The 243793-nt window shown below is 39.4% G+C and overlaps 1 protein-coding gene across 1 annotated transcript; it reads left to right on the top strand.

Annotated features, from left to right (window-relative positions):
* Window positions 1-205: 205 nt before the first annotated feature.
* On the top strand, window positions 206-242006 carry LOC149127698 (uncharacterized). The gene is made up of 3 exons (XM_089326852.1): window positions 206-353; window positions 32801-32889; window positions 241763-242006. The coding sequence occupies exons 1-3, from the start codon at window positions 206-208 to the stop codon at window positions 241850-241852; spliced, it is 327 nt and encodes a 108-aa protein (XP_089182978.1). The 3' UTR covers window positions 241853-242006.
* The last annotated feature ends 1787 nt before the right edge of the window (window positions 242007-243793 follow it).

Here is a 243793-nt window from a genome sequence, read left to right as displayed (position 1 = left end):
TCAAGAAAACCCGAGGGAATGGTCAGATGAGTGAGGCATGAGTGCGCTCTCCTTTTTTTCTGGGTTTCTTTGGCTTCTTCTTTCCCTCCCCTCATGCTCCATTTACATTATAATAATCAGGCAGAGATTGAAAACTGGTGGGTGTCTGGCAGGTAAGAGTAAACATTGTAGATTGCCCCAGTGCTCAGCTGAAACTATCCAGTTAATGGTGGCATCTGGGTATGGGGGGGGTGGACCTTGGTTCAGAAAATTTAAAAAGCTCTCCCTTGAGCCAAGCCATGAGAACAGTGCCGGGAAGCTGTTGGGGAGCTGTGCAGACCTCCTGGAAGGAAGTGTGAAGATCTGCTGTGCAGGTAGGTGTCCACCAGGCACTCTGCCCATGGGGTGTAGACAGAAGAGACCAAGAGGACTGGATTCCAAACACTCCAGTCGGAGGAGCTCAGAGATGGTCTGAAAAGCAAGAGAAAGACCTCTCCACTCTGTTCTCTAAGCCATGGCCTCCAAAGCACCTTGTAGGCAAGGCAAAAAGCTGAGCTGAGCCTGATATGCATCGAAACGAAAGAATTTGTGTGCAAATCAGAGACAAATCCTTTCAGCACCTACAGAACTGGTGCCAGGGAGTTAACATTTGGAAACCTCAGCTCGGTGCCAGGTCGTTGTTTGAAAAGGAGCAGATTTTGGAGCAAATGCCAGTGAGGTACAGGGGGAAGAAGTGAGGACAAGGACTCCAGGAATTAGCTATTCAAGAATGTTCTAGAAACCTGATAGCTCTTTTCCTTGTCAAAGGGGAAAAAGAAAATAAAAGGACATTCAGAGTAGCATTCATCGAAGCAGGCTGCTCAGGGTTTGCAGGGGAATTGGGAGGGCAGATGCTACAAGGTTATTGGAGTCAGTGTCAAATGCGAGAGCAAAGTGACAGTGACACAAGCTAAGAAATGACTAAGCACTCGAGCCCTAGAGTAGCTAATAGACGGATCCAAATGCCAAGTGAAGCAGTTGTCTCAACTCATTTGAATACTTCTGAAGAGGTGATGAAAAAAGAGCAGGAGGGACCGACCCTCTTCCATTCCGGAATATCCCAACATTATAAAATCCTGTTGGCTGACTCTGTGACTCGGTCCTTGTGATTGATCAACCCTCTCTCCTTTAGCCACTTTCTCTGGAGTTTCAGAACAGGTGCTTTAGGACCAGGGCACATCAAGTTTCCATTGGCTATAGGGAACTTTATTTCATATAGCAGTTTCCTATTTACACGATGGAGCTTCCCCCCGGGCAGGGCTGTTCAGTTTTTAAGTAAAATGGCATGATTTGGCCCTTAAGCCAGTGAGCCTCAGGTTTATACAGAATGTCTTTCTTTTTCCTTCATTTTTTCATTTCTCATTTTCTCACCAGTGTCTCTGCATGTGGAAGAATCTGAAGACTATCAGGTAGATATGGTGAAGTAGAAAGGAGAAAAGTTAGAAAAGGCCAAATTCATACAGATGAATTTGATTCTCCAGGGAGTATTCTTATGAAAGTGTAATTGAGTAAATAGTTAGCATATACTAGATGCTACTCTTATTAATTCCCTCTTTCCCTGGCCCCTTTTTCTGTTTGCTTTATTTAACTTTCCTATGGAAAAAAACTCGATTTTTTTTTCAGCCATGGTTAGTGAATATCCCCTCTGCACCTGTCTCTACATTAGGCATTTTCATCATCTCCATTTTGTGCCTTAATTGCAACTCAGAGTTGGAAGACAACTACACCCACTTTATAGATGAGGACCCTAAGCTAACACAGGAAGTCACTTGCCCTGTGGAACTGGAAAAGTGGTGGAGCTGGAACACAGATTCAGGTGTTTGAGGCACCAAACCCATGATATTTTGTTCTGTTGTCTTTGTCGGGGTGGGCCAAGCCAACACATGTGGTTAACCTGGCACCAGGGCTAACGTTGGTGGAATGAGGTCTCAGGTGGCCCTCCTTTGCCGTCCGCTCCACTGCCTCTGTACATCTAGACAGCAGCCAACTGGGCTGCCCTTTCGGTCAAGTGCCTTTTGAGTATCTCTAGCAACTGGGGTTCCCATATCTTCTTCCTTCTGGGGCCCAAGGTCTCAATCAGCTAATTAAACAGACTTATCGTAGCTAAAAGCTATTGATTGCAAGCGTGCGCCCTTCCTTGGGTACTGAATGCACAGTCAAAGCCTTTCAGTTAGTAAAAGGTCATCGGGGGAGAGAAATTTCTGAAGTAGAGAGAAGGTCCTGCTGCTCCAAGTCCCTGGTGGCAGTCACAGCTTCTGTGCACAAGCTGGCAGCCCCGTGATCAACAAGGCTCCACTGACGAAGTGTTGAGACCCAAGCCTCCGATTTTGAGTAATAGGTCCAGTTCTGGATGATTTTTCACTGATTGGTTGAATGTTTCTTGGACACCTACTATGTGCTAAGCTCTGTTCTAGGTAGGAGATACAGTAGGAGAGAACTGACTCCGGCCCCTGAGTATGTTACTATCGATTCTCCTCTGTTTTCCTTTTCATTGCACAGTTTGATATCTTGTTGACTACTTAGAAAGGTACCTGTGGAAAGATCAGGTATGTGGTTAGGAAGCAAACAGATTAAAGGAAAAAGAGAGGGATATTAGTGCTAAACTGCTCATTCAGAACTACTAGTTTCAATCAATGACAATTTTAAGTTATTAAATACATTCTACAGTAAATTGTAAAAGAGAAAAACAACAACAACCAAAAACCAGGAAAATAAAAGGTGCCATTACTGATATTCTCCAAGGCTTCTCTAATAAGATCAGGGTCAGTGATGGGAAAGAAGCAGAAAGATGAATAGGATGTCAGAATGCTATTGAGTTCCAGGGAGTTACTGCAAGTTCACCGGTAGATGCAGCTCCAGTTTGTCCAGAAATGAGAGCAAGGCCTTTGGTGGCAATGGTGCATGGAACAGCTACATTCTCATCACCTGAAAGAGAAGCAGACGCGCCTTACTCACTGTTTCGATGTTGAAAATCACTCTAGGCATTCTCCACTAGGCAGAGACGATGGTAGGTGGCCCCAGAGCTCCTGTGATTCCACGCACATGGCAGAGAAGCCTTGGTCAATTCTTCGTACGGCCCACTGGAATGGACTCCCATCTCACTCAGTGACTAGCTGTGTGACTTAGGGCAAGAATTGAATTCCTCTGAGTCTCTGTTCCTCTCATCTGTGAAATGGGAGTACGGCTAATAATAACAGCAAGCATTATTTAAGTGATTATTTCACCCTGAGTCACTACCAAGTGGGAGATTGATTTTGTGAGATGCTCATAGTCCCCAGAGCGCAGTGTGATTATACCCATCAATAGCTATTATCAAGACCATGGGGGCAGCTCAAAACTCACTGGAGGTGACATGTTTTTTAAAGCTATAACTTTTTTTAAAGTACAAGTGACTGCACAACTTGGGTGATATCATCGCCGGGGAGGAGTTTTTGTTATTTAATTACAGGCAAACTTTCTAAGAGCTTCTCCACTTGGTGAAGTAGTGCTGTGTCTAACTCCCACTGAGCCTTCTCAGGAGGGCTGGAGACACAGATATTTCATTGCCTGAAAATACATACTACTTTCCAAACAAATGCATGGAGTGCCTTTGCGCAATAGTGATTCCTTGTCGAACTAGGAATGTTTCCATATGCCCCCTGCAGCACCATTGACTGCAAAGGAGACCAGTGTCCCCACCTGTGACCCCGATTCTGCTGCCTGCTCTCTTACTTGGGTCTGAAATTCCCAACCCGGCAGAACACCGAGATACCTGTGTCTCGTCTTCTGCTGAATGCTGTCGGGTCGTCCCTACCCTGAGCCTTGGCATTGCAGAGAACAGGCTGCTCTTGACCAAGAAAGGGAAGCCCTTCAGCTTGGCCCCAACAAGGATGTGTCTCTTCCCCATCGCTGCTGGCCTTCAGCCTGATCTCTGTTCCACTCTTGTTAAGGGATCTGCGAGAAAAGAAAAATCAATTGTCTAGTTAAGGTCAGCCAGTAAAATTTGCTCATAAGTCCCCTAACCACAGCCTGATGAATCCAGCCACATTTCTTCCTGGTTGCAATTCAATAAAGCTTCCTAATGGCCTTTGTCGTGGCTTCCCTCTGCACAGCCCCTCAGCAGTGCCTTTCATGCTCACTTATGAGCCTCCTTGGAGAGTGGTGATTTTATCTTTCTGTTTTTGTGGATCATTTGGGAGGCGAATTGAGCTGGAAGGAAGAAGGTAAGAACTGAAAAGACAGAGCTCTGGGCTTCGAGCCACATCTAGTCATTCCATGTCATCATCTGCAACAAATGATTACAACAACAAAGGTAGCCTCAGATGGCACAGACTGGGAGAGCGACTGCTTGGGCTTCCCGTGGTCCCTGAATTATCATGTAGCATCTTGCAAATCATCCATTCACTTACGGTGGAAGACACATGAGAAAGAAGTTAGAAGCACCTATCGTGTGCTAGGGAGTGTGGCTGCTTAGAGGAAAGAGGTCCCGGGTTGTTCAGTCTAAACTGGGGGGATACAGACAAGTCATTTAGTGAGGAGATTAGAGTAAAGGAAATGAGTCAGTCTTTAATTGCTTTTCAAATTGCAAGAGGAGCACCTGTTTTCCTCCATAGGGGCAGGGAGCATCAGAGGAAACCTTTCTAGGCACGATTGTAATGTATTGAATCTTGAAAGTCAAGTATGAATTAATTAGGGGAAGAAGCGAAGGAAGTCGTATGCTTGAACATCAAACATTCACATGCTGAAATTTTCTCTCTGCTCTGATTCAACCGTGTTACCCCAAATTACTGGTCCTCTTAAAATGCAGGTCCCTGAACTCTAAAATAGATGAACCTTCCTTGCAGGGGTTTTGTGCAAATTAGGAAAATATATGGAAGTGCTAGATTCTCATCCAACACTGAGTAGATAATTGATACATAGTCTGTTTTGTTAGTATGCATGATGATTGTGATCTATGCATTTATAAAGGACTGTTCATAATTAGAACTTGAGCTTGATCCATTGATGAAATGAAAAATTTTCAATTCGGCTGATACGTGCTGTAAGTGTGCAGAGAGGAGTGAGAAAACCGGAATGGGGCAGCATGCGAATGATTGGGCAGAAACCAGCTCATTAAAGACTCTGTTCCCCTCATTGAGGAGTAGAGATGTTTCTCCTGAGGGGGATGGTAGCCATGGAAGTTGGTGTGGCAGCACTTAGGCATCCCAGCACCATGACAATGCGGCCTTTCCTATTGTCAGCTGTCTCATCCCAGTTCACAAAGTCTTGCCTCATTTACCACCTCACTGTGGGAAATAAAGATCCAGGCACTTCCTTGCCTCTGAAGAATTCTCAGCAATTTTTCAGAGAGTAAAACCTTCTCTGTGAAATTTTTGAAGATTTCTCCCCCTTACTTTGAAATGCCCTGAATTTCAAGCAGCTCCAATGTTGCTGACTCATTTCGAGTTTCATAAGGATCTGGGTTGACTTGTCATATGTTATAAATCTTCAGTTTATGGAATCGCTCCTTTTGCTGAAAGGTAGACCTGGAAGTGTGTCAAAGGAATTTGTGGTGGACTAAACAGAAGTTGTGCTTAAAAAGTGTCCCGTAATTTTTTTTTTCAGGTAAAGGAGAACTTTAATGTTTTTGCAGAGAGTCATTATTTAATTTTTGTCTTAAGGAGGAAATGTCAGTGAATAGACTTCAAAGATGTGTCTGTGAAAGCCTTGACGGTATTTAGCAGACATTTCCTGGGTTTTCCTTTAATGCTTGTTGGAATCTGTGCATCACTCAGGGCAAAAGCTGATCTCTGACAGGAAGCAAATAGTCTCAGGATTTTAATGTGACTATGTCCATTGTGGCTAGGGACAGCCAAGGACTTTGGAAAATTGGGCATCCAAGCCTATGTGTTACACAGGAAACACAAGGTGTGACAAGATGCAAGAAAAGAGACAAATGTGGTTTATGTCACAAGCTTTTTTTGTTTTGTTTTTATAGCCAGAGAAGTAGCTCTGTTGACAGACAGAACATAAACACCATAATAAACACCATAAGGATTGAATATGAATTTGCAAACCATCCTGTATTAGCCAGCTTTTAATTAGTATAATGAAATACCTGGGACAAGTTAATTTATAGAGGAAAGAGGTTTACTTTGGCTTAGAATTATGGAGGAACAAGGTCCAAATACAGGGCCCAGGCTTTTGTAAGGCAGCTCTCTCGGCTGTACCACATTTTAATAGGAATGTGTGCATAGTTCTGTCTATCTATTAACCTAGAGACTGGCGCTCTCCTTATAAAGGCACCAGAGTTTAATCATGATGGTCCATCCTGATGACCTAATCTCATGTTTGTCACTTTCCAAAGACCCTACTTTTTTTTTTTTGACAGGCAGAGTTAGCGAGACAGACAGAAAGGTCTTCCTTCTGTTGGTTTACCCCCTAAATGGTCGCTGCGGCCGGCGCATCGCGCTGATCCGAAGCCAGGAGCCAGGTGCTTCTCCTGGTCTCCCATGAGGGTGCAGGGCCCAAGCACTTGGGCCATCCTCCACTGCCTTCCCGGGCCACAGCAGAGAGCTGGACTGGAAGAGGAGCAACAGGGACAGAATCCGGCGCCCCAACCAGGACTAGAACCGAGTGTGCCGGAGCCGCAGGTGGAGGATTAGCCAAGTGAGCTGAGCGCCGGCCCAAAGACCCTACTTTTAAAGATAATTGCTGGACTAAGCTTTCACCCTGTTAGTACCATTAACTTATATCTGTGGCGATGAAACTCTTTTGTGAGTTTGAAGACCAAATGATATTCAAATCATCTTAGTCCGACCCTTAAAACCCATATTCTTCTCATACAGCATAGTATTCTACCCACAATAGTTCTAACGTCTCAGTCCAGCATTAATGCAAAAGTTCCAAATCTGAAGTCTCATCTGCAACCCACAGCAAACTCTTTCAGCCGTGACTACCTATAAAATGAAGATCAAGTCAATACATCCAAGATACAAAGGTGGGAAGTCCTATACATACCTTACATTAGGGAAAATCTTTCCTATTGAGGACAAACTTTCCTATGCTTTTCATGAGTCCCATATTCCTTTTAGAATATACCAATAGATGGTTGGATTGTCTAAAACAGCAGCAGTATCTGCAGATAGAACCATTGTTAGATTGATTAATTTTAGGTTTCAAAACGACCCACTCTGAATGCCCTAATTGTTATTCATTATCTGAGGTTTTAGCTATTGTTTTTGCACTACAACATGTTGTAGTTTCTTTCTGACTGTAACTTTCTCAGCCTAAAGCTTAGAGCAGAGAGCAATACATATCTGTCTAGTTAATTACTTTTTCTGATTAAGAAATTGTGCTTCTTTTACCAAGCCATGATACCTTGTAAGAGGAGACACTGAGTCATAAAACAGGCAAGATAATTTGTGTGCAAAAATATGTAATTTATCTCTTACACTAATATTTGTTAGATAATAGCCCATGGTATTGGGAGGTGCCAAACACTCAGGTTTAATTTTACACAATTATACAATCTAGAATGACATCACCACTGCTTCCTTACTGCTGTATTAGCTCTCGCCCTCACTAGAATATAGGCTTCATGAGGGCAGTGATTTTTTTTGTTGTTGTTGTTGACCAATATATACCAACGCCTAGCACTTGTAGGGGCCACTAAACATTTAAATAAACACCTGATTCAACATTGGAACACCCTGCTCTGTTTCCCATCTGGGCTTCATGCAGGCTCTTGGCCCTCCCCTAGGGAGGGCTCCCAGTATTAATCATGATAGAATCTGCAGTTCTTCTTGAAGATCGTGTCATTGTTACGTAGGGAGGCAAGATTTCCAGGCCCATTTTCTTTTTTTTCTTTTTTTTTTTGACAGAGTGGACAGTGAGAGAGAGAGTGAGAGAGAAAGGTCTTCCTTTGCCGTTGGTTCACCCTCCAATGGCCACCGCTGCTGGTGTGCTGCGGCCGGCACACTGCTCTGATCCGAAGCCAGGAGCCAGGTGCTTCCTCCTGGTCTCCCATGGGGTGCAGGGCCCAAGCACTTGGGCCATCCTCCACTGCCCTCCCAGGCCACAGTAGAGAGCTGGCCTGGAAGAGGGGCAACCGGGACAGAATCTGGCGCCCCAACAGGGACTAGAACCCGTGTGCCGGCGCCGCAGGCAGAGGATTAGCCTAGTGAGCCGCGATGCAGGCCCCATTTTCTCTTAACACCCTATGTGCTTTTAAGTCTATTATTCTTTTTTTTCACAAACTTTTAACTTCTAGCTTTGTAAGTAGAAGTTTTTCTTAGATTTTTAGGTACATACATTGATATCTAAAATATTACTAAATTTTATGCTTTAGTTTGTCCCCTATAAGCTATTTTCTTTGTGGCTTCTCATTTTCTCATATATAATTCTTTTCTTGCAAGTAACTAAATGGCCATATGCTTGAGATTCTGGATAACATCTCTTTACTTCAGTATCTTCTGCAGTATCCTTTAGCACTCTTTCAACATAGCCTAGATCAAATAAGTACATTTTGGGTACTTGGCAGGAAAGTGTCAAGCATTACTCTGAGTAGTCTACTCCTTTTTTCTATCCTTTAAGTTAAGTTGCCAGATAGAGTTGATGTGGGAAATGGAAGGTCACTCAAGCAAGGATCTATTTTCCTGGATAGGAGAGAGGCAGTCTTCCAAAGTCATATCTAGAAGCAAAGTCTTTCTAGTGACAGCTGTAGTTCATCCAAAAGGACAAACAAATTATCTTTTGTAAAGGGGAGTGGAGGCATCTTTTTATACATGATAGTAAGAATCATTTTGGCTGAGTTTCAAATGTTCAGGTATAAAGACAAAGGAACAGATATAAAAACAGGTGATAATCAACACAAAGGGACTGGACTATTTGCTACCTATAGCCATAAATTACAAGTATTATAGTGACTTTTGTATAGATGACACTCCTTGTGTCTTCTTCAGTAGGTAATCAAGAAAATAGCAGTCAGGTAGGACTCAAGGGAAATTAGAGGGTACAAAACATGATTAAAACATCCTGATAGGATATTCTGCCCTTAAACAGAAGTATGTTATCAATTCCTAGTGATCATAACTTTGTTTTTGAGTAATGTCATATACCCTCATAATATGTGTGTACAATTGTTAAGAAACGTAGGTATGTTTCACATTATGTATTGGCTCTAATTGATCAGTAGTGGCTGCCTGGAACTTTGTTAGGAGGGATTGTCAACAACCCAGTGGTATCTGTGAGAAAATATGCTATAATCTCCAGTAATGTCTTTCAAGGGCATGGTACCGGAAAGTGCTACCTACCATGAGTTCTGTGACTTTTTCATCATTGACTCCTGTCTAGTTATTGCTTTATGGTATGTTTCATTTTCTTTTTTTTTTTTTTTTTTTGGTTTCTAAATTTGGTATTATAAAACTTGTGTCTGGAAAGATTGATGTGTCATCATGGCCATCTGGCCCTGGTGTTATATGCCCAGTTAGGCCTCTTACAGGATTGGGTCTTGACAGATTTCATAGCACAGAGCAGATATCCCACATGGGCTGTGAAGATGCAGAGATCTTGACCAAAGAGAGAGAGATGCAGTGTAAAACTCGGTATTATTTTATCCAAGACAAGGATGCTAGTGCCTTCCACACATTGCAAGGAACTCTGCTGGTATGTATGCTTCAGCTGCTGCAAATAAGAGGAAATCCAGTCAAAAAGGGTTTGATGGCTGGCGCCACAGCTCACTGGGCTAATCCTCCACCTGTGGCGCGGCACCCCAGGTTTGAGTCCCGGTTGGGGCGCTGGATTCTGTCCCGGTTACTCCTTTCCAGTCCAGCTCTCTGCTGTGGCCCGTGAGGGCAGTGGAGGATGGCCCAAGTGCTTGGGCCCTGCACCTGCATGGGAGACCAGGAGGAAGCATCTGGCTCCTGGATTCGGATCGGCACAGCACCGGCTGTAACAGCCATTTAGGGGGTGAACCAATGGAGGGAAGACCTTCCTCTCTTTTTCTCACTAACTCTGCCTGTCAAAAAAAAAAGGTTTGAAATACATGAATAGCTACTTGTAACTTTACAACAATGAGGAGGTGAATTATTGTGGACACTGGTTTAGCATCATAAAATCAGGGCTTGCACCTCTTTAACTCTTGGGATTTTTTTCATAGTTATCAGATGGATGGCACATCCCCAAGCTTTATGTTTAGTTTTATGTTAGGAAAACTGGGGTAAGGTAAAAAGTAGCAACAGTGGCATTTGTTCCTTTTTATCAATAGAGGTTTTCACACCTGACCTCTGATCTGGCTCACCTTAGCTGCAGGGGAAACTGGAAAGCACACTTTGTTTTTCTGATCTCTGGTCAATGAGGCAAAGAACCAGCACAGTATTGATTAACCACCAATTGTTTCTGCTACAATCTACACCTTATACTAGTGGACACTCACATGTATGCTTTCTCCTAAATAAACATTTTGATGGTGTCTGCTCATCTCTCTTTCATGGAAAGCAGCCTCACTTATTTGTTTCAGAATGTAGACGGAAATTCAGTATACTCTCTACAGTCAGCTCCAGATGTGGATTTTTTGGTCCAGTGACTAATAGCTAAAAGACGAGTTATCTGTTCCCTTCATCCAGCCTGCCGTGGTGCAAAATGAACAGGTTAACTGCAACAATATCTCTATTTTGGAAAAAGAAACTTTAGGAATTGCATACAAATTATCGGTCAATTATACACTCGAATTTTCAAAGACTTTGCCCTGATACTATAGACAATTCTGTTACCAGATAACCTACTCTTCTCTGTGTTTTCTGGAAGAATCCCTATTATCTGGGAGGATTCAGGGGACAGTTATGCTCGTGGCTACATCTAAGGTAGAGTTTGATAAGGGTGCTCTTCTAAGAAATGTTCAGTTTCCTAGTTTGTTTCTTATTCATGGAGGGTCAAGTGGTTATGAATCTATAATAGTTACAGTTCATGATTTCTTGATCAACATCACCACCTCAAAATATAGTAACTTTGGGGCCAGCGCCGTGGCTCACTTGGTTAATCCTCCACCTGCAGTGCCAGCATCCCATATGGGCGCCGGGTTCTAGTCCCAGTTGCTCTTCTTCCAGTTCAGCTCTCTGCTGTGGCCCAGGAAGGCAGTGGAGGATGGTCCAAGTGCCTGGGCCCCTGCACGCACATGGGAGACCAGGAAGTGTGGGGAGCAGGGGCCGTCTTCCGTAACATGGCAGGGCCCGTCGCCTGGGAGACAAATAAGTACTAAGACTGTGGACAAATAAATACTGAGGACAAATACTGAGATTACTGAGACTAGATTAAACTACTGGAACTGCTAAGACTAACTCTATGCATCTGATCTCCCACCATGTGGCGCTGAGAGGGAGTAAACAACTTCCACACAGCTGCCTCACCAATTCAACTGACAAGCTGCAGGAGATGATCCTGCCCCTGATTGGAGGAGAGCAGCGTGCTCAGTGTGTGGGGAGAGAATGCCAGCAGAGTTGGGATTGGTGGAAGAGGACTATAAAGGAGGAGAGAGACAACATGCGGAAGGAACATCTGAGGAACCCCTGAGAGAGCCGGCCGGTAGTGTGCCGCCCCTCCGCGGAGGCGGTGGTGGGGGGAGTGGCAGCTAACCCGGGAAGGGCCAGGGAAAGAGAACAATGCAGGGTCCTGTGTCGTTACTCTGCGAGTGGGGGAGCCACAGGGAAGAAGCACCTAGATCCTGGCTTCGGATCGGCGCAGCACCAACTGTAGTGGCCATCTGGGGAGTGAACCAACGGAAAGAAGACCTTTCTCTCAGTCTCTCTGTCTATAACTCTACCTGTCAAAAAAAATTAAAAAAATAGTAACTTTAGGGCTTATTTTCCTAATAATTTTTACATAAGTATATAAAAGCCAGTGCTTGTGCAAACATAGTCTTTAACTGAGAGAAATCCTGTCTCCTAGTGCCTAAGCTTGAGGAATAAGCTCACGGAAAATACTTTGGGGGGACATGAAAATAAAAAGTAAACTGATGGTTGAGGATACTATCCTAGATAAAACCTGTACCAAGATACAGCTGTAGTTGTTGTTAAACATTGGAATACTTTCATACTGCCCACTAACACCTGCCATGGGTACCCTGAGTTCTCCCTGCTAAAGGAGTAATGGTAACATAATAGAAAGATCTTCAGGATCTTTCTCTGGCCCTGTTGCCAACATTCATGTTGATTCTTCATTGCCTCTGCCTTACCAGTATTAAGTATTTTGCATACCATCTCTGGCTTATGCATAGTTAGTGTAGAGCAGAAGTATATTCATTGGTATGGGGATCCTGGGACCAAGCCAAATACTTTAGAAGGAAATGTCACATAACGAGAATGTTAATCCAAACTTTAAAAAGGACCATATTAAATTGTAAGAGCAACTTGTAAGAAAGTAATAAAAATAAAGAGAAGGTCAAAATAGGTTGGTTAGAGACAAAGAATGAATTGGTTCAAAGTTGATTCAGGAGTTAATGATGCTAACGTAGACCAACTTCTGTGGCTTTCCTCTCCTATGTGTCTTGGCACAGCTTCTTGCCCAGGGGCATGTCTGTAAAGCCAGTGACCATCCTGGATACAAGCCAAACAAGGAAGGGTCAGGAGCAGAAGCTCCATTAATCAGGTACCACCGTGTAGGCAGGCAGGGGACCAAAGACTGGAAGGTCAGCTATGGCAGGAGGAGCATGAAAGTGTAATAGATCTCAGAGCACAGGCAGGGTCCAGAGTCTCAGAGGTTAGGAATTTGGCAGAAAGAGCTCTAGAAATAGGGTTGAAGTTGAATCCTAGCACAGAAAATGCTCTACTGTACTCTAATGCTACCTGTAGAGTGTGGACAATTCAGGACCACAGATGCTGGGAATCATCAAAGTCTCCAAGGCTTTTTGGTAATTAAGGCCAGGAGAGAGGTGGCAGCCAAATCTTACCTAGATTTTACGACTGAATTATCTTCTTTAATTTTTCATCCATTTATTTGTCATACCTCTGAGAACATGCAATTATGATTGTTGGTAATAGTTGACATTTTGGAGGAGAGTGCTTAAAACATTGCAGGCATGCTTTTTGCATATTAAATATCTTACATTAACCCTTCACAACAAAGAAATGAGTTTTTTCATAAAGTGCAAAGCTTCCATCCACTTTCTTTACATTCTGCATACAATTTCTCTAAACAATTCTCATCCACCCAAATAACCATTCAGCCATTCCACAAACTGATAGGCAAGTTATCATAGTAAGTTCTGAGTCAACCAACTCTTCCATACATATAGTCTAGCAGGAGAATTGGACAGATCATCTCTGTGGTAAAGTGTGATAGGTACTACAATGAGATGCAAGATACATAGAAGCACACATCAGGGTGCTTTCAATACTGGTACCTAACATGAAAAACATAGTCACTGAGAGTTCAGTGAATAGGAGTAAAATTATGATGAAAACTAGAAGGGTATCTACTTGCTAATGAGAATATCAAGTGGGAAGCACATGAGGATGCGAGATGAGAGAAAGGAGTTGGGATGCTGGACTACAAAGGGCACCAGGAAGCTTTCGAAGAGGGTTAAGTAGAAGAAGAGCATGCTTCGTCTTCCTTACCTTCTAGAAGTTGTCACAAGGGCAGTATGAGGAGGATGGATTGGATGTGGCAAGACTATAGGGCAAATCATCTGAGAAGCTGTGATGGCCTCCAGGTGGGAGATGGTATGGTGACCTGAGCTGCAGCAGTGAAGATTAGGATATAAGGAAAAGGGGCTGGAATGGAGAGACATCAAGGAAGCCGAGTTAAGCAGAAGCTTGCCATAGGCCTTCCATATGAAATGTGTAGGACAACGCATATACCACTATTCATCAGTTGTAAGCATCACTGAGTTAAGATTTGAGGCCATATTTTTAACCTCTAATTGGGTGATGGGAGGCAGACAGGAAACCTATGCCTGCAAAATACCCATTTCACACATTTTCATACTTGATAATACAGGATAAGACAGCTCTTATGTTGATATAGCAAAGGATGGGCTGTATTAAAATATCAGTGTTTGATTCTTTTTTTGCACTTGGGTTCTTTTTCCTGCAATTGTGCACTCCACTGTGAGACACTGAACTATGGGGTTCAGCAGGGGATTTGGAGTAGCTTTTCCTTAAAACAACTGCTTATTTTGAAATAAGAGTATGGTTTTTATAAAGTTATGCCTGACAAACTGCATTTCTCTCTTTCCCTTCACTTCTTTCTTGTTTAAGGTAAAAAGGACTTGGAGCTGGATTCTAAGAAAGCTAAATGACAGTAGCAACTTGAAAGTCTCGACTCAGCCTGATGCCCATGCTAGGCTGTGACGTAAAACCAGAGAAGTCTCATTTTTCATCCATTTCATAACCAGGAAGTACATGAATAGAAGCTCCTTTTTAGAATTATATTGCCTCCCTATTGAATTTAACTTTAGCTCAATTGAAAAGACTCATATTTTACCACCAGTCATCTCAGCTGCTATTCAGCAGACCATCAAGAGCAAGTTTCTTGCCTGTGGAAACTACTTTTATTGTTTTCTTCATGCTGTATTCTGTAACCGTGATGTGGCTGGCACAGGCATGTTTCTCAGTGTGTCATTTCTGAGCTTAAGCCCCTCATGCTTTGTCTCCTAAAGGGTCAGGTCACATATTTACACTGGCATCTGGATGCGGCCAGATGTAGGGTCTCCTTCTTGCCAGTGGGTTATGGCTCTCATTCCGTTGCTCTTGTCATTTCTTAGAGAGGGAAGCAGGATTGTCAGTGCACAATCCATAGTCACAGAGCACAGTGTAAAAGGAAGGGAGCAGATATAATTCCCAGGATACCATCAGCTCCAGCCTGCATAATTGGAATAATTTGTTTTCTGATCTCTCAACCTTTCTGCCCTCCTCCAACATATTCTCCAAACTGCAGCCAGTGTGACTTTCTTTTCTGTCCTGTGTATCTTTTCTGTCCTGTGCTTTAAGCTCAGGGAGCTATTAGAACCTTTCACAATCTTGCTTGTTATGAACTCTGTCACAGTCACTATCACCTGTCCAGGTCTCCCTTAGATTTCTCCCATCCAGGACTTTCACATGTCCGGAATAGTCCTCCTATTGTCCTAACTATTCTTCAGCTCTGACATTTTTGCTCTGGAAGCTTTCTTTTAATTATCCAGAAGCTCACAGTTCTCTTATTTCCTTTATCAAATCTATTTAAGAAGTGCCTCATATGTATCTATTTGCATACCTGTCCCTCCTTGTAGACTGTAAGTCCCTTGCATTCAAGGACCATGACCTTCACCTTCAAATCAGCACCTACCTGGGCTGCTGCCACATAGTAAGAGCTTGGTAAATGGCTCTTAGCTCTTTAGGGTTGTAGGTAACAAATATTCTCAACTTCACAACAGAAATCTCCTTCATTAATCAATGGAAGTAGCTAATATTAATTAATTCACTCATGTTCACTCAAATAAATATTTTGAGCATCTATGAATATATCAAGGGATTATTTTAATCACTGAAGATGTGGAAATGAATAACACATTTTTCTTTTGCTCAAGATTCTCAAAGTTTGTGGCAGCAGAGAAGTAAATAGTTACAGTATGCGATACATGCTAAAATAAATACATACATGGATAAGTTACTGTGAAACATCAGAAAAGTGGTACTTCAGTTTAGCTGAACATTGAAAGAGATGCCGCACAAAGAATCTTGGTGATTTTGTAAAAAGGTATGAATTAAATGAGAGGAAAGAAGCACATTTTGGGAAGAGCCAGCATATGCAGAAGATAAAAAGGTGAAGAAAACTTTGCCATACCCGGTCAGCGCAGTCGTCAGTGGAGCGTCTGGATGATGGTAACTCACTGAAGCTGCCAGGCTGCTCAGGAACTCACTCACTGTCTTTGGATTCAGTTAACAATTGGGGCTATGGGTTGATTTTTTTTTTTTTTTTTTTTTTTTTTTAGATAGAGATGCTCTCAGAGTGGTGTGTTAGAAGGATCACTGTAGGAGCAGTATGGAAGATACCTTGGCAATCTTAGACATCAGCAAGTCCTGTTAGGAAGACTTTTTAAATTATTTGGAGAGAAATATGGTAAGCCTGCTGAATATAAGTTTATAGCAGTGGATTTGGGGAGAGTACAAAGAATGTGTGTGCAATTTAGGAGGTAGCACTATTTCTTATTGTATTCTTGTTCAATTCTTTTTTAGCTAATTATCATTCATCATTTATCATTCAATTCAAGGGTTGCCTCTGGCAAGTTTTTTTCTGACCACGACACCAGTCTGATTCAGATATCCCTTACTTAAGTTCTTATTGAATATAGTATATAGCCTCTGCAACATTATACAGTTAGCAGTGAGAGAACGAAGATTATGTCTTATTCAATCTGGCAAAGCGCTATTGAAGTTCCTAGCACATGTTATATATTTAATAATTATTTCTTATGGTGAATGTATGAGTGACTCCATGACTAATTGGAAATGGGAAATTGAGAAATATAACTTAGTAGATTCTTAAATTTTTGCTCAGACAACAAAGAAAATTATGGGGAATCATCTCAGAGATGGGTACCAGAGATGGGGAAATGAGTTTAGAGAATAGTTGGGGGAGGGGACAATGACATTAATTTGAGACAGATTGGATTCAGGTGGCTTATAAGAAGGCCTCCTAACAGTGATATTGTGTAGGGTAAAGATTAGGTCTTACTGATGTATAGATAGATGGTAGCCGAGAAATTGCACTTTAGTCATCTAAGAATGTCCTGTCCACTGGAAATAAGACCTACCAAAAGTCTAAAAGTCAGCAGCATACTTGATTGGAGAAGAGTTTAAGGTGATCTACAACAATTGGTAGGCACTAACAGGAAGGATTCAAGACTGTTACAAAGGGTATAGGAATAATTTTTAAGAAACTGTCAACGATATCAAACATTTCCAAAGGAAGAGGTATAAGGATTGAAAAATAATAAATTCACTTTTGGTAGATAGACCAGTGGTAGTTAATGTATTACTTCTGAAGAGCAATTTTAATGGAGAATCGGGGATGCCATAAAGTTGGTAGCGGTTTGGAAAGTGGAGCATTAGAGTCTGTGAGTATATTATCTTCTTCTAAAACGCTTAGTTATAAAACACAAAGCGGTGGGGTCAAGAATAAGGAGAGAAGTCAACTGTGCAGTTGAGGGAGGGTGCTTTGTTCAAACAGGAAAAAATGAGGATGATTACATCTTGAGAATAAACAGTGATTTAAAAGGGAAACTATTAATAGAGTCAGAAGAGACATTTCCTGGAGCAAGGCTTGGATAGGAAAGGACAAGAGCTGAAAAGGCAGGATTAGCTCTAACAGAGATACATCTCTTTCTGAGATTACAGAGAAGAAAAGGAGAGTACAGGATGAATACATACATTAGTTTGAATTATGTGGGGAATTCACTTGCACCCAAGTTCTTCAGTCCTTTAGAGAGGGGTGATAGAATTTGTAAAAAGTGATTTTACTGGCTTCTGTGGTAATTAAACACTGGTCAAACAGCAAGGAAGAAATATTGTATATCTGTGCAGGACTTCCTAAAATGGATAAAGGCCTACCCATTGCGCATTAATTTGCACACTCTTGTGATTTGTGCACTATCAGGAAATAGCTAAGTCAATTGGAAGAGAACATGTGGTCAATGGTTCAAGTTGACTTCAACAGGGTACACACATGGGTTACTAACCTGGGACTCATGACTCACAGTCCATGTGCATGTTGAGAGTAGTCTTGTCAGTACAGACAGGTGTGTATTCATGGGTTTTTATGGGGAAAGAGCAGGTCCTTAGTTTTCACACAATTTTCCAAGTTACCTGTGATCTAAATCTTAAGATACTCTATAGAATACTATACAGCAGTCAAAAACAATGAAACCCGGTCTTTTGCAACAAGATGGAGGAATTTGGAAACCATCATGCTGAGTGAATTAAGCCAGTCCCAAAGGGACAAATATCATATATTCTCCCTGATCAGTGACAACTAACTGAGCACCAAAAGGGAAACTTGTTGAAGTGAAATGGACACTATGAGAAACAGTGACTTGATCAGCTCTTGTCCTGACGGTTGATGTACAATGTAATACTTTATCCATTTTAGTATTTTTTTTGTTCTAGTACCATTGGTTGAATTCTGTAATTAACACACAATTATTCTTAGGTGTTTAAATTTTAACTGAAAAGTGATCCCTGTTAGGAATTTGGAAAACATTATGCTGAGTGAAATAAGCCAATCCCAAAGGGACAAATACCATATATTCTCCCTGATAGGTGACAACTAACTGAGCACCAAAAAGGAAACCTGAAAAAGTGAAATGAACACTATGAGAAACGGTGACTTGATCAGCCCTTGCCCTGACTGTTGATGAACAACTTAATATGTTATCCCTCTTAGTATTTTTTTTGTTTGTTCTACTTAATACTTTTGACTTAATACTTTTGATTTAATACTTTTGATTTAATACTGTAATCAATACACAGTTATTCTTAAGTGTTGAAACTTAACTGAAAAGTGATCACTGTTAAATATAAGAGTGGGAATAAGAGAGGGAAGAGATGTGCAATTCGGGACATGCTCAAGCTGACTTGCCCCAAATGGTAGAGTTAGAAACATACCAGGGGATTCCAATTCAATCCCATCAAGGTGGCATGTACCAGTGCCATCTCACTAGTCCCAGTGATCAATTTCTGTTCACAATTGATCATAATGAAAGGACTAAGAGTCAAAGGGATCACAGAAACAAGACTAGTGTCTGCAAATACTAGCTGATAGAATCAAAAAGGGAGAGAATGATCCAACATGGGAAGTGAGATACACAGCAGACCCAAAGAATGGCAGATGTCCTAAATAGCACTCTGGCCTCAGAATCAGCCCTTAAGGCATGCGGATCCGGCTGAAAAGCCCATGAGAGTATTTCAGGCATGGAAAGCAAAACACTCTGGGGGTGGGGGGGAAACCTAAATGAAAGATCTCTGTGAGTGAGATCCCAGTGGAAAGAATGGGTCATCAAAGAAGGAGGTACCTTTCTCTGAAGGGAGGAGAGAACTTCCACTTTGACCATGGCCTTGTCTAAAAATTATCAGAGTCAGTGAACTCAGGGGGCTTCCATAGCCTTGGCAGCTCATGACAAGAGCCTAGGGTGATTACTGATACCATAAACAAGAGTGTCAATTTGTTAAGTCAACAACAGGAGTCACTGTGCACTTACTCCTCATGTAGGATCTCTGTCCTTAGTGTGCTGTACATTGAGATTTAATGCTATAACTAGTACTCAAACAGTATTTTTCACTTTATGTTTCTGTGTGGGAGAAAACTGTTGAAATCTTTACCTAATGTATGCTAAACTGACCTTCTGTATATAAAGAGAATTGAAAATGAATCTTGATGTGAATGGAAGGGGAAAGGGATTGGGAAAGGGGAGGGTTGTGGGTGGGAGGGACGTTATGGGGGGGGGGAAGCCATTGTAATCCATAAGCTGTACTTTGGAAATTTATATTAATTAAATAAAAGTTAAAAAAAAGATTGAAAAAGGAATAGTTTCAGATAAGCATTACTTAAATGGTTATAAAAAATTATGTGATCTTTTTTGGCGGTTATAATAGTTAAATCAGAATACTAATCTTAAAACACACAGGTACATATATCTGAAATGATAGAATACATAAAAATGCTTTCAAAACTCAATAAAAAATGAACAAACAAAAGTGGCAAAATATTTGAACTGACAGTCTGCTAGAGAAAATATATACATAAGAATCACAGGAAAATATATATTGCAACTATAAAGGAATATCACCATACAATTAGAATGGATCACATTTTTTAAATGGATATACCAAATGTCAGTGGTAATACAAAGAAATGGAAACGGGAACATACTGTTGGAGCAAATTCAAAATGAAACAGTCCTATTTAAAACAGTTTACTGTTTTATTATGAAGTTAAATGTACAGGGTGTGAAGTATCACTATGTTCCTAAATCTGTATATATGAAATACATGAAACTTGTATAACTTATATAAAACTTAAAGTACACTTGCCATATTACACACTAATCCATTCTTTAGTGTTTTCCAAAGAGAAAAATACCTGTCCACTCAAAACTTGATATACATTCATAGTGACTTTATTAATATTTACCAAAGTTGAAACAACTGAAAAAATCATCAGCTGATGGATGATTGAACACAATGAGTTCAATACTACTCAGTAGTTTATCTAATCTGTTCCACTTTTTAATTTATTTCAGAAGTATTATGCTAATTTAAAGACAAAAACAGCTGCAATACTGTATTTTTTTTTTTTTTTTGACAGGCAGAGTGGACAGTGAGAGAGAGAGAGAAAGGTCTTCCTTTTGCTGTTGGTTCACCCTCCAATGGCCGCCACGGCTGGCGCGCTACGGCCGGTGCACCGCGCTGATCCGAAGCTAGGAGCCAGGTGCTTCTCCTGGTCTTCCATGGGGTGCAGGGCCCAAGCACTTGGGCCATCCTCCACTGTACTCCCTGGCCACAGCAGAGAGCTGGCCTGGAAGAGGGGCAACCGGGACAGAATCCGGCACCCCGATCAGGACTAGAACCGGTGTCCCGGCGCCGCTAGGTAGAGGATTAGCCTAGTGAGCCGCAGCGCCGGCCAACAATACTGTATGTTTTTTAATGTAATATTCAGAAGGCGTACTAAAAGGTCAGATATAAGATCAGAAGTTGCCAGGGGCTTGAAGCAAGGCAAGAGAATTGGCTATAAATGAATGCAAGGGAATATCTGAATGTGATTGATAGAAATATTCTAGTTCTCAATTTTTATTTCCCCTCCTTGAGGGGTGTTACAAGACTAAGTTGATCAAAATTTATAAAATTGTATGTCTTAAAAATTAGAATGTTCTAAGTATATATATGAATTATATACAATATAAAATATAATCAAACTTTATAAAAAGTGCTCTTGAGAGAAAATGATAGGATAGTGGGTAAATGGTTTTGGATTCTTTTTCTCCTTACTGTCACCTTATACACAGAAATGATTCTCCTTGTTTGAACCACTTCCTCAATTACAGATGCAAAGCACAAAATCCTCTAAGGTTTTCACTGAGAAGAGCTCTGGAACAAGAATCCCCATTTACTAACAGTAGGAGAAAGAACCCCACTGGCAAGATGAGAATCGGTGGAAAACATCTGGACCCTCCCTATCCAGATTCCTTGTTCCATTTTCTACTAAAACTTTGAGTTGTATTAATAGGCTCCAATGCCTTATAGAATTGCAGGATACCCAAACACAAACTTGTTCTCTATGGGAGGGGAAAACAAGTAACTTCTTTATATTTGTTTCACTTTAGTGGAGGTGACTTTGTCTTTGTACAATGACAAAAACATATCTTGCTTAGAATGCATGCAGAGTTTGGGGCATTATCTTAAAAATGACAGGGTTCCAAGTATAGATGGTCATGTGCATTCAGGGCATAGAAGGTAGGAGCTGGGCACATGGGAAAACACAAATATGTCTGATAAATAAGAGGAAGTAGAATTGAGGATGGGAATGCTGTGAATGAAATGATGGCAACTTTATCATTGAATCTCAATAACAAGCGCATATAGTAAACGGCTCATGTGTCTTTATGTCTAAATTAAAACGAATTGAGAAGAATTAAGTAGAATCGAGTGGAATGGCCTCAGCTCCAAGAGTCATGCTATCTAGGGCTTGGAAGAGTAGGTTTCACTTCTTAGATCTAAAGAACCCCCAAATGTCTGATACTAATAATGGATTCAAAATGTCCTCTCAAAATATTATAGCTTGAAAAATGTTGATGATAGTGATGATGGGGTATCTCCTGGACTGTATTTCTTATATTCAAATATCTTTTATGCCAAATGCTTCAATGATAGTACTTTGTTAATAGCTGGCATTCCATGGAGAATTCCTACACAAAATCCATAGCAATAAGTTTGTATTTAAACCATGTAAATGTCATGTAAGACATTTTAATAATAACACCCCCAAGAAGCTATAACCACTGAGAGCAAGACATGCGTCTTTTGAGCCTTGTTCTCAGGAAGATAGTTATTCTTTGCTCCGAAGAAGTTGAATGAAGTGTTCTCACAACCCTGCTGTGTATTTAGAGGACCAACAGGACAGGAAAGGCAAGAAATGAAGAGGGACAGGCTACACTGGGATGTGGAGATGAAGCCATTACCAGGACAGAGACAGTATCTGGTCGGATACTTCTCAAAGATACATCACAGGGATAGCGGATTTTAGGAATACTGAGGGTAAAGAAGAAAATAGCCAAATAAAACTTAAACTACTGATACTTTAAACCACTGTGGATCAACTGAGAAAATCAACTTGAAAACAATGGTCAGCAGATGCAGAAGGGATATCTGAGAACAGACTATTGTGGGGCAGAAGTCCAATTCTCACCTCTTGAGGTTGCCAAATACAGCTACTGTCAACACAATGAGTCTACACTGGACTGAATTCGCAGCCAGCTAAGGTTTTCACCAATTTCTTTGGAAGGGAAAATTGGAAATTAAAATGAGAATTCCATTTACATATAATTTGAATTTGCTAAATATAATTTTGTTTACATTATGCATATGGTACAACAAGTTACAGTTTCTATTCCATCAGGGTCCTAGCAAGTAAATGATGACATACTCAAGTTGACTAATTGGAAGAATGCTTAATAGAGACAGTGTTTTCAAAGATACAAGGAGACACAAGAAATGGAAAGCAGTGACCAGAGACTATCTATTAAAGTGAGGGCAGGGACTACTTTTTACCATTTCTAGGCATAACAGGGCAGACAGAATAGCTGCTGGAACCAAGGGAGAGAAACATGACATGTTGGCCAAAAGAGTGGTCCTCTCATTTTCTTTTTTTTCCCCCAATTTCTCCCCTCTTTGTTTTCAGAGAGATGAGTTGGTACCATATCAGTATACAAGACACATTTCTGCCCCTTTATGTGCATGATTTTGAATTTGAAATTTTTAAAAGTTATTTGCCTTTCATTGACATTTTCTTTAAAATTTCATTGTCTATATGTACGTATTTAAACATACAATTTTTGTATTTCAAATTTTTTTAATTTTAATTTTTTTATTTAGTAAATACAAATTTCCAAAGTACAGTTTATGGATTACAATGGCTCCCCCCCCCCCATAACTTCCCTCCCACTCGCACCCCTCCCATCTCCCGCTCCCTCTCCCATTCCATTCACATCAAGATTCATTTTCAATTATCTTTATATTCAGAAGATCGATTTAGTATATATTAAGTAAAGATTTCATCAGTTTGCACCCACACAGAAACACAAAGTGTAAAATACTGTTTCAGTACTAGTTATAGCATTAATTCACATTGGACAACACATTAAGGACAGATACCACGTGAGAAGTAAGTACACAGTGACTCCTGTTGTTGACTTAACAATTTGACACTCTTGTTTATGGCGTCAGTAATCTTTCTAGGCTCTAGTCATGAGGTGCCAAGACTATGGAAGCCTTTTGAGTTCGCTGACTTCGATCTTATTCCAACAGGGTCTTAGTCAAAGTGGAAGTTCTCTCCTCCCTTCAGAGAAAAGTACCTCCTTCTTTGATGGCCCCGTTCTTTCCACTGGGATTTCACTCACAGAGATCTTTCATTTAGGGTTTTTTTTTTTTTTTTTTTCCCCAGAGTGTCTTGGCTTTCCATGCCTAAAATACTCTCATGGGCTCTTGAGCCATATCTGAATGCCTTAAGGGCTGATTCTGAGGCCAGAGTGCTGTTTAGGACATCTGCCATTCTATGGGTCTGCTGTGTATCTCACTTCCCATGTTGGATCGTTCTTTCCCTTTTTGATTCTATCAGTATTAGCAGCCACTAGTCTTGTTTGTGTGATCCCTTTGACTCTTAGACCTATCAGCGTGATTAAGTGTGAACTGAAATTGCTCAGTTGGACTAGTGAGATGGCATTGGTACATGCCACCTTGATGGGATTGTATTGGAATCCCCTGGCACATTTCTAACTCCACCATTTGAGGCAAGTTCGATTGAGCATGCCCCAAATTGTACATCTCCTCATTTTCTAATGAGAATACAGTCAAGCTTGGGGACTTACTGGCAGAGTCAGGAGTGTACCATGACTTTTTGTTATTATTGTGCTCTATTTGGTTTCTTTCCAGTGGTCCCCATTGGCTGACACCAACAGGAAGAGATTATGGGAGCCCACTGACACAACATTTATTGCCAGCCTCCCAATACAAAGAGCAGAGTAGGGAAGAGAAACTAGCACATCTGGAGAGGCAAAGATTACGTGCAACACCCAGTGCTCACCTCTGGCCCCTCAGCAGTCCTCTTGACTCTTGTTCTTCATCCATCAAAAACTTGTCCCTCAGATACAGAAGACCCAGATTGCTACTGTACTGACATGGGGCCAATGTTCCACCCTTCATTGTTCTACATGAAACTTAAACATTAGCCATTGGCCCTTATATAAATTAATAGAAAATAAGATAGGCAGGTAAGTGTTATGATTATTTCTGCTAAGTCCTACTTTAGTAGCTGATTGAGAAGACTAATTTGTCAAGCATAGCTGTCATCTTCTACCACATATTTCGGGTTCCTCACCTTGATTAAATGGATGGTGACCTGAATCTTCATGCCTATAGATCTGGGTTCACGGTTCATGTCTTGGAAGGGATGTTAGATTCAGCTTTCCATTCATTGGTGCTATTAGATAACAGAGTATTAAAAGGTGTCCCTGGGGATACTCAATATTTGTTTTTTTTTTTTTAAAGATTTATTTATTTATTTGAAAGTCAGAGGTTACAAAGAGAGGAGAAGCAGAGAGAGACAGAGGTCTTCCATCAGATGGCTCACTTCCCAGATTGTTGCAACGGCCGGAGCTGCTCCGATCCAAAGCCAGGAGCTTCCTCCTGGTCTCCAATGTGGGTGCAGGGGCCCAAGGACTTGGGCCATCTCCTATTGCTTTCCCAGGCCATAGCAGAGAGCTGGATTGGAAGTTGAGCAGCCAGGTCTCAAACCAGCACCCATATGGGATGCCTGTGCTTCAGGCCAGAGTGTTAACCCGCTGAGCCACAGCACCTGCCCCAATATCCAATATTTCAAACATGGTTCCCCTATACTAATGGATGGCAGCAACCCCATGAGCTAGAATCTATCACCCCTACAGGCACAATCACATTTCTCTGTCAATGCTGATACATAAGGAATGTGAATTGGCCAAGAGGAAGAATCTGTTTCTATTTCAAGGGAATTAGGCTTATTTTGTTCTAGGTATTTCTTCTTAGGCATCAGAATAGCCAAACCCTTTGAATTTGTGTGCTGTTAAACAAGTGACTGTCATGGATATTTGTTGCAGTGCCCTTATCTTAAAATGTACCACCTGATTGACAGTCATGTTCTAAAGGATATTCTATCAGTTTCCAACACAGGCCTACCTGAGTATTATAAGCAAAGTGTCATAAAAACCAAAATATGTATTTCCTCTCATATCTAGAGGCCACATTTCCAAAATCAAGGTGCTGGCAAGGCCATGCTTCCTCTGATGTCTCTAGGGAAGAATATTTCAAGCCACTCTCCCAAACTCTGGAAGTTCATGGCCAGTGGCAGCATGTCTCCAATCTCCATATGGCCTTCTTCCTGTGTGTGTGTGTCTACTTCTGTGTCCAGATCTGGCCTTCTACTAATGATATCAGTTGTGTTCCATTAAGACCCACCCTATACCAGTATGACTTAATTTTACTGAACTAGATACACATGCAATGACTCTACTTTGGAATAAGGTCACATTCTGAGGTATAGGGGGTTGACATTCCAACATTTGGATTTGATAACCATTGAGGCTAGTTTGCCTTCTACAATGGGTTGTGCTACCTCAAGTCATACCCACTGGAAGAGCTAATCACTGTTGGTATTTCATAGAACATTTTAAATAACCACATTTGTAATCTTTGTGAGGTCTTGAATTTTAAAAATTCTGCCAGGCACTAACTAGACACAAGTCCTAGAGCTGAGCTGAGCCCCCAGGCCCGGTAACTAGCCCCCTACTGAGAATTGATTTGAGGAGTCTTCTGTGTTACACATATTTTTCCAATGCAAGTTGAAAATTTTGCAGAAGCAGCTGTGTACAGATGAAGATAGACTCAAATAAAAGGAATACTTTGCTTTCAATTAGTTCTAGTCTTTCTGCATTTACACTGGTATTTTTTTTTCCTCATTGGAGACAGTTCTAGAAATAGTTCTTCAAACCCTTTATTCTTACGTTGGTGTCAGTAATCGTGTTGAACTATTTTTCTAAGCCACATGCATGAACACACACTCACTTAGGATATGAAAGTGTATTTTTGAGGGGAAATAAAAAGATTCATTCTTGGCTCAGAGTCAATATCCCTTTAGACCATTTTGAATTCATTCCAGAATTGACCCTATGTTCCAGGCAAGAATCCTTCCTGCCTCAGTATTCTGTTCAGAAGTGCTTTGTTCTAATAATTTTCCCCCTAGAGTCAGTACCTAGAGCAGTGTAAAGACGATGGGCTTGAGGATGGGGAAATATGGACAATACCCGAAGTCTATCCCTAATGGTTCCTGTAGATGTCACAGACTAAGTACCTGCTCCTCTGTTACTTCATTTAAAACAAAAGAGAATGGGCAAAATCAGCTGAAATTTGGTGGAAAGAATCACATGTAATGCTTATGAAATGGGAGTTTTGCAGACCCTGCTCCAGACTAATCATACTGAAGTCTCTGAGCTGGGGTCATCAGAGTTCTTATATTCATACCCTGCCCTCACCCGCTCCCAGATTCTTATGAAATGACAACTTGGGGAAATACTGTGCCAGGCTATTTCTAAGGCCCATTTCTGTTCCAATTATCTGTGGAAACTAAATAAAAGCCACTGTACTGATTAATCCATCGGCTTACTTCATTCATTACTGTTTTCCAGTTACCATCAGGCAGAAAACTGTGCAGAGGAAGAGGGCCTAGGATGGATAACTTCTGATCAGCAGGCAGTTTGGGGCAGCAGGAAGCCCAGATGTCAGGTGTGACAGAGGAAACTTGGATAACTTGAGGACCAAATAAGTGCCTCATGGATAAATTTGGAGGTTTAAAAAAACTGTATGTTATCTGTGTGTCTGTGTGTGTGTCTCAAGAAGAAACTAAGTGTCCAAATTATAGGTACATTTATAGATAGTGCTAAAATTGGTACTGTAGATCTATATTTATTGAAATGGAAAAATGCATATGATGGGTTTCTAAGCAAAAATTAGATAAATCTCATGGGTTTTATTTTGGAAAAAAATTCCTTTGAATTTGAAATCTGTGGGTGAATTTCTTTGAGAATACAGTCAATTTTTATGCCCTCTTCCCTTTTTATATGAGCTGATTTTTAATGGTGAGAATTTAATATTTTCTGATCATAAATATCAATAAAGCTATTTCCTTTCCCAAGAGTGTAGGCTGCTTGGGAAGGTGAGGGATGGTGGTAGTTGTAGGACACAGGAAGGGACCAAATAGCACAGAGGTATAGACCTAGGTAGAAAGTAAGGAATGAGCCCAGGGCTGCAGAAGAAAGGAAATGAAAGAGGGGAGTGAAGAATGGCTAAGCCAGGTAAAACCTGCACTTTCCTAGCACCTTATCATCTTGGTGCATTGACTCCAGGTTGCAGGACTGTACTTTGTGCCTTCCCGGGGCTACCGAAGAACCTATGGGTCAGTACAGCATGGATAATTGCTGTGCTCAGGCCATATTGGATTGTTTAAGATTTAAGTCTTTTGCTTCCAGTTGCCAGCTTGTAAGCTTGCCTGGGGCCACCTGCTCTGCAGACCAGTGTATTTATTTCTGATGTGCAACCCAGGATTGCAAGGTTGACCAGCAGCTTGGAGAGAAGGCAGGGGAATGGAGACTATTTATAGCAGACAGCAACAAAGGTTTTCTTTCTTTCCTTTACCACGAGTTGTATTTTTCTGAAACTCTGCCCATGTTGTACAGAAACCAAAAGGGCAAGAGAACAAGTTCTTCGGAGCTGGCTGGAAAGTTCCAGGGCTCTGTTTTTAGAGCAAATCTGCCAGCTTCAGAGGAGGTTGCAACCACCCTCTGATTCTAAATCAGCTTGATGGCAGTGCAAATAGATGCAAATGAGGGTCAAATCAATTTCCATAATGAACAGCACAAGCAAGGCGGACTCCTCTCCACCTGACTCAAAATTATTAGAAAATCGAATGAGGGAGGAAACGAAACAAAGAAAGAGAAAGCAAACATCTAGTAACTTGAAAACTGTCGCTTTTTGAATGGTGGGAAGGGATACCATGAGGTCCAAAGATGATTCCAGGCTATATGGTGGGTGCTTGCTCAGGAATGAGAAATTCTAGTATTGTTGCTCTGAAGACTTTGGTTCTGACCAGAGTACATCCTTTCCTGCCATGATCTATCCTTCTCCACTCCTAGGCTCTTCTTGACACTACATCCTGATGGGTCTTTTGTTTTTCCTTTAGAGCAGCTTTATTCTATTCGGGGAATAATTCCTATACAACAAATTTCACTCTTTTCAAGTGCACAATTTATTGTTTTTGTGGGTTTTCTTGTATATTCATGGTGTTACGTAACCGTCCCCACTCTGATATTGGAATTTTTCATCGAAAATTGAAAATCCTGAAAGAAATCTTGTACCTGTTAGCAGTCACTTTGTATTCCTCCCTCCCCTAGACCATGGTAACCACTAATCACTTTGTTTCTATGGAGATTTTATACAAATGTGATCATCTACTGTGCCACCTTTTGTGATTGGTTGCTTTTATGATACTGGTATTTTTGAGGTCCATCCGTGTTATAGCAAGCATCAGTAATTCTTTCCTTTTTATGGTGATTTTTGAGTATAACAAACATGAGGTTCAGAAACCCCTGGATCTCAGAGAATCAAAATGAGCTCAACTTGTTTCATGGGAAAAAAAAAAACAAAAACAAAAACAAAACAAAACAAAACAAAAAAAACATGTGAATGGGGAGATAATAATAACATGGCTTAACCCTATTATTTTAGCGTTGAATGTTTGCCCACTGTGTTTAGCTCTTGATTTCCCTGCATTTCAGAAAGTAGCTTCATGTCATTCAACTAATACTGGGCCAAGTCAACTTATATTTTAAATTAACAGGTGTTTTTATGTGCCTCAATTTGGAGACATTCATTTCCAGAAACTATTTTGGTACTTCTGGCACAGCCTATGTCGCTGCATATGGTTGACTTGCAACTATGAAAGCGATGAAAGTCACTAGAACTATAATACATATGGACCATTGACTGAGCTATCTGAGGAATTTTTAATTGGTGTGAATATGGAATGTAATAATTTATGTGGATGCATTACTTTTAAATGCTGAAGTACATGGAGGGGACTAATCGAATGGATTTTATTATCTGGAATGCCCTGAATGCCTTTGGATAACCCCAGATTTCTTCCAACAAAGCTATACTTCCATGCGAGTCATTATCTTCAAGAAACATTTATCAAATCTTCTCTTCCCCATGCCCACAGTCTGAAGAAACATGGTATCCACCAGTCATAACATGTAGGAAACCTTTTCCTCATGGAATAGAATCCCACATTTAACAGGCAAAGACACAGGCAGATGGCAGACTAAAAACTGAAGTCCTTGACCACGCTCCTAGGCGGATCGTTTGGAAGCAGGGGAATCATGTTAAGCCTTAAGATGCATTCATTGTGGGGAATCAGCCGTGTCAACATGTGTTCGAGAAAAGGGTGAAAGGAACATGCCAGAAATCCATCTTTCTACCAAGTCATAACATCAGAGGGATTCCCCTGATACAGTCTTACTCCAAGGCCCATCTGAGCTCTCAGTTTGGGGACATGAGTTCCCTTGAGGTTGGTGTGGTGTTCTACAGGGTGCCAAGAGCTCAGAGATGGACTCTGAGCTGGAGGATTCCTGTTAGTAACGGAATAATAGGACAAGGAGGGAAAGTTATGATATTCTTTCTAACATAAAAGATGAAACAGAGATTTTACTGATAGCCAATTTGATTCAGATACACAAGGGTCAGATTCACTGTATGGAACTGGAGTGGGGAGGTTTGAGGAGCTCCAATAAGAGTCACTTTTTCTTAGGGAAGAGAGACAAACACATTGGTTTCATATAGTAATCTGGATTGGCTAATGGGAAAGAACGAACAATAGTTCTAACAGCAGAACCTTTCAATCATTGCGATTGTACTCTGAAGTACAATCTTAATTTTTGCTTCCTAGACACTGACAGGTACAAGATATTGGGCTACAAAGCAAAACCACTGGTGTGCCGGGTTGCAAGTGTGTCACAACAGATGGTGGCAAACCATTCTCTCCATTTGGGCACAAACTTCGTGTTACTTTGGCTCTCCAAGAACTGTTGTACACTAAAAATACCCAGGTTGAAGATTGGTGGTGACTACACGTGGCCATGTGAGGGGATATGGGTGGCAGAGGGTTGAAAAGATGACTATATATTTGGCACCAGTGATTTTTTTTTTTCTTATAAAGAAGAATCACCCAGTTTCCTGGGTGGAACTGCAGTGGCCATGTGCTCTCTTTGCTAAGAACCAATGTTTCCCCCTTCCTGTGTTCACTCCCTATCTGGTGAAGACTGATCTGTTCATAGGTACATGGGGTCCTTTGTGGAGATGCTCAGAATAGGTGAGTAAGATTATCTGGGGCCTGAGTGTCTGCAATAGCAGGTTTGGGTGAAAGCCAAAGAAATAATAATAATGATTGGAACCATAAAAATAACAGCTATTGAGCGTACTATGTGCTAGGCTTTGTGCCAAGGGCTTTACTTTCAGTGTCATTTTCAGTCCTCACGACAACTCTGAGTTAAATACATTTATTATGTCCATGATATAGTCAAGGAAATTAAAGTGTAATAATTTAGTCTTTTAAGGGATGTTGTCTGAATTCAAATAATGGCTTGTTTCTTGCTCTTAGCCCAAGCTCTTACCCTGCAAATTATATCACATCTCAAGTTATTACTGTAGCATGACCTAATCTTTAGCCATTCATACTTATTTCTGTATGGACACTTGTTCTTGGGGATGATATTTTCAAATTTGTTTAAAATCTTTAAACTTAAAGATTTAGCTGTTCATATTAGTTAATATGCTATGTTCATGTGTATAAATAACCACAAAGTAAATGTGTGAACTTTATAATAGAGTAGACTAATGTGAATTAAAACTGGTATTATGAGGCCGGCACCACGGCTCACTAGGCTAATCCTCCACCTGCGGCGCTGGCACACTGGGTTCTAGTCCCAGTCAGGGCGCTGGATTCTGTCCCAGTTGCCCCTCTTCCAGGCCAGCTTTCTGCTGTGGCCCAGGAGTGCAGTGGAGGATGTCCCAAGTGCTTGGGCCCTGCACCCCATGGGAGACCAGGAGAAGCACCTGCTCCTGCCTTCGGGTCAGTGTGGTGCACCGGCCACAGTGTGCTGGTTGTGGTGGCCATTGGAGGGTGAACCAATGGCAAAGGAAGACCTTTCTCTCTCTCTCTCTCACTGTCCACTCTGTTTTTTTTTTTGGACAAGCAAACAAACAAAAAAAACCTGGTATTATGAGAGAAGTGTGATACTATTCACAATGTCTTTGATGAAGAAAATTAGGAAGGAATAAGTATTTACCAAATATCTTTGTATATGATGAGTCTTAGGGTCACACTGACCTCACATCAATCTTGTAAAGGTGGTATCATTGCATTTGTTTTCTAGGGAGGGCTCCAAGATACAAAGCAACTCACCTAAAATCTGGCCCACCTGCACCCCTGAGAATGGAAACTTTTGTCATTTTCTTGGTCTTTAAGTATGGTTAATGTATTTATTCAATTCTCTCAACAAACACTTGTGGCATACCCATGTAAAAAGTCTTAGCATTGATCTCTCTCCATGGGAAAGACTGAACATAAGTAAATAATCAGTTAATATATATGGGTACTCTGGAAGGAAAAGGGAGGGGAAACTTTCATATTTTAGATAGCTTTTGAGAAAAAAAAATCTTAAAGAAGATGACATTTGACTAGGATCTGAAGTAGTTTGCCAGGCATGGAACAAAGGGAACAACTAAGGCTCTCTTGAAGGCACGGCAGATCTCCTTCTGAGAGCAGAAGGCTCATCCTGGTGTAGGGCTTGCAGGTCCAGTTTTAAGAGAAGCAGTGTTGAGACAAAAATATGTTGACTTATGCCTGGGCCTGGTTTTGAAGGATTTCATACGCCAGAGAAATGAATCTGGACTTTTTCCCACACCTGATAAGAAACCATCAAAACTTTCACAAAAAGTGCAATTGCATTTTTGTGTTAGAAAGATAATGATATAAGATTTAATATGATATGTGGAAATACTGAGAACGTGGCATTCAGGACAATTTTCAAAAGGTTAAACAGTCTTGAAGACGTCCTTGACTTCTGTAACACTCTACATGCATGGGCACCAACTCCTAAGACTTGGCTTTCTAATCAGATGCCTGTTCTCTGTGCAACTGCCATTTTCGTGATCCTGCAGTGGCTCATCCTTATCTGGGCTGTGTCCCCAGTTCCTGGTTACCTCTTCCAAATCCTGGCCTCCTACATAGAGGTCATTATGAAACCGTGGCCTGGAGGATTCCCTCAGCATGCGTAAAAATCTCAATTTTTGGCATACTGCTAGGCTTTCATGTGTAATCTCAAGCTATGGGAGGTTGTTCTTTGCAAGAAGCTGAACTGTATAGGAGCACAGAATATTTCATCGTTAGTTTGCTGAAATGGCTTACAGTTGGTATAGATTCTCATACCTTCATCCCACAGTTCAGCCTGCCAGGACCACAGATGGTTGGGTCCCAAAGCTGATCACCATGGACGACAGGCATCTTCATCCATTTACCCTCATTGTTCACGTGAGTAGTGCCATTTTCTCTATGTGACATGAGAAGCCAAATTGTAGAGGAAAAAAAACAGTATAGAGTTAGAGGCTCAGACTTTTTTTCCCACACTAGACTGGAAACCATTGAAGAGATTTGAATTCTGTTCTCTGCTTTCTTTGCAACCTATTCAATGACCTTGGCCAAGTTAATTAACCTTTCCATTCCTCAGGTTGACCTCAGTGAACTTAGAATAATATATCCCTCTCTGCCTGGCTCCCAGGCATGCGAGGTTGAAAGGGTTAATAAGAGAAAGTTCAGAAACTCTCCAAGGCACTATTTATCAGAAAGTCTACAGTCTGTTATGATAGCCAGTCTATGAGTGAGTGTGCTAGATAGTGGAGGGCTATGAAACCTTCATGAGAAAGATGATTGGGCACAGTTATCTTTTTCCCTTGAAAGACCTCAACTTACAGGTCAATGAGCACCTGTGTACTGGGTGATATTCAAGGTTAGAGGAAACACATGCCTTGCTACTGTATTGTAGCAAATCAGTTAATTATAGGGCAACCTGTTCTTAACAGCCCCTGAAGGCACTGCCTGACCTTGCACCAAGGCTGTGAAAAGACACTCTCCTGACAAGGAAATAACCTGACTTGTGAGGGCTCTCCCTGGGTTCAGGTATTTACAAGAGGAGCTAAATGCAGCAGTTACAATTTCCTTGGAAAGTTACCACACCTCCTCTCATTCTGTAACTTGTCAGCTTCACCTAGGAAGGACTATAGCAAGTGGGAATTTGCTTGGACATTGCAACTATCAGATGAGGGGATGCTGATGACGTAACAAGCCTCATATTAGCACCAGTGAACAACTGAGACTGAATCCAGGCATAATCTGTAGATGGGCTGGAAAAAACAGGGCTAAAGCCTATTTTCAGCATCACATGGAAATCACATTGGTATACACTGTTGTTAAAAAAAAAAAAAAAAAAAACTGGAGTTAAGAAATATCAGCTGGTTGGCCGGGGCCGTGGCTTACTTTTATAATCCTCCACCAGTGGCACCAGCACCCTCAGGTTCTAGTCCCGGTTAGGGTGCCGGGTTCTGTCCTGGTTGCTCCTCTTCCAGTCTAGCTCTCTGCTGTGGCCCGGGAAGGCAGTGGAGGGTGGCCCAAGTGCTTGGGCTCTGTACCCGCACAGGGAGACCAGGAGGAAACACCTGGCTCCTGGCTTCGGATCGGCGCAGCATAGCGGCCATTTGGAGGATGAACCAACGGAAAAGGAAGGCCTTTCTCTCTCTCTCTCTCACTGCTAACTCTGCCTGTCCAAAAAATAAAAAAAAAAAATTACAGTTGGCACAGGCTAATTGGTATACTGTTTGGAGACTTATCAGGTTGCATCTATTAAGATTAAACTTTTGGCTGGTACCACGGCTCAATAGGCTAATCCTCCACCTAGCGGCGCCGGCACACCGGGTTCTAGTCCCGGTCGGGGCGCTGGATTCTGTCCCGGTTGCCCCTCTTCCAGGCCAGCTCTCTGCTGTGACCAGGGAGTGCAGTGGAGGATGGCCCATGTGCTTGGGCCCTGCACCCCATGGGAGACCAGGAGAAGCACCTGGCTCCTGCCTTCGTATCAGCGCGGTGCGCTGGCCACAGCGCGTCAACCGTGGTGGCCATTGGAGGGTGAACCAACGGCAAAAAGGAAGACCTTTCTGTCTATCTCTCTCACTGTCCACTCTGCCTGTCAAAAAAAAAAAAAAAAAAGATTAAACTTTCATGTATGCTATGAGCAAGCAATTTCATTTCCTACTTCTATAGACACAATCTGTTGAATATAAAGAACCATGACTGTGGACATTCTAGCATACTTTTTATTTTGAATACAGGGAATGAGTAAATCGGCAATGGAATATTCATGTTGTAGAACATAATGGCGATTTGAAAGAATGTGGGACTCATGAGTTTATCTAGTTCATCTACAAATCCTGTTAGCTCTTCCTGTAACATACATTCTGAATATGATTACATTTCACCAACTCCAACACAGGCGCCATTCACCATCTCATCCATTACCTTTTCGATGGTCTAGCATTTAGCAATAACCTGGCCTCTGATATTTCTCTATCACCCCCGACAGTCTGTTTTCCACTCGGCAGCCAGAGTATCCTTATTAGATATAAATGAGATCATGACATTCCAGTGGCTTCTCGTGCTTACAACAACCTCTAAAGTTCTCACCAGTGTCTGCAGGCCTGTGAGTGACATGAACCTTGACTTCTCGATTTTTTTTCCCCCACAAGCACAGCATGCTATATATTGGGTACTCAACTAAACATTGCTGAATCAGTGAAAAGTGAGCCCTAAAAACACTGAAATAACATAGAATGTGTTGTGAATAAACACATTCTCATGTTAAAAATACTTAAGGTCAAATCCAAGCTTCATCTTCAACTGTGTGACCTTGTACAGGCAAGTAGATTCTATGTATCTTAAGTCTCACATCAAAAAGTTGGAATTAATAACATTATCTGTCTTAGAGATTAAATGATCAATTTAAATAAAGAATGACAGCCATGTCTTGCTCATGGTTAGTACCAATTAATGTTATTTCACAAGTATTTGGAACCCCCGTGACTTTCTATTTTGGTTTCTTTGTTTTTTCACCACATCATGTATCATTGATTATTGTATATGATAACATGTATCATTTATTATTGTGATCAGAAAGAAGTTTACCAATCATATAATTTTATTGCAGATTTAAGACAGAAAAGCTGCAGATCAGATAGTTACCAGGGGAAAATATTTATGCAGTGGGAATAATTGGAGAAAATGGCCTGAGAGGGCATTCCTGAATACAAATAATATTTGTATAAAGTAGTATCACAGCACATAATGCAGTGAAACTGTAAAGAGAAGAAAGATTCTAGTCCCAGTTGGGGTGCTGGATTCTGTCCCAGTTGCCCCTCTTCCAGGCCAGCTCTCTGCTGTGGCCAGGGAGTGCAGTGGAGGATGACCTGAGTCCTTGGGCCCTACACCCCATGGGAGACCAGGATAAGTACCAGGCTCCTTCCATCGGATCAGCACGGTGCGCCAGCCACAGGGCGCCGGCCGCGGTGGCCATTGGAGGGTGAACCAACAGCAAAGGAAGACCTTTCTCTCTGTCTCTCTCTCTCACTGTCCACTCTGCCTGTCAAAAAAAAAAAAAAAAAAAAAGAAAGAAAGAATCAACAGTAACAAAAGACAAGGATGCTCCAAGTAGCGGTGATACAACCTTAAGACTTATGCAATGAGGCACTGCTGTGAGGCCTCTGTGTGAACCATCTAATCCTCACTGAGAAGTGGGAGCATTCCTAAATCTTCCAGAGAGATCATGAAGGCCAGAAATGAGTGAATGGGAAGAGACATGGATAGAAGGAAAATTTTATATGTGACAAGGTGGGGTGGCAGATTAAAGTATGGAAACCTTCAGAGCCATCTTAATACTGAAATAATAGTATGAGTGAGTCAGCAAGCTGGTAGAAAGCCTGTCTTAGAAAACTAATATATTAGAAGGATCAATGGATAGAAGCGACATACATGTCTGCTAGGAAGATAGTGTAGTTGTCTGAGTATGTAATAACCGTGGCATGCACAGTAGTCTGGGGATATATTTTACTGATAGAACTGACAGGATTTATTGCAGAGTTGCAGGTGTTACATGAGAATGAAGAACAAAATCAAAGATGACCACAAGGCTTCTGGGTGAGCAATGATAAAATGGGGTTACTGTTTCCTGCATTTACTGAATGATTATAGGAGAAGGAAGTTGATACCCAGCTTATATAGCAGAGGGTTCAGTGAAGAATTTTGTTTTGACACCCAAATGCAGCCATCAGATAGGCAGAGATGAGTTTGAGGTTCTGTGGAGAGGGCTCCAACAATTGAAAACTCAACATTGAATCTGGAGAACTCAACTTTGTGAAAGATCTTAAATGACTCTGGTGTCACTGGGATGGAAATGTTGGAATTGGAAGGTGGGGGTTGCTTTTAATTTTTCAGTTTCCAGATTTGTTGTTGTTATGGGATCTAACTCTTCCTTCCTGTATCAAGGTAAGTGTCGCTCCCCCTCTTCGTGGAGGAATGACACTGGACCCTGCGCTGTTCTTTTGTCTGCTTGGCCCTTCCTGGGTTTGCTGCTGGTCCTTCCCGGGTTGGCTGCCGACCCCTCCACCTCCGTGGAAGGGTGGTTCCCCCTGCCACTTTCCCCACTTCTGCGGGGGAGCGGCACACCGCCGGCTGGCTCTCTCGGGGGCTGCTCAGATGTTATCCGGATGTTCCTGGTGCATGTTGTCTCTCTCCTTCTTTATAGTCCTCTTCCACCAATCCCAACTCTGCTACCCACACGCTGAGTACGCTGCTCTCTTCCAATCAGGAGCAGGATCAGCTCCTGCAGCTCATCAGTCAAGTTGGCAAGAGGCAGCTGTGTAGAAGTTGTTTACTCCTCTCCCAGCGCCATATTGTGGGAGAGCAGATGCATAGAATAAGTCTTAATTCCAGTAACTTAGTCTAGTCCTAGTTGCTCCCCACAGGTAAGAAGTTGCTTTTGTTGTTTTCCAGTTTCCATTCAAAATGTTGCTGCTTCTGGAAGAAACAGGCAGCAGCTGAATTAACACAGAGCAAGAGATCTGAACTGACAGCAATCAGTAATAATTGATGCGAGAAGGGAAAAAAGTGCTTAATACTGTGTTATATAATGTAAGACCTCAGTTACATGTATTTGAGACAAATAGTTATATTTTTGAAAAGAAGAGAGATGCAATAGTTAAAATAACTGAGTTCTAATATTTCAAAAGTATTATTCTAGTAATATTAATCTTCTTAGCTACCATTCCTTTCAATCGCACTTCTTAACTTCCATTGGTTCTAAGTACCACATAGAACATGAGACTCTTTTATTGATGTTTGCTATACATTACTTGACCTTTGAACTTTTCCCAGATATTATTGTTATAATAAAAAAATACCTGAGGATAAATACATATAATATGGGTGGGTGGTCCTGGACCAAAATTTCCCAAAGTTACTTCATAGAATATTAGTACTATGAAAAGAAAATGATGACCCTATAGAATTAGGAGATGGTAGATTAAATAACTACAAGCACAAGTTTATACTGCTCATATAATAGAACTCTCTAAAAGGAGTTTAGCATGTGGCATTTCCTAGTTACTTCAACACAGAATTTTTTTTCCTGGGGCTCCTGGAGAGTTTAGAACTAGGAAGAACACATTTGGGGACACACTTCTTTAGGTCGGCTTAGCCTTGAGGATTGTCTATAACTTCATTTTCCTATGGTATTTTTTTCAAATCTCTTTTTACTGTTCCATGTGGCTATAGGCATTTGAGCCTACATTTCTGATTGCTCACTACATCTTGGGCTTGGATGTACATTTGAATTGATGCAAATATGATTTCACTTTGAAAATGATTTCAATTTGATGAGTGACCGAATGTGTGTCACATGATACAGTCTGGCCAGGTAGGATATTCTATTAGCCATCTTTAACTACAAACCATCACCCCAGTGCCATCTTGATCTCTGTTGATCTGCTTCTAACTTCTTTACTTCTCTGACTCAATAGTCTGCATTCTTTCTGTATTCAAGGAGGCTTAGTAGGAACCCATTGCCTGAAATAAAGGCGTGCTGTCTGTTTCTGAGCCTCAGATCTCTATATAATAATATGAGTCACTACTCTTTGTCCCTACTCAACCTATTCTTTTGGTGATCATGTAACATTTCTGCTCTGGTCTCATTGCAGAGTTCTTGCATCCCTGTTCATTCAAAACTTTCAGTTCTGCATAAGAGGACTCCATTTGGCTCCTTGGAATTTTTCTTCACAACCTGGAGCCCAGAAGTCTGTACATAAATGCCTCAAATAATTTGCTTAACTTCTAGGCACCTCTTAACCAGCACCTTCTCAGTTGTTTTCTGCCCACTATTGTTGCATTGATATATCAGTGACAACAGAAACTTTGGATGAATGAATAGTTACTGGCACGCTCATTTGAAGGTCTTTATAAACACAATAGATTGATGAAATAGAATTATCCCCATTTTTTAGACAATATATCAAGTTAATATATTTTCAAATTATCATGGTTGAACTTATTGGTAGGGCAAGATTCAAAGCCAAGTTTTCATCCTCCATCCTGTGTTCCTAAGACAATATCACACATTCAATATACATTTAGGACACTCAGTCACTATCTTTACCTGAATTTGCTTACGTTTTCTTAATCTAAATTTAAATAGTATTTGCCATAGAAAGCATATCTAATATCCAACTTAATTCACGAGTTCATTTGATAATAAAATATTTACTGAAGCAAAACAGTGGCACACTGTGCATGTTAAGGGAGGACAAAAAAATCCTAAGAAGACACAATCCCTGATTTCAAGAGGCTCCTGGTTTTTAAGGAGTCAGAAACATAAACAAGTATGTGGAAAGTATAATGGTTACTATCATGGGCAGTCACATGTGTAACACTTATAGTCCTTTAACTCAGTAAAATGACTACTAGGGCATTGTAAGCACCATTACCTATGTTTTGAAACCCAATATATCTCCAAAAAAGTAGTTCACATGTCTTTTAAGGTTGTCTGGTAACTGTACAGTTAGGTGGGTAAGTGAAACATTGCTTCTCTGGGTTTTGGGTAATGGTGATCCTTGTAAGTGAGTCATTTAGAATCCTTTAGATATGTGAGGAACTGGTATTACCCAGAGTGGAAGGACCAGATTACTCAAGGGGATTACAGGTAGGATATCTGTTGACAAATTATTTATGCAGCAGGCTAACCTCTACTATAAAAGAGGAACTATGTGGGAAGGACCTAGGGGTCCATAAGTTTTGAACCTGCAAGTGTTATTATCAGATGTGTTGGCGTTTATACCTGGGAAGAAATAATAAATGGTTCTATATGTGGGTGCTGGAGAGGCAAGACTGTATCTCCTGGGCATCACAGCTGACACCCTGTAGGTAAGGAAAAACCAGTGATGGCTTTGCCAAACATCATCAAGAATGTAATTATGGGCCGGCGCTGCAGCTCATTAGGCTAATCCTCCGCTTTGCGGCGCCAGCACACCAGGTTCTAGTCCCTGTCAGGGCGCCGGATTCTGTCCCGGTTGCCCCTCTTCCAGGCAAGCTCTCTGTGTGGCCAGGGAGTGCAGTGGAGGATGGCCCAAGTGCTTGGGCCCTGCACCCCATGGGAGACCAGGATGAGTACCTGGCTCCTACCTTTGGATCAGCGCGGTGCGCTGGCCGCAGCGCGCCGGCCATGGCGGCCATTGGAGGGTGAACCAATGGCAAAAGAAGACCTTTCTCTCTGTCTCTCTCTCTCACTGTCCACTCTGCCTGTCAAAAAAAAAAAAAAAAAAAAAAAGAATGTAATTATGTTAGGAACAGAGAATTGTGGTTATTGGGAGCCCTTCATTGCATCTCTTTGGATAAATTTTTAAAATTACACCTGATCCAATGAACTATATGTAGCCTGCATGCTACCTTGTTGCTTTTCCATACTGTTAAGGACCTGTTCAAAATGTCATTTTTTAGTTATTCTAAGAAGAAATAAGAGAAAGTCTTTGCAACCAGATTTGTACCATAAAGAAAAGGATTTCTCTTTCAAGATAGGGTGGAAATGGGTAAGAGAGAAGGGGAAAAATCCAAACCAAGATCTACAAATTCATGGTGTGAGAGTAGGTGTGGCAAAGTAGTAGGAGAGCAGGGAATATCATTAATCATCCAAATCACTCAATATCAAGGATCGTAATAAGAAATACTGGGTCTCTAGAATTCTCTGGTAGACAAAGACCACAAAACCAATCCTGTTTTGATGGTCAGTCTCTTCAATGAGTCTAAGATCCAATGACTTGTGGAAGAAGAGACATTGTCAGCCATGAACACCAGTTAAGACTGACAGTTTGTTCAGTCTCTACTTCATCTGGCAAGATTATACTGGCCGTTCACGAACCTTAGCGTTCTGCTCCCTCACTTACCACCTGACCCTTTTCTGAAACTCCTTATTGACATCCTAATAGACTATGATTAGTTTTTCAAATCCCAATGTGGAAGATTGCTGAAATGTGGAAGGAAAACAATTTGAAGTTTTAGGTAGGAGATAAGTCAGTAGTTGCATCCTGTTTATCAAGCATAAACGATCTATGGTAAAAGAGAAAAGCAATTGTCTTTGAGATTATTTATTCAAAGCTCTTTACTAAGAATAAGTCATGGACCAAGCACATTCCAGGAATTAGAGGATATAATCTAGCCACACTATCCTTACTTTCCATGAATAGTGGGACAAGGAAAATCATTTTAATGCCTGAGTCCTTTGTTTTGCTAAGTCAAAAACTAAATTCTCAATAGAGAAAACTTTGCAGTGGTCAAGAGTAGTTTTTTAGAAAAATAACATTGACATGGTAGCTAAATGAATGACTCTGTATTAGGCACCATGGACTAACACAGAACTAGCAAGATTGGGAGGTGACAAAGGTAGCTCCTTACTCTAAAGCATCTTCTCTCTTTAAAGATACAGACTCTGGGACTGAGCAGGGCTGCAAGGCCACACGTACTTATCAGCTGCAACGTGTGATGGAAGCATATTTACAGGAGGTCAGAGGAGGGAAGAGCTCTCCCTGGTTATCAGTGTGGCCAATTTATAAATGGCTTCATTTGGACACACACGCTGATGCTTTGCCATCTGCTTTAAAAGAATTTCTTTCCATTATGTAAAGCACCTGATCGTGAGGTGGTGCCTATGTTAATGGTTTTTTTCTTTTTTCTTTTTGGGAAGCCTCATGTGCTCCATCTCAAGTTGAACTCCAAAGTGAGATTACATTAGGTGTTCATGCTGTTTGCCACTTGGCAATTCTAATCTATCAACAGATGTCTGTGTAGAGCACTTTTGTGCATAGAGCCTTTGGAAGAAGTCGGAGCTAAGGAAACTTACCAGCTCCTTCAGAGACAAAAACTCACAAGGCACACACCTTACGGTGCAAGCTTTATGGCTGGGCGGGAGACCCACAGTGTAATTTAAGACTTGTTCTTGGCATGTGGAATCTGTTACTCCCAAAACTTCAAAATGTACGTATTTCCCCCAAATGAGATGTAAGTCTGTTGAGTTAATTATCATACAATTACAGCAATGGAAAAGAAAACCCTAATCAAACGTGAACAGCTTGTCTAACTATTAACCAGGCCATGGTGAACCATTACTTAACTCTGACTTGCATGATCCATCATAGACTTTCGGCCCTCTGTGAACAAAATGCTTAAATGAGTCCACAGTCATTTAAAACTGAGAGGCCCAGATGCCTGGGATCTTGTGATTGTCTTTAACTTGTTTAGTCATTATATTTTATGGGCATGAGGTGACAGCAATCTTCTTTCCTTCTGTCTTCCCCAAGTGATGGGAAGGAGTAGGCAAGAGATGACAAAGACCAGGTTTTCCAGGGCTCCGACCTACTACAGTGGTGGTTTGTTTTACAATATCTCTACTTATATATTTACTTAAAGTCGGATGCTTCTGGAGAAGTTTCCTTCTAAGGAAGATCCAGAGTGTAATGCATCGAATTCGGTGTATCTCTCAATGTTGGTCCGTTTAGATCTCTCCTTAGGCTAATTCAAGCTCCTGTCATATCTCAAAAGTCCAATACAGGAAGACTCAGACATAATAAGCTTTTGGTTTACATATTCTTATGGGGGCATGAGAGTACTGTTTGCTGTGGTTGAATGGTGCTAGGTGCTTAAGCAGACTAAGGTTAGAGCAGGGAATGAAAAACAGAAAGGCTCAGCCGGTCAGGTGCTAGGACAGAGCCTTTGAGGTTAGGCAATGATACTGTTGTCTCCTCTTCTCAGGCACAGTAGAAAGTAGCCACAGTACCAAATGGCAGTTGACTATTTATTCACTCTAACCCACATCACACTGAGCTTGCCTTGGAATTCCAAACCAACAGCTGATCAGGAAAGGAAGGAATTGGCATGATCTATGGGACTATGTGGTATCAGGTGCACAGTCAACATGAAGACTGATCTAATATGGAGTAGATTGTCTTGGGCTTTGGTGGAGTGGGGAATTTCGAAATGGAGACAAGTCACTGCAATCCTGCAAACATAGGCTTAACTACTGAAAGTGAGCTTTTCTATTGACAAAGAAGTCTGTATAACGTCCTGGTTTTCTGTTTCTTGGTAACGAGGGTCCAGGCAAAGGGAGGACAGGAGGGAGGTATGGAGAAAAGGATGCCTGTGAATCCCTGCTGAAGGTGGTGTTGAGCTGCCACAGCAACTACCAATGGTAAGCATCCCAAGGGCCCTATCTGTAAACAAACAGCCTGTTCCCACAAAAATACCAGTCTCATAAGACCAACATCAGCAAGCATATTGTGCCTCCCTTTTCTCTACCCTAGACACCGTCTGCTAACAAGAAGAGAAAGGCAAACATCTCGGGAATACGAATTCAGTTGGGGTGAATATTCCAGGATGCTTTGAATGTCAAGACTTGCCTTCCAAGCTTATCTTGCTTGCTCTAAGAGTTTTTGAAAAATTGAAAATTACTTTTGGATGAGATCCCAACTAGAGGTTTGCATAGGGAGAAAAATGCCAGGGAGAAGGAAACCTGTGACAAAGGGTCCAGACCAAGCTGAGGAAAAAGTGATACTAAGAAGACAGACACAGCATAGCTGGCATCTCGACAGTTTTGGAGGCTTGTGTTGCTTGTAGCAGAGGAAGGCAAGGTGGTGAGGAGGAAAGAAGGACAGCAGAGAACTCTGGAGGAGAATGAGAGGAGCACTGGACTCAGGCTGCAGTCTCTGGCCTGGGGGAGAAGTAAGAGCGCTCAGGATGTTTGCCAAGGACATTTGGGTAGAAATTCTCTGGCATGAGAGCATAGACCAGTCTCTCTCGTTCTTATCTTAGGTGATATTGAAGGAAGTTGATGGATTCATTTCCTGCAAGTTCCTCATAAAAGCCTTTCCCCAAGAAAGATTGGTGGATAGAAACTTCTTAGATAAATAGGTTGGTTTCCTCGAGGTCCATATACATACCTTCAGCTGAGGAAGTAAAGTGATAGGACTACAGGGAGTGGGGAGATAATTCCATAAAAGTCATTTGAATGTTTCTGCTCTAACGTGAGACAGCTTTTTGAATGGGGGTCGTGTTGTCAGGAGTGGCTTCTCAGTGTACTGGAGCTCCGTCACTGTGACCCTGAGGTGTCTTGGCTTTGAATAACATAAAGCCAAGTTCAGCTCCTTGGGATGCATGCCCAAAAGATACTAGACAGTATGGATTACAAGACTTCGGTGACTTTTATATATTTTTGTGTTCATTATTGGCAAGATTTTTCCATAATAATTCATTGGTTTGAATATAGGAAATTATCCTTGAGGAAATAGTTTTTTTTTTTAAAGGTGCAATGCTGCTAGGCTAGCCACTGAACAGGGGTTTAGAAGAATAGGAGAATCAGATTCTGAGAGAGAAAAATAAAATTATTGGGATGGTTCACATGTCCAAAATATTTTTTGTCATGTCTAGTACCAATTACATCTCTTTAGCCAATGTTAAATCATCAATTTTAGCAAGATTTTTCTGGTATTTGGAATAAATAAGAACAGAAAAATATATTTAATGCAGGAGGTAAGAATTCTCCTTACCATCTACTTGCTGAATGGCTCCCGTTAGTGTCATGGGTCTGATCCACTTAATATCCCTGTTTACTTAGAATGTCTTCTCAATGCTAGATGAGGTCTGATGGAGTTCAAACTTTTCTGTCCTGAATAAGTACTGTTTTGTGTGTGGTTATTCCATTCCCCTCAAATAAAAAGCATCGTCACTGAATTATTCAACTGTTTGTTTTGTAAGAATTTATTTATTTGAAGTGTAGAGTTTGAAGGAGATATGGATATATCTTCCATCCACTGGTTCATTCCCCAAATGACAATAGCCAGGACTGGGTCATGGTACAGCCAGAAAGCAGGAATTCCATTTGGATCATGTGCGTAGGTGGCAGCAGCTCACTTGGGCCATCTTTTACTGCCTTTGCAGGTGCATTAGATGGAAACTGGGTGGAAAGAAGAGCAGGTAGAACCTGAGCAGGTACTCATGTGATGCCAGTGTCACATGTGGTGGTTTAACTCACTGTGCCACGATGCCAGCCCCTCAACTGCTTTATTTAGATGCTGTTAACTTACAAGACAGATTTGTAATAAAAAAAAAAGCAATAGAAGTAGCCACCTTGGGTACACATTGTGCCAGCCAATGTACTTTGCTTTTATATGTCACCTTGTTTTATCTTCATGGAAACTATGCAGGGTAATTATTTTTATATTCATTTTACAGATGAAGAAACCAGGGTTAGATGAGCTAAGTACATTTTCCTGTATTCATATAGCTAGGAAGCAGTAGGCCAGCAATGTGAATACAAAGAGATTCTGGCCATAAATCCTTCAGGCATATTCATGAGGGTGTATAATCTTTTTTGATCATGGATAGAAGTCTTTGGTAGAAGTTACTAGACAATTACACATAGAATTGAATTGAACTCAAAATAGAATTACAAAACATCCCTCTCAAGACTTTGTCTTCAAGGTAAAATGTTCTAGAATCTGGTATATTTGCTTTTTAGTCTAGTAGCCCACCTGATATTGATTTTAAAGACAGGAAGACCTATGTTTCATCTGAAATCCTCCACTTCTACTTGTGTGATTGTGAACGGGTTACTGAACCTTTCAGAATCCAAATTCACTCAATTTTAAAAAATAATTTTTATAAAGCAGCAGAAAGGATTCCTGGTATAAAATATGAATGCTCAGAAACTTGGCATAGAGTAGATGGATGACTTGAAACACCTGCAGTGCTCCCTACCTTAACCTGACCTCTCTTAAAACTATCTTTCCTGGAGAAAATCATCAACTGTTTCACACTTTGGTACTTAAATCCAATTATTTCCCTTTGAGAACATGGAATCTCATTATACTTACCTAATATTTCTACCTTCCCACGTGACAGCTCATAAATGGTGATGCAGTCCCCTAATTTTCTCTTTAGTATCTTGATTCATGATGAGGAACTGTCAACAATCCAAGAAGTAACTACCATTATCTAAAAGTGACAGGGAGCCTTCGGGAAGTTAACGCTGTCTACTGACTTCTAATGCCTCCTTTCCATTCTGACTCTGTAGGTGCTGATCAAGGGCAGGCTCTCCAGTTGTGGGACCATTACAAATGAGTTTGGATTTCACTGAAATCTGTAGAGCAAGGCTAATGGGATATATTGTCATCCTGCAGATAGTGCAAGAACTGCCGTGGTTACTTAATTTGAAGGGACATTTCATAATTCTGGCTAAATTGGAATCACAAGTCAGCCGAAATTTAGGAGCAAATTATAGTGATCTTGCCATCCAGAGGCTGGGAAAGAATACATCTTACTACAATCGTTAATGGATGTTGATGAAGTTTTTTTTAGCTCAAGAAGCAAAACTACTAATTCAGGAATTGAGAGTTTCTTGGGTCCAGTGACAGAAATGATCGATTATTTACAAACCAACAAGACTTGTGATTAAAAGTGGTGTGAAATATTAGTGTCCAATTAAGCAATGTAAAATTAAAGCACATTTGGAAATATTTTAAGAAGACATAGCATTATGCAGGGAGACAGTTTTACCCATTGTTAAGGTACTAATGGCAAGTTCAGAATACAGTAAATATTCAAATTAGGCATTGAGTAATTATTTTGTATTAAGATCTGTTAAGCATTTCAGGTGTATGTCACAAAATTATTAAAACAACCGCATGGATCACATCTAAATTTTAAGTGTATAGTTTTGAAAGAATAATTTACACTAGGTCACGTAGAAAGTATATTGCTTGAGGCCGGCACCGCCGCTCACTAGGCTAATCCTCCACCTTGCGGCGCCGGCACACCGGGTTCAGGTCCCGGTTGGGGTGCCGGATTCTGTCCCGGTTGCCCCTCTTCCAGGCCAGCTCTCTGCTGTGGCCTGGAAGTGCAGTGGAGGATGGCCCAAGTACTTGGGCCCTGCACCCCATGGGAGACCAGGATGAGTACCTGGCTCCTGCCATCGGATCAGCGTGGTGCGCTGGCCACAGCGCACTGGCCGCAGCGGCCATTGGAGGGTGAACCAATGGAAAAGGAAGACCTTTCTCTCTGTCTCTCTCACTGTCCACTCTGCCTGTCAAAAAAATAAAATAAAATAAAATAAAAAATAAAAAATAAAAAAATTATATTGCTTAACTTGAACTCAGGATTTCTGAGAGAACTATGTCCTCTGTCTGTGATGTCTATGGTTTAGGGCTTTTACATCACTGCCTGATAGCCCCTCTCTGCTGAGATGGGGTGTTTTGGTCTTTTTGTATTAGTTATAACTAGGTTACTTTAGCATAACACCCAGGATTAGTCTTGCCCAAAAAGAAGCTGAGTGTAGCCTAAGATTGGTGACTTTGAGGGGAGTGAGGGCAGGGCAAATGGGGAGGAGGCAATCCAATAGGCAGTTACTGAATACATATGAAGATTGTGCTCTTCTGTATGCCCTGTACAAGATGGATACATCCATGCTGAGTGTGGGCTGTCATGAACTCAACTATTATAAGGTAATAACCATTTCTTGAATAGCTATTCTTTGTCAGGCCCTGTAATAGATTTTTTTTCATATTTACTGAATTTTTCAAGTGTTTAATTTTAAGTCAAGAAGATTAAAGTTGCAAAAAACAATACTTAGATCAACAAGTGTAAAAGCACATATCTAGAACATGGAACATTTGTGTTCTGGATCTAACTCCAAGGGTTAAACTTGTTCTACTTTAATTTCATCATTGGTTGATTACCAACATTGATTTATGTGCTAGGCCAAGAAATCACAGACAAATAAAAAACAAGTCTTAATCCAAATGTTTTATATCTTTTATGTTTTCCAATTTATTCTAAAAATCTATTTATTTGAAAGAGTAACAGAAGGAAAAGCAGAGAGAGAGAGAGAGAATTTTCCATCTATTGTTTCATTCCAAAATGGCTGCAAACAGCCAGGACTGAGCCATGCCAAGGCCAAGAGCCTGGAGTGTTATCCAGGTCTCCATATAGGTGACAGGGGCCCACATGCTTGGGACATAATCTGCTTCCTTCCAAGGTGCATCCGCAGGAAGTTGCATCAGAAGTGGAACAGCCAGGACTCTGTTGCTTTCAACATGGGATGCTGGCATCAAAGTTATCTGCTTAACCATCTGTACCACTCTACCTCCCTTTGTAAAGATTTATTTATTTGAAAGGCAGAGTAACAAAGAGAGGGAGAAATAGTAAGTTTTTCATGCTTTAATCCCCTGCTGCAAATAAAGCTTGGTAACTCCTGGGACAAGACTCGGCCTTCCCCTTCTGCTTTGCCTGGCATAATATTAAGTCAGTGTTAGATATTCAAGAATCCAATATAACTGACTGATCTATCTTGGGGTTTGCTCTGCTTACCATCTTTTCCTTCGAGATGTGAAACAGAACCATTTAGGTTAAATCTTGGTCATTTAATACTTTAGAAAATTCTAACTTTGTAATGCATTTGCACTTCTATTAAGGGAGATGGAAATGAAAGTGGTTAATGGTATAACACCAACTGGGCATGGAGAGAAACTGGAATGATCTACAGGAAGCAATGTGTCATAATCACAGAGAGTCTTTTTCCTCTTGTATTTCAGTACTTTTTCCTGTAGCCAGTGTTTTCTGTGCTGTTGACTACATCAGTAGAAAAAACAATGCAACAAACAAATCCACTAACAATAAAAGTTTTAGGGGATGCCATCTCATTTAGCTTCTATCCTGTATCTGGATTGGGGGATGCAGTGGGAATTCAGGAGCTATCAACTTCCTATCCTAAGACACTGAAGAGCTTAACCTCCTCGTGAGGCCCTTCATCGTAAGAGCATTTAGAGTCATTGAAAGATGCCACATCCCCAGAATGATGTGTTTCACGGAGAAAGATGAAATTTCTCAAATGCTGGATTTCTCTTTTAGGGCTTGGAAAGACACAAAGGAGTTATTTAATAAATACATGTTGTGTGAAAACCAACATGCCTTACAAAGTGAATAAATTGGAAAGTAGAAGTCCCTGTTCACTGACAACCAATAGTGAATGAGAGTGTCCTTTCTTTTAAATGGAAGAATTCCTTCAGTTATTCTGACAATTGGATGCAAACTAAAAATGCTGGGCCATTCATTTATTTATCCATTTGGTAAGCAGCATTTTGAATGACATCTATGTAAAAGTCATGGCTCTAGCGGTTGATCAATAGAACAGCCCCAGTCCTAAGGGAGTTTGCTGGTTAGTGGGAGCAATAGTGTATATGATATTATTTTATATTAAATTACAAGAAGAAATGACTGAGGTTGTGATCTCAAAGTAAAAAAATATTTCTGCTTCCACAGGAGTCTTTATGTTGTGTGGCCATCCTTTGTTTTCTCATTGACTTAAACATTTGGCAATTTCTTTTGTTATATCTCATCGCTCCTACCACATTTTCTAACTTAGCAGGCATGGTAAATACATACTGCCACAAATAGTAAACGTTTCGGCAGCACTTTCGTATGTCAGCTATTATAAAGCCACTCTATCTGTGTGTCATGTTCTGCCAACGGCTTAACAGAATGTGAGCTAGCATTTATTGGGTAATTTTTATGTCAGTGACTTTCATGAAATGTTCATTTAATTTTCATACTATCCTTATGAGGTACTACTATTATTAGAGATTAACTAGGTTATCTAAGTTCACACAGTTGCCAAATTATCTGTACTGAGACGTGATCCCAGCTGGTTTTGTTCTTTGATGACCACTCATAACTACTGCGCTAATGAATTCATGCTATCAGAGTTTGAAAATATAGTAGAACATATCGGGATGCATTGTACATATAAAATACTCGCAGTTATAAATACACTCTTACAGACATATAATAGTTATGTGTGTGCAGAATCGCACTCAGTATAACGTTCATTTCCTATTTGTACCATAATGGTGAGGCTGGAAAGGCAGTGCTACTGAACCATAGAAGCCCCTAACACTCTAACATATATGAGAATTGACTCTTCATCCTAAAATTAACTGCAGTTTAAAATGGACTTTCAGAGGAAGGTTAATACAACTTCAAAAGTGGATCTATCCCATGGCTCACTTGGCTAATTCTCCGGCTGTGGCGCCGGCATCCCATATGGGCCCCGGCACCAGCTCATGGGGGACCAGGAAGAAGCACCTGACTCCAGGCTTTGGGCTGGTGCAACGCTGGCCGTAGCAGCCATTTTGGGGGGTGAACCAACGGAAGGAAGCTCTTTCTCTCTGTCTCTCTCTCACTGTTTATAACTCTACCTGTCAAAATTAAAAAAATAAAAAGGATGTTCTGTGATTTGTGAGTTTTTGGAGTGAAAGGCATCCGAGTTGACCTCCCAAGCCTAAAACCAAGGTTGTTGGAGATTCTTGACAAGTCTTGTGTGTTCTAAATGAAAATAAGCAGTTTTTCTATATAGGGCTGCTGTGAAAAGATACTGAATTTAAATTGCCTGACCTACTAATGCTTAACAAATACCGTGTGGAGAGCTTCCTCTTTGCCAGCACCATCCCACAACTCAAACTCCACAGGCCTTGGACTGCTTTCAGAGAAATTCCTAAAGGGTCCAAGTCTACAGCACGACCCTAAGTGTTTGGCAGACTTACCATTTTGAACCATTTGCTTAGGCTGTAGTAACTGAGAAAAAGTAGGTCTTCTACTCCATTGGGAAACAAGGAAGGAAGCTCAAGGTAGCTTGGGCACCAGGATCTTCCAACTCTTCTCAAAGAATAAGGCGATATATAAGCAATATTCTAGGTTAAATAGAGCGGTGCTTCTGCAGGTAGCTCCATCCTAGTCATGTTCTGGAAGGTGAAACAGCCATAGATGGCAAGCTCTATGCTAGAACCATCCATGGCCATTCATTTAGCTTGGGGCACTTTAAAGATTAGAAGGTTGTAGAAACTCCCTCCTAGGCTGCAACCCACTGAGAACTCTGCAACCTGTATTTTTCCAGTTCTGCAAGGACTCTTGCTCTGAAATGAAAAACAGATGCTCCTTGCAGCTGGTTTCACCTATTAGCTCTTTAATCTATCCTAGAAGAGAGCTTTGCTTCCGTAATAGCAATGTGTTCAATCTGGGTAGATGTGCAAGATGCTGGCCTGACAGCATTAAATCGCAAAGGAAATACCAGATACCAATTCTCTTTCTTTACTTCAATGAGCTTTCTCTCCTCCTTGTCTCTGCTCCAAGCTCCTAACCACTCTGCCCCCCCCTGCCCCCCCCATCTCCATCACTACCACCTTTGTAGTTGAAGGCCTGGATGGAGATGCATTTCCAACTACTTAGTTTCAATCAATCTCCAGCTTTCTTTAGATATTGAAAGACTCTTTTCATGTTGTTTCCTTTAGCAACATTTGCTTTTATTTGACTCACTGTTCCAATAATTGGGAAATGGAATCTTTGCTGAGAAGGTGTAAGTGAATAGGGCCTAATAGTTCCAGTTCAGCTGGAGCTATAGGAAATGTATGAGGGTTACAACCCTTGTCAGAGTGAGACACTTGCTTTTATGAAGAGCAGATATTTGAACGATTGCAACTAAATACAGTCGTCCTGACCCCTGCACCCATAAACAATGATTGTAAATGGTGACCTTTAAAAGGAAAAAGACTCTTAGATGTGCAGGTGACTAGGCTGGAACTGCATTTTGCACCAGTTTTTCAGGTGTGTGTGTGTATAAATAACTTTTTATTCTTTATATACGTATATTTACTTTTTACTTTATAATATATACAGATTTACCTTTTCGGCCTACTTCATTCCTGAAATTTACATTATTAATCTTTAATATTCACTTGTTTTACTTCACCTCCGCTTCCTGATGCCCAGGTTAGGAAAACAAACCTTCACCTTCAGCCATAGATATCCACAGAAGAAAATATCGACTAAAACACAGCCAAAAGTCAACTGAAGGAGAAACGGCAAACTGGAGTTCCTTGTGGCTCCCCTCCTGGTTTCTTTCGGGGGCCCCAGGCAAGAGAGCATGTGCTGATGTGCATGGTTGACTAAATGGCATGCTTAGACCCCAAATTTGCATCTCTGCTTGGGTTCAAAAGTGGGTCCCTGTGCCAGTTTCCCTTTGAGTCTTTATTTCCCACTCATAAGTTAAACCCCTTTGGGAGTGCTGCTCACCAGGGTATATCTTAGTGTTGGGAAACATTAATTGGCTGGGCCCCATCTTCCTCTCATATGGGCTACAGCCAGCTGGTGCTGATGTGATGGAATAAAGTAGGGGACACAAAGGGATGGGAGGGAGGAGGAGGCAATTTGCAAGGTAACCATAAACATTTCAATCTGTCCCACTCTGCTCCCCTTCCAAGGAGAGAAGCTCACTGTACTAACAGCACAGTTTTTTTTTTTTAATCACCAATCCAAATTCCCTGACCTGAATGGGGAATAGCATAGAGTGAAAGCAATTCAAGCAAGTTTATTTAACCGATAAATTTCTCTGTGCCTCACTTTCCTTACCTGTGAAATGGGAATCAATTCTTGCTAGTCTAAATCACTGATTTGTTAGGAAGATCCCAATGGCAATTTTGAGATTATTTAAGGCCCAGGCAGGAAAAGTAGATTTGATCTTGTACACTGTGTAGAGAAGGCTTCTAAAGCAGGCCTGAGGGTCCTTGGGAAAGAATGCCGAGACTGGTACATGTTCACTGCCTTGGGGTCAGTGGCATTTTGGACTTCGTGAGTCCCTCCTATCTGGACTCCTCCTACAATTTCATTGATGAGGAAATTAAGATGCAGAGAATAGAAGTAAATTGTCAAGTCAGACTATCAAAGTGAAGCATTTTGCAAAGGTAAGGCCACTATACATTGATGCCAGTAATGAGGATTTTGTCACGTTGCTATTTCCATCTTTGGGAGAAAATTGAGCTGGGTAACTAATACTTGGTGACTGTGTTGGTTTGGTTGCAAGTGTCAGAAACCTAACCCTAGCGAGCTATTGGCTACAGGATCATTTGCTGTAAACGACCCCTGTAGCTTGAAGAAATTAATGAGAGGAGGGAAAGTGACCTAGCTGAGTCTCGGGGACAACTGAGATCAGGGGTTTGAATGACATAGACCCTCCTTCCAAGTTGCATAGCTGCATCTTGTGTGCATTTCAATGTTATTGCTATTGTTGCTATTTTCACTGTGTGTCCTGTTTCTGAGGAGGCTTACAGAAAACATGATACACATTTTTTGGTTTCAGCCACAAGAGGGAGACTTTTTGTGCTCTTAAATTCAAAATATCTGAAGAAGGTGGAGGGATTGGTTCAGATGGGCACCGTAGCTCCAATCAAAAGCTTGTGGATGGAGGTGGTGTTGGGTGCAGTGGTTAAGTGGCCGCTTGGAACAGCTGCATCCCACACGGGAGTGTTTGGTTTGAGTCTGGGCTCTTCTGCTTCCAATCCAGCTTCCTGCTAACGCACAACCTGGAAAGCAGCAGATGATGGCTGCGGTACATGGTCTCTGCCAGCCATGTGAGATGTCTAGATAGACCTCAGTGGCAAAGCGAGTCTGACGTCCCCACTGTAGATCTCGGCTTCCATTTGGGATATGTCCTCACAAATCCAAGCAAGCTACTTCCTCGGGTGCTTATTTGAAGAATACAGGAAACGCTGGAGCAGTATGGCAGATTTTGTGCGAGTCTCACACATGGTGCCTTCTGATTTGTTCCCCAGACTCGATTGACTTTGTGTGATCACCGCTAAGCGCTCTGACTTGAATCTCCATATTTGTCAGGTCTCCTCCAGGCATGCCCTCCATGGAGGGCTGAGTTCCAAGTTCCAGAGGCGGGGAACCCTTCATTTTTTCTGTTCTTGGGGTGTCACAGGCAGCATTAAAGTTTCTTGTGAGCTTGACAAGCTAATATGTCACTTAGATTCTTTAGCGCTCCTACTAATTAAACCAACCAACTAACTAAATGCTAAATGGGAAGCGTAAAACCCACTGTGGGCTCCTGGGTAGTCACAAGGGCAGCTGAGGTGACACAAACAAAAGCCCGAAGCTTTTCTGAAGGCAGTCTTTATGTTCCAGTGAGGTATTACTGAGATTAAAAAATACAAGGTATCATAATTGGAAAGAAAGTATTTTGACTGCCTCTAAACTATAGTGCTTTATAAATCAGTAAGTCATTGTTATGTTCCCAGAGAAAGGAGGCTTTCCAAATAAAATAAAACATCTCAGAAATTAATTGTATTTTTCTTCTAGTAAATAACCTTTTTTTTTGCCCACAGATGTGGCTGAATGCAAATGAAGATGAGGTTTTCATATTCAGAATGGATTTTAAGTTTAACTGTAACATAGATTTAACTAGGCCAAGGACTATAGAACAGGAATAATACTCATATTTATTATACATTTTTGTGAGATCTTGCTTCATTCTCCAGTCCATGAGTCACATTGCACCCATAATACTGAAAGAAAACAAGACACCCCCATTGTGTTCAATTAGTATCTCTTTTGTATAAGCAGATGAAAACTAGAATACTTTGTGCAAGCATTTCTCATTGAGACATGAACAGTTAGATGGCACCTTACATCTCACAGGCTCTTAAAATGCTTACAACAATCCTACGTGGTAGATTCCATCTGCGTTTTAGAGATCTGAAAACTGAGATCACAGTGTAATTTTTTTTCAAAGATTTATTTGAAAGAAAATCGTCTGGCTAAAGTGAGATGGGTCAGTCTGAAGCCAGAAGCCCAGAACTCTATCTGGGTCTCCCATGTGGGTGACAGGTGCCCAAGCAATTGGGCCATCTTCCACTGCTTTCCCAGGCACATAAGCAGGCAGCTGGATCAGAAGTGAAGCAGCCAGGACTTGAACTGGTGTTTGTATGGGATGCTGACATCAGCTTGACCCACTGTGCCACAGCGCCAGCCCCACCCCAACATAATTTGAAATGAGCAGAGTCAGACAGTAAGAAGCACAGCCCACTGATTACCTGCCTCTGCTTTGTTTTGGGAATGCTGATTCAGGAATGAATGAAATGTGATCAGCCCGCCTGGATGCCATTCACATCATGTCTTCAAGCTTCTAAGAGAGATCATTATAGTTAGGATTAAAAAAAAAATCCCCTTTCAACTTCACATATTTATGAATGTGCCAATGAACACTTTAAGAATGTATCTATCAATATCAAGTGTGGTTTTTAGCAGAAACCTTGAAAAAATTGCAGAATTATCCTCTGAAATATTACTGCTATTATTTTTTAAAATTGCAAGAAAATGTTCTGCCATTTCAGATCATTTATCTCTGTTAACAAGACACTTTTTTAGTTGGATAGATAATATACACCCATCTGGTGTGCAGTTTCTTCATTTACTCTGGTAATAATAACTAAAGGCATTTCTCCATTGCTTTGGCTTTGTCCAGGCCAACCTTTCACCTTCGCTGCTATTGATGTGGGAAGCAAAAAAAGCAAGAAGAAATTGGGACCTGGTTATGATATACAGACATGCCATTTAGAATGCCATTTAGTGTTTAGGAAGGGAATGACACATAAGTGTTCATGAAAACAGAACCTTATTTAAAACATCCCTGACCATTCAGGCAAAATACAGGGAAATGTCACAACGCCTTTTTGCATTACCTGTATGTTATGGGTTGGATATGGTTTGAGTGTTTCGTGTGTTGGAAAGTTGGAGCTCACTGTGGAAATCCTGGGAGGTGGGGTGAAACTCTTAAATGATGAGGCCTAATACAAGATGTCTGGGACACTTGTGAATACTGTCCTTGGAAGGGACTAAGTTGTTCATGAGGGACCCCAGTAATTCCTACAGGAGTGGATTTTTTTTTAAATGAGCCTAACCCCTCCCCTCTCTGTGGGGTTCCCATCTCACAGGGGGTCCCTTACTCTCTCTTGTGCTCCCACCATTGTGATGCCATGAGGCCTTTATCAGATACCAGCTGATGCTGGTGCCATGTACCTGAGCTGCCAGAGCTGTGCGCTAAGGAAACCTCTCTTCTCTGTAAAGTCCCTAGCCTCATGTATTTGATTATAGTAACAGAAAACTAATATGTTGCTTTCACTGAACACCTTATTCTATTTTATGAAATTCTCCAATACTAGGTCTACACATTGCAAATATATGTGTAATTTGGATGTTTTGCTCAATGTAGATGCACAAAAGCATTACATTAAACTGGACTGATTTCCTTTTGGCTGGAGCTCTGTTTCCAATACAATGAAAAGTAAAGCTTTGAGACAATTTTCTGGTAAAGGAAAAGAGTTTGCTGTGATCTCCGGGACACTCAGGACTGACCATTCTTTGGTGTTTGTGTGGTTGTTTCATTGTTCCACTTTTCCCTTCTATATTCACAGAGTGGGCATGTCAGTTGGCACAGATTTTTGCCTGGTGATTCTAGAAGATGTTTTCTTGTAAAGTATTTTCAAAAAATGCATTTTAATCCTGAAACTGCAAGCCACTGTTTCTCCCATTCTGTTTTGCTTCAATTTCTTCTCCTTGTGTTTTCTCTTCACCCTGTGTTTTCTTTTCTCATTATTCCGAAAGCTGCCTGACACTCTATAATTGGTTTCATTGAATTTAGTCCATCAAAATACAGTTGAATAGAGAATTTATTTTTTTTTTTTGCCTTGGTTTGACTGGATTTTTTTTCTCTTTAATGTGTTGTTTTTGCTTTGCAACAATACAACTAAGTTCTGTGCTTATTCCAGGCCTTTCTTGGCAGGTAAACAGACGTGCTTTCTCTCATTCACCAGTTGCTAGCCGAGTCTCTGCACCCCAGTTCCTACACAGGCTACAAGGAGGTGGAGCTGGAACAACCGGTTGTCCTGAAAATGGAGAATATGTACTGGCTGAATTCAAGAGGTTGTTTAAAAATAATAATACAGTGAACCAAACTTTAACCACTAGAGACTTTGTCTCAAAGCTGTTCATTTGTACAGACAAAGCTGCTTGGTGCTGTGCAGTAAGTGGCTGTTAAAGGGCTCATTTGTTTTCCTTACTTGTCTAAGAAACAGGTTTAAAAAAATACTCACCTGAAAATAGATGCCATTCTTTTCTTCTCCCAAAAAATGCTGTTGATTTAATTTTCTTAGATGAGAAGCTAAGGTGTCATTTTCCTTCCATCAAAGTTGTTTTTCAGGTTCCTCTGACAAACAATCAGCAGCTCACAGTTAAAGTGTGTGTTTTTATGTTTTGATGTAGGTACTGAGCTTCGGTCTTGAAATTCCAAAGGCATTCTGATTCATCCTTGGATCAACTGTTTAATGTCGACTATACTTATTCGAATGAGATAGGCTCTGTATTTGTGTGTGTGGGGGGGTGTATTAACATTCTAGTGGAACTTAGAATTAAAGTGAACATATTAGCTCTGATTTAATAAAATGCCTCCAATGTAGATAATGAAACAGGATCAAGAAGGTGAAGTCACTTACTTCAGATCAAAGATTGGTCATGACGTAGCCCGAGACATCAATCTCCTGACTTTTAGTTCTGTGGTAGTTACATATGTTCAGTGGTCACTTTTGAGTGTTTTTTATGCTTATTTCACGTGAATGGCAGAGTTACGGTGCGGGGGAGGTAGATAGAGAATGGCTATCTCTTCCATCTCCTGTTTCACTCCTCTAATGGCTCTGGCCTGCCCTGGCAGAAGCCAGGAACTAAGGACTCCAACCCGGTATCCCAGGTGGCTGGCAGCAGCCAGAGCCTTTGGGCTGCCTTCTGCACTTGCAGGTGTATTAGCTGGCAGCTGGTTTGGAAGCAGAGTAGCTGCCTTGGAACCTGTGCTCCAATGTAGGATGTCAGTGTCACAAGCTACATATGAAAACATTGTGCTTTGACACCAGCCCCATCACTTTGTTTTGATGAAAATAAGTGAACAAACCTGGCTGGCACCGCGGCTCACTAGGCTAATCCTCTGCCTTGCGGCGCTGGCACACCGGGTTCTAGTCCCGGTCGGGGCGCCGGATTCTGTCCCGGTTGCCCCTCTTCCAGGCCAGCTCTCTGCTGTGGCCAGGGAGTGCAGTGGAGGATGGCCCAGGTACTTGGGCCCTGCACCCCATGGGAGACCAGGATAAGTACCTGGCTCCTGCCATCGGATCAGCGCCATGTGCTGGCTGCTGCGGCCATTGGAGGGTGAACCAACAGCAAAGGAAGACGTTTCTCTCTGTCTCTCTCTCACTGTCCACTCTGCCTGTCAAAAATAATAAATAAATAAGTGAACAAACCTAAAAGTAAAATTCTCAACAAAATGTTAAAGACCAGTTTAGATGCTTTTTTTTTTTAAGCTAAACTTGCTTGAATATAGAGGTCTTCAAATTCCCCTTAATTTTACTTATTTATTTTGTGTGTGTGTGTGTGTGTGTGTGTGTTTGAGGGGCGTTTAGAAGGATAATTCTAAGAAACAAGGGCATGAGACACCCATACAGATATTGGCAGGAATGGAAAGAAAGATACATCAGGTAGGAGTTGATTTTTTTTTCTATTTAATAAACTTGTGCTGACTGAGTGAAAAAGATGAAATTTTCCATGAAAATTCAGATCAAATTCGGATACATAAACTAACATGCAGATACAGTGTCTGTGTTTTTGTCCATTCTTGTTTGCAGATGTTACTGTGCATGCCAAATTTTGATGTTAAACCTCTTTCTTCATAGGGACTCTTGGTTTGGAAGTTCACCTAAAGGGTTTACATAAAAATGGATCCCAGGGTATGTTAAAACTCTAGCGAGCTTTGAAAAAGAACTAGAAAGGGAAAAGGGTAGGCATGATAACTGCTTTTTCTGCATAAGAATCTGTAATATCTGAATCTCAGAAATCTGAAAAAGCATCATGCAAATCTTTCGATAGAAATTTCCCATTTCTGACATCAAATCACTGGACATGAATTAAGAGCATTGATATTTGTTAATGTTACAAACCAAGTCTTTCTACTTGCATTTTGCCCCATACAAAATACAACTTTTTTGTTTCCTAAATTTTAGTTTAAATCTTTATATTCCTTATAGTGTAGATTGATAATGATGTGAATGCCCTATATATATTCAAAGGACTACATATATGTGCTCAGATTCATGAATGCTAAAAAATACTGATTTCAAGCCATTTGTGTAAGTATTCTGGGTAAGAAAATACACATTCAATGACATATTCCAAATGTGTTTTAGAAAATCACTGGGTTATGGCATTTCATGCAAATGCCTGTATTCCTGATGTATTATTTTGTGAGATCCCTGAATGCAAGGACTTCATCTTTGTTTTTGTTGTCTTTGGAACGTTTGGAGTGTTGCTTGAGACATAGTTGGGCACTCAATATCCTTCAGTTAAGTGAATGGTTGTATTCAACACTTTCCAAGGGTCTTTTCCCAAAGGTGATTTAATTGGTAGGAGTCACCATTAGGAAGAATGACACACAGAATCACTATGGCCAGTGCTCTGTGTGCTCATTTGCTAACAACACAATATTGAAGGCCTTTTATGGGCCCTACAGGGTTGTAGATAACTAGGTTATGGCCATGAGCCAGATAGACATGATCCCAGCTCGCTTGGAGCTGGCATTTGAGTGATGAAAGATACACAAATCTACAAATAATTCCAGGCACAGCTACATAAAAATTAAAATAGAGTGGTGAGATGGAGAGAGGGATGGGGTTGTGGATTAGGAGTGTGGCCAGGGATAGCCTGTCTGAATATCCAAATGTTGTGTTGACATCTGCATGATGAGGTGAAGCCAGGCATGGGAAGCTCTGTGTGGACCATGTTTCTGGCAGAGGAAACAGCAAGTGCAAAGACTTGAGGTGGCAATAACAAGGAACAAAGAGAAGCTGAGGGTCCCTGGAGTCAAGTGAGGGGAAGCGACAGTCATAGGAAGTGAAGTAAGAGCAAGGGGCCAGGCCTTTGTTTCATTAAACATTAGAGCTTCTGATTTTTTTAAATGTCTACTTAATAAAGATACTGTTTCAAGTTTTTTTTTTAATAAACAAGTTGTTTTGAGGAATTATACTTAAAATGAATTAGAGAAACTTGTTATAGTAATGCTCTGTTTTTAGTAGGTGACATATTTAGGACTTTGTTCAATGAGTGAGTATTTGCTATATATTAAAGGTTACCAAATTTATATTTTAAATATTTATTTATTTGAAAGGCAGAGTTAGAGAGAGGGAGAGACAGAAAGAGATGCCTTCCATCCACTGGTTCACTCCCCAGATGACCACAATGGCCAGGGCTGAGAGGCCAAAGCCAGGATCTTTATCCAGGTCTCCCATGTAGATGTTAGAGGCCCAAATGCTTGGGCCATCTTCTGCTTTTCTCAGGCCATTAGCAGGGAGCTGGATCAGAAATGGAGCAGCCAGGACACAAACCTGTGGCTTTACCTGCTGTGCCATAATGCTGGGCAAATTATTTATTTGTTAAAGCCAAGAGGCAGAATTTAAGATATTTTGTAGGTATTTACGTACCTTTTTTGTGTATACTATAATTACATGTAACATATTAAACATCTTAAACATTTTTTGAGTTCATAATTCTTTAAGCATTTATAATGTATAAGCATTTAAAAATAAATTCTTTGCTGATTTGACATGTAAAAATAGGCAATGAGTCAGAGTTTGCTGTAGGCCATAGTTTGTTGACAGAGTTTACAGAAATGTAAGATAACCTTGTTTTATGCAGAATAATTGACAATGGCCAAAAAAGAATAAGTGATAAACCGAAAATCCAAATAACTTTTGGTATCAGCTGTAGTAGCCAAAAAAAAAAAAAAAAGTAAAATAATTGTGTTCTATTGAACACATATCCTATTAGCTTTGTATGTGTCAACTGAAATAATAAAATGAAGTTTATAGTATAACTATTGACTGGAGAAACGATGTCTACAATAATAAAATTGGTATGTCAGCTTGGCTAGGTTTGGGCAAACATTCAATTAGATGTTGCTGTGAAATTATTTTGTGGATTTGATTACCCACTTGACTTTAACATGGTACAAGAATAATATAGGTGGGTCTTATCCAATCACTTGAAAGTTATAACAGCTAACACAAGTTTTCCAGAAAGACAGAATTCTGCTTCAACATGGTGACATGGAAAATCTTACCTGATTCTCTAGCCTTCTAAGTTGCCCTGCTGATTTCTGATTCAACACCTTAACTCTTGCCTAAGTTTTAAGTCTCTCCCAGCCTGCCTTACAGATTTCAAGCTTGCCAGCCCACACGATCATATGTAACCAAAATTCCTAAAAATAGATCTAATGCACACACAGAAGCATGTACACAGACACACAAACAGATGTGAAAGTACTTAAAATATTTGTGAAAAATGGTTTTAAATGTAAGATTATTTTGATGCAAAAAATTGAAATTATATATTCAAATGGTCCTCAAATAGTTCATGAAAAACCCATATTATGAAAACTATGGATTTTTTAAAAGATTTACTTATTTGGAAGGCAGTGTTATAGACAGGCAGAGGCAGAGAGAGGAGTTCCATCCGCTGGTTCACTCTCCAAATGGTCACAATGGCTGGAGCTGGGCCAATCCAAAGCTAAGAGCCAGGAAGTTTTTCTGCGTCTCCCATGTGGGTGCATGGGCCAAGGACTTGGGCCATCTTCTGCTTTCCCAGGCCATAGTAGAGAGCTGGATTGGAAGTGGAACAGTCAGGACTTGAACTAGTGCCCGTATGGGATGCTGGCACTATAGGTGATGGCTTTACCCATTATGCCACAGCGTTGGCCTCAACACATGGATTTTAAAAGATTTTTGCACTAGGGCCAACTTTGTGTCATATCAGGTAAAACCCCACTGCCTGTGATGTCGGCATCCCATGTGGGTGCCGGTTCATGTCCCAGCTGCTCTACTTTGCATTCAGCTCCCTGATAATGGCCTGAGAAAAATAGCAGAAGATGGCCCAAGTGTTTGGCCCCTACCACCCACATGGGAGACCTAGATGAAGCTCCTGGCCTTGGCATGGCCCAGTGCTGGCTGTTGAGGCCATCTGGGGAATATCAGTAGATGGAAGATCTCTCTCTTTGCCTCTCCCTCTCCCACTTTGACTTTCTAAATAAATAAATACATGTTTAAAAAGATTTTTGCACCAAAATAAACGTATCTTTTAATTCCATTTTCCAGAAACTTTCTGAAGGGGCATATTTTGGTTCAAAGAATTCTAAATTTTTTTTAGTTTTTTCCATGACACAATTTCCACGAACATTTTGAAGTACCCTAATACATATACACAAGTATGTGTATAACTGTTTATACAAATATATTACATATTTATGTATATATAAATATCTCATTTTGTTTTTCTGAAGAACTTTGATAAAATTCCCTTGGTTTTTCTCAAGACTAAAATTATTTAAAGATTCTGTGACTTTTTAGAATAGAATCCTATAGTTCAATTTTTAGTTCCCATTTTTGAAGCTTCATCATCAAAGGGGACATGGACTTGGCCTATACATTTCATGAGTCTCTGGTACTGAATGTAGAGAGCAGCCGGGAATTTGGAGAGTTACAGCCCTAAGATTGGATTCCCGTCTTACATACCACCTTGTCTTCCACAAAGCCCTCTCATCCATAAATAGAATTTACAATTGTTCAGTGACCAGACTCATTCTATATGCAAGTCTTTCTATTTGCATGTTTCCTCCCTTGGCCTTGTAAATAACCCAAATAAATCCTCCATGTGTAGTTTATGGGAGCTCCTGCTCTCAATTAGTAATAGAATGCCACAAAGTGGCTGTGTCGGTTACAGAAAGATCTCTTCTTCTCATTAACTCATCGCTTCAGAGAACTCAGTGCCTGGGGGAACCCTCATCTCATGCCAGGATTTCTGGCTGTGTGATTTTTTTTTTCCCCAAGAATTGAATGATTGTGCTATTGGGGAAATAGCATCATCTGTGACAGATAACTTCTTTATTGGGGAAGATGAGAAACAGTGACTGCAGCACTGATATCATACTTAAAATCCTAAAGGGGAAGAGAGGTGATAGTGAGTATCACCCAACACCTGTCCATAAAGCTGATGATTCATCACACCCAGAGAATTCTGCAGAAGTAATACATTCATTGTGTCATGGCCACCAAATCTTTCCAAGTTTAATAGCTGCTGCAGACCTATGGTGCAGCAGAAGCCTCTGAATTAAGATGATTCAGTAGGTTCCAATTCATCCTAAATAAGTGGCTGTCTAGATAAATGAAGTTCATCAAATTGCAATGAATACCATATAACAACCTTGCTGGGATTGCATGCCCCGGGGACTTCGAGCGTGTCTAACTGAGCACCAGGCAGCAACTCCTGGGCTAGCATTTTGCAGTCCCTGTTAAATAATAACAATATGACAATGTGTTTGCCCTGAGTCATTTTAGTTTTTATCAGCCAAGTTAATGCTTTAACTACACCAATTAAGTCGCTTAAATTCAACTGGCTAATGAAATGCCCTTCTGGACTATAGTCTCAAAATCAGTTTTTATAAGTGGCAATAGAGAAAAAAAAAACAAAACAAAGTATTAATTACATCTTATTCAATTTATTTTTAAAAACAACTCAGATTCAGGTTTTATTTTAATTAACGATCTGTATTGATGAGATTTCCTCAGCCTTGTGGGAGTCTTTTCAGCTGCTTTGTTCTCTAGCACACTGGAGACACTAGGCTCCATATGATGGGAGGAGCTGAATTATTAGAAAGTGATCTTGGAGACTTTGGAGTGTCGGGACAAAGAGCCAGGGGGCCAGCTCCTCCTTCCTCAACATTTGCTCCAACGGGAGGGAGTGCAGCCAGGTGTTCAGGGCCTCCTTCCCACCAGTAGAAGGCCTGCAGATTCTAATGGTGCTGGAGACTCCAGGTATAGACAGCACCTTTGAACAGCTCGCATCATATCCAGACTGTCTGGTGGTAGCAGCCTGGGTGTTCCCAACATATAGGACTGCCTTCTTATACTTGGCCCCTTTCCTGGAGTGCAGGACCACAATGCCCACACAGCCATGCCCTGGTCCTCGCCTTCCTCTCTGAGAGGATAACAGACCTTCCTCTCCCCTATCTAGCTTAGCTTTGGCTGATGAACTGTTTTCTCAGTCTCCAAATCGCTCTACTTATACTTTACCCTCTATCATGTGATATTGTGGAATTCACTGTTAACTTTGACGGGTTGACCCAAACGGACTTCCTTGAACAACACACAATGTAAGCTGGACTTTTGAGTCCTCATTTCTATAAATTGCTCAAATTTCCCTTCTTAGAGATTAAGCACGCCCTTGACACCACTTGGGATCACCTCTGTGGTCTAACGGTTTTCTACATGACCCTGGCTACTTTGTTGTATAGAACTGAGGGTAAAGATGGCCACGAAGTATCTCTTGCCAAGCCTTCTCTCACTGCATTTCATCACCTCTGCCGGGTCCTGTGCCATGGCTGTTTCCTCCTCCATTGCTGTCCCTGCTGTTTTGGGCTTGCAGGCTCCTTTGGCTTCACTGCTGTGGGGCTGCTCATGAGCTCACAACCAGGACTGTGTTTTCTGTCTTGATCTATGCAACAGGAAAATGGAGCATGGGATAATTACTTCTACCAATGCAAACCATCCAAAGGTCAGCTCATCACGTATTTTGTGATAAACAAGAGCAAGCAATGGAGTTGGAATTTAAAAATGAGCCGTGAATCCCATTTCATTATTTGATGAATACCTTCATGTCTCTACTTCTTATTTATCAAACTCTTGTAGCAGTTGGTGGGAAGTTGAGGATGGAAAGATTTACTGCTAACCAGCAAGTTGCTGAATTAGGGTATAAGGGTATAGGGTTGGAGAATATCTTGTAAAATTGCAAAGGGTCACAGAGGGGTTAAGGATAGTTATTTGGGTAAAAGAGAGAAATGATTATTTCCATCAATGATAGAGTAACTGGAAAATGGCAAGGTAAAATGACCTGAGCAAAGTCAAACGGGGTGGTTGGAAGTAGAGCCCCGAAATTCTACCTTTGGTTTTGATTCTTTACTTGGTAAGACTAAGGACATGGGATGATTTCGGACTAGAAGAAGACACAAAACCTCAAACTACCCTCAAACTGAATTCCTGAATGACTCATCCCTTCTCCCACTGCAGGGAGAAACCAGATAATTTGTCTTCACCTAATCATCAGATTTTGATGGCACACAAGGTTAATAGAATCCCAGGTAATTATATGATGACCCTGAGGAATTGTGGGTAGAGAGTAAGGAAACCCTTTTCCCATTAAAAAAGTTGCTTACATTTTCTTTCTCTGTTTCTCTCTTCCCCTTAATTTGAAAAAAAAAAAAAAAAAGAATGCTCTCATCTGATCTGGAAACACAATACTCATGCCCCACATTGGGTGATAGGGAAATACTGAGCCATCACCTGCTTCTTCCCAAGGTGTGCATTTGCAAGAAGCTAGAAACAAGAATGGAACTGGGACCCAAACCCTTGCTTTCCAATATAGGACATGGGTATTTTCATCTGTGTCTTAACTGCTATGCCAAACACTTTCCCCAGGGACACTTTTAATGCTTTTTCCCCAAAGAAGGGGAATATATATATATATATATATATATACATACACACACACACACACACACATGCATACATACATACAGTTAGAGTTATAGAGAGACAGAGATAAAGGTTTACCTTCCATTGGTTCACTCCCCAAATAGCTGCTGTGGCTGGTGCTGCACCGATCTGAAGCCAGGAGCTAGGTGCTTCTTCCTGGTCTCCCATGCAGGTGTGGGAGCTCAAGCACTTGGGCCATCCTCCACTGCCCTCCCGGGCCATAGCAGAGAGCTGGACTAGAAGAGGAGCAACCGGGACTAGAACCCAGCACCCATATGGGATGCCGGCACCCCAAGGTAGAGGGTTAACAACCAAGTGAGCCACGGCGCTGGCCCCTTTAAAGATTTATTTACTTATTTGATAGGCAGAGTTAGAGAGAGAAAGAGTCTTCCATCCGCTGGTTCACTCCCCAGGTGGCTGCAGTGGCCGGAGCTGCACTGATCTGAAGCCAGGAGCCAGGAGCTTCTTCTGGGTCTCCCATGTGGATACAGGGGCCCAAGGATTTGGGCCATTTTCCACTGCTTTCCCAGGCCACAGCAGACAGCTGGATTAAAAGAGGAGCAGCTGGAACTCAAACCGGCGCCCATATGGGATTATGGCACTGCATGCAGCAGCTTTACCTTCTACGCCACAGTGCTTGCCCCTATTTTTAAATACTTTATGCATTTATGAGCCTGGTTATTTTCATATTGGCACTATTCATTGGATTCATCATTTTCCCTCTTAGTGTTTTCTGAGATCCTGCCTAGTCTTTCAAAGAGTTTCAGTAGTATAAGAATCTTGAAACCTACACATAACTTTATAAAAGGAAATTTACTTATACAATATAGTGTCTAAAAGAGACTATACTGGTAGCAAAAGATGGAGGCCCTGCCCTGGTGTGGCTTTTATGTTCTCATGAACCCAAGGTGTGTTCACCCTCGGTACTTGTAAGCGCCAGGAGTGTGTTGGCCAATTTTCTCTTCTGTGTGGGACAAACCTGGGTTGTGTGTTGCTGATTCACATGATGGTTCTTTCCAGTTTGCTCTTTCCTAGCTCTTCTACCCTAATCTACAGGGAGAGTCCTAGCTTTCAAGGTGGAACTGGAAGCTCTAGGGGTGAGGACTTCCAGTGAGTGGCAATAGCAAGAAAGACAGTGCTAGCTTATTCTTCTCTAGCTGATTGGAGCAGGATCAGCTTGTATCACACATGGCTCGTGTACATCATATTCTTTTGGCCAATAAATCATGTATATTACCTGAAAGGTAGTAATAAGAAGGAACTAGTTCTTACGAAATCCAAAGGCAACCCACAGGAAACCAAAACCTATTCTTCTTTAGGGATAACAAATACCATGCTTTTAAGCTCCTTCTTATATAAGACAAATGAGTTATAGATTTTTTTACTTTCTTCTTCAAATATATGGTTGACAGGATAGTTAATGGATGTTGGTAATCAGCACTGATGCTCAAACATCATTGACTCTTGTTTCTCTCACTCCAGGTAGCAATAAGACAAGGTCAGCTGCCTTCACCCATCATCTGGTCCTTGGTTACACAAAGTCAATAGAATGTAAAGAGACATAGGATGAGTGTTCTATTATAAATCTTTGATTAGTGGTTGAGTGGGCATCAGAGAGTTATAGTCAAGACCAAGTAGGAGAAGGAAATATTTTGGCAACTCAATAATCTGTAAGGAATAGGAAAGAAACAGTCATGGGCAGTATGACTTGAGAAATTGAAAAACTCTTTTGAGAGCATTTTTGGCATAGATGGGCTTCTCAAGCCAAAGAAGACAAAATTATCAATCACTGAAGAGCAAGTAGGCAGATAACATATTTAGGAACCATTATAAGGTATCCACACAATCCTCTCATAACATATACTTCTTGTTTTAGTAGCTTTGTGAAATAGGAACTTAGAATAGGATCAGAAGAAGATTCAAGGAAAGGAATTAAGATTTCATTGCTGGGCTCCATGAGTTAGGCACAGAACTTCAAGATGTGGCTGCCTGAGGAGCTGACTGTCTCTGTGTAGTATGGGTTGGAACTGATATTAAATACTGTCTGAGGAGACCAGCATGGGACAAATAGGTACAGAATCAAATCACATAGAACATGGCTAATGGACTGAAAAAAAACTTTGGTCAGAAACAGATGGAGATAAGATTTCAAACATTTCCAGCTAAGGAAATATCTTATGTGCAAGAGGGTATCAGAGGCTGGGGGGGGGCACTAATAGTTTGTATTAATTCAGAGAAAATTTCCAGGCCTAACAGGGAAGGTGATATAGAAAATTAATTGGGAGAAAAGTTCAAGAGTTAAGTCATCTGGATTTGCATCCTGGTTACCATGGCATCCTGCTGTATCAATCAACTATTGCCACCACGATGCTGAGTAATAAATCAGTTATATAAACACTAAAATATTGTACTTATATCTGTGAAACAGCTGAGGCTCAGATGACCCAGGCTGAGTTTATCAGTTCTTGACAGCAGGCCATTGATTCAGTTCTAGTGTACTTCATTTGTCTGTCATTCTACTGAGATTGGCAAGCCATGGGAGCCATGTTCTTGTAATAGTGAAATCCAAAGTGCAAGAGTGAAAATTACCCACATACAAACACATGTTACACATTGGCAGAAGGAAGTCAAACTACTACATCCTAAAGTAACAAAATCATATATTGGTATGTTCAACCCTCTATGAAGTAAGGTCAAGTATCGTGGCCAAGTGCACTATCAGTACAGAAGGGAGCATCCTCCAGTGGGAAGGTCAGTTGGAGGGAAGCAATGCCAAGCATAGTTCTACAAATCGGAGACATAACAGAGTACACACTAAAAACAATGCATTCCTTCCTACAGTTTACAATATTCTTTGGAGAAAGTGTCTTACACTAGCATGTTAGATGGTCCTTAAGCTAAAGGGTCCTTAAAGCTAAATGGGGGTTGGGTTAAGGTCAGAGCTAGAATTTAAATAGGATGATCTGGTGCAGATTACTGGTATACCCAGGAAGAGTTTCCAGCCCCTTGCAGCAAAATGAAGTCATTCCACTTACTTTTGTCAGTGAGTTAGTAGTGGTCAACATGATGTGGTTCCTTCCTTTTATGGCATTAGGAATGGCTATGCATCCTCCATACCTGTTCATCCTCTGTTGCTGAGCCCTGGAGGTTGGCCACATGTTCCAGACAGTGATGGTAAGAGATGGAAGGACCTTCAACGACCTGATTGTGTTGAAAGAGTGTCACTGACTGTGTTGGAAACAACCTGCCTGATCAACTTACTTTGGACACATAATATGAGTGAAAAGGATGTGTTGCATTAATCTAGTTATATGGTATGTATTTGGGAAGGGCATTTGGCACAGCAGTAAAGATGCTGTTTGGGACACCCAAATCCCATATCTGAGTGCCTGGTTTTAGCTTCTGATCCAGCTGTCTGCTAATGTGTATCAAGAGAGGTAGAAGATGATTCAAGTACTTGAGTCCCTGCCAACCATGTAGGAGACCTGGGTTGAGTTTCGGGTTCCTGGCTCTGACCTGGCACAGTCTTGGCTGTTACAGAAATTTGGAGAGAGAACCAATAGGTGTAATCCCTCCCCCCTCTCTATCACACACACACACACACACACACACACACACACACATAGACTTTCAAATAAATAAACTAAAAATTTTAAAGAAACTGTGTAATTAATTACCACCATATTGCCTGGCTTTTTAAAAAAGATTTTATTTATTTTAGATGTAGAATTACAGAAAAAGAGAGGGAGATACAGAAAGAAAGGTCTTCCTGGGGCCAGCGCTGTGGAGAAGTGGGTTAAAGCCCTGGCCTGAAGAGTTGGCATCCCATATAGATGCCGGTTCTAGTCCCGGCTGCTCCTCTTCCAATCCAGCTCTCTGCTATGGCCTGGAAAAGCAGTAGAAGATGGCCCAACTTGGGATCCTGCACCCACATGGGAGACCCAGAAGAAGCTCCTAGTTTCTGGCTTTGGATTGGTGCAGCTCCAGCAGTTGAGGCCATCTAGGGGAGTGAACTAGCGGATGGAAGACCTCTCTCTCTCTCTGTCTCTACTTCTCTCTGTAACTGTCTTTCAAATAAATAAAATAAATCTTTCCAAAAAAAAGGGTCTTCCTTCTGCTGGTTCACTCCCCAAATGGCTGCAATGGCTGGAGCTGGGCTGATATGAAGCCAGGAGCTTCCTCCAGGTGTCCCACACAGGTGCAGGGGCCCAAGCACTTGGGCCATCTTCTATTTTCCAAGAAATAAGCAGAGAACTAGATCAGAAAAGGAGCAGCCTGGACATGAACCAGCACCCATATGGGATACTGATGCTGCAGGTGGAGGCTTAGCCTACTATGCCAGAGTGTGCCTGGCTTATTTTAACTAAAGCTCATATAGTGGGTGAGTCAAGAACCTATTAAACAGGTGACTTTTGAATCACATCCTAAATGAGGTAAAAGAGCAAGAGAATAGTGGATTTTTCATTCTGGGTGTCAGTTTAAAAATTATCTTTCCTCACCGTTTGTTCAGTACTACAAAACCTTTTTCTTTTTTTGGACAGGCAGAGTGGACAGTGAGAGAGAGAGAGATAGAGAGAAAGGTCTTCCTTTGCTGTTGGTTCACCCTCCAATGGCCGCCGCAGCCGGCGCGCTGCAGCCGGCGCACCGCGCTGATCCGATGGCAGGAGCCAGGTGCTTCTCCTGGTTTCCCGTGGGGTGCAGAGCCCAAGTACTTGGGCCATCCTCCACTGCCTTCCTGGGCCACAGCAGAGAGCTGGCCTGGAAGAGGGGCAACCGGGAAAGAATCCGGCGCCCCAACCGGAACTAGAACCTGGTGTGCCAGTGCCGCAAGGCGGAGGATTAGCCTAGTGAGCTGCGGCGCCGGCACAAAACCCTAAAACTCCTTAAGTAGAGAAACTACATTTCTATGAGTTTACTTTTTTAAAAAATGAAATTTCAGCATAGTAGGAATTCAGTACATATTTCTAAAATGAATTGTATGAGTAAATATGCAATTGAATGAATGAATTGCACAAGTTTGGACAAAAGAAGAGGTGACCATCATGAAGAGGTTTCAAAAAGTCCTTGGAAAATGTGCATTATTTTAATTCCATTTTTCATAGGCTTCTTGAAGCGCCTCTCATATTTAACATTTAATCTCCCCTTTTTGTGTCCCTTGTTTCTTGATCTGATTATTCAAAGGGAAATGGCAATACATATTTATTTAACTAGTCTCTTAACAGTGAATTAATCATAAGATACATTGGGATATAAGGGGAGCAGGAATTATGTTGGCACTGAAAGGCTTCTGTATGTCAGTTTTATAGCTATTGATGAATAGTTGATGAAAATTAGTAATGGCTAATATTTATTTATTGAAAGATTTCTATGTTTCAGTAAAATACTCAGCCCTTCACATGGAGTAACTTATTTAAGTTTCACAGTGGTTCTAATGGCAGGTCCCACTGTATTCTCTATCTCGCAGAAATGGAAACTTGGATAACTTTCCTAATTGCCATAGCAAGTACACGATAGGGTTAGAATTGATCCCAGGAATTCTTACTCTAGAAGTGGAATGGTTCCACCCTACAGCCTCCTCCAGGACCACCCTGCTTCAAGATCACCTACTGGAGATGATAAAGTCCCCAACAAAAGTTTCATGACCTCAGTCTTCTACTTCACCATCTCTGTAAATCAGCCCTCATCCTATGTCTGCTTCTTTCTGGGTCTCTCTGCTTCTTTCACCATAAACTCATTCAGTGTTCTCTCCATAAATCTTTCTAAACATGACCACTCTTATTACACCCTCCTTTAAAAAAAGATTGATTGTGAAAAGAAGAGTTGCAGAGTGAGAGGGATCGTCCATCCTCTGGTTCATTCCCTAGATAGCCAGGGTTGGGACAGTCTGCACTCAAGAGCTTCATCCATGTCTCCCACATGAGTTGCAGGGGCTCAAGCACTTGGGCCATCTTCCATTGCTCTTCCCAGGCCATCAGCAATGAGCTGGGTTAGAAGCAGAGCAGCCAGAACACAACAGGTGCCCACATGGGATTCAGTGTCATAGCCATTGGCTTAATCTGCATCTCCACAATGCTGACCCCACACTCTGCTTTCTCATAGCCTCAGAGACCACTCCTGCCTTGGCCATAAACAATGGCCTCTCTCTGTAATTCCTTTCAATTCCAGTCTTGGCTACTAAATCTGTCATTCTTTTTATTTTAATTTTATTTAAGGTATATAAATTTCATGTATTTCATATATACAGATTTAGGGACATAGTGATACTTGCTACCCTACCCTCCCTCCTGCCTATGCCCCCACTCTTATTCATTCTTCCTCTCATATTCCTACTCTTAAATTTTTTACAAAGAGCTATTTTCAGCTTACTTTATACTCATAAGAATAGAGTCCAACAAATAGGATGAAGAAAAAAAAATGCTGTTCTTCAACAGTAGAGACAAAGGCTGTAAACAATTATCAAATCTCAAAATGTCAGTTTCACTCCAATACATTATATTTCAGGTACTCTATTAGTTACCACTGATCAGGGAAAATATATAGTATCTGTCTTTTTTGGGACTGTCTTATTTCACTAAGTATAATAGTTTCCAGTTGCATCCATTTTGTTGCAAAAGTCTTTCAATTTCTTTTTATCACTGAATAGTATTCTTTTTTAAAACTTTTATTTAGTAAATATAATTTTCCAAGGTACAGTTTATGGATTACAATGGCTTACCCCCCCATAACTTCCCTTCCACCCACACCCCTCCCATCTCCCGCTCCCTCTCCCATTCCATTCACATCAAGATTCATTTTCAATTATCTTTATATACAGAAGATTTCATCAGTTTGCACCCACACAGAAACACAAAGTGTAAAATATTGTTTCAGTACTAGTTATAGCATTACTTCACATTGGACAACACATTAAGGACAGATCCCACATGAGGATAAGTGCACAGTGACTCCTGTTGTTGACTTAACAATTTGACACTCTTGTTTATGGCGTCAAAAATCTTCCTAGGCTCTAGTCATGAGTTTCCAAGGCTATGGAAGCCTCTTGAGTTCACTGACTTCGATCTTATTCACACAGGGTCTTAGTCAAAGTGGAAGTTCTCTCCTCCCTTCAGAGAAAGGTACCTCCTTCTTTGATGCCCCGTTCTTTCCACTGGGATCTCACTTGCAGAGATCTTTCATTTAGGCTTTTTTTTTTTTTTCCCAGAGTGTCTTGGCTTTCCATGCCTAAAATACTCTCATGGGCTCTTGAGCCATTTCTGAATGCCTTAAGGGCTGATCCTGAGGCCAGAGTGCTGTTTAGGACATCTGCCATTCTATGGGTCTGCTGTGTATCCCACTTCCCATGTTGGATCGTTTGAATAGTATTCTTTAATGTATATATACCAAAATTCCTGTATCTAGTCATTAGTTGATTGGGTTGATTCAATATCTTAGCTATTTTTGATTCCTTACCTGGGTTGATTCCATATCTTAGCTATTGTTCATTGACCTATAATGAACATGGGGGTCTGATAACTCTTTCATAGGCTGATTTCATCCCCTAGGAGTGGGATGGTTGGGTCATATGGTAGATCTATTTACAGCTTTCTGAGGTACTTCCATACTGACTTCTACAATGGCTGCACCAGCTTGCATTCCCTCCAACAGTGGATTAGGGTACCTTTTCCCCCACATCCTTGACAGCGTTAATTATTTGTTGATTTTTGTGTGAGAGTCATTCTAATTGGGGTGAGGTGAAACCTCATTGTGGTTTTGTAAATCTCAAGGTCTTTCAGGTTTGAGGCTGAAGCTGGAGTCTATCAGGCTCTTGGACCCAGCTCAGATTCTCAGCCACCTCCAAGGTCACACGATGGATCTGGCTAGCAATCATCCAATCATCTAAGCCTATGGTAGGAACCTGGGAGCTAAGGACTCAGAGTTAAGTGCTTTGTTGAAGCTGTTCACTTACAACAATTTATGGACCTGTAGAAATGTATAATGCATGTTCCATTACTGAGTATAATGAACCCAGCATTATGCAAGATACTTTATTAATGTTGGATAATATAATTACAGCACTTAAAGGTAGCTGTTATTACTATTACCATTTTACAGATGAAGGTACTGAGTCTTTTAAACTTGTCCAAGAGTCCATGGCATAAAAGTAGTATGGAGGTTATTTAGACTGTCTTTTGACATTTTTACTATGCTAAACCAGGGATTTCCTTCACACATGTTTATTTTGTTTAAAAAAAAATCTCTGTGCCCTTTATACCTGACATAAATAGAACTCTTCAAAGTCCCTACTACTGTCATTATTAGAGACTTGTCAAATGCTGTCACTTAGCCAGAAAGCTGCTTTGGAGTAACTGTGTAATATTATACAACATGACAAGCTCTCATCCACAGTGGCGACGTTAAAGCCAGGGGCATGTGGCTTGTGTAAAACCCCAAAGCCATTAGCTGAAATCCCAGGACCAGAAGGCTGAAGAATTAACCACCAACCCAATATGGTCTCAGCTTTGGATAGCAGAGGCTCACTCTGCATGGGGAAGTTATTTTCATTCAAGGCAAAATGTGTGCTGACATCCAGCTTTCTGTTCTGAAGCTAGCTGGGCACATTATCTTCTCAGTGTGGATTGGATGAGGGAAGTGAGAAGCAAACAGCAAATTCTTGGCAGCCAAAGAAGGCAGGCAACAGAGAGGAAGGAAGAAGAGCTGTCACAGAACTGAGGACTCATTTGACTTGTGTGATGTTCTTGCCATTTGTCTTCCGTCACCAGCCTGCTGTTTGAATGTATCTTCATGATAAACTAAGGGTGAGAAGGAGTCCTAAAGATGAAGAGACTGGAAGAGGTGATCTGATGCCCTCGCTCCCTCTATTCTGATTTTAGCTGCCTCAGCAAAGTTTTTAACAATTAAGGTACTTTAAGGAACAGGCATGTCTGATTAAAGAAAAAAATCAATAGCAGATATGATTTTTAAAAACCCTCAATTCTACATAATGCTAAGATCATGAGTTAGCACAAGCTTAGAAGTAAGATTTTCTGTTTATTTTTCTATATTTTCTGCAGTGTTGATGATTTTCCTTCTATTCACGTGGCAGTGCTAGTATCCTGGTTGTATGTTTCCTGGTTCAGAACGAGAAAATACCCCAATCAGTAGCTGTTCAACAAGGACAAAGGAGATTCTCTCCCAAAGTCCAGGTTCACATCTTCTCTGGTCTTATTTGCTTGACTTAAATCACATGTCTCTCCCCAAGCTAACTCTGTGGCTTTGCTGCAAACTCTGCTGATTAACTTAAGATGTTTATGGGCCGGCACTGTGGCTCACTAGGCTAATCCTCTGCCTGCGGCGCCGGCACCCCAGGTTCTAGTCCCAGTTGGGGCGCTGGATTCTGTCTGGGTTGCTCCTCTTCCAGTCCAGCTCTGTGCTGTGGCTGGGGAGGGCAGTGGAGGATGGCCTAGGTCTTTGGGCCCTGCACCTGCATGGGAGACCAGGAGAAGCACCTGGCTCCTGGCTTCAGATCAGCGTGGTGCACCAGATGCAGCAGCCATTGTGGGGTGAACCAATGGAAAAGGAAGACCTGTCTCTCTGTCTCTCACTGTCCACTCTGCCTGTCCAAAAAACAATGTTTATGAATTCTCACCCTTGTAGCTGATGTTGAAGTCTACAAGTTCAAACTACATGTGGGTATAAGGATAGTTTTCCAGAAATCTCATTCACTCTAGGGAGGAAAAATGAGTGTATTTGGCATGACAGCATTCTCACATGGGAAGTTGACCACACCTCAGATTTTGCCAATCTCCTCTCTGAACTCCTCCTTCTGGTCTTGCCACAGGTGGTCCATCTTTGATGCTGCTTCTATTGATGATCAAATGAAATTCAAGGAACCTGTATGGTATAACAAGTCTTGATGAAATGCTTCCTGTATTACTTCCAGCTTCCTTTTCATGCTCTGTCCACGATGAATTGTGTGGAGCTCTCTTAACACTTGCGACCTTCTCCTCCTGACTAATTGTTCATCATTCTTTACAGCTCAGCTCAGGTATTTCTCTCTGGACGCCATTCATGACCTATCTCGGACTAGTTTCCCTTACTCTGGGCTATCATAGTTATCTGAGTTTACCCTCCATTGTAGAAATGTTCTGCATTGATTTACTTATTTTTCTTTCTGCTCAAGAATATGAGCTGCCTAAAGGAAAGATCAGAACCCTAAATTCTTTGTACCTGGGATTCCACATGGCCCGGCTTTTTGGGTAACTGAAGGTATGCCAGTAATTTTCTAGCCAGTAAACTCTGGTAGGTTTATTTGGTCATAGTGTGTGCAGAAGACAAATTTACACCTGGCCTAAACCATCACAGGACTTGCTCACAAAAAGCATGAGTGAAAGAATGTGGGACATCTTCCAACATACACTGATAAGAGCCTGAAACCAACATTTTTTTCTTGATGAGATTTCATTTTCTCTCTCTCTCCCTCTCCCTTCCTTCCTCCCTCCTTCCCTCTCTCTCTCTCTCTCTCTCTCTCTCTCCCCCTCTCTCTCCCTCTCTCTCCCTCTCTTTCTCTCTCTCTCTCTCCTCTTGGAGACAAATTTTTATCACCTGTAAAATAAACAACTTTCCAATGCCCATTGGAAAAACAAGTTATATTTCATTACATTGCACCTAGTCTTTATTTGTTCTCCAAAAATAAAAAATAGGGTGGAAGGTGGAGGGAAAGGACAGTGGTGTTTATCTAGAGATGTCTATAGGGTACCTGGACACTCAAAGGAGCAGAAACTGTAGACATTCTCCGTGAGCATCTGATGCTCTTCCTGTCAGCAGGTTGAATGTTCAGCAGTAGCTAACTCTCTCTAGAGTACTGGTCAGTTCTCTTGAGTGAGGATTCAAAACCATATTTACTCTAATGATTAGTTCAAGGCTGAATAGAAAAAGAAAAAAAATTAATGGAAATTTAGTGAATTTAATACAGTCTAAATCTTGTCTTGCTATTCTGCCAACATTTTCTTCAAATCACTGCCAAATAAAGTTGAACCAATTTTTAACTAATATTTAATGTTGGAAAACTATAGCTATGTAATTTATATTGGTATCAATGACACATTAACCTAATTAATTAAAAACTAGCTTATAATTAAGAAAACAAATGAACAAAAGACAAGTTTTTTTTTTTATTCATCGCCCCCATTTATTGTCTTTTCTCCCCATTTTTGGCTCACTTGCTTATTCTCAGAATCTAATAATCTGCACTGGGTTTCATTACTGTGAATAAACAACACTCCACTGTAATTTGTCAGAGATAAAGTTCTGATAAATGTAGAAAGAGTTTGATAAATCAGTGTGGTATAGCCAAATTGTGGGAAGATAAGGCCCCTCTGGGTAATTTGGGTTACCTTGGGCTTCTTCATCCTGCATCCTCTACCATTTTGGAAAAGGAAAACCATAAAATAAATGAAATCCTTTAAAAGTCTCAGCTGAACCTAGGTTTTAATAAACTTATCTTTAGTAGTTTGGATGATTACAGTAAGGACTTCTAATCAATCCAGACAGATAAGATCAGCGTCATAATTGCACTGGCTGTTCTTATTTCCTTTTCATTTACTTGTACCAATGGAAAATAAAGTCTTGAGATGTCTACAGATGGAAATGAAAATAATGGTTTTCAGTGATAATTTGATAGGAAGTAATTGGCCACCTGAAGAGAAAAACCCTCATCATGGAAATAATTACAAATAATTGGTTACTACAAGATTGGACTATATTTGATACACTCTACAATAAATACTCTTAACTAAAGATGCTATTAAGGGGATTTGAGGGTGTCAGCAACCATGTACATTAGAGACAATAAAGCAATTTGAGATGGCTATCCCTAGTCCAACGTGGATATGACTTATTTGGCCAATAAAATTATTTCAAATGACATTTTAATGAACTGTCAATAAAATGGAGATTGTGCACAAAAAATAAGAATTTGTAGTTTCTTCTAGAAAAAATGTGAGGCTCTTACTGCTATAACGGCCATAATCTTGTTCAAATGGAACAGAGAGTAGACCTATCTCGGATCCCTGTTAATTGACTTCATGCATTTGTAAACCACCCTGGCTCTTATAGTTGTTTGGATTTGGGCTTCAGCTCTGATAACATCCCCTGTATTTATAAAAAAAAAATAAGAATTTGCATAGTAAGTTTGTATTTATTAATTTAGTTAATCATCACAAAATCTTTGTTGAATAAGTACTATCTATAGAAGAATAAATGTCCTACTCAGGGAGACAAGTCAGTATTTAATGAAGCTAGAACATAAATTAAAGTCTTGACTCTTAACCATGCAATCTTTCTACTGTTCCCTGCTCTGGTCTGAGATCAACTATAAAACTCTTCATTGTAGTGATATATGAACTGAGTTGAAGTAAACATCCTTTATATTGAGCCTTAAGTATGAGCACTTGGCAAGTTAGGTTGAGATACTTTGTTTTATGTGATAAATAGTAAATAGCCAAGAATTAAGATATGGTTCCAAACCTGACCCTTAGGAAAACTGGACATTTTCTTGGAGCTATTGGAAAACTTCAGAAAATTTGGTAGGAAAATGATATCAGAAGGTTTATTTTGGTACAAAATAAAATTGAAATTGGTGCATAGTTTTCTCTCACTAGATCCCTTGTTTTTTTTTTTTTTTTTTTTTTTTTTTTTTTTTTGTCTTCCAAACAAATAAAGACAAAGAGGGAGATCTTATGTCTTCAGGTTCATTTTCAAATGCCTGCAAAAGCTGAAGCCAGGAGCCCATAAGTCTATACAAGTCTCCCATATGGGTGTCAGAGACCCAAATACTTGAGTCATCATCTGCTATAACCAAAGGGTTTATATTAGCAGGAAGCTGAATCAGAGGTAGGAGAGACTCAAACCCAGGCACTCTGATATGAGTGGCAGGTGTCCCAAGAAGTGGCTTAACTGCTGTACAAAAATGCCTGCTCTCTTGAAAATCTATTGCATATATGGATCTGAGGTTTTTCTTTTTTTCACCAAAATAAATGAATCTTTTGATTCCATTTTCCGTGAACTTTTTGAAGTACCCTTGTGTTCGCTTAGAAAAACAACAGATTTCAAATTCTTGCCCCTAAACAGCATCTGTTATGTTTTATACCTGACAGGATCTATCTGTTTCTCTCCCTAGGACTTAATTTTCTCCAGATTATGGAAATTGAATTTGATCTATGTTTCAGGGAAATTAGGACCTTTATGGAGTTGCCTGGAATGTTCTCTCTGATCCTGATCCTGAAAGGGCTTGGCTGGCTCTTTCTCTTCCATGTCTCAACTCAACTATCATTTCCTGAGCAAGAAAGAGCTCTCAGACCCCATGTAGCATCAACCTGCTCTATTGCCTTTAAAGATCTTCTCACTAAAGACATCCTTCTAGCTCGGGTATTGTTCAACTGTGATTACATACTGATTATTTCCATAAAATTTGTTCCCTCTAAAGTGCAAGCTTCATGAAGGTAAAGGCCTTCTTGGTGTGTTCACTGTTGTTTAACAAGTGGAGAACGGTGCTTTATATGTTAAAGGTGCTTAATATAGAGAAGAAATTACCTTCACAGGGTTTTCTGTGAAGCTACAAATGCATCAACTCAGAAAGAAAAGGAACTGAATAGCAGTGGACGGCACCATATCCAAGATGAGGACATCAAGGACGGGAGCTGAGGAGCTCTTCCCTTGAGAGTCAGTGTTGTCATACATTCTTCTATCGGCTCATCTATTTTATCATCTGTTCTTTTTATGTGGCTTGGGTTCGTAACATGCTCTCTATCCTGTTTTTTTTCCTTCAGTACTTCTGCTAACCCATTGCTCATATTCTGACTTGCATATAATCCATCACAGATGGTGATTGTCATTTAGCAAAATGAGCATACAAATATGTTGGCACCTATATAACTGGAATGAACAATTCTGTTTTGATTTTTTGATTTTTACTTATTTTGAAAGGCAGATAAAGAGTTACAGAGACAATGAAAGAAAGAGAGATGTTTCATCCATTTACTCCCTAATGCTTACAAAGGCTGAGTCTGTGCTGGAGCCAAAGTAAAAAACCAGGAGTTCTATTCCCCATCTCCCAAACACTGACAGGAACCCAGTCCCTTCAACTATTACCATTGTCTCATGGGATATGCATTAGTAGAAAGCTGGAATCAGAAAATAGAACCAGGAGTATTTTCCTTAACCACTAGGCTAAATGCCTCTCCTGCCCCCAGGATGGACAATTCTTCAGCCAGGTCATTCAAATAGCTCAACCAGCTGTGACAGTAGAGGTGCTGAGATACCCACTGAGCTGTGAATGACTAGATATAGTACATAATCATTTTCACAAGCACTGGGCAAGGTTAATGGTCAACCGACTGCTTGACTGCCTTCAAAGAAGTTCAAGGTAAAAACGAAACAGTATGGATGGGAGGGTTCCTGGGTTCAAACTTTGATTCTGCAAATAACCAGCTAAACATACTCAGGCAACTTAATCTCTGCAAATCTCTCGTCTGTAAATTATACAATGGAGTTAGAATAGTATCTACTTCTGTGTTGTGAAGATTAATTTAAAAAATGTGGACTAGAAACTTGTATAATTGGTACTAAACATTATTGTTTTCTTCTGTCATTTATGCAAAGCTAATCACACATTTGACACCACACCGTGCTTTGTCATGATAATCTTTCCAACAACATACCTTTCTAGTAGGCATTATAACTCTAAGACCATTTATGAGACAGCCAGGACTAACGAAGCCCAAAAGACTAAACAATCTAAGCAAAACCACATAACAAAAGGGAGGTTTTGAGACTAAAATGAAGCTCAGTGGATTTCAAAGCCCAGTTCCCCTCTTCACCAGACTGGTTTCTATGGCAAGAGACCACCTCCGGCAAGAAAACAAGGTTTCAAAATTCAACATATTTGGAGAATTTTATTTCAATGACATGAACCAGATTATCTTGGATCCTACTGTATTATCAGGATCCTATTTGGTTTCCAAGAGACCTCATCTCTGGTCTTCTGTCCTGTTAATGTAGATGTTTTAGGCTACTCAAATGCAAGACCTATCTCTAACCATGGCAGCTGCATAGTATTGAGTCTGAGCACTATCAGTTTTTCATTACTGTGTTGAGAGGGTACGTTCTGTTTTGCATTGCGTTACTTTTCAGATAATGCATTTATTTATTCATTCAGCCTAGTAGCAGGCACATGTTACTTGAATATCATGGCTCTAGAATCCAACCAAAAGGCTTAGGCTCTCCCTCAGGGACTGGAGGGATGGAACAGGCATCGGCATTCCAGCCCTTTTCTGCCTGACCAGTGGCTTTGAAATAGCCTGCCCGGCTGTGCAGCTTGAACAGCAAGCTCTTGCATTTGCAAAGCGTTTTCTATTATGCCTTGGCTCTTTAAAAGGAGTCCCAAGCTTTAAACTACTCCCTCAGAGATAGACTCTACCTCGGGAGCTTTGGGGGAAAAAACACACCTGTGTGCAATGGTGTGAATGGATCGCATTTAAGGGTAGCACCGTTATAAACGCTGGTGCTGTTAAGTTCTGAAAATCAGGGCTTGGAAGGGAATGCCTCCTCTGCTGATTGCAGTGTAACTGGTGCAGCTAAATGGGCTCCAGACACTACTAGAATAGCAGATACTCGTGTGTGACTACAGAGGAATATATAAGAAAGAAAAAGACAGATGGTGTGCTTAGGTGCACTTAAGTCTGATTGCATGAGTTGATAATGAATGTTTAAATATGGCACTCCCATAAAATCAGATACCTGTAGACAATACTGGAATAACTACAGACTTGCTAGAGGGAAAAGATGAAGTTGTGGATTCTAATTTTTGTTTTTGTCATTATTATGATTGTCTATTTACTTGTATGGGGATTTTCATAACTTTCTCTGAACCTAATCATAAAACATAAAACACAATCAGTAGCATAGGAAACACGTTCTTAGAAATGAAAGGAGACACAAAGACTATTTCAGAGCTGTAAAAGTTCACAGCCAGGTAGGTGCGATGACAAAGGTCGGCCAGCTCTCACTGACAGGTTTAGAATTAAAAAACATGTCTTGTATCTCCATGGCTAGTCATCTTTCTACCACACAGCACCATGCTTTCTCTCCAAGAAGATTAAAAATTATAAACCACATGAGAATCATAGACAGAACAACTGATATTGTTCCAAATGAGAACATTTTTCTATCCCCATTAACTACTTTGGGTTACATACTTAACTGACCCCAACACAATTAAATATGCTTTTTTGAAAGCTTAATAAAAAGTGGATTGCACAGTGGCAAACGTGCCCGCCCTGTTCCTAAGAGTCACCGATGTTGACTTCTTTTCTGTATATGCTACCCACACAGTTCTTCAGTTAAGACTATTAAAATTCCAAGATATAAAAAGGCAAAGCTCTTGCTTCGATCAGACAGCAAGGAGGGACCATGGTGTCGGGTGATTCTGGAACAGTGTGCCCACCTGCCCTGTGCGTAGGGATGATGAGGGCACTGAGGAGATGTAATTCCAGTCCAAGTGCCTGCTCCATGCAGAAAGTAGCCATCGATCAGAAACTGTAAATAAATTGGATCTGGCACCGTAAGTGCCTTAAATGTTGGAAGTTAAACCTTAAATTGCATCTTTATTCTTAAAGGAAGCGAGTGAGTCTCCCATCAAAGAGACTGGTGGCATAATCAAGATGAGTGATGCTGTGGAATTCTGAAAGGACTTCACAGTCTGAGCAGGAAAGACAGTCCCCAGCACAGGGAGCACTAAAAGTCCACGTGTCACTTATCATCTGGGTGCTGAAAGATGCACATGCCTTCCAGTCGGAGAGTGCTGACATAGACTGGGAGCTCTTCGTGGTGCTGCAGATGCTTTCTGATCCCCATCTCCGAACGAGGGTACACATCAAGCTGCCAAAAGGGCAGTTTTTGCTAGAAAAGAGAAGATTTTGAAAATGACTCTTCGAACAGCAAGTAGAAAGACAACTCCACATACAGCCTAAATACTTCATAATGATACATTTGTTTAATTTTTACTTGCTTTTGATACTTGTACATTTTTATGGCACACTGCAATATTTCAACCCATCTAGCCAATGTGAATGGATCAAATCAGGTTATTAGCATATCCTTCTCCCTTCTTTATTTTCAGAGCCTTTGAGCTCCTCTCCTCTAGTTATTCATAAAATATATAATACGTTCTTGGGAACCACAGTCGCCTTACTCTGCTGTGGATCACTAGGACTTGGTACTACTTTATGACTGTGTTTTGGTGTTTGTTGCCTCCTGCCCACCTATCCCTCTCCTAGGCTCTGGTAATCACGATTCTACATTCAGCTGGACTTTTTCGTATAAATTATATGGTTGTGTAAATATAACTACAAGGTTCCTTATGATTCCCACATAAATAGATTTTTGAAGAGGATTTGTTACACATGTCACCTCTCTAGCATCCAAAATGTGGCTTTTTCCCCCCAACCCATCAAAATGACAAAATAACCAGTAATTACAGTTTGCAAGGGTGAGGTCAATACTGCCCCAGAGAAATTAGCAGGTTACAAATGAATAATTTTAAGATAGGGCTAGACAATTTTCAATGTGAAGAGCACAGCAGTAGACCAACCACATTGACTTTTTGAGGAAAAAATGTGTTTTCTTCAGGCCCTGATTTTTAGGACTGATGATTAAAATCCAAAAACAATAGCAACACCATAGACATCTCAACTGGTCCAGGTTACATTGTTCCAACAGAAAAAGAATAGTGGGGCAAATTTTTGCTCAATAGTTGCCAAAACCAATGACCTCAGCTCAGTTGCAAATAAGGGCAGAGCTTCTGGTGGAAATTATATTTATTGTTTTTAAAAGGCTTATTTGGAAGGCATTAGTGACAGAGAGTGACTTTCCATGCACTGATTCACTCCCTAAATGGCTTCAACAGCCTTGTCTGGGCCAGGCCAAAGCCAGGAGACAGAGCTCCATTGGGGCCTCTCATGTAGATGGCATGGGCCCAAGTATTTGGGCTCTTTCTGCTGCTTTCCCATGCACATTAAGGAATCTGGATCAGAAGTAGAGCAGCTGGAATCCAAACCAGCACACAAGGGATGCTGATGTTGAGGCAATGATTTAACCCACTGTGCCAGAACACCAGCCCCTCAAAGGAAATTTTCAACAGGTGCTGTCAAGATCCTGAAGAATTTCTTGGAAGAATTGTCATAGGAGATGAAACACAGATCTAATCTCGAATGCAAAGCATAATCAAAGCAATGGCTTCCAATAAGTAGAGGTGATCCAGCCAAGGCAAATGTGGGCTGATGAGCAAAGGCCATGGTAACAGTGTCTTGGGATACAAAGGCATTTTGCTTGTTGACTTCCAGAGGGGCAAATACCTGCATATTATGACAGAGTTTTAAGAAACAGCAGAAAATCACCTGGGAAAACTTCCCCAGAGAAGCCTTTTCCATCACAACAATGCTCCTGCTTCCTCTCATCAAGCGATGATAAAAGTTTGCAAGCATTCTGATGGAAGGTCATATGGCATCCACATTGCTGTCCTGATTTGGCCCGTTCTGACTTCTTCTTAATATTAAAAATGTTTAAAGCTCACCAAATTTTCTTCAAAAAATAGGTAGCAGTGATATTATTAAATCCTCAGGACTGTCAATTCTTTAAGGGGGACTTTTTTCTTTTAGGACTACATGGCTAGTATCATCATTATGGAAGTATTTTTAACTTTTTGGAGCAATGTTGAGAAATAATGCTAATCTTTTTAGTATGTTTTAATTCTATCCTATAGGAAGTTTTAATAGTTAAGTGTACTGAAATTATATAAGCTAAAGTTGTATGTGTACATATATGTATACACATAGGGAAATACATATCCACTATTCCTTGATAGTCATGTGCTCAATAGGCATTTTTGAGAAGGTGATTATGTACCAGACACTGCTGTAGATTCTTGATTTTGGTCAGTGAAAAATTCAACAAAATAGATTCCAAATTCAATTGTTAATCTATAGTTATGATTATTTATTCATATATTCAAGCATCATCCTGATCTTGTAATCTATTTCACATACTGTTAGGAATCTATTGACTCGTATAAAAAATGCAAGTTCTCTTAATTATGTTTTCCTGAACATTTATGGGGGAAATTCACAAAAATCAGCTAAGACAATGAGGATTCATACTTTTTTATTTTTAGAAAAAAATTTATTTTGGAATTCCGACTTACAGAAACTTTATCCAAGTCTCCCACCTGGGTGTTGGCTATCTTCTGCGGCTTTTCCCAGACACAATAGCAGGGAGCTGGATTGGAAGTGGAGCAGCTGGGACACAAGCCAGTGTCTATGTGGGATGCCAGCATTACAGGCAGAGGCTTTGCTATGCTGCAATGCTGACCCCAGATTCATACTTTTGTTCTTTCTGTATTTTTGGGCAAAAATCACTAGCATTTATATCAGAAATTTATTTGACAAATGAGAATGAATCATTTGTGAGACATAAGAATAAACAATGGTTTTGGCCGGTGCCACGGCTCAATAGGCTAATCCTCCTCTTGCGGCACTGGCACACCGGGTTCTAGTCCCGGTCAGGGTGCCGGATTCTGTCCCGGTTGCTCCTCTTTCAGTCCAGCTCTCTGCTGTGGCCTGAAAAGGCAGTGGAGGATGGCCCAAGTGCTTGGGCCCTGCACCCGCATGCGAGACCAAGAGAAGCACCTGGCTCCTGGCTTTGGATTAGCATGGTGCACCGGCCACAGCGCACCAGCCGCAGTGACCATTGTGGGGTGAACCAACAGAAAAGGAAGACCTTTCTCTCTGTCTCTCTCACTGTCCACTCTGCCTGTCAAAAAAACAAACAAACAAACAACCTGATTTTTATGTAAGTTGAAACAATGCAAGCTTTCTAACAAAATGGAAATGGATCAAAGAACATTGGTTTGAAATCAGACTGGAGATGTTGTAAATTCCATAATAGACGTGAGTGTTCTTCTGGAGTTCAAGATTTAACACCATGGCAAGGCCTTTTGAGGCCATGCCAACATGCTGCTAGCATGGCTACTAGAAGCAAGGAGGAAGACCAGATCAACATTGAATGAACTAAAAATACTCTAACACTCATCATGGGTTATGGAAGATGAGCTTGGAAAGCTCCAATAAGTGGGCATGTTAGAGTGGACGCAATGTATAATCCTGGCAAATCTAGTGGGTGATGACAGTCCATGGGCAAACCCAGAGGGCAGTTTGTTCACCAAAGCAATGGAGATCGCAAAAGAGTATCAGCATAGCCAATAAACTGGGTGACAGTTGCCCTCTGAGGGCTAGCCTTGGTGTTGGGACATGTTACAGAATTCGGCTTCTTAAGGCATTGAGGATGACAAGAACCCAATAAAAAGGGGCCAGGTGGAAATACTTAATTCTGAGAAGCTAAGTAGATATAATTAGCATAATGAACGGTAGGATTGGAGTGGTAACCAGGAGAATCTGACCTACAGAGCTCTATGAAGATTATAAATAAAACCATAGACAAAACATACTGCACAATTTATGCTAACAGAAGAAATACAGATCGGATGGTTGGGAGACTGAGGGTAACCATGCAGTAAAATTCATGAGCCTCACATATAGATCAAACCCAGCATTCCCACTCGATTAGAGGTCTTCAGGAGAAAGCATCCAAGAAGAACATCATGGCAAGAATAGAGAAATGCTTGTCAAAACATAGACTGAAGAAAGTGGGACTGCTTGACATACCTCAGAACATCATACTTGTTTGTCACACAATGATGTGCAGCTAACTGATAAGGATGAGCAAGAAGTCACAAGTGTAATAAAGGCTGTAATAAGACACATCCCCCCCAGAGAATAAGAGATAAACATGAAGATTCAGGCGACTGATAAATCAGCAAAATGTTTAGGAGTCTCCTGTTCTGAGACATTCTGCAACATACCTTCTAAACTAAAGTACAGATGTTTCCAACTTCTACCTCACACAGTGGTGGAGAAAGCAAAGTGGCTTGGGTCTCTTCAGTTTCTGGACATAGTCAATTTCACACCTGGGAATATTGTTCCAGTCTGTATACTGCCAAGAACATGAAATGACTCTGTGGCATATTGAAGTTCGATGCAAGTGCCCCTGTCACCTGGAGCATGGCCAATGCTTTGGTGTTCAGAGCGTTGGTGTTGGTAAAAGTCACTGACTGTCCTTACAGGCTCTCAGGGTGAGGACTCGGATCCTGCCACTTGATGCTAAACCACCCAAAACAGCTACATGTGCTAGCCAAAATGAGAGAAACATTCTGAATAGTCAAGGAAGGTAATGAAAACGAACTTCAGAGTCACATTAAGAGCTGTTTTTAAAAGTATTTTTGAGTACATTAGAAGTTTTATGAATTTTTACTCTCCTAGAAAACAATAGTTTTAAGAAACATCATGCTAATGATGAAAGTGCAATTTAGTGTCAGAAGTGGCAGAGAGAACCCTGCATCTGTGAGGATTTGCATTAATTTCTTTGGGTTGTACACTTCCCATGTTTCACAAACTTTTTTATTTTATTTAAGGAATACAAACTTCATTTCATATATACAAATTTAGGAACATAGTGATTCTTCCCACCCTACCCTCCTGCCCACCTCCTCTTCCCTCTCCTATTCCCATTCTTATGTTTTTATAAAGATCTATTTTCAATTAATTTATACACATAAGATTAACCCTACTGTAGTAAAGAGTTCAACAAATAGTATGAAAAAAAAAAAACTGTTCCTCAATAGTTAAGACAAGGGCTGGTCTAAATCTTAGCATCTCAAGAGTGTGAATTTCACTCCTTAACATTACTTTTAGGTACTCTATTAGTTAATACAGATCGAGGTGAACATATGATATTTGTCTTTTTGGGACTGGCTTATTTCACCAAGTATAATGGTTTCCAGTTGCATCCATTTCGTTGTAAATGATAGGATTTCATTTTTTTTAACCACTGTATAGTATTCTACATTGTATCTATACCATAATTTCTTTATCTAATCTTAAGTTCATGGACATCTGCCTTGATTTCATATCTTAACTATTTTCACAAACTATTGCTTCATTTTCACCTTCTTTCATGATGGGACATTGTTGGGATGATCCCAGATGAACAAATGTGAAACCCAAAAGTCTTCAGGAAGTTGAGTACTAGACAAATTCAGAGTTGATAATGTTTGAATGGCTGAGTCTTTTGTTCCTATAGTTTGTCTTTTGCTGCCAAGAACCCATTCTTGATCACTGGAAATGAACTGTAGTCATCAATTTCCCATGTGTGTATTTGGCTTTGTGTATTTTAAACTCTAACAATACTTGGAAATATAATATATATAATATAATATAATTGCTTTATATTCATCCTTTTATTTATTGGACCATGTAGGCTCTGGTTCCTGATTTGTTGGGTTGTTGGCTATTATGTTACAGGTGTTATTTTCAATGTTAGCAGGAGCAACAACAATAATAACATGGTAACTGAATTTTATGTGCATATCACTATTCTAAGGAATTTTCATGTATAAGGATACTATCAAATTTAGTGACAGTGGAATTAAAAAGTTAGTTTATTTTAGTGCAAAAAATTTAGCAATCCATGCTTAGGAACTATTTTCTAAGTGTTCAAGGAAAATATATCGTGACAAAACCATGAGTGGGTTTCAAATTCTTTTGTGGGTTAGGTGATTGGTTTATTATTTGGTGACTGTTTCTCATATTGGAGAATCTGGATCTGAGTCTGGTTATGATGCAAATCCAGCTTTCTACTAGTATATTTTCTGGGAGGCAGCAGGTGTTGATTCAAGTAGTTTGGTCCCTGCCACCAATGTAGGTGACCTGGATTAAATTCTTAGTTTCTGGCCCAGCCCAGCTGTTGTATGCATTTGGGGAGTGAACCAGTGGGTGGGAGCTCTCTGTTTATCTTTCTGTCTCTGAATGTGTCTCTTTCTCTGTATTAAAATTTAATTTTATAAAAATTTGCACCAAAATAAACTTTCAAATTTCATTGTCCATGAACATTGGAAGTCCCCTCATATAACTGAATCCTCTAAATAGCTGTCAAGAGAGAGAATCTAGCATCTGCTGCTTCACTCACAAAGTGGTTGGAATGTCCTGGATTGAGCCACGCTGGAGCCTGCAGCCCATGCGTTTGGGCCATCCTCTACCGCTTTTCCCAGGCTATTAGCTAGAAGCTGGATTGGAAGTGGAGCAGCTGGGACATGAACTGGTGCCCATATGGGATGCTGGAGTGGCAGGCGGTGGTTTTACCAGCTATACCACAACGCTAGTCCTGGAAACCACCTTTTAAAAATTTTATTTTTTATATAACTTAATTTACATCATGGTCAAAGGTTTATTGGCTCTACTAAATAAAGAGTTAAAAAAAGTGGTAAGATCATAGTCCAGCAGGAAAACAGGCAAGAACTATACTCAATAATCAAAGGAAAAGGTGTTCAACTTTACTTGTATAAATTAAATTTAAAAAGCCACAAACTCATTAAAACTACAGCAATATATAACTCATCAATTTGATGATAATTCAATGCAGAGTTTGACAAACACTATTTGTAGCAATATAGATACATACACTCAGGTAGCTCGCTCTCTCCTCCTTCCTCTTCTCTTGTTTGTTTTAATTTTAGCTCCCACCTATGAGGAAGAGCATGCTGTATTTGTCTTTCTGTGTCTAACTTATTTCACGCAGCATGGTGTCCACCAATTCCATCCATTTTGCTGCAAATGTCAGAAATTTATTTTTTATAGCTGAATAATATTATATGTTTACACACTTCATTTTTTTTTAAGATTTTTTTTTTTATTTGAAAGTGAGAGTTACACAAAGAGAGTAGGGCGGAGAGGGAGAGGGAGAGAGTTTGTTCATAACTACTGGTTCAGTCCCCCTGATGCCTGTGATGGCCAAGGCTGGGTCAGGTTGAAGCTGGGAACACAATCCAGTTCTTCTGTATGGTGGTAGGATTCAAGTACACGAGCCATCAGTTGCTGCTTCCCAGGGTTCACATTGGCATGAAGCTAGAATCAGAAGTAAGGCTGCAACTTGAAACCATTCATTCCAATATGGGATGCAGGCACCCCAAGTAACAGCTTTAACTACTGTGCCAAATGCCTTCCCCTAGAAATAGGTTTTGAACTCATATCATCCAACCCCTTTGGCTATACTCACATTCACATACCTTAATGCAGTAATGACTGCCAAACTGTACAAAATCAAATTCTATTTATTTATTTGAGAGGCAGAGTTACAGACATAGGGAGGGACAGAAAGAAAGGTCTTCCATCTGCTGGTCCACTCCCCAAATGGCTGCAATGGCTGGATCTCCTATGCAGACACAGGGGCCTAAGTACCTGGGCCTTCTTCCACTTTCTTCCCAGGCCATAGCAGAGAGCTGGACCTAAAGAGGAGCAGCCGGGATGTTAACCGGCACCCATATGGGATGCTGGCACTACAGGTAGAGACTTAGCCCACCACGCCAATAGCGCTGGCCCCCAAAATCAAAATTTAACTGTGAATGAACTTCCAGTTCTCTTCAAGTGATTCATGAGAACTGGCCCCTGTTAGAAGATACAGATTTGGAGTATTGTATATGGTGATTGCAAAAAGACCTTTACATTTATCAGTGAAACTAGAGTTCAATTTCTTTGCTTTTCCAATGGTATTGATAACTGCGAGTGTTGTCGTCAGCATTATGTAGGAAGCTTGTCAAGGAAAATCATATGCTAATCTCAGTTTTGTCATCAATTGATTGTAGAACTCAAGTCATGTCACCTCTGTTGCCCAAGTTTTCTCATGTGTAAAAAACTATCAATATTATTAATTCTTGGGATTGTTTTAATGATTGCATAAGCATAGTTTGTCACTTAACATAGCATCCCCACCCTTTAAAGCACACACATTAAATATGCAAAAATAAAATATGACTTTTAAAGTTGTTAGGGGTAACTGGTCCTTTGCCTCCTGAGTGATACAAAGCTAACCTTAAATGAACAATAACCTCTATTGTGATTTTTTTTGTCCTTAATAAGATTTTAGACATATCTGGGGCACTGTTAGTCAAAACTGTTTGTAAGTGTAAGGGTGAAGAGGGATTTCATTCTCTATTTTTAATCTTATGAAGTTTCTCAGAATAGCTCTTTTCCTCTTAATTCTATGTTGAATTAGTCAGACTTTTTTCTCTTTTTGTCTCATTACTTATTCTTGATTATCCTTTCAAGGGACACCAATAAGCCTTTTCTTATTACAGGAACGTTTACATATATAAAATCAACAAAATTTTGACTATAGAGCAGTGATTTGAGTGGGACTGATGAGTGACCCAGGGATGGACACATATACCAAGGCGGGGCAGTAAGAGTCCACGGGACTCATTCTGGACTTCTTTCAAAATGATTGGGAAAGAAACACACTTTCTACTGAGTGTATGGGAGGGTGGGATATGACTTACCTTGGAGCTGCTGGCAGCAAGCTTGCTGTTGTGAGTGTGGAACCAACTGTCTGACAGTGGAACCAACAGAGGAAAGCACAGTTCAGAGATAAAGATTGAGTGCTAAGGGCACAATTTGATCTTTTGTAAGTCCATCTGTGTTTGACGCTAGAATGTGAGCAAATTTTCATTTATCAGGCCAACATATTAACATTTTTCCCTTCAACTAGTAAAATCGACACACTATCACTTGCCATTATATAATACAGAGAGTTAGTCTATTAACTTTCAACTTATGCTCTTGATATTTTGCCTTTCCTTTAAGAATCTGAATAAATAACTTGCACCCACGCACACACACAACATATAGAGTTCAGTTTGGAAACAAAATTTGCAGTCGATTCTCATAGTACAACTCATGAGCGATGGATGTCCTACATGGGGAGTAAGTGCACAGTGACTTCTGTTATTCCTTTGACAATTAACACTCTTATTTATGATATCAGTCATCACCCGAGGCTCTTGCCATGGGCTGACAAGGTTATGGAAGCCTTTGGTGACTATAACTCCATCAGTATTTGGACACAGCCATAAATAAAGCTTATGATGTTCTCTCTTCCCTTCAGAGTTGAGTATATCCTTCTTTGATGACGCTTTCTTTCCAATAAGGTCTCTCAGAGATCCTCCATGTAGGATTTTTTTTTTTGCCACAGATTCTTGGCTTTCCATGCCTGAAATGCTCTCACAGGCTTTCAGCCAGACCAGGAAGCCTTAAGGGTTGATTCTAAGGTCAGAGTGTTATTTACAGTGAGTGTCATTCTAGGAGTCTGCTGTGTGGACTGCCTTCCATATTGGACTTTCCTTCCTTTTTGATTCTATTATTATTACCAGGCACTTGATGTTATTTATATGTTCACGTTTTATACTTAAACTTGTCTGTATGTTGACTTTAACATTTAATACGATCATTTTAACAATCAAGATGGCATTTATACCACCGATTTTTATGGGTTTAGAGTCCCATAACAAGTTTTTAGGTTGTACCCTTAGAAATAAATCTGTAGGACTGTGCACAGAACTATACTGCTTTATAGTTATAGACTACCTCCTCCCTCCCTTATTCCGCCTCTTATTTTTAACTGCGATCTTTTTCCAATTGACTTAAAATATATATGATTAACTCTGTATTACATAAAGAGTTCAGCATATAGTATGAAGAATAGAAAAGAAAAAGCAGAAAAAAGCAAGACAAAAAAATGGATATACAAAATAAAATGTAACAATGATAAACTTCCCTCGACAGGTCAAGTACTGTTCAAGTCATTGATTGTAAAAGTGTCAATTTCACTTCCATAGTTTTCATTTTATATGTGTTATTAGTTCTCCCAAATCAGGGAGAACATATGGTGTTTGTCTCTTTGTGACTTGGTTATTTCACTAAGTATGAGGATTTCCAGCTTGCTCCATTTTGTTGCAAATATCCATATTTAATCCTTTTTTCTGCTGTATAGTATTCCATAGTGTACATATCTCACAATTTCTTTACCCAGCCTTCAGTTGATGGGCATTTGGGTTGCTTCCATGTCTTAGCTATTATGAATTGAGCTGCAATAAACATGGAGACACAGATAGCTCTTTTGTTTACTGATTTCATTTCCCTTGGTAAATTCCCAGGAGTGGGATGGCTGGGTCATATGGTAAGTCTATATTCAGATTTTTGAGGTATCTCCATACTGTTTTCCATAGTGGCCTTACCAGTTTACATTCCCAAAAAAAGCGGGTTAGGGTGCCCTCTTCCCCACATCCTCTCCAGCTTTTGTTTGTTGATTTCTGAATGAGGGCCACTCTAAATAGGGTGAGGTGAAATCTCATTGTGGTTTTGATTTGCACTTCCCTGACAGCTAGAGATCTTGAACATTTTTTCATGTGTCTGTTGGCCATTTGGATTTCCTCTTTTGAAAACTGCCTGTTAAAATCCTTGGCCCATCTCTTAACTGGGTTGTTTGTTTTGTTACTGTGGAGTTTCTTGATCTCTTTGTAGATTCTGGTTATTAATCCTTTATCGGTCATGTAGTTTGCAAAAAATTTCTCTCATTCTGTCGATTGCCTCTTCACTTTCCTGACTGTTTCTGTTGCTGTACAGGAGCTTCTCAATTTGAGGTAATCCCATTTGTTCGTTTTGGCTTTGACTACCTGTGCCTCTGGGTTTTTTTCCAGGAATTCTTTGCCTGTGCCCATGTCTTGAAGGGTTTCCCCAATGTTCTCGATTAATTTGATGATGTTGTGGTATAGATTTAGATCTTTAATCCATGTTGAGTGGATTTTTGTGTAGGGTGTAAGGTAAGGGTCTTGCTTCATACTTCTACATGTGGACATCAAGTTTTCCCAGTACCATTTGTTAAACAGACTGTCCTTGTTCCAGGGGTTAGTTTTAGCTCCTTTGTCAAATACAATTTGGACGTAGATGTTTGGATTGATTTCCAGGGTTTCTATTCTGTTCCATTGGTCTGTCTCTCTGTTTTTGTACCAGTACCAGGCTGTTTTGATTATAACTGCCCTGTAGTATGTCCTGAAATCTGGTATTGTGATGTCTCTGGCTTTGTTTTTGTTGTGTAAGTTTGCTTTAGCTCTTTGAGGTCTCCTGTTCCTTCGTATGAATTTCAGCATCATTTTTTCTAGATCTGAGAAGAATGTCTTTGGTATTTTGATTGGTGTATCTTTGAATCTGTAATTTTCTTTTGAAAGAATGGACATTTTGATGATATTGATTCTTCCAATCCATGAACATGGCAGATTTTTCCATTGTTTGTATCTTCTTCTATTTCTTTCTTTAATATTTTGTAATTCTCATTGTAGAGATGTTTGACTTCCTTGGTTAAATTTATTCCAAGGTACTTGATTTTTTTTTTTTTTGGTAGCTATTGTGATTGGGATTGATCTTACAAGTTCTTTCTCAGCCATGGCATTGTCTGTGTTTATAAAGGCTGTTGATTTCTGTATATTGATTTTGTATACTGCTACTTTACCAAACTCTTTGAGTTCCAAGAGTCTCTTAATGGAGTCTTTTGGATATCCTATATACAGAATCATGTCATCTGCAAATAGGGATAATTTGACTTCTTTCCCAATTTTTATTCTTTTGATTTTTTTTTTCTTGCCTAATGACTCAGGCTAAAACTTATAGGACTATATTGAATAGCAATGGTGAGAGTGGGCATTCCTGTCTGGTGCCAGATTTCAGTGGAAATGCCTCCAGCTTTTCCCCATTCAATATGATGCTGGCAATGGGTTTGCCATAAATTGTCTTAATTGTGTTGAGAAATATTCCTTCTGTACCCAATTTGCTTAAAGTTTTCATCAAGAAAGGATGTTGTATTTCATCAAATGCTTTCTCTGCATCTATTGAGATAATCATATGGCTTTTTTTTTTTTTTTGACAGGCAGAGTGGACAGTGAGAGAGAGAGACAGAGAGAAAGGTCTTCCTTTGCCGTTGGTTCACCCTCCAATGGCCGCCGCGGCCAGTGCACCACGCTGATCCGATGGCAGGAGCCAGGAGCCAAGTGCTTATCTTGGTCTCCCATGGGGTGCAGGGCCCAAGCACTTGGGCCATCCTCCACTGCACTCCCTGGCCACAGCAGAGAGCTGGCCTGGAAGCGGGGCAACCGGGGCAGAAACAAGCACCCCGACTGGGACTAGAGCCCGGTGTGCCAGCACTGCAAGGTGGAGGCAGCCGCGGCGCCAGCTATCATATGGCTTTTGTTCTTCAGTTTGCTAATGTGATATATCACATTGATTGATTTGAGAATGTTGAACCATCCCAGCATACCAGGGATAAATCCCACTTGGTCCAGCTGAATGATCTTTGATGTGTTGTTGGATTCAACTGGCTAGAATTTTCTTCAGGATTTTTGCGTCTATGTTCATCAGGGAAAGTGGTCTATAGTTCTTTTTCTCTGTTGCTTCTTTTCCAGGTTTAGGAATTAAGGTGATGCTGGCTTCATAGAATTTGGGAGGATTCCCTCCCTTTCAATTATTTTGAGTAACTTGAGAAGTATTGGAGTTCTTTAAATGTCTGGTAGAATTTATCAGTGAAGCTGTCTGGACCTGGGATTTTCTTTTTTTGGAATGTCTTTATTATTGATTCCATTTTCTCCTTGCTAATGGGTCTATTTAGTTTTTCTATGCCCTCATGGATCAGTTTAAGTAGGTTGTACGCATCCAGGAATCTATCCATTTCTTCTAGGTTTTCCAGTTTGTTGGCTTACAGCTCTTTATGGTAATTTCTGGTGATTCTTTTTATTTCTGTGGTATCTCTTATTACATTTCCTTTTTCATCTGTAATTTTATTTATTTGGGTCTTTTCTCTCCTTTTTTTTTGGTTAGCTGGGCCAATGGTGTGTCAATTTTATTTTTTCAAAAAACCAGCTCTTTATTTGCTGATCTTTTGTATTTTTTGTTTCAATTTTGTTGATTTTTTCTCTAATTATAATTATTTCTTTTCTTCTATTATTTTTGTATTTGGTTGGCTGGTTTTCTAGATCTTAGAGATGTATTAATACCTCATTTATCTTGTGCCTTTCCAGTTCCTTGATGTATATACCAATTGCTATAAGCATTCCTCTTAACACTACTTTTGCTGTATCCCATAATTTTTGATATATTATACTGCCATTTTCATTTGGTTCCATAATTTTTTTTATTTCTCTTTTGATTTCTTAGATGACTGTTCATTCAGGAGCATGTTGTTCAGTCTTCACGTGTTTGCACATTTTCTAGAGATTCCTGAGCTGTAGGGTTCCAGCTTCATTCCACTGTGGTCCGAGAAGATGCATGGTATGATTTTGATTTTTTTGAATTTGCTGAGACTTGAGACTTGCTTTATGGCCCATCATGTGGTCAGTCCTAGAGAAGGTTTCATGCACTGTTGTGAAGAATGTGTATTCTGCAACTGTAGGATGAAAATTCTGTAAATATCTGTTATGTTCATTTGGTCTATTGTGTTGATTGACCCTGCTATTTCCTTGCTGATTTTCTGTCTTGTTGATATGTGCATTGCTGAAAGTAGGGTATTGAAATTCCTTATTACTAATGTATTGGAGTCTATGTCTCCCTTGAGTTTCCTTAATGTTTCTTTTAAATAGCCAGGTGCCCTGTAATTAGGTGCATACATGTTTATAATAGTTACATCTTCCTATTGAATTGATCCCTTAATCATTACATAGTGGGCCTCTTTAGCAAATCTCCTTTTTTTTTTAATCAGAGGAGAGGTTCTTTTCTGTTGGCTTAGACTCAGCTCCTGTGTTCAAAGGAGACGAGTGCCTGAGTGCTAGCACCAGTGGGTATATCATTTGCCTGCTCTGCCACAAGGACCACACAAAGAATCTGTGTAGTCCTCATTGTAGGTTCAGATTACCCAGCAACATCCTTCATCAGGTAACCAGGGAGCCCAGATGGTGTGGATCCTCCCAGAGTGACTGCCCAAAGTCCCAACCACACCCTGAGTCCTCCCACATAGCCTCAGTGCTTTTCACCATCCCAGCACACAAGCCTCCCACAGTCACAAGCACCCATTCCCCTGTCTCTTCTCCCCTACCAGAACCAGAAGTCTCTGCTTGCCTTGCTGCTGGGCCACAGACATGTGCTGGCATAGCTCTTACGTCTATGTCTCCCTTGAGATTCCTTAACATTTATTTTAAATATCCAGGTGCCCTGTAATTAGGTGCATACATGTTTATAATAGTTACATCTTCCTATTGAATTGATCCCTTAATCATTACATAGTGGGCCTCTTTGGTAAATCTCTTTTTTTAATCAGAGAAGAGGTTCTTTTGTTGCTGGCTTAGACTCAGCTCCTGTGTTCAAATGTTACGTATGTCCAAAACGACGCCTTTTCTCTATCAGCTTGTTAAAGGATGCAGTTTCATGGTGATTGGGGAGAGAGAAACAAGCCCTCCCCTTTGTTTCTTTCTTTCTTTCTTTTTTTTTTTTTTTTGACAGGCAGAGTGGACAGTGAGAGAGAGACAGAGAGAAAGGTCTTCCTTTTTTGCCGTTGGTTCACCCTCCAATGGCCGCCGCAGCCGGCGCACCGTGCTGATCTGATGGCAGGAGCCAGGGACTTATCCTGGTCTCCCATGCAGGAGCAGGGCCCAAGCACTTGGGCCATCCTCCACTGCACTCCCTGGCCACAGCAGAGAGCTGGCCTGGAAGAGGGGCAACCGGGACAGAATCCGGAGCCCCGACTGGGACTAGAACCTGGTGTGCTGGTGCCACAAGGTGGAGGATTAGCCTAGTGAGCTGCAGTGCTGGCCTCCCCTTTGTTTCTTCTCCTATAGTTTGGCAGGTACACTATCCTCCATGGGGCTCCAAGCTAGATTCCCTCTAGGCTCTTCTTGCCGCTGTTTCACCAGTGGCTTGGGCTAATGCAGTCTGATCTCGCCTCACTCTCCAACATTGGTGTGAAGGCTCTAGGCTGCTGGGGTCCTGAGTTTTGCATGTCCTTGCCTCCACGTAGGTCTACTGTGTCCCTCCAATTTGCATAGAATTTCCTTTGCTGTTTTCTTTCTGACTCTTCCCTGAGACTGCACTCTTTCCACTTTAAAACTATCTTCTCCTAGACTAGAGCAGCAGGCACCCTCCCTAATCTGCCATCTGCATCTTTTCATTTTTTAGGCAAAATACATTGTCCTCTCATACAATTAACATGATGAAGTATCATTTATTCCTACTCCAAAATTCTGGCTTTAACATCTCACAAACTTATGATTTATAATAAGCATGCAAACTGAAATTACCAGAGTAGTGTCTTAGTTGGTCTGCTATGAGTGTACAAGGAGAATTTTTAAGCATGTGCACATCTGATAGAAGACCTTATTTGAAGAACATTATAGCTAAATTGGAGAGAGCACAGGGCAACAGAAATGATAAATGGAATGGAAGGGATTACTGAACATATGAGAAGAGATTAAGAAAAATGGGGTTGTTTTGTCCTGAAAGAAGATGAGTCTGAGGTGAATTGATTGAGGAATTTGAACTAGCTAAGGGCCACAGTGCAATTAAGTTTGATCCATTTGAAGGTGTACCTTGAAGCAAGACTTGTGAAAGGCGAATTAAAGGGTTCTTATTTTACAGCAAGTGTGGTGATAAGCAAAGAAAGGATTTGTAAGTACTAAGCTAAAATAAAATAATATTATCATACTTAAGAAAATATTTGTACTGTTTAATTGAAGACTCTCATTAAGCATGGAAGAGAGATGGTAGGGATAAGCATTCAAAGCCTCAGCATGGTTTTTTAGAGGAGAGCACCACTTCAACTTATTATTTTTTCTTTTGACAGGCAGAGTGGATAGTGAGAGAGAGAGAGAGAGACAGAATCCGGCACCCCGACCGGGACTAGAACCCGGTGTGCCGGCGCCGCTAGGTAGAGGATTAGCCTATTGAGCGATGGCACCGGCCTCAACTTATTTTTTACTCCAATTATATTGGAATAAAAATATAACTTATTCACAAGATATCTAATTGACTCCATGTTTTGGTGTCATCTGTTATAGTGGTGACAGTTAATACTTGCATCATTTTATTAGATATGAAATAATTAAAAGAAATTTGCAAATATATTATTTAAAGGATAAACTATTTATTATATATGAATATTTTATGGTTACTAAAACCCCTTTAACAATGTACATGTGATCAAGCACAGTTTTGAGAAACAATATATAGTACCTAAAACATTTTTGAAAACTTAAACAATTGACAGATACTCTTTTTTTTTCCAAAAAGAATTTGAGATAGCAACCAAAAACAAATAAAAATATTCAATGTAGGTGAAATAGGAACATAAAATTAATTAAGGAATAATTCTAAATAAAATGTTGTAGAACTGAATATTGGTAGCATATTAAATTTCCTCTGTGCTATGAACCAAATGAAAAAAAACGCAAAGCAAAATCCTGAGAAACTATATAAGATAGTAAATTAAGAATAAAAACAGAATAAAAATAAAAGTTGATAAGGCAAAGAACAATCATTCTTGGCATTATAGCCAAATGAGTATGTTTTCTGGGTGTTCTGAAGAGAACACAATGATCATGCTTTTTAGCAGCATAGCTAATAATGCTACTGTAGTGCTACCATAGACTATTTTTTAATTCCAAAGTATAAATAGTTGGTATAAAGTCAAAACATAAATCAGTAAATACAGTTCTAGTGACTGTTGTATAAATTGGTCAAAATACCCAGTTCTTTCCTGGAATCATAAATAATGTTCCATTGATTAACTAATTCCATCAACTCATGTTGAATATCTACTATTTTCCAGATTTTAGTTAAACCTTTAGTACAAACAGAAATAAAGCATAGTCCCTTCATCACTTCTCTTTCTGGCTTTAAAAAATATCTGGCATCAGGCTAACTCTTTCATTAAAATAGAAGATCTGGATAAAATACAAATAGATAATTATTTGAAGCATAGAGAACAGCCAAGATAATAAGAATTTGAGACAAGGAGTTTCAGAGAGATGTTTGTAAGAGGATGAAGGATAAATTAAAATATAATCAGTCTTGTAGTGTTTGGAAAACAAACAGAATTTAAGCAACGAAGACAGAAAAGTCTCAGTAAATAGTTCAACTTTCTAAATGGTCCAAAAGTGATATGCTAAGGAGTGAGGGTAAATGATAAATAAATGGCATTGATTCATTTCGATGATATGATCATCTTCTAACTATTGGCCAGGGGAAAAATAAATCCCTATAAAAGATAATATCTTTAGAATTGTTCACATGTCGTACCTTGTGTTCAATTAAGTGAATGGTATTAAACAGAACCAAATAACAAAAAAGAGGAAACACAGAAAAATACAAAGACTTTAGATGAAACATTTACAGAATTATCTAACAGAGGGATTAACATAATCAAGATGAATGTGTTAATGATAGATGGAAAGAAATATAATATTAACATAGGCCTTAAATATTGAGAAAAATCAAATGGAAATCCTAATACTAAAAAAGAGGAAGAGTAATCAAGTGTTGAATAAATCCTTTGAACAAAAGATTAAATATAGTAAAAGATAGAATTAGGTATTAGGAAGCTAGAAATATAGGAAATATCCAATAAAAGGAATATGGAGAAGAGTGTGGGAAACCCTGAAAAGAACACAATAAATACGACTAATTACTTATAACTTGAGTCCCAGTACAGGCCAGATGGAATGGGACAAAATACTGACAGATAATTTTTCAAACCAACATGAGATATTAGCCCACAGATTTAAAGAGCTTAGAGAAACCAAAATAAAATACATATGAAGAAAATTACAAACAACATAGCAAAACTTTTTGAAGAAAACTAGGATAAACAGAAACTATAATAATGAGAAAACAAGACACATATTATTTTCAAAGGAGAACTAGGGAATTGAGAATAGCTAATTTTGAACAGAAATTATTAGAGCCAGAACACTAAAAAATGGCATTAATTAGTGAAAAAGTAATTACCGACATAGAATTAAATATCAATAAAAATGTGACTCAAAAGTGGTGAAGTAAAGCACTTTCAAGCTGCTTTAGTTTTATATTACTGCCATAACAAATTATCACAAATTTGGTGGAATAAACAATACAAACTTGTAAAATACTATTGTTCAATCAAGGTATTGGCAGGGATACATTCAATTTTGGAAGCCTCAGAGTGAATTTATTGCCTTGCCATTTCAAAATTATAGAGGCCAGTTATATTCTTGGTTTATTGAACTATTTCCTTGGCTTCTTTCTTACACTGATATCCCTCCTGGTTTCAAAATCTATCAGTTTTGCCACTACTAGAGATGTGATTAGAGTGGACACTCTACATAATCTAGAATAATCTTCTCATCTCAATGTGCATAACTTTAATCACATTTACAAAATCCCTTTTGTCATGAAAAGTAATACAGTCACAGGTCCTGAGGATTAGGCACAGAACATTTTGGCGGACCATTGATCTACCTACCACAAAAGCAAAAATTTGAGAATTTCTTATTAGCAACATGTGTCTAAATAAATGCTAAAGGGAACTCTGCAGGAAGTGGGGACAAGATTCTAGTGATAAGCATGATAATACACTATGAAATAAAAAATCATAAAATGGTAAATATATGTATAGGCATAACTGTAAGATGGTAGTTACTTGAGAGGAAGTATGTTTAGATTTTTTTTTTTAAGATTCATTATTTTGAAAGAGTTACACAGAGACATAGAGTCAGAACCAGAGTGAGAGTGAGTGAAAGATTTTTCCCTCTGCTAGTTCACTCCCCAGATGGCTGCAATAGCTAGGACTGAGCCAGATCAAAGATAGGAGTTTCATCCAAGTCTGCCACGTGGGTACAGAGATACAAACAGTAGGGCCATCTTCTACTGCTTTTCCCAGGCCATCAGGGGGCTGGATTGGAAGTGAGACAGCTGGGATACAACCTGTCACCCACAGGGGATGCTGGCATTGTAGGTGGCAGCTTTATCTGCTTTGCCACAACACCAATCCCAAGGTATATTTATACTTTAATGAGGTGCTGGTGACAGCTTCATCTTATAGCAACCTATTGATAAATGTTCAATAATTCTGAAAGCATGTTGTTAAATGCATTATTTAAACCATTACTAAAAATGAAGTTTATAAAATTGTATTTATATATTAAAAGATAATTGAAAATGAATCTTGATGAAGAATGGGATGGGAGAGGGTGTGGGAGATGGGATGGTTGCTGGTGGGAGGGAGGTTATGGGGGGAAAAGCCACTATAACCCAAAGGTTGTACTTTTGAAATTTATATTTATTAAATAAAAGTTGTTTTAAAATTGTATTTATATATTAAACACAAATGTATTACATAATCAAAGCTCATCATTTCCTAATTATTCCACCATACTTTATTATATTTCTCTTCATGAGGTTATTTACATTTATTATATGTATATTATGGAAATACAGTGTTGTAGTATACCATCACAGGTCTGATCCCAACATGTATTCAGTGACACATTGTAATCCAGACTTGGCTTCCATGGAAGTATTTATACCACAGGATTGGCAAGCCTCACAACTCAGGTTTATTTACTTTTTGTTCTCTGTCAAGAGATTTATAAAGAAAATGTAAGTAATGTAGGTGAACTACTATACAATTTCACAAAGAAGTTGCTCATGTTCATGTCAGGCTTTGATACTAACCATCATTTCTTAATTCTTGTAGTGCTTATTGATAGAACTGACATGAACACATTAATGTCAGGAGCATATTTATTCATCAATCGTAACAATAGTTTGAAATTTTCCAACCTCTATTATTTTTAGTCAGTGTGAGGAATATGTGATAGTAAGTTAGCTACACACAATTTACAGTAGAGCATTCTATATTTTATTATTGTTTGTAAACAGTGCTATTGACCATTTATATCAGGGAAAAAGTATATTAAACTCTCTCCCTCTCTTTCTCTCTCTCTCTCTCTCTCTCACACACACACACACACACACACACGTTTTCCTCAGGTAACTAATTGCCAAACATTTATTGGTACATAGAGAAATAGGCCCCAAACATATTAGTAACACAAAAGGTAGAGGGAACTCCACTGATTGGGAGATAGTAGAAATTAATTTAAAGTTAAAAGATGCAGTTTGTCATTTCTAGGGTGGCTACTACTTGAATAGTAAATAGTAGATAAGAGATAATCACAGTAGGCACTTTCATTCAGAGAGAGTAAAAGCAGAAAGGTATTTCATACATATAATTACTGATATTTTTGGAATGAAAAATATCACCATTTTCATTAAGTTGATCTGTTTTTTCCCTTTTTTCACTGTGTGTGTGTGTGGTTAGATTTTTAAAAATATGACAGCATTTCTATTTATAGATTTGTAGCCTGACTTTTCACCAGAGTTCATAGCATATGCCATTAAATATAGTTGGAAACATTTTAATAGCTACATAAAAATCTCATTATATGTACTATTATTTATCCTTTCCCTGATTGGTTGATATTTGCCTTTTTATGAGCTTTTATGAATAATGCCATGAAGAACACCCTTTCCCACACATTTCTTTGGTAAATCTGTGATTACTCCTGTAGGGTGGCTTCTTTAGAATAGAATAAAAAGGCAAGGATTGTTTTAAGTGCTCCATGCGTATTGCTAATTGGCTTTCAGCAAGGCTGTGCTAATTCACACTCCTAATACTTAGGGGATGTTCCTTTCTAACTCTAGTCATTTCAGTGTTGAACACTGTTACTGAAAATACCTTTGCCTGAACTAAAAAATACTGATATCATTGCCCTTTTCATTTGCATTTTATTCATTAAAGCTCAGTAGTTCTGTGTGTCTATTGACTTCATATACGTCTTCTATGAGTTATTGGCTCATGTCTTTTATCGTTTCCAAATGATTTTGTCCTTTCTATTTTTTTTTTGTATCTTCTTCTTTGTTATAGATTAAAAGCTCCCCCTCACATTCATAGGTTGAAACCTTATCTCCAATGTTTTGAGATGTGGGGCCCTAGTAGTGATTGGCCATGTAAGCTCTACCATTATAAATGAGGTTTGTGTCCTTATAAAGGAGATGTTGGAGGCCATCCTCACACCACTGACATGAAAGGACATACAGAAAAGATGGCCATATACAGACCAGGAAGTGGGCCATCACCAGATGTCAAATATGCATGTCTAGACCTTCCAGAACTTTGAGAAATAAATTTCTATTGTTTATATGCCACACAGACTGTGGTGTTTTGTTACAGCAGCCATTCATAATAAATAATTGAATCACAAAATTATCTGTGACAACATAGATTCATTAAAATTTATGGATTACTACTAGCTTTTTTATACCTGCGAGAGTTATAAAAATATATAGCAGGGAACCCACAGCATTGTGGTCCAGCTGTTCACTCATGTGATTATCTAACCCAGCTGAGAGTAGAATGTATGACCAAGGGCCAAATATATATCCCAAACAATGAACACATGTTGCAGGAAATATTTGGAATTGGAAATATTTCTAATGAAGTTGGATATTTGTTGAGCTTTGGAGAAAGAAATATGTAGACGGAGGAAATTGAACTGTAAATGAATGGAAGTGAGACAGTATGGATGTGTGTGGCTGAATGCAGGATTTGGGGTACACTGCTTTTCGCAGGTGAGTGGGTGCCAAACATGTTACATAACTGGTGGTGTCAGAGATGGGACTGCTTCTATCAAGATCCACTATTGAGATGAAAACAGTAATGACAATGGGGCAGGTATTGTGTCACAGAGGGTTAAGCCACTGCTTGGGATGCCAGCATCCCACATCAGAGTGCCAGTTCAAGTCCAGGATCCTCTGTTTCTAATCCAGCTTCCTGCTGAAGTGCCCTGTGGGAGGCAGCAGATGCTGTCTCAAGTATTTTAGTTCCCTGTCACCCACACCAGAGACCAGCATAAAATTCCTGGCTCCTGGCTATGGCCTGGTCCATCCTTGGCTGTGGCACGTATTTGGAGAGTATACTAGCAGATGAGAGGTCTGTCTGTCCATCACTGTAACTTTCAAATAAATGAATAAAAGCTTTTTAAAAAAATTACCAATAAAGACACTGTTGACTATACTACAAAATGTGCCCAGTGGAGGTGACGCCACCTCTAAGTCACTCTATGTCAGCAGCACTCCACAAGGCAGCCCAGGGAATACTCTCTGGAGCAGACATGGCAACTTTGACATTCTAGGGGTGCACAAACTAAGTAAGTGATGAGATGCACCTCCCCTCACGATGAGTAGAGAGGATAAAAGAGCTCTGAATTTGGGATTTTTGATAACTTCGTTTAATTTGCTCAAATTGCAATTCAAAGAGTTTCCCTCTTGACCATTCCTATTAACTTTAAAATAGACAACAAAACAATTACAAACATTCCAATTACAAAGAGAATAATTCGAACAGAAAATCATTTGAAGTCTCCTCTTAATTGGTACTGGACTTGCCCTCCTGCTGTAAATAATAAGAAAACAGGTCAAAATGTGCAAAATGACTGTCTGAATACATTGGAAAACAGGCAGTAGGAAACTAAGGAGAGAATCAGTTGATCTAACCTCTATAGTTGCCCCAGCTTTCTGCAGGAAAGTGGTTTCCGGACTGTAGAACAAGGAAGGAGCACCTGGCCCAGCACTGTGGTCTTGCTGCATAGAGGGAAAAGATCAGAGTGTAAAAATGCCAAGTCAGAAATGTCACTCCTCAGGTGGACATTGGGTACCACAAATAAGATGACACTTGGGGAACCCACAAACTCTATCAGAGTATCAGTTCAGGTCCCAGTTCCATTTCTCATTCCAGGTTCCACTATCCGCTTGGGGATAGCAGTTCATAGCTCAGGTTCTTGGTACTCTACTAACCATGTGGCCAACATGGATTGAGATCAAGGCTCTTAGTTTAGAATGGTCCAGTCTTGCCTATTGAGGGCATATGGGGAGTGAATTATCAGATGGATTTATTCTCTCTTTCTCTCCCCCCTCTCTCTTCCTGATTTTCTGCCTCTCAAATAAAGTACACTTTTAAAAATTAAGAAGAAATGTCACTCTGCTTCACCAAACACCAATGCATGGCTTACCCCCTCCAAGGAAAAACATTTACTATTCACGAATGCTTCATGTCTCCTCATTCCCTCTGTCCCTAATTCTTTGCCCCTGGTTCACTGATGTTGAGATACTCTGAGCCTCTGAACCACCAAGCTTTTCCTGTAATGGGACAGGCTCTTTCCCCTACAATTCCTTTTTCTTGAAAATCCTTCTTTAACACCCACCCACGAGCATGTTCTCCATACACACATGGACTATTTCATTACCTCACCTGCCCAGAGACTGTGCATGATGACCTTACAAAACAGTCTTCTTCATTCCACTACTTTCTGCCACCCTTCTGTGTATGCTGCTGCTTCTCATAGCATGTATCATGGACACAGACTTTTCTTCTGAGTATTCATCGTCTCTCTTCAGCAGTATTGAAACATCACCAATTGAGACATGTGTCAACTGGCTCTACTGTTCTGTGCCTATGGCCAAGTACTTAGTAGGTACTTATGTACTGAGTGAATGAATGGTTGATAAGTATTCTAGGATTAGTAGGTGAAAGCTTGTGGAGTATTTTAAAGAGACCATTTTATTTAGCAAAATGTGAAATCGTCAGTAGTCTCAGCATGTAAAACAATGTGGAACATTGCACCAGGCGCCAATCTGCAGATGAGTTGGCTACAGTGTGGATGCTTTGAAGGGGCTCTTGGAAAGATACAGCGATAAAGTGGCAGAAAGCCTTGAGAACTAGCTGAATTTTTTGGTTTGCTTGCTTGAGTTTTTAATGTCTCTAAGATCACAGAGGTAACTGATTCTGAGAACCTTCAGGCATCTAGGGCAACTTACTTAAGTTAATGTTTCCAGAGGATGACTCAAACCACAGAGAGAGGGAAGCTCCCTGGGACTGAGACTCCGGAGCATTGTCGGGTGAGTGAGTCTCATGAGCACTGGCTGTTTGTCATAACAACACTGGGCTTTGATGATTCTCTTGCTCCATTTTTGTGCTTCTAAACCAGAACGCCTGAGAATGGAGAATTCATAAAGGACACAGATTCATTTCTTATACTGTTGGAGGCTGGGAAGTCCAAGATTGAGAGACCCACACCTGACAGAGACTGTGTTGTATCATCATTCCTCAGCATAAGGCTAAAGGACAGCAGAGCACATGTATGAGAGAGAGAAAGGGAGTTGAACTCACTCCTTTAAGAGCCAATTCCTGCAGTAATGAACTCACTCCTGTCATAATGGCATCCATCCATTCATGAGGCCACAGCCCTGATGGCCCAATCATCTGCGAAACTTCTCGCTTCTCAACACTGTTGCATTAAGGATTAAGTTTCCATCAAATGAACTCCAGGTGACACATTCAACCCATAGCCTTCACCAAAGGGACAGTCTTTAAGCAGGGCATGTTTTATCTTGACTGTTGTTCGCCAAGCACCCTTAGTTGATGATCAAAGAGTTGCATAAATAGAAAGCTGAAATGTAGAACTGTCCTTGCAGGACACATTTTTGAAGGATTGATTGCCCCTCCCCTAGCCCCAGGACCATCATAAGCACAATGCGAGGACCTAACCGAGACTTCTACAAACATACTCCAAATCCATTTGGCCAAGTCTCTTGAAGGAGAAAGATAGAGATTACTGAGTTTGTGCTCACTAGAATTAATATCCACTAATTGTGAATAGGCTGCCTCATTTCCAGCTTTGTTCTCAACCAGCCACATTAACAGATAGAGAACTCAAGGCCCATAGACGTCTTCAAGATGGGGGCCAAAGCCTAAGATGGTGCCTGGGGCTTAAGACAGCACCACAGATAAGACAGTGCCATTTTACTAACAATAGTGATGTTTAAATGTGAGACCAAGGTGGATAAATGAGCAGCATGCAAACATGGGTGGTGGTGTTTCCAATGCAAACAGAAATATCAATAAATGTCTTAAGGAAGGAGAAAAACTTGCCCTCTAGACAGAGGAGAAATGAGACCAGATCGCTTAAGCATGAAAATGATAGCAAAAAAAAAAAAAAAAAAAAAAAGGCAGGGGGAGAGGTTTAAGAGACAGAAGATAGAAAATTCAGATTCTAGTCATACTAAAGAGTTTGGCTTTATTTCAGGGTGATATTGTCAGAATTATGAGTTGAGGAAGAACATATTGGCTATTGTGCTGGAGACAGATTAAGGGCTGGGTGGTAGAAGGAGGAGAGATGAAAGTGCAATGTCTTACTTCCTTCTATGATGCTGTTAACAATAGCACAGGTTGTGCAATTTATAATAAGCAGGAATGTATTGGCCATGACTAGAGGCTAGGAATCCAAGATTGTTGCTTCATCACGCCATGGTGGGAAGTGAGAGGCCCTACCCCTCCACACTGCATTGGGGATTGAGGCTCCAACATACGCTCTCTGGGAGACATTTTCAAGCTTTAGCAGCCTGCCCACACTCTCTAAAATCTCTGTTCTTCTCAAATGCAAAATGCACTCATTCCCTCCAACAGCCCCAAAGTCTTAACGTTAGACCAACACAAAATGTCGAAATCCAGTCCCATCTAAATCATATATGGGTAAGGCTCAAAGCACGATTCATTCTGAGGCAACTTTCCTTTCAGGAAATTCAGGTATCAACTTCTAGAGAACAGACATTACCATTACAATAGGAAAGAAGATGGATAACAGTAGGATCCATGTTACTCAAAACTCAATATTGAGCCTTAAGGCTTGACATAATCTTTGATGCCATGTCCCACCTTCTGGGCACACCAAGGTGGGGGTTGGGCCCCCAAGGCCTCAGGCATTCCATCTCTCTGGTTTTGCTTGGCTCAGGCTGTATATCAGCTGTGTTTGAGCCGCAGGTTTCAGTTTCCCAGGCTGGAGTCATGTGCTAGGAGATCTGCAGTTTGGGGATATCAGGAGTGGTTCCACTCTCATGGTTCCCCTAGGCAAAGCCCTAGTTAGATCTTTCTGCAGTGGACCTGCCCATTACATGTCTCTGCCTAGGCCCAGAGGCTGATGCAGCCTTGAGAATCCAGATAGAAGCTCCTTTCACTCCCCAGTCTATATAGTCTGCAGCTGTAGGATTGGTGCCCTGTGGATAGATACCATCAAAGTTTACCACTTGGCCTTAGAATACTGGCATAGTTGCACCTGGGACTGCTTGGTCCATGGCTGGGACAGCTGAAAAATACAGGACTGAGATGAGACTAACAGTGTTTAGGCAGCCATGAGCAGTGAGCCAGGGAGAGAACTCTAGGCCCATCTCCTGAAATAATTCTGTTCTCCAGGAATGCTGGAACTGTGATGGGAGGAATAGCCTCAAAGATTTATGAAATGCCTGGGTTTCATTCTCCCATTGCCAACACAAATAGCACCTGCCCCTCTTCTATCCATGCTAACCTCTTTATCAGTGTGTTAAGTGCTGGTATCCTTGTGTCCTTGTTTGTTCTTTAAAAGGCCATGCTGCGTATTTTCTAAATCTTTACATTTACCTTTTAATTATAAATTCTGTCTTTAGGTCATTGCTCATATTTTACTGCAGGCAGTTAAAAGAACCTAAGGAAACTCCTTTGATATTTTGCTTAGTGCTTTCTTCTGCACACTTTGCTCACTGATTTTTGATTCTGCCTTTCACGAAGTAGGACATGGAAGCAGTTCTGCCAAGCTCTTTGCAACTTCTCAAAAAGGACTGTACTTCAGTTTCTCTTACGATTGTCCTCCTATCCATCTAAGATTTCACCAGAATTGCCTCTTTTCTCCCTATTTCTACCAATATTCTGATCATGAAGTGGTAAGGGATATGTCCACATTCTCAAGTATTTGTTATAGTAAGACCACTCTTCTCTGGTAACTGTTTTTTTTTTTTTTTTTCCCTAGTCCATTTTGTACTGTATAACAGAATGTCACACACTGAGTTGTAATGAACCAATATTTATTGCTCATTGGAGGCAAAGTCCTAGATTGAGGGACTGGATTCTGGCAGCCTTCTTGCTGCATCATCCCTTGTTTGAAATTGAGAGAAAAAGAAAAAGAATGTGTGTGGTAGGGCAAAACCATCCTTTTGTATTTTTTTTAATAATTGTTTTACTTATATAAGGTAAACAATTCATGCATTTGATATCTACAGATTTAGAGGCATGGTGATACTTCCCACTCTAGCATCCCTCCCATGCACCCACCCTCTAACCTTCTTCCTTCCTTATTTTTTCTTTTAATTTTGCCAGTGACATACTTTTTATTTTATAATCATAAGCTTAACCCTCCACTAAGTAAAGAACTCAAAAAATAGTAAGAAGGAAAAAAAAAAAAAAACAACATTAGTTCCCAACAGTAGAAACAAGTGCTATAAACAGTCAATTCTCAAAATGTCAAATTCATTCAAATACATTACTTTTTTTATACTCTGTTACCACCGATCAGGGAAAACATAGGATATTTTTCTTTTGTGATTGGCTTATTTCACTGAGTGTAATGGTTCCCATTTGCATCCATTTTGTTGCAAAAGAAAGGATTTCATTCTTTTTTACAGTTGAGTAGTATTCTATAGTGTTTATATACCACATTTTCTTTATCTAGTCATCAGTTGATGGACATCTGGGTTAACTATTGTGAATTCAGTTGCAATAATCATGGGAGTACACACAACTCTTTCATACACTGACTTCATTTTTGGGGGAGATGAGGGATGAGAGAAATTCCTAGGATTGGGATGGATGGGTTATATGGTGGATCTATTTTCAGATTTCTGAGGAATCTCCATACTGTCTTCCTCAGTGGCTATACTAATTTGCATTCTCACCATCAGTGGATTAGGGTACCTTTTCCTCTGCAGTCTTGCCAGCATTTATTGTTCTTTGATTTCTGAATGAGAGCCATTCTAACCAGGGCGAAAAGAAACCACAATATGGTTTTTATTTGCATTTCCTTCTCCCTTTTTTTCGTTTTTCAGTTTTTTTTTTTTTAAAGATTTATACATTTACTTGAAAGAGCTACACAGAAAGAGAATGAGAGACAGTGAGAGAGAGAGGCCTTACATCTGCTGGCCCACTCCCCAGATGGCCGCAATGGCACCGATCTGAAGCCAGGAGCCAGGAGCCTCCGCTGGGTCTCCCACATGGATGTAGGGCCCCAAGGAGTCGGGTCATCTTCCACTGCCCTCCCAGGCCACAGCAGAGAGCAGATCTGAAGTGGAGCAGCCAGGACTCGAACAGGCACCCATGTGGGATGCCAGCACCGCAGGCGACGGCTTCAACTCGCTCCGCTACAGCGCCTGCCCCTCTTTTCTTAGTTTTTGAGATAACCTATTTTAAATTTACATTGCAGTAAGAAGGCTTACTAGTTTGCCAAATAAGAAGTTTAACAAGTAAAAAGCACAAAGTCCCTGATTTAGTGGAAATATATACAGCATCTGTAAGCAATAATTGAATGGAACAATGACCATTTCACCCATATACAGTAAATTTTAAAGCCATCACAGGAAATTAAAACTATAATAGGATAACATTCTTAACCATTGGTTTCAAAAAGGTATAAAACAAAGTTTTACCAAACTCTATTAGTAGCAATACTGATACACACATTTTTTGTTGTTGTTGTTCTTTTTTTTTTCATTTTTTTCATTTTTTTTTTATTTTTATTTTTTGACAGTCAGAGTGGATAGTGAGAGAGACAGAGAGAAAGGTCTTCCTTTGCCGTTGGTTCACCCTCCAATGGCCGCTGCGGCCGGCGCGCTGCGGCTAGCGCACCACGCTGATCCGATGGCAGGAGCCAGGAGCCAGGTGCTTTTCCTGGTCTCCCATGGGGTGCAGGGCCCAAGCACTTGGGCCATTCTCCACTGCACTCCCGGGCCACAGCAGAGAGCTGGCCTGGAAGAGGGGCAACCGGGACAGAATCCGGCGCCCCGACCGGGACTAGAACCCGGTGTGCCGGCGCCGCTAGGCGGAGGATTAGCCTAGTGAGCCGCGGTGCCGGCCTGTTGTTCTTCTTCTTTCTCAATTTTGATAGATTGTTCGTGTCCAGGCATCTTTGTTCTTTTATAAGGAACTAACCTCACGATAATGGGTAATGAATGATCCATTCACAAGGGCTGGGCCATCATGGCCTAATCTTTTCTTAAATGTCTACCCTCTTAACACTGTCATATTGTAGATTACAGTTCTAATAGCCAGGTTTGGGAGGACAAATTTGCAGACATACCAAAATGTAAGCTATCATTCCCCAATTGTCCGCAATGGCCGGAGCTGCACCCATCTGAAGCCAGGAGCCAGGAGCTTCCTCCGGGTCAATGCCAATTCCTTTGTATCCATTCTTGGATTCCAGAACAAATACAAATTCCATAGAATAAAACTCTAACCTACAGACATGAAAATGCTGAAGTCTTCAGAGTAAATTTTTTAATGGATTTTTAACAATTGCATCTGAAATGCTCTGTCATGAAGCAAACACGTTAGACTGTGAAAATTTCAACCGAATAAGAATGAAAGAGCCCAGTTATTTCCTACTGGCAGCCCAACAGCTACAGCAACATCTGGGCAAGCCATTGCTGTAGGGCAGGAGCAATAGAAAGTTCAGTTTAGACCATCAGGGGTCATTTCTTAGCAAAAAGAAGTTGTACTTGGAAGTACCTTGAGTTTATTTGGATGTACTTGGATATCTCTTGCTAAAGAGCAAACTACAAATGGTATCAATGGAATATTTTTAAAGCTTATTATGTTTCATGTATACAAGCCATTTAATTCATTTATTTGAACAGTGGTCAGAGATGGTTTTGCAACCTCGAATAGGGCAGAATTTTGGGGATGAGACCGTCAGACAGTGGGACATAGGCATGAAGTGGAGCTTATGGGTAAAGTGAGGTTGGTTGTTGTGTACATTTTTTGAAAAATAATAATAAAGATAAAGCATCAAGTTAAAAAAGTATAACATAATATGCCCCTTTGGATTGTTTTGAGTATCCCTAAAATAATTTATTGAAACTATATACAAACTTGTACATTTTTCATTTGGCAACTTTAATTTTTGATCATATGTTTTAGTATTTTTGAAAATGTAATTTCCTTTGTGGTACAAATAGTGATACTTAGAAATAAAACTGTTATATCAAGTTTAAATTTCTTTAGTGTAACATAAATATTCTAATGATTAAAAACTTCACACCATTCACTGAAAACACATGAATAGCTTTAAATATAACAGTATTAATTTTACTCTTTAAATTACCATTTTTCTACTTCCTCCAAAAATTTTTATCCTAATATCCAATGTTCTATGCTTGAAAGAACTTTCTTTATTATCCTAACATACTTTTCTATAATAAACCATGTATATAAATTGAGATTTAGTTTGTAAAATGCTTCCTGTACCCATAAGGCTGTTAAATGTTAAATATATCTTCCACATTGAGTTATTGCAATTGACATAAGTATAGGATTGATGAAAGCAACATATTTCAAATTTGATTAACAACGTGAAGCATAAAAGTAGTATTTTATTGGATATTTATCTGTTAATGACATAGGTGCCTTTTATTCCTTCTTTGTTTCATATGAGTGATGAATATTACTACTAGAATCATGAAGTCCCTGCCCGAGTTCTATTCTGTGTTTTATAGATATCATCACTGAAAAGCCAAATTCGCATAAATAAGTGGGTGGGATGGGATGAGCAATGTCATTCAACCCTTTGATCTTCTTTGGAGATATGTGTCCAAATTTATGTAGTCACTTAGAATCATAAATTATTTTTAATCTATTAACTGACAACTTGATTAGCTCCTTCTCAATTTTGCTAAAATCAAAGGTTTGGAAATCAGCTGACTTCCACAAATAATCAGTCACGTAGTCATTACCGTCAATCATATCTGAGCATCAGCAACAATGCTGGTCCGTTAGTTGGGTGTCACAGGTTTATCCACCTTGGGACACTTCACCAGAGGAAGAGCTGAGGTTAATGACAGCTATTCCTCCCTTTCCTAAAGGGGGAGGAAAGAGATTGCTATAGGATGAGGGGGAAATTAAAAATCTGCATAATGCCTTTTCTGTTCTCAGAGAAACTAATTATAAAGAAAAGTTCCTAAAGGAATTCAGAACTCACAAATTCTTGGAAGACCTTCATGCAGTGGTAGAAGATCCATTGTATAATATCCCTTTTGTACATGTATATTTATATATTAGTCACCCATGAGATAAGTTTACTTATTAAACTGCTTTCTTTAAAAAAACTTGAAGTCCAAACCGTTTTCATAGCATGTGTTTTCCACAATATTGCAATATCATTTGTAATTAATTTCAATGATGAAAAATAGGAATCAGCCTAAATGTTGGCTCATGATGTACTCATTAAATAACTGTGGCATAATTCTTCAAGAAATATTTTCCAGACATTACAATTATGCTAATGGTGATTATAGAATAATTTTTATAAATGTTATGAGAGTTAATTAGAAAAATAAGATACAAAGTTCTATGTAAATACAATGCAATATATGAGAAAACTATGTATATGAGGAGCGATTTGAGAAAAATGCAAGAAGATAATAATCTTTGATAGATGTCCATGTGTTTGTTTCTTTTTCCTCTAAATGGAAGAATGTAATTATATTGAAAATGTGACTATATTTCTTCTTTGATGGTCTGTACTGATATACACATACACAATTACTATTTTTAAATATAAAAGATTTTGATCTTTTATACATTGTATACATTGATGCATTTATTATATTATTTAAAGATCTTATTAATAAAAAATAATGCACATAGTAAAATGAACAGATCAAAGCTCACAAGCAAAAATATCTTTTTCTACTAATTTAGCCTTCCAGAAGGTTGTCACCACTAACCACTAGTTTTTATACTTCTAAAAACTTTTTTGGGGCTGGCACTGTGGCGCAGCGGGTTAAAGCCCTGGCCTGAAGCGCCAGCATCCCATATGGGCGTTGGTTCTAGTCCCGCTGCTCCACTTCCAATCCAGCTCTCTGCTATAGCCTGGGAAAGCAGTAGAAGGTGGGAGACCTGGAAGAAGCTCCTGGCTCCTGGCTTCAGATCGGCACAGCTCTGGCCGTTGCAGCCATCTAGGGAGTGAACTAGCGGCTGGAAGACCTCTCTCTCTGTCTCTACCTCTCTCTGTAACTCTGTCTTTCAAATAAAAAAATCTTTAAAACAAACCTGTTTTTACATATATTCTCATGCATGAGTTCCAAATGTTTTACTAAAAAATTTAATTCCATTTTCCATAAAGTTTTGAAGTAACCTTTTATATAAATATAATGAATATATGCATAAATGAAAACATGTTATTTTTTAAGATTTATTCATTTGAAAGGTGGAGTTACAGAGAAGTGGGGTGGGATGGGAGGTGCAGGAGCAGGGAATCTTTCATCCTCTTGTTCACTCCCCAAGTGGCTGCAATGGCTGGGGTTGGTCAAAGCTGAAGCTAGGGTCCTGGAACTTCACTGAGGTCTCTCATGTGGGTTCAGGGGCCCAAAGACATAGGTCATCTTCTGCTTTCCCAGGCACATTAGCATGGCACTGGAATGAAATGGAGCAACCAGGACTGGGGCTGGTAACCAGGCATGGCTTAATCCACTACCCCATAACACGGACCCCAATCACATTGCTTCTTTTCACTTAACATTATCCTTCCAAAATCAACATTTCTCTAGTTTTTTCCATTCGTGAATTTTCCTTCTCTTTTAATAATTCTATGGGTTCTTAGTTTCCTAATAGTTGCCTTTGAACATTTATCTATTAGATTTAAATCCCTGTTTCCATATATGTCAACTTTAAATATCATGTATTAATTTTTATAGAAAAACGAGGCGGCTGGTTAATTTCTAGTTCTTGACTTCCATGTCTACTTTCTCCACACTAACTTCAAGTTATTGTACTTAGAATTCTGATTTCACTTTTTGTATTTCATACCCTTAAATTCCTAAAATTTTTTTAATTGACATATATTTAATTTCCTTCAGTTATTATAAAAGAGAAAAATAGCACATTTAAAATTTTGCCAACATAATTTTTCTTTTCCACACTGCGATTTGTGTCATTTATGTAATAATTCCACATTATAACATAATTAACATTTATATTGCATAGTTCCCATTCTTTATTCTTAAGTGTCTATTTTGGTGGATTTATTTCCCTTTTCCATGTAAGACTTACTTCTTTTATTAATTGGGTTATGAAAAAGTTCACATTAATTTTTAATAAAAAATAAGAGCTCATAATTATATATTCTCAAAGTTCATAAAGTTTTTAGACATACTTTGTTATTCTGAGGACTATGGATCACATATTCCACAATTAAGTTTTAAATTTAATAAAACTCTGAAATCAGCCTGAGTTTTCCACTCTCAGAGATAAACTGAACATTTTGCATAGTTAACCCTTCATTGTTTATTCTCTATCATTTAGTCCTTGATTTTATTTGGTACAGTTTCCCTAAAATATAAATTTTCCTTTTTATTCTTCAAATTTCAGTCTCTTAGAAAGTTTTTTTTACATCTTTTTTCTATTTTTACTTTTTACTTCATCTTAGATATCAATTATTTGAATGGATCTTCTTTCAAATTTATCATTTCCTTTGTAATTGGGCTTTTTTTTCTATTGTTCAGTTTTTGAAGCTTATCTCTCTGTCCTTGACTGTTTCTAGCAATGCCTGTTTTCTTTTTACTGCTTTTCATGTAATTTAAAAACAAATTGTTTTAATTTTCACTTCAATTTCTTTATAAATATTGCTATCTTTTTCAATTTAGCATATTTGATTTTTGTTCTCACTTGAATCTATACCTTGACATCTCCTGTTAGGATGATATACGTTTTCAGAATTACCTTGGTTTTATAAAAATGTGCCGGTACCTTATTTTTAATCATCTTTTGCAACAATTATGCTATTGTTTGTACTTACATTGATTCGAAATTTTAATTTTGTTTTTCCCTCCTAGCTGTGTCTTTGTGGAATCTCAATGCTATATATTTTTATATCATTAAAAAAAATTCTGGGCTCTTATTCTGAGTTATGGGTTCCCTAAAGAAAAGTCACGTATAGAGAGGGATATAGGAAGGGAGCTAAACTAACCATCTTCCCCAGCAGCATGCTCGTATTCCGAGTCAGAAACTCTGCCAGTGCTGCAGGCAAATCTCATATATTGTAATTATTGTATAGTGGGTTTATTGTAAATTTTATACTAAATTACAAGATCAGCAAATTCATATGTGATTGGCTAGACTGGCTTTTCATCTATCTTACCACAATAGCAACCAGCATCTTGCAAAAGTTCGAATGCATGCTTGGGATGCTTAATTTTGTGTGTCAATTTGGCTGTTTACTGAGTTCCCAGGTTAAACATTATTTCTGGATGTGTCCTTGAGGGTATCTTTGAATGAGATTTGTGTTTGAATTGGTAGTCAGTAAGGCAGGTGGTTTTGCCTAGTAAGAGTCATCTAATTTATTGAGATCCTGAATAGAGCAAATGGTAGAGAGAAGGAGAATGTCTTCCTCTTCTTCTGTATCAGTGTTTAGACTGGGACATCTCATCTCATCTTCTCCAGTGCTTGGACTAGATTTATATCATTAAGTTCATCCTTGTACTCAGGCTTTGGGACTTAGGCTGAATTACTCAGCTGGCTTTCTTGTGCTCAGCTTGCAGAGAGGCCATCATGTCATTTCCCAGCTTCTGCAAGTGTATTGGTCTATCCCTCATTTATGTATACAAATATAAAGGTGGGTATTTGGTGAGCAGTTAAGCTACCACTTAGTATACCTGCACCTCATATCAGAGTTGCTGCATTTGAGTCCTGGTTCCATTCCAATTCCAGTTTCCTGCTAATGTACACCACGGGAAGCAGCAGGTGATGACCCAAGAACTTGGGTCTCTGCCACCTACAAAAATATTAGCGATCCAGGTGAGGTTCTTGTTTCTGGCTTTGTCCTGTTCCCTTCCCTTACTTTTGTGAGTGAACCAGCAAATGGAAGAGCTCTATCTGACTCTGTCTCTCTATCAAACAAATATAATTTGTTTATACAAGGATATAATCTGACTAAATTTGAAGTGCTTGTCTTTATTGGGTCCTGTTTCCTTGTCACTGTGTTTTTTTTTTTTTTTAATTCATTGAGGCTCTCAAAGTGTCATGGTATACTCTATAAGAAGTTAACAAATTCATCCTCAGAATAATTGCCCAACAGTAGAAATCTCTTCTAGCTTTCCAAGTTCATCTATTCTTGAAGTGTTCCCACAACTTATTTCATGCTATTTGACAATGCCTATTTGTAGTTTGTGGATTCACAGAGTGGATATGCTCTACTTCCATTATAGGAAGTATTTATCATGTTCTTTTTTGATTTCCTCGTTGTTTTCAGTTAGTTTTATAGGAGAGTATTGATATTAAAATGCTTTTATTTTGTCCAACTTAACTTAAAGTCCTAATTATACCTTTAAAGATCAGAAAGTATTCATTCAATAACTAAAATTCCAAAGAAGGTAAAAATTAGGATTTAAACCTGAATAGTAGGTATAATTTGTCATCAAATATGAGGCTACATACAATACATACATACAATACAACTATATATACATATATACATACAATACAACTATAGAGACAAGAATTGCTCAAAACGTATCAGAAGAAATTGTTTGGCTGGAATAGAATGAGCATTTTATAGAGTAGTTGGAGACAGGTTTCAAAAGACAGGTTGATAGAAGATCACTAAAAATATAGGATATGGAGTTTTGGTTTATTCTATGTGAAATGTGGAACTATTGAATATGGGTCTCTCAGCAGGGAATTACATAATCATAACTTTTCGGAAAGATTGACCTGGGTGTGTTATAAGAGATCTAAGTTTATATAAGAAGTTCATTTGGGAGGCTACTATAATATTCTCTGTGCTGTTTTGCTTTGTTTTCTTAGAACAAATTGTGTGTGAGTTTAGCAATTTAAAGCAGATTCTGCTCCCCGCAGTCTGTGTAAGAGATGTTGGACAGAATAAGTACAGTGCCTTTGCCATGTGCCTGTAGAGATGGCTGCACTAAGCTAGCTATGGTGGAAATAAATAAGCAAAGAAATAATTAAATGCAGGGTGAAATGTGCAAAAATAGAATCATGTATAGGGTACCATTCAAGTTGGAAGTAGCCTCCAGTTCTTATATGAAAGGGGAAAATCGGAGCTTCCTAGAGGAGATGTTTCTAGAAAGATGAGTTAGATTAACACAAGTAAGAAATGCAGAACACATATGCAGAGCAGGAGGAATGATCATCAACAGATAAATAACATTTGGTGCCATAATATTTTAGTATATGTATATTATTTTGATAATTTATTCATTGGAGATTTTTTCCTTCTTTTGGATTTTTTTAGTATTCACTGAATTTTTTTTTGTTTTGATTACTGCTTTTTCTCCCTGCATCCTAGTCAATTTTGTATCCCACTATCGTCACTTGAATTTCTGGTTCTGATTGACAAACAGAACAACTATCTGTGGACTGCCATTGTTTAGATAACACTGAAGTGTAAGGTTGCAGGGTCAGTAGGAGAGAAGGAATTCCAACAACAGACTAGCTGGAGTAAGATCTGGACAGACTTAATTTGTTCCTCAGAGAAGCTCCCCAAAGACTTCATTTTGAGGATCAAAGGAAAGAGCCATGGTTTTGAACTCGAGAGTAATCAGCTGAGACTGTCATTTAGAAAGACGTTACTGGCAGAAATGTCAACACTAGTTTGGAAGGGGTTTCTGTTCTCCATTAAAGAAGAACAATTAGGAAGCTATTGTAGCGGTCACATGAGATAAGTAATTGTAGTTATGCTGCCACAGTATTTGGCTCATTGGAAAGTGCTTTAGATTTGGGATTCGCCAGCAGAAACTATGAATATCTTTTTGGAGAGCACATTAGATGGCTTTTTTTGCCTCTCTAAATGCTAGACCTTTAGCTAATGAGATTTTTTTGGTATGGCAATCACATTTATGGCTGAAACATTTCTGTAACTATGAGCAGATTATTTCACCTGATAAATGTTTTTGATAAGATACAGTGTTCTGATATGGGATGCCAGGATTGAGTCTGAGCCTATAGCTTTCATTGCATTTATATGCACTGATGTTAGGTTAGAAGTAAGGCAAATGAATTCACACCATACAAAATTGAACAACTCAGCTTTGTAATTGCTTCAGGATAGTCAATTGCCTATTTTGTCTCTGTTCAAAGTACCCAAAGGAAATCTTGCTAGGGCCACTGAAAATATCAGAGCCTGCAGATGGAGATCATAACTATATGGTATTGGCTGTATATTTAACATACAACTAGTGAAAATGATCCAAGGGAGGCAGCCAGGATTACAATTGGATGCTTGATTGGCCTCTTGGTTAATATCAACCCTTCCAATCTATAAAAGACTATTTTACATAGTAAAGAAGTGGCATATTAAACAAGTATTTACTGCCTTGAAAGAGTTTAAATATGCACAACATAAATGCTGACAGGATCCAACAGCCCTTTATATGTAGATGTTATTTAATATCTCTGCTACCACCCCCATCTCACACCTCCATCTTGACATAATTATATCAGTTGGAGATTGTTTTCTCATCTGTTGATAGAAATGGACTATGCTAGTTTACTTGACTTACTTGTTGGAGTATTTCTTGTTCAATTAAAATAGAATGTCAATTTTTTATTGTCTCATCATATAGAGTGACTATCAGTTTATTGGTAGATATCACATTTGATTCTTATAATTAGGGATAGAGTTCCTCGACTTTGGGTTGATTGGAAACATTTTGAAACAAAACAGGACTCCGAAGACCAAACCAAAAATGGCATGCTTCCCTGGAGCCTGCAGTATACGTTGCTGGGCTAATTTATTGTAAAGTTCTGTGGCTGAACATTCACATAAAGACATGCAGTCCCAAAAAAGAAATTGCTGAAAGACTCAACCTGAGAGCAAAGATGAAGGAGAATGCAAATCAAAGCCACTATTATCCACATGCGTAGAATGGTGGTTAGGAGTCAAAAGGCAGCCAATGTTGGTGCGCATGGAGAAAAGGGAGCTGTTGTATCATTGTGATGGGAGTGCAGATTGGTACAGCCATTATGGAAAATAGAATGTTGGCTTCTAAAGAAGTTAAAAATACAACTAGTGTGTGACTCACCTATCCATCTTCTGGGTTTAAATCCAAAGGACATAATCGCCCCTTTGTAAAGGTATCTGCATTCACAGGCTCACGGCAGCAGTATCACAATAGCCAAAGTATAGAAATAACCAAAGTGTCCATTGTTAGAAGAATGGATAAAGATGCTGTGGCGTGTCTAGGTACCACGGACTAGCATTTGTCCCTAAAAAGGTACACAAGCTTGCCATTTGCCATGACATGGATGAGCCTGGAGGCCATTGTGTGTAGTAAAGCAAGTTAGATACAAAAAGAGCAATACTGTTTGATCTCACTTTTATATAGAATCTAAAAAATTCTTTAAAATACACACATAGAGGAGAAAACAGTGGTTCTAAGTGCAGGGATAGGTGAGAAGAAAATGGGGAGATGTAGGTCAGAAATATGTAGGATGAGTGAGTCTGAAGACCACATGCACACTATGAAGACCATAGGTAATGAGAGTGTACTGTGGTTTGGGGTTCAGGCTAAATGAAGAGAATTTTGCTTCTCTTGCCACAAACACAAAACAACAAAAATGAGAAACTGTGGGTTGATGGATAGGTTTATTTGCTTCATTTTAGTAACCTTTTTGCTGTCTGTATCTCCAAAACATCATGGTGTATACCTTAAATATACACAGTAGAACTATTTTTTAACAAAGTTGAAAGCAGGAGACACTTCCATATGGACCTTTTCACTGTAGCTCCGGAAATGCCTTCCTGGCTGCAGACTTAAAATCCCTCTACACAGGGCACAATCTTTATTACATAACAGAATTTGAAAAACAAGATTTAAAAGATAAATCTTCCTAGGGAGAGTTTACATTTTAATTAAATTTTTATTAAAGTAAAAATTATGGGTAGCTAATCTTTCCCTGAGAGACCACTGTGGCAGAGGAAAGTTCTGATATCCTAAGTTGAAGATGCCTCTTTGGAGGGAAAGAGAAAGAGAAAAATGAGGCACATTGGCCAGTGTTCCATTTACCTCTGCCCATTTTACTTAATAATATGCACAAAATTTAAATTTCAGCTGCAAATGGAACACATTGCTTTGCTGAGAACTTAAAACAGTATACAAGAGTATGAAATGCAATGTTTTAAAAAAATTATTCAAAAGGAAAAGAGAGAGAAAGTGTCATCTACAGGTTCACTGCCCAAATGTGTGCAATAGCAAGGGCTGGCCCAGGCCAAAGTCAGGAGCCTGAAACTGAGTCCCCTACACAGGTGGCAAGATTCCAAGTCCTTGAACCATTGCCTGTTGCTTCCTAAGATGCACGTTAGCAGGAAGGTGGAATAGGGAGCATAACTGGGATTCGAACCCAGGTACTCCAATAATCGATGCAGGAGTCCCAAGCAGGGTCTTAACTTCTGTGCCAAAGCCCCTCCCAATAAAATTCAATTCTTACCTCTACAGGGGATCTCTTGTTTTTCAACCCCTTTTCAGAAACACCTATTATTAGGATATTTAACAATATATCTTTCCAGAAGCATTCTCAAACTGTACAGGCATATATGCCTGCTTAGGCTACCAGGATACATACATTTTATGTATATGTATGTGTGTGTATGTAACTCTCAGTTATGCAAATGAGAATAGATGTTTCCTTCTTTTAACAACATGCCTTGAAGTTCGCCGCCTATCAGCATTTCAGGGCTCCTCCTTTCTGTCTAGTGCCTACAAAGCAAGGGTTTCTCAGCCCTGGCACCTGCCAACATTTTGAGTCCAGTGGCTCCTATTTAGTGGGGAGGAGTGGGCATCAAGCACCTTGCAGGGTCTTTAGCAGCATTCTGGTCCTCAGGCCAAAAGCACCTCCCAGTTTTGTCAGCCACAAATGTCTCCAGACATTGCTAATGTCCCATGGGGTACAAAACCCTCTCTCATTGAGAAAGTCCCTGTAGAGAATCCTATTGCATTCTCCCTTTAGGGAAATATTTAGGTTGTTCTCCACTTTCAAAAATCATAAAAAAAGCTTCACTAAGCATTTCAAACCCATGTCTTTGAGTAAATGTATAAACCTATCTGTAGGATAAATTCCTAGATGAATTTTCATGTCAAAGGGATGTGCATTTTACATTTGTATAGATCTTGCCAAATTGCCCTTCTTTTACACATATTTTGCACTTTTGCCTTAGCACCACTCTGTCAGAATCACTTGCTTATCTCGGAGTGGAAAAGAGGACGCTCAATAAATGTTTAAATCATCTATTCAAAACTAAAAATGATGACAGCAGCACAGCCTTCAATTGCATTGACCAAATGTTTAGATCTCCAGGCAAAGGGAAGTAGAGAGGGGGAAGGCAGCAGAGTAGGAGGTGACAGAAAAGCAAACATTTATTCCGTGTCTTCTGTGTCCAGGTGCTGTGATATGCACTTTACATATGTTACCTCCCATGTGTTAGGAATTATCATTATGGTCCCTGCAGAGACTGGCTTAGGACTCTGGGCACAAGCCCAAACGAGGTGAACAGGCTTATTTAAGAACAGAACTGTGCCAACATCAGTGCAGGTGCTGTTTGCCTTCTGCAAAGGCAAGAGCCGCCACTTCAGCAGCCTGAAGATGGGCTCCGAGTCACAGCTGGTGTATTTCATTCAAACAGCCCGTTCCTCCAGCGCCTCCCAAACCGGTGGCTAGAACTTTGGATTAGTGCGCAGACAGCATTGCCAACAATTGAGCCAACATTTAAAATCTGAGAAATGATTTAAACACCTAAGAATAATTGTGTGTGAATTACAGAGTTCAACCAATGGTACTAGAACAAAAAAAAAATACTAAAATGGATAAAGTATTACATTGTACATCAACCGTCAGGACAAGAGCTGGAATTTGGAAAACATTATGCTGAGTGAAATAAGCCAATCCCAAAGGGACAAATACCACTTGTTCTCCCTGATAGGTGACAACTAACTGAGCACCAAAAAGGAAACCTGTTAAAGTGAAATGAACACTATGAGAAACAGTGACTTGATCAGCCCTCACCCTGACTGTTGATGAGCAACTTAATATGTTATCCCTCTTAGTATTTTTTTTGTTTGTTCTACTTAATACTTTTGGTTGAATACTGTAATCACTACACAATTCTTCTTAAGTGCTGAAACTTAACTGAAAAGTGTTCACTGTTAAATATAAGAGTGGGAATAAGAGAGGGAAGAGATGTGCAATTCGGGACATGCTCAAGCAGACTTACCTCAAACGGTAGAGTTAGAAACAGACCAGGGGATTCCAATTCAATCCCATCAAGGTGGCATGTACCAATGCCATCTCACTAGTCCCAGTGATCAATTTCTGTTCACAATTGATCGTAATGATAGGACTAAGAACCAAAGGGATCACAGAAACAATAGTGTCTGCAAATACTAGCTGATAGAATAAAAAAGGGAGAGAACGATCCAATGTGGGAAGTGAGATACACAGCAGACCCATAGAATGGCAGATGTCCTAAACAGCACTCTGGCCTCAGAATCAGCCCTTAAGGCATGCGGATCCGGCTGAAAAGCCCATGAGAGTATTTCAGGCATGGAAAGCCAAGATACTCTGGGGGAAAAAAAAAAACCTAAATGAAAGATCTCCGTGAGTGAGATCCCAGTGGAAAGAATGGGTCATCAAAGAAGGAGGTACCTTTCTCTGAAGGGAGGAGAGAACTTCCACTTTGACCATGGCCTTGTCTAAATATGATCAGAGTCAGTGAACTCAGGGGGCTTCCATAGCCTTGGCAGCTCATGACAAGAGCCTAGGGTGATTACTGATGCCATAAACAAGAGTGTCAATTTGTTAAGTCAACAACAGGAGTCACTGTGCACTTACTCCTCCTGTAGGATCTTTGTCCTTAGTGTGCTGTCCATTGAGATTTAATGCTATAACTAGTACTCAAACAGTAGTTTTCACTTTATGTTTCTGTGTGGGAGCAAACTGTTGAAATCTTTACTTAATGTATGCTAAACTGATCTTCTGTATATAAAGAGAATTGAAAATGAATCTTGATGTGAATGGAAGGGGAGAGGGAGTGGGAAAGGGGAGGGTTGCGGGTGGGAGGTACCTTATGGGGGGGAAGCCATTGTAATCCATATTCTGTACTTTGGAAATTTATATTCATTAAATAAAAGTTAAAAAAATCTGAGAAATGATACACAAAATCTTAGTTCTGATTTATCTTTTGAAAAGATGGAGAACTCCAGTGCTGGGCAAATGGTGTTCCTGACAACAACTGGTGTGAGCTGTGTGAGTAGCAGGTGCCCCTTAAAGACTGGGCATGTGCTACCCTACTCTGCACCACTCCCTATTTCCTCTGTGATGCAGTGTAGGCTCAGTTGCTAATCAAATAGGGGCCATGATAGCTTATCTTCCAGTCAAGAAGCAGCTTCTTGGAACCACTCTTAGGTCGTGGAAAAACAAAAGGTAGACTGTAGCCACCCACACCTAGGAAAATAAGTGATTATAAGCCTTGCTGAGCGGTTCTCAAACCAGTCTGCACATTAGAATCACCTGCAAACTTTTTTTTTTTTTAAGAATAACTGCCTGAATCTCACCTCCTCACTTTTATTGATTTGAGAAAGCCATCAGTTGTTGAAGGTCTCCAGTACCAAAGCAGAGAGAAGGCTGACATACCTGAGTCCTCATCGGGGTCACTTTTTGTAGAACCTGGCATCTCAGCATCTTAGTTCAGAATTCCCAGCCCCAAGCCAACCACTTTACCATATTGCTTATAGAATTTACTGGTTAAGTCTAGCCCTGGATAAACATGTCCTCCATGTTGAGAAATATCTAGGTCGTCCTCCATTTTCAAAACCACAAAAAGCTGCACTGAGCATTCCAAACCCATGCCTTTGTGTACATGTGCAGATCTGTTGGAGAAATTCCTAGCTGAAGTCTCATATCAAGGGACATGGGTAGAGATATTGACAACCTGCCCCTCGTTATACATATACCCTGGCAGCCATATGTTTAAAGCATGCTGCAGGACAGTTTGTTACTCCCCTGGGTCCACTTTCTTCACAATTTAGTGAACCCAGTCCATCCGATCTTCAATAAATCATATCTAGTTCTTTTGACTCTGCCCATTTCTTCCTCTCATTAGCATTTGTAGTTTGCAAATGAAGAAATAGGGTCTTGCAGAGTTCTCTTGACTAAGTGAAAATTGTCTTCCAGGTATCACAGGACCAATCTGAGACTCAACTCAAATCTTTGCTTACAAAAATCCCATGCTATTTCCATCATGCCAGTTTGTCCTCAGTATCATTGTTTCTCTTTGTATTTTTGGAAAGTCCTTTGGCTGCAGACAAGGCCTTTTAATTCACTAAAAGAGACTTGGAAAATGTTTCAAGAAGGGCATAGTAATGAATAGAACCACACTGTTGTGTAAATGACTAATCTTAGAACTCTTCATGATAATGATTCAAGATTAAATATTACAGCAGGACTTTTTCTCTGTTTACATAAGTTTTATAAGCTTATTGGAAAAAATGGAAAAATAGAAAAAAATAGGAGAAAGGCATTTCAGCTTGCTAGGGCGTTAGGAATCTTGGAAAGGACTCTATTTTAGTACAGTTTCATTTTTCCCTATCCATTTATCTCAGAGATGATACTGTAGACACATGCTTCTCTCTAAATTAATCACCTAATAGTATATTCAGACTATTTTACTAATTCCTTGTAAGTTCTTTACATATTATTAATGGCTACAAAATATTTTGTTATGAAGAGCTGCTCTAATTTATGTACCAGTTTTGGCACATGATGCTAGAGATGAACTTGGAAAGATGTAAGGGCATTTTACAAATGAACAAAGGAGCACATGGCTTCTGTGCCAGCTCCTTATCACTATTCACTGACCTGGTTTGCTTCCCAAGTACAACAACTGTAGCTGCTCTTAGCTCATGGTTGACTATTTGATTTTGGTTTGAACAGAATCTTTAGAGTTTAGATTATACCAGTCTTTCAAGGGAGAAAGACTGAACTTCAAATAGAGTAAATAAAGGAGGAAATTGAGTCAAAAAGGGATCATTCTGTGAAGTTAAAAATATATAGATGCTTTTTCTTACTTTTGAAAACCATCATGAGAGGACAAACGGTACTCTCCACTGGGATATAAATGAAGATAGAGAAGATGAATCTGATATTTGAGTATCTTTCTGAGCTACCATGATCACTAATTAATTAGGAGATTTAATTTTTATTTGAAAGGTTGGGAGAGAAAGAAATAGATGGGCATAAACAGATGAAGAGACTTTCTGTCAATTGATTCCCTCCCCAAGTGCCTATAACAACAGTACTGGGCCAGGTGGAAACCAGGAGTCTAGAATTCAATCCAGGTCTCCCACATGGGTGGCAGGGACCCAATACCTTGAGCCACTACTGCTGCCTCCCAAGGTTTACACAGCAGAGAACTGGAATCGCGAGCAGAGCCAGAACTCAAAACCTAGGCACTCTGAAATGGGATGCTGGCATCCCAAGGGACATCTTGACAGCTCTGCCAAACATGCACCTGCAAATATAAGAATGATTTATTGGACATCATCTTATGCCCAAAAATAAGCATTAAGAATAAAATGCTGGTCAAAACAGATACACAATTTTACCTTCTTTACCATTTGGAAGAAAAATGACTATTTTATCCTCTTATTTTCTCATTTATAAAATAAGGGACTCTCTGTAGCCTGCTTTAGTAATAAAACATTATTTTATCACTTCATTCATCAATTGAAGAAATATTTATTGAATGCCTACTGTATTTAATGTACTGTGCTAGCTGTTGCTGAAGCAAAGCTACACGACTATGTCTTAAGAACTCGCAATACAGTGAGAGTAGGTACTAGAAATGTAATTTGCAATGAGAAGCAGGCAGTGGTTTGCCCTTGTGGAAACGTGCATGGTCACATAGAGGAGGGATCTGTTTTGCTGAGAAAGTCTGGAAAAGCATAGCAGAGAAGAAGATACTTGGCTGTTGTCACACGTGAATAAGGCCTTTCTGTGCAGGGAATCTTGGAAGGGGATGCAGCATGCAGTAACACACCAGCGTGAGATCGCATCATGTCTTGACGAAATGATGGAAATATGTGTTGTGTTTATCTATCACATAAACATTTATTGCTGCTGGGAGTGCTAGACATTATGCTCAGTCCTAGGAATGAAATGTTGACCAGGGAAATACGGACCTTGGGGCTGGCATTTGGCCCAGTGGCTAAGGTGCTCCTATCCCATATCAGACTGCATGGATTTGAGGCCTGCCTCTGCTCCTGACTCCAGTATCTTGCTAATACAGACCTTGGAAGGCAGCAGGTGATGGCTCAGAGAGTTGGTTCCCTGTCAGCCACATAGGAGAGCTGGACTGAGTTTATGGTCCCCAGCTTCTGCCTGGCCTGCCCAGTCATTTGCAGGCATTGAGGAAGTGAACTAGCAATAGATGGGTGCTCTTTCATTTTCTGTTTGTTTCCTCCCCTCTCCCTCTCTTTCTCTCTGCTTCTCTTTCTCTCCCTTTCCCTCTCTCTCCCCTCCCCCAACTAAATAAATTTTTAAAAAGATATATGGACTTCAATTCCAGAGGAATTAAAATCTGTTGGTGAAGACTGACAATAGAAAAAAATCGCACATACAACCTACAAATATTTAACTGCAAATAGGCACAAGTATTGTAAAAGAAAGTTCTGAGTCACACAGTGGGCTTCCCTGAGGAAGGGTGCCTTTTGATCTGAAATATTAAAGTTAAAAGTTATATGGGGGAAAAGTGGTCAAGGTGCAAAACATAGAATATCTCTAAAAAACGATGGGAAAATGGCAATTCAGTGGAAATGATGGTGTCTTGTGGCTGAACCATAGGACAGAAGACATTGTCACAAAGTGAGTCTAAGCTGGACACCAGGGCCAAGCCAGAGAAGCATATATATGGGCCATATTTTGCCATGATTGAAACCCTTAAAAACTAAGTCCTACATTATAAGTGCTGTACTCACTACCCAAATGTCTCCATTTACTAGATTTCTCCGACAAAGTATACCTTTGTATCTTCTATTAGCTAAATCTACAAGTCTCCACCCACTGTTCCCTTGATTTTCATGCTTCTCCTAGCTGACTCTCTTTCATTGATCATCAAAATCCCAGATAGTCCAGTCACCATGCCCTCTCCTTCAAATCATAGTTTAATGGTCCAAGTGGATCCAGGGATTTTTCCAGTAAGTTTCTTTTGTGTTCATTTTTCTTTATTTCCCGTTGCATAGAATACATGGCAACCCACATCATTAGTGACAGAATGCTAGTATTATCATGTTTATTGACACCAATAAATTTTGAACAGAAAACCAGTGTGGCACCTCCTGAGTTTTTACACTTGTGTCTAGATTGTTCTTGGAACCATCAGAATACGCATTTCGTATTTCTATATTAGACTAAGGGAAGGTAGAAAATATCCAGTATTGGCAAGTAACAAAATAGTATGTTGGGGGATCTCTGGACCCAGTTGTTGAGATAGGAGGTACAATACCAAAGGTGAGGTCTACACCTCCTCTTCCATAGAAAGAGCCTAGGAGTAGCTTTTCATTCCAGGATTATCAATATCAGCCCTGAGACCTTGACATTTCTCTGTAAGTATGCTCTGTCCAGTTCACTGATGAACTTTAAGAAAGCAAATAGAAGGAAAGTTGGTCTTCCTTAACTTAACCAAAAATGGCATTGATCCACACCAGCATTTTCAAAGCAAAGAAGGCAAAAGAGATTCATTATGGTACCCAAACAACAGTAACTTGCATAGTACATACAAGATCCCATTGATGGGGACTGTTTTTCCTGGCACTTTTGGGGTAATCTAGAAAAAAGGGAAGATATACTTGGAAATAATACTCTGTATAAACGTAGGCTAGAGAAAATATCCCTAAGCAAGCTATTCCTTCAGACCCTATATTAGGTATACACACACCAAGACATGCCAAACATGGACTGAAGACAGGATAGGTGTCATAGCTGGATCGGCATCTCACCCCTAATAAATGAGATTTCTCAACTGTGATTTGAATTGTTATTCCATGAATGAATGAAATACTTGGAGGGAGTGGAGAGATGCTAAGAATCATGCAAAGAGAGCCCAAAATGACTGTGTGGTTCATTAGTTTTAGAAATCATATGCAGGACTTTTCAGAGCCCTTAGTGAATTTATATTGTAAGCCAATAAGAAGGTAGAATTGTTATCATGATTTCTAAAATTAATTAGAAAGTCTTTGTGTTTTTTCACCCAGAGTATTGAAAGACTAATTGTTATGCTACTACTACTCCTAATTGACCATTTAATATGAGCCAGGAACTGTAGTAATTTGTTCACAAAGAGTATTTCATTATTTCATTTAAATTATAGCAATTTGTTCTTAAAAATTATTTCATGAAAAGTCTAACGTATAGAATGTGTTACTCCCCTCATTTAAATAAAGGGAAAGCTAAGGCTCTGTTTAGTTAGCACTTTCCCAAGTCCAAACAGCTATGTGTAGAGATGTTTAGGCAGTGTGACTCCAGAACTTGTATTAGCCTCCTAATATTGTCATCTAAAGTTCTTTAGAATTGCATGGAAAATGCTAGCTTAGAATATAGAACTCATGAATAGCTCTTTCTTTTTATACTAGTTGCTCTTACACTATCTGGACTATGTTGTTTAGGACACATCTTTGCTTGACAACATGTTGGTCCATTAGAATCGGTCATTGCAAGCCTTGTTTTTGCTAGATGCTTCACTATTTTAGCAACAAAAGTTATCAAATACTTTTTTCTTAAAGATAACATCATGGAACACTTGTATTTTCTTATGGTCCCTCACTTGAGGTGGGAAAAACAATAGCTAATTCCTGATGAAAGCGCTTTCAAAAAAAAAAAAAAAGAGCAGAATACACAATACTATTTCACACAAATTCACAGAAAAATGGAATTAAACGTTAACTAGTTCTGTTGTAAAACTTTGGAAATCCAAGCATCACTCTTTATCAACTTTTTAAAGATTGCTTGTAAATGCATGGATTTCAAAATTTTTGCTCATAAATGCATGGATTTCAAAATTTTGTACTTAAATATTTTTAAATTCCATTTTCCATGATCTTTTTAAAATATCCTAATGAAACTGTATACACTTGGAAAATATTCATGCAAGGAAAACATAAGGAAATAATGGGTCTATTCAGTAATTGGAATCACAGAAGTAGGACTCATGGTATATTTTCTATGTGTTCTGATCAGTTTTCCTAATGACTGCTTTATAATTTAAAATCATTAGTTGAAAACATAAAGTGTATGCTGAAAGAACCATATTAAACCATCTGGCACACTAATGGGATATTTTGGCTAGCACATTTTCCTGATATCAGGAAACAAAACTGTCAAATCTCTGGACTATGCCAGATGATCTCTGAAGGTGCTATCTGCATCCATTGCCTAGGATGATGGGGCCAGAAAGACTATTGATCATGTTTTAGCTAAGTAGCCTTCAAGTCTTCTCTCTCATTGCACCTGGGTCCCTGTTGCAAGCAGTCTGGCTCTAATAGGGAGGCCTGCCTTGTAACTCCTTCTGTTACTGGTACCTGAGGCATCTTTTTTTTCCATTTCTAAAACCTGCTACTTCTGTTTCCTAACAATATCATTTTCTAAAATTTTACTGTAAAAACACTTATCCTAAGAGTTACTCTTTTAGTTAAATTTGAAATCGACAATAATTATTTTTGACTCTGTAGGTACAGAATTGCACAGCAGATCTCTAGACATTATTCATCTTACTTAACTGAAATATTATGCCACTGACTGGTAATTCCTCCCAACTCCTGGCAACCACTGTTCTATGTTTTGAGTTATAGCTTTGATTATTCTAATTATCTCATGTAAGTGGAATCACATTGTATTGGTGTTTCTCAGAGTGGCTTATGCTGCTTAGCATAATAGTCTTAAATTTCATTCATGTCATTGAACATGGCAGAATATCATTTTTAAAGGCCAAATAATATTCCATTGCATGTATATATACTCCATTTTCATTATGCATTCTTCTGTCATGGCATCTAGGTAGTTTTCATGACTTGGCTGTTGCGAATAGTGCAGTAAGAAATTGACCTTACTAATATCTTTCTGAGAGCTTCAGAAAGATTTTAATTATTGGAAAAATACCCAGATGTGAAACTGGCAGATGCATAGGGTAGTTCTATTTTTAATTTTTTAAAATTTTTTGAAAGAATCTACACACTATTTTCCATAGCAGCTGTACCATCCTATATCCCCTTCAACAATGCATAATGGTTCAAATTTCTACTACAATATTTCACTGCCTTCTGTTGTGTCTGTAATTGTTATCTAGACAGTCTAAGGTGATTCCTCATTACAGTTTTGATTTGTATTTCTCCAATAATTAATGACATTGATCATTTTTTTCATACCCATATTGGTCATATTAATAGATGCAGAAAAAATGGTGACATTCCATACCCTTGCATGATTAAAAAAAAACTCTTAACAAACTGGGAGCAGAAGAAAATCACCTCCAAGAACTGAAGGGCAAGAAAAACACAGGACCTAGTGATGTGATGCAGCGGATTTAGCTGCCACTGGTAATACTGGCATCCATAGCAGAATTCTGGTTCGAGTCCCAGCTGCTCCTATTCTGATCCAGAGCCTTACTGATGTGTTTGGGAAGCCAGTGGATAATGTCCCCAGTGCTTTAGCCCCTTCCAATCATGTGGGAGACCTCAGTAGAGCTCCTGTCTTCAGCCTGGCCCAACCTTGGTTTTTGTGGGGATTTAGGGAGTAAACACGCAAATGAAAGATCTCCTCTCCCTCCACTCTGCTTTTAGAGTAAATAAAAAAACATGTCATTTAAAAAGGATAGAAAGAAAATCCCACAGGCAACATTTTTCTCAATGATGAAACCCTGAAAAATGTCCTCTTAGATCAGGAAGAAGGCAAAGCTCTCTAGCAGTGCCTTCTCTATTCAGCTCAATACTGAGAGTCTTGGACAGAGTAATTAGGCAAGAAAAATAAATAAAAAGCACATCAGAGAAGAAGATGTAAATTTGTTCCTGTTTTCAGATTATACGATCTAATATATACAGAAAATCCTAGAGATACTACAAAAAATAATCTTAGAACTAATAAATGAATTAAGTCAGATGACAAGATACACAATCCACATACATAAATCTATTGCATTTCTATGCAACTATGATAAACTATCTGACAGAAAGAAAAGGAACACAACCCAGTACTCAAAGAGCAATGTGCCTGTGAATAAGCTTAACTAAGGAAGGACTTAAATAGTAAAATCTCCAGAACACTGATGGAAGAAAATAGACATGACACAAACAAATATAAAATACTGCTCCTGAGTCTGTGTATTGAAAGCTTGAGTCTTTGGAGATTGGCTTTGAAACTTGAACTGATTGTGGTAGAACCTTGGACCAGTTGGAGATTCCTGCATTTCCAACTAGGCAGATACTCCCTGTGATGAACTACCATGCTTTAACCTAATACTTTACACCTCTTTTGAAACTTGTTCTTTTGTAAACCTGATCCTTCCAGTTAACATCAGTTCTGCAAATTCCTTCTGTTCTTTCCAGCACATTCTCTGCTTTGGAATTTACCCAGAATCCATTTCTATTACCCTTTTTTTTTTTTAACTTTTATTTAATGAATATAAATTTCCAAAGTACAGAATATGGATTACAATGGCTTCCCCCCCATAACGTCCCTCCAACCCGCAACCCTCCCCTTTCCCGCTCTCTCTCCCCTTCCATTCACATCAAGATTCATTTTCAATTCTCTTTATATACAGAAGATCAGTTTAGCACACATTAAGTAAAGATTTCAACAGTTTGCTCCCACACAGAAACATAAAGTGAAAAATACTGTTTGAGTACTAGTTATAGCATTAAATCTCAATGTACAGCACACTAAGGACAAAGATCCTACATGAGGAGGAAGTGCACAGTGACTCCTGTTGTTGACTTAACAAATTGACACTCTTGTTTATGGCCTCAGTGATCACCCTAGGCTCTTGTCATGAGCTGCCAAGACTATGGAAGCCCCCTGAGTTCACTGACTCTGATCATATTTAGACAAGGCCATGGTCATTTCTATTACCTTTGATGAGGAACCTGGATGATATCCACATGACAACCATTCTGCATTGTGACCACCATAAAATGCTTTTATCCAGTTCAAAAAAAAAAAAAAGCAAGAATGCATTTTTAGTATCTGGGTAAAATTAAAAGTAAAGGCCAAATTATTTTTTTTTAACTTTTATTTAATGAATATACGTTTCCAAAGTACGAATAATGGATTACTATGGCTTCCCCCCCATACCGTCCCTCCCACCCACAACCCTCCCCTTTCCCACTCCCTCTCCCCTTCCATTCACATCAAGATTCATTTTCGATTATCTTAATATACAGAAGATCAGCTTAGTATACATTAAGTAAGGATTTCAACAGTTTGCTCCCACACAGAAACATAAAGTGAAAAATAATAGATGATTTTTTTTAATGATGATGAAATCAGATCAGACCTATTGTCATGTTTAATCCCAGTGAGAGTCAAGTTGGGAGTTGATAGTTTCTTTTCTTTTCTTTTTTTTTTTTTTTTTTTTTTTACAGAGGATCAGTTTAGTATGCATTAAGTAAAGATTTCAACAGTTTGCACCCCCATAGAAACACAAAGTGAAATATATTATTTGAGTACTCGTTATAGCATTAAATCTCAATGCACAGCACATTAAGGACAGAGATCCTACATGAGGAGTAAGTGCACAGTGACTCCTGTTGTTGACTTTACCAATTGACACTCCTGTCTATGGCATCAGTAATCTCCCTATGCTCCAGTCATGAGTTTCCAAGGCTATGGAAGCCCTCTGAGTTCTCCGACTCTTATCTTGTTTAGACAAGGTCATAGTCAAAGTGGAGGTTCTCTCCTCCCTTCAGAGAAAGGTACCTCCTTCTTTGAAGACCTGTTCTTTCCACTGAGATCTCACTCACAGAGATCTTTTGCCAGAGTGTCTTGGCTTTCCATGCCTGAAATACTCTCATGGGCTTTTCAGCCAGATCTGAATGCCTTTAGGGCTGATTCTGAGGCCAGAGTGCTATTTAGGACATCTGCCATTCTATGAGTCTGCTGAGTATCTCACTTCCCATGTTGGATCACTCTCCCCTTTATTTATTCTATCGGTTAGTGTTAGCAGGTACTAGACTTGCTTATGTGCTCCCTTTGACTCTTAGTCCTTTCATTATGATCAATTGCGAACTGAAATTGATCACTTGGACTAGTGAGATGGCATTGGTACATGCCACCTTGATGGGATTAAATTGGAGTCCCCTGGTATGTTTCTAACTCTACCATTTGGGGCAAGTCAGCTTGAGCATGTCCCAAATTATATATCTCTTCCCTCTCTTATTCCCACTCTTATGTTTAACAGGGATCACATTTCAGTTAAATTTCAACACTTAAGAATAACTGTGTATTAATTACAGAATTAAACCAGTCATATTAAGTAGAACAGACAAAAAAACTACTAAGAGGGATAATGTATTAAGTTGTTCATTAACAGTCAGGGCTATGCTGATCAAGTCACCGTTTCCCATAGTGTCCATTCCACTTCAACAGGTTTCCTTTTTGGTGTTCAGTCAGTTGTCACCGATCAGGGAGAACATATGGTATTTGTCCCTTTGGGACTGGCTTATTTCACTCAGCATGATGTGTTCCAGATTCCTCCATTTTGTTGCAAATGACTGGATTTCGTTGTTTCTTACTGCGGTATAGTATTCTAAAGAGTACATATCCCATAATTTCTTTATCCAGTCTACCGTTGATGGGCATTTAGGTTGGTTCCAGGTCTTAGCTATTGTGAATTGAGCTGCAATAAACATTAGGCTGCAGACCGCTTTTTTGTTTGCCAATTTAAATTCCTTTGGGTAAATTCCAAGGAGTGGGATGGCTGGGTCGAACGGTAGGGTTATCTTCAGGTTTCTGAGGAATCTCCAGACTGACTTCCATAGTGGCTTGACCAGTTTGCATTCCCACCAACAGTGGGTTAGTGTCCCTTTTTCCCCACATCCTCGCCAGCATCTGTTGTTGGTAGATTTCTGCATGTGAGCCATTCTAACCGGGGTGAGGTGGAACCTCATTGTGGTTTTGATTTGCATTTCTCTGATTGCTAATGACCTTGAACATTTTTTCATGTGCCTGTTGGCCATTTGGATTTCCTCTTTTGAAAAATGTCTATTGAGGTCCTTGGCCCATCTCTTAATTGGGTTGTTGGTTTTGTTTTTGTGGAGTTTCTTGATCTCTTTGTAGATTCTGGTTATTAACCCTTTATCTGTTGCATAGTTTGCAAATATTTTTTCCCATTCTGTCGGTTGTCTCTTCACTCTCCTGACTGTTTCTTTTGCAGTACAGAAACTTCTCAATTTGATGCAATCCCAATAGTTAATTTTGGCTTTGACTGCCTGTGCCTCCCGGGTCTTTTCCAGAAACTCTTTGCCTGTGCCAATATCTTGAAGGGTTTCTCCAATGTTCTCTAGTAACTTGATGGTGTCAGGTCATAGATTTAGGTCTTTAATCCATGTTGAGTGGATTTTTGTGTAAGGTTCTAGTCCCAGTTGGGGCACCGGATTCTGTCCCGGTTGCCCCTCTTCCAGGCCAGCTCTCTGCTGTGGCCAGGGAGTGCAGTGGAGGATGGCCCAGGTGCTTGGGCCCTGCACCCCATGGGAGACCAGGAAAAGCACCTGGCTCCTGGCTCCTGCCATCGGATCAGCGCGGTACGCTGGCCGCAGCGCGCCAGCTGCGGCGGCCATTGGAGGGTGAACCAACGGCAAAGGAAGACCTTTCTCTCTGTCTCTCTCTCACTGTCCACTCTGCCTGTCAAAAAAAAAAAAAAAATTATTTTTTTTAATTTTTAAAGATTTATTCATTTATTTGAGATGTGGGGTTACAGAGAGAGAGGGAAAAACAGAGGTCTTCCATCTGCTGGTTCATTCCCCAAGTGGCCGCAGTGGCTGGTTGGGCAAGGCTGAAGCCAGGAGCCAAAACTCCAAACTAAGGCATCTTCTGCTGCTTTCCTAGGTGCATGATTTAGGAACTCAATTGGAAGTACGTCAAACACTGATAAGAATGCTGGTGAAAAATAAATAAATAAATAAATTTAAAAAATAAGGCTGGCACCTTGGCTCACTAGGCTAATCCTCCGCCTTGCGGCGCCGGCACACCGGGTTCTAGTCCCGGTCAGGGCGCCGGATTCTGTCCCGGTTGCCCCTCTTCCAGGCCAGCTCTCTGCTGTGGCCAGGGAGTGCAGTGGAGGATGGCCCAAGTGCTTGGGCCCTGCACCCCATGGGAGACCAGGAGAAGCACCTGGCTCCTGCCTTAGGATCAGCGCGGTGCACTAGCCGCAGCGCGCCAGCCGCAGCGGCCATTGGAGGGTGAACCAATGGCAAAGGAAGACCTTTCTCTCTGTCTCTCTCTCTCACTGTCCACTCTGCCTGTCAAAAAATAAAATAAAATAAAATAAAATAAAATTTAAAAAAAAGAATGCTGGTGGTAGCTTAACCAGCCGCACCACAACTATAGCCCCTTGATTCAAAGCTTTAAATGTACTTTTGTGCCAAGAGCACACTTTGGGCTGCAGTGTGAGTTGAGAGTTAATTCTCAAATGATCACAGATGGGTGGACTCTGGTGTACAGTGTCATTTTCCCACTTGAAGTAGAAGACTGCAGGATGTGTGGAATCCTTAATTATCTCTGCTCCTAAATTTTGACAGCGTCTTGGAGGATTTTTAAATGCTTTGGTTTGTGACTCTGGCTGTTCTTCAAGACCTTTTGTTGAGAAGGGCATATTCTTTGGCTGGGTTTAAGCTACTCTCAATGCTCTGAAGATAACCTGCTAATTCTGCTAATTCCCAATTCCTCTGTGATTAAAATCTTCCTGAAGTGGAGCATTGGATTTGTAATAACTCTCCTGACGGCAGAGCCAAACAGAAGAAGCAAATCATCAGCCTGCTTCCTATAGTCTTTTACATAATACCATTCCCAATGATAGACACTCAGATCCTTAAAGTAGCTTTTAACTCAAGGTGGCAAGAGTTCTCTTAGAGGGTCCAGAAACCAAAGCAGCTTTTAAAACAACAAGCCAACATAATTGCCTTCCAGTTTTGTCCTGAAGAGGCCCTTTTATTGGCTTTATCTCCATTTACTTAGTTAACAGGTTAACCAGGATAACATGCATTTGACTTGCAAATATTATTTCTTGAAAAGAATGAGACCAAGCCCCATTACATGGAAAAACAGTGGTGAGGCAGGAAACTGGCAGTTCTGTGGCAGGGCCCAGAGCTTCTGTTTGCGGAGGCCTGGACTGACAATTAGCTCATCTGCCGTCCCTGTCTCGCTCTCCCCTTCCCAGCTCTCCTAGAGAAGGGCAGGAGCTGCTGCCAGGTTTCCTGCTGAATAGCTCAGAGCAGAAGAATGACACAGCACTTTCAGGACTCCAGAGAAGCAGAGAGCCTCTGCCTCCTTTCCAGTCCATAGGCTGTGCCCCTCATATTGCCACTCACAGCTTGGTCTGGTCCCAGGGATAAACCTCTCATCTTCACTTCTTCGCAGGCATGCCAGTAAATCTTCAAACCCTGGGCTGAGCATCCTTATCCCCTAAGGCCAGGTGACAACTTTATTACTGAACTTCAGTGATTGTACTATGACTCCAACCCGCCTGTCTCTCCTTTCCTTTGCCCTTAGCTGCCACAGCTGTTTCAAGCAGACCATTCTCCTCTCTGCCCTGATTCCATGTGTTGGGCCTCAGAGACCTGCCTTCAGGACCCTTTTACTTGATCATATCCTATCCTGCTATCTGCTTACCACCAAAGTGACAAGTCTCTCCTGGCTTTCTTTGGGGTAGAATTTTGTGGTAATTCTTTTTTTTTTTTTTTTCTATCCTTAGTATATAATGGCTATTACAAACAATGGATGAGGTCTATAATAATGATGTCACACACACGGTCCCTGTCTTCAGAGATCTTGATCTAATATGAAAACAGAAAATGAACTACAATGGGCCTGATAAGTATTAGGGGCAAACACAAGAGTATAATAAATAATTGCTGGGGGTCCTGAACACTTCCAGACTCAGAGATATCTTGTGGGATAAAAGCAAGTATAGAATGCATGGGCATGGGTCAGCAGGTGAAGTAGCTGGGTGTGATAAATCAAGAAAAATATTTTTGACATTATCTATCTATCTATCTAGATAAGATATATCTATATAGTTCTTTCCCATACATGGCAAATTTTTGGGAAAGTAGAAAACAATAAATGGAATAAACACTAGTTCACATTCTATTCAAATACTGTTAACCATTAAAATTCTGTCCTATTTGTGCGTGTGTGTGGGTGTGTGTGTGTGTGTGTTGAGAGGGTCAGTAGTATAGAGATGAGCTGGACTTAATTTTCTTCAAATGATTTACTGTATATGCTGTAAGGAAGAGGGGGTGCAGAACACAGAGGAGATGGGATATGATCATGCAGCCAGGTCAAATTTATTCAAGAAAAATAAATTCTCAGAATGGGTCACCAACTGTCAGTATGCACACAGACTGACCACATAGCACAGAGCACAGTCTTCGGTGGGCTGGGCCTTAAATATCTTAGAGTGGACTAAGGTTCTTAGGTGGGGTGGGGGTGATAAGCAGAGACCAATTTCTCCATACAGGTTTTTCAGGTTTCAATGTGGACTTTCAAACCTAGAAAAGAATTCAGGGTGTGGGCTGGGGAACAACACAGGGTGTGAGACTGCGTTGGTCTCTTGAAGGGATGCAGGGATAAAGGGTAAATTCGGACTTCAAAGGATGCGAGAGTAAGGGTTACTTCCTGATTTTACCTAGTCTCCAGCAAGGAGCTAGAACAGCTGAGGCCTATGTCCTTGTTCCATCATCAATTTTGAATATTGTGTTTTCACTTAAAATTGTACCATAGGCTTTGTTTCACTCCATTAAAACCTTCAGAAACATCGTTTTCATGGCTCATTTAGTCTTTCTCCTTGAGTGCCTCGTGGTTCCCCTCACTCCCGGGGCCACACCAGTAATCGTTGTTGTTCGTGCCTCCAAACCAGACCTGCCTTCTTAGCACTCCTTTGGAACGGATGTCGTTGGTCACGGGCATGAGCTCTGTGACGGGTGTTAATCTTGTGACCCAGTGCCCCCAGATGGTGAAATCAAACATGACTAAACATGGGACTTCCCTGGCATCATCTCTCACTGCCTTTGGGATTCCCTTCCAAGAGTGGGCACTAAATGTTCCTGACCGATATATTGATTGATGTTCCATTAAAACATAAACAAGATTCAAAAGTCAGCACATTCTGGCTGAGTCCACTCTGAACCTGAGATGACAACTTTGGGCAACATCTAAGTACCTCCCACTTGTCAGTTATTGATTGTGCCAGTCATTTGTCCTGGAACTTACCTCTCATCAGGGTCAGGTAGGGTAAGGTCGTGATATGCCAGGAATTTGACAGGCTTCTTTCCTAACAAAATAGTTAACAGCAGCAACTCTGTTATATATATATTATATATATATATATTATATATTGACATCAGGGTTCTCATGCCCTTACTCCCTAATATCAGCATCGTTGCGAAAATTATCATTTTCACTGATACCATTCACAATGCCAGGCACTTGGCTTCGCACATTCATTAACTTACTGAAATTTCAAAACAACCCCCATGAGGGAAGTGTTATTTGCATCCCTATTTCCAATAATTTAAGTTAAAACTACAGCAAATGAATGGCTGAACTGATGGTTGGATCATATTATTTATTCTAGAGTGTGTGATTTTAGGAGAGAACTCTGTATATCTGTGTGTGTCAGAGAGAACAAGGAGCAGGATAGGGGGTGGAAGGATAATGTTGGGAGAAGCAGAAATGGAAAACACTACAGAATATCTTCACTTTAGGGAGACTTGAGATCATTAGATTTTGTTTCTTTTTTCAGGTATATTAGAAAAAAAGACTAATGGTGTTGACAATGAAATTTTATGGACATTGCAATCATGGATTCTATTTGCACACAAGTATCACAGTTATATTGGTTTCTGTCTTCTCTGGACTAAATGCAGGTATTTCTGGTCTTTTTTTTTTTCAGCTTCATTTCAAACTAGAGTCTAAGCTCATTTTTTTAAATATTTATTTGAAAGGCAGAGTTAGAGAGAGAGATGGAGAGACACACAGAGAGAAAACCCTTCCACCTGCTGGTTTACTCCCTAAGTGGCCACAGGGCTTCAGCTGGACCAGAGTGAAGCCAGCAGCCAGGAGCCAGGAGCTTCTTTTGGATCTCCTTAGGTACAGGGGCCCAAGGATTTGGGCCATCTTCTTTTGCTTTCTCAGGCACATTAGCAGGGAGCTGGATCAGAAGTGGAGCAGCCGGGACTCAAACTGGATGCCAGTATTGCAAAGCAGCATCTTTATCTGCTATGCCACAATGCCAGCCCCTACGCTGATGGTTTTAGGTTTAGAGAAGTGATAAGATGGCCGATTTGTAAATGGACCTCTTAAGGTTATACTTCACACGTTTGTTTACTTTTTTTTATTTCATCTTTCTCACACTTCTACCCTAACACAAAATATAGTACTCAGAAAACAGGTATATTTCATGTATGGGATCTGTAGCTGACTCTGATTTCCCTAAGGATCTCTCCCCTGGTGACAACCTCTTTGCATTATCTCTTTCCGTTAAGCATGGGCATGGCTTGAAGCTTACTTCTATGGAGTAGAATGTTGTAAAGGGTATCATTTTATGATTATGTTACATTTGTATTGCCAGCAAACTTATTCTTGAGACTCCTTTTGCTAGATTTCTGTAATTGGTCGCCTTGTTGGGAAAACCTTTGTCGCTCCCCCTCTTCATGGAGGAATGACACAGGCCCCTGCGCTGTTCTTTCGTCTGCTCGGCCCTTCCCGGGTTTGCTGCTGGTTCTTCCCGGGTTGGCTACCGTCCCTTCTACCTCCGTGGAAGGGCAGTTCCCCCTGGCCACTTTCCCCACTTCCGCAGGGGAGTGGCACACCGCCGGCCGGCTCTCTCGGGGGCTGCACAGGTGTTCCCCTTAGATGTTCCTGGTGCATGTTGTCTCTCTCCTCCTTTATAGTCCTCTTCCACCAATCCCAACTCTGCTACCCACACGCCGAGTACGCTGCTCTCCTCCAATCAGGAGTAGGTCCTACAGTTTATTGGTTGAACTGGAGGCAGCTGTGTAGAAGCTGTTTCCTCCTCTCCCAGCGCCATATTGTGGGAAAGCAGATGCATAGAATAAGTCTTAATTCCAGTAACTTAGTCTAGTCCGAGTTGCTCCCCACAACCTTCATGACAAGGAGCTGCGTGTAGCCTCTGAGAACTAAGAGTGAACTCCACCTGACTGTAAGACACATGGCCTCAGTCTCAGGCCTCTAACAGCCTGAGTGAACTTGGAAATGAATTCTTTCCCACTCAAGTCTCCAGATGAAAATGCTGCCCACATGACCCTTTCATTATTATATTCAGAGATCCTAAGTAGAAGACTTGGTTAAACTGGCCCCAACTGCCACGGAATCTATAAAATAAACAAGTGTGCTTTAAACTGCTGATTTTATGGCAACTTGTTTCATAGCAATAGGTAACTAAAACACCATTTCAGTGCTATCTACATGCTGTAGAACTCATGTGATAGCCACATTGCAAGGATAATGGGTCATCTTGTTTTTATTTTACAGACTATCTCAGTAATGTTTTTTACCTACACCTTTTGAAACTCTGTTTCAGTTGTTCCACTAGAAACAGGAGTCAGAACAATTGTGGAACTCTCTTTAAAATACAAATAGGTGTAGGTGTAGGTGTAAGGCTTGGTTCAGATCTGAGAGACTAGAAATGGTTATAAGCATTTGTATTCTGAAAAAGTCACACAAGAGCTTCTAATAGGCATTTCTCCAAAGGAAGTCCTATCCAAATCTCCTCTCTTCTGGGGTGCTATGCTTTCCTCAAAGGGCAATTTTGTCCATGGTACTACATCTGTCTCTAGCTTATTTCCTTTCATGTGCTTTCAATAGTCAACATACTCTATCTCCATAATTTTTGGATATCTATAATGATAATTCATAAATCTATTTTTCCTCTCAATTTGTACCTTGGGACACACATAACTAACTGAGAAATTTACATCAGATGTTCCCAGTGGTCTACAGCTTAGCATCTCGAAAACCAAACTTGCCTTCCCATCCTGATGCCTCAGTTTGCTCTTTCCTTGTATTTCCATGCCCAGTGAATTGTATCCCCCATCTTTCAGACACTCAAGTAAGCAATGGGGGAATTGTTGAGAGATTTAAATCCTTAAAATGATTCTATCACCTGCAGAATGATTCTAAATTTCTTAGTCTCTCAGGATCATCTCCAACATACTATAGCTTTAATGCTTCCTGTCATCATCTCATAGTTGATGTGCTTACACTACTCACTGTCTTGAAGTTAACCACATTTTCCATTCTGTTTCTTACTTTATTCATTTTACTCAGGCTGGAAAAGGCTTCTCATGTTTATTTCCCTGAATCTCATCTCATTTATGTGTCATGTCCACTTTTTTCCTGGATTTTTAGGTATCACCAAGAGCTCTTACTGTGTCACTGCAATGTTTTATGCATACATCTATCATTACTTATTACCATGTTGAGTTCACATGTTTATATTACCATCTTCCCCTATTGAACAATAAACGTCTTGAGTCTGGAGCCTGTGTTTATTTCCATTTCATAGTATCAGTGCCATGAAGTGTGCTTGGCATTCAGAAAGTGTTCATCTTGACGGAGCTTTGGTTGAACTGACAGCAGGTTTAAGTGCAGTAGCATCTGAAGTGTGCTTAGTTTCTATAAGACTTTGAAACTTAGGCTATTGTGCAGAGACTTGGGAGAGATAGAGTAGGGAGGCATTGTGTTGTGTAAGTTAATAATTCCTAGCTTGCCCAGTAGACAACTTTGCTAGAACCACTGTGGATGAAGCTTGGAGTGGCCCTAGCTCCTGGAGACTGTCACTGAGAGGTTGGCCAAATCAGTTAATTAGTTTTTAAAAATATTTTATTTATAAGCTCCTACATTGTTCAAGCATCTTAGTTAGTTTGGCCAAATTTTCACATAGACTCTTCCTATTACTTTAATGGGGCAAGTGGAGAAAAGTAAATGGGAGAAAATCATGGGATGAGCATTTGGCTTTGTGGATGAGACATTAAAACATCCACATCCCACGTAAGAGGGCCTGGGTTTGAGTCCTGGCTCTGCTTCTAATTGTAGTTTCCTGCTAATGTACTCCCTGAGTGGGAACAATACTGCCACCCATATGAAAGACCTAGCCTGAATTCTCAGTTCCCATCTTTGGCCCAACCCTGTCCTGGTTGTTGTAGGAATTTGGGGAGTGAACCATCAGATGGGAGCTCTCTCGCTCTTTCTCTGTCTCTCTGCTACTTGAATAGATAAATAAAATGTAAAAAAAAATTAGAGACTTTAAAAATAAAGGAATAAAAATGAAATGAGGCCAGCGCCGCGGCTCACTAGGCTAATCCTCTGCCTTGCGGCGCTGGCACACCGGGTTCTAGTCCCGGTCGGGGCACCGGATTCTCTCCCGGTTGCCCCTCTTCCAGGCCAGCTCTCTGCTATGGCCCAGGAGTGCAGTGGAGGATGGCCCAAGTGCTTGGGCCCTGCACCCCATGGGAGACCAGGATAAGTACCTGGCTCCTGCCTTCGGATCAGCCATTGGAGGGTGAACCAACGTCAAAGGAAGACCTTTCTCTCTGTCTCTCTCTCTCACTGCCCACTCTGCCTGTCAAAAAAAAAAAATGAAATGAAGGTGAATGTGAGCAGTCACACATTAGGGATGCCTGGTAACATCCCTTATGTATCTACAACTCGCTGCCTTGCTTGCCACTCTCTGGGCCATCCACTGAGATGAAGTATATCAGTAAAGTGAATGGCTCATGATGTGACTGAGGTTAGGGCAGCTTTGCAAAAGGTCCCTTAATGGTTGTCAACCAGAAAAAGTCAAGGCCAAAATTACCCTTTTCCTTTATCTTTAAAACAGTTGCATTTATAGGCAATCAGAGGGTATCTTGTCTATTTTTCTTTGATGTTTCCCTAGCTTGTGGAAACCTATTCTGCACAGAGAGAGCCAGGAACCATGGTTCGGTTTGTTTTCCAGTTCCAAACTAGAGGTAAGGTGTCTGTTCTGGTGTCAGTCCTGAAAGTTGCCTGCAATGAGTTTTAGCAAAGGAAGAACTACACATTCTAGGGCACTATTCATAGGATCAAAATTAAATCATGAGATGACACCGAGAATAAAACAAAGACAATAAGGTAGAGTAAAACAAAATAAATTCAGCATCTTAATTCTGAAACACTTTAAAATCTGGGCTTCCTGAAAATCCGAGTTTGCGAGAAAATGCGACATGCACTTGATTCAGACAGATGTTTTCAGGGTAGACATTGTGGTGCAGGGTGACAGATGTCTGAAAGAAGCCAGATGTTCAGGAGCTGCCAGATGGGTGTCTCCCTCGTCATGAACTTGAAGGAAAGAAGTGAAAGGTAGAAGTCAATGTACTCATAAATGTCAGTGGTGACCAAAGCATCCCAGACATTTAGAAGCAGGGGCAATGTAGCTGTTCTTTGAGTACTACACCATCACCATACATTCCAAATGGTTCTGAAGGCATGGGTACTGTGGTGCAGTGGATTAAGCCACCGATTGGGATACCTGCATTCCACATTGGAATGGCAGTTCAAACCTTGGATATTCTACTTCTGATCTAGGCCCCTGCTAATGTAACTGGGTAGCAGCAGATGATGGCTTAACTGCTCAAGTCTGTGCCACCCACATGGGATACCTGAATGGAGTTCCTGGCCTGGGCTTCATCCTGGCCCAGCCCTGTCTGTTGCACACATCTGAGGAATGAATCGCCCTCTTTTTTTTTTTTGATAGTCTGTCTTTCCGATAAATTAATTAATTTAAAATATAGTGCTTCGGTCTAACCATATTAGACTACGGCCAAATTAGTGGTATTAAACTAGTGACTTTTTTTCTTTTTTAAAGTCTTAGATACTTCTTCTATACCTCATTAGTAATGGTAGTTTTAAGTATCTTCTTTCATTATTTTTATTTTAGAAATGGACTGCGGAGGTTGGGAGGGAGATCTGTCCCATCTGCTGATTCACACCATTAATTCCCACAACTGCTGGGTCTGGGTCAGAGTTGAAGCTGGGAGGTGGGAAACACAATTCAGGTCTCCTACATAGGGTGCAGGGACCCAATTATTTGAGCTGTTTCTACCGTCTCTCAGGGTCCACATTAGCAGAAAGCTTATCAGGAGCCGGATCCAGGAATCAAACCTCTAACATGAGATGCCAACATCTCCACTGCTAGATCAACTCCCAGTAGCTTTAAATTTCAAATTCTTTATCTCATTTTCTTTTAAGTGGCACACCAAAACAATTTACCAAATCTAAGACTTAATTTTCAAAATAATACCAGTCTCTTCTCATATTGAGGCAGAAAACAAGAAAAACAAAAGATGCCTAAACCACATTTCTATCCTAGTCTGTGTTCTGTTCTCTCATTGCTGAAGTGAAGAGCTAGAGATTTACATACCATAAGCAATGAAGGGAAGAAGAGAATTTAATTTACATGCACCAGCCCATGAATGAGTCATGTTCAATGTCCCTGGCTCCTCTAAACCCCACTCCTAGCCCCAGGAATTGGAGGGAAGGAACAGCATAATAAACAGACTATTTAGAACCATAGACAACTAGGAATGATAACACTTTACAAAATAATAATGTAATAATTTATAAACTAATAAATACTGAACCAAAGATTCTCACCACTCTTCTCTCATATCTCCCCTATGGTAGAGACTCATACAGTAGACACAGGAGAAGCTACAGGGAGTTATGCTGTGATTTCAGAAAATGTCTGATGAAAATATAATTCCTCATTTTAGATAAGGTAATGTGAAAGTGTATATACATAAAGATATGCTTTGTTTGAACTGAAAATGAAAATTCATCAGCATACAGTTTGTGTGTTTTTTACTAGTGGTGGTTGTCTATTAAAACAACTTTGTGTTATCATTGTAGCTGTTAATTTTCTTTTAAATTAAACAAAATCATTTAGCTTTCAGCAGTGGTGGGTAGGGTAATACGGGATATAGGTTGGTGGTTTTTCACCTGGGGCTTCCTATCCTATAATCCTGTAGGAGTCTTTGCAAGTATTAAAATGGCAAAAGTTGAGTTTTACCCTCAAAGATTCCAGGTCATTTGTTCTGAGGTAGGACTCTAAGATCAGTGTTGTTTGCAAAGTTCCCAAGGTGATTCTAATGTGCAGTCAGGTTGATGAGCCTTGGAAAAGATAAACCAAAGATGGGACAGAGATGCTATGTGTTCCTAGCACTCACCAAGAATGTGAGAGTGTCTTGTATTAAGATGAACTTAACTGGGAGTGTGAGTTTAATGTCATGAACTGTTCCAATCAGTCCCTCTTCCGGCTCTGTGCTGGCCAATCATACTTTGGTAAAAATGTGGCTTCCTACATTGATCCCAACTACAGAAAAGTAGATCCAGGTGGCACATGTTAACACCAGAATTTTGGTTGATGAGATACTTACATGTCTCATTACATATGAATCAATAAAATGGCTCTTAAATTAGCTTTAGACTCTTCAAAGATTGATTAGTAGAATTAATCTCCCAAAGTTGTCTTGGTTCTTAAGTCCTGAAAACTTTAGGCTTCCAGGCTGTAGGCCAGATTAAAAACTGCAAGAATTAACTAGAACCATTGCACCTGTAAGTGAGGCCGTCTGACTTTCTCTTTATACAATCCATTAGAAACAACTGTCATTAACTCTGTGGTCTAAACATTCTTTCAATAGACCTAATAATTTTTGACAACTCTTATCAATGTTTTGGTAGAATTATTGAATCAGAAATACCTTCAAACATTTGTTTTCAAATTTTTATTTATACAAGATAAATTTTCTGTGTAAGTTTTAACAACATAATGATACTGCTCTATACTCTTTCCTACTTTCTTATTTTTAAAAATTTTTTGCAGTGACATACTTTCAATTTACTTGTAATCACAAGCTTTTAGTCCTCCACTAAATAAGGAATTCAACGAGCAGTAATAAGAAAAACCACTATTCCTCAGGAGTATAGACAAGACCTAAATCAATAATAAAATCTCAGAGTCCATTTCACTCACCCACATTACATGTTTCTTTTCAAAAGCAACTTTGGATTCAAGTCACTCTGAGCTTCATTCATAGCTTGTGTCAACCATTCAGTTTCAGGTAGTCATGTTTGGGAGTGTGTTTTAGTCATGTCCATATTCCATATGGCATCAGTTTTCCTTAAAATAAGAGACTAGGAGTATACTGAAATATCTCTAGATTTCTTCTAGCTTAAAATGATAAATATTCATGCAACTCTGGTCTGTTTTATAAAATATATATACTTTTCATTTCAGAACAGTTTTAGGTTTAGAAATATGGAGGCAGGACCAGTGCTATGGCGTAGTGGGTAAAGCTGCTGCCTTCAGTGCTGGCATCCCATATGGGAACTGGTTTGAGTCCCAGCTGCTGCACTTCCGATCCAGCTCTTTGCTTTGGCTTGGAAAGCAGAAGATGACCCAAGTCTTTGGGATCCTGCACCCTTGTGGGATACCAGAAGGAATTTCTGGCTTCAGATTTGCACAGCTCTAGCCGTTGCAGCCATTGGAGGAGTGAACCAGCAGATGGAAGACTTTCTCTCTTTCTCTGTTTCTCTCTCTCTCTGCCTCTGTCTCTCTAACTCTGCCTTTCAAATAAGTAAATCTTAAAAAAAAGAAATATTGGAACAATATGATACAAAGAGCTCACATGTTTTATTTTTTTCCTGATTTATTTATTTGTTTGAAAGTCAGAGTTACATGGAGAGAAAAATAGAGGCAGAAAGAAAGAAGCCTTCCAGCCACTGGTTCACTCTCCAGATGGCCACTACAGTTTGAGCTAGTCCCATCCAAAGCCCAGAGCCTGAAGCTTCCCCGGGGCCTCCCATGCAGGTGCTGGGGCCAAGGACTTGGGACATCTTTCATTGCTTCCCCAGGCCATGGCAGAAAGCTGGATAGGAAGAGAAGCAGCCAGGACTTGAACCAGCACCCGTATGGGATGGTGGCATGGCAGGCAGCAGCTTTACCCACTATGCAACAGAGCAGAGCTGGCCCTCAGATGTTTAAACATGATTTTGAAATAGTGACAGTGAGAGGGGCAAAGAAAGGGAAAAATTCATTTTCATCTTCTGGTTCACTCCCTAAAGGCTCGAGACAGCCAGAGCCAGGACACATCAAAGCCAGGAGACAGGGTCTCCATCTGGATCTTCCATGTGGATGCCAGAAACCCAAACACTTGGGCCATCATCTGGTGCCTCCCATGTGCATCAGCAAAGCTAGATCAGAAGCATGGAATATCTGGGACTCGAATCAGGCACTCCAATGTGGGATGTGGCATTCCAGGTGATGGCTTAACCCACCACAGTGCCTACCCCTATATAACATTAACAGCTTGAATTTAAGGTGATGCATTTATTATAATTATTGAACAATTATTTTTAACTAAAGTCCTTAATTTATTCAGAGTTCCTCACTTTTTGTTTAGTGTTCTTTTCTATTCCAGGATCCCAGCGTAGACACCACATTACATTACATTTGCTACTCCTGCTCCTTAGACTTTTCTTGGTTGTGACGTTTTCTTTGTTTTTGATGAACTTGTAAGTTTGCAGACTATTGGTCAGGTATTTTATCGAATGTCCTCCAGTTTTGCCTGATGTTTTTCTTATGATTAGACTAGGCTAATGGGTTTTGGGTGAAGACCACAAGATTAGAGCCATGTTCACTTCATCACAGCAGGGGTATAAGCTCTCAAGATGGTTTATCACTGTTACTATTGAGCTTCATCACGTGGCCAAAAGTAGCATTTGACAGCGGTCTCTCCAGTGGAAAGTTCTTCTTTGTCCCTTTCCATGCTATATGCACTCTTTAAAAGGAACTCACCGTGGACAGCATGTACTTCAGTGGGGGGAATTATGTTCTATTGGTTGGAGATAGAAAACCCCATTTGGTTGGATATCTTCTGAAAGAGAAATTTGTTTATCACAATTTATATTTCACTTAATTATATCAGCATGAACTCAGTATATATACTTCATACTTTGATTTATAATCTAACACTATTGATTGAAAATTTTCTATCTTTGTCTACCAAGAGCTCTTTCAGTTGGTTCCCGGGTGTCTATTACATGTCTATTACATTGGTCTTTTCTCTGTGCTTGTGTGTGTTTTTAGTGTCTGGCACTACTATAAGCTCCAAGATCTTCTTTTATATTTCCAGTTTCTGTTTTAGAATCCAATATTTCTCTAAGGAATACTGGTTCCATTTGTTACAGAATGATGGTAGAAACCAAGATAGTGGTTCCCATGAGATCCCTGCTTCTGGGGTATTGCATGTGTCTAGGCACAATCAGCTAAAAGACTAAAAGTCTGTTTATGCATGGTAACCTATATATATATAATACAAATATTTACAAGTATTTCTATTATAACCATCTGTGTCTATACTAAGCTGAATGAAATTCACTCTGATGTCTAATTCCTTACACTATAGATCATTCTAGAATTTTCCTCTTGCTTATCCATAACCTCCATTCCAGCGGTGAGCACTTGATTCCCACTATCTGCCATTCATTTATTTAATTGTTCAGTTACAGTATATATGTACAGTGATATCAGAGCTGTTAAACTATGCACAGTGGGAAACTAGAACACAATTCTAACATAATTTCTTTTGCTTTAAAACTTACAGACTCCACTAATTTCCAAAGTTACTTGGATTAGAAACAGCGACCCCTCCCTCTGCCATTTAGCCAAGTTGTTTCATACATTTGTAATTTAATTAGATTGTGTTTCATCACATTCTGCTTTCCATCCTGGGATGCTTACGTCTAAATTATTTTAAAATTTGCATACATTAAGATTTCCTCTTTTTGATGTAAAGATTATGGTGTACTTTAATCACTACTTTTGCATACTGTTAGCTGAATTTCAATGATTCATCAGTAAACAAAATCACATACATAACACCTTTGATCTATGGTCTGGTGATTTTCCAGAGGGCAAGACTTTCTGGAAACAAAGCCTGGGAAACTAGATAGATAAGGAGATGATAGATTGATAGGTAGATATCCTTCACTTTTGTTGCCATTGTAGTTTTATTATCAGAGTATTTGGTTGCATGTAACAGAAAGTGAACTAAATAGAAGTTTGGGGAAACAAAAGAAAAATGTTTGGAAATGAAATTATCCATGTCAGAAACACAGACTGTTCCTTTTTTATTCATTTTTGGTTTAAAATAAATAAAATATTTCTAATATATTTATAAGTAGGAGGAAAAGTACAAGATTCCCACAGGTACCAACCATGGAGATTAACAATTATCCCAGTTTTGCCTAAAATTTGCCTTATTGATCCCTTTCCTTTCAAAATATTTTTCTTTTATATTTTGAAGAAAATACCAGAAAACAAGTCATCATCAAATCCACCAAAATTAATAGTAATTTTTAATCTGTGTTCATAGCTGTCTAATTTCCCTGATTGCTTGATACTTCATTTGGCTCAGTCCCATTTTATTTTGTGCAACTCAATTTTTTAAGCAAGTTGTATTGCATTCCTAATTTGATTCTTATACCACTGATTTGATGCAGAAACTGGTCAGTGGCCACACAATAACACAGGAACTGAATGCCTGTTTCTATTTGTATCATTGTGAGCAAGCAATTTTAACACCTGGGGTAGTTCCTATTCTTTGAAGACAGACAGGATATGGGTTTGGTTCTCCTTGGTCTGAAGATGAGCAGATTTTCCACCTGGACCAGGGTCATACCAGATTAGGGAGCCAAGTCTGACAAACAGTGACCTACAGCTCATTATATGCCCACTGTAATATAATACAATGCTAAGTGACACACCTACTAGCAACCATTACTGGAAACTAGGGGCCTTACAGGGAGTGAAATCTATACCTACTTCTCAGAAAAACCAAGGATATCTCTCCACTTTATTTCAATGTACTTCCTATTCCATTAAATTCCCATATAATGTTAACTACATTTTAGAGATAAGGCCACTCCCTTTGGAATAGATCCACACTCTGTAGTATGAACTTTTGCCTTCTCAAGAAAGCACTCACTGCTTGCTTCTCCCTGACTGGCTCCTGAATTCTTTCTTTCTTGAGGCAAAATCAGGGGCTATGGAACTGGGCAGCCCTCACTGCCCAGTGCTAATTGTACCTTGTTTGTTTTATCTCTGGGGAGTTAGAACTCTTTTGTTAGATGCAGTTTTGACTTCATGGTTGGTATTCTGTGTTTCATGTTGTATTACACCTGGAGATTGTGTCTGATTTTCCCTGCCTTTTGTGATGCCAAGATCACGTATACTAAGACAGTTGTTACTTTAGGGCCAACTTCTGCCTGTTTGAATCAAGGAGCAGAACACCTGTGACATGAGATTATTGTAAAGATGAGCTGATCCCTAGTTTTTGCTAGGATGGACATCTCTCTCCAGCATTTGATTCCTGCCTAATCACCCTAGCTTCCCTCTTACTATTACTCCCCTCAACTAAACAGCTCCAAGAATACTTGCTTCTTTGCTCTCTCTTCACAAAACCAGCCTCATTCCAGACTGAAGGCCATTTGCTCTTCCTAGTGCTGGATCAGTCATTCTGTTTTTACTCAGCTCAAACTGTAGTTTCCTACGTTGTAAACTCAACAGAACTTCTTTAGGTGGCCTTCCCTGCTCACTGTTCATAGGAGAGTTTATAGTCCCTGGGCACTCTCTAAGCCTTCTCCTGATTTATTTTTCCTTACTTATATGTGAATTTATTTTGCATATTTATTTCACTAGTTTTCCCTCCCATTTCCCTCCCATACTACTGTGAAAGATTTTGTCTTCTTCACGTTGATTTTTCTGGTTTAGAACAGCATATTAGATGCTCAATAAATATTTTTTGAATGAATAAATAAAATAACATAATTTGTATAAAATACATATAATAGTCACTTAATGAATGGAAACTTCCAGTTCCATTTAAGTCAAAACAGTGATCTTTTGCTGTGGCAATAACACTGAAGACCCTTGTAAAACACACTCCATTCTTTCCTCACACACTTAGCTCTCCAAACGCTAAAGTTCTAAATGATGAGAACTGAACTCCATGTTTTGCGGAGAGTTTTCCCATGCGCCGATCATTGTGCACTTGACATGACAAAGGTTGTAACCCTTTGAAATAACCTTTCCTTGTCATTTCCATGCTGATCCTTAGGTTAGGGGAATGTTCATGGGTCGGATTATATTTGAGATATCTGCTTTCCAGATGCCAGCAGGAACTCTGCATCTTGGCATTGGCTTGGTGCAATTGGCTCTTCAACCCAGTACTCTGTCTCTCTTGATAGTTTTCATTTTGCCGGTCAGGACTTAATGATGCTCTCAACTACAATGGAAGATATGCAGGCTGCTTTGACTTCCCTATTCTTCAAATGGGAAGGTCCTGCTATCAATGATTTTCTTTAAGATTTTTCTGACTAATAATCTAAGATTGAGGTAGCAAATTGCCTGTCCTACTGAAAGTTTAGAAAAATGTACAATTTGGGAAAGTTTCTGACTGAGGTTGACATTTGTCTGAATTACAAAGGCCTTGGCAGTCAGGAGCAGAAGACACAGGATTCAGCCTCTGTGGTCATGGCTCTGTTGACAAACACGATGAGAGGGTCTAATCACCAAAGGAGGGCGTTAAAAATGCCAAGAAGCAGGTCAATGACCAAAGACCAGGAAAAGAACTAACACTCACTGGATATGTATTGTGTGCCTGGCACCATTCAGGGTGCTAAGTCAGAAGCACGTCAACGGTTTTTCAGAACAAGAAATGCCTAACGGCTCTAACTAAATGCTGGCTTAGGAATGCCCTACTCCTTCATCCCTTAAATAATCCTTCTAAACTTCATCTAGGGCAGTGGTTCCCAAACTTCCGATATTCAGATTTAGCATTGTTACTGCCTTGGTTGTTTTTAAATACCACTTACACCATGATTTATTTCTGCTCTTTTTCTAAAATTGACTGATACAGTTCGAGTATTTTGGCCTTGCAAAATTCATATGCTGGAATCTAATGATGATAATGGATGGGGCCAACGGGAAGTAACTGGACCATAAGAATAGAGCCCTCAGGAGCAGGATTAGCACTGTTAATAAAAAGACGCCAGAGAACTCCAGTGCCCCTTCCCGCATGTGAAGACACATGGGCAGATAGCCACATTCGCACCAGGAAGTAGACCCTCACCTGTCACTCCCCCTCTTCGCGGAGGAACAACACAGGACCCTGCGCTGTTCTTTTGTCTGCTTGGCCCTTCCAGGGTTTGCTACTGGTCCTTCCCGGGTTGGCTGCCGACCCCTCCACCTCCGTGGAGGGGCGGTTCCCCCTGCCACTTTCCCCACTTCCGCGGGGGAGCGGCACACCACTGGCCGGCTCTCTCGGGGGCTGCTCAGATGTTATCCAGATGTTCCCGGTGCATGTTGTCTCTCTCCTCCTTTATAGTCCTCTTCCACCAATCCCAACTCTGCTACCCACACGCCGAGCACGCTGCTCTCCTCCAATCAGGAGCAGGATCAGCTCCTGCAGCTCATCAGTCAAGTTGGCGAGAGGCAGCTGCGTAGAAGTTGTTTGGTCCTTTCTCAGCGCCATATTGTGGGAGAGCAGATGCATAGAATAAGTCTTAATTCCAGTAACTTAGTCTAGTCCGAGTTGCTCCCCACACTCACCAGACACCCACATGGCCAGGGCCTTGATCCGAAGCTTTCTGGTCTCCAAACTTCCATAAATATTTTCTTGCTGTTTAAAACTTAGTTTATACATTGTATTATAGTTGTTTAACTAGACAAAGACATGGATGTATTTCTTATTTTCTTTTTATGGAAAGACTGAGAACACACACACGAGAGCTTCCAAACACGTTCATTCCAAATGCCCACAACAGCTTGGGGGTTGGGCAAGCTGAAGTTAGAAGCCAGGATGGCAGGGATCCAATTACTTGAGCCATTCCTGCTCTTTCTGGGGTGCATGTTATCAGGAACATGGGGTTACAAATGAGACTGAGACTTGAACTGAAGTGCCCTGGTGTGGAATGCAAGCATCCCAAGCAGTACCTCAACCAATATACCAAATGCTCACCCCATCAAAGTACTTTTTTAAGAAAAATTATTAGAAAATGTTATAATGCCTTATAAAATCATTTTTATGGGGAATATTAATAAAAATTGTTGTCACTAAAAGTATCTGTTACTAGTGCCTGGAGTCCTTACCTTACTTTGAGAAGGACTGGAGCCCTTGACTTCAGATCATGTTTGAATGTGCCAGATTTGAGCTCTCACTTCTCTTTTTAAAAATTAGTTTATAGGAAAGGAAGAGTTCCAGAGAGGGAGGGAGAGAGACAGATCTTCCATCTGTTCGCTCCATCTGGTTCATTCTCCAAATGGTTGTAATAGCTGGGGTTGGGACAGGTCAAATCCAGGAATCTGAAACTCCATCTGGGTCTCCCACATGAGAGCACTAGAGCCATCTTCTGTTGCTTTCCTAGGAGCGTTAGCAGGGAACTGGATCAGAAGTGGAGAAACTGGCACTTGAACTGGTGCCATAATGCCAGCCCTGAGCTCTCAATCCTTGTCTGACTTCTTTATGATCTAGATGACCAACGTGGTCTAGACCAAGGATTATCTCTACACTGCTATTGTTGTCAGGCATTCCAGTTAATCTGAGCTCCATCTTACATAACGGGTGACCACATAGGTTGCTAGGGGCTGAAGTTGTTCTAACATTCTCTACTATCACAAAAAAATAGCCCTTGGGGTTCCATCTTCCACTCATCCTTACAGATTTAATTTCTCAACAAAATCTAGCTATCTTTGAATCTTCCAATAGGGTAAGCAGAAGCTACACATGAAAAACTAAAAAATAAGAAATGGCTTCATTTTTACAATGCCCACCATCAGACAAATATAGCTCTACATTTTCTATAAATCTAAATCCATTCAATAGTTTCAGTTTACTCATAGTGATCCCTGTTCTGTAGGTCAGTAGAATACACTGAAGAAAATAGAGAAATTTGCAAAGGTAATGCCTGGTCAAAATGAGACACAAACCAAGTTGTATCTGACAATTCAGAGTGTGTGCTTCTTCCAGTATGAATCTTGAAAAGTAGGCCCATTGGCATTTCAAAGACATGATATGCAGAGTTGATAATCCCTCTTATACTGGTAAAACTCAATCATTTTTGTGATTCAAATAGCTGCAAAATATATATGTTTCTGATTCAAGTTGCACTTAAGGTATAAAAAGACTGTCTTCAAAGAGCCATTTAATGTTCAAGAGCCTTATAAATAGAATCAGGTGACTCGTGGTGGCTGAGAAGATCTATTTCTTGTTTCAGTCTTAAATGTGCTGAAATGATATCCAATTCATAATGCTACTATTGATATGCCCAGAGGGTGGAATCCTGTGACTACTTAATCTCATGTTCCTCAGAGCAGAAGACTGCGTAATCTTTCATTGAGTGAGGGCACTGTAATTCATTTGTGCATTTTTCTCTTTGGATATTTAAGTTGTTTCACTTCTTAGCATATATAAGAAATCATGTTATTATTTTTAAGTCAAATTTGATTGGTCAAGTTGATATTTTATTTTTTATTTTTAAAGATTTGTTTATTTATTTGGAAGCCAGAGTAACAGAAAGAAATATCTTCCATTGTCTAATTTACCTGCCTCCTCTCCCAAAATGGCTTCAATGGCCAGGGCTGAGCCAGGCTGAAGCCAGGAGCTTCTTCAGGGTCTCACATGTGAGTGGCAGGGGCCCATCCACCCAGGCCATTAGCAGGGAGATGGATCAGAAGTGGAGCAACTGGGACACTAGCCAGTGCCCATATGGGATGCCTGCATTGTAAGCAATGGATCAAGCCATTACGGCACAACTCCAGTCCCAGTATTTTATTCTTTATGTGGGAATTATTGACTGCTTATATGTTTAAAAGTGAGTATGTGTTTCTGAATTTTATTTTGAATTTTCAGTTGGTGTTTATTCTGCATGTTTCTGTTGGTATAATTGTCTGTTCCTCATTGACTTGCAAGCTCTTTGAAGACAAGAGCCTTGTCTGTGTTGTCCACTTTTTCTTTCTAGATTCTAGAATAGCCCAGGTACAAAAATAGGCAAGATGGCATAAGAAAGCCTCCCTGTGATTAACCTAGGGGACATTATGTCAATTTTGTTAATGAGAACTTCCCTTTGAATGACAAATTTACCCAAGCTAGTGCAAATTTTCAACATAAAGTAACTTTTCTTGGCTAGAAAGATCATTCTGAACATAGGGTATGATTCTCTGATGTCATAAAAATCTTCTATAGATGTAGGCTGGAATATCTGATTATTCGCTGTGAATTTTTTAACAAAATTACAGAGAAATATGTATGTCCAACACAACTGCTTTGGGCCTTCAAATTTTGAGTGTCAAGGTTTTTCAGATAAATGAGGAATTAACAAATTTATAAGTATTTACTTGATAAAAAGGAAAGCTAAAATTACAAAGAGAACTTATGAGTTATGAAGGTGAGATGACTTAATTGAGAAATTGTTATACAATTCAAACTTCTAGAAGAAAAATAAAACAGCAGAGAAATGGTTACATTAAAATAGACTTTGCTAAGCTTTTCAGTTTTGAAAGGTTTACTAATCAGATGACCCCTTATACACACCCCACACATGCACACACACACACAACATCCCTTATTTTCCCGTTTAAGATGTGTGGGCTATCTGGCTGCAATGTCTGTCACCTCATTGATCACCAGTGTGATTGGCTGATCTGGTTGGCTAGGCGGGTGTCTCCTTCCTCCCTCACTGCTCCACGTGGTTCCCTCCTGCTCAGTCCAAGAAGACAACCTTTCCCGCTAGAGGAGGACCAGTCTTCCATCAGTGATATATGAGTAGCTGCGCTCTTCTCCTAGAACTTCCAAATAAGCTCTTAAGAAAAAGGACTTAGATATAAGAAGAGGGGCTTTTTTGGAGCCCTTCCTATGGGCCAAATGCAGAGTGCTCAACATTTAATATTCATTAGCTCAGTTAATTCTTTGACTATTACTATTATTACCCATTGAATGGATATGAGAACTGAGACAAAGAAAGATGTAATAGCTTCCTAAAGACAGAAGACTGTTGAGAAGCAGAGGCAGGATTTCCACCTAACTGGCTCAGAAGTTAAATTCTTCATTGTTAAATATGAACTGAAACTCCAGGGTCCTACCCATTTTATGTGTATAGTCCCAGTTTCTCTTGCTTTGAAACAATAGCTTATCATTTGTGATGTAAAATACAAGGATATTTAAATATATTTGTGGAAAATTCAATTAAAAGATAAGTTTATTTTGGTACCAAAACTTTCTGAAAGTCATGCATAGTGTTTTCATAACACATGTAGTATTTGAAGACCCCCTTTAAAGCTGGGGCAAAATTGAAGTTATTTATTGCATTTGGATTGCAAAACAATCTTGTTAAGGACTTAGAAGGGCACTTCACAAAGTATAGAAAGATGGAACTTCAATATCTTTATTATGCTGCAGTTTTGATATTTATGAGTGATTTTGTTATGATACACATTTTCCATTAGCTTTTTGAAGATGCCTTGTGCTATTGCTATCATTTCCATTTTGCAAATGGAGAAACAAAGACAAACTCAGAACAAGTAACTTGATCTAATTTGTGTGTTTCTTAGAGGTTAATGCAGACTTTGACTAGAGCGGTAAGGACTGAGGGATGGAAACACACTTCTAACATCTTTTTATCCTCTTCTTTACAGTACCTTTTACTTTCTTCCTCATTTTGGCACTATGAGTTCTGTTCTTGTTTTTTTTCTTCCTCCCCATATTTCTCAAACTCTTCCTCTTCAATCAAAATATAATGCATACAAGTTCTTTTGCAACCTTTTGAATTTATATCAACATAGCATTTTTCGTTAAAAATTTTTAATTTAATTCGAAAGGCAGACAAGAGACAAAAAGATCTTTCTTCTGTTGGTCTGTCCCAAGATGCTCACCATAGCCAGGTCTGAGCTAAACAGCAGGCAGGAGCTATAAACTCAATCCAGGTCTCCCACATGGGTGGCAGGGATCCAGTTTTTTGAGCCATCACCCATTGCTCCTGGGGGCACGTTAGCAGGAAGCTGGCATTGGGAGTGGAGCCAGAACTTGATCTCGGGTACTCCAATATGGGATGCAGGCATACAGAGTAGCACCTTCAATCACTATGCCAAACACCTGACCCTACACAATTATTTCTAGTGGTTATATAATGATTAGCCATATGGACATGCTACAAAATAAGTCTTATTTTTCCAAAATATTGATCTCTATATCCTTATTGATTTGTAAATTCTCTGTACAAAGGAAGTATATTAAGAGCTTATCATAATATGTAAGCCATTTCATGAAGCATGTTCTAGCAATACTTAATGATTTTTTATCTTTTATCTGATTATAGTGTCCATTATTTATTTTATAAATTCCTGTAAAAACAAGAGTAATGATTGACTTAAATGCCATCAGAGTATATACAAATCACCTAAATTGCTGAAGAAGACAAGTACAGGTAAATAGGACATTGTAGATTCATTGCAAAATGTGAAATATCCTATGCCACCCAATGAGAGTCTAAGAATTTCTTTAAACCCGGCCTAGCCAAAGTTAATAAATCTTGATGCCTAATTTGGCCTAAGAGATGGAGACATGAATTCCCTTTGCTATCTATTTATTCCCATTGATCTATCTGTCTAGACTGAGGCCATACTTTGTTAATATAATTTATTACCTTAAAAGGGATGGTTAGCCAATTGTGTTTAATTCATTTAACCATTTAGTCTAACTGATGTATTTTGAAATCATAAAGTAACTAGAATATAAATAAAACAGTGACTGTTTCCTTTGTCAATCTAATTTATAAATTAATAGAGAAAGAGCTTATACTTCATAATTCCTATACTTCTGGTTTAGGAACATATCTTTCCATTACTCAACTATTTTTGAATGACTTACACTAAACTTTAGTAGTATTTATTCTTTCACTGAATTATTCCTTAATCAAATATTATTTAGTTTCTATGATTTAACAGTCACTCAGACAATTGTTAAGGAGAAAACGATTTTTCTCAAGGTTCAAGATCTATTGGAGATTTAAGGATTATGTTATTATCACACAACAGTTACAAGCTGTGATAAAGTGAACACTGAGACATGCAAAGAAAAACTGAGAGAAAGTAATAGAGGGATGAACTCTTCTATCTGGTTATGGGATTGTTTTCTGAGAGTCTTAGATTTCAGATGAGATTTTGAAGATAAGCAAAATTTTCAGACAATCCACATCTTCACAGAGTAAGTTAACATTTTGGTTTATATTGTGAATGTATGAGGAGCAATATATTGAATGATTTAGTGATAAATTGATGAGAGGAAGATGTCTGTCACTGAAACATTCATACTTTTCCTGGTGTGAGATAATAGTATCTAGGACAACACATAGATAATAGAAAGCAAAGGTTAACAAGACTTGACATTAGACTGGGTCTGGAGGCACGAGAACAGATAAATGCTAAGGGGACTCAGGTTTCTTGCTTGTATTAAGGGGATTCAATAGGTTCATGGAAAATGGAATTAAAAGATCATGTGTGCTCTGGTTTGTGTTCCCATTGCTCCACTTGCAATCCAACTCCCTGCTAGTGGCCTGGGAAAAGCAATAGATGATGGCCAAAGTGCTTGAGCCCCTGCCACCCATGTGGGAGACCTGGATGAAGCTCCTGACTCCTGGCTTTGGCCTGGCCCCAGGCCTAGTCATCGAAGCCACTTGTGAGTGAAATAGTGGATAGAAGATCTCTCTCTGTCTGTCCCTGTCTCTATAACTCTGACTTTCAAATACATAAAAACGTTAAAACAATACTGTGTGGAATTTCCATGAATTTATTGAAGGCCCCTCTTATAAACTTAATGGGGTAGATGAAACGATCACTCCAATTAAGATCATGCAGGATCCCAGAGAGGATAGAGGGAAGTGGGAGAATGAGAATAAAAAAACAGCATTGTGTGTTATACACAGAGTTTGAGATTATCAAGTAGATTTTAAGAGGCTGATCATATTTTAGTTCAGAGGAAATGTTGAGATGTAAATTTTATATGCATGTATAAACAGATGACAAGCACAGGTATTAATAAAATATTTCAAGAGCATACAGTGATAAAAGAAATGGAGTTTAGGAATAACTCCAGTATTCTAGGTCCTAATAGAGGAAGTTAACCATGAAAAGAAATCTATATATTGTCTTCTGGGATGTAAGGTTCTTCTGAAAGTGATTTTTTTTTGTAGGTAATGATTAAAGAGAATGATTCTATGAGAAGACAGAGGGAAATAAGCTAATGACTAAAATGCTCACACTAGTGTGGTAAGCATCAAGGTCTTTGGCTAAGCAGTTTCTGTGGAACAGGGTAGAATAGGGTGGAAGGAATGGACTCAGGAGCAGGAGAGAGGTAAGGAAGTCAGAGTCTGTGCTGTGCATGGTACTTGCAGAGTTCAGGTCATAGATGGAAGGAGAGAAATAGAGAAGCACCTTTGAGAAATGTAGACTCTAGGGAGTGTCTTCATTTTTCACAGGCTAGAAGAAAGCTGAGCATGCTGAACACCTGACCATAAGGAAGCAAAAGAGAAAGGAATTGTAGACTGTAAAGTAACAGCAAAGCATCCTGAGAGGAGAGGAAAAAACTGTAATAGAGTCTATAGCTGACTCTTGGCCTTTACTGATAGGAAAGTCCGTCTCTTTTATGCACTAGGTAGAAACAAGGAACTAGCAGGTTCAGAAACAAGGAGGCATAGTATGCTATAGTTCCTGGTTTATGATTTCTACTTTTTATGTGAATCTCAGAGTGAGAATCTGAGTGAGTGTACATCTGCATATGTGTGTATCAAGATTTAGGCAAGAAAGCAAGATGATGAGGAAAAATTAGAGATGTGAGAAATGTATAGCAACGGAAAAATGAAAACTGAGTTAAGTATTCAACTAAATTAGTAAGATAATAAATTTTTTTTTTGACAGGCAGAGTTAGACAGTGAGAGAGAGACAAAGAGAAAGGACTTTCTTTTTCCGTTGGTTCACCCCTAAGTGGCTGCTGTGGCCGGCGCGCTGCGCCGATCTGAAATCAGGAGCCAGGTGCTTCCTCCTGGTCTCCCATGAGGGTGCAGGGCCCAAGCACTTGGGCCATCCTCCACTGCACTCCCGGGCCACAGCAGAGAGCTGGACTGGAAGAGGTGCAACCAGAACAGAATCCAGCGCCCCGACCGGGACTAGAACCCGGGGTGCTGGCACCGCAGGTCGAGGATTAGCCTAGTGAGCCATAGCGCTGGCCCATAAATCTTTTTATTAATGAAAAGACATAAATCAGGAAAAACTCTAAACATATCAACCAATAGCTAAAACGTTTATATATATTTGTGAAATTACTAAAGAATTTTTTTCTAAAACATGGATGACTAGATTATGTTTGTGGGATTTTAAAAAGGAGTTTTTAACCACATTGCAAAAATCACATCAGTGATTGAGCTTTTCATCCAATGGTCTTACAAAATTAAACAAAATTTAAGATAATATTGCATAATCCTTGAAAAAATGGTCAATTTCATATGAAAACAAAGGTTGACATAAAAGTGGGGGGAATAAAATAAAACTGTAGGAAAATTTAGGAAATTTACAAGAACTGATGAAAAGTGGGTTCTTTTTACATATTCAGATGATTTTTAGGGTGAGGGTAACAGTTATCAGAGTCTATAATTCTATATAATAAGAAAGCGGCCGGCGCCATGGCTCAATAGGCTAATCCTCCACCTTGCGGCGCCGGCACACCGGGTTCTAGTCCCGGTCAGGGCGCCGGATTCTGTCCCGGTTGCCCCTCTTCCAGGCCAGCTCTCTGCTATGGCCAGGGAGTGCAGTGGAGGATGGCCCAGGTGCTTGGGCCCTGCACCCCATGGGAGACCAGGAAAAGCACCTGGCTCCTGGCTCCTGCCATCGGATCAGCGCGGTGCGCCGGCTGCGGCGGCGGCCATTGGAGGGTGAACCAACGGCAAAAGGAAGACCTTTCTCTCTGTCTCTCTCTCTCTCACTGTCCACTCTGCCTGTCAAAAAAAAAAAAAAAAAAAAAAAGAAAGCACACAAATCTTAGCTGTTTGCAACAATTTGGTTGGGGGCCTGCTATAATAAACTGGCCTTAGCTAGGCAGTCCTGTTGTTCTCAGCCCAGCTAGCTCATAAATATCAAGGCCAATTAGTGGTTAGGTGACCTAAATGAACGTTAACCATGTGGGTTTGCTCTCTTCCTTGTGTCTGTCATCCTTAGACTGGGATGAGTGGGCTAGAAAAGGAAGGTTTTTTTTTTTTTTTTTTTTCAGAAATGATACAGGTAGAAGGAAGAAAGAAAACACAATAATGCATATGCCTTTAAAATATTTCATCATGTCATACCTGCTAAAATTTGCTTGGCTAAACCAAATCAAACGGCTAAGCCTAGTATCAAGGACCAGATAAGTAAACTTTCAATATAGAAGCTGAATAATTGGATCCATTAATGCAAACAGAAGAGTGACTTTTTTTTCCATTAGGAATCAATAATTTAAGTTCAAGTACATGAAGCAAGAGAATGAAGTCAAGCTATTTCTTAGGAAGCTAGGATAATACTAAGTCTGGGAATGCTATTTCATTGGATCATACACATACTGCATAATTTACACATGCAACAATTTGGAACATGCTCAATCGAACTTGCCCCAAATGGTGGAGTTAGAAACGTGCCAGGGTACTCCAATACTATCCCATCAAGGTGGCATATACCAATGCCATCTCACTATTCCAAGTGAGCAATTTCAGTTCACAATTGATCACACTGATAGGTCTAAGAGTCAAAGGGATCACAAAAACAAGACTAGTGGCTGCTAATACTAACTGATAGAATCAAAAAGGGAGAGAACGATCCAACATGGGAAGCGGGATACACAGCAGACTCATAGAATGGCAGATGACCTAAATAGCACTCTGGCCTCAGAATCAGCCCTTAAGGCATTCAGATCTGGCTGAAGAGCCCATGAGAGTATTTTAGGCATGGAAAGCCAAGACACTTTGGGGGAAAAAAAAAAAACAACTAAATGAAAGATCTCTGCAAGTGAGATCCCAGTGGAAAGAATGGGCCATCAAAGAAGGAGGTACCTTTCTCTGAAGGGAGGAGAGAACTTCCACTTTGGCTATGACCCTGTCAGAATAAGATCAGAGTCGGCAAACTCAAAAGGCTTCCATAGCCTTGGCAACTCATGACTAGAGCCTAGGGAGATTACTGATACCATAAGCAAGAGTGTCAAATTGTTAAATCAACAACAGGAGTCACTGTGTACTTACTTCTCATGTGGGATCTGTCCTTAATGTGTTGTCCAATGTGAAGTAATGCTATAACTAGTACTGAAACAGTATTTTACACTTCGTGTTTTTGTGTGGGTGCAAACTGATGAAATCTTTCCTTAATATATACTGAATTGGTCTTCTGTATATAAAGATAATTGAAAATGAATCTTGATGTGAATGGAATGGGAGAGGGAGTGGGAGACAGGAAGGGTGCGAGTGGGAGGGAAATTATTGGGGTGGGGAAGCCATTGTAATCCATAAACTGTACTTTGGAAATTTATATTTACTAAATAAAAGTTAAAAAAAATGTGCCAACACAAATTAGGTTGATCTCAATTAGGAATATTGATACAGAAATTCTACTTTTTTTTTATTTGACAGATAGAGTTAGAGAGTGAGACAGAGAGACAGAGAGAAAGGTCTTCCTTCCGTTGGTTCACCCCCAAAATGGCTGCTACGGCTGGAGCTACACCGATCCGAAGCCAGGAGCCAGGTGCTTCCTCCTTTTCTTCCATACTGGTGCAGGTGCCCAAGGACCTGGGCCATCCTCCACTGCCCCCCACCCCCACCCCGGGCCACAGCAGAGAGCTGGACTGGAAGAGGAACAACTGGGATTAGAACCTGGCACCCATATGGAATGCCTGTGCTGCAGGCAGAGGATTAACCAAGTGAGCCACGGCGCCGGCCTCAATACAGAAATTCTAAATAAAATGTGAGAAATTTGAATCTAGAAAGGATCAAAGAATTACCTTAGCAGATTTACAAGCTATAAATGAAAGAAAATGTTGAATAATAAAACATAATTTAAACAAATAATAAAATATCAAAGCAAAATGAGTCAAATCACATTCCATAAGCTGAAAGACTTAATTGAGATGCCCCACGTAGAAGCAAGAACTATAAAGAAAGAAAAATGAAAGTGAAGTCCAGCATCTGCCTAGCAGTAATCATAGATGAAAAGCTGACACTGTATAGGGAATATCTGAAGAATTTTTGACTTTTTTTAGGCTGTTCAAAGGTGAAATTTAAAATATCAGTAAGCAATAAATAAATTGCAATTTATGGTATACCTACCATTCCGTAAAGCTCTAAGCCAAGATAATTTTTAAACTGCAATACACATCTTAGAGCAGCTGATACAAGTTGCTTCAAACAACAGATGAACTGTTTCTCACCAACATCCAGTTTTCTTATCTTTTTTGGCATAGAAGAAATTCCTTTTGGGGTTGGCATTTGTCCTGGTGATTAAGACCCTGGTTTGACTCCCAGCTCCAACTTCCTGCTAATGCAGACCCTGGGAGGAATTGGTGATGATACAAGTTGTTGGGTTCCTGCCTCTCATGTGAGACTTGGAATGTATCCTCAGTTCCTGACTTCAGCTCCCTGCACAGCCCCCACCACTTCATTGCAGACACTCAGGGGATGAAGCAGAGACAGGACAACATCTTTTAGAATTCAGGTGTGTGCTCTTGCATGTGCTCTCTCTTTCTTCCTCTCTCTGTACCTCTCAAATACATTTTTAAAAATTAAAGAAGGCTCTACCTTCTGGTCAGCACTAGAATGAGATGAGATCATGTCTTTTGTTCTACCCCATAGATTGTAAGCATAAAAGATATGTCACTTTCAGGCTTAGCAGTGCAAAGGCCTAACATTGAGATGGTAGCATTGTAAAATCAAAATAGACCTACCATTGAATCACTATGTAGATGACAACTGCATTAGAAACAGTTAGGAAGCCTAGTATTTCACACTTCTCATTTGCATAAGAAAGAACTGTTTTATTAAAACATTGAGATTTTGTGTTTCCTTTTTATTGTAATTTATCTTTTTTTAAACTTTTATTTAATGAATATAAATTTCCAAAGTACAGCTTATGGATTTCAATGGCTTCCCCCCAATAACGTCCCTCCCATCCGCAATCCTCCCCTTTCCCACTCCCTCTCCCCTTCCATTCACATCAAGATTCATTTTCATTTCTCTTTATATACAGAAGATCAGTTTAGCATACATTAAGTAAATTATTGTAATTTATCTTCATCTAATCTGATTAAACATATAGCTAATACTCTCAGCTAAGGTTTGCATAATTCTGATTACAAAATTCATGAAGGAAATTTAAAAAAAGCAAATAGTGGCCTCACTTCACTTATGAAACTGGATTTTTAAAATATGGATTAAACTTATAACTAATATGCATTATGTAATGTACGTATACTACACATATACTGAATAATACATTTTATAAAATATATTATGATTCCTTAATTTGGGTTTATTCCTAGAATGCAAGGTTGGCTTAATAACAGAAAGTCCATCCAAGTGGTGATATAGCCAATCAATACGGTAGAAAAAACAAGTTATTATCTCAATAGATGAAGAAATATACTAAAAATATACTAAAAAGATTTTAATCTGTTTTGTTGCCTAAAACATACTTAATGTCACTAGTAGGAAGTAGGCATTTTCATACAGAAAGTACTGGGGAGAACAATGTTGGAGTTTGAAGCAGCCTTGGGGAGAAGTCTAGCTGTTAAACCACTGTGACAATTTGCTGTCCAGTATGGAGAATGGAAGCTAGTCTGGCCATTCAGAATTGGTCCCATTTAGAACAAGAAGGCTAGGATTTTGTGCAACCACATAAATCCATCATTAGATAAAAGATGCCTCTGGGAAACAGACATGGCATATGTAGTGTTTCTCCAGCTAATGTCAAGCCTTGGAGGAACTTGCATAAGAGCTGTTGGACTTTAATATGCCAACTGCTAGGAGAACAAGAGTACCAGTGTTGGAAATCTGGCCAGATTTGGCTATAGTCAGTAAATACATGAATAGAAAATTAAAAGTATTTATTCTCTTTAAGGGAATGAAGCCCACCATTATAAGATTTAAAACAAAACATTGTACTGAAGTCCTGAGAAAGACTTTTTAGAAAAATAATAGGTACAGAGATTAAAAGGGGATTTTTTAAAACTATCATTTGTAGAAGATAGGATCTTCCACATAGACAAGTAAGAAGCAGCAAACAACTATAGCAACTGAGAAAGTTAAGAAAGCTTGTCAGATACAAGGTCAACTTGAAATACTCTAAAGATCCACTTGTAATAAAATAAATAAAATATTCGCTTATGAATAAAACTTATTTTGAACCTAAGAATTAGCAAATCACAAGACTACTATGGAAATAATTGCATTCGGTGTATGAGAAGACCTAACATTTTTTTTTTTTTTTTTTTTTTTGACAGGCAGAGTTAGAGAGAGAGACAGAGAGAAAGGTCTTCCTTCCGTTGATTCATGCCCCAAATGGCCGCTATGGCCGGCATGCTACGCCGATCCGAAGCCAGGAGCCAGGGGCTTCCTCCAGGTCTCCCATGCGGGTGCAGGGCCCAAGCACTTGGGCCATCCTCCACTGCACTCGCGAGCCACAGCAGAGAGCTGGACTGGAAGAGGAGCAACCGGAACAGAATCCGACGCCCTGACTGGGACTAGAACCCAGGGTGCCGGCGCTGCAGGTGGAGGATTCGCCTAGTGAGCTGCGGCGCTGGCCAGAGAAGACCTAATATTATTAATATAAATTCTGACAATTTGTTCTATGTCACATGTTAACTGATCAGGGAACTTATCCTCAAATTTATTTGAAGAACAAAAATACACATCACATATTAGGAGAAATGAAACAAGACTATACATCTAGCTGTATCTTGATTTAGTAGTAAGTTTTAACCATAATGGAAGACTGTTTTAATGTATCCACTCAGACCACTAAGTGTACTTTTTAGGCAAAAAATCATAATGATCTCAGACTTCTCAGAAACTGTAGTAAAGTTTGTTAAACTCCAAGGAAAGGAGCAGGTTACCTACAGTTGTCATAACAGAAAATTATGCTCAGCTAAAGTGGACAATAGACATACAGTGAAACTCATTGTCTTGAAAACACTAAGAGATATGGCACCAAGTTCTGCTCAGAAAGAAAGTTAAATGCTAAATGTGAAAAAAGTGGATTAACATAAAGAGTTCAAAACTGGAGAAAGCATCCATATTAATAATTTCATTTAAATGTACAAATACAGCGGAGTGACTTGAGCATAATATAAATGTTATAGAACTTGCAGCAAATGTATCAAAAATAATTAGAGGAAGGATAAAGCAGGAAGGAATATGTGAGTCTAATTAGTTCATATTTGATAACGAAGAGTCATTGAAGATTTCTACATTGAACATGTACTTAAATACTTTGTGACTTTGGCTTCATCATATTTTTAACATTTTCAATAAAGCCAGAAGAAATGAAAAGTTTCAGTATGACATAATTTTAAAATCAAATAAAAGAAACATGTAGCTAAGTATATTAATTCCTCTAGGTTGACCACATTTTCTTCAATAACCTTCAAGTTCTGATATAATTAAGTTAATTCTTAATTTAATACTATCATATTAGCATGTCTCAGTGTGTGTACATCTATCAACCTTTACTATGGTTGTTCAAATAGATTAAAAATAAAGAATCACCACCAATATTGATTATTTCTGGCAAGAGAGTTTTACTGGGGTAATTTGCTGTCATTGTAATGCCATTTTTCTTAAAATATGCAGATATATCATTAAAACTATTAAATTATGCTTATCAAAATATATTCTAATGAAAGTCTAAAAAAAGAAATATGGGAAATTCATTCATGAGAAAACTGAGGAAATTGATTATCAAATTAAATACAAATAGACTGTGAAGTAGTAACTATCTTAGCCTGTTTTCTGTTGCACTAACTGAATATCATAGCCAGTGTAATAGAAGTCAAAGAAGTTAATTCAGCTCGTGGCTCTGAGGGTCCAAGAGTGATATTTGTTTGGTATTGCGTGAGGGCCTTCCTGTTGGGTCATAACATGGCAGAGGGCCTCACAGGGGGACACCGAGCAAGCTTGTTAACTTGGATCCGTCATCTTTTTCCTGAAAGCCACTAAGGCAATTGTGAGGGTCCTGCCCTCATATCTTCATCTAATCTTACTTCTCCCCCAAGGGCCCCCACCATCAAGTACTATTAACACAGGACTTTGGGGATTTAGTTTCAATCTGAGTTTTAAAGGTGATAAACACCCCGTAGCCAACTGGGAAACCTAATGAAGAAAAATTAAATTTCTAAAAGTAACAGAATTCACAAAATTCTTAGGACAAATTTAACAAATTTGCAAAATGTATATGAAGAAATACAAAAACAACTAAGAACCATAAATATGACTCCAAAAAATGGAGACATAATTATTCTTGAATATGGTTTCTTAATATTGTAAAGATATCCTTTTTTTCTAGCTTAATTTATTAATCCAAAGCAATTTGGTTGAAATCCTAATAGATCATTAAACAAAATGGAAAACAGAGACATCAATTTAAGGATATTCTAAAGCACAGTATATAATACAAATGATTTTTATGCAATATAAATAAGAATCAAAATTTTCAGAGAAACAATGAGCAATCTAAAATACTGGCTTTATAAAAATTCCTTATAACAAAAATTCATCCTAGTTGGATCAAATATTTAAATATAAAAATGACACTATAGAATTTGGAGACAAAAACAAGGGGACTATTTTTTGTCATCTTGAAACAAAAGACCTTTCTAAACACAAATTATTTTTAAACTAAATGATGAGTTCGAACTCATATTTTAAGTCATAGTGCAGCAAAATAACACAAAATTGAACTAAACAAAATGCTAGTTGTTGGTAAGACTGTGAGAAAATGGGCCCCCTTATTTATTTTAGAGAGGAACTGAAATTTGTACAAATTTTAGGACGTGAGTTTTCCAGTTGCACCAAGAGTCTATGCTCCTTCTCTTTGATATAGTAATTTCCTTTAGGTTATATAAGCAGTGCCTATTGAAGATCTAATGTACACCTATATATACCTGTAATTTTGCTGGCCTTGTTCTAAAAATATGACTATATCAAGTGTGGTCCCTACCATCTCAGATTCACATGTTTTCTTAAGAAACGAGGCATATTTTTCCATAAAGAAAACACAGCTTTTGAGTCTCTCATCTACTTGACCTCCTCCCAAAGATTTAGATACTTTTGTGCTTAATTTTGAATTTCATTTGTTAAACATGGCATTATCAGACCTCTAAAACCTTTATTTTATACTGCTAAGAATAAAACAAAGCTACTTTATTAAAGTATGCGACTTTATTTGTCTTAAGTATGTTTATGGTTAAAAAGAAAGTATTATAATCTAAACAATGTGAATAATATTGAATACTTCTATAGTTCTCTATACTAAAAATTTTTCTAAGGCTTGTACACTTTTTTATCTCAGCTTATCATTATCATAAACTCAGAGAGGTGTCATTCATTCCCATTACACACGTGAGAAAGCTAAGTTATGGAGAGGTTAAATACTATCTAAGGGCCCATCAATAGGCAATCCATTAAATAAATCATGACACAGCCATAAAAGATAATCTAACGAGAGCAACATAATGAAATAAATCTATATTAATTTATATGCAATACATGTAATATGTTGCTAAATGAAAAACTAGTTGCTAATATAGAATTGGCCATATGATTTCTTTATGAAAAATGACTATACTTCTATCAAAATATATTTCTATGTTTACTGCTGTCAATACAATCCTAAACTGTATTTGTAGGTTTTCAGTTGCATGGAGAGATACCTTCAAGACTGTTCTTTAAGATGGTGTCAGTCAATGAAATGTGGGATGATTTTTAAATTGCTTGCTATCCATAATTCTCTTCAATTATTTGAACTTTAAAACTGTGAGCATATTTTCCTCCCCGATCCTCCCCCTAAAATACTGCTGTGGGAGACAATATATAGTAAAATTATGGACTAAACCTGCTAGATAATCATGTATTTTCTGCATCTTTGTTTCACATTTATTTAAATAATAGACAGCATAGAATTAGTAGTATTTTTGTATAATGGGTTGCAGGCAACTTTAAAAACATTTTCTATTTTATCTGAATTTCTCCATTTTTCCTCAAGGTATATATTATATTCAAATAATAAGCATTAACATTAATTTGTAAACATACTGAATAAACTATTCACATTTACCCCATATATTAAGTAATCGTTTTTGATTTCCAAACTCAATAAACATTTTTGAAACATATTTTTAAGATGATTTAATAGCTTTTGTTGGAGCTGTGCTTCTACAAAACCATGTATGCCCAAAACTGACCTCTCTCTCTCCACCCTTCATCCTCATCATCAGTGTTGCGTCTCAAGTTTTTCTTCTTCACACACTTGATCTTAGCCAAAAGGCCGAGAAGCGATCTTCTTTGTTACACAATTTCTTCTTCAGATTCTAGCTTTGAAACTCATCATTGCTAATTTTACAGTGTTAAGATAGCACTTTCTTTTAATGCTGATTTTTGCATTTCTCATCTCTTTATAATCTTCATTTATTATATGAAACTCCTATGTTTAACTTCTACCTGCCTCTCAGCCAACTCCATCCTTATCTCAGTTTATTTTCATATAATCTCATCTTTCTTCTCTAGTTTGTGTATTCTGTTGATACTACAAAGTAGATGATTTCTGGAAATTCTGTTTTCTTTAGTGACTTTTTATGGTATAATTTTTCTGTATCGTAACTGTCCTTTCCTCATCTTATCATGCAGAATATTTTCATTGAGGCCATTTGTTTTCTCTTTTCAGTGTTGTCATCTTTAAAACACAGCGGTATATTTTCATGGTTATTGATAGGCTATATCAATCCCTTCCACTAAGCCCTGGATATGCACACACATACACACATAAACACACACACACGTGTGTGTGTGTGTGTGTGTATATATATATATATACATACATACATACATATATATTTATATTTGCAGATCTAAGTTGGCTTTATTTGTGATTCTAGAATCAGCCAATCTGAGTCAAAAATATTTCAAGATGCCCTTTTTCTTCCTTTGTCTCTCTAGACCACTTAGGAAGTTTCCTTTGATAGCAAAAGAAAAAGGAGGATGGAAAGCCAGGCGAGGTAGAGCATGTGTGCCAGCCTTATATTGGACAAGGTTTGAACAATTGGCTGCTTGCTACTCAAGCAGGCTACAATCTACTTACACATCAAGGTAGGTTACTTTTATTATAGTCAGGAGTGGCCTCTGGACAGCCAATTTAACAATCGGTCCCTTTTGGTCAACCTCTTGATTTACCAAAACTCTGGATTTTGCCATCAATAAAGGAATTATTTGGCATGGGTATGGAAATCAAAGTCTAATTTGGCCTCAGATCCCAGCGGGGCAACAGCAGCTCGTAGGTTTTATAAGGGTAGGGTTGGCAGTGAGAGAATAATAGGAAACAGGTACTGATCAATATTAGTTACTTCTGGGTTATTGTTTAAATACTATTCTGAAATCTCAAGCATGAATGTTTGTTGCTATCCATGGATCCATGACAAACTGATGGCTTCTCACAGTGCTTTACCTAATGGTGATGCTGCTTTTTAGCAGGGACTTGCTATTCTTGTGCTGCTAGCTTTCTGTGAGCAGAAAATATACTACAGTAAACCAGTTGTTAGCTGTATACATTAAAATAGTACATTAGAATTCTGTGTCTACCAATTATTTAAAGAATGATTTAGCCTGCCAAGAACTACTTTATTCTGTCTGTGAAATGGGCACTATAACACTATAATAGTCTATATTTCATTGTCATATGAAGATTCATGCTAATTCAAACATACATGACAGAAATACTTTAAGCATATTACTGGATAGAATCCTCCTGATGGTTTATATTACCATTTTGCAGGTGAGGAAACTGAAGTATCATTGTTAAATCAAAGTCACATAGCTTGTAAAAATGGAGACTGGAAGTTAGTATTCAGGCAATCTGCTCAAAAGATAATATTCCATATTTAATGTTTAATATGTGTTGGCGACTACTATAATTAAATGGAAATTTGCTTACAGATAACATAAGGTATTAAGTAGTTCCCCCTGCTGAAACAATAGGAAAATTCAATGTTTCACTTGCATAGTTTGTCTCTCCATGTATCTTTATACTGTTGAGGTTGTGTTTTGGGATGTCAGTGAGCTGTGACTTAACTTCCTTGCTGAGGATCTGTAGTTTTCCTGAAATTTTTTTTAACTTTTATTTAATGAATATAAATTTCCAAAGTACAGCTTATGGATTACAATGGCCTCCCCCCCATAACGTCCCTCCCACCCGCAACCCTCCCCTTTCCCACTCCTTCTCCCCTTCCATTCACATCAAGATTCATTTTTGATTCTCTTTATATACAGAAGATCAGTTTAACATACATTAAGTAAAGATTTCAACAGTTTGCTCCCACACAGAAACATAAAGTGAAAAATACTGTTTGAGTACTAGTTATAGCATTAAATCACAATGTACAGCACACTAAGGACAGAGATCCTACATGAGGAGTAAGTGCACAGTGACTCCTGTTGTTGACTTACCAAATTGACACTCTTGTTTATGGCCTCAGTATTCACCCTAGGCTCTTGTCATGAGCTGCCAAGGCTATGGAAGCCCCCTGAGTTCACTGACTCTGATCATATTTAGACAAGGCCATGGTCAAAGTGGAAGTTCTCTCCTCCCTTCAGAGAAAGGTACCTCCTTCTTTGATGACCTGTTCTTTCCGCTGGGATCTCACTTGCGGAGATCTTTCATTTAGGTTTTTTTTTTTCCCCCCAGAGTGTCTTGGCTTTCCATGCCTGAAATACTCTCATGGGCATTTCAGCCGGATCCGCATGCCTTAAGGGCTGATTCTGAGGCCAGAGTGCTGTTTAGGACATCTGCCATTCTATGGGTCTGCTGTGTATCTCACTTCCCATGTTGGATGGTTGTCTCCCTTTTTTTATTCTATCAGCTAGTATTTGCAGACACTAGTCTTGTTTATGTGATCCCTTTGGTTCTTAGTCCTATCATTATGATCAATTGTGAACAGAAATTGATCACTGGGACTAGTGAGATGGCATTGGTACATGCCACCTTGATGGGATTGAATTGGAATCCCCTGGTATGTTTCTAACTCTACCGTTTGAGGTAAGTCAGCTTGAGCATGTCCCAAATTGCACATCTCTTCCCTCTCTTATTCCCACTCTTATATTTAACAGTGATCACTTTTCAGTTAAGTTTCAGCACTTAAGAATAATTGCGTATTGATTACAGTATTCAACCAAAAGTATTAAGTAGAACAAACAAAAAAAAAATACTAAGAGGGATAACATATTAAGTTGCTCATCAGCAGTCAGGGTGAGGGCTGATCAAGTCACCGTTTCTCCTAGTGTTCATTTCACTTTGACAGGTTTCCTTTTTGGTGCTCAGTTAGTTGTCACCTATCAAGGAGAACAAGTGGTATTTGTCCCTTTGGGATTGGCTTATTTCACTCAGCATAATGTTTTCCAAATTCCTAACAGGGATCACTTTTCAGTTAAAATTTAAACACCTAAGAATAATTGTGTGTTAATTACAGAGTTCAACCAACGGTACTAGAACAAAAAAAAATACTAAAATGGATAAAGTATTACGTTGTACATCAACCGCAAAGGAAAGGTCCAAGTTGGAAAAATCTAGGACAGTGTGTATGTGTGTAATTATTTTCATCTTTAATATACATATGTACACAAACATACACAAGTACTTTAGAATCTGAGTTCCATTTTCTAATGTTCTATTTGGTAGCAGTTCTCCATATGATCAAACTTTGGTCAATAATTGTCACAAAATCTGCATTTTTGAGCCAAGGCATATAGGGAAGTGAGCTCATATACCTCTGCATTGTCCTTCCTGTTGACAGTTTTGATCTCCTACAAGTGATAGGGTATGTATTAATGTCACCTGACAATTGTGTTTCTATTTTCCACTCCAGGGATATTATAATTAGAGGAAGTTCCTTTAAGATTTTGGCAGTAGGTTAGTTGTCAATCTTAGTTTTTTGGTTTATTATGCACTCTCATCTCTTTCTGTGTTTTCCTAGATATTTTATCAAGAAAATCACAAAGGCTGAGATGGGGAACTCTCTTCAAATTCCCTCTTAAGCTTATTCTCAATGACACACTTTGTGTCCAAACACACATACACAAGCAGAATTGGAGACCCTGACATATATTAATGTCAATGGCAATACAAAAGAGTAATGTCAAGTGTATATAAGAGAAAGCATGGAAGAAGTTTCTTAAGAAATTTTGAGAGATTTTTGTAAAGTCTAAAGTCAAAAAAATATAGATGCAAATAGATTTGTGGTTTGTAAGGCCTGGTAATTTATATGTCAATTTGACTAGGATATTAAATGCCCAGAGTCTTGTGAAACATTATTTCTGAGTGTGTCTATGAGGGTATTTCTTGGAAATACTATCATTTAAATTGGTGGTCCTCCCTAATATAGGTGGAAATATTGACATTTAAAGCCAATGTTCTGTCCTAATGGAAGTGGCAGTAGAGACGAGACTGAACAGAAAAGTTGGACTCACCCTCCCTCTGCCTGATGACTTGAGCTGGGTAATTGATCTTCTCCTGTCATTGGTGTTCCTGGTTCTCGGGCTTTTACTCATAGACTGGAATCCACACCTCTCAGCTCTCAGGACTTCAAATTGTACCATGGACTTTCCGAGGTTGCCAACTTACAAATTTCGGATTGTAGGACATAACCTTCCTGATTGTGTTAGCCAGTACCTTACATAAATTTCTTTACTCCCACACAGACACACACACATATATTTATGACTGGTTTTCTGGAGAACCCTAACCAGCACAAAAATTGGTTCCAAACATTGGGGTATTTAACACCTAAAAATTTGGAAGCAGCTTTATCATAGAATAATAGAGACTGGAAGGGTTCAAAGTATATGCTAGAAAATGTTAACGTTGCTGTGAAGAATTCCAAAAAAAAAAAAAAAAAAAATTCCAAAGGTAATTCTGGAAGTGGGGGCTGAGAAAACCAACTGGTAGGGCTATGGAGAGTCTGTCTTCTTGAAACTATATCAATGGATGCTGTTTGTAAAATAAGCACATGTAGGATGGTTCTAAAGATATATGAAGAGACAGAACAGGTTATTGGACAATGGTGGTAACACAATCCTGGGTAAGACCTGGGAAAGAACTTGAATGGATTGTATTAGTATTCCATTGTCTTGCGGAAGGCAGAACTTGTAGGCAATGGAAATAAGTAGCTGCAGAGATTTTTTTTGAGCAAAGTATTGAAAGCATGGCTTTGTTCTTTTTGATTGCTTATACATAAAAGCAATAAGAGAGAAATGATTTGAAGAAATAATTTGTTAAGGTTTATAAAATTTTCGGTAAATGCTTGAAAAGATAAATATATTTACCCTGATTGGATATCATACAATGTATACAAGTAACAAAACATCCCATCATACTCTATAAACATGAACAATTTTGATATGTCTGGTAAAATTAAAAAAATGAAAAAATTGTCAACCAATCCATATTTTCAAAAAAAAAAGCGAGAAAGCATATTCTGAATAAAGTTCTAGGAGTATGGCTTGGTGATCATTTAACAGATTACTATAAGTGTAAACCAAGGACCTAATCAGCCATCAACACAAGATTCAGGAAGAGAGATGGGATTATACCAGCAGAAATGCTTCCAACTGGGATTATAGTAGACAGAGAAGTGGAATGCAAGAAGGCTGCTCACATATGCTATCACTCAGAAAAGGAGGAAGGGCCCTCCAGATGATTATGAGAGCAGTAGGTCTGTCACTTCCACAATAGGCTCAGGGTGATAATCTAGTTTCTCCTGGCTTTAAGGGTGGTTTGTCTTTACTTTTGGGGGACCAGGTTGCCTCCAATTGGGGTGCAATGAAGACACACGTTTGGGTGGGGCTGCAGCAGAGAGCAGAGGTGAAGAGTAAAGAGGGGCAGGCCCAACCCACCAGGCCATGGTGTGGCATTGCTACCCTACTGGGACTGGAAAGTAGAGAACTGATACAAAAAAGATGGTTCAGAGGATTAGCTTTCACAGCTTGTCTTGCTAGGTTTTGAACTTGCTTTGCAGTGGAAGATGACCCAAGGCCTTGGGCCCCTGTACCCTCGTGGTAGACCCGGAAGAAGCTTCTGGCTCCTGGCTTTGGATGGGCGCAGCTCCGTCCATTGTGGCCAATTGGGGAGTGAACCATCGGATGGAAGACCTCTCCTCTCTCTTTGCCTCTCCTCCCTCTGTGTACCTCTGACTTTCAAATAAATAAAAATAAATCTTTAAAAAAATGAATTTGCTTTGGGTCTATTACATCTTCCTTCTTTCTGATTTCTTCTTTTTGAACTGGAATATCTATCCTATTGCATTTTGGGAGTACATAATCAATTTGGTTTTATAGGTCAAGAGCTGGAGAAGAATTTTGCCTTAGGGCTAGTTGTATATCAAGTGTTACTCATACCTAATTTAGATGATGTTTATATGAGACTTTGGACTTCAGAGTTAATGCTGGTCAGAATGAAAACTCAGTGTTGTAGAAATGGAATTAATGCATTTTCCATGTGAGAAGGACATGAATGTTAGGGGGTTTGGGCAGTAAGAATTTTATTGATAATAGAATTATGAGTTTATTTTGGTCCCCAAATGTTGAAATCCATGCATAGTTTATTCATAGTATGCATTTCCATGAACTTTTTGAAGACTTCTCTTTATGAGGTCATTCATACATAGAGTTTGAGGTAAGATTATTCTTGCTCTATAAGAGACTTGACAAAAGTTTGCAAAAGCTATTGGTTGGAAATGGAGAAAAACAAAGGTTTTATTAGGATAAAGGTTTGTGTCATACAATAAAATAAAAATAATGGTGACTTAGAGAAGAAATTTATATCTCCTTCATGCAACAATCTAAGCATAAGTAACTGGAACTGATTTCATGGTCCCATAGTCTTGCAAACAGAGCCTTTTCTGTTCTGTTATTCTCTTATCTAAAGTGTTTTGCTCTCTTTATATCATCCAAGAGCATCTACTACCATCTCCACCTTTCAGGCCACAGGAGGGAAGAAGAAGAGCAGAAGGAAAGCTCATATGTGCACTTACAGGGGATTGAACACACAACTCTTGCTCATGTTTCATTATATAAAATTTGCCATGGCCACATCCAGCTGGGAACTTCAGTCATCAGCTGGTAGCCAATGTAAGATTGAAATCTGGTGATTCCTTTAGTCAGGTGGAGAGGCAAGAATGGAAACTGGAGGAGAACAAGATTCTTAGCCATAGGAGCTGTGTGTTTGTAGGCTCCAGGAAAATTGAGCAGTTGGGGGTGAGTTATTTGCTTTTGAAAATTTTCCCCTTTTGCCTCAAGTGTTTTCAAAATTTTCCTGTTCTGCTTTGTGACTTTTCCTGAAACATAAGGAAGAGAAATTAATGTCTGTAATATCTATAATTAATATACATCCAATGGTCATATTATCTTTCCTTGGACATTTTTAGGGAAAGAACTCAGAACTTTAGTTCTAATTTGTAAGATCTTCCTATTGAATTAACTTGATGATAATGCTATTATAAATAAAAACAGGAGAGTTACCATCCACTGCCTATTCAACAGTCATTGCCCTTTGTTCCCTACTAACAACTCTAGTTTGTTCTGGTAATATGTGGGGATCCTTTTGTTATTTGGAATTTAGATCCTACCCTAGAGTGCATTATAATTGATGAAACTCAATCATTATAAAGTCATTCCCCTCGACCAGACATGTCATCCACTTTTGGATAATGAGACAACAGGAGAAATTACTGAACTGGTAGCTGAACAGTTAAAGAAACGGAAACTGATTTTAAATGAGAGACAAGGCAATCAGAATTGTCCAGTTATTTGGTATAGAATCTTGGAATACGTACATTAACCATTGAAACTGACAGTGGCAACCAGAATTGGAACTTAGAAACTGAAAGAGCAGCACAAGGGGCGAGGTTAGCACTCTGCCGTATCAGCATTTAAACAAGGAGCAGGGAGCTCTGGACCTAAAGCATAGCTGTCCTGGAGAAAGTTAGACTAAGGGGTTCTGAAAGTTAATGCAGAAAAAAAAAAAAAAAAACGCAGGAAAGAGGTAGGGAAAAGGGGAATATCAGGTCGAGGGAGGGCTGTAGGTAGAAAATCCCAGCTGGGTGCCTTACAGGGAGGCTGAAAGTGTGTCACCAATTTTGAGAAATTAAAAAGTAGAATTCTAGTCTACAGGAGAACTACTTGTGGCAGGAGTAACAGTGAAACTGGAAAAGCAAGAAAATTAAAACCTCAGAAAAATAGTATAGTATTTGGAACTCAAATGTTAAGAAAAGACATCATGTGTTGAAACTAAGGTAGATGGGCAGAATTTTTGAAGCCTACATTTCTATTAAATTCCCTTTTGGGAAATACCAGAATCCCCTCTTCTATGCCAACACCAACTGTCTCCTGCCCTCAACATTTATTTGACTTTTGCCTTTGTTGGTATCTTCTGAGTTCAAGGCTTTTACTGGACTCTCAGCACTCCCTAAGCAGTTTGCTCTCTAATACCGATCGACTCTTACTTTTCTTTGCACTCTGCAATTTAATCCCCAGTCTGGACACGGTTTTATGTAGCTAGCACCTTAGTCTGGCTGGCTTCAGCTCCATGTGAGATGAGATTTAATAGTGTCAGACACTGTTGCTGTCAACTGTCGCTGCCCAGATTCTGACCCCGGATTGGGGATGATATAGCAAAGATCAGTTTCAGAGCCAGGAAGATGTCATGTTGGAAGAGTGAGGCCCCTTGCTTCAATGGTGGGAAACCATCAGTGAAGACCAGTTGCTAACCAATGTCAGGGGGAAAATGGCCACCTCACGACACTGGCAAAAAGCAGAAAAGCAGTGGTTGCTTTGTTGATATTCCTACTTTGGCTGGACACGTTTAGCGATAGATAGAGTGGAACGTTTTCTTTCCCTGATTCCATTAGGTGAAACAACACACCAGAGGCCTGATAGTCCTGTTGGCATCTAGTTGCCTCATCCTGTCTTGTTCCACTTGTCACACGAGTTTGAAAGTGTCACCAGCTTCCTGACCAATTCACCCTGCCTTGTATTCATTGGCCCCAGACATCTGGAGAGTTTAGGCTCTGCCATCAGACCTCAAATTTTCTTTCTTTCTCTCTTTCTTTCTCTCTCTTTCTTTCTCTCTCTCTTTCTTTCTTTCTTTCTTTCTTTCTTTCTTTCTTTCTTTCTTTCTTTCTTTCTTTCTTTCTTTCTCTCTTTCTCTCTTTCTCTCTTTCTCTCTTTCTCTCTCTTTCTTTCTTTCTCTCTTTCTTTCTTTCTCTCTCTTTCTTTCTCTCTCTCTTTCTCTCTTTCTTTCTTTTTATGACAGAGTGGATAGTGAGAGAGAGAGACAGACAGAAAGGTCTTCCTTTTGTCGTTGGTTCACCATCTAATGGCCGCCACAGCCGGCGCGCTGCGGCTGGCGCACCGTGCTGATCCGATGGCAGGAGCCAGGTGCTTATCCTGGTCTCCCATGGGGTGCAGGGCCCAAGCACTTGGGCCATCCTCCACTGCACTCCCTGGCCACAGCAGAGAGCTGGCCTGGAAGAGGGGCAACCGGGAGAGAATCCGGTGCCCCGACCGGGACTAGAACCCGGTGTGCCGGCACCGCAAGGCGGAGGATTAGCCTAGTGAGCCGCAGCGCCGGCCAGACCTCAAATTTTCATAACCTCTAAATCCCAGTAATGCATACTATGGTTAATATATATATATATATAAATATATATGATCATATGGATATATGATCACCCCATATGTGAACTCCCAATTCTCAATCACATTTCTGTTTCTGCTTCAAAAATGGTTAGGTACATTGTCAAGGGTGGCCTTTGTGTTCTGACCTGGACTTTTTCTTGTTATTGGATTTAAATCTCCCATATCTTCTTTGTGTCTCCTTTGACATCCATAAGTTATCCTTGTTCTCACTCCTAGTTGTCTCAATTGCTTTTTCATTCTCTTTGTCTCATCCTCTGTCCCTCCTTTATATGCAAATCCATTCTCTAAAACTTCTTGCACATCCTATATGGCAATTTTTCCTCAGTGGTGGCAGGGAAGAGACAGATAAGCTATTGCAAGCTTTCTTTTCAAGATTCATAATTACATTTCAACAAAAAAATTATTGATTGCTAAGCACTGTCCCAGGTTCTGGTGATAAAGTGATCAAAAAGACAATTCCTGTCCCCAGAGGAGCTCACAGTTATATGCAAAAAAACCATGAGAGATGCAAAGGAAATACTTACACAGAGTGGGATAAATACTGTAGAACTTTATGCAAAGAACTCTAAGAATAACAATGATGGAGCAAAATATTTTGTCTGTAGAATAAGAGGGAAGGTACAGAATAAAGCCAACAATTAACTAGCTATTTGTTTTTCTATATACTAAAGGAACTCATTGCTGTCGCTCCCCTTCTTCATGGAGGAACGACACAGGACCCTGCGCTGTTCTTTTGTCTGCTTGGCCCTCCACGGGTTTGCTGCTGGTTCTTCCCGGGTTGGCTACCGTCCCTTCCACCTCCGTGGAAGGGTGGTTCCCCCTAGCCACTTTCCCCACTTCCGCGGGGGAGAGGCACACCGCCGGCTGGCTCTCTCGGGGGCTGCACAGGTGTTCCTTCAGATAGATGTTCCTGGTGCATGTTGTCTCTCTCCTCCTTTATAGTCCTCTTCCACCAATCCCAACTCTGCTACCCACACACCGAGCACGCTGCTCTCCTCCAATCAGGAGCAGGTCCTGCTGTTTATTGGCTGAACTGGAGGCAGCTGTGTAGAAGCTGTTTCCTCCCTTCTCAGCGCCATATTGTGGGAGAGCAGATGCATAGAATGTCTTAATTCCAGTAACTTAGTCTAGTCCGAGTTGCTCCCAGTTGCTCCCCACAATTGCAAATTATAGAATGCTATAAATAGGGTAGTATTTGTGAGAAAATTGATGGCAAGCAGTTGAACGATTTGCCCCAATTCACTGAACACATAAAAACAACACTGAGATCTTCAGAAGGAACCAAAAAAACTTCCCACTAATTGTTAAAATAGATAAGCTATCGCATTCTTAATTAAAAAAAGAAACATATCCTTCTACCTGCACATGAAAATGATATTGGCTTGGTGGTCTTCATTCATCTTGGAGGTATTCCATTTAGAACACACGGTCTCTAAAAGTTCTAGTAGGGGAGGAGAGAGGTGAAGTATGAAAATGTATACTGGTTTGCAATTGTCTTGCCCTTGAACTAACAGATTTCATTTGTTCTGTTTTCACTGGCATGCCCAATCTTTATTGTCCAGGTATGGAAAATGTATCGGAATACCTGCCATTTGTTGGGTTCAAACTATTTTTACCATGTCTGACCTCTTTCGGAGCATTGTTCAATGTCTGGTGGTGATGGCGGCAGCCGTGGGTGGGTGGATGGATGGATGGGTAAGTGAGAGGTGCTTCATTGGTTATCTTGGTTTCAGCCGTATTCTTGGTAAGGCTGGTGTTTTTTTCTGTCCTCCTTTGCTTTTGGGTTAACCTCTATGTTCTCCACCTGAAGGGCATGATCATACTTCTGTCTACAAGAATCCAAGAGAATTTTGATAGTAAAGCATGGGACATCATTGTGTTAATCATTTTGTGACTATTGCTGCAGAGTAAAATGCTTAGCATAGTAAATAATAGCATTATAGCTGTCTTTGAAAGAAAAGGTCAATATTATACCTGCTTGCTGATAGGAGAGATTAATATACTCTTGCTATTATTAATAATAGTAATTAGACTCTATTGCTTTAGCTGATCCTTAGGTCCCATTTGTGGGAACAGCCTAATGTTCTTTCTGAGCATGACTTGGCATATTTTATCACATCATTGCAAGCATTGAAAATCAGTGCCAGGATCTTCTTATCATTTTATTAGCTTTTTGATGCTTGAATTTTCTATTTCTCTTGAGCTTACTTTTCCACCTCTAAAATAGTGAGCAGGGATTTTTTTATAGGAAAAAGGAGAACACCTCTCCTTAATAACATTTCCTATTGGGGGTGTAGCAATAGATCTTTATATATTTTGCACCATTTAACACAGCCACTGCTGCAAATTAAGAGGACAGGCATCCTTGTCAGGACAATTAACATTTGCAGTAGAAAACTCTTCATAGCCATGGAGCTGGAACAGGGAGAGGGGTGAGGTTATTATCCCAGATAAACATCTTTTGGTGTTGGGAGCCTAGATGGGACAGGTATGTGGTGTAAAACTGGTTTTTTTGATGAGCGGTTGGTCAAATTTATTTCTGTTACAATTTCTTTATCAAGATCACCTTTCAATGCCAACCAGAGATCTCAAAGTGTGCCAGGATGATCCTTCTTTAAAACATACACACAGAGAATAATTTGAGGGGTTCTTATTCAGATGAATGCCCCTCCATGTTCTTTCCTCTGTCTTGAATTTTCACTAATATTTCCAATTTTCATTTAAGGTACTAAAGGCATCTATTAAAATGAATTCAAGGCACCTAGCAGGGGTGAACTCTTTACTCTTTATCATTAATGTCTTACTGTGAATAATTAAAATGAGGTTTCTTCTCTCAGCTGAGTCATAAGAAATAAAAATGGCAATGTTTAAAAACTGAGTTTACTTAATGTTAGAATTGACAGTGCAAATGGAATTATTTCCTCTTGTTTCTTACAATAATCTCATGAGATACATTAGGCAGAAGAGAACTCATTTGACAGATGAGGACTCTGAGACTCTGGTCAATTGCCTGTTTGAGGACATTCTTAAGGACTGGATTGTAGCAAGAGTGAGAAGTGAGGAGAAAGAAAGAAAGCAGTAGTTTTTGAGACACTGCATCATTTTTGGAGCATTGGAGAGCATATTAAATAGAGAAGGTAAAGCTATGTGTTTGGAGGGTGGTTTGAGGATTGAGGAAGAAAGAGACGACTAACAATGATAGCATTACCTACCATTTTCCCAAGCATCTGTTAAGTTCTGAGTATTGAATTGGATTCTTATAGACACTGTTTGATTTAATTTTCTCCAAGACTTCCTAGGCATTGGGTAACATCCAAGATTTACAGATGAGGAAACAGAGGTTTAGACATTCAAAAATCTTGCTTCTGTTTGCTCAACTAAAAGGGATGAAATATTTTCCTAAGCTCTACATTCTTCCACAGCCACATTCTTTCTTTGTGCAAAAAAGCAAACAAAGAAAAGGTCACGGTAGAGCCAACGAAACAAATTTCCCCATCTTCACCTCTGTCTCAGGCTTGGCTCCTGTGCCCTTTGTCTTTCCATTAACCCTGTAATCCTGCAAAAAACAGAAATTTTATCAGACTCTGACCAAACTAAGGGCTTTACAAAGTCTACTGGTGCACTTGTTTTCAACTTTTAAGTGGCAGTGTCTCCTGTTCTCCCAAGTATGTGAGATAGATTATATTTTTATTATTTCTGTAGCGTTCCACTATTTCTGATATAAACTCCTGAGTTTTATTTGTTTTGCTTTCGTTTGGTTTAAAAGGAAGTCCCCCCCTCTCCACTTCATTCATTAATGTGATTGCATGTGTTTCCTTCCCAGGTCAAGATTACCACTTACTAGGGATAAGGTAAAACCTATCACAGGTTTTCTCACCAATTATTTTCCCAAGCAAGAAGTCTTTGAAGGTAGAGAGTGAGTGATGTCACAGATGGCAGGCATTTGCTAGCACAGTTGCTGCAAACCAGAATCACTCTCTCCTGGATTGAAATGTGGTCACCTCTTGGGTGAAATGTGGCAGCTGCTTAACAGAATGCATTAATAAAACATCACCTAAGAAACAGCAAGTAATAATGGGCTGATGGGTCTGACAAGGCAGACAGAGGCTCAATGGGCCCAGAGGTATTCTTGAAGTTTTCCTCTCCCTGTAGGACCACCCTAAGTAGGCTGCTTAATTTCTCCATTACTCGGTCTCCTCATCTGTAAAATGGGAATAATAACACTTACTTAGCTCACAGAGGCATTGTCAGAGTTAATTAACTCTGGCAAAGTTCTCTGAGATCCCCATGTGGTTGCAAATGATTAGTGTCCTTATTATTCTGACACTTGCCCGTAAGGCTCATCGATCAAATGCAGTGCTAGCTGAACTGGGCAGCACAATGGATTCTGCAACTGTGTTTGATGGCATTTTGCCCTGAAGTTAAAGACTGTCACACACAGTCTCTCCCCAGAGCAAGTGTAGCCTGGTAGCAGTACTGATACAGGTGATCTGCCTTCCAGGATGCACAGAGGCAGTTTAACTAGAGCTAATTATGGGCAGCAATAACGCCAGAGCCAAGAACTCACCTCTGATTATGATAGGATGTTCAAAGAAACTATTTCTGAACCAGATAATCAGGCAGGATTTTCTGCATCATTGGTATGAGGAGCATTCTGAAGGATGTCAGAGCACCCCAGATTTCACAGGAAGGAGACTTGCAATGCTTTTCTAGGAAGGAAGAGAAGCAGAGAATTGTTACCCTTGCAAACTGCCCTCTGTGATGTGACTTCCTTTATGTGTTTGGGCCATATTAGTGCTGTTGTTATGTAAATGTTACAAATTTGTTCCTTGGATAGGAATGAAGTGATGAAAACAGTGGGGAAGTGACACAGGTAAGGCGAAGCTCCCACTGCACAGGGAACTTTTGATCTAAGAGGGTATAGGATTGACATGAAAAGCGTAAGAGCAGAGGCAGTGAGCTTGGAGGAAGCTGGGAGCCAGCGCTGAGTGTATGGGCTTTGATGTGGTGTGGGTGATGTTACTAATAATGATATCATAAGCCCCAAATGTTTATGATGTCTCAGTTCAAATATTCAATCACTGGACTACCACCTTCATGCAAATCACCCCCTTTCCTCCCTGGAATATTTTATAACCTTTAGGCTGGATTCCGCTGTTCCAACACTTGCCTTCTCGTAGTCCATTCAGCATACACCAGATTACTCAGAGCATGTTATGCATCTGTTTCAGTCTTTCAGGGCTTTCTTCCACGTTACACTTAGAATCAAATTCAAACACTGCCAATTGCTTCCTGATTTCTATTGCCTATCTTTAATCCGATTCCAAATATGCCTGTTCTGTAAGATCCATCCATTTACAGAAAGGCAAGATTTGTCCTGGGCCAGGGCCTTTTAGAACTTCTCTTCCTTCCCATTTAGAATGTTCTTCCCATCTGACTTCCACTGGCTAGACCCCAATCCTTGTAATGTAAGAGTAAGTGATATTTCCCTGTTGCTAACATCCAGTTGTTCTTCTTCACGGCATATTTTACCATCTTTAATTTCTGTCCCTAATTCACTTATTCATTCATTCATTCACTCATTTAACTTGTTAACTAGTTTGGCCCCCTCCAGGAGATAAGCTCAGAAAGAACTTGGCTCTCTCCTCTTCTGCCCTAGGCCCCAGTAACAACACCTGACTCAAATATAAGATTTTTAAATGTTGTTGAATAATAACTCCGTTGGGTAAGAAGCCCCTGGGTGTTACACGCTGTATCACACCCTGTGTCTCCAAATCTCAAGGTTCCATGCAACAACCTTGAGCAGTTGGTATTATTTAGCCGCAGTCTTCATAGGATTCAACTGAGGGATAGGGACACTGGGACTTGCTTAAGATCACAGCCTTCACATACTGCAAACTGGATTCAAACACAAGCCAACGCTAGGGCTGGTCCTATTGTGCCCTGATTTTAGAGGCTGTACAAGCAATTTAAATGAAGGGTCCCATCATAAATTCCCTCTCAGTGGCACTGCACATGGATTGCCTTCAAGGCATTTTTGGAAAATTGAAATCTAAGAGCAAGCCCAGAATCGTTAACTACCTTTGTTAAGTAGTAAGGATTCAATGGTTACTCTCTAGAGGGGAATTAGGAAAAGCCTTGAAAACTGGAGCCAAAACCATCTTTTTCTGCCCTTTTGAGGAAATTTGCCATTTCTAAACTGCTTCTCGCCTGGGGGTGTCTTCATCATTGGTTTCTGATTGCTGTTTGCTGGAGGAAAGTTTAGAGAATGTGAAAATCATTTCACTTTTAGGTTTACTTCAATTCAATTAAAAACCCTGAACATTCAAGAAGGTAAATAAATAAGTAGCAAAAATCTGTTTTAAAAGATTGTGACTTTTTCAAATTTTAGTATTTAATATATGGTATATTTGTGGGTGGAAGTACTCTTCTAGTTAATATGAACAGGATAGCTTTCTTTTAAAAGATTTATTTATTTATTTGAGAGACAGAGTTACAGACAGATCTTTCATCCACTGGTTCACTCCCCAGATGGCTATAATGGCCAGGGCTGGGACAGGCTGAAGCCAGGGTCCTAGATCCTCTCCGGGTCTCCCACGCAGGTGCAGGGGCCGAAGGACTTGGGCCATCTTCCACTGCTTTCTCAGGCCATTAGCAGAAAGCGGGATCAGAAATGAATTCAGGACTCAAACCAGCACCCACATAGGATGCCAGCACTGCAGGTGGAGGCTTAACCTACTACCTTAGAGTGCCGACCCCAACAGGATAGCTTTTTAAATATAATACCACTTCCACTGGTAATGCTTCTTTCTGTGCCAAAATTAAAACACATTGGTATATAAATTAGCAAAGTTTTCAACTGTAATGTGAATATTTGCCCCGTGAGTTATATATGTATTTATTTATTTGAGGACTATTGTGCTGAAATGCTTCTAATTGGGGTTGGTGTTGTGGCACAGTAGGTTAAGCTACTGCCTGCGATGCTAGCAACCCAAATGAGCGCTGGTTCGAGTCCTGGATGCTCCATCTATGACCAAACTCCCTGTTAATGTGCCTTGGAAAGCAGCAGAAGATGGCCCAAATCTTTGGACCCCTGCCACCCAAATTGTAGATCAGGACACAGTTTTGGGCTGGCCATAGTGGCCATTTGGGAGTAAACCAGCAGATGACTGATCTCTCTCTCTCTCTCTCTCCCCCGCCTCCTTTCTCTGCCTTTTTCTTAAATAAGTAAATATTTCAAAATAAAATATTTCTTGTTGCCCTTATTGGTAATAAAAGCACTCAGGTAACACCATGGATGTTTTTAAGTCTTCAGTCTGAACCACAGCAATCAAAACAACCATAAAGACACATCAAGATGAAATTTCAAATATTATAACATAACTATGGACTACCAGGGCACAAAGACGTAAACTAACATTAGAAGAGGTATAAGATAGAGTACTGAGTATTAGTTCCAGAGGTGCAGATATGCTCAGCACCAAGAGAAAACTAGATATCGGCAGTTGAAACAAGTCTCTCCTGGCATTTGGGGATAGTGGTTTAAACAGGCAGAGTGGTTGACATATCCTTGTAAAGTGGTCAGTGTTAGTTCAGAAATAGTCACTGGGTTCTACAGAAACACGGAGCTCAGGGCCCTGAATCTAGCCTGGGAAAATCATGACAGACTTCCTGAGGGAATGAGCTACTCCTCAAGAGTAACCCTGACATCTTGGGAGATGCCAGGGGAATAAGGGACATAGAGCTCCCTTGTGCTTGTCTGCCTCACTCTGCTTTCACAGTTCTCTTTCTCCTTGGGCAGAGAATAAAGCTGAAGCTGCCCCACCCACATTACAGGCTCATATTTCCTAAGACAGAAAAGGATTTCTCTCTTTCCAGTAACCTTTTGCAGACAACTGGTGAAAAAGTCTGATTTGCCTTGGTCAAACCTCCTTTATAACTCTTCATCCAATCATGTTGACCAAGAAAGTAGCATTTCCTGATTGGTCTAGCTTTGATCCATCCAACGTGGGAGAACGTTGATTATCTAAAATGGCAGCTTCCAGTTAAAACCTAGGGAGAGTGAAGCACTTGTCAGATGAGGCCTAAAGGATTGTAGACCAGAGGAAACAGTCGCTATTTCTAGGGATGGTTTTCCTACCAACCAGTGATGGAAGCAATTAAGGCTCTAAGGATACAAGATCACATGTGCCTGTTGAAAGACTGTTAGTCAAGAAAAGATAAACCATTCCCTAGGGTATTTTCTGCACCACCCCTGTACACATGCCTTTCTTCTATCTCAGAGATTCTCACTGTATTGTAGGCAGGTACTGTTTGAACAGTGAGGACCAGAGAGGTTAAGTAACTTATAAAAACTTACAAGGATTAGCAAGTCACAGAAATTCAATTTGTTTTTAATGAGAAATTCCATATTCTCCCCATCACACTGTGTGAGATCTCTGGAAAACAATATTTGTAGCATAATGCATAATCTTCCAAGGGCCAGAGGTGTGCAGATAGGAGCTTTGTTTTGTTTTCTTTTTTTGCTGACTTTATGATAAGATGGTCTTCTTTCTTCAAATTTTAATGTGCTGCGTCAGGAGAAAATACATAATGAGTGCTCTGGATTTTCTGTCTTTTGAGCTGATTCTGTAAGAAGTGTCACATGTCTCTTCCTTAGAGAGAGTAATTAATGGGGTGTATTGTTATTTCCATATGATATTATCTCTGAGCGAATTTCTCTTTGGGCACGGAACAGGGGTGGGAGGGGGAGAGAAAGGATCACTGTAAATTTCTGCATTCATATTGAGCATTTCCCTAATACGATGACACAGGGAAACATTAATAATTAAATGGGAAATTCTCCTTCATCTTCATAGAGATTTTCTTATTAAGCATGGGTGGCAATGCTACAGCAAGGGTTGTTGTCCCAGGCTCTCGAGGTGTGGACTGGCAGAATATGGGGTGGGGTGTGACACTGCAAAGGCAATCATTGGATCATTCAGTGGGAAACCAATAACTTCTCCTTAGTTTGGCTCAATGCCTTGCAAGATACCCTAGGAATTATTGTTTTTTTTTTTTTCCCTCCCAGGTAAACCTTTGGCTTAGTTACAGAGGTAAGAGAGAGGTATAAATAGAAGTGAAGGGGAAAGGTGTATCTCATTTTATCACTCTTTTTCGTAATAGCAGTAAAAGTTTTCTAGGGAGCCTTGTATACAGTAAAACAACCATTTGTCAAAGGGTAAACTTACTGAACACGAATGTCTGTTTTTAAAAGATCCCTGGTGTGTCATGAGGTACACAGTGTTCATGAAAAGTTGGACTCCAGGGTTAGCTATTCTTGTTTCCTCAATTACTGGAGTCTCTGAAGTCTCCAAGGAAAGAGGATTAAACATTTACTGCCCGGAAGAACCAGGTTATGCTTTGTCCCATACTGTCACACATTCATGAGCTCTGACACTAAATTTTCAATTACTGAATCCATAAAGTACTGGACCCCAAGCCCCAAAGAAACAAACAAAAAATTCACAAAACAGTTAAAAGTAGTGTGTGTGGGGGGGAGGTACTGTAATTCCGCCGACTATTTTTGCCTATCATTTCAGTTTGGCAGTGTCTCCTCTTGGTGAATGATATCTGCAGGCATACTGAGTCATATATTACTCTGAGTGCTTATTTGCTGTTTGATATAAGAACATAAGAATTGCTGTCTTCTAATCTTTAGTCTTTAGCGGAGAACTGATACGATTCATATAGTAGATGAATAACATGAAGGAAATTAGTCAAAGCTGTCCTGGTGAATGGTTGGAGTAGAACATCTTTAGGTAATGGGGTACACATCAAGAAACCATCTGAAGAGAAAACAAAAAGACAATTTATATGACATAGTCTTTCAGAAATTCTAATGTGAAATATCAGTCTAAGTGATATGAAAGACCAATACAATTAAGTAGTTTTACATATATAGACTGCCCACTCCAGCTCTGATGGGAATAATTGGGTGTTGTCATCCACAGTCTTTACAAGAGGGAAAACTAGATGGCCTAAGAATCGGCTTTTTCTTGGGACAGGCAGAGAACTCAAGTTTCTGCAAGTCACCAGCCTGAAAGCGTTAGAGAGAGATGTGTCCAGAGAGACGTAGACTGTATTTGCTTACTGGGAGCAGAAGTCCTGGAATCATAGCCATGTAGGAACATGGAGGCAGTGTCTTAGAAAATCCAGGCTTCTGTAACTATAAACTAGATGGCATATACACAGCAGACATTTATTTCTGAAAGTTCTGGTCAGGGTTATCAAGTCAGGGGTCCCAGGAAGAAAGGCATATCATGATGAAAAAGCTTAACTCTATTACAAATGTACAAAACAGTCTCAGTAGAGGGAGCAGAAGGGAAGGGGATGCCACTAAGTGCCCTTGTAAAGGATTGTAGTGTGCGATACTCAAGTAAACTGGACATACACACTGGGCGCTAATTGATAAAGCTGTTTGCTTTGGTGTATGTGTTCACAATTCTGGTGCCACTAAATACTTGTGTGAATACTGAAACCAGACAAGTAAGCAGATGAATGGTGAATGGTAGTAGATAAGCTTCTTATTGTGTGAGGGGAGAGTTAGAGAAAGAGGACTAGTCATCTACGGTCAAGGGATAGAGTTGTAGGCGTACTATGAAGTCGTGTTTACTTAATACAGATATGAAGGCTGTGGTACTACTCAGATCTACAACTAGGTGTGTGTGTGTGTGTGTGTGTGTGTGTGTATAGGCACATTTAAATGAGATTACTGTTGCATGGCCCCTTGTTCAGTTAGCCAAGAGGGCCAAGCAGCGACAACATTCCTTTAGAAACAACACTGCTGGCATCCGCCCTTGAGTTCTAACACTATTCTTCACTAGGAGGAAACAGGAGGTTTGGGGAAAGGGCTGAAGGAGGGCTGAGAGAGTAGGAGTAGTGATCTAAACTTCTCACATTATGAGATAGTAAGGAAGTTCTCCAACAGCAGCAACATCAAAAACCCCCAATGAAGACTCTATGTCACAGTGCCATGGGAAACCCATGGAGCAGTTCCCGATAGCAAAAGCAACAATTTGAGCAAGTGGGGTGATTATTTATGATATTTATCACCTCTGGTAGGCCACGGTACCCAGATATTTGGTCAAGCATTATTGTTTTGTTGTTTTGTACAGCTATCTTTTAAGGGAGATATATATTTCATTCATTAGACTTGAGTGAATTAAACTGTCCCTCATAATATGAATCGAGTTCATGTAGTTGAAGGCCTCAATAGAGATAACAGGCTGACCTCCCTAAAGAAAGGGGGAATTTTGCAAGTGGACAGTTCTGGGACTCAAACTGCAGCATCAACTCTTCCCTCGGCCTTCAGCCTACTGGTCTATGCTGCAGGGTTTAGATTTACCAAGCTTCCACATCATGTGAGCCAATTTCTTAAAATTTCTGTCTTTCCCACTCATCATCTCCCTCTCTTTCTTTATATGTGTATACACAAATACAGTGTACATTTATATACATAAATATGCATAACATGTAGTCACATACTGCATATTGCTAATTTAGTCAATGATGAACCACATATATGACAATGGTCTCAGATTATAATAGAACTGAAAACAGTTATCAACTAGTGACTTGTAGCTGTCTTCACAGTGCAACATATTACTCATGTGTTCATATTGATGCTGGTATAAAATGAACCTATTGTACTGACAGTTGTGTAAAATATAACACACACAATTAGGTATAGCGTATAAGGCTCCAACAACAATGTTATTGGTTTTTGTATTGACTATACTATTCACATAGTTGTTATTATTTTAGAATACACTTCTATTTACAAAAAGATGTGGCCTCATCTATCTTTATGTCTACTATGTCTCTTGATCATCAAGAAGCCATGCTAAATAATTAACCTATGTCCACCTTGGTTTGTGTAAGTACATTCTATGATGTTTACACAACAAACTTGCTAAAAGGCTCAGTTATTGGAACATATCCTCTGTTGTTAAGTGATACATGACTCTATACTGCCATATATCTCAGTCTTCTATTTTTCTTCTGTTTGCTTTGCTAATTAGTACAGATAGAATTGGCATATAACTGTACATATAAATGTCCATGATTTCTTCCTGGTAAAAATAATTAAATAAACAGAATGGAAGAAGCAAACTTATTAAGAAAAGTGTTCAAATAATTGTTCAAAATATTCCCTCTTTCTAGTAAGCAGAATTTATTCTTTACCCCTTTTTAATATGGATTGTACTTACTGATTTTTTTTCTAAAGATGAGTGAATAGAAAGAAAAAAATAATTTTATCCTGGAGAAACCTGAAAAACACTACCCTTTTCCAGTTAACCAAAATCAACATAAGTAATGCATAGCCTGTATGGATAGTAAGCTTAATGAGAATGACACTTTATTTTGTGGTCTTTGTCCTACAAACCCATAACCCCAGTCTAGGAGAAAAATAGCAGAGAAATCGCAATTGAAGATTCTGTGAAATACATGACAAGCCCTCCTCTGAATTGCCATGATCACTAAAATCACAGAAAGACTGAGAAAGAATTAAAACCAACAGGCGCCAAAGGAGACACGATAGCTTATTGCAACATGGTGTCACGGATGGGATCCTGGGGCAGACATAATGCATTTAGGTAAAAACATTAAAAAAAACTGAATAAATTATTTCAGTTAATAAACATATATCATTATTGATTTATTAATTCAGATAAATTCCCCATACTAATGTAGCATGTTAACATTAGGAGAGACTGGTCTGGCTATGTTGGAATTTTCTGTACTCTGTCCAACTTTATTGTGTATCTAAATCTATCCTAAGAAGGAAAGTTTATTAAAAATAAAAATACACTAAGGGAGAATGATATTTTGAGTAGATAATGTAACAATCTGGTAAAGTATCAATTGCCTCTTTTTTACAATTAAAGAACCAAATAGAAATTTCCACAGAAGCAATATCTCTTTGCTAAAGGGCCCAAACTTGTAGGATGTAAGAGCTTTGATTGTCTCTCTGGGCAATCAGTTCTGACTTGTAAAATTCTGATTCAAAATAATTATATGATTTTTGCTACATTTTGCAGATATAAGACTAATGAAAGCATTTGATTGTCATTTCTTAAAATGTATTCTGAATCTACCCATTAGTATACTTCCCATGCTTTGTGTTGATGGAAAATCCATCTTTACCCATAAAGCTATTGGTTTTCATAGCCTCCTTTTCATATATCACTGATTTGTATTCTCCAAACCCACCACTAAAGGATGGTTTGTTTGAGTGTAACCCATTCTGTCCTTTGCCTTGGGCTTTCTGGTTTATTCAAGTTACCAAGGAATAAAAATAGCTGCAGTTTTGGCAGGATCCATTCTCTTTTCCTATAGGGAATACTTACTATTTAGCAATGAGCATTTTCAAATGCAAATGACCCTCCAAATTAGGGCAGTCCTTCTTAGAGCCACTACTAAGCTACCACCTGCATGTGTTCCTATTCAAAGGCAGTCTACTCAGCCCATATGCATCTCCTCCAGTGTTTTATTTGACAATCTGTTTCAGCTTCACAAGGGAGCTAGCAAATTATGTATTGCTCATTTTGTCAAAGTCATCATTGATGACAATTCCGGCATCAAGAGGCTCATTTTATTCTGCAGATGTTTTTATCAAATAGAAGATAAATCATGGTTTCCCATTTTGTTTTGTGTTGTTCTTCTGGGAATAACAGAGGGCACAAACAAAAACCTTTTCATTAATAAGGAAAGAAAGAAATACACTCAAGAGGATCACCACGGCATGATGCTCAGATATGCAGAGCACACACTGGAAGGAGATTATATTTAGCATTGGTGTAACAGGCTTGGAGTAGGAGTTGTGGTGTTGGGAAAGCAGAGAAGAAGGTAATCTTAATTTTTAAGAGATTGGTTTCTTAGAATATTGGCTTTAACCTCATTTAGAATTTCAGCACAGAATAGTATTTGCCATAGCATCTTCTAGAAAGAGGCATCATAAAACAATCCTGAAAAATAAAATCTAGTTAATAAACTCATTGGTAAATCACTGTGAGAAATTGCCTTCATGTTTTCATGAGATGGGTGTGGCAACTCTTGTTTGTTTAATTTTTGCTTTTTTTTTTTTTAATGTAAACTCCAGGGTTCAATGGATTTCTTGATATGCTCAGCTGAAGTCTACATCAAACACAGTAGGAGGGCATCTTAGTTTACTTTCTGCTGCTAGTAGAAGAGTTTCACAGTCTGGGTAGGTTGTAAGTAAAAGAGGCTTATGTGTCCTGATGGTTTGGGTTGATGGTCAAGGGGCCACATCTGGCAATTGTTTTCTTGCTAGAGGGTACTGAGGTGGCTCAGGGGATCCCTTGCCAAGAGACGGGAAATGCATATGTGTGTTCCAGTCTATTTTATAAAGCCCCCAGTGCTCAATGCTGAAGGCCCCAACCTGATGACTTTGTGAACTTTCAATCATCTTTTGAAGATCTCGCCTCTAAACCCTGCACTCAGATTAAACATCTGTATCCAAACCACAGCAGGAGGGGGGAAAAACAAAGAAACAAAATAAAAAACGCTATGGCAATCCATTTTACCTTGTGTTAAAAAAGCAAAAGCAGGATTTTAAAATAAAAATAAAGTCAATATAGGTGCACCATATATAAGGCACTATTGCTGTGCTAAGATTCCGCATGTGTGATTAAAATGGCCAAGAATGCTTCACTGTAGTCTCTCTAGCTCTTAATGCAGTATGCATTCAATGACGTTGAAATCAGGGCCTGGTATGGTGGCTATCAGAGGAGAAAGAGCAAATGGAGCATGGGTGGGACAGTTGTGACTCAATAATTAAGAGGCTACTTGGAACACTCGCATCCCATATCCCATAGCCTGGATGTTAGACCCCTACTATGTTTCCTTCCAATCCAAATGCCTGCTAATAGAGATAGCAGTGATGGCTCAAGTACTTGGGTTCCTACCACCCACATGGGCAACCCAGACTGAGCTGCAGGCTCTGACCTGGCTCAGGCCCAATAGCTGTGGTCATTTAGGGGTGAAACAGAGGATGGAAGTGCACTCTCTGTCTCTCTTTGTCTCTTTCCCCCCGATCCAGTTAAGTAAAGATAATCTTTAAAAACATTTCAAAGTAATTGTTCATGGCCCTCTATGATGCAGGTGACAGCACTGAAAGGCAATCAAGGATATAATTTTGGAAATGCTGTGGAAGATGTTGGGAATCATAGTGTTAGAGTAGTTGGAAATAAAAAAAAAATCAATTAATACAAATCTCCCTTCATAGATAGTCCTCATTGACCATGGTGTTACTTATGCGCCAGGTCCAATATTAAGCCCATTCTATGTAATACTACTTTCAAAGATGTCTTAAGATATTATCCTACCTTTATATAAGAAATGGAGGCTTACAGAGGTTATGCTATTTGCCCAAGACCATACATACATACAGAAACAGGATAATAAACTCAAATAGTCCTTAGTTGTAGTCTGGACAATCAAGCTTCTCTGACCATTAGAAACTCTGTGGAACAGTAAAATATTGAATTGGATTGGTGTGTACTTACTTGATATTATCAATTCACTTATTAATGTATTTATTTATCTCCACTATGTGTGTATTGGAAGTCTACTGTGTGCAAAGCACTCTCTGCAAGAATATAGAAATATGATAGAAAAATAAATACCTCTTTCCTTGGCTTATGGTGTTGTCCTATCCTGATAAGTCCTTTAGAAGATGAAAATATCATATTAAAAATGCATTTAAGACATCTAACTTATGAAGCATCATAGCTTATTCTAGTTTACCTGAAACATTCTCAGAACACTTACATTAGCTAATAATTGGACTAAATCATCTGACAAAATACCTATGTTACAATAAAGCATTGAACACCCTATGTATACAAAGAGATGAGCATTTTGTAGACTTTATAGGACATGAAAACAATACAAAAATCCATGGACTTCTGGCAGCATATTCCAGTGTTGTACCAGTTGTTTCTTGTGATCACAGGGCTGATTATGAGCTGTGGTTCACTGTTATGGTCCAGCGCTGTGTGAGAATATTGTGCTGTACAATATGTTGACATTCAAAATGAGAAGTATGATTTCTCCTATCTATTGTGCTTTCTCACTATTGTAAAGTCAAAACATTATAAATTAAATCATCAGAAATGGAGGGCCATCTGTATGTGTGTTATCTTTTCCAAAGTAAGCAGAAAGGAATTAGTATATAGCAACCTTTTGCATTCCCTGGGGTATCTCCATGGGCAGACAGGTTATTTCTTTATGCCGGTACTCCTTTCAGACACTCACCAGCTTCTTCAAGAAACCCTTAGACACTTTGCGTCAGCATCACAATTCACTATCTAAGGGAGTGATTCCTTTTTATTTCCCAGTTGTTTTCCCATCAAGTCTGAATAAAATGTAAATTGATCAATATATAAAGTATCCATAAAACTAGACCACTACAGTGACTATTTGTGCTGATTTTTTCTCCCTTTTACCTTTCTTCTACATGATTTAGCATTAGAGTTAAGGCAAAAACAACAACGAAAGAACAGGAAAAGCAAATAAGATTTTAACAAGCTTTCAATAGACTGACAAAAGAAGATGGGAAACTGGAAACGCGAAAATAATAAGCAGTAACTCTGCCAAGAAATACAACTTCCAAATGGATCCTGAATGAGAAATTTACTTATTTATTTGCATCTTTCAGTTCAGTTTTGTGTTAACTATTTTTTCCCTCTTGTTTTGAAAACCATTTGGATTTATTGCATCTCCTGGTGTTCTTTTGCAATTTTTGTTTTTTTTTTTAAACATCCAATCTCCTTATTTTAACATCTCTTTATGTTCAGATTTTTCAGACGTCATTTACTCTTCTTTTTCTACAAATAGTGAAAATTATGGCATGAACAGTTAGAGTTATTGTTAGTACACAAATAGCTGAAGACAGATCGTAAAGTCCCTAGTGATCAAGGAACTATATAATGCTGACTAGCTCCAGCAGCGACAGCAAAAATTTTCATAAGCCAGATGCTTAGCTTTCAGCTCAACCCCATCAACTTATCCTTACCATGTGAGAATGCCCCCATTACTTTTCCAAAAAGCCCATCATCTCTCTGACCCTTGGAGAAATTCTGCTATTTCTGGGGACTTTTCCCCAGCTTTATTCTTTCCACAACTGCGTATAACTCAAAATGATGAGGACACATGACAAAAGCATAAAATGACGAGGAACCATGAAAAAGATGAACGTGCATGATTTTTTACCAGCACTAAGCAAATTCAGATGCAAAAGTTTATAACAGAGGACACTGCAGGCCCTTAGGATGACACTGCCACCAGGAGTTGGAGAAGACAGACTTTTCTTATTGGTAGAGGAAGTGAATAAGACATTTTTCCCTTCCTAAAGAGCAATATTCTATTGGTAAATGAAATATCATTTTCGATACATCACAGTTCAAATTAACGTGACTTATTGTACCTGAACGTGACAAAATGTTAACTGAGATTTTTAATTTACTGATCTTCTTAACTCACAAAAACTCTCTTTAGAATTAGAGTGTTTATAACATGAAATAAAGTGTTATATTTTCTCCCTAGTTTAACTGTGTAACTCCAAACCAATTATATGGAGGCTTTGTATTTCTTGGCACCTCTCTCTCACAGACATGAGAAAATTAAATCTTAGACAGATTTTGCGTTGAGAAAATCATCTGTAAACAGGAGGTGGAGAATGAGCTAACTTAATCAGTGCCTCCTCCAACTCAATGGGAGCTCAAAAAGAGTGAGCTATGTGAGGCACCTGTTCCCTACCCTGAACACAATCCCTGGCCACAGGAAGAGAACTAGAGAATCAAGAGGAGGAGCCAGCCAGGTCACCCTAGTGTGTTAGTTTCCCAAGCTACCAGAGGCGGGGTGGCTTATAACAACAGAAATTTAGTCTCTTGCTGATCTAGAGACTGGAAATCTGAAATCATCTCAGAGGGTTATGGTCTTTCTGAAGAGTCTAAGAGGATACTTTGTTACCTTTTTTAGAATTGATTTGTTGCCACAAATCACAGTAATTTGTTGACTTGTAGATACTTTAACTCTGCCTCAAATGGTCTTCTCCACTCTGAATCTTTGTGTCCATTTCCAGGTTTTCCTTTTTTATGGACACCGTTCATATTTGATTTAGGACCCACATTAATCTAGTATGATTTGATCTAATGTTCACTTTATTAAATCTGCAGACAATCTTTTCAAATAACATGTTCAAAAATTCTGAGTACACATGAATACAAAGGGGGACACTATTCAAGCCAGTACACTAGCATTCTGAGTTCCATTTCAAGTGATGCATATCTGTGCTGCATCTCAGACTTACCAACCTACACTCCAGATCTCCTATCCCCCAACACGTTTCACCTAGTATATTTCTCAGCTAAAACAACAATGGGATTCTTTCAGTTTCAGAGGCATAAAAACCTAGAATTACCTATTTTCAGTGTCCATATTATATCAGAAATCTTGATTATAGTTGTGGATTATAATCAGAATCTGATCATTTGTCCTATTGCATGTGCCCCTGTATAAGCAGCGGTCATCTCATCGGAATCATGTCAGTAGCCTACCAAATGGTCTCCCCACTTCCATTCTTACACAATCTGATTTTGGAATTTCAGTCTGAGTGGTCCTCTTAAAAAACAGGTCAGATTATGTCAGTCCTCTGTTAGAACTTCCATCTTGTTCACAGAGAAAGCCAAAACTCTTACAAGGTTTTGCATAACGCTGTCCCCTAAACTTTTTTTTTTTTAAATTTGACAGGTAGAGTTATGGATAGTGAGAGAGAGAGAGAGACAGAGAGAAAGGCCTTCATTCCATTGGTTCATTCTCCAAGTGGCCGCCATGGCTGGAGCTGGGCCAATCTGAAGCCAGGAGCCAGGTGCTTCCTCCTGGTCTCCCATGCGGAGCACTTGGGCCATCCTCCACTGCCCTCCCGGGCCACACCAGAGAGCTGGATTGGAAGAGGAGCGACCAGGACTGGAACCCGGTTCCCATATGGGATGTTGGTGCCGCAGGTGGAGGATTAACCCAGTCAGCCATGGCGCCGGCCCCCGGGTCCCCTAAACTTTCTAACCTGATATCTTTTACCACCCTCTGCTTGCTCATTCAGATCACCCCCTTTAGATCTTTCAGTCACATGATTACACTCCCACCTGAGGGGCTTTGCATGGCCATTCCCTCAATCCAAAGACAATGTAGAAGTCACTCAGGCCTCCACATTACTGGAGGAGTCAAGGGTATGTTGGACAAATTCATATTCAAAATACTGTAAAAGGAATTCAAGTGTCTATCCTAGCTCTTTGAATGAGAGATAGCAATAAAGTAATAACCCCTTTCAATCATTTGAATGCTTTTAACAATAAATATGCAGTTTCAAAATACTTTTACACCTATACTAGGTACTTTGTAAAAGTGACTTCACATTAGAATCTGGCTCAAGAACATTTAGTAGTCTTATATATTTGAATATTGAAACCATTAAGCTTTAGCAAGGAAGAGAATAATGTGTAATTATGTAAAGGATATAAATACTCTCTTCCAACTTAAGCTGTCAACTCTGTGTGTCAAATATTTGTCCCATAAACCTATTAGTAGTTTATATAAGAGGTATAAATTTAGAGGATGTCCTAAACCTTTTTCCAGCATTTACTAATCAGTACCCCAGGATTTATTATCTGAATTTTTTTGTAAAGATTTATTTGCTTATTTGATAGTCAGAGTTACACAGAGGAGAGGCAGAGAGAGAGAGAGAGAGAAAGAGAGATCCTCCATCCGATGGTTCACTTCCCAATTGGCCGCAACGGCCAGAGCTGCACCAATCCGAAACCAGGAGTCAGGAGCTTCTTCTAGGTTTCCCACGTGGGTGCAGGGGTCCAAGGAGTTAAGCCATCTTCTACCGCTTTCCCAGGCCACTGCAGAGAGCTGGATCGAAAGTGGAGCAGCCGGGTCTCGAACTGGTGCCTATATGGGATGCTGGTGCTTTAGGCCAGGGCATTAACCAGTTGCACCACAGCACCAGCTTATCTGGATTTATTTAATTATAAAAGTTTTTTAATAAGAAAAGAATTTTCATAACCTAACATAATCATTGAAGGAAGCATTGGGTGACATAAGACACTGTCTATTTATTAAAACAACTAGCATTGCTAAGTAAAGTAACAAGGACAAAAAACAGGAGGGTTTAAGAAGAAATAATAAAGCAAATATCAGAGTTTAAAACCAAGCTGGCAAAGCTCAAGAAAGATATGGAAGAGAACAATGAAAACATAATGGCAAGGAAAGACACATAAGAAAAAAAAACACACATAAATTCAAAAGAAAACTGTCAGGAATATAGCAACTGAGTTTGGGGTGCATAAAATGCAATAGGATAACATAACATTTAAAACTGATTATAGAAAATCTACCCAGTGTGGAAGACAGAGAAAGAAAATTGAACACATGCGAAATAATGATTTTCTATTCTTAAGATGAGAACGGAACATATGGAATATAAAAATATTAAAATATATATGACAAAATCTATCCAGAAATGTAGAAAAAAACCTGTATTTAGGATGATATAAAGTACTCCTATCCCTAAACTATAAAAACCAAATTATACTGGTAAAATAACTGAATTTCAAAGGCAAGAAAAAACAGTGCTTCTATTTCTTAATAGAGTTTTAAGTTGCTTAGGTTAACATTTTTGCTAAAAAGAAAAATCGGGGCCCTCATTGTGGCATAACTGGTAAAGCCACCACCTGCAATAAATCAAATTATTAAATAGCACAAAAGTGATGAGCTCTACTAAGTGACAAATGTGTGGGAATATAGGAGATCAGAGTCATGCCCTGCATTGGAATAAAGAAGTCTTTCCTGTGAGACATTTTCTGCTACTTGCAAACTTGAACTTTGGTTCTGGCAACCAGAATCCATCCAATAGGAAGCACAGGCTAATTCCACTTTAAGTTAGGAAGAAAAGGATTAAAAGGAAGTAAGTTTATCTTCATGGGTCAAAGGGAAGTTGTCTTGGTGGTGAACAGATAAAAAGTGAAAAGGAAAAGAGAATTTTGAGGCAAGAAGAGCTGTATTTTGATAAGTTGTGGTCACGACATTACCATTGCTGATATTTGTAGTCAAGATTCACATTAATTTGGGATTCTAAATACACTCAAGTCTTTTTTAAAAAGATTTATTTATTTATTTGAAAGAGTTACAGAGAGAGGTAGAGACAGAGAGGTCTTCCATCCACTGGTTCACTCCCCAATTGGCTGCAATGGCCAGAGCTGCACTGATCCAGAGCCAGGACCTTATTCCAGGTCGTTCATGTGGGTGAAGGGCCCAAGGACTTGGGCCATCTTGTACTGCTTTCCTAGGCCATAGCAGAGAGCTAGATCAGAAGTGGAACAGCTGGCACTTGAACTGGCACCCATTTAGGATGCTGGCACTGCAGGCGGTGACTTTACCTGCTACGCCACAGTGCTGGCTCTGACACTCAAGTTTTGATTTGGAATGGTCAGGGATGAACAAAAAATTGGTAGAGAGCAATTTCATCTTAGGTCACAATGAGTCCATACCACAGTGTAATTTTCAAAGACACTGAGTAGTACACAATGAAAAATAACTAAACACAAAAGGAAACAGTACCATGGCTTAGAATAAAAAATGTTGCATTGAAAGAGACTCATGAAGACTAACCATTGAAGTTATCTAATATTCACAGTGATTACTAAATTTACTGAAACCACAAAGTTAAAAATGTATGTAAGTAACAGGAATCTATGAAACATCTTGTAACATATTTGGGAAAGATCAAAATATAAAATATATTTAAAAATCTATTGAAGAGATTTTCATCTTCTTTTAAAAATCAAATTTTATGGGGCTACATTTAAAATTTCCAATACTTGTGTTATTCAAACAGTCTCACACATTTTGAAAAATGTATACACTATACTCATCACCACACACAAGAAATAACATTTTTATCATGACCCTTTTCATTTAGTGTGTTTAATGGACTGAATAGTGGCCCCAAAGATATTGGTTATAATCCCTGCAACCTGTGAATATTACTTTATATGGTGAAGGCTTTGAAGATGTGATAAAAATTTCTCACTTTATCTTGTAATTTTTTTCTTCTAATTTCTCTGATTAGGATAGATGTTTGACCTCTCTTTTGATAACTCACTGTCTTGTATACCTGTGTCCATCATTTTATTAGCTTTGCTGCCTTTTTGGTGCATTAGGAGGAAGCAGTATTTGAAGCAGAAATGGAACTCAATCCTAGGCATTCTGATATGAGACGTGGGCATCCCAAGTTATGGCTCAAACTGCTATGCCACAGTGCTCGCCTCAGAGAGATGTTACTTCCAACTTCACATTTACTACTTGCACTTTTCTAATTTATAAAGTTTAACTCAGTATTGTAGAAATTACATAAGAACACACGTTTATATATAGCATTTATCACAATGATTAGCTCTGAATGTGGCTGAAATATGAGAAATGACAAGGTATGGGTCACTGCATACCTGAGTGTCACCATAAGGACTTTTATCTGTGTGTGCTGGTATGAGTATCTAGAAGTGTTTTGGGGATTATTCATCAAGTTACTTACATAGAGTATCAAAAGTTGAGGGTCTTCCCTCCACATTGTATTGTATAAAAATCAACATAATAAGAACAATTCAGAGAATTTTGACTTTTTTTGTAAGGACCTATGATCTGTAATTATTGACAATTAAGCCATCATCTAAGAGGTTCACAAATTCTTCCCAAAATTTAATTTTTCCATTAAATTCTCATAATACTATCCTCCTAGTCTTCTATTCTTCCAGATTCTTGCCAATAGGATTTCTGAAGTCCAAATGATGGACTATGAATATGATCTCTCTATTGGAACAGCCTTGAGTTAAAGAATAGTGTGTTGAGATCTCAGCTTCTGAAGTGCTATGAGGCCTATGGCAAGTGTGCCTATCTCCTTGGGCCTTAGTATTTTGAGATTGGCACCTGGCTTCACTCATTGTTCCAGCTTCCTGAAAAGGCACACCCTGGGAGGCAGTAGTGCTCAAGTGATTGGGTTCCCTTTGATCACATGGGAGACTTGGGTTGTGTTCTGGGCTCTTGGCTTTGGTCCAACCCAGACCTAGTCATTGTGGACATTTGGAGAGTGAATGAGCAGTAGCAACTATGTCTGTCTTCCTCTATTTCTCAAACAAAAATTTAAAAATGATGTTGATCAGTTACCTTCAAGTAGAATGCTTGATTCGGTAAGAGGAAGAGAAACTATAATCTGTGTCTTTCTTTTCTGAGATAAGAAAAGGACAAGAGACCTAAAACTATTGGAAGAGTTGGTTGAAAGAAAACCTTCTCTTCTGTTCACTAGCAGGCTGCAACCAAGGCTCCTGCATAAATGTAAGAGGTATTAAACAAAATAAATAACCTGAAGAGAGACTGGGTTATTTCAGGAGAAATTATCTAAGAGTCCTTCCTTTGTACTTCAGTGCATCCCCCTCAATGCTCTTCCATTCTTCAACTTCAGGTCTTGAAACGTGTTCCTCCTCTCCCAGTCAGGACTCTTCTTTGAACATGTGATGGTATTTTTCATATTTGTCTTTCCTCAGATGTTGAGGGCAGGGGAATGCAGACTGACTTTATTCATCAGTATAATTCCAACTTTGAATCAAATGATCAATGAATATGAATTTGTGAATGAGTTCAAACTAATCACTTTGATGATTAGTGTAAATTTATTAGCTAGTTTTTTGATCAAATTTATGTTATCACATTCACCCATGTGAAGTGAATATCTTAATGTGTTTAGCATATCTTTCTAGACTTGCACTCCTCATGACTTTAGCAGGGAGAAGTTCTCCTGGAAATTTTGCCAGATAGTTTAAACTTGAAGATGAATAATGGAGAGACAGATGAGAAGGGAGGAAGAGAATGTGATGTAATTACTTCAGTGCCCTCTACAATAATGCTAAAGTGAAATTTGTGATTAATTACTAAATTAGGAAAGAGGCACCTTTCAGTCAGATTTGTGATATTATCTCATTGAGGAACAACTATGTCAACACTCTGCAAACTTCATTATTGCCTAATTTCAGTACAGCCCTTTCTACCCACTGCCTGTTAGTTTTTGTATTTTGGATATGTCTACAGAAGAGCAAGAACAGCGAATTGTATTTCTGTGCTTCTCCAAGGGGCTTATCTGTTTATTCTGTACATAGTAGGGACAAAATAAACATGGAGTGTGTTGAACTGAAAACAAAAGTAGAAGCCAGAAGTTATGTATCATCATCCAGAGATCAGATGATGGAAATCATAAAGTCACTGCCACATTGCAGTTTTATAAATCTGAATGACTCAGATACAAATTTGTAAGGCTTCCTAATCTCATTTCTCTCCTCTAAATTGCTAGAGGAGATTCATCCTTTAGCTACTTATCACTTGGGAAGAACAAGGTGTGAGAATGTAGCCCTCATTTTATAAAGATCAGTTCACCCACTGTCGGTTGATGAGAGGTTGACAAGCCTTAAATAGTTTCCAGCAATCTGCCATTACATATTATGGTTGGGACCTAAAGAAAATAAGTATTCAATTGAAATCCCAGGTATGTTTTAAAAAATGATTACCTAAGTGGAGAGCTTCAAATGGTGCTAGGAAAGTAAGCCCACCTCCATTCTGCTCCATAATACCCCCACCCACTTCAAAGGGAAATATACCAAAGAGGAAAGTTAAAACATTAATGTAATTATTTAATCTTGTAAAACTACTTCTATACCCTTGGAGTTTGGAGGTCAGTCTAATTTCTTGATTCGCTGAATGTATATTAAATCAGATCTCTTTGGATTTGGGGAGTTGTCCATCAATAATTAACAGCTTGTTAATTGTGTGTAAATGTCCATGTCACTTAACCTGGCGATGTTTTATTTCTTGCTCCTGTCATGTAGTGTTTACACATCTACTTTCCAAATTTCTTGATACTTTTTTCACTAAGCACCCATTTATGAGTACTCATCCCTATGTCATAAGCATATTCATACTCTTTGTATTGAACAACTAACTGTACATTCATTACATATTCCTTGCCACTGTTGCTAGACACATTCTATTGATTGTGAGGCCATCTACCTTACAGCTCTCTTGCAATGATCCTTTGTGGAAAGTCTTGTGCTACAGCAAAGTCATACCCCATGCAAAGCAGCAAATAAGCAGGGTGTGCATCATGATCCCTTTAAGCAATAATTGGTTGCCTTGCAAATCTTTGGCCCAATGCTTCCTAATCTGCAATGCACGAGGCTCTGTTTAAAAGAATAACATATTCCATTTCTGTTTACAGAACAAATGCTTGATGCAAAAAGAGATAGAAAATAAGATTGGTCCTTTATTGGTGATAATTACACCAACAATACTGAGCAAGATATGGAAGGGTTAGATAAAAGCAAATGAAGTTTTTAAATTGAGTTTACTAGATATAATCACATAACGAAGTACAAATCTTTTAGCCATTCAATTAAAACTACCTTATTTTCCCAATAATTTAGGAGTCCATTTTTATATTATTTTGCATAAGTATTTCAACCGATTTCCATAAATTTGCATTTTTGTTCAAAAAGCTCTAATGCCAATTATGTGAAGTAAATGTAATTAATTAGTGCATTCTGCAGCAAACACAGTCAAGCTGAGTTTGTTTGCAGTTGCAGTCACCAGAATGGCTGAGTGGAGGGAACTCTGGCTGGCAACCCAGCAAAAGTTTCCATCACAAGCTCCCCTTGCTCCAAAGTCAAAAGTGAGACAGGGAAATGCTTCCCGGAGAGATGAAAATATACTGAACATGGGATTCCTAAGAGGCTTCATTTCAGTAAACCTAACCCAATGCCTAAAAATAGAATGAAAGGACATGGGCCAGCATCATCATCTGCATATAACCATCACTTTTGTATCTAATTCTCAGGCTGATTTGGCCATGTTTGTCTGTAAGTGTCATTCTGCTCTTCCTAGAACAACCCTCTGCCAGACGAGGGGTGGCAAGAAGGGACACTTCGTGAGTGACTCACACTGTTATGCAGAGTTCCTGTTTTCCAATTCAGGCAGCCACTGAAAAACAAGCTATTGTCTTTTTAGCACATTTACGTGCTTAAGTGCTGGTAATTCCTATGTACACTGATTCTTTCTTGAAAAATTAGTGCCATCCAGGTACATGTTACCTGTTTAATATGAAGCAAAGGAAACCTTTGGTGTCGGGATTAGCTCCAGTTTAAGAACACTTTACAGCTACACATTGGGCAGTAAGTGTTTTCTGATTCTAATCATAAGAAGCTCTGAAGAGATAAAAAAACTATCATTTTTGGCTAAAGTGCACATGTCCGTTGGGTTCCTTGTTCAAATCTAGGTACTCATAAATCTAAATGCAAGTGGGGGTTGGGAAAGGGGGATTCCTGACCTCCTCATCTAACTTTGAATTGCATGTGAGGCACATCTTAGTCACTTCTTAAACTGATTCTTGCCCGAATGCCCCCCAATGGTTTAAAATATATTGTCATATTGTTGTCATTTAATAAAAATTCAGGAGAGCAGAATGCGTCTCCTTTGCAAACACAGGAAGTCCTGAAAGGGAAGCCACAGTGCTAAACGTGGCAATGTGTGGGAGTCACACTTTTGTCTTGGACTCTTGCTGTTAGTGTTGCTGACACTCTTAGGGTATCTGCTGGCTCTGGGGTGTTAGGTCATACAATGGGGCAAAAGCACCTAGGTCTGTGCTTACATGACTCTCTGGTCTCTTTCTGCACCGTAAGTCTTATATGGACTGATGATAGATGGATGTGCAGCCACTAGATTTTAATATATAACAGGCAGGGTTCTCTTACGTGTTACATAGGCTTGTTATGTAGGGCAAGGTTGAACCTGTCATGTTAGGGCAGGGTAATTGAAAAAAAAAAAAATACCCTGGCCTACTTATGCCTTCTGGGAAGTTCTATGTAGGATTTTAAAAAAATATTTATTTATTTATTTTTATAAGTACAACTTTAGGAATATAGTCTATGGAGGATTAAATTTAACCAAAGACTCTTGTTTTATTCCCCACGTTGAGTCCAGCAGTTATCATAATCAGTATTTCTTATAAAGCAACTGGTTCTCATGGAACTTTTATCTCGCAGATTAGGAAATGCTTCAGTTTTCACTGTCATGTCAGTGCAGATATGAGGAACATGGCCTGTATTTTTAATACAATAATACATATTAGCATATTCCATTAAGCCCACTTCAGAGGAAATTGATTGCTTAGAGGTGATTGCTAATACACACACTCATGACTAGGCAGTGTAACGATCTGTGACCAAATCCCATGAGGATATTCGCTGTGGATGCTCCCATCACCAGGCATGAGATCCAGCACCAGGAGAACCACAAAGCTTTTGTTCTATACTTAATTTTTGAATAGACTCTGATGTCACTTGGAAATTTGAACTGCTGTTGAAGGGGAAAATCTATTACCCCACACACTGCTCAACACCACATACATAGAAGATTTTATCTGGAGTATAAGTATTACCTATGCTGAGTTTTGATCGGTTCTTCAGAAAGCCAACTCTCCTGGGAGGAGAGTGTACCTTCAGTGAGAATAGAAATACACTGATCATAATTAACTTTGGAAAAAGACATCCTTCCCCAAGAAAAGCAGGGTTTTTGAAACTAATAGTTTGTGTGTAAGAGTGCTTGTTATTAAAAAAAAAAAAGTGTCAAATGAGTTTATCTCCCTGCCACTAGACTCATCCTTCTAAACCAGGTTCCATCCTCTAAACCAGGGAAAGGCGACTATGGGTTGAAGCATCTGATTATAGCCTGGTGTGGTCCAAGTGAACACTTCAGAATGAGAATATCCGATTCCTGAGTATGCTCTAAAGACATCTAACTTGACAAACAGAGATAGTTGCTTTGGGATTCTTGGTGGTAAAATATTGGTGGCCCCCTTGTCATTTGCTTACCTTCACTTGGGTTTGTCTTACATAACAATTCATGTAACATAGCATCTTGTGATAAGGTGATCTAGTTAAAACCACCACCTAAATGGAATTTTATATTGCTATATATCTATGATGTATGAAGACTCTTTAGGAAGTAGGTCTATGTCTATGCTGAATTAGAATAAAGCCTAGGGAGGTTACAAGACTTGTGTGGACTCATGGTAATTGCCAGATTTTAGGTACAGACTGAGACCTAGGTCAGATATGATCATTTTTACTAAAACTCTTCATACTACTTCACTGTCTCCTAAGAATGATGAATCTTGTGACCAGAAAGTGCTTTGGTGTTTGGAAAGGATGACAGATGATTTGAATCAAACTTGGAGGAGTAGTCATTTTGCAAAAAGCAGGTGTGGTTGAGAGGAGGGAAGTGTCAAGGAAGATATTTGGTGGCAAGACAGGGAAAAAGACAAGAAAGGAAGCTTGGGAAAGAAGATGTGTAGAAAATGTGTATGTGACCATGAGCTGGGGAAATGCAACATCCCATTGCATCTTTAACCCCTCAGTGTGAGCCACTTTTGTCCTGTTACAAGATACATCAGGTCTACATTGATATGGAGTAGAAGTAGCATTTCACACTCTTCGCCACACTGTTCACAACACTGAGACACCATACATCTGGGTAACAGTGTTATTTTGAAATAACCTGCTTGTGTTCATTTCTTAGGATGGATTTTAAGCTACTCAAGAATGCCTTCTTCATTGTTTTAACTCCCACATCCATTCCCATATGGAACATGACATATGCTAGGTGCTTACTACATTGTGTTGAAACTAAATAAAATCACTCTTTGCAACTTTCCTTATAGCTGCCTCACAAAGGGATGTCCAGGATTAATAACAGTCCCCAGCCCCAGAGGAAATGTGTTATGCCAAAGACTTGTGTTTGTAGTTAATTAGCCTTGTCCTAGAAATAGTTTAGGATGGATATATGCTTCAGGTTTTTTGTTTTATTTCTTTTGTTTGTTTTTTCTTACAGACAATAAAAACCTATAATGAACAATGTAAGCAAAAGCAAATTTAGCGGAAAGATACTGGGTAGCTCACAAAATCTATGTATAGGCCAGAAAACTAGAGCACAAATACATGGTTCCAAACACAGCAATAACAGTGAAGCCTGAAGCTTTCAGCTAGGTTATCAAGGTGCAAGATTTAGGATAAATGAACCCCAACCATGTTTATAGAAACTAAAATTTTCTGTTTGAGGTTCAATGTTTCAGGAGAAGGAACGTAAGTGGTTGAGCTTAAGGCATGTGCTGATTTCTAACCTACCACTTGGCTACACTGAATAGGAGAGAAAAAACTGCCTCCAAAGACTTTCAGCCTCTACGTTGGAGAGAAGGAATGATTTACGGTCCCCTCAAGACTGCAATCAATGACGGAGAGTTAATTCCATGAAAGGCAGTGTGAGGGCTTTTGGAAAGCACCTATGGATGACAAGCAGCCAGAAACAGTAAATATCCACAGCATTAGTGCACCTTCTTTCTAGCTGCAGAAAGCAGTTCTTTCCATTTATCTGTGAAAGCAGACCAAGGATTAGCTTTATGGTTAGAGACCATGTATAACAGGCGAAAAGTAAGTCTAGTGCACATATAGACATACACACACTTGTGTGTGTGTATCACCAGGATTCACAGAGAAAAGTTCTGCAGAGGAAATACCATCACTTCAGTTAAAAAAAATGTGTGTGGGGAAGTGGAGGGTTGCAAAAAGGAAACAAAGGAAGACCCTTTTCGAATGGTTCTTTTCGTTTCCCTTTTGTCTTTGAATTCTTTTCCCCAGATGCCTGGAAACCCAGCTTTCTTTCATCTATCAAAGAAATTGCATTTCCCACCATATTGCAACATCCTCTCCCAATTTCCAACAGCTGTCTGTCTTAAAAGGGTTATCTAGGGATTTAAGACTAGCTAAAAGAACATTGAGTCTTGCTTATGAATGGCTAAGGAGAAACCAATATTGGGGAGTTGTAGAGACTGGGCTAGCTAAGAAGCCCATCATTTCTATCTGTCACTGACAAGTCACCAGGCCACTGTAATTCAAAATCATTAGTCATGTCTTCTTGAAGCACAGAGGCAAAGCAATAGCAAAGCAGCAGGCACAGGAGTGTTTCAGGAGGAGAGATTCTTTCTTTCTATGCACTGGTCACATTCTGAAGACCCTGCAGATGTAAAAGAAGTGACAGCTGCTGGCAATGCCATACTAGATTCATGCCAGTCTATTTTCAGTATGCAGTAAAGCTGCAAATTTTGCTGATTCAGGATTCTATAGTAGGAGAAAGAATTCTGATAATCCTGTTGTCAGAATACCATTCAAAAGATTACCAAGAAAGGCAGCATTTGTTACTTCTTTGTAGGAAAGATTGGAAAGCTACTAAAAAAAGTTGTCTAAACCTTGAGAAAAAAATACAAGTAATATGCCAAAAGATCAAAATGAAGCAAAACTGAGTTTGTTAAATACACATGTTTTGCACAGCCAAACTACTGCCTGTTTGCCATCTTACATGAATTGCCTGCAAACAGCTTTAAGATGTGCAGAGCATTTAACATATCACTGAAAACCTAAATACCAGAGAGTCCACTGAGGTGAGATATATTTAGCCATCCACTGTGCCCATGCCTGCGATCACCAATTTTGTCTGCTGCTATGTCAAGAACTTTTAATGCAGCATTTTAAGAAATTCTCCTTTTGAAAGTAAGAAAAAAAAAAGATGCAAATCTGCATTGGAGGATGCAAACTTTCTTCCTAAAAATGTGCATTTATGCCTAGGGCTAACCCCAGGCTCTGTCAAGGATATATCTAAAATGAGGAAGAAGTAGTTTACAGAACTAGAGGAGTTTGGAACAATGCCTTGTGAAAAATTAGATCCCCTCTACGCCATTATATAATTTTGAATTAAAAGGCACAACTTCTAATAAAAATAGTCCTCACTTGAAGCTCATGTGAATGTGTGAATAAATGTGCTTTTAAGGAAGATAGCAGGGATAACTCCCAGAAGAGTGACCTTGGATCATTCCGGAAACATGAAAGTTCTTACATCAGTTCTGATCCAACTGTCACTGAGGGAGAGAAGGGGAGAAAAGACCTCTGGAAAATCCCACACATTATGTTAGCAAATGTCTCTACTCCCTCCAAGTGGACTGGGTAGTTTTACCACCTCGGTTGTATTTCAATATTGGGTAAACCGATGAACTTGTTCCATTTAATCATTAATATTGGTTTTCTAAATATGAAAATGAATCTTTGAGTTGCCCTGACATCAAATGTGCTATCCATATGCAAAGTTAAAGAGAGAATTAACAGGAGCTCCAGTCAAATAATTTAGACTGGAATCAGAACCGTGTTCCATTGTTTTCTCTTCTCAAGGCTAAAGCATAACCTCTGTGTGAGTGCAAACATCCTTTCCAAGCTGATAATCAGTGTTCCCAGTAAATGGAATGGGGGGGTGGGGTGGGTATAACCTAAGAATTACATAGCCAGATCTTCAAAAGTTCATGGAAATGGGTAATACTCATGTTTCAAATATTTTTCCACCAAAACAAACTTACCTTTTAATACCATTTTTCCATAAACTTTCAGAAGTGACATCAGGTGTATATATTTCTACTATTTTCAGCTAAAACTTATGTGATCTAAAAGGTTTAATTTGGGGGGGGGAGAATCCTGTTATCTTTCTATATTTGTGAATGTAATTTTAAGTAGATATGAGGTATCATAAATGCCCATAAAATCCATTTGTGGGTCCAGCATTGTGGTGCAGCAGGTGAAGCTGCTGCCTGCAAAGCTGGCATTCCCTATGAGCCTTGGTTCTAGTCACAGGTGCTCCACTTCCTATCCAGCTTCCTGCTAATTCACCTGAGAAAGCAGCAGAAAATAACCCAAGTGCTTGTGTCCCTGCCACTCATACGGGAGACCCAGATGGAGTTACGGGCTCCTTGGTTTGGTCTGACCCAGCCCTGGCCATTGCACCCATTTGAAGAGTGAACCAGTGAATGAAAAAACTCTCTCTGTTTCTGTCTCTCTCCCTCTGTATCTGTAACTCTGCCGTTCAAATAAATAAATCCATCTTTAAACAAATTTAATTTATAACTATGTCTTGTACAGAATTAGGCACCTTAGATTTGTATATTAATTTGGAAAATTAGCATCAAATTGTTTAGAGATATATATTTTAATGTGTACCCATTATCATACAAGACATTTGAAAAACATTGGAAGATGAGTGATTTTATAAGGAGCCACTTTAAGAGTGCTTTTACACCAGAAATATATATTAATGGTTGCTGCAATGTTATCTGGAACTCTGAACTCTACAGAAAAGATATTCCCTAGGAACGTGACAGGTGGTCCTTCATGAAAGAAAGCGGAGGAAGAGTAAGATTGAGGGTGTCCAGCTTGTTCCCTTATTTGTGGATGATGGTGTTTATTATGGGAACCTGTGGCCATTTCTTAGTTATCAACATTTCTTAGTGCATTATGTTTTTGGTTCGTGATATTTACTTTATGCACATGCACTTCAGCCAATTTAGACCTACATAACATCTGGATTTTTATGGGTAGAAAACAGCCCAACCAAGAATTTTGAGAAAGCCCAGAGCTGGTTACTACCAGGTTTAAATAATAGTGTATTTCAGTCTAATATCTTACACATTAATTTTGAAGTTCTTTATAAACATATATTTACAAGCAAATTTAACCTTGCGCGTGATTGGTTCTGTAAATCTGATGAAACTCCAGATCTCTAACCTATTAAGTTCTCTGATAATCATCTTGCATGAAACATTCACTCAGGTTATATATATATATATATATATATATATATATATATATATATAAACAATAGGCCAGAATAAGAAAACTGGCTCTTTTGTTCTGCATCAGGCAACCAGAAATCTTCTTAACCAGAGGCTTGGCAAGGAACTTCTAGGAATTATTCCCTAAAGTACAGGCTAGAGACCTCATGGATTTGCGCATCCCGCTAATGAAATGATAACTCCTCTAAATTATTTCTGCCAATGCATATATTTCAAATAATCTTACAAATGAGAATGTTTTTCTAATATTAACTGTGGTATTTAACACGATACTAATTTTGACCATTTTTGCCAATAAAGCACTGTTATTAATCTAAATATGGTTAACAAACAGTTTGATTTCAGTTATAGAAAAGTTTATGTTTTCGAATGTTAAGTCTAAAGAAGGATATGTTTATATTATCCCCTTTTTTGGAGAACAATTTATGGATGTATGATTTATATAGTAATAAATTATGCTAATGTAATATATAAATTTGATACATTTGAAGATACGTGAATACTCGTGAAACCATCACAACCATCAAAACCATGAGCATCACCTCCCAAGGTTTCCTTATACTGCTTTCTATTTTTCTTGTAAGACCTAATCCCATATATTTTTAAGTATACAACACAGTATTGTTAGCTATACGCACTATGCTTTATAATAGGTCTTCATAACTTATTTAGAAATGCCGCAATTTCCTAGTTAGAATGCTAGCTAGCCACCTCTGGAACATGAATTCTGAATTAGAGTATTCATCTGCATGTGGGTTATAGCTTAACCAATTAACAAACACATAACAGCACCCTCTTGGTTGAAATGTTTTAAATTCCATACATCTCATCAATGGCATACAGTTCTTGCTACTCCAAACATAATGGAAGACTAGTTACATTTTACACTTTTGGGTCTATAACTTGCCCAGTGTTTAAGTACCACAGTAATTGATCATCTTTATTGATTCTTTAATTTCTATAAATAATACCAAATGAAATTCATGCATAGGACAACAACCAAGAGCAAAACTCCACTCAGACATGAATAAAAACTCCAATCTCCAAACTTTTGAAGTTAAACATGGGCAAAGCTTTCATTCCCTTGTTTGTGTGTACTGCTACTACTAAATCCTGACTAATAAGTCCTTCAAGGGTGTGTAAAATTATTTCATTTATCTTTAATTGAGCAAAGGACAATGTCGTATACCCATTAACATGCATAGATTTTATAGGGAATTATGCTCATAGTACATAATCAATAGTTATTTATGAATCAAGACAATAACTGAATGTCTTGCTTCTTAGTAGAGTTGAGGAAAACAAAGGAAGTAGACCTCTTAATGTGGTTGTAGTTAAATCAGAGAATAACTTTCAGCACTACTGCTAAGTAGCTGTGTTTCCTAGACAATTCTCATTCGCTATGAACCTCTACTGTCTAACCTGCAAAAGAGAAATGAAAGCCCTCTGCCTCTAAAATATCGTAAAGTTTAAGAAGACACAAAATATTTCTAGAGACATGCTCCACTCATTAAATTCACTCAAGGTCAGATGCTTAGTCTAGTGGTTAAGGAACCTGACTCCACATTGGAATAGCTGTGTTTAATTCCCCGCTCTAGCTCCTGACTGTAGATCCTGCAAATGCAGACCCTGAGATGTAGCAGTGGTGGCTCAAAGAGTTTGGTCCTGTCATTCAGGTCAGCAACCCAGATTGAATTTCCAGCTTCCGCTTTGGCCCTAACTCAGCTATGACTCTTACAGGCATCTGAGGAATAAAGCAGCTGTTGGGAGCTCACTGTCTGTCTTTCTGTCTCTCCAATAAATAGATAATGATTCTAAGTCCACTCAGAATTATGAGCAAAAATGAATTAATTTTCTAACTAATAATAACTTTTCTTACAGCTTTTTCCTCCCTGGCTATATAAAATATAAACATTGTAATGCTGGATGGGAGTGCAGAATTGATGTATGAATATGAACTGATCATATTATACTATTTAAGGCCTTTATTCTGCACAGTACATGAAAGTAATTGAAATTATTAATTTTTGAAAATGCTTTAGTTTTTCTCAGTCCATTTTGTGCTACTGTAAACAGAGTATGTGAGACTGGGTAACTTCTAAGGAAGAGAAATGCATTGGCCATGGTTTTAGAGACTGGGAAGACCAATACTGAGAGGCTGGTATCTGGAAAGAGCATTCCTGCTCCATCATCCCACGGCAGAAGGATAATGAGAGGGTGAGGGGAGAACAAGAGGCTGAAGTCAAAGCCCCAGCCCTTTTGTAACTGGTATTTATCCAGTCCCTCAGTGAAGCCCGTATGACCGGAACGTTTCCTATGAGGCCCACTTTTCAGCATTGTTACATTGAAGATGAAGTTTCTAACTCATGCTTTTTTGGGACACATATCCAGACCATATCATCTTGTTTCATTTAGTTAGATTTTGTGAATTCTACATGTTAAATACATTATCCTTTGCATTCATCATTAGTAAACAATTATGGAAGTGAGTCACTATCTTCATTGTATTAATAATTAGAATCTTTGTTTTTCATTCATATAAGGTAAATTAATTCTATGAAATAAATATGTATTTCCTGGCTGTCTATTGATAATTGTGGAAAAGTAGTCCTTCAAAAATGTTTTTAACATGTACTGAGTGCTTGATGTTGTATTAGAAGCCTGTGATCTTACTTAATGTTCATACAAGTTTTTCAAAGAAAGTATTACTGTATTCATTTCATAGGTAGGGCGCTAAATATCAGTTATCTCTATCCTTATTTCATACTTATTGAAGCTCTTTGTAATCAGACTTTTATTGGTATCTATTGAAAGTTCACTAGCAAATGTCATTAGTAATCTACTTATTTGTGAATGCAATGAGCATTTTAAGTTCTAATATTACTTGACTTTGGTAAAATTTAATATTACAATCATCTTTCTTGTGGAAATTCTTTTTATATTTCCCATAACATCATTTATCCTTAGATTGCCTCCTTCAGCTTTGGACATTCTGTTCTGTGTCTTTTATGGATTCTTGTGCCCTTGTCTGTTTTTTAAATATTGGCATTGCTAGGAGATCTAACCTCATCCCCTTTCTCCTCTATCTGTGCAGCCTCCCACTGCCATCCCATTGATTCCAATGACTTTAATGATTACTTTGATGCTGACCATTCCCATATCAATTCCTGTAACACAAATCTCTCCCCAGAACCTTGACTCATTTTTCTAGCTGCCTGTTGGAACTGAACATACCACAGGGACATCAGATTTTATGTATGTCAAACTGAATTCTTCATCTTCCCGTAGGCCAATCCCCTACCTCTATGCTTCAACAATCACCCACATGCACACACACACACACACACACACAACACTCCTCTATTCTTAATTATACCTTCCTCTAGGTCTTATTTCAGTGAAAGACACTATTATCTTCCTGTTTTTTCCCTTAACAGAAAACTCAGCCCATAAATCTAGACACTGGCCAAAGTCCAACTCCATTTTCCCACCTAGTATCATACAAATCATTGCTTCTTCTCCATCCTGACTGCTACACACAGCCACAAGAACATCTTTCCAAAAAATTGCTTCTCCATTTAAACTCCTTCACTGCTTTCCTAAAGTCTTGAGGACAAAATTGTTAGTTTGGAAATTGTTAGTTTCCCTAAACTTGATTTAATTCTATGAGATAAATCTGGTCTGGGTAAATGTCCAGGTCCCTAAGTATCGTACCTGGAGAATCTACTCAGTAGTCCTGGGAAAGCATAGGGAGCTGGATATCTATGATTTTTCTTTTTTAACATGTCCTGTAGATTCTATTAAATAAGAAATTTGACAAATAATGGTCTATGAATCACTTTATAATCTGACAGTTGTCTAGGTTGTCCTTTATATGGTGTTATTATTAAACAATCTCTATATCTGGCATTCTGCTCAGAATTTCGTGAGATGATATAATGGATTTGAATCCAATATTATCTGACTTTAAGAGTCATGCTTCTAGGTTGGCGCCGCGGCTCACTTGGCTAATCCTCCGCCTGCGGTGCCAGCACCCTGGGTTCTAGTCCCAGTGGGGGCACTGGATTCTGTCCTGGTTGCTCCTCTTCCAATCCAGCTCTCTGCTGTGGCCCGGGAGTGCAGTGGAGGATGGCCCAAGTGCTTGGGCCCTGCACCCGCATGGGAGACTAGGAGAAGCACCTGGTTCCTGGCTTTGGATCAGCAGGGTGCACTAGCCGCAGCTGCCATTGGGGGCTGAACCAACGGAAAAAGGAAGACCTTTCTCTCTCTCTCTCTCTCTCACTGTCTACTCTGCCTGTTTTTTTTTTTTTTTTTTAAAGTCATGCTTTTAATCTAAATTCATCAGAGTGGTAGAAGGGTACAAAAGAATACATTGGTGATGAAGGATTTAGAGCCTTATCCATAGAAGCTAGAAATGGGATCGACATACCACTCATTTTATTTTCATGATCTAAGTGTGTAATTCATTTATACACTCAGTTTGTTCACTATGTATTAGTCATTTTACAGGCATCAGCAACAGAGTGATGATCAAGACAAGTACATTCCCTGTTGTTATGGAGCTCCTATGCTAGTGAGGTGTAGAGAAAGTAAATCACTGAATAGAAAATTATGAAAATTATACATTAAGAAGATGCTCTATCATATACAAGAAGAGTTGTAGACATAGCTTGGCTGTCAAAGTTATGTTTAATTTCAATGATGAAAAGACAACATCATTTTTGAGTAGTTTAGAAAATGTTGATTTTTTTCAATACTGGATTTTTCATTTCATTTGTAGCAGATAAAGATAAAAAATAATGAAGTGACAAACTTGGAATTTTTCACTATTTCATTTATGGATTGAATCATCTGCTTGGGGCATAGATTTTTTGCATCAGTTTTTCTATACTGGAATTTCCCATACTTCAAATATAGCGAATCTTTTTTATACTTATGATAGAGCAATAAATACTTTTTTACTTCATTTTTTCTTTTGTTTTATAGTTCTGAGTAGTATTTCTTATAGAGTTCTCAATTTGTGACATTTATATAAAATATGCTAAAAAGGAATATTAATCTATATGTTATTTAAAATATGTAATATGAAATTATTAAAATATAAATATTTCACGAAAACATCCAGTGTAGAAAATAATTGGATACCAAGATCTCTAGGTTAGTAGAAGGATAATAATGAAATTAAATGATATATTCCTGTGAGATAAAAAAATCTCAAATCATAGATAAGTAATTTTACAAATACCTTGTTAAGTTTCTTCCAGAAAAGTGATTCTTTTCATACTAATAAGATCTTACAAATATATAATTGCTTATTTCATGATTAATGGAGACCACACCTCATTCAGAATGGTCACAATTTTTGTAGTGATAGAGGAGAGGCCCGGTATTATGAGAAAATCTTTATAGGAATAGTTTCATGGTCACAGGGAGAAAATAGAAGAGAACAGCATAGATTAATAAGTAGATTCATCTGGTAATCACATTTGGAATAAAACAAACTACTTGTAATAAATGCATTTAAAATACAACATATAATATCTGCTTTTGAAAAATGATTTTAATATTCACAAGTCTTCTAATAGAATGCAATTCACTTAAGACCAGGGCACATCAATAGAATTGGTACTTATTGATTTCTAACATTCAGATGACTTGATGGAAAAAATCATTTGAAAACTGACCTTCATTTCTATAATAGTCTACTGAATATGAGAACCACCTGGGAAAAATAAGGAAACTAAAAACACTGTTAAAAGTCATTGTCTTATTTAGTGTAAAAAAATCCCCATGAGATATTCTATATCAAATATTTTTAAAAGTCATATTTTCACTGGACCTTCAATAGTGAAGGATATTTATTTAAATTATCAAAAAAAGTAAAAGGCATTAATCAACAGAATTTACAAAAGAGTTGAGTAGAGTTGGCTGGATGTTAGAGAAATAAGAGGAGAATTTTTTACCCTCATGTAAATTATAGTTTAACTGGGAAATTCCATTATTTGAGATAGGTTGGATTTTTGAGGAGCAGGAGAATTTAAAAACTTGAAAATATAAGGAAAATGAGACTAAAGTTTTTTGAACTCTACTAGTTTCTAGATATGGTAATAAGCACATGCTATCCAGCTTTTTAAATTTTAATTCTTATAAAAGTCCTGTAAGGGAGGTAAAGTCATTTCTTTGAAGCTGAAGCAGAAGTCAGTCACCTACTCATATTCCATAGCTTATACCTGGCAGACATTTGTTTAAATACAGGCCTCACTTGCTCCAGTCTGTGTTGCGCTCCCCATGGCAATATTCCAGATGTTGGAAATGCTGTAATGAAAGGTGGAATTTTTCTCCTCCCTTCAGAGAAAAAGTACATCCTTCTTTGATGACCACTGCTTTCCACTGGGGTCTCACCCACAGAGGTTCCTCATGTAGGACACTTTTTGCTATGGCGTCTTGGCTTTCCATGCCTAAAATGCTCTCATGGACTTTACAGCCTGACCAAAATGCCTTAATGCCTTAATATTGGAGCATTCACTCCTTTTTAATTCTATTATTACTACCAAACACATAATCCTATTTATATGATCATTTTAACAATTAATCCTCTCCATATGTTTACTTTAACTCCTAAAATGCTATTTTTACCACTCAGCCTAAGGGGACTTGGGGTCCTATGGCAAGTTTTTAAACTGTACCTTTAGAAGTAAGTCTGTAGGAATGTATGCAGAACTATACAGCATTACAGTTACAAACTTCATAACTATAAATTTAGGAACATTACCATTCTTCTCACCATGCTCATCCTCCCACCCATCCTCCCACCCTCCTTGTTCCTCCCTCTCTTATTTCCACTCTCATTTTTTACCAAGATCCATTTTCAATTAACGTTACACACATATGATTATCTCTATGTTGAATGAAGAGTTCAACAGATAAAAAAAATTGTTCCTCAACAGTCAAGACAAGGACCGTTCAAGGTCACTGATGCTCAAAGTGTCAATTTCCATTCTACAGATTGCCTTTTAGGTGCTCTATTAGTTATCACAGGTCTGAGAGGTCATATAGCATTTGTCCATTTAGGACTGGCTTATTCACTAAGTATGAAGTTTTCCAGTTTCATCCATTTTGTTGCAAATGTCCATATTTTTTTTTTTATCTCTGTGTAGTATCCCATGGTGTACATATCCCATAATTTCTTTATCCAGTCAGTTGACTGGCATTTGGATTGCTATTGTGAATTGAGTGCAATAAGCAAGGAGGTACAGGTAAACTCTTCTATTTGCTGATTTTATTTCCCTTGGGTAAATTCCCAGGAGTGGGATGTCTGGGTCACATGCTAGGTTTATATTCAGATTTCTGAGGTACCTCCATAATGTCTTACATAGTGGCTTTACCAGTTTATATTCCCACCAACAGTGGATTAGAGTACCTTTTTCCCCACATGCTCGTCAGTATTTGTTTGTTGATTTCTGTATGAAGGACATTCTAACTAGGGTGAGGTGAAAATTCACTGTGGTTTTGATTTCATTTTCTTAATGGCTAGTGATCCTGAGCAGTTTTTTGTATGTCTGTTGGCCATTTGGATTTCCTCTTTTGAAAAATGTCTGTTTAAGTCCTCTGCACATTTAATAACTGAGAGTTTGTTTTGTTGCTGTTGAGTTTCTTGATTTCTTTATATATTCTGGTTATTAATCATTTATCAGTTGCATAGTTTGCAAATAATTTCTCCCATTCAGCCAGTTGCCTCTTCACTTTGCAGAATGTTTCTTTTGCAGTACTGAAGCTTCTCAATTTGATACAATCCCATTTGTCGATTTTGACTTTGATTGCCTGTGCCACTGGGGTCTTTTCCAAGAACTCTTTTCCTATGCCAATTTCTTACAGCGTTTCTGCAAAGTTCTCTAATAATTTGATGGATTAGGTCATAGATTTAGGCCTTTCAATGATTTTGATTTAAGATATCAATTTCATGGGAAAAATTCATTCATACCATATATAGTTTTCATTAGTTCATTAATTTGGTTCTGATATTAGTTTCTTGAATTCCATTTCTGACATTTCCTCAATCTCTTCATCTTCCAATTCTAATGTTGAAATGTTGTAGTATTCTTTTGGGGACTCATAGTGTCTTCCTTATTCTTGTTTTTTGAATTTTTGTCTTTATTTTTTAGCATTTGTAAAACTTTTCTCTCTATGATTAGATGCATGGTTCACAGGCATGCAAAGTACCGCCTGCTGCAGCCCTGCTCTCTTCTCAATTGTGCTGGGTGGTTGTGCTTCCCCTCCCACTGCCAGGCAAGTGGCAAAGTGCAAATACCAAAGGATCTGGGGCACCTGCCCTCTGCTTTTGTCTAAAAATGGCATCACTCTCCCCACCCCCCAGACTGCAAGTCTCCATTCTGTTTGTGTGTGTGGATGAGAGACGTGCTGCTTTTTTTTTTTTTTTTTTTTTTTTTTTTTCCCCACCTCTCTGCAATGGGTTGCCTGCTGTCATGGAAGATCCACATGAAACTCAAAAAGCAGTTCACTAAGCTCTCCCTCCTGTTCTATCAACAATGTCACTGGCCCATGGAATCCCCTCTCCCCTGGCTTGCCAGGGCAGTCGTCCTCCTCCCTGGATCCAAGTCGCCAGGTCTTCTGTTGTGCTTTCGCTCTTTCAGCCCAGGTCTAGACTACCTCCACAGCTCTGGCAGGGTCTCCCACCATCGCTGTCTTGCAGCTTTATCCTGAGGATGTACTCCCTCTCCTTTTTTAAATCTTAATTTCATCCCACATAAGTCAGATGCTCCTGTTGCTATTCTGCCATCTTGGAACCCCTATGCTATATTTATACCTATCCTTAATTTTCCAAATATATATATTTAAAATTTTATTTACTTATTGGAAAGGGAGAGAGAAAGAGAGATATTAAGAGAACGGAAGGAGATATATCTTCTATCTGCTGTTTTATACTGCAAATGGTCACACAGCCAGTGCTAGGCTAGGCCAGAATGAGCAAGGAATTCAATTCAATCCATGTCTCCTATGTGGGTGGAAAGATGCCTCTCAGGCAGGCTAGAAGGGAGCTGGGTCAGAAGTAGTCTCCAGGCCTAAAACCAGCACTCTGATATGGGATACAGGTGTCCCAAGTCATGGCCCAAACCACTGTACCATGACACCCACTGCTATCCAATTATATTTGGACATATACCTACATTCATCCTAAATCCATCTCCACTGGAACCAACCTAGTCTTAAATGATCATAATTCTCATACTTTGAGTAAGGGGACCATTACAATAATCTAAAATTTTGCACTTTTTCCTAGTATGGTCTGCTCTCAGAAGTTATTAGCATTTTATTTTCTTCTTGTCATTCAGGACTCAGTTCCAATGTCACTTCCTGAGCAAAGCCATGGTTTTGATCACTCACCATTATGTCAGGAATCCAATAGATTAATGATGGCCATGCATGTCTTGGTACTTCTCCCATTGAGATGGGATCTAGGTAGCATCTCCTTGAGTCTGAATATGCTCTGTGATTACTTGCATCAAATTATGCTCTTAAATCTGTATATATGAATTACATGAAATTTGTTCCCCTTATATGAATAAAAACATTTAAAAATATGGAAGAAGTGATGTGTGATGCCAAGTCAGTTTCTGGGCTATGGCCTTATTGCCCTTTTAATTTTCCAACTAGATATCAATACCTGCAATGTCTTCCCTCCCTCGCTCGTTCTTTTCCTTCTCTTCCTCCCTCTCTCTATTCCTCTATTAATTTAATTCTTCTTTTTCTTGATATCTATGCATTGTCTCAACTCCTTAGCTTATGAATTTCATGAGAATGGGAGCTCTGTACACCACTTTCCCACTGTTTCTCTAGCATATAGAAATGTGCTTTACAGATAGCTGGATTGATAAATATTTATTGAATAATGAAATAAGCACATGTATTTAATTTTTATACTTGTGATTGTTACTATGATATTGATCTTTTAGATTAATAAACAAAAATACTGATAAAATATTCTGTGTCCACATGAATAAAGAATACATGATATATACTATCCTTTTACAGTGAGCAGGTTTTCAGCAAAGCAGGATGTTTGAATGGGCCAGAAAATTATACCTCCCTAATTTCCTTTGGTATTAGACTCAATAGGATTATCAATAATTAGCATCAAAGAATAAAAACAAAATTCTTAGATTTCAAAGTAGCTTTAAAACACACCCTGTAGTCCCTTGGTACTAGAGTTTATAGCTGGCAGAGTTCCAACTCTCTTTTCATCATCTGCACAATGACATGGGATAGGCCAGGAGGATCCTGAACACCCAGCTGCCTTTGATCCTATGAGCTGGCATAGAAATAACTTCCAGTGCTCATAGATGACTCTTACCAAGGGCAGACTTGTCAACACTCTCCAAATACCGAGTCAGGGCCAGTTGAGAACTCCTGCTGTGGAGAAGATGAGGTTTTCAAGATCTAAGAAGAGCATCTTTCATAGTCTCACCCTTTGTGCACAGAACAAAGAAAATATGGAAGAGAGATGGAGAGAGAATCTTGTCACCCACAAAGTAGTTAAACAGAGCCCACCAGCCTGTCCCTTGTGTTCCACTTCTGTGATACTGTCTTCTGCCTCCATGATCACAGGAGTGAACAACCACCTACTTTCTGCTTCTTCAGGGTGTGCTGTGTAATTTCCAAACTCAGGGCTTTTACACTGGCTATTCACTCTGATCAGAATTTTCTTAATACTTCCCTCCTCACCTCACCTAAAATCAAGGCATCAGTTTCAATGTCACTGTCTCTGGGGAGGCATTCTTTTCCCCTGGACTAGCTTATGTCTCTCTCTGACTCTTCTACACACCTGTTCTCTTACCTTTAATAACAAGGAACATCTGTATACTTAAGCAGCTAATCCACTGTGTTAGAGATTCTCTGTGATTAACCAATGAATCCATTGAGTTATACATGAGTACTTTCTGGTGTTGACCAGAAAGCTCAATACAATCCAGATTTGGGTTTGCTTTGTTCTTTTCTATAACCTGAGAATTTAGCATGTTTCCAAGCATAGAGCAAACATAAAGTAAATAACTGTCCAATGAATGAATGGCTGATGGGGATCCAGGTTGCTATCTTTTGATTTCCACCCCTTGGATTTGGAGCAGGATGTAGATCCCTAGTGAAAGTGAGAGGCTTCCTGCCCAAGTTCTTTCTTTATAATCCTATTAGGTAACTGATCTTGCACCCTGTGTTCCTGACCAATCCTAACTTGAAGGAAGAAGTATATAAGAGTTTTCATTCTTTTACTCATGAATTTCTTAAAAAGTTGTTCCTCTTAGCAAGGACTCAAAAGCCTTTGGTGCTGAATGCTGGGATCCCAAATATGCCCTTTGAGGGTGATCTATTGTGATAAAGGGAACCCAATACACTTAACTCAGGCCTGAGCCTCTGATGCATGTCCCCATTTATTGAAACATGTTTAAATGTCAAGGTAAGCCCTTGGTATACAGCAGGAACTTCAGAACCGGTAGTCATTATCTACGTGATGATCAACTATAAGTCAGTGTTCCATTCACCTGGGTACTCTGCCTCTCTGCTTGTGAGTTTTTCGCCCCTTCCTTATATTTTCAAGTCCTTTCAATCAAATCTAGCAATCTTCACTCTGACTTGGGTTCATAAACTCAGGCTTTCCTTTTCTGTTTCCCTGGGGCTGTCCTGTGCAGCATCTACTAGCATAGGACCAAGAGTATTTACACTTGAATTCCATTTACTGTGCCTCAGTCATCTATTGGAGACTCTCAGCTACTTCTCAAATAAGATCCTTCATGTCATCGCGATGGTCCCAAGCCTTGAAACACTCCTTAGAATCATGTCTTCTGAGCATCTCTGATACCTAGCTACTAGATTTCAACAGGTTTTCTGCAATAGAGCCTCTCTCTACAGGCTGTGAGAATTTGGGGGAAATTTTTAATCCCTAAACACCTCTTTCTCCTTTTATGAAATGGAAACCAGTAATAGTGTACAACTCCTAGGGGTGTTGCCAGGAGGAAATGAGATAACATAAGGTGAAAAAAACCTCTGGTAAGACTATTCTCCTCCTAGATCCTTCTAACCCATGAAAACACCACCACTTCTTGGTCCTAACATCTGTCCCAAGGTCGTGGTAGGTGCATCTACCTTTGAGTATTAAGTGAAAACTCTCGTAGATTATTGGTCTTTGGACTCTAGATGCCAATAGTTTAAGCACATTTTGAGTCCATTTACTTGGATAGACTGGCCACTATAGCAAATATCTGCTTTATGATTCTGTCATCCAGTACACAATTTCTCAAATGAACTGAACTGTGTATTTTTGAGGAAAACAAACTATAAAAAATTAATCTAGAAGCAAAGGTTTTTTAAAGCTTTGCTAGTGAGAATTATACTTCCAGAAGATGAAGTAGATATATTTCCCTCATAATCCCTCCAAAAACAGCTAAGAAAGCTGGATATTTAATTTAAAATAAATGTAAGACATGACTGAAAGGTAAAAACAAGAAAGGAGACTGGCCAGGAAACAGGATCTAAGGAATAAGGTGATAGTTAATTAACAGCTTTCTGTTTGTTTGTTTTGCCTCATATATTCCAACTCAAAGCTAACAAAGCCAGTATCTTGGAAATACCAACAAGTATAGACTTAAAGTGTTCTCACAGAAACCCTAAAAAATGCCTAGACAAGGAATAGCCAAGAACATTTAAACTACGAGCAACATTTGGACAACAGCTGTTATATTTTATCTAAAACTCTGACCCCACCCTACCATCCAGGGTTGAATGAAGACCTACTCAAGGCTGTTATGGGAAATTCCAATCCTCCTATTGGGCTGATGTTACAGAAAGCCAAAGCAGCCAGTATTATGACACCTACTGGTCAACAATGAGCTCTCCTCTCTCACTGTCAGTGTCAACCATGTGGGGAGCCTTGACTTCTACTCAGGTCTGGCAATGAGATTCCCACTTTCCATTAAGGTGCTGTCAGAGGAGGCCTAGTAGTCTCATCTTGCACCACTTGCCAGTGGGAAAAGGCCACCTCTACTGTGGTCAGTGGAGATTATCTTGGAATAAGAACTCTGACCTCTGTGTAGGAGGAATGAAGAACATTGTCCAACACTGTCCAGTTGTCACTGGAGGCAGAGAGGCTAACCTGGAATTCCACCTCCAGTTGGAAGAGAGAAGCCTGTTCCTCCTTAGAGCCATGTCGGACAAAGTCAGCTAAAAGAGACCTGATGAAATGGAGAGTCGTGTCATGCAAAAAATGTGAAGATTCAATTGAAAATCACTCATCATACCAAGGACCAGGAAGATCCCAAACTTGAATGAAAAAGTCAAAGGACGCCAACACTGCTAGGACTGAACTATTAAAGTTATCTGACAAAGATTTTAAAGAAGCTAAGATAAAAATGCTTTAGTGAGCAATGCAAACGTGTTTGTAACATGAAAAACTAGAAAGTCTCCAAGTAGAATTAAAGATACAAGAAAAACCAAATGGAAATTTCATAACAGAAAGATATAGGTTCTGAAATAGAAAGCTCTGTGGGCAGGCTCAAGAACAGAATGAATAGGACAGATGAAATATTCAGTGAACTGGAAGATAGAATAATAGAAGTTATCCAATATGAATAGCAAAGAGAAAATAGGAAAAAAAAGAAAATGAATTGAGCCTTAAGGACCTGTGCAACTGTTATAAATGATGTAACTTTCAAGTCATTTTATTCTTGGGAAAAGAAAAAAAAGAAAACAGAGCTTAAAAACTATGCAAAGAAATGATGACTGAAAACTTCTCAAATTTATCAAAGGACATATACCACAGAGTCAAGATGAGTAATTCCCATAAAGGAAAATGTCAAAGCAGTCCTTGCAAAGGCATGTTACAATGAAAGTTTTGAAAACTAAAAACAAAAATATCTTGAAGTAGGCCAAACAAAAAAAACTTAGCTTTAAATGAAAATCAACTAAAACTCAAACTGAAAATCAAAAGAAAGATCACCAAATAATCTTCCAACATTTACACACTAACTAGCATATTTACTAATAATCCATGGATCAAAACAGACTCATGAGAAAAAAATTACATTTAACAGAATGAGAGTGAAAATACAATTTACCAAAATTTGCAGGACATAGTTAAAGCATTGCTACCAGGGAAACTTATAGAACTAAATTTTAACATTATATAAGAAATCAAATCAATAATCTAGGTTCTCTCATCAAAAACTGAGGAAAAGAAAAACAAAATGAACTAAAAGGAAACAATAAGCATAACAAAGCAAATGACCTGAAAATAGAAAAGAAAATGAAAAAATATTAATGCAACTGAGAACTGGCCATTTGAAAAGATCAATAAAATTGACAAGCTGCTAGCACGACTGAGAAAGAAAATAATGAGAATATACAAATTAGCAATATCAGACAAGAAGCAAGGGATACCCACCACAGACCCTGCAGGTATATCAAAAGACAATATATAAATACCATAAATTATTTTTCATATATAAATTTGATGACATAGATGAAATTAGCCTTTCCTCAAACTACCACTATTTACCCAATATGAAATAGGTTAATGTAATACTCCTGTCCTATGGACAGTGCATTCAACTATTAAGTCATTGAGTTCAAATGCCTTATTAAAAAGTTAAAACAGTCTATTCCATAAATGATTGTGCTAAGAGTAAGATAAAAAAAATCCCTTTCACTATCATTTTTTATTCTTAGTTATCAATAACTTTGTTTTTTACCAGTGAATTAAGCATATATCACCATCAGCTAAGAAATCAAACCAACTAAATATCAAAGAATAGATAGCAGTTAATTTTCAGCTCAACGGAATTTGAGATTCAACTTTCATCATCTTAGCTTCACTATGACCATGACCTGTAAAACAGGAGCTCAGTAAAATGAATCACACTGCTGTAATTCAGTGAAAAGAGCTTAGGATCAGGACTGCTAGTCTAGTTTTGGTATATTTATATCTCATTATCAGTCTTACCTTGGGCAATCACTTAAACTCCTTGAGTTAGTAATTGGAAAACTTGCATGAGATTATTTTTACGGTTTCTTCCTTTTAGCTATAGCATTTTTGATTCGGATCCAATGTGTCTCATCAGAACTGGATTGAGGGGCAGGGCAGCCAGGGCATTGTGGCAAATTGGATTTTCCAACAATGGTCACACTAATATTAATTTCACACCACAAGCTCTTCTTATAAAGTGCTGTTGATAATCTTCTCTTGAGAGGTGAGTTGCCTGGTCCCTACCCTTGAACCTGAGCATACTTTTGTAACTTTGTACTGCTTCAACTAAGAGACATGATAAAATCGATGCCTGACTTCTGAGGCTAGGAAATAGAAGAAATAGAAGGCAATATGGCTTCTGCCTGGAATGCTCTCTCTCTCATGTGCGTCTGCTTTTTTTTTTTTTTTTTTGCTTTTGGAATTATGACCTGTAAGGTAAAACTGTGAAGCTACCATGTTGGAAGTTACATAAAGATACCACATAGAACTACAGAAGGCTGTTCAAGGGGCCCATGTAGTTTCCAACTGTTAAGTCTGCTATGCTTGAACTCTCAACATGTGACTGAGGAAGCCATCATGATACTACATGCAGCCACCATCAGAAGACAATTTCCTGGAATACCGTGGACCAAAACTCTATAGAGTTGAGCTGCTCCTAAGTTTCTGACTCATGAAGATCATGAGAGATGATACATGATTATTGTTGTTTTTAAGCCAGTAAACTTTAGGGTGGTGTGTTATCCATCCACTGTTAGAACAGTACCCATCTGAGGATTTTTAACAAATCACTACAAATGTGGCAAGATGGAGAAAACTATATTTCTTGTATTTCCTTAGAGCATTTGAGTATATGAATGTGAATCTAGGTCCCACCGACAGCCACAGCATCCTAAGGACATCAACATTTTAGAATGGCTTATTTTTCAAAACTTGATTCAAATTTGTTTCTAAAAATATCTGTGACCAACACTGTAGTCAGTTCACTTTTTGCAGCCTACTGAGCAAGTCTTTGAAAATCAACAACCTTGGGGAAGCCCATTTAGGTGCATTCTTCTCCTGGCACAGCATAAGGACCTTAGGCTTTCATAGCTCAATGGTGTGCATTTCCACTGCACAGGTGTCTTGCCTTTCTCTGTGCTGAGGCTTGAAGGTAAATTCTCACACTAGAGACCCTGGATCTCCAATGCAAACTTAAGTACTGGATTCTGTTCCTACTGGTAGTCTAGGCAACAGCTCAGTAAAGAGAGGACAAGTTTTCATTAATTTATTTGGGACACAGGGAGACTGGGTGAGGGAAAAAGATAGGGAGGGGAGAGAGAGGGAAAAAAAGAAGGGAGAGAAGGAGAGACAGAGAAGGAGAAGACCACAAATGCTCTCATCTGTTTGTTCAGTCCCCAAAAGCCTGTATCAGCCAAAGACAAAGTTAGGAGCCAGGAACTCAGTTCAGGGCTCCCATGGAGATGTCAGGAATTCAATTACTTCAGCTATCAATGCTGACTTCTAGAGTCTGTATTAGCAGGAAGCTGGGATCAGGAACTGGGGCTGGGACTCAAAGCCAGGCACTTGATGTGGGATGTGACTTCCCTAACACTAGTCTACACAGGACACCTTTACCGTGTCAGAATCCTGCATTTCCATCTCTGTACATGGTTTCTACTTTCTTGCCTTTGCCATCTTACTTGGAGTACCATGTGAAGGTAGCATATACTTTTCTGTATAGTTGTTAGGCTTCCCAAGTGCAATCTGAAGGGATAGGGAATATGCCATTCTGGAGTAGAAACTTTAAATAGGAGTCCATGTATAGCATAGTCTCTTGTTATTTGCCCTGCTCTGACAATGACATGTTTCAGATGTCTAGTGGAGAAGTTAGAGCCACAATTGGAGAGCTCTAGTTGGCCTGACATCTACATGCAATATGAGCAAAAAAAAAAAAAAAATCAATTTTTGTTTTAGAAAGGACTGAGATAGAGTTTCCACATAGACGTGCCCAGGGGATACTAATAAAGGTGCTCTTCCCTGGAGATTCTACAAAAGAATATGCATGGTGACTGAGAGTACTCTATCTAGCTCATGAGACACATTTGGCAGATGAGATAGAAAGAGACTTCCAGACCCAGGATGGGCAGGAAGTGGCTACAGAAGATATGATTCTATGCCCTTCAGCGTCCCTTAAAATTAAGGTTTGGAGTCTCTGAGGGGGAAATGATATAGGCAGGCAGATAGGATTAAGTTGATTAGATTTGTGAGCTGTTGATAAAAGGATTGCAAATAAAACCTGGTTTCAAGCAATGGAACCCCCAATCATACTGCTTTTAGAAGATAGTAATAATTATTAAAGTAAAATAAATATGTCTATGTGTGCACTTGTTTATGTGTGTTGGAGGAAGCCAATTAACTGGCTTTTTTATTTTTTTTTATTTTTAAAGATTTTATTTGTTTATTTGAAAGGCAGAGTTACAAAGAGGTAGATGCAGAGAGAGAGAGAGAGAGGTCTTCCATCCATTGCTTTACTCCCTAAATGGCCACAATGGCCAGAGCTGCACTGATTTGAAGCCAGGAGCCAGGAGCTTCTTCCAGGTCTCCTATGTGGGTGCAGGGACCCAAGGACTTGGGCCACCCTCTGTTTCATTTCCAGGCAAATGAGAAGGGAGCTGGATTGAAACTCAAGCAGCCCCCGGGGCCAGCGCTATGGTGCAGCAGGTTAAAGCCCCGGCCTGAAGCGCCGGCATCCCATATGGGCGCAGGTTCAAGTCCTGGCTGCTCCTCTTCCAGTCTAGCTCCCTGCTATGGCCTGGAATAGCAGTGGAGGATTGCCCAGGTCCTTGGGCCCCTGCACCTGCATGGGAGACCCAGAGGAAGCTCCTGGCTTCAGATCAGCACAGCTCTGACTGTTGCAGCTATCTGGGGAGTAAACACTCTCTCTCTCTCTCTCTCTCTACCTCTCTCTGTAACTTTGTCTTTCAAATAAATAAAATAAATCTTAAAAAAAAAAAACTGGAGCAGCCTGGACTTGAACTGGCACCAATTTGGGGTGTGGTATTGTATGCAGCAGCTTTATCTGCTATGCCACAGTGCCAGGCCCCTTAACTGGCTTTTGTAAATCAAAATATATTAAGAGAATGGCTGGATCCAAGATCTCAAACAATATCAGTTTTCTCTCTCTCTCCTTCCCTCCTTTCCCTGTCACTCTCCCTCCTTTTCTCTCTCCCCAATTTCCCTCTCTGTCTTTTCCCTCCATCTCTAAATGCCTCTTCTGTTTTGGCTCTATTCTTATAACTTATATACTTTTTTCTTATAACTTAGGGTTAGAATCCCATCAAAAGCCACTGAGACTGAAAATAAGAGATGAGGCTGTGTAAAGGGAAATTAATGTGCTATTATCTGAAGAGAAATAGCTACTAAGCAGGTGCAGTTTTATAAAAAATCAGTTGCAGGAGTAAATCTCCTCCAAAGAGCTTGCTCAAGATGATGCAGATGTTTGCAAAGTTGGAGAAGAATGAGAAGAGGTACATATAGGACATTTCTTTTGTTAGGTGGGTTATGCCTATTTGGGACCAAACCTGAATTGTTCAGGACTGCAGGGAAAGAAAAGCAATGCTACCTTACCCCATTCTTTATTGCCCCCTTGGAAACTTCATGTAAACTTCCTAAAAATACTAGTTTGAAGAGAGGCGAGTGCAAACTCAGGGTGCTAGCATGTGAGGGAGAGCTCAGAACTTGGTCCAGCACTATGTTAACTATCTTGGGTTCCATACAGGTTAGAGATTGAAGTAGAAAAAAATGACAGACAATAGTATCAGTAGTTCAGGAACTTTCTCCCACTTTGATTTTTCTGGTAATGCTCTGTGTTCATGATTCAGTGCCTTCTCTTTATTTAAAAAATAAAATCAAATATGTAAAAAGCTTTTTAAATACAGTCTCCCAGGTGTCTGTTGCAGCCTCAAGCCCCTTGTCTTTCTTCTATTGTTCTCTTAATTGTTACTTCAAAACAATTAGTTGGGCATTCATATGCAAATATATGCAAATAGAAGGGCTCAATGTAAGAGATTTTCGCTACTAGTTAATTTCTACTTTTGAGTCTACTGATAAGATCTGCAAACTGCTTTCTCTGTAACCCTACTCCTTGGGGCATAAAAGAGAAAGGGTGGCATGAAAGCCACCTAAATGTCTGAGAAGCTCTGCCATTGTTAAGATCATTCTTTAACTGGGAAAGTGTTTCTTAATTGTATTTTTCCATTGTCTGCCTTGCTCTCTCACACAGAGAATGTTGGGAGAAAATTTCCATTATTTGCTACTGACTAGATTAGTTATTCAGGATCCAGAATGGCATTTGAGTATTCTAATCAATGTGGGAATGGTCTGGGAATGGAAAGGAATGATCATCAGAAAAAATAAATGGCATTTGACTGACTTAGTGATTGAAACCATTGTTTGAAGCCATCACAAAGTATTTATTAAATATTCTGAGTGGAGGGATTTCTGTTGAATAAATTGAATAAAGTTTTTTTGAAGCTTGTGATAAGCATCAGATAATTTGTGGAGCAGAAAGGGTAGTTAAAAGTCTAATGATTGCAGTTTTCCTTGATGTGCTAGATTAAAGATGGCTGCGATAGCCTTGCTACTCTACCATTAACAGTGAGAATCTATTTTCCATGCCTCTGAATCTAAGTTTGCTTTAAACAATTTGCCAGACCAAGGGATACAAGCAAAGTGGCCTTCTGAGGCTAGGTCAGAATGAGTCTGGCCCAAGTTCTCACTCTAGGAACTCAGCTTCTCTGTCGTAAGGAAGTCTGGGCAGCCTGAGGATAGTTCCTGTGGATCACAAGCACATCATCCCACCGAAAGACCAGACTAAGCTCTCAGCCAACAGTCAGCACCAATTTGCTGGCTGTGCAAGTCATTTGGAACTAACTATGCCATCCTAGGTAATATGTCACAGATCGAAGACCAGACACCCGGCTAACCACTTCCTCAGCTCCTCATCCATAAAATCATGATCTGCATCCGTTGTTTTAGGCCAGCACCTTTTGGAATAATTTGTTATATATCAACAGGTAATGAAAACACAGGACATGAATTAAAACACACAGAGACCTGAGATTGTGCAAGCTGTCATACTACACAGAAAACGTCCTTTGTAAAGCTAAACACATGATGTATTCATGGGCCTTTAAAGGCAGGAAGCAATTAAATGCAGTTTAAGGAGCGCTTAATTGGTAATGTTCCCTTCTCCACGTTTTCAATTTGGCTCCACTGGTCTCTGTTCACCGGTGGATGGTCTAGAAGAGAAGGAGGAGCACGCCGCAGAGGATAAATGTGCTGGCTGAGACTCCGATGTCCTCTGCACAACCTACAGATGCCTCAGTGACTAATCTTCATCTGCAGATAATTCAGAATCAGGGCAGATCCCTCGGATTTGAAAATGGGAACTAAAACTCATCCATCTTCTCCTGATGGCTAAACAGGCTATTATTAGCGGGCCAGATGATTTAATAGGCCGGGGATGGAAAGGCACATGTTGATAATTAAACACTCTGGACTTCCATTCCAAAGCAAGTGTCCTTTAACAACACACCAAAGGTTTGTTTGCTTTTAAAACACTTCTCCTCCACTTCCATGTCTTCTGGAATGCATTCAGGCACCAGCATAAACTTTGTTGACGGATAGATGTGTTGTTTGTCAGACCAATGCTCAATGGTTCAGATGACAGGTTACATGTTACCTTTTCTGACTCAGCTTGATTAATTCCAAATTGTATTAATTCTTCAAAGAAATGAATCCAGTTTTTTCCAGCACATGAGCATTAAGATCTAACAGGTTGTTTTGGAGTGATCAGAAGAAGGGAGATATAGTGCTGGGTCTGCCTTGCAACTGTTTGACCTTGAAGGAGATGTGTCCTCCATTCACATGTTGAAACCCTAATCCCTAAAGTGATAGTAGCTGGAGATGGGGCATTAAAGAGAAAATCTGTTTAAAGGGTAGACCCCTCTGGGTGGGATTAGTGCTCCTCTTAGAAACCAGAGGACAGAATCTGTTTCCTCTCCATTCACTGGAAGAAAGTAGGAGAACCCTCAGCGGCCACCAAACTTGCTGGCATCCTGATCTTGGACTTCCCATTCTCCAGAATACTGAGAAATAAACACTTGCTGTTTAAGCCACCAGTCTGTGCTGTTCTGTTGGAACTTCCCAAACTGGCTAAGACAGCATCTTTGGTGCCTCCATTTGATCATCTGAAAGTGAGGAATACTTGATTCTAATGTTCTTTCAAGTACTGAAATTCAGTTACTTACTCTACAAATTTCTTTGTCAAACCAAATGCTTCTCTCAATTATAAATAGGTTTTAAAATAGTAGCTAATAGGAAGTGGATTTTTATGTAAATATTTGCAAAGCAGTATTACAGGGAAAAGCGGAGAGAGAACATGAGCGGGCGCTATCTTCCATCAGCTGGTTCACTCCCCACATGGCTGCAACAGTCAGGGCTGGACCAGGACTAAACCAGGAGTTAGGCATTTCATCCGGGTCTCCAAATGGGTGCAGGTGCCCAAACACTTGGGTTATCCTTGGTTTCATTTCATGGCACATTAGCAGGGATCTGGATCAGAAGTGGAGCAGCCAGCACTCCAATCAGTGCCCATGTGGGATGCTGATGCTTCAGGCCATGGCTAAACATGCTGCACCACCTCACTGACCCCACAAGTGGAGTCTATTTGGCTGTTGGCATCGTGCATCTATTTCTTAATCTCTCTTTACATACGATATTGCCTGACATTCTTTTCAAAGGGGTTGTTATTTTTATAATAGTATATGCGTATTTTACTCTCCACTACCAATGTGCCTGTCACTTTCTCACAGCTTTTCACATGCAACCGGATGCATTCCTTCCCACAACCATTGATGCAGGACACAATGAGTAGGCTGAGTGGGTCTCCAGGAGACTTCACTTCTAAAAGACTGTTTGCCTTACAGGTCCTCTGCCCAGTTATGTTCCAGAAAGCTGGTATTGTATGGAGAGAAAGGCTTTATTAAGATTTGTGAATAAGCACCAGGAAAATTATGTCTTACACCTCTTTTCCCCATTATAGGGTGGGAGAAAGTCTTATAAATCAGGTAGGAGAAAGCTGGGGTGTGGGAATGCCAGCAAAGGAATCTTGATTGGAGAGGCTCAGCATCCTCTATGTCCTGTGCATGTCCAGACTGTTCAACATGCAGCCCCCATCCCAAGTTTCCTCTGTGTGTGTGGCCATGTTGTAGCTTCTTCCTCTTCTTTTTCTCCTACTCTTTTTTCCCCTTTTCTTTGTCTTCCTCCTCCTCCTTTAAGCAGCAACCTTACATATAAAATCAGACGCATTGTCAAAGCATAAAATGGGTAAAAGTTCAAGAAAAGAATGGGGAAGCCTTCCATAAGGATTTCATGTTTGGGGTATCAGGGAAACCCTATAAAAAGGAAGTCTGATAGCAAGAGTGATGGAACTCTGACTCATATCCAGTTCTAGCTCATGTCAGAGCTCGTGGTCCTAATTGTTCCAATGCTTGTTTTGAGCCTGAAGCCCAGCAGGGGCTCTTAAAGCAAAACTTGTTAATTACACTATTGTTTGACCAGAAGGAAGGTAATATCAAAGAGGCAAAGGCTCAGAGAGAGGGGCTGATCTGGATGGGGTGAGGTCTGCGTTGATCTCTTGGTGATTCTTCTCCATCTTCATCTTAGAATCAATTTCAAGGGAGACAGATTGTAGCAGAAGGAAAAATAAAAAAGGTCTCCCAGAGAAATTTCCTTATTGGTCTTTGGAGGTAGGGCTGCTCCATGCTCCTCTCTTTGCACTGTGCTTTTTCTGGGGAAGGGACTTTGTTGCTCAGATGCCAACTAGGCATTGCTCACTGTTTTCTGTTTCTGGAATTGCAATCTTAGATTCCTTTTTGACAAGACAGATCCATTGTTCTGAGTGTCACCACTGTGACCTTTCAGTTTAATAAATGTAGGAAAAATCCATACCATTTTTCAGGAGGATGTGCCCAGGAGCCTGCTGTTTTGATGGAGCTGGGACCAAACTCAACCTTGGTGTTCTTGGTACTCAGCCTGCTGTGGTTTCAATGTCTCTCCCCAGATTGTTGACAGTATTCACAATTGGAAGGTGATCAGGTCAGAGGCTGAGCTGTCATTAGTGTGAGTTGAGTCCTTAGGAAAGTGATCCCAGAGAGACCCCTCAACTTGAATATGTGGATAGTTTTTATTGGTGGGGTTGGCACATGATATTTATTCTTTCACTCTCCTTGAAATTTTCGTACTGCTTAGCACCTTAGCCCTACTTCTAACAATCCAGCCATCACAAACTTATTAATATTTTGGGGAAAATGTGGCTCAGCATTTGAAACTATCTGAGTGACTAAAACTGTTATAGTCTCACAGACTTGGCTTATACTTGTTTGGGAAACTGCTGATTAGGCTGGCTTGTTTTTACATAGTTCCCTTCTTTTTTTTTATGAGAAAGAGAGATTTTGAAAGCTTTCCCACTGAATCATTCATGCCCAAATATGTACAGCAGGGATGCTGGACCAGGCAGAAGTCAAGTTCTTCATGGAGGTGTCAGGGACTCAACTACTTGAGGTATCACCTACTGTCCCCTAGAGTGTGCATGAACAGGGTGTTGTAATAGACAGCACTGCCTGAACGGAGTTATTCTTACATGGGACATGGGCATCCCAAGCAGCATCTTAGGGCTAGGCCAGATGGTTGCCTTTACAGCGTTTCAATGTCAACCTTGCACATCAGTGGCATGACTTGTGTATATATACACCTTAGTTCTTTCCTCTACTCTATGCTCCAATACTCATCCTCTTTTGATTATTTGAAAGGTTATTTTGTCAATGAACATTATCTGTGTCCCTAAAGTAGCATCACTGGCATCACCCAATATAAGTCCTTAATAGCACAAGTTCTCAAACCTCATCCTGGATGGCGAGTCCAGCAGCCTGTATGTTGGTAAGTTGATGTGCTTCTGGAGCACATTACATTTTCAGAACCTATGGTCTCCGTGTTTTATGTCTTTGAATCTTGATATACAGTGGCAAATTCTAGAAGTCAAACTAAGCAATCCATCTCTCCTCAACATCTTGGTTCCTGGAACTTGTAAGTACTTGAGATATCAGATGCTGATTTCCATTCCTTGTCTAGGGTGGCTGCAACAAAGTGCCACTGACTAAAACTATGGACTTAGGGTTCTGAAGGTTGAAATCCTCAACCCAAGATGGCAGGAGGTTTGACTCCTCTGCAGGCTGTGAAAGAGAATGTGTTGCACAATTGCTCTTGGCTTCTGGGGGGTTTCCTTATTGATCTCTGATAGTCCTTGGTTCAGGGCAGGATACCTTCAGTCTTCATGTCTTCGGATCTAAATTTGCCCTTTTGTTAAGGACGTCAATCATGTTCGATCAGGACTGATCTTAATGATCTCATTTTAACTTTAGTACCTGTATATGACCCTATGTGCAAATAAGGGCCCATTCTGAGGTGTCAGGGGTTAAGACTCCAACATTCTCTGCTTTGGAGGGAGAAGGGAAATTGAATCTAAAGCAAGACTGAATCTGTTTTTGTTTTCCTGGGTTATATCCATCCTATAGAGGCTGTGGTGGCTGCAGCTTGAAGTACAAAGAGACACAGAAGAAAAAGGTAAAAGAAAATTCATTTCTTACCTACCCAAAGCAGTTTAAGTAGGGACAGGATGACCAGGAACTCGGTTCACAGCAAACTGCAAGTCTCCCTGTGTTTATCTGCCTGGGCTGCCATAGACTTTCAGAGGCTTAACAAAACAGAAATGTGTTTCCTCACAGTTGTGGAGGCTGGAAGTGCAAGGTCAGAGAGTCAGCATGACTGGTTCCTCAGAAGGACTCTGCTTGGGTGGTATAGACAGCTGCATTCTTGCTGTGTGCTCACAGGACCTGCTGTTTGTTTGAGGAGGAAGGGGGGGGGGGCAAGAGCAAGAGAGCCCTGGGTGTATGCTCTTAGAGCATTCATCCCATCAGGATGGTCCCACCCTCACAACCTCATGTAACTCTAATCACCTCTTAAAGGCTCAACACCAAATAACCTTCTCTTTTAGAGTTTCAACATCTCCATATATTTTTGGTGGTAGGAGATGCAACCACCCAGTCCATAACACTTGTCCAGAGATTTCAGTTTGTTTCATCTAGAATGCCACATGGTCTGGTTGGCACCACAAGGCCTAATATCTGACAGCACAACAAAAAGTGAGTTAGATGGTCTATCAAAAGCATTGCCTTGAGATAAATCAGAGTATGGAGTCAGTCTATCCTAATTTTCAGAACGCCACAGACAGTTGAGATGCACAGTTGTTCAAACCACTGTCCTAGCCCTTTATGTCTAAAGAAAAGTTCAGTAATTTTATCTTGCTCATTAACACAGAAAACTACATGCAAGAAGTCAAAAGTCATAGTATTTTACTCCACCATTCTGATTGTTTTGTGCATGTTTTGTCAACTCGCCTCTTTTTTTAAGTATCCAAGTAGAAATTGCCCTGCTTTGATGACACTTCTACAAACCTCCACGGAGGTGACTACTTATTAAGTCCTTAACAAATACAAACTGATTGGTCAAATAGAATCTCGGGTTCTTTACTTCAACAACTATACATACAAATGAAAAATCAATACACGCTCATTATTAACTCTCTTCTGTGATAGAGAAATGCAAGGAACACATGTTGGAAATGTTCTTGCATCTAAATGTAGAATCTCGGGTGTAAGCCTGGGCAAGCCAAATAATAGAAATGTTGCAAGACAAACCCAGCCTCTATTTAATAATCGGTCTCTCTGTTCCCCATCTCACTTTTGTACTCTGACTCCTTATAAAAAAACTACAATGTAACAGACCACTTAGTACAGCAAAGCTTATTCTAGCGTTGCTGTTGGATGTATTGGGATTGTGAAAGGATCAAAAGAGATTTTCTTCCTACACAGCTAAATTATGGATAAAGGCTTAGGGTAGACATCCTCAAACTCCTGTCCCTCTCCTCTCCTTTCACCCTTTGCCACTATGTTATATAATGTTAAAAAAATAAAAAAGCTTTCGGAATGTCAGGATCCCAAGAAATACATTATAAACATAACAATCTGAAAGTCACAGGCTCCTGTCCCCAACCTCCTGCCACCAAATCAGAGCGAAAAAGATTCACATGCTAGTAAGTTCTGGAAAATAACAGTTTCCTATCTGTCCACCCATTATAGGATTTTTCTATTAAGCTGTACACCCTGATTTGTTAGGAGATAAATTCCACCCCCAGCATTTCTTTAATAATCCTTTTATACTTTCTTCTTATCTCTCCTCTTGCTGCTATTGTTTGATAGGGCCACTTAAACAGGTCTTTCCACAAGGTTACTCAAATTAAACATTAGCTAGCTCAAAAAGTAGCTACAGAAAAATACTGACGGTATCTAGCAAGATAAACATCCACACACCAAACTTTTGAGATTTCTTTATTTCTACCTTGATTATCTCAAGAGAATGCTTTTTAAAGACCATCTAACTCGCGTCCTGTTGTGCTCTCAGATATTAGGCCTTGTGGTACCAACCAGACCATGTGGCATTGAAAACTGCCTAGAATCGCATTATTTCAATGATAACAAATTCAGTGCTTGCATGTTCTGTGCTTAGGTTCAGCCTTCTGAAACTCTGCATTTACAGATGCATTCCTTTGAATTAAACAATTACAAACATTAAAGAAACGATTTTCCATGTATCCATGGTCCTCTTAATAAGCCAAATAAAAATAAAAGCAATGTCAAAACCCCTAAACTGTACAAATAAAAGACAGTAACAAAAAACATCCCCTTTGGCTAACATGTAAGTGAGAATTTGTTTTTCAAAAAAAAAAAAAAAAATAACTCTTGTAGGAAATGCAGATAAGCTGAGAGTCATGGCTACCTAAATGGTGGGGGACATGATACTGCAAAGGGAAGATAAGGCCTTGAAAAAGAGCATGAAGGTGAGGGGTATCTCCAGCAACCTTCGGCTGCTTCGCATTTAACCAAGGGTAAACCCTGACTAGCAAGCCATACCCTAGAGCCAGACTCTTCTCTTCTTTGCTCTTATGGTTTAATGGACCCAGCAGGAGTTTATGGAGATGCTCCTCTCCCATTATTATCCACGGAATTAGGGTGATGTTGAACTTCGTTCTGCTCAGTCTCTTTATTGGTAATATGTTCAAAGCAATGTACTCGTAAGAGTGATGTTGGGAAGATGAAATGATATGTATAAGTTTGGCTTGAATAGGGACAAAATACTACTCCACAGGCAGCACAGGAATCTCCCTTGGCTTCCTTTGCATACTCCAATACTATGTCTTTTCTCTGCCTCATTTACATATGAAATATGTAACTGGTAGCTAAAAAGTAGACCACCTAATTTCTCTCCCTAGGCGCCCCTCTACCCCACCACACACAAAGAAAATAAAAAGGTATTTACACTCATATTAAAGACACAGTACTGGCAATTTTCAACACTAGCATTTTTGGTGCATTTGGCCTAGTCGTTAAAACTCTTGTAAAGACAGAGGAATCTACCAGCATTCCACATCACAGTGCCTGGGTTTGATACAGGCAATAAACCTGACTCTAACTTCCTGCGAATGCAAAGCCTGGGAGACAGTGATGACAGCTAAAGTAGTTGGGTTCCTGCCACCCATATGGGAGACCTGGATTGAGTTCTCAGCTCCCAGCATTGCCTAGGGCCATTGCAGGCAATTCAGAAGAGAATAGCAACTGGAACTCTCTGTGTGAAAGGTAAGTTTTTGGGTGCAAAAATGTTTGAAATTCATACATAGTTTTCATAATATGCATTTTCTGTGAACTTTGGGACAACCCCTCAAATGCATGGATTTCACTGTTTTTGCATCACATGAACTTATCTTTTAATTCTGTTTTCCAGACTCCTCTGAAATACATGGTGAAGTTCTCCTCACAGCTGGAGGTGGACAATGTGGACAAAGTTGCTGAATTAGTAGTGACAACCTGTTGATGTGTCACCAGTTTTCAAGCCATGTGGAAGTCAAGGGAAAGAAACAGGGTTCTTTCTTGGGGGTGTCTGTGTAAATAAAAGCAAATAGAAAGAAGACAGAAGAAAGAAGGGAGGGAATTCTGAAGGCTTCCAGTTGCTCTGAATCAATTCAGTGCCTCTGAGAACCTTCCATGGGGGATTGCCTGGGTGAGAGCAGAGAACATTTTCTTTTTATCTTTCAATCACTGCCTTTGTAGGTATAAAATAAGAGTATCGATCAGGGGAAGGTGATAATGGTTTATCAGTCAACTGCTATCTGTTGTTGGAATTCATTTCCCTGTTGCTTCATTTTCGTGTCACTGTCCCTAGGTCTTCAATTCTGTTTAGATGTGGCTCAGTGTTCTGGCAGGTTCCAGGAAGCCTTGACAGCTGGGACTTATTTGGAAGGGACTTGCCTGGGCAGCTACATCTGCTGGGACGGATCCCCCATTTTTAGAACCCCCCCCTTCATCTTTATTTTTAGCTCCTACCAAGATTGTGGATGGGGTTTGTTCTGTTCCCTCCCCAGAAGCTCCCAGTGGCCCCACAGAGAGGGGGAGATGTATCTAAATATGCAAAAGCTTCTTTAAAAATAAAACAACCTTGGAGATAGATTTTTGAGGAATAAGAGGAGCAAACGGTGACCAGAATAAGGAAACCCTTGTGTAATCCAGTGTTGAGGGGATCAGACACAGAGGAACTTCTGTTGGGTAAATTGGAGGGGTGGTGCAAGCAGTGACAAGATATTTCCTCAAACACAGAAGGATTGCTATCAGGAGAAAAGACAAAGGGCCAAAGAGTTATAAAATGACTCCAGTCACACACAGGAAATAAAAATATGAATTAAAATTCAAATATAAAAGTTAAAGATAAAATGTAAGACTGCTGATCTACAGCCCTAAAGGCATTCAGATCTGGCTGAAAAGCCCATGAGAGTATTTCAGGCATGGAAAGCCAAGACACTCTGGCAAAAGATCTCTGCGAGTGAGATCCCAGTGGAAAGAACAGGTCTTCAAAGAAGGAGGTACCTTTCTCTGAAGGGAGGAGAGAACCTCCACTTTGACTATGACCTTGTCTAAACAAGATAAGAGTCGGAGAACTCAGAGGGCTTCCATAGCCTTGGAAACTCATGACTGGAGCATAGGGAGACTACTGATGCCATAGACAGGAGTGTCAATTGGTAAAGTCAACAACAGGAGTCACTGTGCACTTACTCCTCATGTAGGATCTCTGTCCTTAATGTGCTGTGCATTGAGATTTAATGCTATAACGAGTACTCAAACAATATATTTCACTTTGTGTTTCTATGGGGGTGCAAACTGTTGAAATCTTTACTTAATGCATACTAAACTGATCTTCTGTAAAAAAAAAGAAAGAAATTATCAATTCCCAACTTGACTCTCACTGGGATTAAACATGACAATAGGTCTGATCTGATTTCATCATCATTTAAAAAAAATCATCTATTATTTTTCACTTTATGTTTCTGTGTGGGAGCAAACTGTTGAAATCCTTACTTAATGTATACTAAGCTGATCTTCTGTATATTAAGATAATCGAAAATGAATCTTGATGTGAATGGAAGGGGAGAGGGAGTGGGAAAGGGGAGGGTTGTGGGTAGGAGGGACGGTATGGGGGGGAAGCTATTGTAATCCATAAGTCATACTTTGGAAATTTATATTCATTAAATAAAAGTTAAAAAAAAAGACTGCTGATCTAAACTATAGAGGTTTGGGGTGGCTACTGCAGATAACAGGAAGGAAGAGATGGGAAATGAAAAATAAGAGTCAAAAAATACAGAGAGAAGAATTAGGAGCTTTAAATCTTTTTATGATATTATTTCTTAAAGGAAAGAAAGGCCATAAATGGACATTAAAGCATTTAAAAAAAAGGGCGGCAGCGCTGTGGTGTAGCAAGTCAAGC

Source organism: Oryctolagus cuniculus, chromosome 2 (genome assembly GCF_051225735.1).
Source record: "Oryctolagus cuniculus isolate XC-2025 breed Fujian yellow rabbit chromosome 2, ASM5122573v1, whole genome shotgun sequence".
Lineage (NCBI taxonomy): Eukaryota > Metazoa > Chordata > Mammalia > Lagomorpha > Leporidae > Oryctolagus > Oryctolagus cuniculus.
Note: the sequence above shows the minus strand (reverse complement) of the source record. Positions and strands in the feature narration are given on the sequence as shown.

Coding starts and splice junctions, on each gene's coding strand:
- LOC149127698 (XM_089326852.1), top strand. CDS start 206: ATGGTGGCATCTGGGTATGGGGGGGGTGGACCTTGGTTCAGAAAATTT. Junction 354..32,800: donor TGTGAAGATCTGCTGTGCAG/GTAGGTGTCCAC, acceptor TTCATCCCACAG/TTCAGCCTGCCAGGACCACA. Junction 32,890..241,762: donor CATTTACCCTCATTGTTCAC/GTGAGTAGTGCC, acceptor TCTGTTTTCCAG/ACTCCTCTGAAATACATGGT.